The sequence below is a fragment of the Heloderma suspectum genome, chromosome Z, assembly GCF_057233095.1.
Source record: "Heloderma suspectum isolate Gila_16-S chromosome Z, 16-S_ref, whole genome shotgun sequence".
NCBI classification, from domain to species: domain Eukaryota; kingdom Metazoa; phylum Chordata; class Lepidosauria; order Squamata; family Helodermatidae; genus Heloderma; species Heloderma suspectum.
The window spans coordinates 16374580-16658886 of NC_139476.1; the positions used below are offsets into that span (position 1 = coordinate 16374580).

Here is a 284307-nt window from a genome sequence, read left to right on the forward strand (position 1 = left end):
TTGAAGAGAAAAACATCTGGGGTCCCTCCAAAATTGTGAATCGTGGCAAGGTGGGGGAGAAAGTAATGACACAGTCTGGTTAATTGATGTGAAACTCTTCCTTCCCCTCTCCTTCAGTTGTGCAAATTGCTTTTCATTTGTTTTGGTGGTGGTCAGCATCTGGCAATAAAGCCGGGGTGCGGAACCTCTGGACTGAGGCCTGAATGCGGCCCACTGAAATTCTGTATCTGGCCTGGAGAGCCTCCTTGGATTCCTTTGGGAGTGGGGCTTTGCCTCTAAGCCCGACCCCTGGAAGAATCTCTGCTGTTATCTCCAAACTCAGGTTTGTGATAAAACAGGCTGTAGGCCACGGGGGAATCAGATAAAGGGTTTTACCAATGGATAATGCAGACTCCATGTTCACAAGTCTACTTCTGAATATCAGCACTGTGTAGAAATTGTGGTAGGGAGTTGTTGCTTTTATACCCTGCTTTGCAACTGCTGTTCCAGGGCTGTCTGGGTGTCAGAAAGAGAACTTGACCACCTCGGTTTGATCCAGTGAGCCAATTCTTAGACCCTTGGACCAAGAGTCTGTTGACTTATTCTTGCCCTGGGTTCACCAAAATGCAGCCTCACCAAAGTGAGGCTGCATTTGCACGAGCAGCTGTAACAGTGTCGGCACAGTGGGGCAGCTGCCCAGGGCCCACACCCCAGCAGGGGCCCACCGTCAAGAGACCCCTGGAGTTGCTCCTCCTCTTCCCCTGGTTGTTCACTTGCCTCTCTCTCCGGCCCAGACAACAGAGGTGGTGAGAAGGAGGAGCAGCAGATGCCCTGGCTTGCTGGCTCACTGGCTCTCTGCCTGCCAAGCAATGATGAGGAAGAGCAGCTGGTGACAGCAGTGGTGAGAAGGTAAACTCACTGAGGGAGGGGACGCACTGTGGGTGTTTTGCCCAAGGGTCATCCAAAACCAGGACCTAGCATTGAATGGGCACCCTCTTTAGTTACTGATTTTTTTAAACCCTTGACCATGTTCTGGAAGCAGATGGAATTGCCACCTTTGAAACGATGCCCAAATCGTCATTGCTGTTCAAGCTGCTCCTGCTAGTACCATGAGTGGAGGAGTGAATTCTTCAGAGGAAACTGCGTTGGCATCCTTAGAAAGGGATGGATTGAGCCTTTTTCTCATTCCATCTTCCTCTCCAGTTTCTAATTTTCATTTGAAATTCTGTTTGCAGTATTTTCCTTCTTTTTTCCAAATGCACATGGGAATTCCAAGTGCACCCACTGGCCTCTGCCCTTCTCCGTTTCTTCAGGGCAATAAACATATCAAGCAAAACAGGCTGCAGACAATGATCAGAGAATCCCTTGGGGGTCAACGGTAGTTTGGTCGGGGAACCATTTTTTCACACAAAAGTATCTCCTCTCTAGACTTTCTGGAAGAAAAAAATGTCCCAAATTATCCTCTTGAAGGAGAACAAGAGAAATTGTGCAGTGATTGCGGCTAGCAGTTAATCCTGGTTCAGGTTTGACATGTCTAGACCAGAGGCAGGTAAGACAATAAATTAGAATCTACTTGCAGCTCTCCCTGGATGATTTGCAGTAAATAAGGCAAAGCTTTCTGACTGCTGATGGTTTCTGCCCCCTCCCCTCGCCCCCCAAAGTAGGTTGTTAAAACTCTTGATCTGTAGTAACTCAGGTGTAAATTTGTACTTGTATAATTGGCAACAAAATGTCTCATGTTGGAGTGCCCCTGTTCAGGATTTCAGCCAGCAAAAAGGGGAACGCCATAAGGAAAGTCAAAAGCAAAGGGGGTAGACAAAAAAGGCTGTTTTATTCAATGACAAAAAAAAGTTCCAACACGTTTTGGACCACACACAGGTCCTTCTTCAAGGAGACTGAAAAAACCATATACAACATTTATAGACTTTAAATATTCTCTGTGTTCAACAGTACGTATCACATCAATTGCTGAAGTTCTCTGTTTCATTTCCCTTCTGCTTCTAGCTTTATAAAGCTCCCACCCCTCTCAATAGTCCCTCTCAAAACAGTTTTTTTGTTACTACTGCAAATAATGGGGTTTCCCCTGACCACACTGATATGCGGGTGGTGCTATTTTGGCTATGTAAGGAACACCACTTGGTAAATTGAGGCTTCTAGTATATGAAGGTCATTCTAGTGTGATGGCTCAGGGGGTACAGGAGATCATTTGCTCTGCCCCCAAACTGCCATTTTGCACCATGCTCCGCCCACTCCCCCGAGCTGCCATTTTGCACAGGTTCCACCCACTCCCCCGAGCTGCCATTTTGCACCAGGCTCCACACACTCCCCGAGCTGCCATTTTGCACCAGGCTCCAGTTGGTGGAACCTCTGGTTTCGAATTAAAAAAACAAATCCTGTCAGTGAATCTACCCACACCTTCTCTCCCTGCTACCCCCATTACAAAGATTGTCCCTACCACGTGGATGCATCTGTTCTTTTTTTAACAAAAGGATTTATTTCTTCATTTGATGAACTGATTACCTTTTTATCCCACCATCCCTCTGAAGCGCTGCAAGCGACGTACCTGGTTCTCTCCAATGTTGCCCTTACAACAGCCCTGCGAGGGAGCTTAGGCTGAGAAACGGTGACCAGCCTCGGGTCGCCCGGTGAAGTTTCAAGTGGTAGTCAACACCTCTGGAGGGGACTGGTTTGGAAAAGCCTGCTGTAACCACTACACCCCACTGTGACTCTCTCTTAGGACATGTGTCAAGGGAAATGGGCCATGTATTGGGTCGGGACATTCCATCTTGAACTAAGAGTGATGGAGCCATTCAACCCGCAACCCTTGCTTCGCCTCTGCTTGAGTAGAGAGACAAATGGGGGGGTCCTCTGGAATTAGCACCCAAGGGTGTCTGTGTGCCACAGCTAAATTCATGCCAGAGGAGGCTCCCTTGCATGGCCTTCTCGTTCTTGTGTAATAATCGGCCTTATTCTCATGAGCTTCTTGCCCATGCCTGCGTGAGATGTCTCGGGCGTGTGTGTGTCCGTGTGTCTTGTGCGGGACCGCGACTCGCCCTTTTGGGGCCTGTGTCTTTGGTGCATGAACGTGTGTGTGTATCTTGCATGCGCAGATGTTGCATGGCTTTGGGAGGAGCAGTGGCCAGTCTGTTTCGGGGTGTAATGGCTGGTCTAACCCTGACCTTTCTATCCAGAGAGACATATTCAAATCCTTTCCTGATCACCATCTTTTGGGATTCATTTAATATTTTGCTTCACCTGGAATTCTGCAGGTGAGGCATAACCTTGCATAATTTGCATATTGGGGTGGAACAACATTCTTCCCCGCCCCCTGGATTTTGGCGCCTTCTGGGTTTAGCCAGGCTCATATAAATTCACCCCATCTCAGTCAAGCCACACGGGTTTCCAAGAGTTCCCATTGATTATCTTTTTCACACTTGAGGTCTACAACCTTGATTCCTAGCAGAAACGTTTAAGATTCTTGCTGTGCTGAATTACGTGAATTATGGAGTTTGGGGGTTGCAGTTGTGGGAGCATGGACTGCTACCCAACTTTGGCTGGATTAGTGCTTACTGCAGTGAGGTATTGATGGTATCAGGATGCATCCCAAATAAATTTCTAATTTTGCAAGGGGAGGTTGTTGCATCGCCAACTGAACTGCTTCGATCTCCAATTCAGTGGCTGAAATAAATATGCAATTCAGACAACTCTTTTTAAACATGTTCCCTGAATTCTTAGGAATTTCCTGATTCTACAGGTGTGTGTGGGCTGGTTGTGTGGTTTGTGCAAGTTTTGGAAACGTTGCTTGCTTGTTGGAGGGGCAGGCGTGGGGTGACAAACACAGAACGGCTAGAAAGTGTTGAATGAGGTTGTGCTAGGGGCAGATGTCCCGCCCTGCTCTCCTCTCTTCTGTTTCTCCTTTTTTTGGTTTCTAAGCCTTTACAACAAACAAACAAAAATTTACCTTTTCTTTTCCAGGCGCCATGAGGTCTAGAAACCTGACCGTTTGAAACAAAATGGAATACATGAGTGTTTCTTCACATGCAAGGGGAATTCTGAATGTGTTTGATTTCTGTGTCTGTGTGCATGTTCGTTCAGGCCTGAAAGTTCCTCCCCACCCTATTTTATTTTTAGCGTGGGGTTTTGTTTTGCATTTGCTTTTGCTTTTTCTGGGTTTTAGCAACCTCTGTTTTCCTGGCTGTTTTCAAGAAACAATGAGGGCTAGGAACTTGATATCCCAATTTGCAAACACGAGTGTCGGCATAAAGAGATGTACTTTATTAACGTGACTGTGGAGGTCAAGCAATACAACACCGCAGTGCCGTGTATGCGTGTACACGTGTGCGCCTTCTTGGGTATATGAAATGTTAAAGTGCAAGCAACAGGAGACAGAAAGAATTGGATGTCTTAGGAGCATTTGCTGTAATTGGTTGTTATAACAAGTGTTTGGCATGGGAGCAGGCTTGGATGGAAATCTTCATATTCAAATTTCCGTAGCTACCATTTCCACCCCATCCCCCTCGTTTTTGTTTTGTTGAAATTTTACAATAAAAAATGAAGTGGTTTGACCCCATTTAGGGAGGGAGGGGCACTTTTGCAAACCTCCCTGAGAGCTTTGGCTATGGGGCGGTATAGATATGTAATAAATAAATAAATAAATAAGAAATGCCCCTGCCTTGTATTTCAAGACCTGATCGGGGGATGTTGGCATTACCTTCTAAAGTTTTATAGATGAAAATAAGGACCTTTGTGTCATCCAGTCTTCCCATGGCTGCCTGGGAGATGATGCAAGGTGTAGAAAAACAGTGGGGCGTGCTTACCACTTTTTGAAGTAAGTAAAGTAATAGACATTACCATCTAAAAACACCCTCGCCTTCCTGCCAACGCTGTCTAAATCCATTAAATCCAGACTCCGAAATGATCTAACATCACTGCTTGAAAGCATGCGCTAAAACACCATGGGTATGCATGTGGGATGTGCCAGCGTGAAAAGCAATTTGGGAGGGAGTTTTCAGGGGAAAGTAAGTGGCGGTGGGGAGGGTTAAGTAAGGGCTGGTGTGAGGGTTAAGTGCCCCCTCCCTCCTGCAGTGTCTCTGCTTTGAGCCTTGAAATCAGGGCCGCCCTACGCTTGTTTGGTGAATAGCATGCACACCCCGCCTTTGATAGTTAACTTCTGTAGATGGTTGCTGGGGGAGGTGGGGTGGTGGTGAAAGAGAATCGAAAGAGCACCCCTAAAGTGGCAAAACGGGCAGTGTTTTGGCCCAGAATAACACCAGACATTTACCAGGGTTGGAGCAATCACTGTTTTTGGTTTATTTGGCTTTGGCTGACAGCTTCCATGACCGTTGGCCGTGTGGCTGGGGCAGATGGGAGTTGTAGTCCAAAGCATCGGGAGGGCCCCACATTACCTGCCCCTGAATTATCCCATGCCATCACAGCACCTCACTGACTGGCCTAGATGACGTGGACAGGTCTCTGCCCCCAAGGAGTTTGCAAATGCTCTTTCACATTCGTAAGGCTTGGTTACCTTGCAAATGAGGGATTTCCAAAAATAAAAAAAAGGGAATACCACCAATGTTCTAAAATACAGTGTGCGCACACATGTGTCTTTGCAGTTTGGGCTCCAATCCTAACCACGCTTACTACCAGGGAGGAAGCCCCATTGGAATCGGGGGGTTTTGAGTAAATTTGCTTAGGGTTGACATTCATATCTCGAATTTACCTAACAACCATCTTTTAACCTCTCCATGCATCTTGCCTTCTGCTCCCCCCTCAAAAAAATCTTTGCTCCCTCCCCAAACCTGAAGCCAATGTCCCACCCTGGTCATCTCCCCCCCCCCCATACACACACCCCTTCTGTCTTGTCTGGTTGGTCTCTGTCTTTCCTTCCGGTTTGCAAGGACAACATCACCCTAGAAAGACTTGTCTGGAACTACTTCCCCAAATCCGAAGAAGGTCTTGGGTGTTGTTTGTTTATTTATTTATTTACTAGCCAAAATTTGATGTAAATGACTACCGGCCGCTGATTTCTAACAACCTAATTCCGCTAATGAGTGAGCTGAAACCTTTTATGGAAATGGGCAGGGGGGGAAGCGGTGTATTTTGGAGCAGCCTCTCGCAATAGTGTTCCTTGCCAACCATGCAATTTTTCTGTTGAATGTACAACCGATAACTGATTATGGCTAAACTGACCAAATGTCTGAGTGGTGGAGGTGGTGGGATTTCTGCTGCCTACAACTGGCCGCTTTCTGTTCCTTGGGCAAGCATCCACCTGCTCATCTGGACCCATCCTGTGTAATAAACATGGCAGAACCGAACCATGTCTTTTTGTGTATTTTTCTCCCCACCTCCCCTTCCCCATGGTCAGACAGGAAGCGTGCTTGACGAAGAGGGTGAGTCTTCCTCCAGGGCCGTGTGTCAAATTCTGGACCAAGGTAAACCACACTGGGTTGCGGGAGAAAAAAATCTCTAATCTGTATACCTGATTTGAAAGTGTATAATGTCTCTTATTTTTCAGAATGGATTCAAACACTCCTCCCCCCCATTTTTTTTTGTTTGCATAATTGATTCTACTGTCAGCCCTGAAGAGGAGTACAGGAACTGGGCGTAAAAGCCCCTCCTTAAAACCACTGACAATTGTATCCAGCGGACATTCTCTATATATGTTTTCAAACATTGTGTTCTGCCACAAGGACTAGAAACTTGCCTTGCTTTTAAAAAGTGGCAGGATTTTGGGGAGGGCCAATTCTGCACCCAGTTACTCCTTTCTCTGGGTTTTCTTGGGATAGGTTTATACTTGGGATAGGTTTATTATTGCCCTCTATCAATTTGATGTATTTGTATTCAGTGTTGTGGCAACCACACACACCCCAGCCTTTCTTGCTTAAATGGAATTTAGATGAATTTCCTCTTTATCCTTTGGAGGGAGGGAGTGTAAAAGACAGGCTATTAACTTATGGGAACAACTGACTTCTCTCAATGGCAGATAATTAACACAGTGGTGGATAATTAACACAGGATCTTCCTCTTAATGGATTTTCTGGCTAATTAATCCCAGCATATTTGTTTTTTTTACTGCCCCCTTTGTCTTCTTTCCTTCCTCCTCCTCCTCTCCATCTTGAAGGCGGCTCGGCCTAGATAATGCGCTCTCCGGTTTGGAGAACATAATGCCTCATCTCACGTGGCTAATGGATCCTGTTGTGGCTCCCGCTGGCCATACATGCGTCACATTTGAAACCCTTCACTCCGGCTGTTCACTCCAGAGTCACCCTGCAGCTGTGTTGTGCTTGCCAGTGCAGCACTCTGCTTTCCTGGGTGGGGTTTTTCTAAGTGGGCAACTTTAGAACGTCAGAAGAGCCCTGCTGGATCAGACCCAAGGTCCATCCAGTCCAGCATTCTGTCCACACAGTGGCCAACCAGCTGTTGACCGGGAACCCACAAGCAGAACGTGAGCACAACAGTGCCCTCCTGCCCATGTTCCCCAGCAACTGGTGTACACAGGCTCACTGCCTCTGGTATTGGAGGTAGCATAGAGCCATCGAGACCAGTAGCCATTGATAGCCTCCTCCTCCACTAATATGTCCAACCCCCTTTTAAAACCGTCCAAATGGGTGGCCATCATAGTGGCTATCCCGTGGTAGTGAGTTCCATAGTTTAACTCCGTGCTGTGTGAAGAAGTCCTTCCTTTGATCTGACCTGAGTCTCCCACCCATCAGCTTCATAGGATGACCCCACTGGGTTCTAGTATTTTGAAAGGGAGACAAATGTCTCCCTCTCCACATTCTCCACACCAGGAATAATTTTGTAGACCTCTCATGCCTCCCCCAACCCTCTTTTTCTCCAAGCTAAACCATCCTGGCTATTGTAACCTTCCCTCATAGGGGAGATGCTCCAGCCCCTTGATCACTTGAGTTGCCCTTTCCCCCTTTCCAGCTATATAATATCTTTTTTTAGGTGTGGTGACCAGAACTGGACCAGGTGTGGTCAAACCCTAGATTTGTATAGGGGTAGTATGATTTTGGCCATTTTGTTCTCAATCCCTTTTCTAATTATGCCTAACATGGAGTTTGCCTTTTTCACAGTGGCCGCACACTGGGTGGACATCTTCATTGAGCTGTCCGCCACAACCCCAAGATCTCTTTCCTGGTTGGTCACCGCTAGCTCAGATCCCATCAGCTTAAACTTGGATTTTTTACCCCAACATGCATCACTTTACACTTGCTTATTGTTGTTCAGTCGTTAAGTCGTGTCCGACTCTTCATGACCCTATGGACCATAGCATGCCAGGCCTTCCTGTCCTCCACTCTCTCATCTTCCGGCGTCGTCTCTTTTAGCCTTGTGATACGTTCCATGGGGTTTTCGTGGCAAGAATACTGGAGTGGGTTGCCATTTCCTTCTCCAGCGGACCACATTTTGTCAGAACTCTCCGCCATGACCTGTCCGTCTTGGGTGGCCCTGCACGGCATAGCTTATGGCTTCACTGAGTTACGCAATCCCCTTCGCCACAACAAGGCAGTGATCCATGAAGGGGACACTTGCTTATGTTGACCCATATTTGCCATTTAGATGCCCGTCCTCCCAGTTTGGGGAGATCCTTTTGGAGCTCTTCACAATCCCTTTTTGTTTTAACCACCCTAAATAGTTTGGTGCCATCGGCAAACTTGGCCACTTCACTGCTCACTCCTAATTCCAGATCGTTTATGAACAGGTTGAAAAGTGTTGGTCCTGTTCGCGTCCCTCCATTGGGAGAATTTACCATGTATTCCTACTCCCTGCTTTCTGTTCTTTCACCAGTTACTGATCCGTAAGAGGACCTGTTTTGTGGTCCTCCAGATGTTTTGGCCTGCAATTCCCATCAGTGTAGCCAATAGTGTGGGATCATGGGAGCCCCTCTCTCTCTTACACAGGCCCAAGTTCCACTTTGGAGAAGTTCTCGGGCCGCATTCCAGTAGTGGGCATGGCCAAAGGCAAAAGGGGGTGGGGCCAGAAAAGAAAGACCAGCATCATTGGGCTTGAAGCGCTTCCTGCCTCAGGAGAGGCATTTCAGCCTTTTTGAAGGGGGAAGAAAACTGCACATGCCAGGAAACCCCAACCATCAAGGGAAAGAGGTGGAACCCAAGAGGGCTGGGCTGGAGCAACAGGTGGGCTGTGTTTGGCCCCGTCAAGGCTGCGGTTCTGATGAGTCCTATGCATGAACTGCATAGTTGAAGAGTGCTGTAGTGACACAACAGCAGCTTGCTAGATCAGCCTTCCCCAAACTGGCACCCCTAGATCTGTAGGACTATGGAGAGTTGTAGCCCAACACACCTGGGAGAGCTCCTTTAGAGTTCTGACTGCGTCTGACTGAAATCTGGAGCGGATTCACTGCCCCACTGACATCAGAGCGACCAGCCGCCACCGCTCCTCACCTTGGATTGCTCCTTTAGAGTTCTGACTGAAACCCGAACTGGGTTCACTGCTCCCCTGACATCGGAGCCAGCAGCCTCTGCCACCTGCAGGGAGCTCCACTTTCATCTCTGGGGCCTATCCTGCTCCCGCTACTGTGATGTTTTCTGCCAGCCTTGCTAGGTAGGCAGTTTTCCTTTTCTGTTTTGCTCTGCCCTGACGAGGCTCTGGCGGGAGCAGTGGCAATGAGCCAAAGTGTAGGGAAAGCGGCCTGGGGGTGGAAGAGGGAAGATGGCGTATATACAGGCCGGGGCTTCTTCAGGGAGCCGACAAGCTGTGCGTCAGCAGAAGCTCACTAACTGCAGATAACAAGCCACATCCCCCGGCCCTTCCTTGAGTGACTAGGATTCACCATGCAGCAAGCCAGCCGTTAGAAAAAACAAGCACGCCCGGCGGGGGGGGGGGGTGCAGAAAGGGGGAAATGTAGGGCTGCCAAGGGGGGCTTTATTCCTTTTTCTTTTTTTTTTAACGCGCAGGTGCTCTTTGAATTATTGGTGAGAGCTTGGCAGATGCCGTGGAGGTTAGAGAGAGGAGCGCTTTTTGGGGGCCGAGGTGTTTGCGATAATGGGGTGTTGGTCACTCTTGCTGCCGCATTGGAAGTGGCTGTCCACAAGCTCAGACTCGTTGCCCATCTAGTCCAGGACTGTCTCTGGCTGGCAGCGGTTCTGTGGAGTGTCACCTGCTCTCGGATCCTTTCTCAGCAGAGGTGCTGCAGACTGCACCGGTGAGCCTGGGACCCTCTGTGCGGAGAGAGTGCCAGGTTTTGAGGGCTGTGGGGTCTTGCTGGTGGGTCCCCAGCAAGTGTGGGCCCTCTGCAGGTGCGTGTCCAGGCCAACTCTTGCTGCTGGCCCTGCACAAGAGTTGCCAGGGGATTGAACCTGGGAACTACTGCATGCAAAGCAAGGGCTCTGCCACAGAGCTATCATCCTTGCCCCTAAATATCATATTCTGGTCCTGATGGCTCTGAATAAAGGGCTGATTTAAATGGGAAGCTAGTCATGGTTCTAAATGAAGGTTGATTTAAATGGGAAGCTAGTCCTCATGGTTCTATGTGAAGAGCTGATTTAAATGGGAAGCTAGACCTCATGGTTCTAAATGAAGAGCTGATTTAAATGGGAAGCTAGTCCTCATGGTTGTACATGAAGGTTGATTTAATTGGGAAGCTAGACCTCATGGTTCTAAATGAAGAGGTGATTTAAGTAGGAAACTGCCGTATACCAGTTCAGCCCATTTGTCCATCTAGTCCAAAATGTCCGTCTCTGGCCAGCAGTGGCTCTCCAGGCTCCCAGGCAGAGAGAAGGGGACTTTCCATCCCCGTCCCTGGTCCTTTTAAGTGGTGGTTGAGCCCGGGACCTTCTGCAGGCAAAGCAGGGCCCGGGCTCCCCTATTCATGCTGAGGTTTGACAATTCCACATAGCAGCGCACAGCTTAAGAAAGTATTCTGAGCAGGTGGGAGGCCAGCTTTTCAGAGATGTGCAGGAGCGATCGCGGACGCACGCCATCGAGCCGCCGTCTCGTGCACTGACACTTCTCTAGGCTCACCAGAAGTTCGCTTCCGGCTGCCTTCCCAAACCAGGTGCCCTCCAACTGTTCCTGGACTATGACTCCCATCACCCCAGACCATTGGCCATGCTGGCTGGGGCGCATTGAAGTCCGAAACATCAGGAGGGTACGACGTTGGGGAAGGCTGCTTTACGCACTCAGTGTTTCCATTAACAAAACTGAGACCTTACCCACTTCAGCATCCATGATCTTTCGCACCAACAGACAGTGAAGGCCTCCCCCCCCCCATGTTTAACTAGGTTTACTTATTCTTTTATTTAAAATTAAAATATTGCTATCCCATTCCTGAGCCAAAAAGGCTTCCAGGGTGGCTTACGTTCAGTCCATAAAACAAGACAGTCCCTGCCCCTGCAGGCTTACAAATCTAAAAACAAAAGAACACATGACATGCAAGGAAAAAGGGATGGGCAGGGATGAGGAAAAAAATGAAGTAGTTTATCAGCATTGCTGTTGCAATGTCCTTGCTTCCCCTCACTGCTCCCTCCGTTTAAGGCTCGTTTTTCTCTTTTTCTTTTTTCCTGGGCCCTTCATCTCACTGGCAGCATATTTAGATAGGAAAAAATCTCTTGTATCTGTTCTTATATAATATATATGTATGTATGTATGTATGTTTCTTATGCGTGTTATTTGTCTCTTATGCATTATATATATGTGCGCACGTGCGTGTTTCTCTCTCTCCATATGTGTGTGTGTGTGTGTGTGTGTGTATGTATATATATGTCTTCTCTCTCTCTCTGATACATATATCTATCTTATGCGTCTTTAGATGGGGGAAGTCCTACAACTCCCAGCATGCCCCAGGCAGCTGGCTGGGGCATGCTGGGAGTTGTAGGACCTCCCCCCCCATCTATACATGCATAGGATTATGCCCTTAGTTTATAAAGTTTATATAAAAGGTAAAGGTAAAGGTGTCCCCAACCAGTCGTGTCCTACTCTAGGGTGCGGTGCTCATCCCCGTTTCTAAGCCGAAGAGCCAGCGCTGTCCGAAGACGCTTCCGTGGTCATGTGTCCGGCATGACTGAACACCGAGGTGCACGGAACGCTGTTACCTTTCCCGCCGAGGCGGTACCTATTTATCTACTTGCAATTTCTTGCTTTCGAACTGCTAGGTTCGCAGGAGCTGAGACTGAAGATGGGAGCTCACTCCGTCACGCAGCACTCGGGTCTCGAACTGCTGTCCTGCCGACCTTCCAGTCTGCAGTTCAGCATCTTAACCACTAAGGGTTTATTCTGGCTGGTTCCTTTAGAATCAAGTTGCAACATATCAGGTCATCAATAAAATTATCATTATTATGTAGTTGCATATATGGCGAAACAAGTACCATTTTGATTATGTTTAATCGGTTTATACATATCGAAGATAAGTTCTTCCAGGCTGTATCGCACCCTTGATAAATCTGCACGATATATTCTATTATTTCAAGGGGAACTTTCTAAGCAGGGTGCAATTTGCCTGTTTTGTTCCTTGCTTTTGTCAATGAACGTGTTGAGAGGGTGTGGACATTTTGCCATCCAGGTTTTTGGTCATACCTACAGTGCCCCTGAAGGATTTATTCTGAAAGGGGTTGGGCCTGAAAATAAACCTTTTTCTCAACGTCCCCTCAATAAACTCAACGTCCCCTCCGGCACTCCCAAAGTAATTTTCTGTAAAAGCAGCTACACCCCTCCTCTCAATTTGGTTCACCTCCTGCGCTACTCCCCAGTTCAGATCATGCCCCCCCCCCCCGAAAAAAACTACTATCCGCTACAGAGGGGGAAACTTGTGGGTGTAAAAAAAAAAAACAACTTTCAATTTTCTAGCTGGTTAAATTCCTGTTTTGCAATCTAGGCCTTCCCAAAATTGCTGTAGCTGAGGTCTGAAAAGTAGCAGCCCCAAATGTGCTTAGATTGCACGAATTTTCATGCTTTCTACCGTTGCTGATTGGCAAAGCTGCCAATGCCACCAAGCTGTCCGTTATCCAGCTGTTATCCAGATCCCTGGCCCATGATCATTTTCAGCAGGCCCCGAAATGACGGCGAAGTGGTTTGGCGAACATTTGGGGAGGCTTTCTGGTTTCCTGGTAGATTCCGTCTCATGCCCCTCATGACCCCTTCTCTGTGTCTAAATATGCAGCTGTTAGTCAAGAGGGCTCTATATTACCTCCCGCATCGGAGGCAATATACCTCTGTAGCCCAGCTGAGAGGGAGGGGTATGTTACCCTCCTGTCCTGCTTGAGCGCTTCCTGTTGGGGCATCTGTGTGTGTGTGTGTGTGTCTGGGGTGGGGGGTAGAGTTTGGACTACACAGGTCAAAATGTCTAACCTTGGATCTTCAGGTCTTGGATTATAGCTCCTGTCATCCACAGCCAGAGTGGCTGTGGTTGATGGGAGCTGTAGTCAGACACTACCTGGGGAGCCCAGCTTGGGGAAAGGCTGAGAAAGGCCTTTAGCCTCATCCGGTAAGGCTCATCTCCGGTTCGCTGCTCCCGAGTTGACTGACATTGACAGGCGTTCCAAATCACCATCATATTCTGCTACCCTGGGCTTCTAATCAGCCTTTCCCGACCTGGTGTCTCCCAGATGTCATGGACGACAACTCCTATCAGCCCCAATGGTCAGAGATGGCGGGAGTTGTAGTCCAAAACATTTGGAGGGTCCTTGGTTGGGAAGACTGCCTGAGATTGAATTTTTGTGAACTGCCTCGAGAGCTTCAGATATGGGGCAGTGTAGAAATATATTAAATGAAAGGAATAGAGGGTGGGGAATGCAATTCCCATCAGCCCTAGCCACTGTGATTGTGGGTGGTGGGAGTTTGAGTCCCTCATCTACAGGGCCAGACATTTGCAAGGCCCTGTCCTAAAGTCTTCCAGGGTTGCCTCCTGCTCCTTGGGGCTGCGTTTGGCGAATGTAGTTGGCAGGCCTAAAACTGGTCCGGATCTGGGATTTGGTCCGGCATTGGACTCAACGAGTGCTCATCAATGGGATCTTCTCAAACTGGGGAGAGGTAATGAGTGGGGTATGGCAGGGCTCAGTCCTGGGCCCAGCGCTCCTCAACATTTATTAATGACTTGGAGGAAGAGGTGCAGGGAATGCTGATCAGATTTGCAGATGACACAAAATTGGGCGGGATAGCTAATACCCTGGAAGACTGAAACAAAATTCAAAGTGACCTTGATAGGCTGGAGCGCTGGGCTGAAAACAACAGAAGGAAATTTAACAGGGACAAATGCCAAGTTCTGTACCTAGGAGAAAGAAACCAAATGCACAGTTACCAAATGGGGAATACGTGGCTCAACACTACATGAGAGAAGGCTCTTCGAATTGTTATAGATCACAAGCTGAATATGAGCCCACAATGTAATATGGCTGCAAAAAAGGCAAATGCTATTTTGGGTTGCATTAACAGAAGTATAGCTTCCAAATCATGTGAAGTGCTAGTTCCCCTCTACTCAGCCTCCTCTTGAGTACTGTGCCCAGTTCTGGGCACCACACTTTCAGAAGGATGCAAACTGGAGAGGGTTCAGAGGAGGGCAATGAAGATGATCAAGGGAATGGAAACAAAGCACCATGAGGGGAGACTGGAAGAACAGGGCATGCTGAGCCTTGAGAAGACTGAGGGGAGACAGGATAGCACTCTTCAAGGAAATGAAAGGTGGTCCCAGAGAGGAAGGCCAGGATCTCTTCTCGATCATCCCAGAGTGCAGGACGAAGAATAATGGGCTCAAGCTACAGGAAGCCAGATTCCGGCTGAACATCAGGAGAAACTTCCTGACTGTTAGAGCAATACGACAGTGGAGCCCATGACCCAGGGCGGTGGCAGGCGCTCCCACCCTGGAGGCATTCAAGACGAGGCTGGACAGCCACCTGTCAGGGATGCTGTGCCTCGGAGTCCTGCATTGAGCAGGGGAGGGGTGTGTGTGGACTGGATGGTCTTATAGGCCCCTTCCAACCCTACTATTCTATGATTTCCTAGTTGGCCTCTGAAACTGTGTGGTCTGTGGCGTTTGCTCCCATAACCCTCTCGGTGGGCATGAGAAAGTCCCTTCATTTTTGACCTCCCGGCATGGTGAAAGCTGCCGACGCTTCGCCAGGAATCGAAACCCCCAGTGCTGATGAGAGATGGTCTTCAGCAGCCAATGCAGACCTTCCTGCTTTTGTCTCATTGTGCGTGTAGCAGGGGTGTGTGTGTGCATAACACGATGGTTGTGTGTGTGTGTGGACCCGGTGAGTCAGCAGCTGCTCTTGGAGGCATCCCACAATGCCGCAACTGTCTGAGTCATGGGTGAGAGTGCATCGAGGTGGCGGGGGGGGGGGGGAGTAGGTTCTTCTGGCAGGGTCTGCCGGCTTGCCAAACTCTTCTCCTGCAATGCAAAGTCACCCCCAGCTGCCTATCAATTGAGCAGAGCATGTGGAAAAGGCGAAATCCTTGGGGAGTTCAGTGTTTCGGATTACTTGCCCCTCCCCATCCTGACTAGAAGACTAAGTTACGCTTTTAAAAAAGTATGCGTATTCACTTAATTTGAGTAACTTGCTCAGGCCCCAGTACTTGGCTCCTCTCGATGTAGAAAAGGCATGGCTTGGGGGGCAAAGCACATGCAACCTGGAGGAAACCCACCTAAAAAACAAGCTAGTACACGCCCCTCTTTCTCAACTGCATCATCCCAGGCGAGCATTACCAGAATAAGGACTGCTCCCCCCCTTGCTAGGAGAAACCCTGTCCCTCCACCAGGGGGCGGGTTTTTCCTCCTTAAAAAGCAGAACTGAGCAGGATTCTGTAGAACAGAGAACGTCGCCCTGTACATAAAGCATGCATATACTCCCCCAATCAGGCTCCATTCATTTCAAACAGAAAATCAATGCCTCTCTCAAACATCCCTGCACCCACAGCCTGCTCGCGATTTCACCCATCAACAGGAGGTGGCTGTAAAAGTTTTGTTCTTCTGCCGAACACCAGTTTGTGCCAGCCGTGTGTTGAGCTGCGACTCCCATAATCCCCCAGGGCTGGGGGATTCTGGGAATTGTAGCCCCACACATCCAGAGGGCACCAGGCTGGGGGAAATGGCTTTCTATCCACGGAGAATGTGCCGACATTACGCAGGACTGAGGCGGAGGCTGTCCTGTTTGGGGAACAAAGCAGCTCACAGCGGAGCACAGCGGCTGCGCCCTTTGCACCATACTGGCACAGGAGAGCACCACCAACACTTCGAAGGCTGCCTGGCCAGGGCTTTGATCGGCTCTCACCCAACTGCAGCCATTGTGTCTTTCAACGCCAAAGCCAGCTTGGGTTCTGGCAATAACAACAACCGGCACTGGAAATTCCCTGCTTGATACGTCCATGCAGCCGCCTGTAGATTAGGACGCTTTCTTTAGGGAAGAAAAAGGGAATATACTGAGAGCTGGAATCCTCAGGACTGCCCGCTCGTAGGCTCATCTGCCCCAGATGCGCCCACAGAATTCTCCTGTTCAACGCTGATGCGTCGCTTCTTGCACTGTACATTTTCTGTCCAGCATCAGATAGTGAAATCTTGTTCCTCCAGCTTACTGCCCCTTCCTCCCTGACTTTATCGCCCTGCTTAGGACCCTCTGCTAATCTTCATTGATGTTTTTCCTGCTACTGTAATTTTTCCCCCTGTACTGGCTGTCCCATGTCAATGGAACATCAAGGTTCTAGTCCTTTGGATTGCAGGAAACAGGGTGTAGGTTTAAAACTGTCTCCCTCTAATTCAAGCGAACTTCCAGTATTTTTCTCCTCTTCTCCTCAAGCCTCCCTCTGCCCCACACCACCTCTCTTACGGAGAATCCGATTCTGGAGCAAGGAGAAGTTTCTGAACCAGAGAAAACAAGAATTCAACAAGGAGGGCCAGGGAGAGAGACACAAAAAAGTGAGTCTGCTTTATTTGGAGAAAGCCAGTGTTTAAATCAGGTGAACTATTTAAACAGTAATCAAAACAAGGGTGACCAACAGGCAGTATGGATCTTTCCCTTTTCAGATTCCTGACAGGTGTTGAATGAGGATAAACCAGCATGGGGGTGTTCTGTGCTCAGCGTCTCTGGAGCCCTGTAGCTGTTGCAATAGCCTCTTACCCAGAGTCCAAGCTGACAGCAACAGATTAAGAGGCCATCCTCGCCTGAAGAGTCAGAAATTAAACTCGACCGGCATCAGCTTCAGCACTGGCGTTAAGCTTGGCAGCAACAGGGGCAAAGGTGGCGGCTGTGGCATAGAGGAAGAGGTTGCCATGCCTGTGATGCAGCACGTTTTGAGCAATTATGGCACAATTTTGGGATGGGAGAGGGGATGTCTCTCCATAGTCACAGGGGAGAAGGCCACAAAGGGCCAAAGGGAGAAGAATGCTGCCCATGAACCAACTTACTGGAAAGGCAAGAATCTGGAACCAGACTGAAACTGGTGGCTCTGTGGGGCAACCTTGGCTTGCTTAATACACCCTAGTGGCTCTAAGAGCCAGAGAGAGGGGCTTCAGTGGAGAGAGGAAACTTGAACAGACCCACATCTATGCTTCCTGGAATTCTGCCCCCCCCCCCGGAAAAGGCAGAGCGCTGGATGTGGGGCTTTGGAGCAAATAAGGACGAGGAGAGACAACTTTGCCTCTTCCCCCCATGTCTTATATACTGGCTAGTTGCTGACTGCTGAAACGGTGTCTCTCCCGAAATTGAGGGACATTTGAAGGGCTGAACACGCCCCACTCTACTATATAGCTCAGTGTGGACTAGTTGATTAGCTTCCCCAAGGGTTGGCTGCCAGAGAAGGGAGCCGTTGAGGCAAGGAGGGACAACAGGTGGATTTCAGCCCACCCTTCTACATTCTCCTGCAGTGCAGATCTGTTCCTAATCCCCCCCCCCCACCCAAGGCTCAACAGTGAGGCCTATGACAAAGAAAGGGTGCATGTTAGAACTGATAGGTTAAAAAATGGCCTCCCTCTGTTATTTTCCTTTAACAAGAAAAGAAAAGAAAGAAATTTTACTCTACAAATGTTTACGTTTCTCTTAAAAAGTGAAATTAAGCCATCCTTGCGAGGAAGCACTAGAATATTCTTGGTGCTGCGATACAAGACAGACAGAAGAGGCATCTAAGCTGTCCACTTAGCTGGCACATCACCTGGGAGAGAGCGAAAGAAAGACAAGACACAAGTAGACATGGTTAATGTTCTCCGGAGCGATGTGCGGTTATCTTCACACAGGGTTGTTTTCCGTAAGCGGGGTTAAGTATTGCGCCTGAACATCCAAGCCATGGCTAAGAGAGCCCTCAAACTGGGATGGAAAATCACATTCAGACGTGGATTTGCAAACCACGATGGCATTAGCCACGGTGGCAGATCAAACCACGGTTAAGGTAGTTTCACCCATCCCCCCACATTCTCCACTTTCAAGGGGACAAGGAGGTTCTAATGGTGTCTCCCACCCCCAATACATAACCTCCTCAACAGCCAGGGCTTGGCACATCTGGGGTGTTAACCAGGGTTAAGGCAAGGAACCATGATTAGCACTAACTGTGGTTATGTCTGCACTGGGCTACAGCGAATGGTGTGCTTGGCAGAGTTAAGGGCCGCATGCAACCCCACCATCACCACCACAATTCTACTTTAGCCTCCCCTAGTCTCAAAGGATATCCCACAATCCTGGGCTAGCTCTGTCATATACTGCTAGGCCTATGCCCACACACAAACACAGGCCAACATGACAGCCTTGTCCAGCCTGGTTTCTCCCATTGGGAAAATAGGGAGACGGGATCTCATCTACAGACTTGGGCGGCCCCTGAGAAAAGTACCAACAGGATAGGAAGTGTTCAGCAGGTTCTCCTTCTCTCTGATCGATGGTTAATTTTGCTCCCTTCCTCTCCTATGCTCAGGGTGCCATATGTGGGGGATACTCTGTGTCTATCCTCACAACATCCTTGTATGGTAGGTTGGGTGGGGAGACAGTGACTGGGCCAGGGTTAGCTGGTGAGTGGGGTGTGATGCCTAAGTGGAGACGCAGCGCCCGGTCTCCCTGTTCCAAATCAGACACTGTCAACTACAGCAAAGGAGAAAATCCCTACTCAATGGTCTGCAGAAACCATTTTTTAAGCCAGAACTAGAGAGTGCTCGGAGGGCTCTGGAAGGAGCTGTGAAACACAGGCACATTTTGGAGAAGCCTGTGCTGGCTGTAACCCCTCTCCTCCGTGGAAACCCAGACAGCGTGCCCACCTCGGTGTCTGCTCAATTTGCGTTCCTCTGTCGCACGTTCTTGTCCTTATGATTTGCAGCATTGCTTTTCCTGGAGAGGCGAGGGAAAAGAACAAGGGCCATCAGTGCATGAACACCCACACGCATGCGAGAGACCTTACAGAACCTGCAATGCAAAGCCAGGCCTTAGTAGCCGCCAGGGCTAGACCCAAAGGCATCCTGGCATCTGGGCAGGGAAACCCCAACGGGCCCCTTCTCGGGCTCAATGCGGGGCACACAGTCCACGAGGAAGCTCTTCCACGTGGGCCTCCAGAAGAGCTGCGCAGCAGCGCTGCCAGGACCACAGTCCCTGATGGGCCTGATCCACGTGCAAGGCTGCTGTCCATTCTGGCATCAGGGGGATGCTTCTCACTCCCCGAACCTGCTGTAGATTGGCATCCCTGCTCCCGGCTTACACCCTAAGCACACACTGACACGACCAGCCTCGCTCTATGCCCTCTGGAGAGGTTCTTCCGATCTCTGTTCGCTGCTGTTCCCACTCTTTCCTCCTCCTCTGAAGAACGTCACAAGAGCCCTGCTGGAGCAGACCCAGGGTCTGTCTCGTCCAGCATTCTGGTCACACAGCGGCCCACCAGCTGCCCACGGGAAACCCACAGGCAGGACCCAAGGGCAACAGCTCTCAGCTTGGGTCCAGGTTATCTGGAAGACTATATTCTCCCCTATGAGCCTGCTCATGCCCTGAGATCTTCAGGGGAGGCCACTCGTCTGGCGGGAACATGAGAGAGGGCCTTCTCAGTGGCTGCCCCGAGGCTCTGGAACTCCCTCCCCAGGGAGGCGAGAGGGGCACCCTCCTTGGTATGCTTTCGCAGGATTGTAAAAACTTTTTTGTTCCGGCAGGCCTTTGGGGATAGCTAGTCTGGACCTATGAGAATAGGGTGGATGGATAATATATTTCTTGTTGTCTTTTAATGTTTTGATATTTTATACAATTTAAATATTATTGATGATTTATTTATATTTTTAACTTTTCTATACTTCTATTTATAGGTTTTAATTGTACAAGTTTTAATGTTATAAAGCTGCCTTGAGTCCCAGTATTGGGAAAAAGGCGGGATATTAATAATAATAATAATAATAATAGCAGCAGCAGCAGCAGCAACCTCCCGCCCATATTCCCCAGCAACTGCTGCACACAGGCTCACTGCCTGTGGTTCTGGAGGTAGCCCATAGCTATCGGGACTAGTAGCCACTGATAGCCTTTTCCTCCAGGAATTTGTCTAACCCCCTTTTAAAGCCCTCCAAATGGGTGGCCATCACTACATCCTGTGGTAGCAAATCCCATAGTTTGTGCTGTGTGAAGAAATCCTTCCTTTGATCTGTCCTGAATCTCCCACCCACCAGCTTCATGGGATGACCCCACTGGGTTCAAGTACTATGAGGGAGGAAGAAAAACGCTGGCAGCACCCAGCCCAGGCTCACTGGGGGAGGGTTCAAGCGCTTCCTGCTCCACCCCTTCCCACGCACTAGAGTTCCTGAAAGCAGTCAGGCTCTGCGGTACTCACAGCGGTGCTGATCCTCCATCATCATCTTCAGGTAGGCGAAGGCATGCGAGAGAAGAAAGAGCGGCATCAGAAAGCGACCAGCACACAGCGCTTCCCCGGCCTCCCCTCCCTTGGCCCCCCAAAAGCCATCTTGCACGATCTACATGGTGTTTAGATTAGGAACCGTCATTCACACTGACCATGCAAGAACCGCGTTCTGGTATTTCATGGCGTTTTTAGTATTATTTTAGCTTGCTTTGAAAGCGGTAGGCGGTGCGGCTTGCAGCAGAAATACGCTCCAACTTCTGCTGTTTTACGTATTCCGAAGTCTGAAAGCCTCAGGGAATGATGGTGTGCGGAAACCAAGGGCCAAGGACGTTGTGCTTCATCGCTCTGCAGCACTGGGAGGGAGTCATTCTGGGTCTGTATGTCCTTCCTATGTTTTAGCAACAGAGTTCTTGAAAAAAACGAACACCTGGGATGTCGTCCAAAAACGTGGGGCCAGGAACAACATTTGCAAAGTGACCCTTTTCTCTCCATGTCCGTTAATCTGAAGAAGGGCTGGATGTGCCCGATCTCAGAAGCTAAGCAGGGTCAGCCCTGGTTAGTCCTTGGATGGGAGACTGCCTGGGAATCAGGCTTCCTGCATGTAGCAGGGGGATGGACTTGATGGTCTTAGAGGCCCCTTCTAGCCCTATGATTCTATTCTATTCAAGGCTGCCCCACCTGTGTGCACTGGACCCCCCACCCCGGCAAAGGGCCCGTCAGGATCCTCCACAAACCCATGAGCACAACCCCATGTCGTGGAGCTGGCTGAAGAGGCAGGAACTGGTCATTTCTGGGGACAGGGGGGAGAGGGGCTCAGCTGAACGTGCTGAAGTTGATTCTTCGACTACCTTGTCACACTCAAAATCACAATGGTGGAGTCAACTAGAAGTTGTGCATTCTGATCAACTTTTTGAACTGGGGCTCTAAACCTATGCAAGCAGAAAAACCAGGAGGAGTTTCCATTCCATGCTAGATCTTGCGTCCACACTGTTAGAGCTGGGATGTGAGGAGGGTGGTTAATGGAGGTAAGCCCCCGTTTGGCAAAGGTTGACCAGAACACTGAGCCTCAATCTTTTAGCATTTGGCATTATTTCAAGGGGAAGTCTGAGTGTCCTGGGAACCAGCTGTACGATGGGAAAGGGAGGCAGTAGCGGAAATCTCTGCTGAAATAACCTCCAGATTGAAGGCAACGCTGGATTTAAACTTCGAGCACACCCCATCCACGCGTCCCAGGGCAGGCCAGCAGCTGTGTGGGTGCCACGGAGGGCTATAAAATGTAACTGTGCTGAGTGGTTTCTAGGGTGGGTTACATGGGCCATCTTTTTTTTATTATTAAAACCAAGAGGAAATCTTAAGATTAAAAAAAATGGATTTCCCTCTCCACTTAAGTGAAAAGCAGGCTGCTTGCTTCCATTCAGCCAGCCTACTAAATTTGCACCTGTGCTCCACCTTTTTTGGGTGGTAAAACTAAAATATTTTCTGCATACCTTAGCATTCCGCCCCCTGCGGGCCCCCCTCCCCCCAGTATACAAGAATCTCTCTCTTTTTTGTGGGAGGTACTGCATGGTGCTACCCGCTCAGGGCTATGTAAGATTTAGAGCAGACTTAGGGACATCAGAATAGCCCTGCTGGATCAGACCAAGGGTCCACCTAGTCCAGCATTCTGTTCACACAGTGGCCAGCCGTCGACTGGGAACCCACAAGCAGGGGATGAGCGCAACAGCGGTAGTGGCCATCACTATTTCCTGTAGTAGCGAGTTGCATAGTTTGTGTTGTGCGAAAAAGTCCTTCCTTTGACCTGTCCTGAATCTCCCACCCATCAGCTTCATGGGATGACCCCGGGTTCTAGTATTTTGAGAGATGGAAAAAAATGTCTCCCTCCCCACCGCATGCATAATTCTGTAGACCTCTCTCATGTCTCCCCTTACCCTCCTTTTTTTCCAAGCTAAACAATTCCAGCTGTTGCAACCTTCTCTCATAGGTGAGATGCTCCAGCCCCTTGATCATTTTAGCTGCCCCTTTCTGCCCCCTTCCCTGCCCCCCCAGCTCTACAATATCTTTTTTTAGGTGTGGTGACCAGAGCTGGGCACAGTAATCCAGAACAATGCCCTCCAGATGTGTTGGACTGTAAATCCCAGCATCCCGACCCAGGAATTGCAGCCCTACACGTCCAGAAGGTGCCGCATTAGGGAAGGCCGGTTTGGAGACTTAAAGGGAACGTAGCCCTGCGACTCTGCTTCTAGGTTATCCAGCTGCATGGGCTCAACTCTGCAGGCACAGGCGAGCAAGTGAGTGAGCAAAGAGGGTCTCTATGTCTCGGATCCAGCCCCATGGCACACTGATGGCGAGCCCAGCGTACAGAAACAGCATCGCTGCCACTCACGGAAGGTGGCTGTTGCTTGTGATGCAAGAGCATATGCAGACCTGTTCAGGAGCAGAGAAGCTGCCAACCCTCCAGCAGAGTCAAGGCCTCTCTGTATTCTCCCTCCCCCACACGCAGACACACACATGCTACATCCTGGCACTAGAAACTGGCACAAGCCTGTCCTCGACAGATGGGACACAGCTGGCAAGACCGACACAGGGGGACTGCGGGAGCTGGCTCTTCCACTCGCCACAAGGAGTTAACAGGCAGTGGCAGGAGGGAGGGAGGGAGGGAGCGCAAAAATAATGCCAGCAAGGATACCACACTTTACATGCTGGGTGGTTGTGGTTATTTTTAAAACAAAGGAATCTTGCTGCACACTGGGGTTCCCACCATTTCCCTCCTTCCCCGCTCCACGATCAGACACTTCAGCCTCCCACCCATTCTTCGAAGGAAAACACTACAAAAAAGAGCGACCGAAAATGAAGCTATAGTATAGTCAAGCCAAGAGGAGGGAGGGAAGTTGCAGAATGTAGAGCCAGGGGTGAGGAACGGGGGTGAGGAACGGGTGGCCCGCCGGATGTTAAGACTACAACTCCCATCATCCCTCACCATCGGTTATGCTGGATAGGGCTGCTGGGAACTGCAGTTCAACAACTTCTGAAGAGCCCTCGTTCCCCACCCCAGGTGCAGAAATTGATTTGGAAAAGAAAAATGCCCAAACATGTTCTTAGACCTCAGCTTGAAAGGAAGTTTGCTTTTCTTCTTTAAAAGGTAGTATCTGATTTTCGATTTAGGTAGGAAGATCGATGGCCTTGAGCAATAAATTAGAAATATTTTTAACCGCGAGAGGAGGTGGAAGAGGAGGTTACGCTGCTGCAAATGCATGGAAGAGAAAAATAGTTCACAAGACTGCACCACAGCAGTGTACATATACACCAAGCGTTAGATAATGGTGGCTGTACAGTTGTCACCTTTTCCCAGTGACTTCTAGAAAAGCTCAAACATCTCCCCAGCCCACTGACCTGTGTGGTAGGAAGCCTCTTTTGTGAGGCTTCAGCAATGAGCAGAACAGATGAAACCCCACGTGGCAGCATTCCTGCAGCCTGTAAACACACCCCATTCTGGGTTCTGCTACCCAAGGAGGACGCTACCTCTGAAACAAGGGCACTTGGGGTTCACATAAAAAGCGCTAACACTGTTGGGTACTCCAGGAAGACAGCCTTCCCTCAACCTGGTGCCCTCCAGAAGTTTTGGACGACAACTTTCATCGCCCCTAACCTCTGGCTGTGCTGGTTGGGGATTATGGGAGTTGCAGTTCAAAACATCTGGAGAGCTCTGGGTTAGGCGAAAGCTGCCCTAGGGAATATATTCAAGCCCAAGGGAGGTTATATCAGGTGACGCCTCATATGGATTGTTTTGGAGAACGGGCCCTCTCTGGAAAGGGGCGACAGACCCCCTCATTCAGTCAAGTACACACAGTATCATAGAATAGTAGGGTTGGAAGGGGCCTATAAGGCCATCGAGCCCAACCCCCAGCATAGTGCAGGAATCCAAGTCAGAGCAGCCCTGACAGATGGCTGTCCAGCCTCGTCTTGAAGGCCTCCAGTGTGGGAGAGCCCACCGCCTCCCTAGGCAACTGGTTCCATTGTCATATTGCTCTAACAGTCAGGAAGTTTTTCCCGATGTTCAGCCGGAATTTGGCTTCCTGTCACTTGAGCCCATTATTCTGTGTCCTGCACTCTGGGATGATCAAGAAGAGATCCTGGCCTTCCTCTCTGGGGCAGACTTTCAAGTACTTGAAGAGCGCTATCCTATCTCCCCTCAGTCTTCTCAAGGCTAAACATACCCAGTTCTTTCAGCCTCTCCTCATAGGGCTTCATTTCCAGTCCCCTGGTCATCTTCATTGCCCTCCTCTAAACCCTCTCCAGTTTGTCTGTATCCTTTTTAAAGTGCAGTGCCCAGACTGGACACAGCACTCCAGATGAGGCCTAACCCGTGTTGAGTAGGGGGGAACTAGGACTTCCCGGGATTTGGAAGCTATACTTCTATTAATGCAGTCCAAAAGAGCATTGGCCTTTTTTTGCAGCCACATCACATTGTGGGCTCATATTCAGCTTGTGATCGACAACAATGCCAAGATCCTTCTCGCTTGTAGTGTTGTTGAGCCACGTATCCCCCATCTTGTAACTGTGCGTTTGGTTTCTTTTTCCTAGGTGCAGAACTTAGCACTGATCCCTGTTAAATGTCACTCTGTTGTTTTCTCCCCAGCGCTCCAGTCTATCCAGATCACTTTGAATTTTGTTCCCATCTTCCAAGGTATTAGCTATCCCGCCCACAACTGTTAAGGAGTAGGACCAGGCTATGCCCTTCCAGCAGATCTACACCCTTAAGCCTTTAATTCCTCTGACTGAGAAGCACATAGGAGCCAAAGGATTCTTAACACCGAAAGGAGCGCTTGTGTTCACAGGGTCTCCTGGGGAGGAAGCCAGCGTTTTCCCCTCTCGAAAGCATCCCTGTCTCCCTCTCCCCATCCCAGCCACCTTACCGTCAGGGACCTCATTGGGCTTTCTCCTCTTCTCGTAGATGAAGATAATCGTCACGAGGACCAGCACTTCGGCCACAATCCCCAGGAAGGGCCAGAGAGCCGCCAGGCGGCTGCGCACCCGTAAGCCCACCAGGGCACTGCTTTCCCCCTCCTCATTGGTGGCGTTGCACATGTAGTCGCCCGGATCCTTCTGTAGGTCCAGGGAGGTGATGCGAAGGTCTGTCCTGTTGCCTTCCGATTTGATGAAGAAACGGTCCTCGGAGCCGTTGACAATGGGCTGGAGAGAGGGAAGGAAAGGGGCAGCCTCAGGAGCAGCTACAGGGACAAGACCCTGGTCCCTGGTGGGCCACATGTGGGATCAAAGGGCCAGAAATGCTGGCTCCTTCCAAACCCCAAATCTAGTGTGCACTATAAACCATGAAATCTGACACAGAACTAGGAACAGAGGTACCCTTGTCTTGTCAGACCTCTGTATCAGCAGCAGCTCTCCAGGGTTTCAGACGTGTCCTTCCCAGACCTACCAATGAGCTACAGCTTCTTCTCATATACCAGCACTGTATCAACTTTTAACAAATGCAATGATGTTTCTAGCCCTCAGGTTTACGGGGAAGAGGTCTAAGGGGAAAACGGATGCTGCATGTCTGCTCAGGAGAGGACAGTGAGGGTCTGGAAAAAGATTTGGCTGTGTACAGATTTAAGCAGGAGAAAAGGATTCGTGTATACTTGAGGGAGCTTAGGTTGTCAAGGGCCACCTGATAAGAAAAAGCAGCAACTCTGTGCTAGAGCTACTTCCAGGCTATCAAATGAGAAGGGCATAGCAAGACCTCTCTCTCTCTTTAAATGTTTATGTTCCAGATCATTCTGAGCTGCGCATTCAAACCCCAGAATTTCCCCCATATCCATTTTGGAGGGGGGAAAGAGAAGGAGAAAGCAGAGTGCCTAGAAGACTAAGACAGCAGGACAGAAGTTTCTGTGAACCGCCCAGAGAGCTTCGGCTATTGGGCGGTATAGCAATGAACTGAAATAAATAAATACGTTGGTGTGTTTGTTCAAGACCCAGGAGAACCTAACAAGAACTGTCCTGGATCAGACCAAAGACCCTTCTAGTCCAGCATTCTGTTCCCACAATGGCCAACTAGATGCCTATGGGAAGTAGGGCAGAAGCGCAACAGCATCCATCCGTCCATGTTCCTCAGCAACTGGTGTGGAAAGGCATGCCACCTCTGGTCCTGGAGGTAATACACTGACGCCCTGAATAGTTGCTACTGATAAAACTTTGCCTCCATGAATGGGTCTCATCTATTTTAAAATTGTCCATGTTTACAGAGAAGAAGTCTTAAAAAATGGGCACCGTATTTCTGCTCAACAGGAGACCCAATTCCACGTCTGAACACAAGTTCACATCTTTGCATGGGTTTGGGGTGCGTGTGAAAGCTCCCTGTAGCAAAGCATTTTCTACGACTGGCAGCAGCAGCCCTCCAGGGTTTCAGGAAGGACTGTTACCTAGCTGTACTTGGAGAAACCCAAGATTGATTCTGGAACCTTCTGGAAACAGGGTGCTGCACATAGATGGATCACACAGTTCTGCCTGCACCAAGCCCACAGGATTGCACCTGTTTTGCACAGGGACCGAGGGGCGAAATATTTGCTTCAGCCAAGACACTCACCTGGGGCACATCGTTGACCATCTTGAACCATGACCACTGGGTGACAGGAGGGTAGGAATTGGTCTTGCAAGTCAGCAGCCCGGTATCACCCTCGTTCGCGTGTTCTGACTTCTTGTAGGCAAACACGTGTGGTTTGACTGCAAAAGAGACAAGAGAAGCCGGCAGGTGAAGGGCAGTGATGGGACCAGAGAAGGCTGCGGAGCAAGAAAGCACTCACTCACCTGTGGCGAACAGGGTTTGCCAGCAGGCGACCAGCAAGGAAATTTTCAGCAAACTGCCCCTGCCCCTTTTCAGGCTGCTGGGGTCAGAAATGACTTCTGTGGCTAAGTGCAGGCAGACGGGCTAGTAAAAATTTTGTAGACTAACTTTTGTGGGCTCATTTGAGCAGGCGGTTGGACTCGATGGCCTTGTAGGCCCCTTCCAACCCTACTATTCTATGATTCTATGATTTGCATTGAGCAGGGGGTTGGGCTCGATGGCCTTGTAGGCCCCTTCCAACCCTACTATTCTAGGATTTGCAAGGCTGGAGGAACATGGGAAGTTGCCTTATATCGAGTCAGAGCACTGGTCCATGTAGCTCAGTATTTGGACACCTCCAAACAAAGGAGCAAAACAAAACATTCGGTGCAAAACAAAGGAGGAAGAAGTGCTATTTTTCTTCCAAGATGAACACAAAGCCGAGAACAGCAGCAGTTCACTCCCTGCTGAAGTGGCAAGGTGCAAACGAAACCAGCCCTTTGCTCCCAAGTTCAACCTCATAGAATCATAGAATAGTAGGGTTGGAAAACCATTGAGTCCAACCCCTGCTCAATGCAGGAATCCAAGTGAAAGCATCCCTGACAGATGGCTGCCCAGCTTTCTCTTGAATGTCACCAGTGTGGGAGAGCCCACCACCTCCCCAGGTAGTTGGTTCCACTGTCGTATTGCTCTAACAGTCAGGACGTTTTTCCTGACGTTCAGCCGGAATCTGGCTTCCTGTCACTTGAGCCCATTATTCCGTGTCCTGCACTCTGGGATGATGGAGAAGAGATCATGATACCCTTCCAAGTACTTGAAGAGTGCTATTCTATCTCCCCTCGGTCTTCTCAAGGCTAAACATGCCCAGTTCTTTCCATCTCTCCTCATGGGCTTCGTTTCCAGTCCCCTGATCATTTTCATTGCCCTCCTCTGAACCTTCTCTAGTTTGTCTGCATCCTTCTTTAAGCCCAGGACTGGAAGCAGTACTCAAGATGAGACCTAACCAGTAATGAGTAGAGGAGAACTGGTACTTCATGGGATTTGGAAGCTATACTTCTATTAATGCAGCCCAAAATAGCATTTGCCTTTTTTGCAGCTACATCACATTGTTGGCTCATATTCAGCTTGTAATCTACCAAAATGCTGACATCTTTCTAGCTTGTGGTATTGTTGTGCCAAGTCTCCCCCATCTTGTAAGTGTGCATTTGGTTTCTTTTTCCTTGGTGCAGAACTTGGCATTTATCCCTATTAAATTTCATTCTGTTGTTTTCAGCCCAATGCTCCAACCTATCCAGATCACTTTGAATTTTGTTCCCATCTTCAGGGTATTAGCTATCCCACCCAAGCAGTGAAACTGCTGCTGTTGGAGAAGGGGAGCAAGGAGAGTGCTCATGTCTCTACAATAGTTACCTTTCACGTGCACAGTCCCTTTTGAGAGCGGAGTGGTGTCAAAGACGCAGTGGTACACCCCTGAGGTTTCGTGATCCACTTTTGGGATCCTGGAATGAAAACAAGCGTGTCAGGGAGGGCACACAGCCTGCCACAACTCAACAGCCGGGACTGATGGCCTCTTGTGCGTCTGTACTTTTCCAGCTGCACTGGCTGCCAGTCCATTTCCGGGCCCGATTCAAAGTGCTGGTGTTAACATTCAAAGCCCTTAATGGCTTGGGGCCAGGTTCTCTGAAGGATCGCCTCCTCCCATATGTGCCTGCCCAGACCTCAAGATCATCCTCAGCGGCTCTCCTCCATGAGCCCCTGCCAAAGGAAGTGAGGCGGGTGGCTACTAGGAGGAGGGCCTTTTCTGCTGTGGCACCCCAGCTGTGGAATGAGGTCCCTAGTGAGGTTTGCCTGGCACCTACGTTGTATTCCTTCTGGCACCAGGCGAAGACCTTTTTATTCTCCCAGGCATTTTAGCATTCTAGTATTTTAGCTTTGGTGTTTTAAATCTGTATTTTAAATCTCTGCATTGCTGCAAGGTTTTATTCTGGTTGTATTGCTCTATTGTGGGTTTAATGCTTTTGTATTTTACACTGTTTTATCCTGCGCTTTTTGGTTTTAATTCTTGTGTATCGCCCAGAGAGCTGTGGCTATTGGGTGGTATAGAAATGGAATGAATGAATGAATGAATGAACACTGTGCCCTTTAGTAGCATGGAATCCCCCCACATTCCAGCTTGGGGCCAATTTGGCTCTCAGGCGAAAAGTGGTTGCTTTCCCCACCCATGGTTTAAAGGACCAAGTCCCCAAGTAAAATACCTCCCCCCCCCCACACACACACAGGGGCTGGGCATATTTACTCCCAAGTGAGCTTACAGAAAAATCATTTGCTTGCAGGCAGGGGAGAGGAGGAAAAGAGAGAAAACACATGGAACTAGGGAATAGGCAGGAGCACTGCAGATAATCCATTCCCATTCAGAATTCAATCCCCTCTTACTGAATGAGGCCAATACCTTCAGAGCTTTAGAAACACAGGGAAGGGAGGGGTGGGTGGGGAACATAATCCATCTTGTGCTTAGAGGTAACTCTGACACTGGTGTCTCAGTTAGGAAGCTTGTTCTGATGGGATTTTATGGATCAGCCAGACCACATACACATGAGATGTCAATTCTTTCCGAGGAGGGGAGGCTGCTGTGTGCTGCAGGAAGGGGTGCAGCTCTTTTACTACACAGGGAAGGGCAAACCCCCATTTCCTTCGATCTCCCAGGCTTGGACCTGCTTTCCACACATACACATGGAGCCCAGCCAGAGAACCGAGGATATGTGAGGGAGGCTGGGGTATTTAATAGGTTAATCCTCGGCCAGCTCCCTGTCGCTATGGGGAGAGAGGCACATCGGCTCAGTCACCTGGAAAGGATGTGATGCCTCTCCAGCCGGCTGGGCTGCCGCCAACAGGGAAAGGACGACCATCACAGTTAGGGCATTGTTTCGGTTTCTGGGAAGGCAACGGCTGGGGCAGTGAGCCATTGGGCTGTGCAGAGGACAACGCTCTGGGCACAGGAGGAAAGGGAAATGGGTTTGCAGGAAACAGAACTCTCAAGCTACCGAGAAGAGGATTTGTGAAACCAAGAGAGGAGGTAGTTAAGGAACATGACCCACAACAGGTCTTACAGACACGGGCTGAACTCCTTCACAAAAGGCGGCCACTTGATCCTGGGCTCTGCATCTCGTTTGCAGCACAAAGCATTGTTCTGCAGGTTGGCCTGGCTTGCAAAAGTCCACATATTGTGCCAGAAGAACCCCGCCCCCTGCAGGGATTTCTCTTTGTTTCAGCAAGGCTGATGGATGACACCTTCATTGTGTCAAGCCCTCGCCAAGCACCTCATTCCTGCGAGGCAACCCAGAACACACAGCTAGACCTCGGGCTGTGCACCCCGGCAGGCATCGGGAGAGAACGGAAGACAGGGACCATGTGGGCTTCCCTCCTCTCGAACTCCGATAACAGGGGCTCCATCTTCCTGCCTTACAGACCCCTGCAATATTGGGGCCTTTTGCAGTATTTTGCAAAACATGGGTCAGCAGAAGCCTTTAGAGACCTCCTCAATGCATGCAGCAATCCAGATTTCTGCTTCGGGCCCTCAGCATGGTGGGTGCTTCATTGCTCAAGCAAAGGACCCCAAACGCCCCCCCCCCCGCCTTCTTCTCTATCTTGGAAGGGGGCAGAGATTGTCCCCACAACAGCACTGAGCTTCAGGGGAGTCAGGACAATGACAAACAAGACCCAAACTAGAGAGAGAAAGGCTGGGGCTGGCAGTTTTGGCGGCCGAGGCACTCCAAGCTCACCAAACCAAGCCCTTGGCCCCCCTCTTCTAGATCTAAAAGTTTGGATTAGAGAGAGGAGCACAGAGGAATCTCTGGCCTCCTGTACAGACGCCGTCAAAGGCTCATTACAATTGTGTGCACGCTCTCTTGGGAATAAATCCCACGGAATGCAAGCACAGGTTCCTTGCCTGTCACTGTAGTTCAGACTTCCCCAACCTGGGACTTCCTGCCAAGTCAATGCACCTGGTTTTGTGCTGAAGGGGAAATGGGGGGGAGGCCCTAGCTGCTACAAATCTGGGCTTGGCTTGACATGCATTCCGCAGTACTAAGCAGGGCAGGGACTCGTTTTGGGGGCACTAGCACTCGCAAAGCTTCTGCAAGCCGACGAAATGTGTTTCCCAATTTGGGATTTGGAGGGAACCTGCCCACCCAGAGACAGAGAGCCCAAAACAAACCCAGGCAGGCTCCAATCCAGAGACACCTACGTGTACCAGGTGAACTCTGAAGAAGTCCCGTTCGACTCCAGCTTCGTCTCCCCCTTCATCCAGTAGTGACCTCTGATGACTGATGGTGGCTCGCTTATGTTACAGAAAAGGGCCACGTTGGAGCCCCCAGTGATGTCTGGAGAGGAGGAGATTATGGGACCTGGTTTGGGAGAAGAGAAGGAAGAGAGGTGAGGACAATGCAGCCCCGGTGGCCTGCTCCAGCAGCTTGCAGTGAGAACGTGGCATGGTCACCTGGAAGCGTTGGGAAAGCGATATATGGTGGCTTGGACTTGCTTCTAGGCCTTGCCTAGCTCCTAACATTCAAAGCAAACGCCCGAGGTGTCAAAGAGCACGATTGCTGGCCACACAGTGAAATGAAGTGGGGTTAACACTCCCGGATGGGCTCCAGGGAAAGCGTCCAGAGATCAGAAGGTGGAGGTGACCACAACCACACCTTCCACGCTCACTGCCTATCCCAGCCCTGGCCAACGGCAAATATTGCTCTCCTGGACTCTTCAGAAGAGACATTATTTTATTTAATTGCATTTATACCCTGCCTTTTTCCCTCTTGCAAGGAACCCAAGGCAGCTTACATTCTCCTCCTCCTCCTCCTCTCCATTTTATCCTCATAGCAATAACCCCGTGAGGTAGGCTGGCTGAGAGTCTGTGACGGGCCCAAAGTAACCCGGTGAACTATTATTAAATATTGCTCTCGGAATAAAGGAAGCAGAGTAGGTTATGCAAATCTGGCTCGCAGAACTTATTCTGGGCATAATCTTTGTGGGTTTGGGGAAAAAGGAGGCAATAGGCTTGATCAGCTCTCCGCCCCCCCCCCCCCGCCCCTTCAGGCCACATCTGAACATCCTGAACTCTTCAGAAGAGATGCTCATCACCATTCCATCCCAGCCATGTGCGCTCAGGGCATTTTAAAAGTGCCAAATCATTTGACATTTAGATTTGTGCTGGCAGCAGCAATCTGATGGAGATTCTTAAGATGGCTCTAACAGAGACATGACGGGCAGCCTTTGCAAAGTCAGTGCCTTCCAGATGCGTTGGCTTACAACTCCCAGCATTCCCAGCCAGCCACGGGGGATGCTGGGAGTTGTAGGCCAGCACATCTAGAGAGTGCTGGTGTGGGGGAGGCCGGACCAGGACAGCAACAGGCAAGTGAAAGCCTCTAGGCCAAATGCAGACCTCAAGCAACTTGTCTCATGTCCCGCCATTTTAAAATCCTTTAGGTTCAAACCTCTCGCAGTGGGGAGAGGAGAAAGCTGGAAAGGTTTCTTACTGTCTACCTCTCCTAGGCATTCTCTCCTTTTTATTTTCCCATCATTTTAGCTTTCTAGACTTTTAGCTTTGCTGTTTTAAATCTGTATTTTAAACCTTTGCATTGCTGCTAAGTTTTATTCTGGCTGTATTGTTCTATTGTGTTTTTTATGTTTTATATTGTTTTACTGTGTGCTTTTTGGTGTAATTTTTGTGAACCGCCCAGAGAGCTTTGGCTATTGGGTGGTATAAAAATTAAATAGATAGATAGGCGTTATGTGGGGCTGTCAGGTTCAGTGGCCACAGAAGGCAACGCCCTCTCACCATTACAGGCTGGAAAGCCAGGTTCCTTTCCTACTACTGACTCAAGGCCCTGTGTGTCAACAGAAGTGCCCATCTCATAGAATCACAGAATAGTAGGGTTGGACGGGGCCTGTAAGACCGTCGAGGCCAACCCCCGTACCCGGGGGCCCTCCACATCTTTGGAGGCGTGACTACAGACACAAGACAGTCACTGACAGGATCCGCATCGTGCTGCCTGGCTCATGAGGACTGGCAGATCTGGACGACACCAGATCATTTGCACAGAGTACGTGTGGGCACCACGTGGTTGTCTGTTTCTTCTGGTGTTAACCAGACTGAGTTAATATACGATCATCCCCTATACAGGGCTGCAAGCAGCCATATATCATGAAACCCTCCAAGAGAGAGATCTCTACACCCTGAACTGGAGCACCAAACATTGATCTTGGCCAACTGTCATATCCAAGAAGAGCTTCCAATTTCAAGGCAACGCTGGTGGTGGACATTTCTTTCCCCTAACCCGACCCACACTTCCCCCTCCGAGACAAGGTACTCAACAGGGCTGAAAGACATGCTTGAGACTTGGCTCCTAAAGGAGGAGCTCCCTATCTAGAATGATTGAAACGTTTTTTGGTTTTTTTTAAATTCATGACGAAGAGCAGTGGTTTTCAAACTCCCTTCATTTGGGGAACTGCTCCTCACAGGAGGCCCTCTTGAACGTTTCCTAGCAAAGCCCAGCTGCTTGCAGGAACACCTTCTACTACAACTTTCCCAAACCTGACATCCTCCAGATGTGTTCAGCTACAACTCTCAGCATCCCCCAGGTAGCCACGGCTGCCTGGAGGATACTGGGAGTTGTAGTTCAACACATCTGGAGGGCACAAAGTCAGGGACAGCTGCTTTAGAACATGTGTCTAGTTCATAAGGGGTTCTGGCCAGACCTCACATGAACAGAGTGTTTACCTCCCCACATACTGTTCCCCTGAGGCTGTACACTGGGGGTGGGGGGGGGGGGTTGTTTCCCTGATCTGCCATTCCTGATCCTCTCATTCAGGAAGGCTTCATAACCTTCCAAGGAACTGTGGGGCGTGGGGGAGGGGGAAAGGGCAGCTCTGAACAGAATTTGAAAACCACCGACAACAGGATGCGGCAAGAGCGAGAAGTGTTCTCGCATCAAAATCCAAATGGAGACGTGTCAAATCCGATTTGTGTGTTCAACGCTTCTGCCATTAAGCAAGACGTTTCCCTTGCTGCTGGTAAAGCTGGACTTTCAGCTCTGCATGGGCGGGGGGGGAACAAACTAACCAGTCACTACACAGCCCAGACAACGAGTCACGTTACCAAGCGGTGCACAGAGACAGCAAGGCCATTTCACAAATGGTTGCAATTGCACCAAGCAAAAAGGCAGTTTTAATCCCCTCCACTCGCACCCCTAAGCAAATCAGGAAAAGCATACAAGGACCGAGACTGTTGATGTTCAGGAAGGAAAACTAGGGGAGAGTTGAAGGGAAAGGGCTGTGGGAAGCAGAGCCAAGGCCCTCAATTCTGCATGTCCGAAGAGGCACACCAAGGAGCAAGAGGCAGGCAAATCAGGTCCCCAAAGGTCCACGATCATCCAGTAGTGTGTTTTGGATGGAGCGGCAGCGAGAGGGGTTCATGGAAGGAAGCGAAGTTGCTCTGATTTCTACACGCTTAGGGTGGGAAGGTGCTGGGGGGTTCTTGGGAAGTCACAGGACACTGTCAAAAGAGGGGTGAGGGCACCGGCGATGCCGGCGCCTGGGGGCCGCCACTCACGCTCAGTGACAATCACGTTTGCCTGGGAACGGACCCACTTGACTTTGGGGCTCTTCGACAAGTGGTTGCGATCAGGGTCGTTGCTGGCCCGGCACTCATACGTGCCAGAGTCGTTGAGCGTGAGGTTGGCGACGGAGATGGCGCTGGTAGAGTGGTGCTTGTAGGTGGCGTTGATCTGGACTCGGTCCTGCCAGGCCCCATCCCACAGCTGGATGGCAGTCTCGTTGGGCTCGGCCCCTTCAAACCACCACTGGATCTCGGGCACGGGCTTGCCGACGGCCTCACAGTGCAGCTCCACTTTGTCCTGGGTCAGTTTCTTTTGAGACAGCGGCGACTTGACAAAGCCAGCTAGGAGTTGGAGAGGCGTCAGTGCAAAGCATTAAAGCAAAAGGGGCGCATTCGGGGACAGAAAGAAATTAGCGGCTTTTAAAAAGATGCAAGGGGGACTCAAGAGGTACACTTGCTCCTGGAACTACTGATTCTGTTACAAGATGTGGAAAGGACTGAAGTAAACAGAGCATGGAGACCCCCCCCCCCCCATACATACCTTTCCTTCCCTCAAAAGACAGTGACTGCCTACGGAGAAACAGGATACAGCCAACGTTCCCAGGAAAATCTTGCACTCTCTAGTGCAGGCTCCCTCACCCTGGTGGACTTCAAGTCCCAGCGTCCCCCAGTCAGAGCACTCCGGTCCCTGTTGGATCACCGTGCCCTTCCCCAAATCAGGATCTCTCAGCAGACCGACAAGCGTCAGAGGCAGTGAGAGCCTTCACATGAACCTCAGGTCTTGCTTAAAGACAACCCAGCCCAACATCACAGCTCCAAATGCCTCCCTTATCAGCAGTGCCATAAAGCAGTGGACAGTGGCCAAGATTTGCACCATTTTTGCACACGGCCATCGCAGGCATGGCTGAGAATCTACAAAAGAGCGTTGCTTTTCTCATCGGAGATGGCCTTCAGAAATGGGTTCACGGGGAAGGCCCGACTCCCACTTGAAGTCTGGCACGCACAAGCAAGCGCTTCCCGGGTGCCTTCAGTTTGGGAGGCAGCTGCCCGTGAGCAATGGGGGTGTGCAGGCAGAACTGGGTTTTGTGTGTGACATTCTGACAAAGATCTAAGCCCTTGCTGGGCTGAGAGTTCCCACCTGTGACTTGGTCCAGTCTATTTGCGCCTCCATTTCTTTCTGAGAAAAAAAGGGGGGGCAATAACTCAGTAACGCAGGTCATACAGAGACACATTAACGATGAAGACAGTGACGCATTGTCTGTGCCAACTGTCAGACCCTGCATCGTTTAGCCACTGCCAAGAGAGTTTGCCGTCATGGCGAATCCAGCCAGTTCCTCTATTAAGGCATGCCAAGGTACAGAGACAAGGCTTTTTGGACAATTACAGAGAATGGACCTGTCACAACCAGCGCACGTCCTCACGCACAGCACACAGGGGAAACAAGCGTTCCTTTGCCTACTCTCACACAGCCCATATGGTCAGCTGACCCAAACTAGAGAACTGGCACACGGCTTGGCCATAGTGACTCGAGAGCATTGTGTGGGGTTCCTTGTTGCCTGTGTATTTCACCAGCTCTCTGTGGACTTGCTCTCTTCGTGAGCCCCCGACGCCCTCATTCTCTCAGCAATGCAACAGGGCATGCACACCCTTGCAGACTCTTACCCAAGTCAGCAGTACAGAGTCAGGCAAAAAAACACCAGAAAATGTTTTACCAGGGCTGAGCACAAAGTCCACTTTACTAAGCCTTACCTGAAGCAATTAGGGTTAAGACCCCAGATGCTGGAAGGCTTGGTCAGTAGCAGAAGGAGATCAAAGGAAGGGCCCAGATTTAGATGGCATTCCTATTGTGCTCAAAGGAACAAAGCGGAAAGTGTTCACTTATTATACCTGTTGGCTTCATAAACAAACAGCTTTGCAGAAGGAATGTCCCAACAAGGACTAGGCTGAAGATTTGGGGTGGGGTGTGTGAATATCCTTCACAAAGATGAAAAGAGGTATGGATTGGGGGGGGGCGTGTGTGTGTGTGTGGGGGGGAAGAGAGATAGCATACTGTGCTAACACTTACAGGTTACAAGGTGCTCAAGGGTTGCTTTTCTCTCTTCTGTTAAAGCCAAGGCACACCCTGTTCTTACTGGCTCTAGGTTAGCTGTCAGCCAATGTATCTACCTTGTTTAGCAACCAATTAAGACGGATGCAAGTTCAGAAAAACATGCATTTCAAAATGGGGCATTTGATTTATGTTGACAACTTAAAAATTGCTCCTATCCATCCATGTTGCTTTGCAGGGACAGGGGCCTGCTTCAAAATGTCCCAGGTGCCTTCAGAGAGAGATCTGCAGATTGAACGTTCACCTGATGTGCTTATGTGATCTCATGCACAGAAGTGGAATTATTCTTTCGGTGTGATGTCTGGCAAGTTGTCAACCTGATGCTGCCCTGATTCCCCTCTTGATAAGGGTCTTCCCAATGCAACTTGCACATTTCTAGTTGAACTGAGTCATGGCTCCCCCCCCCACGCCCCACCCAGAGAACTTTAAATTGCTTCAATTATGTGCACAGTGTGTGTTGCAATGTGTCCTGCACATTCCAGGCAGGCTGAGCAACATTCAGCTATTAGAACGGCTGCCTTGCTTGCTCTCTGAAAAGCTCTGCAAGCTTCCCAGAGACGGCCAAAGGGCATGTCTGTCTACAGAGAGCTCGTAGAACGCAGTGGCAAAACATACCAGGTTGATACAAACAAGAAGTCATGCACTTTAAAGCAGTCTGAAATGTAGCTGCGAAATCTGAACAAGTAAGTGAGGCCTAACAGCAACTCTGCAGACTGGCCTTTGTTCATTTGGCCAAGAGTCCTGTTCACCCGTCAAAATGCACTTTAAAAAGACTTGGAAAGGGAGTTTATGCCAACAGCAAAGTAATCGCTGCACTCTGGGGCAAAGGAGATATCTAGGTTTCTCTGCCTCTTGCATAATGCTAGAAATCAGGGTCACCCCATGACATTGTTTGGCAATTCAGGACGGGCAAAACAACGTACTACTTCACAGAACGCAGGTGAAGCAGGGCGGTGGAATAGACGGATTCCAGCAGGGCTGTTCTTATGTTCGACTGAAGGAGAAATGCCAAGGGGAGCAAGAGAGTTGGTGCTCCTGTTCACCTGCTCAACATGGCAAGGGCTGAACTGATGGGGGTGGCATGGACGGCCCCTTGCCCTCCTTGTGCGCCTAGTCTATCCTGTTTGGGTCGAACATCTGAACAGAGCTACAGAATTCCCATCTCACACCACTCGACTGTACCAATAATCAGCAGCCCGTCATGGACAATGACGCTTTCCTCTCACAGGCCTTGGGTGGTAGGCCTGTACTTGCATACAGCCAGTCTCCCAACCTACAAGAGCTACTCACCAGCAACAGCAGACCACGTAACAGAGATACAGACCCAGGAACCAGCCCGTGCCAACTTTTGTCCTCATATCTACTCCACCAACACTGTTACAGCACCTAATAATGCATCCGCAACACCAGGGATTCACACACCTGCTCATAAGATGAGCAAAGGGCTGGATGCGCCCGATCTTGTCTGATCTCGGAAGCTAAGCAGGGTCAGCCCTGGTTAGTACTTGGATGGGAGACCGCCTGGGAAGCAGGCTTTCTGCATGGAGCAGGGGGTTGGACTCGATGGTCTTGTAGGCCCCTTCCAACCCTATGATTCTATTTCAACATGATGTATGCTGCCATTTGCCAGCAACACCCTGCTCCGTTCTACAGAGGCCAAACAGGCCCGTCTCTACGCAAAATAATAAACAGACACACATCTGAGATAAGGAATGGCAATATTTAGAAATCAGGGCGGGGAACATTCAGCCTCCAAGGATGCTGTGTCACTGACCTTAAGGTGGGTCATTCTGGAGCAAGGGAATTTCTAAGGGAGAGTGCAACATGAAACAGCTGGGCTACGATTCATCACGAGGTTCAATTCCTGTGGCTTAAATAGGACGTTTTTTAATCAAATGATGTCTGATTAGTTCACCAAGGCAAGGATGCCTGTGTAATCACCCAACAATTTCACTGTGAATGGCCAATATTATATCACTGCCTATACTTTCTGCACTTCATTTCCCTCTATCCTCACTGTTTACAACCCCATCTACCCCATGTGTATATTTACAACCCCACCTACCCCATGTGTATATACAGCAACGCTCCATGCATCTGACAACGTGGATTCCAGTCAACAAAGGCTTCTGTCATAACCAGTTTGTTAAGTCCTTACAATTCCACAAGACTCGGCTATTTTTGCTGCTAACCAACATATCCCTCTGGTAATGCATGAAGAACATTTCCCTCAAGTCCTTCCATTCCAAAAGCAATTGCAACGTGGAGAAAATCTCTCTCCTCTGTCCCATAAGAAGCAAAGATCTGATGGGTGGGTACGGGGCCTTTCTGGAGAGCAGTGCCGTTGGGGAATTCTTGCCCTGAGGAAATCTGGGCTCTGAAGACAATTTTATTCCATCAGACTTTTTATAACTGATTTCACCATTTCTGTACTGACACCTTACATATTCATGCTGATGCATTTTAATACTTGCTCACTTTAAATTGCTTTGTTTTTGTTTGGCTCTTTGGATTGTAAGCTGCCTTGGAAACATTCTCCCCCTGCCCCTCACTGCAAAAGTAGCATGTCACTGAGGTCATCCAAGGGCATGTTCCTGGTGGTTCCACATGGACCTATGGCCCGACTGGAGCCCACCAGGAGAAGAGCCTTCAATGTGGTGGCCCCCTTTCTTTGGAATTCCCTGCTCCTGGAGGTAGGTAGACACAAACACTATGCTGTTTCCGGCGCCTCCTGAACCAAAATCTGTTCTAGATATGGAGCAGTATACAAATATTGTAAATAAAATAAATTAAGGCACAATCCTGTGGAGAACGTGGATAGGGAGACATTTATCTCCCTCTCCCATACTACTAGAACTCAATGGGGGCATCCCATGAAGCTGATTATGGGAGATTCAGGACAAAGTCAAACTATGGAATTTACTACAAGACACAGTGATAGCCACAACTCTGAATAGCTTTAAAAGGGGAATGGATTAATTCTGGACCTATACGGCTCGGGTCCAGGTTATCTGAAAGACCGTATTCTCCCCTATGAGCCTGCTTGTGCCCTGAGATCTTCAGGGCAGGCCCTTCTTGCAGTCCCATCACCCTTGCAGGCTCGACTGGTGGGAACGCAGGAGAGGGCCTTCTCGGTGGCTGCCCCAAGGCTCTGGAACTCCCTTCGGGAGGCAAGAGTGACATCCTCCTTAGTATGTTTTCGCAGGCAGGCAAAAACTTTGGTTCTAACAGGCTTTGGGGCTAGATAGTCTGGACCCGATGGACTGATATTATTGTTTATATTGTTGTTGGCTTTTTTACATTCTACAATTTTATACGATTTTAATATTATTGATTTAATTATAGTTTTAACTTTTGTATATTTCTATGTTTTAACTGTACACGTTTTTAATGTTGTAAAGCCCCCTTGCGTCCCAGTATTGGGGAAAAGGCGGGATATAATAATAATAATAATAAAATTCCCACCATTCCCCAGCCAGCATAGGTGGTTGGGGAATGCTGGGAGTTCTAGGACTTTTTTCTGTCTAAACATTGGGCAGGATTGTGCCCTAAATAAATATAAATTAGTAAAATAAATGTTGTAGCAAGGACTTGGAACACTGTACGGGGTGCCATTTTACTTCCTTACAATGGAAGGTGTATTCAAGGAAGATTATGGAAAGGGGAAACCTCCTGAGGTACAGTATAAACAGATATTCTGTAATCCTCTAATTCTGAAGAGTTTCCTATGCAACTGCAACTACATTTTAACTTCAGTCTTAGCTACTATTTAGCTTTCAAAACAAAGATGCTTGGCTCACAATATAGTCAAAGCGTAAGCTACTCCAGAGTTACTAAGTTTATGCTGTTTATCATATTGATCTTATTGCTGCGAACCACTGGGCAGCAGTTTTGTCTGAAGGGCAGTAGAGAAATGCATCAAATATGCAAGCTCTAAAGGTTAGAAAGGCCAGCCCCCATCACAGGTCACGCTGGCTAGACACCTCGGCTGCTGTTTCCTACTCCCAATAAACCTGAGAATGCACAGGGGAGATGATCCAAAATAGCACTACTCTTTGAAGTACAAGAGATCAAAGCAAGGGCCAAGCTACAGAGCGGGTTTCCAAGGAGGCGCCGAAAGGATTGCTAGCTGGGAGAGATGGAGCAGAGACTGATGAAGCAGAGAACACGGATTGTGAGCTGCTGACGGTGACAGCTCCATGCTCAGCCCTAACACACTTCCTATGCATGTGGACAGAAAACACTCCTGCAACTCCTAGCATGTCCCAGCCAGCTGGCTGGGGAATGCTGGGAGTTGTAGGACTTTTCTTCTGCCTAAACATGCATAGGACTGCACCCGTAGCCTTACACTTGGACATGGAATGGTTGTGTTTCCAATGAAAAGCAGGGAAAGAGGGAAAAAGTAGCCTTCAGATGTCTGAATACTGCACCGTGAGCGTGCCTTTAAAAACAAGGATTTCAAGAAATGTTGAAGTATTACCAGGGGAAGAGTGGGTAGATGGAGAACAATAAAATTCAAAAATCAGTATGTTATAACAGAAAAGAAGGGTTCTAACTTACCCTTCTTCCTGCCATGCTAGTTTTCTAGAAGCAAGGATGGTGTTTTTGTTTGTTTGTCTTAACATGAGGCATTCAAACATGCAGTCACCCTACCTGAGGAGGTCTGAAATCACATACTATTTCCAAAACTGAAGTTCCGCTCCTACTCTCTATAAAGGATTGACTTTTGCTGGGGCGAAGTCTCGATCAACTTTCAGCCCGCTGCAACTGGAAAATGAAAGTTTGCTTGGTTTTCAGTTCAGCCCTGAGTCAGTACGGAGAAAATTAGCCAGAATCAAGAAGGACAGAGTATTGTGTCAAAAGATAGAGGTGGACTCCAGTGTTCTCAGCTGTTTACACCCAGCTCCTATGTAACCTGCCCTGAGGAAAAACACATGATCTGCTCATTGGCTCAAAGTAAAGTCACCTTCAGCTAAAAACAGACACTCCCCACTCTGAGCTGAGGGGAGGGGCTGATGTGCTGTGGACTATATCAGGCTGAGAGCGCCAGGGACTCATCTTCTTGTGCGGGTTTTGGCCAAATACCATGTCTTTTCACAGACACAAATCACTAGCTCTGATTTTTTTAAAAAATTAGACGTTCCAGCTACCAGGCCAACTTCTTTGGACAATAGTCTCCACATCCCAGTTCCAGAAATCAGAAGTACTAACACAGTCGACTGGATGAAAAAGTACATCCTGAAGTTTAGTGCAGCTCTCTGCATGCAAAGGACTGATGCTCAGTTCAAATTTTACACAGATACCCTAGTTAAACCTGGCCAAACATATCCGCTCCTTGGCACTGCAGAACAGAGGCAACATTCAAAATAAGATGCAGCTGAAGAAATCTAGCAGGTGATTTTTTAACCTCATTTCTACACACCTAGTACAAAGAGAAGGTTCATTTTTTCACTGGGTGGAGGCTTCATGTTGCAACAGGGGCGGTCAGAACTGGCCCAAGTCAGCAAATCTAAAGAATAGCTTGCCAATAAAAATAGCAATAATAAAAAAGGCAGACAACTTGCAGCCGTTACTGACACCCAAAATTTGCCACCTGAACCAGCTGCCTCACCCTGTGCTGCAATGAAGTCAGCCAAGGATAGTTTATAAACTAGGAGAACACACAGATTCAGGAGAAAAGGGATGAGGAAAACCTGAAATTGTCCTCATACCAAATGGATGGCTCCGCTGTGAAATGAGTGAAAATCTGCCAGCCTGTGCTGCAAGAAGTTATGTGAGAAAACGAAATCTGAAAGGGATTTGTAAGATGGTAACTAAACAGACAGATCAGGCAAGCACACACATGCTCTCTCTCAAGAGATTCATGCTGCCGCCCCCAACTAAGCTTCAACACCCCCATAGTGCCTCCTTTCATACTATCAATATGAATTCGATTAGTATTTCTATCAAGTGAATCTAGACATGACAATTCCTTTTAAAAAGAAAAGAACAGAGGGCACGCCTGGTACTCCAGGCTGCTGCCACTTGCAAGAGAAAACCCCTTGAGCATCAGTGTTCGTGATGTGGGTTTCCCAGAAAAGGTTGCATTAATGTGTAAAAAGAAAATTTAGCTATATAGAGGCAGCTGATGCAAATTAGCTTAGTTTGCCTAAGTTGCATTGGAAAATCTTCAGTTTGCATCAGAAAATTTTCTGCTGCCATAGAGTTTCTAATTTGACATGTGTTTTTTCTTACTTGAAGTTATTAAACAAAGCTTTAAAAAGTACCTGTTCTTTTTTGGTCCCAATACACAAGTATTTGACCTGAAATACCAGAGGGAAAAAATTAGAACATACTAAGGGTGCAATCCTATGTATGATTAGACAGAGAAAAGACCCACAATTCCCAGCATGTCCCAGCCAGCAATGCTGACTGGGGAATGCTGGGAGTTGTAGGCCTTTTCTCCGTCTACACATGCATAGAATTGCACCCTAAGGGTACAATCCTGTGCATATTTAGACAAAAAAGTCCTACAATTCCAAGTATGCTCCAGTCAATTGTAGGAAGTTTTTTTCTGTCTAAACATGCACAGGATTGCACCCTTATTATTTAAATGTTATATTATGTCAATTTTTATTGGAATACTTGTAAAAATGTAAGACATTAGCATGTACGTCCCTTACATTGTTTAAATTTAAGGGGGGGATGGGAAACAAAAGGTACTAAAAACTGTTGAGACTAATACATTTTAGCAACCCAAAGAATTGTGCATGACACGCTCACAACATCGGGAGTGCCAAGGTTGCCTACTATCGTATTTGCAATTGGCATCCATTGCCTCTAATGAACTTGTGGAATGGGAAGTTTTCTGTGGGAAAATGAAGCACTGGAAAGTTTTCTGCACAGTGTGATATTTCTAAGAAGCTGAGAGCCCAAGGAGATGGAGGCCAGAGAAGAACCTGATTGGGGGAAACAGCAGAATTGCACGGGGCCTGATGGAAATGTAAAGGGAACCTTCTCTCCAGCACAGCACACACTTTGTTTGCTGAAGGCCCCGGGTTCAACGTCTAAGGCAGCAGAGCTGGGAACGACCTGCTGGCAGCAGTACTCGACTGGACGAAGCAATATAGTTTGGCAGATATAGCAGCTTCTTAAGTTCATAGATAATTCCGTGCCTGATTAAAAGAGATACAAGCTCAGCTTATTCACAGACCTGGATGATAAGGGTTGGTGTGGTTTCTTTGAAGCGTCAGAGCCAGCTAGAATTACACGGCTTAAGGGAAGCGCTGAAGTAGTTGGGCATTTCAGAACACCACCGCTCCCGAGCTTCCATTTTGCAGCTCTGGCCTGTCAAGCATTTTGTCCCAGTAAAATCTGGATGGTAACTCTAAAGCTGTGTCACATGCACATTCTCGGAGCAGCTAAGCTAATGATCTGCTCAAAGACTGGTCTGATCAAACATTAATCGGCTGGTTTGTACACAGAGGTCAGCCTCTGCAACAGCATTACCCAACTAAACTATTAAGTCTCGCTATTCTGCAACATGGAGGCATTATGGTCCAGGGAACAAGCCTTGGATATGGGTAAACAAATGTTGGGTGGCAAAGGCAAACCACCCCTCAACTTCGGCTCCCCATGCCTAAAAATGCGGGAAACAATGATCTTCCTTACAGGGTTGTTTTTACAGAGCCAAGTGCAATGTAAGCTAGCAATACCGCTTCAATGATTTCTACCACTAATACCTACTTCTACTGCTACCTAGCATTATGGTAGCGGTATCGATGACTGGATTCCTACAGTGTTCCCCAACCTGGTGCCCCTCCAGATGTATTGGACTACAACTCTCATAATCCCAAGCTGGCATGACCATTGTGACTGGGAATGATGGGAGCTGTAGTCCAACACATTGGGAGGGCACCAAGCTGGGGACAAAGGTCCGTCTAATCAAAGCTATGGTTTTCCCAGTAGTAATGTATGGCTGTGAGAGCTGGACTATAAAGAAGGCTGAGCGCCGAAGAATTGATGCTTTCGAACTGTGGTGCTGGAGAAGACTCTTACGAGTCCCCTGGACTGCAAGGAGGTCAAATCAGTCCATCCTAAAGGAAATCAACCCTGAGTGCTCATTGGAAGGACAGATACTGAAGCTCAAATATTTTGGCCACCTAATGCGAAGAGAAAACTCTCTGGAAAAGACCCTGATGCTGGGAAAGACTGAAGGCAAAAGGAGAAGGGGACGACAGAGGATGAGATGGCTAGATAGCATCACCGATGCAATGCACATGAACTTGAGCACACTCCGGGAGGGAGCGCAGGACAGGAAGGCCTGGCGTGCTATGGTCCATGGGGTCTTGAAGAGTCAGACATGACTGAACAACAACAACAAGCTGGGGAAGGCTGGATTCCTAGGTTTACAAGACCTCCTGCTCTCTCACTCGGGCACAGCATGAAGGTTAATGCATGACTGTGTGGAGCACGTTCCTCCGAGTTTGGTGTCCCGTCCCCCATGGTCTGTCCAGCCAGAGTGCCTCTGGGAAGCCCACTTCCAGGATACAAGGGCAGCCTTGTATTCAGCAACTCACCTGGCGGCCTGAGGCACCAGCAACTCAATGCAGGCAAGTGAGGGCTAGCACAGAGGAGGGATGGCTCTCTCCTCCTCCACTCCACTTGGTAGAAAGCAATTTTTAAGTAACCTGCCAGGAGCAGAGAAGCCTGCATTTGCACTCAGCCTGAGGAGGAGGGGACATCCCCTCTTCTGTGGCCAGCACAGAAATGCAGGCGACCAGGGCGTTCTTTTGCAGGCTAGTATCTTTTGCAGGATTGTTTACAAGGCTGCACAACGGCAATGTTTTTCCCCTGTTATATGTCTCCAGCATCTAGCATTCATGGGTAAACAGCCTCTGAATCTGGAGGCTGGATAAAACAGCTCTATCCTACATGAATTTGCTGAATCTTTTTTAAGAGCCATCTAAGCGAGTGGCTATCACTAAAATCTTATGACACTGAGGTCCATGAGTTGATTATGCACTGCATGAGAAACAGTTTTGTGTGTCCTGAACTGCCTGCCTGTTGATTTCATCAGGTGAACTGGAGTTTTACACCTTTTCTTAAACTAATGTTTTGAACAGCGAGTAACAAACCTTTTGCTCTGCAGATTTAATGTTGCCTGCACACAAGTACGGCGCAGAAACATTTTGCGATATCACATACACTATTTCACTGGGAACAGAGGCTTTTTCTCGTTTCCTGGGTCATTTTCACCTTCCACAAAGGAGCTCTCTTTTAGCTATTGTTGTCTAGCAGCCTTCCCCAATCTGGCACCCTCCAGATGTGCTGGACTACAACTCCCCAAATCTCCCAGCCTGCTATATGGCATTCTAAGCGACCTTGAGCCTATGGAACAGGGTGGAATATAAATTTAAATAAATAAAACACTGACCGGTATCGCATGGTGTCATTCCGCAAACTCAAATAGCATTAGCAAAGCTCCGTTGAATCTTTCCGTTATGCAGATGGTTGCTCATTACGCTTGCACAAGCATAATGTATACCCGCTTGTGCAACTGTGCTTGCACAAACATAACTTCAGTTGGATCCTCCTCTTGTGCATAGCTCAGAACTTAGTTTCTGCTAGTGCAACATCATTTGTGCTAACGGAAGGACACAATTGGATACTGCCCTGTAAAACCAGGCAACGCTGCTGAAAGATACAAGTGATCTTCAGATCCCAGAGTATCTCAGACAACTAGAAATGCCAGCAAAAGAGGCTGAGACATTCTGGAAAACCCATGGAAGGACAGAGGTATTCTAGGGCCCACCAGAAGAAGATGTATGTAACAAGCCAGACTTTCCAGCATGGGACAGGTTCATAGCTTCTCAAGGGAAAGACGTTTAAGTGAGAACTGATTAAGGGTTTGCAAACATTTAGTTTTTTTAGAAAAACAGAATTAGACAATACAAGCAACAGTATCTATGGAGGGGACAATTGCCTGGATGCCAACAGCTGAAGTTGACACCTTGGGACAATACTTGTCAATTTCCTGAAGATTAAAGGTTTGAAATACCTGACGATTTCCTGAAGATTAAAGGTTTGGTAGAAAAAAAACAAGTCTCTACTTCCACAAGTGACAAAACTATAGCAATTGTGAGTAGATAACAGAGTAGAATAGAATAGAATCATAGGGCTGGAAGGGGCCTACAAGACCATCGAGTCCAACCCCCTGCTCCATGCAGGAAGCCCATCCAAGGACTAACCAGGGCTGACCCTGCTTAGCTTCCGAGATAAGACAAGATCAGGCGCATCCAGCCCTTCTTGAGGGTGATATGTCTTCAGATTAATGAACATGGAGAGAAAAGGGTTACTTTGCAAATGTTGTTCCTGGCCCCACATTTTTGGACGACATCCCAAATGTTCGTTTTTTTTCAATAACTCTGTTGCCAAAACATAGGAAGGATGTACAGACCCAGAATGACTCCCTCCCAATGCTGCAGAGCGATGAAGCACAATGTCTTTGGCCCTCGGTTTCCACACGCCATCATTCCCTGCCGCTTTCAGACTTTGGAATACATAAAACGGCAGATGTTGGAGCTTATTTCTTCTGCAAGCCTCACCGCCTACCGCTTTCAAAGTAAGTTAAAATAATATTAAAAACGCCATGAAATACTAGAATGTGGTTCTTGCAGAGTCAATATGAATGACAATTTCTAATCTAAAAACCATGCTGTTGAGATCTGTTACAGCAGCACTAGAGAGGTGCTTAGATGAAATTATGGCTGCATTGACATTATCTAGGAAACACATGGATGGCAGAATTCTTCCATTAGGAGATTAGCAGACTGTGCAGGCACCAAAAGGCCGCTAGAGAGAGATTGAAGATCCATTTTCCTTTTACAACTGGTTAAGCTTTATGCAAGCTGATGAAATCTTCCTGCCTAGTCCTTGAACTGTTAGCAAGGAACTGACATACATTATTTATTTTACCATTTGGAAGAAGGGAGGAGGAATAAATCCTGAACAAGCAGGAGGAAGGACGGGATCAAACCAGCTTTGCATTAAAAATAGAAAACATTAATTACACCATTCGACCTTTAAAAAGGAGAGTTCCATCAATCTCACAGCCCCAGGAGATGTGGGCAGGAAAAGTTATTTTGGAGAGAGTCAAGAGCCTTGCCATTCAAATGTAGCATTTTGCTCCCTTCAAACACCCTTTATTTTATTTATGTATTAGATTTATTAGCTGCCCATCTGGCCAGCTACCTGGCCATTCTAGGTGGCATACGATACAAATAACAACATGAAATACAACAAATTTATATAATCAACTGAACAAAACAACATAACAAAACAACACTGCTCTAAAAAAACCCCATCCCACTCCAAATGCCCGCCTGAACAGCCAGGTTTTTAAAGCCCAGCAGAAGCTTATCAAAGAGGGGGCACCCTTTCTCCATTTCCAGATTTGGGGGGTGAGGAAGGGGTACAATTATTTCCAGTGACTGAAAGGCATAGCTTAGACTGGTGAGGCCCACTCCCCAGAAGGATAAGACACCCACACAGAGGCATGCATATGCTTGGGCATAACCAGACCTGTGCCGAGACTTGTGTGGGATTTTAATTGAAAGTACCAGCTCGTTTTCTTTTCTCCCGTGTTCCAGCTCTCCATCCCCCTCAGTCAAAACATGGCTTCTGTTCTTACTCTATATCCTAGCACCTCTACCGGCAATAAAATCCCACTTTGCTTTTGAAGGTAAGAAGGAAGATGCATCAAGGACTCCCAGCTCTCACATCACGAATGCACCCTCCTTCATAAGGGAATGAACTCACCCCGTCCCTCTTTTGGAAGAGGAACCCATCTTCCCACAAGCCATCATGCATCTCCAGGGCATCTCCGTACTACTGTGGTCAGACTCCACATAAGCAAAGAGAAAACGCCCCCTGCAAATCTAGAGCCTGGCTCTCACCAGCACCAAAGTACTATGGGCAGGCAGAAAGTCTCACCGTCCAGCACTTGCAAACACCCAGACCCTTAATGTAGGTCTTTCACTGCACTGAAGAAGCAGCAAGGTGGAGGACGAGAGGCAATTCCAACCATGACTTTCCCACTCCTCTCCCAGCAGAGCCTTCAGGTTCTCTCCAACCAGGGCATAGGGATGCTGGACAAATTCGAGACGAACTACAATGAGCTCGGATTTCTAAAAAACTGCCTTGCGGAATCCTCTGCGGAGTGACCCCCTCAGGCTGCATGGAGTCTGTGGCCTTTCGGATGATTTTTTTTTACTTTCCTGAAATTTACGCATATAAATTTGTCGTTACGTTTTTGCTGAGGAAATGTTGAATGGAACTGGGGAAAATACACTAAGTGTTACATACTAAGGTAAGTTATGTAAATACGTAAATACTTCCGTATTTGCGTATTTTCCTGCATGCCGAAAAGAAAAAATTTGCATCCGTCTGTGGGCGGACGCTGGAACAGAAAGCACTTGACAAACCGCAAAACACAGATGGAGCAGATTTTACACAGTCCGTACATCCCTACCAGGGCCACAGAATACCTCACGTCTATTGTGCTTGCTTCCATTTCTCCACCAAGACTGAGAAGCAGCCCAAATGATGAACAAATGCATTGTGTACTGTTCCAACCAGCTATTCTGAGCCTCTGCCTCTGCCTCTCCTCCCTGTTGGAAAATGAGGAACTGCAACTCCAGCGCCCTCTCTCCTGTCTACCTGCCCCTCAAGTTCTGCCCTAACTTCACCATGGGGAAGGAGAACAGAGGGTCCCTCGCTGTGTTCACTATGCTGCACATTTCCCTCGGACTTTGCTCTGGAAGGCTATCAGGGAGGAGAAATGGCCCCTCATCCCTGCTCTCACCGTCTTTCCTTGACTTGCACCTGACTGGTCCGTCTACAAATGGGATGTATGTACACTCTACACCAACGCGTTGTTTTTCTGTCCCTCTTCGACCATCCCATTAACCCCTACAGCCAGACTCCTTCGAATAGAGGGGAAGTGTTGAAAAAGCGGTAACCTTTTTTGTGACTAAGCCATGTCTGCTATGGATTATTCACAGAAGTCAGGGCTTGATTTGTGCCTTCCCCAAAACTGTATGGGGAGTGGGGTAGAAGAGGGTTGAAAGAAGATGGGCCCTGAGCCTTCATGGAAAAGTGCTTAAAAAAAACACACTTAAATGAAGCATCATGTATTTCAAGCAATAACATTATGCATGCATATATTCATAGGAGGACTAATTCTTAACGCTGCGTAAGAACATAAGAAGAGCTCTGCTGAATCAGACCAAGGGTTCATCTTGTCCAGCATTCCGTTCACACAGCGGCCAACCAGCTGTTGACCAGGAACCCACAAGCAGGGGATGAGTGCAACAGCACCCTCTGGCCCATGTTCCCCAGCAACTGGTGTACACAGGCTCACTGCCTTTGGCACTGGAGGTAGCATCATGGGCGAAAACCTTCATCAGTCCCAGCCAGCACAGAAAATGGTCAGGGAGGATGGAAGTTGTAGTCTAACGCCATCTGGAACCCCTGAATCATAAGGCCTCTGTTCTCAATGAAGCACCAGCCTTGAATCTAGGGATGGCGAAGAATTTCTCCCCGAAACTTCGGGGGGCCGAGCGCCAACGTGTTCGGCCCCCCGAACAAGTTTCGGGGAGAAATCCTCCACACACCCCCGCCCCTCGCACCCCCCCCCCCCCGGGACGGGCCTTACCTTCCCTGAATGTCCCTCCCGGCGGCGGGTCCGGCTGGCGGTTCGTCGGGTGTTCGAGTGGGGCGGGAGCGGCAGCCGGTCTTTTGACCGGCTGCCGCCGCCGCCATTGCAATAAAAGAAAAAAAAAAAGTCCCCTGATAGGCTACGTGACGATTCACGTAGCCTATCACGGCTAGATTTGCAAAGTCAGCCGTGATAGGCTACGTGAATCGTCACGTAGCCTATCACGGGTGACTTAAAAAAAAAAAAAAAAGTGTGTATGGATAATGGCGGCCCCCATAGGGAGCTGCCATTCCCGTTCCTTATTTGGTCGCTGTAGTCTACATAAATGTTTACGTAGACTACGGCGAAAATAAGGGCAACGCTATTTGCGTTGCCCTTATTTTCGCTGTAGTCTATGTAAACATTTACGTAGACTACAGCAACTAAATAAGGAACGCGAATGGCGGCTCCCTATCGGGGCCGCCATTCGCGTACGCACTTTTTTTTTTTTTTTAAAGTCACCAGTGATAGGCTACGTGACGATTCACGTAGCCTATCACGGCTGACTTTGCAGATCTAGCCGTGATAGGCTACGTGAATCGTCATGTAGCCTATCAGGGGGCGTTTTTTTTTTTTTACTTTCGCGTTCGCGGCCGGGCGAGGCGGGAAGCCTCCCCCCCCCGGCCTGAACTTCGCGGGGGGAACAGCGAAGCGCTCCCCCCCACCGCGAACAAGCTGCGAGAAAAGGTAAGTGACTTTCGTCCACCCCTACTTGAATCTCGTGGTATGACTCCAAACAGCCTCGCATGACTGAACACATCTTGATACAGAAACAAAAATCCATACACACAAAAAACAACTATGTCAGAGAGAAGGCCAGGCTAGAACTCTTTCCATGCACATGTTTGATGTGTGTTCCCCCCCCTTCATATGAAAAAACATTCCATCACGTGATCCCCCCACCTGTCACCTTAAGTGGTATAGTCTAGACAGAGGGTTGTAACCCAAGTGAGAGCTATGCCCAAGGAACACAATCCAGGACGGGGCTATGCCGACAGTAGCAGGTTTGATTTCTCAACAGCTGGGAGATTCTCACCGGAGAGAGATTTGGCCCCTGCCCCAGCGGTGTACAAGTGCTCCCAAATGACCTTTCAGATATGCATGTGGGAGCCACTCACTATTATGAAAAGCAGAGTGTGGCACAGGAAAAGAGAGTTGCAGGGAGAGCAAAACCAGCCTGGGCCCCTCTCCCCCTCAGGATGGCCTGGACTTCCCCACCAGCGGCATGTGTGTACAGCCATGTACTGCCTCGCCCTTCCCCTGGCTCTTTGCAATATCAACACCCTCTCTCCACCTCATTAATCTTAAGCGACAGTCTGCTAGTAACATATTACATTTTATTAATGCTACATTTTGCAAGCATAACAATGCTATACACACCAGCATTGATATTAGCGTAATTATGGTCTCCCACACGGTTGAGATTTAGATTGTAGACACCTGGGGGCAAGGACCTGAACTTTAGAAGTAAACAGTATTTTCAGTGCCCCTGCTATCAGGCAGGCGGCACATGGGGATAAGACCTTCAGCGTGGTGGCACCCTGCTTGCAAAACTCCTTTCCCAAATACATTCACCAGGCACCTACTTTGTTAAGCTTTAAGACTATTCCCTTTGCCAGTACTTCTAACCAGACAGTAAGGCGGTTTTATAGAATTTTGCTGCTATGTTGTATTATTTTTTGTGACTACTGATTTCTGCACTCTTGTTAGTGTGCTTTACAGATAAGTTCAGCAAGCATTCTATAATGTTCTGCCTTTCGGTTTTGACAAGGGGAGCTGCCATGATGATATCTTCTTGCAATATTGAAAGGCAGAATTAAAAAAAGGTCCCTAAGTCAACGAAAAAATGAAGAGCATAATATTTTTTAAAAGAAGTAACAAAAGCCCACCAGGATTCTATCGTTTCTCTCTTTAGTTTTAAAATAAAAATACTTTCATAATGTATAAACACAATTAATACTGCTGCCAAAATAATAAGATGTACACATGTATAAGAAAGACACATAGCAAATTAACCCCCTCCTTTCAGCCTCCCCCCACTATAATGTATATGGGCCATCCTTTCCAGTTATATGACTGCCCCCCTCCTCCCATAATACGGGTAGGAGCATTCTCTTTCCCATAATATACATTGTAAAGTCCTCGCACCTTCCCTTGCACCATAGGAACAGGCTGCCCTCTCCACCTCTCATTTCAGCCCATATAAAGTGGGGCCATCTCCTTCCCCTCCCCACCGCAGCCCTCGCTACAACATCGGGGCCTCCTCACACCTATCCCACCCTCCCAATATAGGAGAGGCTCCGTCTTCATGCCTTGCTTCCTTCTCTCTTCACTCTCCTGCTTCCCATAACCCGAGAGGGGCCATTCTCTCTGCCTCCCCACCCCTCCTTCCGGCCTCTCCCCCTCCTCATACCCTTCCCCCTCCCATCATACGAGTCGCCCCCTCCCCATAATACAAGTGAGCCCATCTCGTCCTTCTCCCCCCTCAGCCTCTCCCCATCCATTGAAAGACTGAGACCCTCCTCCCCCATCCCATTATGTAAGTGACTCCTCCCCACCACATAATTCAAGCAGGGAGCCTCCCCACCACTTCTGTTCCATCAGTGGCTCCCCCCTCTGATCATGTATAAGGGGCCATCTTCTCCTCCCTCCTCCATTCAGCCTACCCATTACAAGACTACATCCCTGCTCACAGATCTCCCCACCCCCCACTACATCAGGGGGCCGATCCCCCTCTCCCTCCCCAAACTACATCAGGTGGAAGACCCCCGCCCCATATTAAATCAAGGGGATGACCCCCCTCTCCCCTCCGCCCACTACACCAGGGGGACGACCCCCTCCCCACGTTAGATCAAGGAAACGACGCCCCTCTCCCCCCCTCCAACTACACCAGGGGGACGACCCCCTCCCCCGCCCCATATTAAATCAAGGGGATGACCCCCCTCTCCCCTCCGCCCACTACACCAGGGGGACGACCCCCTCCCCACGTTAGATCAAGGAAACGACGCCCCTCTCCCCCCCTCCAACTACATCAGGGGGACGACCCCCTCCCCTCCCCCCCCTCAGGGGGGGCCCGCCCTCCCGTGACTGGGACCAGCCCCCCGCCCCCACCGAGCGCGGCCGGGCCCCGTGCCGCCCCCGCCTTCCCCTCAGAAGGGCCCGGACGCCCCGCCCGGCCCGCCTCCTACCTGCCGCCGAGGCCCCCCCGAGGGCGCCCAGCAAGGCGCCCAGCGCCAGCAGGACCGGCCCGGCGCGCATCCTGCTCCGCTCGCTTCTCTCCGCCCGGACGCTCTGCAGCCGGAGGCGCTCGTCGGCTCCCCTGAGGGGCGGGCGGAGGGGGCGGGCCGGCAGGGCGGCAGCCAATTGCCGGCGGCGGCGAGCCTGGCTGGGCACGCGGTAGGGCCGAGGGAGAGCGAGCGGCGGGAGGGGGAGCCAATCGGATGCGAGAGCGCGCGAGACGGGCGGTTGGAAGGCTCGGCGTGGGTCAGGTCCGGTCGGGAGACGCAAAGGGAGAACGGCGGGCGTCCTCACCAACCCGCGAGGGAGTAATAGGTCCGCGGGGTGAGGGATTGGCCAGCTACAGGCGGAAGGCGGGGCTCGCAGGTGAGGAGGCGATGTGATTGACACATGGAGACGCCAATCGGAAGAGGGAAGAGACGACACTAGTCACCAGCTCGCACGACTGGGCTACAGCGACGACACAGCCCCCAAGGCGGTCACGTACGCAAGAGAGGCGGGCATAACACCTCTAACCAATGGGTGTCCCCAGCTCTCACCAGCAATGCCCAATAGGAGCGCCGTCTCCCCAAAGCGGCAGCGGCGCCAACCAATCATGCGCCAAGTTCACTCCAGCAGCAAACGTCATCAGAAGAGCACGACGCGAGGGAAGGAAGGGGTGGCTCGCCCCCACGTCAGCCCTCCTTCGACGGGTGCTACGGAGGGACAAAAAGCATTGCGACGACCTCTTTTGCAGGTCGAGGGCGTCTGGAAGGACTTTGCCCAATTCGCGTATCTATATTAAATTACATATAAATTATAAATATATATAAATATATATAAATTTATATCTGTTATAGATAGATAAATTAGATATACAAATAATACATATAAATATAGAAAATATAATTATATTTATAGGAAATTATATATATATATACATAAATACTCATACTCTGACAACCATAGTACGCATTTACTAATATATGTATTGTTAATAATGGTAATTATTTATTGTTAATTATTTTTATTAATAATTATTAATAAATAACTTATTAACAACAGTACGTTATTAATAATGTTAACATTTAATGTTATTATTAATACAATAATTATAATTATTAATACCACTATTATTAATCATTGTGCACTACCCAGAGAACTTCGGCTATGGGGCTGTACAGAAATATAATCACTGAAATTTATCATTATTATTATTGTTATTTGTCATTACTACTTCAAAGGGAAACTGCTGTGTCCCTGACGGTAACCCACTGCTCCAAGGGGAACGGAGGCTGGTCCCTTTGGAAAGGGTCACAGGCCTGCCCCTTCTTGCTTTGAGCCAAAGGCCAGGAAGCTGCAACGGTTCCTGTCCTTTGCGTCCTGCAAAATAAGGAGACAACCGGAGCTGGCAGTGCAGTGCTAGACACCAGCCTGTTCTGAGATAACTCAGCAAACTGTCCAGCAGGGGGCCAGGCCGTCTCGGTAGTGGGCCACCTTTGCTGGAGGTATTTAAGCCAAGGATGGAGGCCCACCTGCCAGGGATGCAATAGCTGCACCCTACATCGCGTTGAGCAGAGGTTAGACTAGATGACCTCTGACATACCCAAAGTTAAAACTCGATGACTATGGCCCAAAGGTGAGGATTCGAAACCAGGCCTCCCCAGTCCAAGCCCCATGCTCTAATCCAGCTTTCCTCAACCGGGTGCCCTGCAGATGTTTTGGACTACAGCCCCACTGTTCCTGACCGTTGGCCACGTTAGCTGTGGCTGATGGGAGTTAAGCTCCAAATACCTGGAGGTACCAAGTTGGGGAAGGGTATTCTAAGGCACTAGACAACCCACTGTCATTTTTCATAACTGCCGCGACTATGGCTGTCCTGATTTGACTGGGCCTCCTGCAACGTTATCTGCTTAGCTCAGTGGTGGGTGACCTGCAGTTGTGGACTACAACTCCCATCAGCCCTAGCCAGCAGAGGCAATGGTGAGGGAGCTGTAGGCCAAAACAGCTGGAGGGCCACACGTTGCCCACCCCTGGAATGGGCCCCGCTGGCTGGAAATGAGCAGAGTTGCAGTCCCTGACTTTCAGCCTAGCCTACTTTACAGGGTTGTTGTGAGGGTAAAATGGAGAGGAGGAGCATGTGAGAGCTGCCTTGGGTTCCTTGCAGGAGGGGAAAAGGTGGGATACAAATGTAATCATAAAAATAAAAAAGGCAGTCTTGAGTCAAAGCTTGGATTCTGTCCTCTGGAGACGATGCTGTTAAAGCGGTGCAGCTCAGTCATTTCAGACTTCTGGACTTGGGACGCAATCCTATGCATGGTTAGCCAGAAAAAGTCCTACAACTCCCAGCATGCCCCGGCCAGCAAGAAAGAAGCCCTACAATCCCAGCACTCTCTGGCTGGCAGGGAAGAAGCCCTACAATCCCAGCACTCCCTGGCCAGCAGGAAAGCAGCTCTACAACTCCCAGCACGCCCCGGCCAGCAGAAAAGAAGCCCTGCGACTCCCAGCATGCCCCAGCTAGCAGTGGTCTTTTTTTGGCTAAACATGCATAGGATTGCACCCTTAGTTTATATATGAAAGGTTTATTCTGGCTGCTTCCTTTAGAATCAAATTGCAACATTGCTTTTATACCAGATCATTTATTTATTATTATTTAGCTGCATGGATGGAAAAACGAGAACAATGTTGCTCTTACTTGATACATATTGAAGGATTAGCACCTGTAGCTAACCTGAATGATACGAACAAAATTAAATATTTGTTGTCAAGTACATCCAAGTTTGTTACACTTAACACAGCTAGATTTGCTGTAAAAGCCACCCAGCTCGGAACAGGCCAAGAGGATCAATGTTTTCTTAAGAAAAGTGCTCTCTGCAATCACATATTCTTGTAAGGCACTGAGCATTTATATATGGAATTTTAACCTGGTGATAGAATTCTTATTAATACCCTGTATTGTATTGATAAGGGTCTGATGGTCTCTTTGGCTATAACCTGTACTTGGTTGCCTAATAAATGAGGAATGTTACATATTGAAGAGAAGTTCTTCCAGGCTGTATCTCTCACCTTCAAAAATGAGCGCGTGTTCCCATTTCATCATCTGGGTTTGGTTTGACCTTTTTGCAATCTGCATGGATTTGGTCAATGTTTCCTTTCGGTTTTTTGTTCAATATATTCTAGTATTTCAGGGGGAACGTTCTGAATGCCACAGGATTTGCCTGCTTTGTTCAAAGGGGGCTTGCTGGGAGTTGTAGGACTTTTCTGTCAAAACATGCATAGGATTATGGCCTTAATAATCTCAAGGGGGACGGGGGAACTTTAGAAGGCCATGTGCTGTGAAACACACAACTATACATAAGAACTGTGCAGGATCGGACCAAGTGTCCATTTAGTCCAGCATTCTATTCACACAGCGGCCAACCAGCTGCCCGCAGGAAACCCACAAGCAGGACTGGAGTGCAACAGCACCCCCCCCGCCCATGTTCCCCAGCAACTGGGGTACACAGGCACACTGCTTCTGATAATGGAGGGAGCATAGCCATCAGGCCTTCTCCTCCACGAATCTGTCCAGTCCCCTTTTAAAGCTATCCAGGTTGGCGGCCATCACTGCATCCCATGGTATGGAGTTCCATAGTTCAACGCTGTGCAAATTCCTTCCTTTGATCTTCCCTGAATCTCCCACGCATCAGCTTCAAGGGATGACCCCACTTGGCTCTAGTATTATGGGAGAGGGAGGAAAATGTCTCCCTCTCCACTTTCTCTGCACCAGGCCTCATTTTGCACCCTTCTGTCAATTCTCCCTGTACTCGCCTTTTCTCCAAGCTAAACAATCCCAGCTGTTGTAACCTACAATTAACATTCCTGATATGTTAGAACAGCAATGGTTTGCCAACCCTAACAAGGGTAACTCTGAGCATGTGCAGTTTTGCGTTTTAATCTCACTTCAGTCATAGCACTGTACCTGCAGGAATAAAATGGGGTGTGCTTCAGATGCTGCTCTTCGGGGGGGGGGTCACTTGGGCCCCTCCTGGGCTGCAGGACTGTGGACTTTGGACCCAAAGTCTAGTTGTAGCTCTACCACAATCAACTGCTTCTGCTCAAGGCTGCCTTCCCACCCTTGCAAGAGCCAAAGTGCATGTGTGGATATCTGGTTCCGTGGGGGCTTAAATTTCAGAAAAGTCCCAGGGCTGTTTCAAACTAGTACTATGCTGAAAATATCTCCCATATATTTTCGATCGCTCTCATTCAATTTTCAGAGAAATTACTTTAAAAAAGGAATTCAATACTGAAGAATTTTCAGAGAAATTCTCATGGGTTGGGTTTGGGTTTCTTGGGCATATCTTACTTAGGAGGTGGCTGAGGAGTGAGTCCAAGCGTCCTGTTTTTCACTGTACAATCACCTCTCTGGCCACCTGCAGCCTCCTCAGCTTCTCACACTTCAATTAAAGCCCAGTTTAAGGCACCGTGCGCTAATTCCTCCCTTAGGGCTTTTTCAGGTCAGGACGTGCAGGCAGCCTGGGCAGCTGGTTGTGGTTAGGTATGCTCAAAAACACCACCAAAAGAAATTCAACATAAATTATAGACTGTCCTGAGAATGAGGCAGAACAACGGAAGCCCCTTTCATGGGGGATGAAAACTTTCTGGAAATTGGAGGGCAGATTCTTGCAAGGGACTAACTCTACCTCATCCCTGGACACCGCTCCCACCTGCACTGCATTGGAGGCAAACTGGGGGGCAACCTGCCAAGATAGTTGATGCTTTTGCATCATGAACGCCCCCCCAAAACTCCTTACCAAAAAAGAAGAAGCTGTGCTACAAGCCCTACCAATGGGGACCCCTGTGTGGGAGAAACCGTGGAGAATTTCTCCTTCCCCCAGACACGTTCTTCTCATATAACACTAGAACCCCATGGGGTTGATCCCATGAAGCTGAATGGTGGGAGGTTCAGCCCAGATGAAAGGACTCCTTCACACAACGCAGAAACTGTGGCATTCACTGCTACGAGACGTGGTGCCAGGCGCAAAGCTGGATGGCTTTAAAAGGGGATTAGGTGCATTCATGGAGGCTGTCAATGGCTACTGGGCATGAGGGCTCTGGTATCAGAGGCCTCTTGATACCCATTGCTGAAGAACACATAGGGGAGGCTGCCCTTGTCCTACTTGTGGGCTTCCCATTGGGGCAGCTGGTTGGCCACCATGGGAACAGAATGCTGGCCTAGATGGACCAGGTGTGGACCAGAGCCCCTGGGGCACTGCAGTGGTGGGGAGAGATACAAACACCGGAATATTTTAAAGTTCTTCCTGCCAGTAACTAAGCCTTAGGAGAGGCATTTCAGCCTTTCAGAATGGGGCCAAAAGCGGCACGAGAGCCAGGAAACCCACACAACGATTGAGCTGGGCAGGGCTCGGCCCCCGAGAGAGGTCTTGGGTTTGATCCCGCAGTCATCTTCTCATCGTGGGAACCCCTTGTGCCTGCTTCTCAGTTCATTGTTCTAAATCTCCACTTTTAAATGGAGATTTAGAACGATCTTTTCAACCTGAATTGGCAACGCCTCGAGCTGTCAGATCTTCTGCCCTGATTTATTTCACAGAATCGTAGGGCTGGAAGGGGCCTATAAGACCATCGAGTCCAACCCCCATATCTAGGGGTTTCGTTGGTAACAGCCAGTTTATAGCAGTTTTGTACCATAGTCTTTCTGATGTGGGCTTCCCCAACCTAGCACCCTCTACACGTGTTAGACTGCAACTCCCATCATTCCTGGCTGGGAAATGATGGGAGTTGTGGTCGCTAGCTTGGGCAAGGCTGCTCTCGCTCAACTGGTTTTTCTTATGCCAGACACCGCCATCCGTACAGTGTGTCCTTTCAAAGACCTTTTATTAAATAGTTTCAAAAACCAGGAAAACAAACAAAAAAAGGAACAGAACAAAACCACAAAGCAAAAAAAGAAAAGGAAAAAAAATCTCACCCACTGCTGACTTAAAAGCACCATCCCCTTTCCTACCAATTCCACAAAACCATCATTTTCTGCCCATGGACCCCCGCGTCTTTCTAACAGCCCCCCCTCCGTCTCCTCCCAAGGACTGAACACACTGCCAAGGTACAAAGAAATCCCACCCCAAAGGGCGAGGGGGGGGGCAGGCAGGAAAGGAAAGGTCAGAGAACAGCAAGTGCTTGGAACGGATCTGCAAATTTGGCTCCGATGCCAAACCAAGGGGGACCCCCACCCCAAACTCCCAGGGTCATGCGGTTTTGTGGAGAGAGCGGTCTAGTTGAAAGCACCACTGGCAGGTCTGCGAATCTATCATCCTCATCCCTCGCTTTAGCAGCTCTCACAGAGAGTTCTCCCAAAGGAAGGGGGCCCACCTCTCTTAAAAACAGCCACCACGACTGCCCAGTGCTGTGTCTGGTTCCTCCAAACCCGTCAGTGTCTGCCCTAGTCTTTTTAACGCAAGCAGGACGACGGGGGTGCTGCTAGGAACTGAAGAGTCTGGGCTCCCATGACACAAACCTGCATAAAATCTGCATATGCTATTTATGCAAATCTAGAAAGAATTAGCAGGAATGATTTAAATTTCACAGGAGGCAAAGCCAGCCAAGTAACGTCTCACCCGAATCACCCCAAATTCAGTTCTACAATTAATTTGTCCCCTGATCCAGATCATCCCAAACTGGGGAATTTTTGTCCCTCAGCTGTTTTGCCACGCAGGGGAAGACGGAGGGGGGTTGCAGCATGTCAGAAGGGGGGAGTTAATCCTTCCCTCCCCCTTGAAACCTGCCCCCTGCATGGCAATTAAGCAGAAGAAGAAAACTTGTACTGGCACCAAAAGGCGCTCAGGGCTCTGTGAAATAGATCTGGAGCCCTGGAAAAGAGATTCAGGGTTCACAGGCCTAGCAACAGTCCTGAGGGCGGCCCACCAGATTGCAAGCATCGAGACAAGATGGATTTGGAGGAACTACCCCCCCTGATTAAAATGAAAAAAAGTGAAAACACGCAGCATTCGAAGCCAAATTGTACAAGTGCTACCCACCCCCAGCCCTCAAAAAACACCCTACCGCCCACCCACCACGACAAGCAGAAGCCGAGTCTCCTTCTTGAGGTAGAGTTTTTTTCGTTTCATTTTTGTCTCGGGGCCAAAAAAGGGTTCCAAAGTCTCAGCCGGTTGCATCCTGGGTTCAAGTAAAAGAGTCAGATAGTTTATTGCTACTATCAGGAGCAGCGGGCAGCAGCAGAGGAGGGAGAAGAGCGAAGGGGGGAGAGAAAAAGAGGGGGGAGAGGGGTTCCTCGTCAAGACTCCTCATTGCCAGAGTCGTCCGCGTCCCCGTAGCAGCTCTCGTCCTCGTCGTCCATCTCATCATCTTCGTAATACTCGTCGTAGAAGAGGTCGGAGCCCTCGTCCGGCGCAGGGGTCTTCGTCTTGACGCAGTACTCCGCCAGTGTCATGGGGACTTTGATGCCGTCCCGCTCAGCGTCCACCTTGGTGCCCAGGACTTGCTTCCTGGGAGGGAGGGAGGGGAGGATGCATTTGTGAACAGACAAGGGGAATTTGACATGTGGGCAGGAGAGGGGAAAACCGTGGCTCCAGCAGCCATTACAGCCCTCCGCAAAGCGTCTTTCCTGCCGCATTTTAAATCTCTGCATTACCAATAGGTTTTATTCTGTTGGATATTTATACCGTTGTTTCAAGTTTTTATATTTTAGATTGTTTTTAGGCTGTATGTCGTGGTTTTAACTTTTGCGAACTGCCCAGAGAGCTTTGGCTATGTGCGATACAGAAATGAAATACATTTTTTTAAAATGGCACTTGCTGAAATAAAGGTTGGGGAGCCCCGATGATCTCTGTTGCATCTCATCCCCCCGGACTAGCGGGCTTTTTGTCCACATGCACTTCCCCTCCTGCGGGGGTTTTTCTGAAATCTCATGCGCTCCTCTCCCCTGTCCATGCAACCCTTTTTACAAATAGGGCTGCCCTTACAAGACAGGTCCTTTAAGACACACAGAGACATACCTTTGAGAGGCTGTGGCAACTGGTTCATAAGTACCCCCCCCCCCCGATCTTCTCAGGTCCATAAGGAGGACCCATAGCCCAGTGGCTCTTTATTCAGAACCATGAGGACTGGAAGCTTGCTTTCTATGGGGAGGGTCCATAGCTCAGTAGTAAAGTAGTAGCCCCTGCTTTACATGCAGAAGGTCCCAGGTTCGATCCCCGCAGCATCTCCAGGGAGGGCTGGAAAAATTCCTGCCTGAATCCTGGGAGAGCCACTGCTGCCAGCCAGCATCGACAATGCTGGGCTAGATGGACCAAGAGTCCAATTCGGTATAAGATAGGTTCCTATGCTGCTATTTGAAGCAGCCCTGTATTCAGAACCATATGGTCTAGAATCTTGCTTTCTTAGGGGAAGGGCTGTAGGTCAGTGGCTGTCATTTATATTCCTATTTAAATCATCCCCTTATTCAAAACCATGAGGACTAGAACCTCACTTTGCCTTTAGGGAAAAGACCATAACTCAGTAGCGGAGCCCCTACTTTGCATGCAGAAGGTCCAAGATTTGATCCCTGGCAGCATCTTCAGGTAGGGCTGGAAAGAATCCTGCCTGAAACCCTGGAGAGGCACTGCTACCAGTCAGTGTTGACAATACTGGGCTAGATGGACCAAGGGTCTGACTCTGTATAAGGCAGCTTCCGATGTTCCTATTCAAATCAGCCCTTGATTCAAAACCATGAGGACTAGAATGTTACTTGGCCTTTAGGGAAAAGACTGTAGCTCAGTGGTATGCTTTATGCACAGAAGGTCCCAGGTTCAGTCCTTTTCTTCAGAACCATAAGGACTGGAAGCTTACTTTATTTTTAGGGACGGGACTGTAGTGCAGTAGCCCCTGCTTTGCATGTAGAAGGTCCCCAGTTCGATCCCCGATAGCATCTCCAGGTAGGGCTAGAAAAAACTCCTGCCTGAAGTCCTGAAGAGCTGCGGCTACCAGTCAGTGTTGACAATAGTGGGCTGGACGGATCACGGGGCTGACTCAATATACGGAAGCTTCTGACGTTCCTACGGTGTGACCAAGAAGCAGAACGCTCCTCTCACCATCACTGTATATACCAGTGGCCATGCTGGCGGAGAAAGATGGGTATTGTAGTCCAACACATCGGCAGGGGGGGCAGATTGGAGAAGGCCAGCTTAACGAATGGTTACAAAGAACCTGGCTGCTGAAAGTCAGTAAATCATACCTGACTTGAGGTGGCGCTGGAGTTCCACCCGCCACAGCTCCAGATCAAAGTCGTCCCAGTTCCACCAGAGGCAAGGCAGTTACTGGCAGAAGAAAACTGCCTGCCCAAAAAGTAGGGATGGGTGGATTCCCTACCTTCCAGTCTGTGGGGGAATCCACCCAGGAGGGAGGCGATCTGTCCCCCCGCCCGGAATCCTCCGGATCGGCTCGTCGGGAGGATTCTGTGGAGCCGCACACCGGCTCTGTATCGCTGGCGATATGGTAATGGCAGCTGCTATTACCGTATTGCTGGGAGGAATACAGCCGCAAATGGCGTAGTGGACGCTACTTGCAGCGTAAAGCACTGTTTTTACCTAAATGGAGCCGTAAACAGCTGCAATTAGGTTAAACTGAGGGCTTTACTGTATTGGCGTCCAATACACCATTTGTGGCTGTATTCCTCCCAGCGATACGGTAAGTGAGCCGTTCTGCCACAGATTCTGGAGGCTGGATTCCAAAGAATCCAGCCTCATTTGGGTCTGCGGCGGAATTCTCTGCCATCCCTACCAAAAGATCAGCGATTGAGGCCAGGACTCTGGGCTGTTTCGCTACCTGTCCCAACCGTCAGTGCCTCCAGATGCTGCTGGATTACACCGAAGGCTGGGAAAGCGCACCTGCGATAATGGGATGGGGGCGCTCCTTCTAAAACTGGCCCCAGGCGGTGCCGTCTCAGCTGCTTCAGGATCGGCACTCCCGAGGATGAGTTCGCTGTCGGTATATACCAGCTTTCCCCAACCTGAGGCCTTCAGAGGTGTCAGACTATGTGAAGGGAGGCCTGATGAGGCCTCTTGAGTAGCTTGGTTCAAGCAACCGGCCAAGGTGCCTGATGGGATTGAATGTGCCTGTGTTTGACCATGAGAAGGTGAATTGTAACTTGCTCATTATAAGCAGGATTTTCCTACCACCAAAGTAGCTCATCCCTGCAGATAGGCATGTGGCTGTGCTGATAAGACCGTCGCTGAGCTAAATTAGCTCTTGACATGCGTGGCGTGCCACCTTTGTTCTCCGATAGTCTGCATAAATGCATCTTTTTTTGACGTTACTGGGAGAGGCTCCATTTTGGCTGCCTCTCCCACAGCCATGCCTGTGCTTTAAGGAATTCCTGACTGTTCAACCTAACCTGCCTTGGCTCTTTCCTCAGCAACTACAACTCCCGGCATTCCCCACAGCCCAGGATTGGGGAGAACCTTCGCCCTGACCGCTGCACCCACCTGATGAGATCCGTGTATTCCTGATCGTGCCCTTTGCTTTCCTTCCACTTCCTGTACATCACGGAAGCATCCACGTTCGCCGGGGAGAAGGTGTTTGGTTCATTGAGCAGTGAGATCACGCTCAGGAGGATCGTCCTGATTTGGTAAGAAAAAGAGCAGAAGGGGCATGAGGACAGGGGCACGAAACCTTCCCTCGGCCGCATGCGTTGGGTGGCTTCCATGCAGTTTTTCCCCTCGTTCCAAAACGTTGAAATGCCTCTCTTAGGATTTACCGGCAGCAAGGGCTTTAAGTGATAACAGGATTAATAAGCCCCAAACCTGTGAACAGACCCAGCTTTGCATGGGTTGGAATAGCCCTTTGTTTGATACAGTGAAGCCTTCAAGCAAAGTTATGCACCTGTCAGAGTTAGAAACACTGTGCCCGTGCCATCTGAGTGACACCAGGCTGGCTGGCACCCCTGGACACGGACCCTGCCATGGGGCACCCCTACAGCTCCAAGGGAGGGGTCTGCCCACTCCATTCCCCTGAGGGGGGGCTGTCCCGCAGCAGGGGTGAGGGATGAGGCAGGTGTCTGACTCTTTTCCTCAGCCACATAATGTTCCCTGGCATCAAACTGCATGGACTGCAAAGCGATGTGCTGGCTCGAGAAGCCTGCCACCTCATGGCTGAAGATGTTACTGCAGGCTTTGACCACACAAAGACATTTAAATAGATTAAAATGAATTCATTTGGTTTAAAAAGAAAATAACCCCTGAGGTGCACAGCAATAGGGCCCGCATATAGCATGCATGCCATGTTTTAGGCATCTAGGGTTCGTGGTCTTGGCGCGGACGGACGGACAGACAAGCATCCTCTATTATTACAGATCGTTCTGAAGTGATGTGTTAGATGCTTTGGGAAGGGCTGCTGTAGCCCAAAGATGGGGTGGAAATCTTTACATTCGGACACATACAACAGTGTTGTGTTCATCTGGCGAGCCACAACATGGCTGCATTTGACCATCATATACTGACCTTAATTTAATTACATCTTGGAGTCAGTGACTGAGACGGATCCACGGCTGGCAGAGCCTCTGCAGCCATTCGCACAACAAAAGGGGTAAGTGTCAAGCTAGTTGTGCATAAGTCATATCCAGGGGAAAGAGCTTTGCTTCATTTTCTCTCTCCTCCTGCTGTTATGGCTTCTATGCTCGATGCATTCCCAGCCCCACAAATATTCTGCTTTTTGTTGGATAATAGGAACAACTCCACAGGCTTCCAGACACTAGGGGGCGATAGAGAACGTCCTGTAGCTCTATCAGTTCCTATTTCCTGCTCCCTCCCCTTTCTCTGCCTTCTCCCTCCTTCTTCTTACCTCTGGAACAAGTGCCATGCAGCCTATCCCTGAAGGAAGGAAGCAACCGTATCTCATGCCTTCGCTCACTTACACTTGTGCACCCAGCTTTAGGGGGTGCTCGTAGTTAAACAGTGTTAGATCACCTTCTCTGACGATGTGTATAAAAGCACTAATAAAGGAAGCTGATTTGATTAAAAGAGTGCTTATCAATGGGATTTTCTCAAACTGGGGAGAGGTAACAAGCAGGTACCACAGGGCTCAGTCCTGGGCCCAGTGCTCTTCAACATTTTTATTAATGACTTGGAGGAGGAAGTGCAGGGAATGCTGATCAAATTTGCAGAGGACACAAAACTGGGCAGGATAGCTAATACATTGGAAGACAGAAACAAAATTCAAAGTGATCTGGATAGACTGGAGCACTGGGCAGAGAACAACAGAATGACATTTAATAGGGATCAATGCCAAGTTCTGCACCTAGGAAAAAGAAACCAAAGGCACAGTTACAAGATGGGGGATACGTGGCTCAACAACACTACAAGCGAGAAGGATCTTGAAATTGTTGTAGATCACAAGCTGAATACGAGCCAACAATGTGATGTGGCTGCAAAAAAGGCAAATGCTCTTTTGGGCTGCATTAATAGAAGCATAGCTTCCAAATCCCGGGAAGTACTAGTTCCCCTCTACTCAGCACTGGTTCAGCCTCATCTGGAGTACTGTGTCCAGTTCTGGGCACCACATTTTAAGATGGATGCAGACAAGCTGGAGAGGGTTCAGAGGAGGGCAAGGAAGATGATCAGGGGAGTGGAAACAAAGCCCTATGAAGAGAGACTGAAAGAACTGGGTATGTTTAGCCTTAAGAAGAGAAGACTGAGGGGAGATATGATAGCACTCTTCAAGTTGAAAGGTTGTCACAGAGAGGAAGGCCAGGATCTCTCCTCGATCATCCCAGAATGCAGGACATGGAATAATGGGCTCAAGCTACAGGAAGTCAGATTCTGGCTGAACTTCAGGAAAAACTTCCTGACTGTTACAGCAATATGACAGTGGAACCAATTCCCTAGGTGGTGGGCTCTCCCACACTGGAGGCCTTCAAGACGAGGCTGGACAGCCACCTGTCAGGGATGCTCTGACATGGATTCCTGCATTGAGCAGGGGGTTGGACTCGATGGCCTTGTAGGCCCCTTCCAACCCTACTATTCTATGATTCTGTGATCTTCTTCTAAACTGGCTCTAGCTTGCGTTTATCACCGCCAATACCAAATGCTGTGTTGCCACGTTTTCTCTGTATAAAGCAACTCTGCTGTGAGTCACACCAGACATTCCAACACTTTTCTCGGTTATGGTGGCATTTCTTATTGGAACAGAAGTATGTTTATTTTGTTTTTTAAAAAACATTTAACAACTTGAAAAGGGTGTTCTTGTTGTTTTTTAGAACACATATGCAACAACCTCCTTTTTGCAGCCTGGTGGGCTGGGCGGAAGAGGAAAGGGGAAAGAACTTGAAAATAAGGGTGTTGGGTTTTTTTTAAACACACACACACACGTCATCCTTTTTGCAACCTGGTGGGCTGGGTGGAGGAGGGAAGGGGAAAGAGGTCTCACCTCACGTTCTGGGTAGGATTCCACCTCTCTGAAGGCAGCTCTCCGCTTTGTGGGTCGTCTATTGGAGGATGTAAAATGGAGATGCAAACATCGCCAGTCTGAAAAATGAGTTACTTATTTTTTAAAAAAGGATCTATCCACAAAACATGAGAGCACCCATGCTGGATCAGACCAAGGGCCTCTCTAGCCCAGCATTCGATTTACCTTCTGCTACCCCTGCCGTGTACGAAGGTCAGGGGCCCTTTTTCAGTGCCTGCTATTACGATCCGTTAGTTTGGTGTGCACAAGAGAGACGGGGCCTTCTTGGTGGTGACCCTATGGAACTCCCTTCCTCTTGACGTGCACCTAGACCAGACTTCCCCAAACTATGACCTCCAGATGAACAGAGAAAGCTGCCTTATACCAAGTCAGAATCTTGGTCGATCTAGCCCAGTATTGTCAACACTGAATAGCAGCAGCAGCTCTACAGGGTTTCAGATGGGGTTTTTCCCAGCCCTACCCAGACATACTGCCAGGGATTGAACTTGGGACTTTCTGCATGCAAAGCAGGGGCTCAACCACCGAGCTACGGTCATTTTCCTAAAGGCAATGTAAGACTCTAGTCCTCATGGTTCTGAATAAACGATTGATTTAAATGTAGGAAGCTGCTTTCTATTGAGTCAGACCCTTGATCCATCCAGCCCAGTATTGTCGACACTGAATAGGGGCAGCGGCTCTCCAGAGTTTTCCCAGCCCTACCTGGAGATACTGCTGGGGATTGAACTTGGGACTTTCTGCATATGAAGCAGGCATTCTCCCACTGAGCTACAGCCCCTGCCCTGGCTGGGGGTCATGGGAGTTGTAGTCCAAACACTTCTGGAAGGCACCGGGTTGGAGAAGGCTGAGGCATGTGTTCCGGGACGGTGCTTCAGACATAAAAGGGGGAGGGCGGGTCGAGTCTTCGCCCTCCCTTCCAGGATGGGCTGGCAGAGGGACGCCTGCCCTGTCAAGCCCTGGCGTGATGACGTACCTCGTATATGTTCGGATGCCACATTTTGGTCAGGAATCGGAAGGCAGGCGGCGAATACGGATAGTCAATGGGGAACCTGAGACGAGCCTACGGAGAAAGAGGGAGAGGAGGAAAAGCGTCAAGAACGGAGGAGGAGACCAGGCAAGCAACCCTCTTCTGTTCTGGTCACCACACTTCAAAAAAGATATTGCAGAGTCGGAAAAGGCACAGAAAAGGGAAACCCAAATGATCCGGCCACTCCCCGATGAGGAAAGGTCACAACGTCTGGGACTGTTTGATTCAGAGAAAAAGCAGGTCACGAGAGGCAAGATAGAGGTGGACAAAATCATGCCTGGAGTGGAGGACATGGGCTAGAAGGCATTTTTCTGCTGCTGATAATAACAAGAACACAATAGGGTTATCCTGTGAAGTGGGATGATGGACAGTCTGTCACCTCAGTCCTCTGAGGACTCTCTGCTGCCTAACGATTGGCACCCATGCTCAGGAGGACCTTTTCCTTCGCCGCCCCTCCACTGTGGAATGACCTGCTGGTTGAAATGCACCTGCTGACCTTTTTGAAGGTTTTTAAGCAGGAATTAAAGACTCTCTTATGCTGGCAGGGCTTCCCTTTTGAGAACTCTCATTCCTCTTTGTTGACTCTTGTATACTGTTTTAAGCGGTGTTGTTTTATTACTGTTATCTACCGGTTTTATTTATTTATTTATTATTTACTGTTTTTATGCTGGGGTTTTTTTTTGGATTTTGGGTTCAACTGTTTTTAACTTTGTACATTGCCGACAGTATTCGTATATAGGTGGGCTATAAACTGCATAAAGAAATAACAATTAAAAGAATAAGATTCAGGACAGACAAAAGGAAGGACTTCTTCACACAGCACAGAGTTACTCGCTACCATGAGATGTAGTGATGGCCACCAGTTTGGGTGGCTTTCGAAGGGAATGAGCTCAATTCATGGAGGATAAGGCGATTGACGGCCTGATCGTTTTATATCAGCTCATGTAATGGAGGCAGTGTGCCTGTGTACACCAGGGAATATGAGCAGGAGGGGGCCAATGGCCATGTTGGGGGGGAATTTTGGAAGTGAATTTATTCCTTATTTACAGCATATATCTGACTTACAAAAATTACTAGATCAGATGAATAAAGTAAGTAATGAGTATGGCCTTAAAATAAATATCAAGAAAACAAAATATATGGTGATCAGCAAAAAACCGTTTACTGCATTTAATATTATGATAAATAGTATGCCAATTAAGCGAGTCACAAAATGCAAATACCTAGGAACTTGGAGGAAAAGGCTATCAGTGGCTACTAGTCCTCATGGATCTGTACTACCTCCAGTACCAGAGGCAGTGAGCCTGTGTGCACCAGTTGCTGGGGAACATGGGGGGGAGGGTGCTGTTGCACTCATCCCTGCTTGTGGGTTCTTGGTCGACAGCTGGTTGGCCACTGTGTGAACAGAACGCTGGACTAGATGGACCCTCAGTCTGATCCAGCACGGCTCTTCTTATGAACTTGGCTCAATGAAAGAAATCAACAAATACAAGAGATGAACGCAAGGGAGGGGATGGCAAGAACAGCGTTTGTTAAAATGAAACACTTACTATGTAATCAGGACCTAAACCTTGCAGTAAGGATTCGGATGGTAAGATGCTCCACGTTCTCAATATTATTTTACAGAGTGAGGGTTTGGACACTTAATAAGAACAATCTGAGGAAAATAGAATCCTTAGAAATGTGGATATACTGGCGCATGCTGAAAATACCGTGGACTGATCGAGTAACACAAGAGAATGTACTATACAGAGTAAACAAACAAACAGAATTGGTAAAGACCATCAGAAGAAGGAATTGGCTCCACAACACTACAAGCGAGAAGGATCTTGGAATTGTGGTAGATCACAAGCTGAATATGAGGCAACAATGTGATGTGGCTGCAAAAAAGGCAAATGCTCTTTCGGGCTGCATTAATAGAAGCATAGCTTCCAAATCTCATGAAGTACCAGTTCCCCTCTACTCAGCACTGGTTAGGCCTCATCTGGAGTACTGTGTCCAGTTCTGGGCACAGAACTGGACTGAGGAGAGATCTGACAGCATTCTTCAAGGACTTCAATGGCTGTCACAGACAGGAAGGCCAGGATCTCTTCTCAATCATCATCCCAGAGTGCAGGACACGGAATCATGGGCTGAAGTTACAGGAAGCCGATGTCGGCTGAACATGAGGAAAAACGTCCTCACTTTTAGAGCAATACGACAATGGAACTGATCACCTAGGGAGGTGGTGGGCTCTCCCCCACTCGAGGCATTCAAGATGAGGCTGGGCAGCCACCTGTCAGGGGTGCTCTGACTTGGATTCCTGCATTAAGCAGGGGGCTGGGCTGGATGGTCTTACAGGCCCCTTCCACCCCTACTATTCTGTGATTCTATAGGGACACTTTGCCTTGGATTCCTGCACTGAGCAGGGAGTTGGACTAGATGGTCTCATAGGCCTCTTCCAACCCTACTCTTCTATGATTGGTCATTTATCCGAGGCGAAAAATACGCCCTGCTCCAACTCATTATACAAAGGAAAAAGGAAGGAAAAAGATAAATAGGAAGAAGACGAACATCATGGTTAAGGAATCTGAGGAAATGGGTCAGCTGCACTTCTATGCAACTGTTCCGAGCAGTGGCATCAAAAACAAAAATAGCTGCAATGATTGCTAACCTCCGATAAGAGATGGCACCTTAAGAAGAACATTTTTACCCCCAAAGACCCCCCAAACGGCTTACAAAGATGAGTAAGATACACTTCCCCGCCCTCAAGCTTACAATCTCAGAGAGACAACACAAAAGGAAAAAGGAACTGGGAAGGAGGAGGGGAGAAAAGAGGAAAACTCAGGCACCCATCCTTCGTTCCAAAGCTCTTACAGGTGCTCTTTCTGGCAGGAAAGGCGGAGCAAGTGTCCTGCGGCTGTGCCTTCTCTGGTCGAGGCATGGGGCTGGGGTGGTGATGCTATTCCTGGGAGGGAATGGGGCAGCCCCATGGTGATCAAGGATGAATTCCAGTCAAACACATCTGGAGGGCATCTGGTCATTGACCACTGGCCTAGTTTTCCCTAAAGCTATTGAGGACAGTAGCTATCACAGCATACCGTGGTGGTGGATTCCTTGGGTTAATTATATATAGGCACTGCGTGACAACAGACTTTTTATCCTGGAGCTGCTGTCCAGGAGACGATGACCCAGTTGTTCTCAATTTAAAGGGTGGATCACCTTCCCCCCAGTTAATCACCCCACACCTCTTATGATCTCTGTGCACCTGGCAGCTGAGTAATTCTCCTGCCATCTGAGCTGGCCACAAAGGCAGAGGTCACCTGGGGTCCTCCAAATATCTTGGACTACAACTGCCATCATCCCTGACCATCGGCCATGTTGGCAGGGATGGATTGCAGCTGTAGTCCACAGGAACTGGAGGGTCGCCTGCCCCTCAGCTAGAGTTCTTTAGCACTGCTCAAACGTCCAGCTACATCTTCCCAGTTGCCTAAGGATATCCAAATGGAAACGATGAAGAGTCTTGTGACTCCTTAAAGGCTGACACTTATTCTGGCCAGAGCTTTCATGGATGCGGTCCGTATCATCTGATACGATCACTGGCTATAGCCACTGATGCAGCCTCTGATTGACGCTCATTTCTAGCCTCCCGTAGCCCCAAGATCTAATGCTTTCTTAAAAAACATAGTTCAGTTGGTTTGATAGTGAACACGCAGTGAGTCACACAAAGCAAACGTCAACACCAACACACCCTGCCTGACTTCCTCCCAAACCATCCCAGTATTTTAAGTTTCGATCACCACCCAGGTTTAACTCAGCTCCTATGGAGCACAACCTTGCCCAGGCTTGTCAACAGCAACTCACCTAGTCGCCTAAGGTGAACAAGATTCAGCTCCAGGCGACCAAGCTTTGGTTAATGAGAAGACAACGTTGGTTCTCTCATCTCCCCTTTTAGGCAGTTAAAGAGCTGTAAATGAGTAACATAGTTATGTATGGGCCAACTGATATAAAAAAATAAGATCTTGCAGATAATTGCTAGACAGACATTATTAAGGGTTGCAAGCTCTACATGGGAGACCTAACTATTAAAACTTCAATTTGGTTTCAGAACCTAGGAGCAGCCCTGCTGGATCACAGTAAAGGTCTAACTGGGTTATTCCTCCCCTTTTTCCATCTTGAATCCCCTTCCCAATCTATTTTGCTTAGGAAAAGGGAAAGAACTCCTCTCTACCTACTTTCTCTGCAACAGGTATAGTATTATAAACCTCTATGACATTCCACCCATTCCATTAGCCACATTGATATCTGAACTAAAAAGCCGCCAAACAATGTAGAGACAATGTCCAGCCCCCTGGTTCTTTTGGTCACCCTTTTCCGCACCTTCCCCAAATCTAGGATAGCCTTTTTGAGATGGGTAAATGGAATGGTACAGAGCATTTCGAACTGGCAAAATCATTTTTACGTGGACTTTATTTGAAGGCTGAACCAGAACCTATTATTTATCTATTTCCAGCATTTTTACAGATAATAATAATTTTCCAAAGTGGCTCACATCAATGACAGACAGAAACAGAGAGAGAGGCTGGCTTCACACAACACGACATCCCATACTCAAGGTTTCATGTGGGATGTCGTTGAGCCATGGTTTGTCACTGAAGCATGGGTTGTTATGTTGTGCAAACCCAGCTGTGCTAACGAACCATGGGTTGTTAACCACAACCAATCCACAAAGAAAACCCATGGTTTGTTGTTGGGTTGTGAACTCTGGGTTGTTCGTAGTAAAACAGCCCATGGTTTGTTAGTGTGGCTAGGTTCACGCAATACAACCACACATGGTTTGACAACAGCCCTCACTCAGTCTTGTGTATGGGGTGTTGTGCGAACCCAGCCAGAATGAAAGGCTTGCAAAACTAAAATGACAACTTGCACAAGGGAAGCGGTGTGGAGGGGAAAGGAAGACGCATTTTTCAAGGCCTGAACAAGGTGGTGAGTTAGGAGTGGACATTTAAATGCACTTCGGGCCAGGCTGATCTTCTCTTGCTGGAGTTACTGAGGATCATAGAAATCATAGAACCATAGGGTTGGAAGGGGCCTACAAGATTATCAAGTCCAACCCCTGCTCAATGCAGAAAGCATGATTCCCAGGTGGTCTCCCATCCAAGTTCTAACCAGGGCTGATGTGAGCTGTAGTCCAACACATCTCAAGAGGGCACCAGGTGGGGGAAGGCTGATTTAGAATCATAAAGACTAAAAACTTACTTTATTTTTCAGGGAAAGACCAGTGGTAACTCACAAGCTTCCCACGCAGAAGGTAACAAGCTAAATTCTCAGCACCTCCAGGAAGGGCTGGGAAAGAGCCCTGTTTGAAGCCCTCTTAGTATGGACCAGGGCTAGGCAACCTGGTGCCCCCCAGGTGTGATTGGCTACAAGTGGCACAGACGATCCCAGTGGAGGCTGGGGGCTCCGATGTCGGTGGGGCTGTGCATCCATTCTGAGTTTCACTCAGAACCAGCCAGAGCTCTAAAGGAGCCATTCAAAGCATCCCCCTATTTTGGGGATGGGGCTCAGCACCTCAGTTAGCCTCTGCAGAGTTCTGGCTGGTTCTGACTGAAACCTAGAATGGATTCACAGCACCACTGAAATCGGAGCCCCTGCTGGACTATTCTGAGCTAGGTGACCAAACGCATAAAAGCAGCTTCTTCCATTTCTTCCCACATTCAGTCACATCTGCACCGTGCTGGTTTCAGGGGGTCCAGGCCTGCGCTCGTATAAAAGCAAGCTTTTATAAAAGCAGGGAGGGGGTGGTGGAGGAAGGAAACCGGCTAAGCAAGCTCATAAGGCTCGAAGAGAGGGAGAGAAACCCAACGTTTCCAGAACGCTTCGCAACCGTCGAGAGAAACCCCCTGCAGAACAATGAAAAAAGCCACATGCACAGAAGCCAAACAAAAGGGGAGGGTGAGCAGAATACGACCCTTTGTTGTTGGAGAGGCGCCAAGAAATACGCACACACACAATTTTTGGATGGAGGCTGTATTATTTGCATCCTTCTCCATCCAAGAGGGAACATCCCCCCTTTTTAATTGCTCAACATACCGGAGGAAATGAAAACAGCACCACAAACACCAGAGGAGCCCTGCTGGATCAGACCAAAGGTCCATCTAGCCCAACCAACATTCTGCTTTGCATGGTGGCCAACCGGCTAACTTTGAGAAGCCCAAAAGCAAGGCAGGAGGGCAACGTCCCTCTCCTGTGGTTGCTGGCCATCAGCTGGTATCCCAGTACATCCTGCCTGCACAACTGGGGTAGCGCATACAGCCATTATTAGGAGCCACGTGTAAATGTGTCCTTTATGACTCCGTCTAATCCTCCCTTTTACAGATATCTACGCTGGTGGCCATGACAAGAATGACAGCTGTTCTCCAAGGATTACAGAAAAGGGTTTTTCGCAACCCTACCTGGAGATGCTGCTGGAGATTGAACCCGGGACCTTCTGGGTGCAAAGCAGGTGCTCTATTATTTATTTATTTACAACATTTATTTATTTACAACATTTGTATACTGCTCCACCTCTAAAACAGATACTGGAGCAGTGAACATAAAAGGTAAAAGAAGTTAAAAAATCACAAGAATTCAAACACCATGTTAAAATTGCTCTTTTAAAAGCAGAATACCAATAAAAACCGTGGCTGGTCAGTTTAGGAAGGCTTCCTGGAAAACAGCTGTTTTCAGGAAATGCTGGAAGCAGCACAGTGTTGGTGCCTGCCTGACCCCCGGGGGCAGGGCGTTCCAAAGAAAGGGGGACACCACACGGAAGTCTTTTCTCCAGGTGGTCTCCAAACGGGCCATAGGTCCATGAGGAACCACCAGGGGCATGCCCTCTGATGACCTCAGTCACCGGGTAGGTTGATAAGGGAGAAGGGGCTCTCTCAGGTATCCTGGTCCCAAGTTGCTCTACCACCGAGCATCAGGTGCCCGCTGGAGGAATCCTTCTCTGAGCAGAAGGTGAAGCTCCCAAGGTGCCACCCATGTCAGGAGATCTAGATGACTGCCAGGGCCTCCCTGCAGGAAGAGGGGAGTTCCGCCTCTGGGCCATCACCTAGCCCCCAACAGCATAATCACCAGAAGGGCTCCTCTGGCAAGGCATGCTCGATTACAAAGGAGGACTCCTTCGGAGCAAGGCCCTCCTCTTGAGCAGGACTTTTGCCAAAGGGTCCTGTAATGCACTGCAGCTGAGCCCTGGGTGAGGCTTAGGAGGCCCTGGCTATATACGCCTTCAGGGTTAGCCTAGCCAGTAGTGGAACAACATAGTTCTACTAGCTCCAGTGCCTTGTATCTTGTTCCCTGACCTTGCCTTGTGACTGAACCTCTGTGCTACTGATGCTTGGATTCCTGCTTGACTCGGCTTCTGGACTGTGTATTGTATCTGACTGCTTAACTGTGCGTTAACCTTTGCCTGTATCTCAACCACTCCTGCCTTAGCCTGATCCCATACCGGACTGAAACCTTTGTGCCTGACCATTTGCTCGCTTTCTTGCCTTGCCGTTTGGATTGCCCCACAATTTGCCCTAAGCCCAGGTCTGACTCAACCATAGCAGGACACCAAACTACAGCCATTCCCATAGACTAGATGTAGGGAATGTGTAGGTATCTCCTATCAGCCCTAGCCAAGCAAATCCAAAGGTGAGGAGGGGATGATGGGAGCAGTAGTCCCAACATCATCAGGAGGGGGCACATGATCCCCATCCCCTGAGGATCGAAGATGTCAACTCTGGGTGACCCCAGCTAACAAGCCAATCCACATGCCATGGGTGGGCAACATGTGGCCTGTCCTCCAGATGTTTTGGCCTACAACTCACCATTGGCTATGCTGGCCAGATCTGATACGAGAGGTAGGCCAAAACATCTGGAGGGCCACATGTTGGTCGCCTCTGCTACATGTGCAGGGGTGGGCAAACAGGAGATCTCCAGATGATTGGGACTTCAACTCCCAGAAGCCCCTGCCAAATTAGCCAATGGTCAGGAATGCTGGGAATGAAGTCCAAAACATCTGGAGATTTCCCTTGTGCTCACCCCTGTGCTAAAGGGTCAAGGAAATCCTCCCAAACAAAACAAAGAATGCAACCTTCTCCAACCAGGTGCCCTCCAGCTGTGCTGGACTCAAACACCCATCATTCTCAGCCAGTATGCTGGCTGGGAATGATGAGAATTGGAGTCCAACACATTAAAAAAAGACTAAGGGGGTGAGCTGGAGAAGTCCTTAATTCCTTTCAGCAGCAAGCTCACAGCACTCTCACAGCCTCATACTGGGATAATATTACTGCTTTACCTTACAGGGCTGTTTTAAAACACACACTGAGAACATGTATATAACACACTCAGAACACAAAATATGTATGTCCACGCTAAAGATGGTTACTTGCACAAACCCACTAAGAGAAGCCATTATGGCATGTTCTTGCTCATTGCTGGTAGCATCTGGTGGGTGACGTTTTACGAGGTGACCTGCCCGATGGAAAAAAAAGCCACCGGATGAGCCATGAGCAACTCCAAGCTGACTCAGGACCGTTTCTGGCTCCACCTAGTCCTGTCAGGAAGAGAGAGAAAGGGATTGGGCAGGAAGCCAGGAGTTGCAAAACAGGCTCATCAACATGACTGCCTCTGCCAAAATCTGCCCAGAGGAAACAGCCCGTTTGTTTACTTCCCTCAGAGCCATATGACCTACTAACCATTTACCCAGAAAAACAAGCCTCCACCTCACGTCCAGCTCCAGCTCCTTCCCACCAGCTCAGGAGTGAAACGAAGGCCTGGTTCACACATAACAGTAAGATCTAGCATGTGCTCCCCTGTCCAGCATGGCCACAAAGAGGAAAACAGAAGGTTCCCTTTTCATTTTAGACTAACCACTGCTTAGCATTACATCCAAGCCCTGAACTGTGGTTAAATCTTAACTATGGGAAGTTGAAACAAGCTGGCTTCTTAAACTTAAGCCTTCTCCATGGTGGCTGGGGGATTGTGGGAGTGGCAGTCCAACACATCTGGAAGACACTCAGTTGGGGAAGGCTGAACTATGGTTTGAAATTGGCTTGTTTCCTCTAACCGTAGTTAAGACTGGCCCAAGTTTGTCCAGGTTTGCACGTCACAACGCACTGAGGCTTGTCTCAAAACAGAGGCTTCCAAATTTTGCCTTGCGGCAGTGCTGGAAGAGTGAGTGTGTAAGCACGAGTTTTGCTAAGGCTCGTCCAAATAACACCAAACCACGGTTTAGTGGTGTGTGCAAACGTAGCCAAGGATTGTGGAGGGGGCTTGATGCACCATGCCCTAAGACAGAAATATTTGCTTTTTCTGAGCACCCAGACTATAGAAGAGTACAGCATGATTGGACAGCTTGTATCTACTCCATCTCAAGCGTAGTTTGGGTTTATTCCCTCATTTCCAGTCTATGTCTTCTACTACTGCTGCTGGTGGTGGGGGTGTATCTTTGCTTCTTCTATAACAGCCTAGGTTGGAGTACAGACGGGTTGGAGTACAACTCCAAGCATTCCAAGGCAGCCTGGCCCATGGTCAGGCATGATTGGAGATGTAGTCCAACATAATCCGGGGACTCAAGGTTGGCTAAAGGCTCCTCTAAAACCAAAACAGGTTTCTCCACCGTTACCCCCTTACATACAGCCTTGCTCTCTTCACTCAGCTGACCCCAGCCCTGAAAGCATGCTGGGAAATGTTATTCGCTGATACAGGCTTGGTCAGTTGTACCACATCGGTAGACTAGAACACCCTTCCCCAACCTGATCTGTTGCACTGCAACTGCCCTATGTTGCACTGGACATTGGCTCTACTGGCTGGGGGTGAAGGAACTTGTACACCAAGCCAATGGGGGGGGGGGCGCCAAGTTGGGAGAGGCTGGGCTAAAAGAACTAACCCTCTTCCAGTTATTAGGAATTACCCTAACCTCGAAACAATTCTTAACTACTCACTTGGGGCAAAGGGCGATTTTTAAACCCGCTTTAATTCTGCCCCTCGTTCAAGGTAAGGGGAAGCTCTCATTCTGTTTCCTACTGTTCTTGTCTGCCAGTAATTACTTTCCACCACTCTAAAGGAAGAGGGGCATTATTTGTGTGGGACAACATAAAGGAATTCCCTATGTGGAACACCACCAAATAATTACTCCCGTCAAACATTACTTTGTGGTGATGGAAAGGGGAGACTTAGGCTATACACACTTACCTGGGAGTGAGCCCTAATGCGCTCTGAGAAAAATTACTTCTGAGAAAACACATACAGGACTGCGCTGTCATTCCAATTTCCACGGTTAGTGAGAAGAACAGTTCCAACAAACCTGGTGCTCTTCCAGTGTTTTGGACTGCAATTCCCAAGGCACCACCACCTATGGCCAAGGATTGTGGGAGTTGTAGTCCAAAACATCTGGAGGGCACCAAGTTGCCAACCCCTTGAAGAAACAGGGGAGAGCGAATTAAGCGCTTCTTTTTACTTGGAGGAGAAATGGGGAGATTACACAAAGCCTTAATGTTTACCGGAAATAGTTTCTACTAGTAAAATTTTTAATGGTGGAAAAGAAAAAAGTTTTGGTGGAAAAGAAAATGTTTACCCAAATTCTTATTTGCAGGAATTGTTCCTATTCTCAAGGCAAATGATTCTTTCAGGGTAACTTGAAATGGTTGGAAAATGGGAAAGAATCTCACGATTGCTTTCACAGGAAGTGGAATAGGATGGGGGTGTTAAAAACACACACATCCTGCTGAATTCCCTGTATGACTGGGAACTGCTGTCACTGAGAAGACCAATTTCAATTATTTAGTCTACTTGAAAGGACTGTGGGAAAAGATAAATAGCTATGTCTTATCTGGTAATCAGAGGTGCGGGTTTGAGCGAATAAAAGCGCTTGCTGATATTCTTAATATTACCATGAAACACAATTCCAACCGTTTAAGATTTTTCTGAAGGAAGCAGGAAAAAAGAATGATGTAAACGCTTGTAACGCTGAACGAGACAAACAAGAACATCACATGGTGTACATGGTGTAATTGGGAAGTGCCATTATTGTGATGAATTATTCCCCTTGTTTAGGTCACGCCGGCAGGAGGGAAAACAAGGGATTCCTTAGCATGTTTACTCAGAAGCTACTTGGTACTTGCATAAGATTTATTATTAGAATCTAGATTACTCAGAACAGGGACTAAGCCATTGAGTTCAAAAGACAGCAGCCTTAAGCACTGGTGTTTTTTTTTTACTTATACTTACTTATACACTGATACACTTCTTATACACTGATACACTTATACACATGCAATCGATACATGTCTACTCAGAAGTAAGTCCCACTGTTTTGAAGGGAGCTTATTCCCAGCCCTAAAGATTGCAGCCTTAAATAGTCCTATGTTTAACATTTGGACACCGATTTCCCATTTCACTCCTAGTTACATTGTTCTGGCTATTTTGCACTTTTAATCTTGATATCGGTCTAAACTGATTTTTATCATTACTTTTTGTACTCCACATTGAGAAAATTTGCAATTTAAAAGGCAGCCCATACCTCTATAATGTAAATGAATAAGTTTACTGTTTACACTTCTATTTATATATTTCAGTAGGGCAGCAACATTGGTTCGCAACTCACTCCCTACTCCAATTATGGGGCTGGAAGAAGAGGATTTCTTTTTTCTTGTCCCTATTACTGGGGGCACAGTTTAAGGTATTCTCTTACGGCTGGATGTATGTATGGGAGAAGGATAGTTCCGTTTTTCTTTTCCTTATTACTGGGGGGAAGATTAAGGCTGCAATCCTATACATTTTTAGACAGAAAAAAAGTCCTACACCTCCCAGCATCCGCCGGCCAACATTTTTTTTCTCTCGTCTCCCTCTTTTGTGTTTCTCTTATTATTGGGGAAGAGGGGATAATAATGTCTTTTTTCCTTGTCTTTATTACAAGGGAGAAGAATTAGTTATTCTCTTATGATTATGAAGGGAGGAGGAAAAACAATACTTCCTCTTTTCTCTTGTCTTTATCACTGGTGGTGTGTGTGTGGGGGAGATATTAAGTTATTCTCTTATAATTGGGGGGAGAGAATAACTTTTTTCTTGTCTTCATTACTAGTGGCATGTGTGTGGGGGCAGATGAAGTTATGCTCTTATGATGGGGAGGGGAGAATAAGAATTCCCTTTTTTCCTTATCTTTATTATGGGGGGGGGGAGAATGAGTTATTCTCTTAGGATTATGATGGGGAGGAGAAGAATGTTTCCTTTTTTCTCTTGTCTTTCTAGCTAGTGGTGTGTGTAAGGGGGGGAGACTGTTACTATCTTATAATGGGGGGATTCCTTTTGTCCTTGTCTTTATTGCTAGTGGCGTGGGGGGGCAGATTAAGTTATGCTCTTATGATGGGGGGAGAATAAGAATTCCCCTTTTTCCTTATCTTTATTACGGGGGGGGGGAGAATGAGTTATTCTCTTAGGATTATGATGGGGAGGAGCAGAATGTTTCCTTTTTTCTCTTGTCTTTCTAGCTAGTGGTGTGTGTAAGGGGGGGAGACTGTTACTATCTTATAATGGGGGGATTCCTTTTGTCCTTGTCTTTATTGCTAGTGGCGTGGGGGGGCAGATTAAGTTATGCTCTTATGATGGGGGGAGAATAATAATTCCCCTTTTTCCTTATCTTTATTACGGGGGGGGGGGAGAATGAGTTATTCTCTTAGGATTATGATGGGGAGGAGCAGAATGTTTCCTTTTTTCTCTTGTCTTTCTAGCTAGTGGTGTGTGTAAGGGGGGGAGACTGTCACTATCTTATAATGGGGGGATTCCTTTTGTCCTTGTCTTTATTGCTAGTGGCGTGGGGGGGCAGATTAAGTTATGCTCTTATGACTGAGGGGGGATAATTCCTGCCCCCTGTCCTCTTCCTAGGCAGCCCTTGCCCCCCCGGAAAGGCCTCCCTCTCCCGGCGCCCCAGCCTCACCTTGAAGTAGCCGCCCTCGTAGTGGGTGTTGGGGGGCCCGAAGATGGCCACCTCCCAGTTGTAGAGGTCCCCCTCGTCCACCAGGCTGACGCGGAAGCCCTCCACCGGCTCCTCCTGCAGCCCCTTCAGCTCCAGCAGCAGAGCCTTCTGCGAGCTGGGCACGGCCGGCCGGGCCATGTCGCCCGAGGCGTCGGGGGGAGAAGGGGTAGGCCGGAGTGAAGCCGGGGGCTCGCGTGGACGCAGCGGCCGGGGAAGGAGGCGCGGAGGCGGCCGAGAGGACGGAGCCGAGGACGCGAAGGAGAGCCGCCGAAGGGAGACAGCGGTGACAACGGAGCGCGCGCGGAGCGACCTGGGAGGCGTAGTTCCTCGGAGGGGAGGGCGGCGGCGGCGCCTCTAGCCTCGCCCCCCTCCCGGGCGCCGCCGCCAATGGCAGGCTGGGGGAGGGGCGGGGCCGAGCGGCGGCGGCCGCGACTACAGCTCCCGGCGACCCTTGCGGCTTCGGCAGGAAGAAAGCGGAAATAAACACACAGATTAGACGGACGATGCCTCGCAGGCGTCGCCAACGTGGCGCCCTCCAGAGGGGCGGGAACTACAACTCCCAGCGGGGGGGGGGGTGATAGGAGTCGTAGTCCAACCCATCTGGAAAGGCTGTAATGCCTTTCACATGCATATGCGTGCATACGTAGATGTGTGCATGCGTTATGTGTGTATATTTGTATATATATCATAAATACATATATTTTTGTGAACGGCCCAGAGAGCTTTGGGTATTGGGCGGTCTAGAAATGAAATGAAATATTTATTTTTTAAAAAAATTATGAGTTCTAGGTGATTACAGCTGTTTTCTCGATCCCTGTGCTGTTTCTTCTGTTGCATTCTACTGTATTTCTTTTAAATGTTTGTATTGTATTTTATATCTTCAACTGTGTTTAAATGTGCCCATGGAACATTAGTTATTGGGCAGATTAGAAATGCAATGAATTAAAATATAAATGTTATTACATTTATACCCCGCCTTTTCTCCTCTTGCAAGGAACCCTAGGTGGCTTAACACGGTCCTCCTCCTTCCAATTTTAACCTCACAACAACCCTGAGAGGTTGGTGCGGCTCAAAGTCTCTCAGTGAGCTTCATGACCGAGTGGGGACTTGAACCCAGGTCTCCCCAGTTCCAGTTCAATACTACACCACACTGGCTCTCCATACTGGAGCAGCTGAAGGCAAAAGCAGAAACATTTTGCTCTAAGTTTAATATTCTGTTTTGCTAGTCACACTAATATGCTACCTCCAGTCTCAGGGGCAGGGTGCCTGTCTGCACCAGGTGCTGGGGAACATGGGCAGGAGGGTGCTGTTGTGTTCGTGTCCTGCCTGTGGGTTTTCTGTGGGCAGCGGGTTGGCCACTGTGTGAACAGAACGCTGGACTAGATGGACCCTTGGCCTGATCCAGCAGGGCTCTTCTTGCATTCCTGTGTTGCACGGGCATCCTTCCGAGGCAACAAAAACTTGAAAACTGTTTGTTTCTTCACTTCTCCTCCAAAACAGGTGTGTCTGTGTGCGTGCGCATGTGTCTGAAGCAGGCTCCCAGTCTGTTAATACACATCAATACTGCATGATAGCCCAGTTTGGACACCACGACCCAATTTTTGTTTTAACCCTGGGCTGTTGTGAACGAAACAGGAGCGGTTGAGCGGGCTCCTGCTGCAAGCAGGAAATACACAAACCAGGCAACCGTAGGTTCCAGCTCTGGGTTGCTCACACCAGCTCCATTCACAACCCAGGGTTTAAAAACGGAAACAAACCTGGGTTGTTGGGATGTCTGAACCAAGCCAGAAATTTGATTATATGGGTATCCCAAGAGACTGTGATTCCTGCCAAAGTCCAAACAGGGGGACATGATCGTTTTCTCTATTTCTGATGTTTAGAGGTGAGGGCTGGTGCTTATGTAACTAAAATGGCACAGCTCACACAAAGGAGGGAGGGATCGGTAGGTTTGGGGGGAACCCCCCCCCCCAAATAGCCCAAGGAGTCTGGTAGCCAAGGAATGCTGACAGTTGTAGGGGAGACTTTGGCTGACTGACTGAAGTACAAAAGAGGCACATTCCATACTGCAACACTTTGTTGCAGATTACACTGGTTACCTGTAGATGTCAGGATGCAGAAGATGGCTGGCTTCATAACAGAGAGCCAGAATCCAGGCAAGAGGGGAAACGCCAGTGTGTCAAGTTCCATGATCCACTTTGGCTTGGGGCAGGCAGGGATGTGCACGGCAGGCATGGACGTGATCTGAAAGGGGCAAAGACGTAGAGGAACTATTTCCACTTTCACAACCATTTTACTCTTCTTGGATCAGGAGAAAGGGTGCTTTCCAGCTGGAGGCAAAGAACTTGGGAAGGGGGATATTTAATAAACAACACACGCACACACCAGAGAATTCGCAGTAAAAACAAATTTAAATACCTCCTTAATCGTTTGAACCGACCCAATCTTTGCCATACAAATCTACAGAACAAGATACAGTCTCACCAACTTCAGCTGTTTGGCATTGCTTACACGGGAGCAGAGCTACAGAAAGAAACAGGGAAAGTCGGCCCACAATTGCCCCACTTGGATCCCTCCCCAACGTATACACCCACACTCAGAAAACACAAAGTCAGCATCCTCCGTCCGGGTCCTACATGTGGTCGATTGGGGGGCCCAAGAAAGCAAAATGTTTGTCCCACACTCGGGGTCACTCGACGGATTTCATTTTCGCGATGAAGATGGAGGACGCTCTCTGCAGGAACTGGTCCTTCTCCAGGGCCTCGCTGGCCTTCCTCTCACTCAGCGCCTTGTCCATGGCCAAAGCCAAGCAGTCCGGCCCGAGCTTGTTCCCGGCCTCCAAGTAACGGATGGGAGTGGAGACATCGGTGGCGAAGAGGGCATCTTCCAGGGTGCCCAGAACCGCCGAGCAGACCCTTCTATCCGCTGCCCCAGTGCCGCTGTCCAGCGCGTCGTACAGGGTGTCTGCCTTGGCCAAGAACTCGAGCAGGACCAGGCAGGTGAGGGCCCCGTAGCGGAAGATATCAAATGGCACCGCTTCGTGCTCCCGGCACGTGACCTTTTGCAGCAGGGGGAGCACGATCTCATCAGGGCCACCCCGCTCTTGGCACACCAGCCTCAGCAAGTCGCTGTAGAGCTTCCCGGTGACCCCTGGCTTCTTGCGCCTCCCGCCAGCGGCCAGGGTGTCATATGCCATGCTGACATTGTTGTTAAAGGCCGTCCTAACGGAAGAGGGAAAACGCTGTTATAATCTAAGGCTGTGGTGTCAAGGCACCGGACGCAGCAGTGCTGAGACTCTGCAGGTTTTGGTCTGCTCAGTGTGGGGATGGAAGACGCCCCTTTTAATTTTTATTTTAAAAATACAATGCAATCAGCCATTTGAGGCAGCTTCAGTAATTAAACCAAAGACACATAACCAAAGTATCACATATTCTTCCCCTTTGAATCCCTGGCTTGTCTCCCCCTCTTCACGTTTATCTCCCATGCCGAATTACGGACTGTAAGTCCTTTGAGGCAGAGACCTTTCCTTTTGTATTTTGTGAAGCAGGTTTCCCCAACCTGGTGTGTTGGACTCGGGGATGCTGGGAGGTGTAGTCTCAACACTGCTGTGAAGTTTCACACGCACCAGGGCCTCATGACAGCAGCAGCAGGGAAAAAATGCCACACAATGGCCTCAAAATTATGTCAGCGGCATTTAGATCCCACCTACTGTCCAAGAAGATGGTGTAGGGCTTAGCCCCAAATAATGCTGCATTTGCAGTCTTTGACTGTGGTCATTTGTATATTATTTATTCTTCTCATCTTGCCCTTCCCCCAAAGAGCTGGCGTCATCCATTTTTCCACGCCTTTCACCATATCACCTGTACAACAATCCTGCAAGGTAGGATAAGGCTGAGAGGAAGTGTGTGTGACTGGCTGAAGCTACTCTAACACGCCACACTTGCGCTTCTGAAGCAAAGGACAGAAACAGCCCTGTCTCCATGATCTGACAACACAGCCAAAGCCCATGAGAGGTAGCGTGGCATAATAGTTAAGAGTGACCAGGGAGATCCAGGATTCAATCCACCACTCAGCTATGAAGCTCATCCTCCTTCCATCAGCCTAACCTACCTGACAGGGTTGTTGTGAGGCTAAAATGAAGTAGGAGACAGAATAACCTAGTATGCCACTGCTCTGAGTCTCTTGGGAGGTTAAAAAGCGTGGGATTAAAAAGTAATACAGACAAGTGATAAATGGCAAATCCTGCATTACTTAGGAGCAAGAAGCCCCAGCGTACTCAACGTCACTTGCTTCCAAGTCATGAATACACACGCAAATGCGGTGCATGAAAGGAAAAGCAGCAGCATTCTGCAGGCATTCCACATTGCAAAAGCATTCCGCATTGCATCTTATTCTTTTAACTTCTTTCTTTCACTGCAATCGGAGGCACATTTGATGGGGATGCGAAACAGGGCTGTCTTGGTGGCTGCTCCCAGGCTCTGGAACACCCTGTGGAGGGAGGCTAGGTTTCCCTCCTCTCCGCTATCTTTCCGCCAGCACGAAAGCTGTTTTTATTCAGAGAGGACTCTGGTGTATGAGCTGGTCTGTTGCCGAAAGAGGTTTTTCAATTGGCTGGAGCTGCTTCTTTCTTCAACTGTTGTTTTCAATTCATTTATTTTATGCTATACTTTAAGATTTTTTTTTAAAAAAGCTGGATTTTATTGTTAGCTGCCTTGGGCATCATTTTTGGGGAGCAGAAAGGCGGGACATAAATTCAATAAACTATTTGCATGCACAGAAGCATTGTCATTGTTTCAGCACCAGGTTAAGCCTGTCCTCTACTCCCAGGCATTTGCACCACATACAATGGGGCATTTGTAAGTTTTTATCAGGTCCTGTATCTTACTGTAACTGTTTTTAGCTGTTTTAAGTTGTTCTTAAATTTTCCATGTTAAAGATTTTATATTAGGTTTACATTATCTTGCATTTGTGGCTTGCTATTGCTGTGAACCAGCCGGAGAGCTTCAGCTCTTTGGCAGTATAGCTTGAATTTTATTCTTTTAAGTACTCGTATTTTATATTTTTGTAACTGTTCTTTAGCATTTTAGTTTTGTTAATTGTTTGTCATCCAACACGAGAACATTAGTTATTGGGCCAATTAGAAATGTAATAAAGTTAAAAAAAACCCATAATAAATATGAGCCAAAAATTAAAATACAGTTTTAATCATAATCATAATAAATAATAATTAATAATATCAACAATTAATTATCAATGTTATTAATGATTATAATACCTAACGATTATTATTAACAATTTAATAAGGTAAAAATAAAATAAATACGAGCCAAGACATTTAAAATAATAATTTAGTTTTATGTTATTTGTGTATTCCTTTATTCTACTGCACTGGCCTCCTCCAACCTGGCGCCCTCCGGAGGTGTCGGGCTACAACTCCCAGTATCCCTCAGCGAGGGGCTGCTGGGAGTTGTAGTCTAACACATCCGGAGAGCGCTAGCTTGGCAAAAGCTGCCGCACTCCAACGCCTAGGAATCGCATTTCCCAGAAAGCCCCGCGCTCCCGAGGAACCACGTTTCCCAGAGAGCCCCGCGCCGACCCCCCCCCGGCCCGTGGCGTTCCGGGAGCTGTAGTCCCGCGCCTCAGAAGCCGCTCTCCGTCTCCGCCGCACCTGTGGGAGTGGTGGGCCAGGCCCAAGTACCACGCGGCCCGGCCGAGGCGCAGCCGGAGCTGCCGCTGCGGGTCCCCGGCGTCCGTCGCGGCCTCGTCCGCCTCGGGGCTGCTCTGCGCCAGCTTCTCGAAGTGTCCGGCCAAGAAAGCCACCGGCTCCTCCGGCCTCGCCTCCAGCACCTTCAGCAGGGCCTCGCGGACCATGTCGGTCACGCCGGCCTGCCGCAGGAACTCCGCCTCGGCCTCGGGGCCGCCCGCAGCGGGGGCGGCGGCGGCTGTCGGGGCCGGCCGCGCCTGGTCGCTTCCCGCCGCTGCAGGCGACAAGCGCCGCTTCTCGTTGGCCGCCATTTTGCTTGAGGGCGCCGTGCCCTGCCTTCGCCATCTTGACTCAGGGCCGCCCGGCCGCCATCTTGGATGAGGCTAGCGTCTCTCTATTGCCCACCCCGGCGGCGCCATCTTGGTCCCTGGCGAGCCAGTCAGCGATCGCCAAGGAATTCACCTGTTCCCACAGCGGCCATAGCGGGGTGATACCTAGAGAAACAAAAAGTTGGGGGAAAAGACCGGGAAAGGTCACAGTTCTGATTAGCATTTCTGGCCTAAAACTGAAGCGGGAACTTCCCATTCAAAAGTTTGAGAGGGCTTCCACCACAGAGAGAGAAAGGCCTAGAACGACGCCCCGGGTCGCCCATAGAGTATCGTGGCCAATGGCGGTTTTAGGTCGTTACCGGAAGTTTAGCCCAGCTATACCGGAAGTATAGGCCGCATCTCTGTGACGTTCATTTCTAAAACTGAACTGGATTTTCCTCTGGGAGTTTAGTCGTAGCAAGACCCCCCAAGAGGCCCTGTGTCCGCCACTGGTTCTTTTAGCTTCCAATGCGAATTTATAGAGCGTGCTTTATCACAGACACGCCAAGGGATAGATTGGTGCCTATCTATATGAATAGGAGAGAATCCTGGCTCTCCCTTATAAACAGAATACAACTATAGAGACCCGTTTTGCCGGAAATAGATTTTTGTCGCTCTAGATTTTCGTCTCTATGGTCATATCGATTCAGGCGACCTCGTGTTCCCGCCTCGTCCAGGCCTGTGGAGGAAATCTCGCGGGACTGAGCCGCAGCCAATGGGAGCGCTGGTGTAGCCAGCAAAGGGCGAATTCCAGGGCAGCCATCTTACTTGAGGGCAACGTGGCCAGGCCTCCCTTCCCCATAGACTTACACCAGCTTTTCCTTGGATTGTTTCCACCCCGAATATATTTCAATATATTGGGGTTTGCAGGTGTTGGGGCGTCTGCTTCCGGGACCATTTGGGCTCTCCCTCTGGATAGGTAAGTGAGATTTGCAGAAGGGAGGGGGCTTGGTTGGGCGTATTTGGGGAGGGGGCTGCTCATGGGGCATTTGTTAGGGGGGCTTTGGGGAAGGGCTGGCTGGCTGGCAGCTGAACCCAGGAAAACTGGGGACTGGAGGTGACCACCCAGTCACGATTTTGCCCACGCTGCTAATTTTATTTGTTAATTTTTAATATTTTTATGCATTTGATTTGGATCCCCTTCCTTAGTCAAAAAAGGTTCCTGCAGCAGCATACGTGAAAATCAGTAAAACAAGTGAGTCCCCTGCCTGCAAGGCTTACAATGTAAAAAAGACATGACACACAAGGAAAAAGGGATGCGGAGGGAAGAGGAAGAAAGAAAGAAAGAAAGAAAGAAAGAAAGAAAGAATCTTCCAGAAAGGCTGAAGTAAAGTTTGATCCAGCATGGCTCTTCTTATGTTCATATAGGAGGTTGGACAACTTCCTGGATGAGAAGGCTATTAATGGCTACTAGCCCTGATGGCCATGTGCAACTGTCAGTCTCAGAGACAGTGAGCCTCTGTACACCAGTTGCTGGGGAACATGGGTGGGAGGGAGCTGTTGTGCTCATGCCCTGCTTGTGGGTTCCCAGTCGACAGGTGGTTGGCCGCTGTGTGAACAGAATGCTGGAGTAGGTGGACCCTGGGTCTGATCCAGCAGGGCTCTTCTGATGTTCTTATGTTCAGTTGCCCATTTAGAAAGACCCTACCAGGGACAGCTGGGATTGTTTAGCTTGGAAAAAAGGAGGGTCAGGGGAGACACGAGAGAGGTCTACAGAATTACGCATGGTGTGGAGAATGTGGAGAGGGAGACATTTGTCTCCCTTTCAAAATACTAGAACCCAGTGGGGTCATCCCACGAAGCTGATTGGAGGGAGATTCTGGACAGACAAAAGGAAGGACTTCTTCACACAGCACAGAGTTAAACTATGGAACTCACTGCCACAGGCTGTTGTGATGGCCACCCATTTGGATGGCTTTAAAAGGGGGTTGGACAAATTCCTGGAGGAGAAGGCTATCAACGGCCACTAGTTTTGATGGCTCTGTGCTACCTCCAGTACCAGAGCCAGTGAGCCTGTGTACACCAGTTGCTGGGGACATGGGCGGGAGGGTGCTGTTGCACTCATGCCCTGCTTGTGGGTTCCCGGTTGACAGCTGCTTGGCCACTGTGTGAACGGGACGCTGGACTGGATGGACGCTTGGCCTGATCCAGCAGGGATCTTCTGATGTCCTTAATGGCCCTGCTTCCCTCTGGACAGCTGGAATGGCTACTGGGAGGAGGAACCTTCTGGTCCGGTTGCCAGAATTACAATATCCAAAGCCAGGAAAAAGAAGCCAGGCACCTGTGTGGATCCACTGCTGATCAGGTGTTACATGGGCATTTGTGGCAGCATTTGCAACATAGTCCTTTACTTTCTAGATGTCTTCTCAGCCGGGACCCCCACAGTGATTGCAGTAAAGCTGCACTGCAAATTGAAATCAAATCGAGTCAACAGATCCGCCAGTATAATGCAAAGTGAAACCCAGGGTTGGCGCCAAGGCTGCCCAAGCCTGCTGCTGTCGCTGCCGGTTCACCTGCCTTCTCAGAGAATACTAGCCTTAGTAAGAGTGAAGAGAAGTAGCAGCAGACACCTGTGTTTGCTTTGTCCTCTCTTCCTAGGCAGAGGTGTGGATTGGGCCCAGCTGGGACGACTGTAGCAGGGATATTGGCCCGTTCTTGTGCAAGAGTCAGAGGTCTCTCTGGAACTCAAAACACAAGGCTTGGTCGCTGTGTTTTGTTTTGCTCTTTTCCCCTTCCTAGCAAGCTTTAGCTCAAAAGTGAAAAGTGCTAGGGATAGGGCTTTCTCAGTGGTGGCCCCACACCTTCAGAACTCCGTCCCCAGGAAGGTAGGCACAGCCACATCACCGCTGGCATTTAAACACACACACACACATAGCTTGAAGACCTATGGATTCCAGGCTGCATTTGGGGCGTAAAATTCATTTGCTACTGCTGGAGTGTGTATTTAATGGCAATTTGTCTGTCCCTGTTTTTGCAGTTTTGCAGGCTGCTTTGTGAGGCCCATGTGCCCTATAATGTGGGTTTTAAATTTTTTATAAACCAACAAATAAAAAAAGAATAGGGGGAAAGCCCATTTTTATAATGTTTCCTGGCCTTGTCACTTGGATGCAATCCATGCTTGCCTTTGGCGAGCAGTGGGCTAATTTCCTATGCTGAGCAGTGGGTTGGACTAGCTGACCTCCAAGGTCCCTTGCAATTCTAACCTTCTATGACATAGCAAGCTGCCTTAGATCTGGTCAGTTGTCCTTCAAGCATAGTTTTGACTTCTCTGGAAGCGGCTTTCCAGGATCTGGGACATTGAGAAAGGTTTTTCCTATCCTGTGATACTTCTAACCGGAAATGCCGGGAGTTGAACCTGGGACCTTTTCCACGCCGAATATCTGCTCTACCAGTGAGCTGTGTTCCTTCCCCAAAAGCAAAAAGGAAAATTCCAGTCCTCATGGTTCTAAATAAAGGGCTGGTTAAAATTGGAAGCTCCCTTATATCAAGTCTGTCCAGTCCAATTTCATGTATTCTGACTGGCAGCACCTCTCTGGGAGCACAGGCAGAGAATTATTATTTTATTATTATTAATTACATTTCTTATTGCCCCATAGCCGAAGCTCTCTGGGCAGCTTCCAAAGATGAAAAACCATTAAAAAGATAGTATACAAAGTTTAAAACCAATTTACATAAAAACACACAAACAGACAGTATGCACAGAGACAACATATATCTAAAAACAACTTTGAGCAATCAACCATAACCATAAGGGCTGATTAAAACTCATCACAGGCTGCCAAATGCCTGAGAAAAGAGAAAGGCCTGAAAAGATAACAACGTTGGTACCAGGCAGGCCTCACTGGGGAGTTCATTCCTTAATTGGGGAGCCAGCACTGAGAAGGCCCTCTCCCTTGTTGGCACTGTCTGCACCTGAAAAAACCCGGGAAAAACTTTTTTTCCCTGAGGACCATTCTTGTTTTTTTCCAAAAATTGGAAAAACTGAACAGCTTTGGATTATGAAGTATTCTCTTTTAGAATTTAAGACAAAGTATTTATATATTGTTCCCCAGCTTTTACTACCCCCAACATTGTTTCTAAGAACTATGTAATAAGAACACTTTTATAGAAAGACTAGAGATGTAAAATGTCTGGAAATAATGAAGCCATGGGAGAAAAATGTTTTGAATCCTCCCTGTAAGATTCCCAGCATAGTTCTTTCATTCCTTATTAAAATTATAGATCTTAAGTGCATTTTACTGATAGACATTTATGCTCAGTTTCCCAACATGTGAGTCGATTCACCATTGTGCATTCTTGAAGGTAAATGAGCATTTTTGCCAGCTTGGGTTTTCTTCTATAGAGTCTTGTGTTTCTGATGCTGTAGCAGTCATTTACTGTTGTTCTGATCTATTCAGACAATAATTGCAAATGGACTGAGTTTTTTTTAAGTTTTAAAATATAATGATAATTTTATAACTTTAGGAACAGAAAGGCTGGCATCCTCCTGATATGTTGGACTACAGGGCATTCCTGACCCTGGGCCATGCTGCCTGAGGCCGATGGGAGCTGAAGTCTAAAATATCTGGAGGTCACTAGGGTGGGGAAGGCTATCTCAAAGCAACAAAGTGACTTTCGATCTGCACAGAGTGCTAAAAAAATAAGTATTGCTTATTTTTCAATTTTTCCAAAATTTCCCATTTTTCCACCCCCCCCCCCCCGGAAAACCCCAATTTTTTCTCCCATGGCCTCAAAATTTCCGGGAATTTTACACCTCCAGCCCCTGCCTTTAAATGCAGCCTGGAAATAAGTAAAATAAATACAAAATAATAATCCCCGGCTAGATGAACTGTTTAATGGAAGACGCCGGGGACTGAATCTGCAACCCTATGCAACCAGAGTGAGGGCTCTGTTGCTGAGTGGGAGCCCTTTCCTGCCCAAAGGGTCACCCTTTGTGCGTGTGATGACGTGGTCCCCCGTCCATGCACGTTTTTCCGCTGTGATTGGTGGGTTCGTTTTTTAAGGTCTCGTTTCCTCCAGGTGATTCATGGACACCGGACTGAGCCTTCCCAAGCCCCGGGCCCGAAAAAAGAGGAAGAAGGCAGCCTGGGGGTCGAAACGGAAGTGCCCCCAAGCCCCCGACCCGGACCTCTACCACTGCGACATCTGCGGGAAAGACATCAAGTACCAGTCGAGCTTCCGGGAGCATCAGCGCATCCACACGGGCGAACGGCCGTACGAGTGCAAGCGATGTGCCAAGACCTTCACCCGTTGCGCCGACCTCATCAAGCACCGCCTGGTGCACTCGGCCAAGCGCCCCTTCCGTTGCAAGGTTTGCGGGAAGCGCTTCAAGCTCCAGGCCGACCTGGACAAGCACGGCAAGGTGCACTCAGACGAGGCGCCATTCGCCTGCCACCTGTGCGCCAAGCGCTTCAAACGCACCTCTTGCCTGGTGAAGCACCTCCGTATCCATACGCAGGAGAAGCCCTTCGCCTGCGCCCACTGCGCCCGGCGCTTCAAGTGGGAGGCCTCGGTCAAGGAGCACGAGCGGGTGCACACGGGCGAGCGGCCCCACCGCTGCAGCCAGTGCCCCAAAAGCTTCACCCACCGCTCCACGTTCCTGCAGCATCAGCGCACCCACCAGAAGCACCCCGCCTTTGCCTGCCAGCACTGCTCCAAGGCCTTCAACCACAAGTCCAACCTCCTCAAGCACGTGCGGGCTTTGCATGCCTAGGGCACTCGGAGGAAGAGGAGGACACCCCCCCCCCCCGTGGCTCGAGCAGGGGTACTGCTGTTGTCGCAGTGCTTCTGGGGCTTACTTTCTTCTTTTATTATGGCCTTCCTGAACCTGGGGTCCTGTGGAGGTCTTGGACTACAACTCCCAGCATCCCCCAGCTAACCAGTTTGGCTGGGAGTTGCAGTCCCAGACCTCCGCAAAACCCCAGCTTGGGGAGGGCTGCTTGTTCACTAGCAAGAGGGAAAGCACCACATACATCAAAAAGCCAAAGAGACAAGTGTTCTCCAGTGCCAGAAAAAGCTTGAATCATCCCAGTGCGTTTCCAGAAGATCTTTCCTTCTCTATGGGCCGTTCGTCTTTCTCCACCGTATCTCTGGAATGTCCTTTCTAATGCTTCCTTTGTTACTAACTATTTGGACTTTGAGATCCAGCCATTGCCGCCTGGTGTGAAAGACACGCTTTGAAGGCAAGAATTCGGATCTTTGGGATTCGTTTCGAGGACCAGATGAACGGAACAGTGCTTGAGCACAAAACCCGACTCCTGGTCTTTGTCCATCCCACCCCCCACCTCCAGGTTTTTCCGTTTCAGCCTTGTAATTTCAGGTATTTTGTTGCTGTTCTTGTTAAGCTCTTGGGAGTCAGAAATCTTTCCTGATATACTGCAAATCACCCAGAAATCTGCCAGTAGATACAGCTTTTCTTCTGTCCTGCCCTACAGTTCTTTAAAGGCCCTGGCAGGAACTCTGTGGGGAACGTGACTCGCTTGTGTATATCAGAAAGAATGGATTCGAGTCCATGGGAGCTTTCGCCCTCTGTTTTGGAAATATTTGAGGCTAGGACGATCTGGTGCTGCCCGGATGTTTTGGGTCTCAACTCCTGACCATTAGCTGATGGGAGTTGAAGTCTCAGACAACTGGAGGGAGCCAGGTTAGGGAATGCTGGGTGAGAAGCAAGGGAAATTGCTAAACTGTGTATGTTCTATATTTTGTTTGTGTCTAGGATGGGCAGAAAAAAAATTGCCATCTATTGGGTGATCCCTGGATGCTTTTTTTCCTATTTTCCAGTAAATTAGCAAGGGTTTCTATTTCCCAGTTGTTTGGCACTGGCAACAACCTAAAAGATTCCCCCCTAAAAGATTGTAAAAATGTCTGAAGAAGATTTTGATTATTTTCTTTTAAAGAAAAGATTCTAAAAATGAGGCAGAATCACAGATCTGTAGCAACCTATACAGATTCGTGCTTGCATACAGGTCTAAAGGCGCCGTGACGACATTCACACCAGTCACAATCGCTTAGTGTTATGTGTGTGTTTAAAAAAGCAAATAGGTGTGAGCCCCTGATCAGGATCGGGATGCTGGCATGGAGGGCTGGAACGGGTGAGGGGCTTTAATTCTTTGACCCCGGCAGAAGTCGTGACCTGACTTAAGCGCTGAACGCCAGGTCTTTGCCATGGAATAAAAGCTGCCATTTCCATTTGCCGTATTCCTGCACACCTTGTATTTACACAATTGGTAATCTCACTATGTGCCTCGTTTCCCCCCAAAGAAGTCGCCTTTTTGCTCCATTTGGAACTCTGGGATCACTCCTTGCCTGGTCCAGCAAAGACCGATCAAGTTGGTCCGAAAAAGCACCAGGCCTTTGTCTTCCAGTGGGCCATTACTTGCTGACGGGGTTGAATTTTGCACCAAGGGGAACAGAAGGCAGCTTTTCTCTCCTGAAACAGACCTGATGACGTCAAAAAGAGGGCAACAGTTCTGCCACCAAAGTTACGGGTTGTCTCCAAATTTAGTCTTGACTCAAATCCTATTCATTTCCATGGGTCTGCTCCGATGGAGTTAGCAGATGAGGTATATACGTGTTAATCATAAATAATGAAATAAAGAAGTAGGACTAACCTTGGATGCAACCCTGTATTACCTGTATTATTTAGAAATCTGGTGGAACGGGCTTTTTGTACTGGGTACTGAGGAAATGTTAGAATACCTGGACTTTTGTTAGGACCACACGCTCCCCCTCTTTGTATGACCCATTCCCCAACTTGCTGCCCTCCAGAGGTGTTTGATTACAATTCCTAGCATCCTCACCCCCCTGCAACACTGAATGTCAGAAAAACAGTAAAGGGCACGCACTCAGTTCATGCGAGGACCTGACGGGCCTGTGCGAGCCGAGTGTTCACTTTACAATGCTCCCCTGGAATCCTTCACCACGTACAAGGGGTTCCACCCAATGGTGTGTCGAAGTAGGAAAGCCAGCGATCTTGAGAAGGTGACCCAAATCGAGCAGTGGGGAAGAGGGCTATGTGGTATATTCCGGAAGGGAATGTGCCATGGGAGGAGAAGCAGTCTGAACCCCACTCACCAAAAATTAGTTTGAAGGCCTTAACGCAGGTGGCCCCTTGTGCCCAGAAAGGTTGAAAGTTGGGCTTTTGAAAGAGACAAGCGTTGCGTTTTGGCAGAGAAGGTGGGCAAAACATAACGGCGGAAATAACCGAAAATTATGGCTCTGGGGACTAAATAGTGTTGGAATCCCTTTTAAAAATCTAGGCATGAGCTGCAGACATAGTCAAGAGTGATTTATTTGTGATTTGTTTGTGGTGCCTGGGTTGATTCCACATGAGCCAAGAGTCTTCAGCCCCTTCCTCCCCAGGGTGAACTCAAAGCCCCATCACCTCATTTCCATTCTTTTAGCTCAGCCTTCCCCAGCCTGGCACCTTACAGGCATGCTGGGCTTAGTCTCCCATCTCAGGCTGTCCCACACAGCTGGGGGGTGCCAGGAAGGCTGTTCGAGCTCTTGGCATGATCTGGCGATGTCTGTCACTGGGAAATCTGGCCCTTTTTGGGCTCGCCAGAGTTCTGTGGTGCCCCTGAAATGCAAGTCAAGCATTTTTCACCAAATCCAGGAAGGGGGGGGCTAAATAGAAATTTGCACAAATTGCAGGTGCGATTTATGTAATTTACGCAAATTGCGGCAAGAATTTGCATAATGTGCAAAGTTCTAATTGTGAAAATATTAAAAAAATGGAAAATCCACAAACTGGCCCAACTCGATGCAGATCGAGCCCGGCCAACTCATGGGAAACAAGCCGAAGTCTGCGGGGTTGAGCTGATGAAAGCCCAGTGTCTTCCACGCCCTGGACGGATCCTTCCGCCATCCCTGGCTTGATCACAAAAAGATGAGCATCTGGTTATGTGGCTTGGAGAGGGTATGTTGAGCTCCCTGTATTTTGGGGATGATCCCGAGGAGCGTATTTTGCTTCGTAGACAATTGTTAGAACTTGAGAATGATCAAACAAGATATATTTGAAAAAAATATAAATAGAAACCTGTTAAAGATATGCTATTTTCTTACATGAAGGGAAACCTAGACCCGGTGGGAATTGTATAGGAATAATTCAATTAAAAAAAATAGTTGGAAACGTGCTGTCCATTACCTGCTTGCCATTGGTCGAACGGTTGTGATGTCACAGAATGTTCATGAACATTCTAAGATAATGTTTTGATGGGCTTTCCCTATTCTGCCTTGTTTAGGGGAGGGGCTGTTTCATTATAAGGTCCCAAGAATTATAAGAATTATAACCACATTATAAGTGGTGTGGTGTGGAGAGGGGGAATTTAGGAAGAGAACAAACTATTTGTCTATTTAGGAAGAGAACAAACTATTTGTCTATTTAGTCCAGGGGGTCTCGGTGCCAGACATCTTTCCCATTATCTGCTACTTGATCGTTTTAACTGGAGATGGCAGTGATTGAATTGAGGGTCTTCTGCAGAGAAAGCAGGAGCGATGGCCCCTCCCCTAAGGATCACAGGGACCTCCTCACTTATATGGCAGCTTCCCATCAGGCAGCCAGATTTCCCATGAAACAGTTGGGGTTTCTGGCAACTGTGCTAAAGACGCTCCCACCCCCAAAACGGTTTAGACTACAGCAGTTTTGTGAAGATCCCAGTCCTATAAAATGGAACAACCACGCTGAAAAAGGACGCAGTTTAATTAAGACAGTCACAACTTCTGTACAAAAACATGCACAAACAGGTCTCGTCTTATAAATACAATCGGTTGAGTTAGAGACATCGCCCTGGCAAGGGGACAGACACCTCTGGTCTTGTAACGAACCTATGGCTTGGCTAGCTGGATCAGAGCAAGGGTTCATCCAGCCCAGGTCTCCTGCCTGAACATTCATTTGGAAGACACCCTTCTGAATCTCCTTTCCCTTTTTTTTACCATGTATCTGTATTTGGGCCCCTCTTCCCGCCCCGCCCTAAACAGGTTTGCCCCAATGTAAAAAGTTCCTCTGACTTCAGTGTGAATAATTCCAAAGTAAGCTGGGTTTAGGATGGTGGCCGCAGTCCTCTTTATCCTGGATGCAGATGTCGGGGCGGTGGGGGGGCGGTGGATGGTATTGCTGACGTCGATCTGGAAATGGGTTGAGCAGGGATGAGGAGCTCCCAATGCTACGGTCCTGCGAAGTGCGGAAAAGAGATCCCGCTCCCTCCTTTTGTGGTAGCTGGTGCGCCCATGGTGTCCATCCTGGAAAGCCTGATCCCAGAATGTTGTTTGCCCCCAGCGAAAAGCCGTCGGTGCCCAGAGGCAGCGTGGGAGGAGACGGATCGTGACCTGTGTCGCTTAGCCCCCATGCCGCCGCCTCAGGCGGTGAGACACGTAGCCGGTTACAAGCAGCCCCAATAGAGAGCCAGCGGTCCCGAGGGTGATGAGGGAGTCCGTGCTGAATGTAGCTGCGGAGAGACGCACAGAAAAAGGCAAGATGAGCCCTTGAATTGGGAGAGTTGGGGATCCACTTTGGGGTTTTACTAGAATCCTGAAGTTCATTGATAAGACCAAAGTGGAGGATTCAGGTGTTGAGCTAGATGCAAAGTGACCGCCTGCATGCCATCAGCCAGTCACTGGAGCGACCTGAATATCTATAATAATAAAGGAGGATGTGTCTGTCTGTCCATCTCTCAGCACCATCACTCCAAGACAGTGAAACCTAGGTACCACCTCAGGGTTATTTTGCTCTTAAAATGCATTATTAACATTGCTCTTCAAGTGCATTAATTAATTCTAATTACGTGTTTCCATGTGGTTGAAGCACACAGTAACATTTTCAGCCACTAGGTGGCAGAAGTCCCCAACTAGTACATATTCGAAGCCAGAGAGGAGTGGGCTGCTCCTCCCTTCTGGGGAATGGCGTGGACAGACCGCTTCCTCAGAGGGGCTACAAGGGTGCACCAGGGCATCAATCATGCTTAGGGGTGCCAGGGGACGTGACTTCACACGGTTTGGGCACAATGCGTCCAATTCTGGCAGCTGGTAAGTTTGGTTGAAAGCTTCACTAGTAAAAAATATGAATCTATATATCGGAGTGACTGATGTCCTTCAAACCCCAGAATTTCCCACTGTGCTGATGGCCTTGAGCTTGTTCTAAGTCTTGGAACTGGTTTTGCACTGGTGTGCTAATGCCAGGAGGGAAACAGGATGAAAATGGCAAAGTGGCAGTGAATGCTCCTTTTGAGGGAACCTCCCCCAAAACTTTCGTTTTTAAGTTATTTTCCACATAAGAGGGCAAAGGGAGGCTTCCCCCTTCCTTTAGGGTCCTCACTCCAAAGGCCTGGGCTGGAAGTCTTGCAATATGAAAAGACGGTGTGCCAAATTTTCAGGCTTTCCTCCATGAGGACCGTAAACCTGCCCGTTTCTACACCAACACAAGATAGCCTTGAATTTCTTAGGGCACAATCCTATGCATGTTTAGACAGAGAAAACTACAGTTCCCAAACTGGCTGGGGAATGCTGGGAGTTATAGGACTTTTTAAGCTGCAATGCCAGTTTGAAGGTTTCACTCTGTTTTAGTTTCCAGAGAGGTAGCCGTGCTCAGTCGATAGCAGCAAAAACTACCAAGAGTCTTATGGCACCATAAAGACTAATAAATTTATTCTGGTTGAGCTTTCGGGGTGTTATCAAGAGTTTCAAGTTTATATACGGTACATGGGCTGGGGGGTGGGACTGTAAAAAGTTAGGTCAAAGGGAAATTAAATGCAAAAAGTACTGGCAGTGACAATCACAGTATTAACAGTGGTGATTCACAATACAGTTGCTGAATACACAAATATTCCAGCACTAGGTAAGCCAATTAACACATTTAGTATGATAAATTAAAAAAACAAAACACCTTTATCCTGATTCAAGCCTTTGGTGATAGAATCGAACTTGTTGTTGAAGTCTGACTTGGCTGTCTCTTTCCCTAATCTCCCTTTGAAGTTTCTTTGCTCCACCAAGGCTGCTATAAGGACAGTAACAGAATGTCCTGTAAGGGGGTGAAGGGAGCCCCCTTGGTTTTTGAATATTGCCCGTTTTGATGTCAGATTTGTGCCCATTCCTTTCCGGAGGGACTAGCCTGTGTGCCCTATGTTTATCACATCAAAGCATTGCTTTTTCGCATACACACAGCCCTGCAAGGGAAGGGAAGGATACTGCTCAGGCTCAAAGTCATACAGAATATTGTGCCCCTGACTGCAAACATTTTCCCTCTCGGCTCAGTAACGGGACATTCCATCCTGGCCCCTCCCCATTGCTCTCTTTCCCAACTTTTCCTCTTCCCCTCCCTCCCTCCCTCCCTCCCTCCCTCCCTCCCTCCCTCCCTCCCTCTTTCTTTCTTTCTTTCTTTCTTTCTTTCTTTCCTTCCTTCTTTCACTTCCTCTTTCTTTCCTTCATACCCTCTTCTTTCCTTCCCTTTCTTCCCTCTTTTCCTTCCCCCCCTCCCTCCATCTGTCTTTTTTTCTCTTCCTCTTTCTTTCCTTCATACTCTCTTCTTTCCCTCCCTCTTTCTTTGAATCATAGAATCATAGAACAGTAGGGTTGGAAGGGGCCTATAAGACCATCTAGTCCAAAGGGGCCTATAAGACCATTGAGACCATTGTTTCCTTCCTTCCTTCCTTCCTTCCTTCCTTCCTTCCTTCCTTCCTTCCTTCCTTCCCTCTTTCTTTTCTTTCTTTCTTTCTTTCTTTCTTTCTTTCTTCCCCTCCCTCCCTCTTTCTGTTTGTCCCTTCCTCTCCTTCATACCCTCTTCTCTCTCTTTCCCCCTCCCTCCTCCTCTTCCTTCCTTCCCTCTTTCTTTCTTTCTTTCTTTCTTTCTTTCCCTCCCTCCCTCCCTCCCTCCCTCCCTCCCTCCCTCCCTCCCTCCCTCTTTCTTTCCTTCATACCCTCTTCTTTCCTTTTCTCTTTTTCTTTCCCTCCTTTCTTTGTTTGCTTCCTTCCCTTTTTCCTTTTCCTTCCCTCTTTCTTTTCCTTCCTGCTTTCTTCCCCTCCCTTGCCCTCTTTCCTTCCTTCCTTCCTTTCCTTCATACCCTCTTCTCTTTCTTTCTTCCCCTCCCTCCCTCCCACAATGGCAGTGTGGCATGCAGTTGTGTAAGTGAAAGAAGAACAATGTTTACTATACTATTTATGGCTTTGATGTCAGATTTGTGCCCATTCATTATTTTCCAGAGGGACCAGCCTGTCTACCCTACGCTCATCACATCAGGGCCTTGCTTTTTTGTGCGCACACAGACCCGCAGGGGAAGGGAAGGTCTGGTCCTGTTGCCTCCAGATTCCAGCCTGGCTCGCCCAGCCACCTCTCCCCCTGCCCCCCCCCCCCGTGCCCTGATGCTTTCACATGCACAACCCCGGCTGACTCACCAGCGGACACCACGACGCGCAGGCTCGCCATCCGGGAGGGGACGGCCACCGTGCTGCATCGGTAGACCCCCTGGTGCTCCAAGCTGATGCTCTCCACCGTCAGGGTGGACCGGCCCTGGGCTTCCTCCTGGCTGTACTGTGACCGATCCCCGGGCATTTGGACCCACTGGATCTTGACATCGGTGCTGCACCCTGCCGTGTGGCAGGTGATACGGAAGGCTTCCCCTACGGTTCCTTGGCTGGGGACAGGGGTGAGCACGGGCTGGCAGAAGTCGTCTTCCGGGGTGGAGCCCCCTGGCTTTTCTGTACGAGCCTTTGTGGAACGATAGTTCTCAGAGGAAACGGGTTCGGTGGTAAATCGTCGGTCTGTCAAAGGAGGGGCTTGTGAAGTCGCCCCGAGCCTAGTGGAGGTCTCTGCCGCTGCTGGTGGCCAAGTCGAGGTGGGGCTCCCTTTGTGGCTGGCCTCTACCTGAGGCTTTGGAGCTCTCGTCCACGTCTCTGCCACTGGGTTCCCTGCTGGAGAAGGAGATCCGGAGGGAGCGTCCGTCACTGCTGCAGGCCCGTCGGATTTTGCCAGAGATTCCAGTGTGGTGGTGGCATGCTCAGTGGACAGAAGAGATGGAAGACTACTGGGGGTCACCACAAGGGAGGAATGCTGGCCATTAGTGGTCGGAAGCCCCGGCATCGCTGCATGGCTCGTTCTGACCATCTTGAGGGTAACGGTGGTCTCGTCAGCATCGGCAGGGACCTGCTCTGTCACTGCAAACCAAATGTTTTTGCAACTTTAAAAAACGTCCAGTGTAGCCAGAACAGACATTAAGCTAACCGGCCTGTGATTTCCCAGATCTCCCCGGATCCCTCTTTGAAAATTGGCGTTACATTGGCCATCTTCCAGTCCTCTGGTATAGGGGCTGATCTTAGGGACATGTTGCATATTTTGGTTGTTCTAAGGCTTCAAGCTTGCATTGCTAGATTAATCAACATGAGTTTAGTTGATTAATCCGAGCCAACCTTTTTCGAACCAATAAAGACACAAATTAAGGGCAAGTTATTTTTGGAGGCCATTGTGATTTTGGCTGACTGAATCAGGTGCTCAAAGAGAAATGCTCAAATTCCTTCTAATGAAGAGCGAGAGTATTTGTCCTTGAAATTGTGAGTGATCTTCCAGGCTATATGTATATTGCACCCTGGAAGGAGTGAGGGAAAAGGACAGGAAATGGTAATCTCAGGCCACTTATGTTTACCAACTTGCCTGATGAAGAGTTCTGGAGAACTCGAAAGCTTGCACAGTCTTTTGTGATCTGTTGAGTTGGTCTACAAAAGGTAATTTGGGGCTGTGGAATCTGTACGTTTTCTGCTGTTGGGTCAGGACAGATCTTTTCCTCATCCCTGCTCTCCTCAGCACTGTAAAGTCTCCCACTGCCACACCCCCCAACTCCCTACCCCCAAAGCCCTCTGTGGTAGCCCAGATAATAGCAAGAGGCTGTAGCAAACAAGTACATTAGAGCTGTGTGCAAAGTGCCTCTCGAAATTCTCTACTTTACTTGTGGGCAGAGAAATTTGGGAGACAATTTCACCAGATTTCTCCAGGGGGAGGCGAAATTCTCAACTGTTTCTCCCAGGTAGGGCTCCCCGGTGGCACAGCTCACGGCACAGCTTTCTTTTTTGGGAAGGGGTTTGGGGTTTTTCGTGATGCAAGAGCATCAACTGTCTTGGCAGGCTGCCCCCAATTTGCCTCTGTTGCAATGCAGTGTGGTGCCAAGCTCCAGGGCTGAGGCGGAGTTAGTGTTCTGCCAAAATCTGTCCCCCAATTCCCAAAAGCTTTCTCCTCCCCATGCAAGAGGCTTCCATTGTTCTGCCTCATTCAGGATCATTTTTTTTGGTGGCGTTTCTGAGCTTACCTAATCACGGCGAGCCTCACGGGCTGCCTGCACGTCCTGACCTGAGAAAGCCCTATGGGAGGAATTACTCCTTGGTGCCTTAAACTGGGCTTTAATCGAGGTGTGGGGAGTGGAGGAGGCTGCAGGCGGCCAGAGAGATGATTGTGCAATGAAAGACAGGACACTTGGGCTCATTCCTTGCTCCCCTAAGTAAAGTAAGCCCCCAAACCCAACCCTTGAGAATTTCTCTGAAATGTCTTCACCATTGAATTTCTTTTCAGAAGCAGTTTCTCTGCTATCAAATTGAACGAGAGAGCTTGGAAAAAGTGGGAGGAATTTTCGGCACAGTGCTACACTAAATGAGAGAAAACAAGAGAAAGGGAGGGAGGCAGACAGATGCACTCCAGGTGACTGGGAGCTGCAGTAACCCTGGGGCCTCACAGTAGAAAGCACTGCTTTTGTTGAACTAAACGCTCACCGTGCCATTTGAGCACTAAGCCACATGCCCAGGCTGGGCCCACGTTTCAGTGCTCGGGGGAAATGGGCCGTTTGCATGTGTGGCTTACCTTGGCTACCAACCAAGACCACCCTCTCTTTCTCGAATGTCCACCCTCCGACCTCCAGAGTTGCCTTGCACTTGTAGTCCGCAGCTGCCGCCGCGGCCGAAACCTCCAGGACCGAGCGATAGGCGAACAGCTGCTCCTGGACATCCTCCATTTCCTCCTCCTCCATCTCCTCGGAAGCATCCAGCCTCTCACCTCCCCGGAACCAGCTCATCATGAAGGCGCCCGAAGGGTAGATATGGCTCATGGAACAGACCAGGCGGGCTGCCTGCCCAGCTGTCACCACCTTTGGCTCAGAGTCCAGTTGCAGAGTGTCTGGGAAGGCTGAGAAATTAGGCACAGCTTAGGAACGTGGGAAGAGCCCCGCTGGGATGCACCAGATGGCCAAACAAAGGCCCCCTCTGTCATTTTAGGCCCAGGCCTTCCAGATTTTAGGGGGGGTCCCTTAGACGGCCATGTGCTGTAGAATCATAGAGTCAGGATTGGAAGGGGCCTACAAGACCACCGAGTCCAACCCCCTGCTCCATGCAGGAAGCCTGATTCCCAGGCAGTCTCCCATCCAAGTACTAACCAGGGCTGACCCTGCTTAGCTTCCGAGATCGGGCGCATCCAGCCCTTTGCTCATGAAGTGAATGAACATTTCTCCCTCCCCACTCAAACCAGCACTCCGTGCTTTACCAGTGCTTCCACAATGACAAAATCATTTGCCACTGTTCCTAAGGAAAAGGATATTGTAGAGTTGGAAAAAAGTGCAGAAGAAGGGCAACTCAAATGATCAGGGGGCTGGAGCATCTCCCCTATGAGAGAAGGTGACAACACCTGGGATTGTTTGGCTTGGAAAAATGGAGGGTAGGGGGAGACATGCGGGAGGTCTACAGAATTATGCATGGTGTGGAGAATGTAGAGAGGGAGACATCCCCCCCCCCCGCCAAATACTAGAACCCAGGGTCATCCTGTGAAGCTGAATGGTTGGAGATTCAGGACAGATCAAAGGAAGGATGTCTTCACACAGTGCAGAGTTAAACTGTGGAACTTGCTACCACAGGACGTAGTGATGGCCACCAGTTTGGATGGCTTTAAAAAGGGGTTGGACAAATTCCTGGAGGAGAAGACTACCAATGGCTATTGGTCTTGATGGCTGTGTGCTACCTCCAATACCAGAGGCAGTGAGCCTGTGTGCAGCAGTTGCTGGGGAACATGGGTGGGAGGGTGCCGTTGTGCTCATGCCCTGCTTGTGGGTTCCTGGTCGACAGCTGGTTGGCCACTGTGTGGACAGAATGCTGGACTGGATGGACCCTGGGTCTGATACAGCAGGGCTCTCCTGATATTCCTATGATTGCAGCGTGACTGTACAATCCTGTGCACCTTTACTCAGATGTAAGCCCCACTGGTTTCATTGGGGCTTACCTCCAGATAAACCTATGTAGGATTACAGCCTTGCAGTGCAATCCTATGCATACTCAGAGGTAAGCCCTGCTGAGTTCAATGGGACTTACTGCCGAGTAAGTGTCTACAGGATTGCAGCCTCGGCTGTTTTTCAACCAAACTGGTCCTCAGGAGGGCTTACCCAAAAACTTACATAAAAAAAACAATCTAACATATACTATATGTATCTATATATAAATAGTATGGTAAAAATGGTTCTTTCTTTACTTGCAAAACGGCATACCATTGTGAAAGTGAAGAAAAAGGAAGGAAGGAAGGAAGAAGAAAGAAAGAAAGAAAGACAGAACAAAAGGGGGGAAAGAGTAGGAAAGAAGAGGGTATGAAGGAAGGAAAGGGGGAGGGAGGGGAAGAAAGAGAAGGAAAAGAAAGAGGGAGGGGAAGGGAGGGTGGAAAGAGGGAAGAAAGAGAGAAAGAAAAGAAAGAGGGAAGGAATGAAAGAAAACCAAAGAAGGAGAAGGAAAGAAGAAGAGGGTATGAAGGAAAGAAAGTAAGGAAGAGGGAGGAAGGAAGGAAGGAAGGAAGGAAGGAAGGAAAGAGAGAGAGAGAGAGAAAGGGGAAAAGGAAAGAAGAAGAGGGTATGAAGCAAAGAAAGGAAGAGGGAGGGAGGGGAAGAGAGAAGGAAAAGAAAAAGGGAAGAAAGGAAGGAAGGAAAAGAAAAAGAAAGGGAGGGGAAAAAGAGAAGGGAAGAAGAAGAGGGTATGAAGCAAAGAAAGGAAGAGGAAGGAAGGAAGGATCTCTGCATTTCTTCCCTGAACTTACAATATACGTTTAAATCCACTCTGGCCTGGCTGGCCTGGCGCTGGCATTGCCCGGTGCACAGCTTCCTGCCTTCCGCGCTGATGGTGGCGTTGCTCACCGTCAGGATGCTGCACGTGTGGTTGGAGGCCACGTCACCCAGGTCGGTGTCCAGGCCCACCCACTGCAATTTCCCACCGGGGCAGTCCATGGAGCAGGTCAGCTGGATGGAGCCCCCACGTTCCACCAGAGGGTTCCGAGGCCGGATGGTCAGCAGGAAGGCTGGTGAGGGCAGAAGGAGATGGCCAGCGTTAGCAAGGGCCAAGAGTCGCAGGCGTGGCTCTCTCCAACGCAGAGGTGTTGAACAGTGCTCAGCCTGAAGGCTGAATCCCATTTTGGGGGCCGCATTCCAGTTGTGGGCGAGGCCAAAATGACAAAAAATATTACAAACCCCCCCAACCTATTTCAGCTGAAAACTCTTCCTGCCAGTCATGAAGCCGTAGGAGAGGCATTTCAATGTTTTAGAATGTGGGGGGGATGCACCATGTGGACACAAAGCAAACCTTATCAGGGACAATAATCAAGAAGCAGGGAGCCACTACTGAAAAGGCTGTCACCCCTGCCGCACCGGGACCAGAGCCTCAGGTGAACTTGTGCGTGGCCCCATTGTGGGACACAGCAAGACTTACATCTGAGTAAACGCGCCTCGGGTTGCACTGTACGTTTCAAACAACAAATAGAAAGGAAGCGGCAAAGCAGGACGGGATGCGCCCAATGAGTTCTGGAGCAAAGAGCTCCTGGAGTTGGTGGCTCTCTATCTTTTTTTGGCAGCTGGCTTTGCCTGTTCCTAGAATTTGGGTTTGTAAGTCGCCTCCCCATGCGCCTCGTGTTCTGCAGAACCATCGCAATCTGGGCCGCTGTGAATTTGACAGTGGGAGAAATTGCCCATAGGCGGTGGGGTGGGGTGGGGTGGGGTGGCTGGGCAGTCAGAATATAGAAGATTCGACAAATTCAAAGGGGGAGAGGTCTGCAATGGCTACTAAGCAGCAATAAATCAATTGGGAAAAGTAAAACATTGAAAATGAACAATATCCAAGAAGCCGGATAATGTAAGTTTATCTCTACAGGAGAAAAACACACAGTCCTTGTACCATGCAAGAAAGCGTAATCAAAGTGGACGTTCATGTCATTTGGTAGCAAAAGGAACCAAATGTGTTTCCACCGTGGGCCTCCTTCTGTGGTCTAGTATATAAAAAGGGGCATAAAATACACGCGCACACACACAGTGGGGGCTGGTGGCTCCGATGTCAGTGGGGCGGCCAATCCGCTCCGAGCTTCCATCAGAGCTCTAACAAAATCTAAGGCTCAAAACAAAACAAAGCCACCTTGGGTTCCTTGCAAGAGGAAAAAAGGCAGGATATGAACACAATAAATACATAAGTAAATAAATAATTGAACTATCTATCAATCCAACTTTCTCCCACGAATGTATCCAACCCATTTAACATTTATAATCTATCCACACTATAACGCCCCCTCCCCAACTTCCTGAGGCAATGAGTTCTGTTGTCTCCTGCTGCCAGCTGCCGCTGCTGTGGCCATCTGAGGGAGACGACACAATAGTGCTTCCACTGTGCCAACAACCTGCTGAACTTTGCAACTACAGATTGAGTGCCTGAGTTTTTTTCCTCCTCCCTCCCAAGTCCTTTTCCTTTTGTGTTGTGTCTTTTGGATTGTAAACCTGCAGGCCAGGGCTATCTTATTTCTTACCTTGGTAAGCTGCCTTGATAAGCTGCCTTTTCGGCTAAAGGACAGGATAAAAATGCAATAGTTGGATGGATGGATGGATGGATGAGCTGTAATGCTGTGGTTATCTGTCCTCTAACAGCCACCAAGTGGTAAGCGCTGGGTGACATCAGGCTGTTTTAAAAGAAGCAAAAGCTCTTTGGAATGTATTTTTTTCAGTTTTCAAATTGTTTTTAAAGTTGGTTTTGGGGGGGGGGGGTTGTTTGATCGTTGTTGACATTTTTCAGCGGTGGCAAGTTTTAACGGTAAGCCGTTATGGGTCCCAAGACAACTCACACATTTCTAAATCAAATCAATCCATCCATTTGGGGTAGCAGAGGGTGATCAGAAAATCCAAATTTCACCGTGAAACATTCTGCTGTTTAAAGAAATAGATATCGATTGACTTTTGGAGAGCCCAACTTACCGCTGCTGTGCCAAACCAGGTTTAGAAGCAGGGCTGCCAGGTAGAGCTCAGCCATTCTTTGTGCTCTGGTATGTCTCTCCACGCTTGCACAGATCCGTTCTCTTGGCAAGGGCCTACCACCCTTGAATATAATTCCTCCCTCCCTCCCAGTTCCTCCAGCGATGGCCAGTCAGTATCTACTAATGCCAATTTTCCTTCTGGCCACACATCCCAGATGCTGACACTTCTTAAATCTGAAACACACGGCACTGCCCATCCCACCCTTGGGGAAAACAAAGCTCCCCCCACCAACATCAACTTGCATCCTCCCCTAATCCCGATATAAGGCTGGCCGGTGCATTCTTCCAGAAAGAGACTTTTTTAAAAACCCGGAGGAATCTTTTTTTTTTAAAGGAGCAATTAACTCTTGACAGCCAGAGTTGTTCCTCAACAGGCCAGTCCAATGATGTTATTGGGGATTTGGGGTTGCATCCAGACTTAGTCCTACTCAGAATAGACCCATTCAATCACTGGGACCTAAGATAGTCATGACTAAAAGAAGTTGGATCCAGACTTACTCCTACTTAGACCAGACCCACTGAAATCCATAGGATCGAAGTTAGTCAAGACTCAAGTAAGTCCCATAGATTTCAAGCAATCTAAGTAGAACCAAGTCTGGATCCAACCCTTTACTTTCAGATTGGACCTTCACCCGAGAAGATGTTTGAATAAATGACAGGAATTCCTGTCAAGCTTCCCCCCACCCCCCGCCTTTTAAGCTGAGGTAGATATATTCTGTGCTTATATTCCTAAATGGGAATTCCCAAATGGTATGCTGCAAGAAATGAATGCGTGGAATAATTAAAATCTCACAGAATCCTAAGAGTTGGTGGGGGCTCTTCTGAAGACCCCCCAACAAGGAAAACCCATCTCAGTAACTGGTTCCACTATTGAACTGCTCTGATCGTCAATAAATGTTCTCCTAATGTTCATCCGAAATCTACCCTTCTGTAACTTATTTAGTTATGTATTTTTAAATGTTCATTTTAAAAAAACATAACATCAGAACATCAGAAGAGCCCTGCTGGATCAGACCCAGGGTCCACCTAGTCCAGCATTCTGTTCACACAGTAGCCAATCACTTGTGGAACCCACAAGCAGGGCATGAGCGCAACAGCACCCTCCTGCCCATGTTCCCCCGCAACTGGTGTGTATATAGGCTCACTGCCTCTGGTCCTGGAAACCCCCCCCCCCCACACACACACACCTTTCATAGGAAATCAGGCTGGGGTTATACAGAGCAAGAACAGCTATGTTCGCTGGTTTTTTAAAAAAATGTTTTTCTGTTCCTCTTTTAGTTCAAAGAACAATTTATTTATTTAGAACAACATACATTATTACTGGGGGGCGGGGGGATTATAAAGACTGGCAAGATTAAAAGGTAGTCTTGCTAAAGGGAGTTCTCTAGCGGCTTTCTGACCTGTGCCAAAGTTTGTTCGTGCCACCTCGTCCCAGGCAAATGCACAAGAATGCAACTCCGAAAGGTTTCTCAAATAAACGTAGCAAAACTCTTCCTGAAAACAGACAGATGGATTGGCAATAAGGATGAAATCACACTAGCTGTTTTCAGCCATCCTTAACAAATCACACTTTTACACAAACACACACACACTGGACACTCTCCTGTCTGGACTTGCAAGCAGATTCAGATGCAAACGGGTTTGAGAATGCCTAACTTGAGCACGCTCCGGGAGAGAGCGCAGGACAGGAAGGCCTGGCGTGCTATGGTCCATGGGGTCACGAAGAGTCAGACACGACTGAACAACAACAACAATATGGTAAAGAGGTATATCAATATCAGAAATAAAAATTGGCGATTTCTTGCCCCTTCCCATTCTAGCCCACTGCTGTTTTCCTCCACCCGCCCCCTACACACACACACACTCTGGAAGCTGGTGAAATGTCAATTTCACCCATGGTCCCCTGTGATCCCTAGTGACATTAAGGAGACTGGGGAAGGGAAAGCCACATGGGTTTTCCCAGTGCAGAACCCCTTCAGTCTTTAGTCTATGGACTTTGAAACTGCCATGGCCATGTCAATTTCTAGTGAAACTGACAAGGTCAGAGGAAGCCTTGCCAGGTTTCGCTATGTGTGGTTTTTTTGTATATCTCTCTGTGTCTGTGAGTGGTTTTGTGTGTGTTGTGTGTCTCTCAGTGTGTGTTTTGCTTCTCTGTGTGTGTCTGTGAGTGGGTTTTTGTGTGTGTATCTGTGTATTCTCTCTGTGTGTGTGTGGGGGGGGGTGAGTGGATGTTTGTGTATGTCTCTCTCTGTTTTGTGTGTGTTTCTCTCTCTGTTTTGTTTCTCTGTGTGTGTGTCTGTGCTTGTGAGATTTTTTTTTTTGTATCTCTCTGTGTGTTTTGTTTCTGTGTTTGTGTCATTTTGTGTGTGTGTTTCTGGTTTTCACACCTGCACTCCAACAGCAGGTCTGAGAGGAAGGGACGATTGCTCAGTGGGTAGAGTCCCTGCATTCCATGCAGGTCTCAGATTTAACCCCCAGTGGCTTCAGTTAAAAAGGATCCGGGAGTCAGTGACAGGAGACCTCCTTCCGCTTGAGACCCCAGACAGCCAGCAAGAGGGGACCACACTAGGTTAGGTGGACAATAACCTGACCTGGTAGAGCTCATGATTCAGACCCCTTCCTGTCATCTCTTGCTGCGTTTAAGTGGTTTGACTAGAACCAGGGGAGACCCAGGTTCACATTCCCGTTGAGCCACAGAGCTTACCAGGTGGTTTTGGGCCACCCACCAGTTATTTTTGTTATTCTACGTTTATATCCTGCCTTTTTTTCCTCTTGCAAGGAACCCAAGCATTACTTGATCGTCCTCCATTGCTGGGTTGTCTTGAGCATAAAACAGGGGCAGGGAGACGAATCATATAAGAACGTAAGGAGAGCTGTGCTCATCTAGGGCTCCTTCACAAGGAGCTTTTATCCTGCTATTGAGATTACTCACTCATGGACATTTGCGGGTCCTTTTCATGACATCGTCCACCTCCAGGGCACATCCAGAGGTATTTCCTGGTTTTTCCAGGAAACAAATCTGGAACGAAGGAACCATTTTTTAAACTCGGAATGTAACACAATTAAACAGCCACTAGCCGACACTGTTTCACTGAGTTCTATGGAACCCTGAATGAAAAGCTTCCCCTCTCAGCAAGCATGTGGTCACTGCCTGGGAGCCTGCTGTAAACATGGAAAGGCTCCAGAACGGGAGGCCTGCAGGGGGTTTCTTTAGTGTAAAGGCATCCCTAGTTCACACAGTGGCCAACCAGCTGCCTGTGAGAAACCCACAAGCAGGACCGGAGGACAACAGCACCTTCCGGCCCCTGTTCCCCAGCAACTGGTGCACACTGCCCCTGATACTGGAGGTAGCATGGAGACATCAGGACTAGTGGCCATTGATAGCCTTCTCCTCCACCACGAATTTGTTTAACCTCCTTTGAAAGCCATCCAAATTTTATTTATTTATTTATTTATTTATTAAATTTATTAATCGCCCATCTGGCTGGTCACCCAGCCACTCTGGGCGTTGTACAACTCACCATAAAACAATTTAAAACAATAAAATTTTACCATAATTTTTTTTTTAAAAAAAAAAAACCCTAACCCACCCCAAATGCCTGCCTGAACAACCACGTTTTTAATGCACGACGGAAGCTCATTAAAGAGGGGGCATGACGGAGTTCCCTAGGGAGGGAGTTCCACAGAGTGGGGGCCACCACAGAGAAGGCCCTCTCCCTCGTCCCCACCAGTCTAGCTGTCCTGGCTGATGGGACAGAGAGAAGGCCATCCGAGGCTGATCTTGTTAAGCGGCCTGTCTGGTGTTGCTGGAGGCGCTCCTTAAGATAGGCTGGGCCGGAACCATATAGGGTTTGAAAGGTCAAAACCAACACCTTGAATTTGGCCCGGAAAACAACTGGTAACCAGTGCAACTCCTTCAGCACTGGAGTGATGTGATCTCGCCGGCGGCTGCCTTTAATCAGGCGAGCCGCCACGTTCTGTACCAGCTGCAGCTTCCGAACCGTCTTCAAGGGTAACCCCACGTAGAGCGCATTACAGTAGTCTAAACGAGAGGAGACCAAGGCATGCACTACCGATGGGAGCAGATGGTCAGGAAGGAAGGGGCGCAGCCGCAGTATCAGATGGAGTTGATACAGCGCTGTCCGGCTCACAGCTGACACCTGAGCCTCCATGGACAGCTGGGAGTCCAAAATGACCCCCAGGCTGCGGACCTGGTCTTTCAAGGGTAGCCATACCCCATTCAACACCAGGTCAACATCCCCCAGCCTCCTCTTGTCTCCCACCAAAAGTACCTCGGTCTTGTCAGGGTTGAGCTTCAGCTTATTCCTCCCCATCCAGCCACTCACCGTCTCCAGACATTTGGACAGGGATTCTACGGCCAACCTTGGTGAAGATTTGAATGAGAGGTAGAGCTGTGTGTCATCCGCATATTGATGACACTGCACCCCAAACCTCCTGATGATAGCCCCCAGTGGCTTCACATAGATGTTAAATAGCATCGGGGAGAGGATGGAACCCTGTGGCACCCCACAAGTAAGTGGCCACGGGTCCGAAACCTCCTCTCCCAGTGCTACTCTCTGGTACCTGCCGGAGAGGAAGGACCGGAACCAACGCAATACAGTGTCTCCAATGCCCAACCCCTCCAGGCGGTCCAGGAGGATACCGTGGTCAACGGTATCGAAAGCCACTGAGAGGTCGAGGAGAACAAGGAAGGAGCATTCACCCCTATCCAGAGCCCTCCTCATATCATCCACCAAGGCGACCAAGGCCATTTCTGTCCCATGCCCAGGCCTGAAGCCCGACTGAAATGGGTCTAGATAATCAGTTTCTTCCAAGTGTGCCTTCAACTGCACCGCCACCACCCGCTCAATCACCTTGCCCAAAAATGGCAGATTTGAGACTGGGCGAAAGTTGTTCAGAACTTGAGGATCCAAGGAGGGCTTCTTTAAGAGCGGTCTTATCACTGCCTCCTTGAGGGCTGATGGCATCACTCCCTCCTCAAGGGAGGCGTTCACCACCGCTTTGATCCCCTCACCCAGTCTCTCTCTGCAGCTCATAATGAGCCAAGATGGGCAAGGATCAAGTAAGCAGGTGGTCGGCCTTACAGATGAAAGCACCTTGTCCACTTCATCAGGAGGAAGAAGCTGGAACCGATCCCACAAAACCGGTTTGCCACAGGCCGCCTCTTGCTCACTAACTGTATCCACAGTGTGCAGAGTAACACACCTAATCTGATCAATTTTATCTGCAAAGTGCCTTGCCAAAGCCTCACAGGAGGCCTTAGAATTCTCCAGTGGTTCCGGAGCCACAGGACCAACCAGGCTCCGGACCACTTGGAACAGCCTCCTGGGGCAGCACTCTGGAATGGGTTGCCATCGCTACATCTTGTGGTAGCGAGTTCCATAGTTTAGCTCTGCGCTGTGTGAAGCATCCGTCCTGAATCTCCCACCGTTCAGCTTCATGGGAAGACCCTTATCTGCCACCTTCTGCCCTTTGGAGGATAGAAATGAGCCAGATAGAAGTGAGCCAGTTTGGTAGAGCGGCTAGAGTGTTGGACTGCAAGCTGGGAGATCCAGGTTCTAGTCCCCACTTGGCCATGAAGCTCACTGGGTGACTTTGGGCCCATTACAGGCTCTCAGCCCAACCTACCTTGCAAGGTTGTTGTGAGGATAAAATAGGGAGGAGGCGGAGGAGGCGGAGGAGGAGAATGTAAGCTGCTTGGGTTCCTTGCAAGAGGAAAAAGGGCACGATATAAAAGCAATAAATAAATAATGCAATCCATAAACCCATTTCTGGATTGCCGGGGGCCTCTCTATCCCATGGTGAGACAGACCTGGAGATTGGAAGTCCAGTGTACAACACAAAGCACCTCTTGCAACCTCCAATTTTCTTAACAACCACTTGCCTGCAATCCTGGACACACGTCTCTGAGGGTAAGCCCCACTGAATTCAATGGAACCTGCTCCTGTGAGTCATCCTTCCACAACGAGACTCCCTTCAGAGATGTTGCACTATATCCCCCATCATCCCCAGCTGTGCTGGCTGGGGGTGGTGGGAGCTGCAGTTCCACACATCTCAGTAAACAACATGTACGAGGACTGCACTCTCGGTCCCCCGGTATTAAGTGACCCAAGTGTGCAATGCCAGATAAAAACAGCCTGGCATCCACAGCTGTCCAGAGCTGGGTGCCACCGAATTCACATCTTTAGAAAGCCTGGTATTCCCCGCATCTACATTCCTGGAAGCCTCGCGCCTGACCCCTGGATTCTTGCACACTTCCTTTTTGTTCCTGACATCCAGCAAAGAGACTTAAAACCTCAAGAGAAAAATGCACTGCCCATCACCGGAAAACCCTTCAGCGAATGCTCCAGAAAATCCCCCGCTATTGTCTACATCTCTATCGGACGTATTTTCAGATAGAGAGAAAAAATTCCCCCTGCTTGGAGAGTGGCGCTATCTCTTCAGATTGCCGCCTCTGCCTGCAGAAGGATTCACACCCCAAACCTTTGACCTCCGCTTGCCTGTAGGAAGCTGGAATTGCATTGTAGCTGATTTCCAGAAAGCTGCTTGGCTATTTTGTTTGGGTTGCCGGTTTGCGGAGATCGTACTGGTCGATCTGTCAAGCGAATCCCTTTAAATCCATTTGGGCAGTGGTTTTTTACATTGATTACTGTAAACGGGGAATGGAGAGAAACAGCAACAAAGGATTTTGTGGTGCCTTGCAGACAGACAGATCTCTATGATGCTGCGAGCTTTTGCGGAATGATGATGAAAATGGTAACAACAACCCTGTTAGTCTCTTCTTTAAATAGTGGCAAGTTCTAGGTGGACAGTAGTCATTCTGGTTTGGTTTCCTTTTGAAAAACATCTCAGGAGGTCTATAGTGTTTTGTAATATTTGGATTTAATTACAAATATACTGGCTGAGCAGAGGCTGGAGACACACAGTTCAAAACACAGCCAAAGTCCTTTGCTCCCATATTGGATTCCCAGGGAGACAGCCAGCATCCCAAAATGCTAATGTAATTTATTATTACTTTTATATCCCACTTTCCCCCCACCCTCACAGGGAACCCAAGGCAGCTCACACGGTCCTCTTCCTCAACATCTTATTCTCACAACAATCCTGTGAGGTAGGCTAGGCTGAGAGTTGGGGACTGGCCCCAAGTCACCCAGTGAGCTTCATGGCCCAAGTGGAGACTTGAATTCAGGTCATCTGAGTCCAACACTCTAAGCACAACACCACACTGTCTTAGCCAGGCACTCTCTGTTTGTGGCTTGATAAAATTTGCTAAGCCATTCACTTTCTGGATTCGTTCTGCTTTCTACAGCCCCTTTCTGCTAATGCACAGATGGCCCTGTCTAAATAATCTATCTCAACCTAGCCTACCTTACGGGGCCATTGTGAAAAGGCTAGGGAGGAGAGGATCTTGTATGCCATCCTGGCAGAAAGAGTGGGGGATTAATAAATATAATAAATACATTTAGGTCTAGCAAGAGGGCATAGAAATCCTGAGGCTAGCACTGACTGACCAGGAAAGAGATCTTGGGGTTGTGGTGGGCAGCTCAATGAAGATGTCCACCCAGTGTGCAGCTGCTGTCAAAAAGGCAAACTCCATGTTGGGCATAATTAGGAATTGAGAATAAAACTGCCAATATCCTACTGTCCCTATACAAATCTATGGTGTGACCATACTTGGAATACTATGTACAGTCCTGGTCACCACACCTAAAAAAAAGATATTATAGAGCTGGAAAAGGTGCAGAAAAGGGCAACTTAAATTATCAAGGGACTGGAGCATCTCCCCTACAAGAGAAGGTTACAACAGCTGGGATTGTTTAGCTTGGAAAAAAGGAGGGTTGGGGAGACATGAGAGAGGTCTGCAAAGTTATGCATGGGGTGGAGAATGTGGAGAGGGAGACATTTTTCTCCCTTTCAAAATACTAGAACCCATTGGGGTCATCCCATGAAGCTGATGGGTGGGAGATTCGGGACAGAGAAAAGAAAGTCCTTCTTCACACAGTGCATAGTCAAACTATGGAACTCGCTACCACAGGATGTAGTGCGGGCCACCAGTTTGGATGGCTTTAAAAGTGGGTTGGACAAATTCCCAGAGGGAAAGGCTATCAATGGCTACTAGTCTTGATGGCTATGTGCTATCTCCAGTACCAGTGGCAGTGAGCCTATGTACACCAGTTGCTGGGGAACATGGGTGGGAGCGTGCTTTTGTGCTCATGCCCTGCTTGTGGGTCCCTGGTCAACAGCTGGCTGGCCACTGTGTGGACAGAATGCTGAACTAGAAGGACCCTTGGTCTGCTCCAGCATGACTCTTCTTATGTTCTTAACCTTCCTAAGGTTTGAAGGCTAGAAGAAGCATCCTAAGGTTTGAAGGCTAGAAGGAGCATCCTAAGGTTTGAAGGCTGGAAGAAGCATCCTAAGGGTGGAAGGCTGGAAGAAGTGTCCTAAGGTTGGAAGGCTGGAAGAAGCGTCCTAAGGTTTCAAACCTTAGAAAGGAAAGGGATCCAGCTGGGAGACATGGGGGATAAAAGACAATGAATATCTAAGGGCAACATACCACACCACAATGGCTCAAAGGGGGAAATTTATAGGCTAAGCACTTTTTCAGCCCCAAAGTGCTGAAGAGTCAGAGATGAGCCCCCAAAGCAGGAAGGCGAGACATCCCGTCTCCAAGAAAAGGATCCCAGGTCCTTGTGAGAAACAATGGGTTTCATGCAAGGGCTGGCAGGGGTGACAAAGGCCAGGGGGTTTCAAGGCCAGGAATGAAAAGGAGTTTGCAAAGATGCCAAGAGTGTCAGCGAAGCAAGGACAGTGGAGGAACCATGCCCAGGACTCACCATCCAAAACACAGGAAATCCACGACCCCAGACTCTTGAGAGTCAGAAAAGTGGTGCATTAAACAGCGTGTTTGAAAAGCACAGCAACAACTCACTCCAGTTCACGTCCTACTGTGTAAACATCCATTAAGCATTGAAGGCCAGGCTGAGGTCGTCCCACTGTTGATGGGGCTGGGAAGATGACCCATTGCCACCTAAATGGGGAGATGATTGATGCGCTGTGCAGAATGGAGTGGAGTTCTCGACAGCACCACTTCAGAATGCGTGCAGGTGTTGTGTATTCCCCCTGCCCCCCAGTCATGGCATTTTATTTTGAAGTAAACTTCAAAAAAATAACAGCAGCAAAGGGAAGAGCATGCAGACATCATAACAGAACAAGATCACTAAAGAAACAAAGAAATCTGCTAATTATCCATTTTAGTCAACCACCGAGATGCTTGTGGGACGTAAAACAGCCTAAAAGAGCAATCTGGAGAGAGTGCTCCAACCTGGAGCAGGGAATCCGTAATCTGACCCCACTCCCCCGTGCAGCCAAGGTGGAAAGAACCATGCCAGCCACCTCTCCAAAGCCGGGAACTCAACCGGGGGGGGGGGATTTCGATGGGCAAGGAGGGGAGGAGACTGAGAGGCCAGGATACAAGCGATCCTGAGACCTTTCCAGCCTCCTTCCCTCCGCCTCGGAAACACCCTTGCTAAACAGGCAAAAAAGCCCATCGAGTTGGAGGACAGGGTGGCAAAGATTGCCTGTGCTGGTTCTCCTGCCCTGCATGGGATGATCGTAAACTTCCTAGTTCGGGGGCTTATGGTCATCACGGTGCAACCCATAGGACTGCGCCCTAAGTATCTAATGAAAAAAATAAATGTATTTAATGAAGGAATAAAAAAATACAAGTTATACAACATATAAAATGACTGTGAACCAGGGTGTTATGGCATCTGTGTTAGCCAGAAAAAACTGTACTTGGTGGAATATGATCAAATGTCCGAAGAGCTTCAAAACAGGAAATCAGTGGTGCCATAATATCTTTCTTAAAATGAGGATCCCTTGCTTGCTTCATGGTCTCCCAAATTTTATCACTGCTGTTTACCACTGCTGTTTAGCTGGCTGGTCTGGAGACTTCCAGTTGCGTGCCATACATGACTTTGCAGCTGTATGCAATTGCTTAAGAAGGTCTCTATGCGGGAATCTAGGGTCACTAGGTTCAAAAAGATGAACATTTAGGTATTACCAGTGGTCTAACGTGGAGAAATTCCTGATGGTCATCAGCAAGCATGTTCCAGAACCCCTGCACTGTTGAACACTCCCACCAAAGATGAAAATACGAACCAACCTGACCATCTTTTTCAATGGCTCTTCCATTGTAACAACCTTTGTCTTCATAACACTTTGAAAGCCCTGTCCCAGCATTTGAATCCCCCCACTCTGGTTCTGTCACAGCTGTACAAAGCTGCATTTTGTTTAACCTCATAGGATGTTTCTATGAAGGACTCAGTTAAGTTGCTGGCTTCAATGAGCACAGGTGGCTCATGGGTAACAGCTACTGTACACGCCGCACCTGCCGGAGAGAAACCACTTGGCAATTCATCCAGTTTAGACCTCATCCAAAGACAGAGGGAGTTTAGACCTCACCCCAATGTGTTGCATGCAGTGATGCCTTCAAAGGCTTTCTCAGACACTTCTATCAGTCCAAAACACAGTGGCTAGATTAAGGACCAGAACTGGCACATTGGAATGTATCTCGCTGGTTCTTAAATGTCAAACAGGTTGCCAGTCTGTTTCCGAGCACAAGGCAAAATTATATGAGCCTAGATCATAGAATAGTAGGGATGGAAGGGGCCTATGAGACCATCGAGTGCAACCCCCTGCTCAATGCAGGCATCCCAGTCAGATCATCCCCGACAAGTGGCTGTCCAGCCTCGTCTTGAATACCTCCAGTGTGGGAGAGCCCACCACCTCCCTAGGTCATTGGGTCCATTGTCATATTGCTCTAACAGTCAGGACGTTTTTCCTGATGTTCAGCCAGAATTATTATAATATTATTATTATTATTGCATTTATATCCCACCTTTATTCCTCTTGCAAGGAACCCAAGGCGGCTTACATTATCCTCCTCCTCTCCATTTTATCCTCACAACAACAACCCTGTGAGGTAGGTTGGGCTGAGAGTGTGTGACTGGCCCAAAGTCACCCAGTGAGCTTCCATGGCTGAGTGGGGACTAGAACCCGGATCTCCCAGCTCCCAGTCCAACGCTCTTGCCACTACACCACACTGGCTCACTGAATTTGGCTTCCTGCAGCTTGAGCCCATTCTTCCATGTCCTGCACTCTGGGATGACCGAGAAGAGATCCTGGCCTTCCTCTCTGTGACAACCTTTCAAGTCCTTGAAGAGCATTATCAAATCTCCCCTCAATCTTCTCTTCGGAGAAATTAAAATTCAACAGATTCAAATGAGTTCAGATTTCCATGAATCTGAATGGCACATTCCACACCAAACTGGCTTTTTCCAAGTCACGTGGACATGCGGACCAGTTTTTTACTTTCCAGAATTGTACACAAGTTTTGTTGTACAAAAATACAGAAGTTGCTTTATACTAAGATATACACCATTTTAAAAAAACCACTGACCAACATCCCCCCTGCCCTTGGCTAAAGCGTGAAAATGTGGATTTGGGGAGGATTCGCACATCTGCATACTTGAGCAAGTGTGTAAACGCACACTTTGGGAAGTGCAAATTTGCACAAGTGCACACTTCCTGACACACTTATGCAAATGAGCACTTTCCAACGCAGGTGGAATTTGTATGCATCCCTAAAAAAAATCTGATTCTGTCACTGAGCGGATGACAGAAAGACGCCTAACTATCCATGAGACAGATGGAATGGATTTAACAAAATCCGTATATTGTGATTTGCGCAGAATTGCAGCTGTTAATAGTGCAATTTGCACAAATGTGAATTAACCACCTCTGGTTTGGCCATCAAAGGGTACACCACTGCCTTTGAGAAATGTTTTTTTGATTATTTGTACCCTGCCTTTCTGCCTACCCCCAAAAGGGCCCCTTTTGTTCAATCCCAACGGAATAGCCTTCTTCCCATGAAACTGTGATCAGCCTCGCCACCATCATTTGAGCTCCGTTGTAATGCTGCCCATGTGCTTGGACTGATCAGCTGTCTGAAGCACACTTTCGTAACGTTTTATTTATTGCTTTGTCTATTTATTTCACGATTGCTTTCAATATGAATGGTAAGCCATACCAGGAGTTGTGAAACTGAAGGACAGGGTGTCTGAAATTTTCCACCAAAGAAAGAACCGCTGCCCATGGAGGAGAGAGAAGTTGAGGTTGAACAGCCCTTGAGTTGTCTGTGACACAAGATTTGGGGGGAGATGCTCGTAAAGACTTAACGCCTTTGTTGGGATCCTGGCTTGCTTGACCTGTCAACTGGACTGAGAGCAGAACACCATCCCGCACTGCAAGTGTCCAGGTAAAAGATGTCCTAGAAATCTTAATCAACAGAAATAAAGGCTATCTCCCAGTGAGCACTGGGCTGACTTATAAATATGTCAACGAATTAGATCACATCATGAACTTTGTGTTTTCAGTTTGGCAGATTGCACACTCTGGCAATGAAAAACTGTCATCCCACTGTCTGCTCATACGCCAGAAAGAAGTTTCCACGTCCAAGAGATTGCTGGAAAAGAGAGACCAAGTATCGTTCCCCCTCCCCCAAGAAATTTGGCCTTGCAAAATCCCCCCTGGAGTAAGGAAATGGTCATGAGAGTTCTGTATTTTCTTTTCTTTGGATGCCAAGATGATGAATGGATCGTTTAACAGCAAAATGCTTTCCTAATGGGAACGGAAGCCCTATGTAAACAGGTCGGACTCTGGTCACGCACATGGAGGTTATAAATGTGACAAAACATTAGAATGACCGATGGTTCTAGGGAATTTTTGTCCTATTCCATCCTAGAATAAGAATTTCACTTTCCTGTTTCTTGGCCAAAAGCAAATTCTCCATTATTCAACCTCCTGCCCCTAATGATGGGGTCAATAGGTCTCATTAATGGTTTGATTTCCCTACAGAACCTTTCTTCTCAAACAGGAAAATTTCTCTTTTTATAATCAAGTACCTTTCTTGGGAAATTAGAGGATTTCCAGCATTGTTTTTGCTGCCCTGCCATCCACCCTGGAAGGACTTTGAAGGACCCCAGTTCAGCCACGGAGAAGGCATGGAATATAGTTCCCGAACCATGAAAATGGAAGTGGAGATGAACTGCAGGAAAAACTAGTTTGAGGGAGCAAAGAGGTGGCAAAGACCATTATTTTGGGGAACTAGAAGGGGCAGTCCAATACATTTGGCTGCCTGGGGCAAGGGACAAGATCGTGCCACCTCCCATTCCGTGTACAAAGAACTGGACTGGCTGTTGAATCTTTCTTCGACAGTGGGACAACGTCCTCAACCACACCTGAAGGCAGCAGGCTAGCTTAGGGGGTGAACAGCAGGCCATAGGGGAACACAGCTCTCTCCTCCAACACTTTGTCGCTGCCTCCCAGCATCTACCACCTGAAGCAACGGCTTCACTCTGCCTCATGGTAGGGCTGGCCCTGGGGACAAATATGTAATCTGCCCAACATAGCAGGGGTGTTGACCCTCTTCCAGTGCAAGTGTCAGATTCCATTCCAGAGAAGCTCTCGGGGGCCGCATTCCAGTGTTGGGCAGGGTGAACGCAAAAGGGGGTGTGGCCAAAATAGCAGCCTATTGCAGTTTGAAGATCTTACTGTTGGTTGTACACTCCAGCAATACAGGACCTTCATAGACTGCGACTGGAAGCTGGGGAGCAAAGAGGGCAGTGGGGAATATTCTGGGAGAAGAGCCCACTACCCCTTGGAGCCATCCTCGGGTGTGAGATGAGGAGCACAGCGTGGAACAGCTGGGGGAAAAGTGGCGAAGCTCGATTTTTGGCAATAACGTCTCAGACATTTGTGAATCTGACTGCCACCCATCCGCCTTCCCCATCTGCCTGAAGAGCCTTTCTCATGGGGGATAAACCACCACAGGCCCACCCCCATGAGGACCGGCAAGGAATTACTGCTACCAGTCGCACGGCCTGGTCAGGCAAATCCTGGGGTGCCCGCTGCTGCAGCTGCCATCTTCATTTCTCCAGAATTGCGCTGCAGTCTTAGGTAGCAATTGTTGGAGATGGGGCCCAGAGGCATTCTGGGAAAATGCAGATGGTGAGAACAGGCACCTGGCCCATTGCTTCTCTTTTGTTGCCAGGCTTGTTGGGCAGACGGCACTGTGCTGCTGCTTCTTTCAGCACCGACACCCATCCCTGCTGCTGCCCCTCCACCCCACCCCCAGAAGTTCACTTGTGTGGGGGCAACAGAGTGGTGCTGGTGCCCCTGGAGAGGGAACCTCTCAAATCTGGCACCAGCCCCATCCTGGAGCCAGTAGGGTCTTTGTAGTATCATTGGCCACGACAGCAATCCTTGCCATCATCTCACATCTATTTGCATATCTAGCAAGCAACACAGCCGTTAATGAAAAGGAGCAAAGCCAGCCATGTGTTGGCCTGAAAGCGAAAAGGGCAAAAATGAATGTGGGCTTATACAGCCAGCTCTTGCTCTTACTTGATTTGTGCACTGCCTTCCAACCCAGAAAAATAGCACTCAAGGAGGCTTACAATCATAAATAAAACTGGATTAAAACAATAAAAGAAATGCATTGAAAGGGCCTTTTCGGGGGTGGCCTCCAAATTATGGGATGATCTCCCCAACGAGGCTCGCCTGGCGCCAACATCGTTATCTTTTTGGTGTCTGATTAAGACCTTTCTCTTCTTCCAGCCATTCAGCAGCATATGATAAGTTTTAATCAGTCCTGGAATGTCTTATGGTTACGGTTGTTTGCTTTTGAAATTGTTTGTTTGGAGTTGGTTTAGATATGTTACTTTTGTGTATATTGTCTGTTCATGGTTTATTTTTAAAAATGTAAATGGCTTTTAATCTCTGTATATTATATTTTTAATGTTTTTAATCTTTGTAAACCGCCCAGAGAGCTTCAGCTTTTGGGCGGTATAGAAATGTAATAAATAATAATAATAACAACAACAACAACACAATTAAAAACAAAATGGTAACAGAATAAAAACAGGAACAGATTAGGATCCCTGCTTGCAAAAAACAGGTTTCTTGGGCAAAAATGCATACCAAAACACATGTATTAAGAGAAATGCTTATGTGTTTTCACACGAACTTTTAAAATGTGAACTTTTAAAATGCTTCTGTGTTTTCACGTGAACTTTTACAAACAGAATTCTCATAGTTTGGGACAAACCAAACTGAACTGTGGAGAAATTCTCACACTGAACTGAAGATTGGAAATGAAGATTGGAAAACTGAGAAAAAAATGAAATGGATAAGATTCATCCATCCTTACCGAGTTGTTCTTGGTGGTGGGTCAGAAAATAGGGCATCTGTCACGGATCTTAACTTGGCTGAATACCCAAGGATTCAATGCCAGAGTTTTAAGAGGGCCGTCAGTTTTGATTTCTCTGATGTTCGAACATTTTTAATTTCAAGTTCTTTCCCCAATCTGGAGAACTGTGAATTTTGGCATGTTCTCATCAAAAACGAACTGAACTTCTCAACCATGTCTGTCTACAGCCCTGCCACAGGGACGGGTGTTTTCGGGATGACAGCGATGGGCACTCGATGTTCCAACCTGTCCACCGGTGTCTGCAGATCATCAGACCAGCTATTATTTCATTTCAAATTTCCACACTGTGGCATGCTGATCCGGAGTGATATCGGAGAAAGATCAGCCGCCCATATTCCACAACAGCAACACACACACACACTTCTCTCATGGTCTGAAATGGAAGCCAAATTCCTTGCAGCCGCAAGAGTCTGCGGCGGGAGGCGCAACATCAGGCCCGTGGCACAAAAACACCGGAGGGATGCCACACACCTGTCAAAGACTCAAGACTTCCAATTAGCTAAATTGGTGGCAGAAGCCAAGATCAGGGGAAGGAAAGAGAAAAACACTTCACTCGAGCAAGGTATTTTAAAACTTTTAATGAAGGGCGGCGGGGGGGGGGGGAGTTGATGACGGCTTCATGTGATGTTTCCTCCTGTTGGGAGATTTTTGTTAACACCGAGAAAGCTACTAATTGGAAGCGAGTCGAGCAGTGGTAGAGCTGGGGGGGGGGGGCGGGGGCGGAAGCGGTGTCACACCATCACTCAAATTTTTCTTCCGGATGGCTTCTTGTGCCTCAAACACTTCAGAGAGAGGGACCCTAAAAACCAGCAGCAGGGCAGACGCTTGCTGGGACTGGCCATTTGGAATATATCACTCCAGTGCTGCACCAACCACACTGGTTGCCAGTCAGTTTCTGGGCTCGATTCAAAGCCTTGATTCAAAGCCTCGAGGCTGACCTTTAAAGCCCTAAGAGCGGACAGAGAAAGTCCTACAACTCCCAGCATGCCCCAGTCAGCACTGACATGCTAGGAGTTGTAGGACATTTTCTGTCTAAACATGCGTAGGACTGCGTCCAAAATGGCTAAAACCAATCTACCCGAAAGAGCGCCTTTTCCCATATGTTGGTACCCAAAAGTCAGTGCTGCGGAGTGGAAATGTTCCACTGGTTCATTTTCCCGCAGAGACATTTTTCCATTTTTGTACGTTCATTAGTAAAAATACATTACTATTATTATTATATTTATTTATATCCCACCTTTTCCTCAATACTGGGACTCAAGGCAGCTTTACAACATTAAAAACTTGCACAGTTTAAACATATAAATAGAAATATACAAAAGTTAAAAATATAAGTAAATCATCAATATTAAAATTGTATAAAACATCAAAATTTTAAAAAACAAACAATATAAACCATAGTATCAATCCATGATATTCTCACAGGTCCAGACTATCTATCCCCAAAGGCCTGCCAGGACAAAAAAGATTTTACCTGCCTGCGAAACATACCAACGAGGGTGCCACTCTTGCCTCCCTGAGAAGGGAGTACCAGAGCCTTGGGGCAGCCACCGAGAAGGCCCTCTCCCGTGTTCCCTGCAGGCAAGCCTGTGATGGTGGCGGGATGGCGAGAAGGGCCTCCCCTGAAGATCTCAGGGCACGAGCAGGCTCATAGGGGAGAATACGGTCTTTCAGATAACCTGGACCCAAGCTGTATAGGGCTTTATAGGTCATGACCAGCACTTTGAATTGTGCCCGGAAACAGACTGGGAGCCAGTGAAGCTGTTTTAGCAGAGGAGTTGTATGCCAATTGCAAATACAGTATTAGGAAAGCTTGAGAGTTTCAAAGTTATAACTAATGTTTTTCAGGTGATTATTCCTAGCCAGTATATGAGAGAAGAGAGAGAGTCTGTCACTGAAATACATATATGCACAATTCTTTGGGTTGTTAGAATTAATTAGGGTGCCAACAGTTTTCAGTACCTTTGGGTTTTTTCCCCTTAAACAATATAAAGGAAGTACATGCTCTAGTCTTTAATTTTTTGCAAGTATTTCAATAAAAATGTCTATGTAATATAACATTTCAGTGCCATTAAGTGTGCTTTAATTTCTGCCCTTAAACATTTTAGTTTCAATATTTGTGGTGTATTAGGACAAAGAGTTGTGGGCTTTTTTGTATTGGGCACTTTTTATTTTCTTGTTTACTAAATGCAAGAAAAATAAACATGCTAAATTTGATCTCTCTAGGACAGAGCTTTCCAAACTGTGTGCCACGACACATTAGTGTGTCGGCGGCAGTGTGTAGGTGTGTCGTGCGAAATAAGGGCACCGTGGAGCTCCCTTACTCGCGTTTGCTTCCCTTGGCCACTCCCCCGGAACTTCCTAAAGCAGCTAATGTTAAAGCAGCTAAGGCTTAGCTGCTTTAACATTAGCTGCTTTAGGATCATGTGGCATCTTGACGTAGGGCGCACGTGATTGGCGGTGTTGGAGCAGTATGGCGAGGTAGAGGCATGGGGCGAAGAGAGGGGAGGGGAGAGCAGAACTTGGCCAACACCGGCGCGGAGAAGTGGCAGCGGTCACCAGCCCTGCGAGATTTCGAGTGCACCCTTCGCGGACTTCTGTACCGCGCTCTTGTGCGGCCAGGCCAGAGTAGCGCGCGGGTGGAAATGCTGCCTGGGACTGGGACTGCACCAAGCAGGCCGTCCGCCGTCTTGGCCAGTCGGAACGGAGCTCAGTGGAGGCCAGAAGCCTCAGAATCAGTGTGCTCCCAATCACCCGGGCGAGCGCAGCTGCAGGCTGTCACCCAGTCAACCCACCTGCTGCTGGCTGAAGGGAGGCCACCCTCCCAAACCCAATGTGGCAAACAGCAAGACACCCACCACGTGGCACTTATAATTTGATTTCTGCCATTTATTTTTATTTTTATTCTGCTGTAATTTGGATTAACCACCCACCGGCAGTGTACCACCAGAGAGTGCTGAAACAGGACTCTGGACATAGGCATTGCAAATATTTACAGCAATATAGCCTTGTAGTGAGACATATATTTACACCATTTTTGTTGGACTTTTGCTTCTCTACTTCATGTGTTTTTGCAGCTGAGCTCCTACCTGGGCCTGTGTGTCCTAATATGTATTGTAAATACTTTAGTTAATTTTGTTTATTTTTCACATTTTCTTGCACATATTTACATATTGTTACTCATAAATGACAACAATGTATGTTATTATCTTACAAATCATATTTTTAAAAATATAAATGAAAGGTTTTCATGAGATATGTTCTGTCCCCATACATTTCGTTATTACAATTTATGTATGTGTCTCATAACAGGTTAGTTTAACCTCCGGTTTGCTAGTAAAACTGAATTACCGTGTCACGAAATGATGCATGTCTAAAAAGTGTGTCACCAACATGAAAAGTTTGGAAAGCTCTGCTCTAGGGCATCAGAACATTTTCCAAGGCAAGCTGAAACGTTTCCTCTGCAAATGACCCTATGCAAATTAACCTAATTAGCACTGGACATTTTTCCAATTCAGTTTTTTCTGGGAAACCCACATCACTGCTGACTGTTAAGACCACCTCTGCAGGCTCTTCTTGCAATGGTTGAACGGGTGGCTACCCCAGTTGCTGGGGAAAATGGGTGGGAGGGTGCTGTTGCACTCTTGTCCTACTGGTGGGTATTTATTTATTAGATTTATTAGCCGCCCATCTGGCCAGCTACCCAGCTACTCTAGGCAGAATACAATACTAATAACACGAAATACAACAAATTTACATATTAACTGAACAAAACAACATAACAAAACAACACTGCTCTAAAAAACCCTAACCCACCCCAAATGCCCGCCTGAACAGCCAGGTTTTTAAAGCCTGGCAGAAGCTCATCAAAGAGGGGGCATGGCGGAGGTCACTAGGGAGGGAATTCCACAGAGTGGGGGCCACCACAGAAAAAGCCCTCTCCCTAGTCCTCACCAGCCATGGGTTTCCCGTGGGCAGCCAGCTGGCCACCATGTGAAGAGAATACTGGACTAGACGGACCCTTGGTCTGATCCAGCACGGCTCCTCTTTGGTTCTTATGTGGAATGCCCTTCCCAGGGAAATCCACCTGGCGCCTGCACTGTATATGTTTAGATGCCAGGCTAAGACTTTCCTCTTCCAGCCTTTAATCTTTAATCTGTTGCTCTGATTATTAACTTTGCTGCCAACGCTTTAATATTTTGGATGCTTTTAATATCATGAGATGAAAATTTCTTAGTATTTCCACCAGCTGTATTACGATGTTACGATGTTATTGTTTGGGGTTTTTATGGTTATAAACCAGCCCGAAGGCAGCTGGGCAATATAGAAATTTAATCTGCGAAGAAACAAGGGCTTTGGATGCGCAAAGGCCTATGCTTGATCCTGGGTCTCTCTCTGTAGAAAGGATTTTGGGTAGGAGGTGATTTATTTATTTATTTATATTTCTATGTGATGTGCTGCCGCTGTTCAGGCTCTTATGCCAGTTGACAATACCAGGCTGGATGGAGAAATAGGCTAACCTGGTAGAATCTTTATCAAGGGTATGATGGGAAAAGGCCTCTTTTTCCTGGAGAGGTGGTGATACCGGGCTGGATGGACAAACAGCTCTTCTTCGATGCATGGTGCTTGAACAATGGAATTTGCTTCCACAAGATGTAGCAATGGGTACCAACAGCTTGAAAAGGGGAATAGGCAATAGAGGGCAAGGTTACCAATGGCTACTAGTCATGAGGGCTACCAGCACACCTCTGCAGTGTTTGGGTACCTTTCTTGCGTGCTCGGCCAGCTTGATATAAACCTGTGATACCAGCTTTCCTGGCAGGGCGGTTTTTGACAACCCTCAGAGGCAGCTCAGGGGCAAGGTACTGCCTGTCAGCAAGGCTGTTTGGGGCTTATGCAAGACTCCCCCCGCCCCAACCTGTCATCCATTAAAGAGGCGCTTCTCAGGGCTGTGTTGATTTGGTGACAGTTGGGACCTTCTGCACCCAAGCTGACCAAAGCAAAAGGACAAAAGCTGAACCTGCCATAGTATGACGCATGCAATTTGGCCGTTTATTAGTCTTATGGGAGGAAACTGACCTTTCCCATCCCCAATGCATTTGAAAGCACTGCTATCCCACAGATTACATGGTGTGTGTTTTTTAGGAATTCCTCTTCAGATTCTTAGGATGCAATCCTATGCAGGGTTAGACAGAAAAAAAGTCCTACAGCTCCCAGCTGGGAGTTGTAGGACTTTTTTTCTGTCTAAACCTGCATAAGATTGCACCCTTAATTATTTAAAGGATTGTGTAGCAAAGGAGGGTTTGGGGTTGGTTATTAATCTCTTAAGAGCAGCAAAAATATCTCAATTCATTTTGGAAAAAAGGGAATTGCTCCCCTGTTGTCCGGTTGCTTTTGTCAGGGTTTGGGATGCTGCAATCATGAAGGAGTTAACTTTCCTTAAAGCCAGACAAGATCAAATGCTTTAAACGATACATCTGGGGAAGATGTCCGTTGCTACTCCTTGTTCATGCTAATTTGAATTATTGTTAAAAGGAAGTATGGATTTGAGATGGAAGAAAACAAAATCAACTGTGTGTGTGTGTGTGTGTGTGTGTGTGTGTGTATCTATCTAGATCCATGCTACAGCAGGCGTGGGAAACACATAGGCCTCCATATGCCTAGGACTCCAACTCCCATCAGCCCCAGACAGTCTGGCCAATGGTCAGGGATGGTGGGAGTCCAACACCATCCAGGGGGCCAAAAATGCTGACCTGTTCCAGAGAGACCCTTCTGCAACACCTCTGAAAAAGAGAGGCCGACAAGTTTCACCAATCAGAGGAAAAGACACTTTTAATAAATATCCAGGAAGTTTTAGCCCAACTCTGAATAGAAATCCAAAGTGTTAAAAATAATTTTAAAAATCACATTCTGCCAGCAGCTAAGAAAATACAAAGGAATCAACAACCAAGAATCAACATTGAGTCACCTGAGTGGAGAAGCTGCTGAAGCTAATGAAGAAGGTTGGGGGGTTGTCGGTGGAGGGCAACTGTATTTCCCCAGCTCCCCCTAGCCCAATTAAAAAAACAGCTGAGTTATAAAGAGGAATCTAAAACATTAAAAAAAAAAAAGACTGAAAGGCAAATGAAAAATAAGGGATAGTTTACTGGTTTGGAGAGCATTATAGAAATACCTTTCTAAATCCTTCTCCCAGCCTGGTGCCATCTAGACATGTTGAACTACAGCTCCTGTAACCCCAGCAAGGCTGTAGTCCAACACATCTGGAAGGTGCCAGGATGGGGAGAGGCTGCATAGAAGTATCTTGGGATACCTGGCTGATGGGGATGCAAAGAAACAGGGGGGGGGGGAATATCATTTGGCCTGGCCAGCAGGTGGCATAAAAGCAATCACGGAGTCTACAGCCCAGGGTATCCCCTTCAGGGTAGTGCACTGTGTGGGTGCATATGACTAAGCAAGATGCAATATATTGGAGGGGGATTGTCCTCAGTTTTCAGCCCCATCTGGGACCTCGCAGATAAGCAGGGCCTGGGGTCTACAGGTGACGGCCAAACCCTCAAGGCGAAGAGCTCCGAGGAGAGCAGGAAGGGGTAGCGGCCATCTCTCTGCACCCCCAAAGCAAGGAGCCTTGCCCCTATTGCCGCTGCGAGATTTGAAGCAGGGGAGCAGGGCTGTGCGAGAAGTCAGCCACCAGAGGGGACTGCATAGACTGGAATGCAACTCCCATCATTCACAGCTAGCATGGTCACTACAACTCCCATCATTCCCATGCTGGCGCCAGGTGGGGGAAGGCTGCTTGACATCCTTACTTCGGAATCAATGGGGCTTACTTCTGAGTAGGCCTCGACAGGATTGCGGAACTAAGTGCCCAGAGAGAGAGAGGGGGCTGCCTGGAAGAGAGGTGAGGCTGGAACACACTCGCTCACGCAGAGAGGCAGCGAGCACCCTCCTCCTTGACTATTTAGATGTTTTACTCCTTCACAGCATCCTAGCCGTTCTCCCAAGGCACACAGTTTAGAGGGATGGTCAGGAAGAGGCGGCCTTCTTCAAACAAAGCAGCCATTTGCAAACTCGCTACCCTCTGCCAAACACCCCCTTTCCACCCCCTGCCCTTACGGGAGGATTGGAAAGGTTAAATGACAACAGACTGACCTGATTGGAAGAAATGCCTCTAAGTGCTTCAGAGGAACCCAGGGGCACCCTGGAGCAGAGAATGACCCAGGGCATGACGCTCAAGCAGTGGGAGAGCGGGAGGGAATGAGCAGAATTCCTTTGTCTGTTGACAGGCTTCATACTTCAGAACCCATTTCATCCTCCTGGGGGCAAACCTCTGGTTGGTCTGGGTGAAGCCACAGCATTCCTTCGAGGCACAGTGCGGGCACAATCCGGTGCTCCCCAGAGAGCCCTCGGCATGGAAGAGGTTCCGCCCCGCTGTCCTTCCAGCTTGCAAAAGCCCCCCAATTCCTCCGGCTCTTCCCAGTTTCTGAAGTGCATACACCAGGTGGAAGCCGACCACCGAGCGGGAAGGCTCCTTTTCCAGCTGTGGATACGCAAACATGGGTGGCCCTGGGCTCACCTAGAGCTGAAGAGGTTTAGTCTTTGCGGGGGCGAGGGAGGCAGCCCACACATGACAGAAGTGGATGCGTGGCAGCGATCTGTGAGGGTTGCAATGGAAATTCTGCACCGGGAGTGGTGGCAAGACCCTTAAACTTTTCTACACAGAGGCCTCGAAGCCCAGGCTGAGCGCTAGCTGCAGAGAGCTCGCTTGCCTCAAGCCGTGTGTGGCCCTCTCTCTGACAGAAGCAGTTCTCCAGTGGCTGAAGCCAGGCACAATGTCCAGTGACAGACCATGGGGCTCAAGAGAGAGGTACTAGCAGTGACGTGCTTTTTCAAAGGCTCCCTGCTTCAGAGGAAGGGGCAGGGAGCGGACGCACTGGCGTAGCCTTCGTTTACGATGAAGAGCGGGAGTCAGATCGCCTCCCCGTCCTCCCAACTAAAAAGGAGGAGCTCTCACGGGCTTCCCACAACGCTTTGCAACATCCATCGCACAGAGAATATCAGGGATCTTTCAGGGCCCCGTGCTACAGGCTTCCTCCCCTTTGCGTACCGGCTGAATGTTTGGAATGCTTTCCCTGCTGCCCCCTGCAACAGCAGCACAGTCATGTGACCTTCTTGCCTCTCCACCGCCAGCCCCCCGGGGCGCAGCCTGTCTGTGGAGAGCGTCACAAGTCCAAGAGGCCCCTCCCTGCCGCCCTCAGACGCTGCCGCCACCCTCCAGCAGGGGCTCCGTGCTGCCCGCACCCCGCAACGGGGGGCCGTGGGGGTGGGCCTGTGCTCCATGGGCCTGCTTCCTGTGGCTGCCTGACCTCAGGGTGAGGCTGTGCTCTGGGATGAACAGGGCCACGAGGAATGCCAGCAGGACTGAGCACGCACCGAAGAGGAATGGGGGCCCTGGGATGATGCCCCTCTGGAAGACAAGAAACAAAGGCCAACCGTTACCGACGCCCCACAGAAAGAGAGGAGAGCTCAGCTCAGCCAAAGAGCGCCCTGCATGCCATTGGAAGCTGCCCCATCCAGAGTCAGGTCAATGGTCTGTCTAGCTCAGGATCGGCCCCCTGACTGGCTGTAGCTCTCCAGTCTTTCCCCTCCCCTCCTCCCTCAACCCTTTTAATGGGAGATGGTGGGGACTGAAGGTGGGACCTTCTGCATGCAAAGCAGGGGCTCTGCCCCCAAAGAAAAAAAGCAAGACTCCAGTCCTCATTGTTTTATGGACTGGTTTAAAGGATAGGTTGGACAATTTATCCATCAGCCCAGAGCTGTCTAGTGTGCCTGGCAGTGAGCCTCAGGCAGAAAAGACTCTCCCCGCAACCCCTGAATCTGGAGACGCCACATGCAAAGCAAGGAATACAACCTCCACCACCGGTAGCCGGCCCACAAGAATAGTTCTTCCTAGGACATGGGGACAAGCAGGCACTGTCACTCACAGGTTCCACTACAGGCACCTGCGGCTTGACCCAGATGTGCTACCCGCTGCCCTGCCCTTTCCAGAAAGAGGCGGCCCACAAAAACCCAAAGCAGCACCTCGTCAGTTGGGTTGGCCATGTTGGGCCTGGTGGCTCTGCTCCGGGTTTCCACCTCGGCCATCTCAGTCAGCTCCACGTGGAAGAGGTAGAAGACGAAACCGTAGAGGGCCGGGCCCAGCCCGTTGCACAGCCCCCGGATGCCTGTGACCATCCCTTGAACCACCCCTGGGGAGAGAAAGGGGAGAGGCTGGGATACGAACCAGCCCTCCTTTTCCATTGCTGCTTCTAGTCAAGAGGAACGCAGGGATGGGAGCAAGAGGCTGCAGGCAGCAACCCGCTGCGCCAGGGGTGAGCTAGCTTTGTTCCTGCACGTTCTGCTCGTTTGGGTTTTAAAAAATAAATAAAAGGTTGCTAGAAATGGAAGGCGGCCCACCGATGCATGCAAGATGAACAGAGCAAGAAGGCACATAAGGGATCTATGAACGGAACTGTCACGTGATCCTGAGCAGGAACCAAGGTTGCCACGGCCTGCCTTGCATAACAGCCTTTGCAAGGACCCCAGGGTCAGCATCCGGTATACTGGGGCAGCTGCCAAGGCTCACGTGCTCCTGCTGGGCCCAACTGATGCACACCTGGCTTTGAAACCTGTCTGCACCCGCTAGGGATGTTGGAGGAATCTGGTTGGTGGGGGGGAGCTCAGCCCCTCTGGACTTCAGTTCGTCTTCTGCCAGCCCGTCCCGACTCAGTCCGCAGCGAGTGGGACCAGCTGGCTGAGTTTCTGCAATTTTTTTATTTGCAGAAACAGACATTTGTGCAAATTGCAGGTGCAATTTGTGCAAATATCTATTTTCGCAAATAAAAAGACGACGTAAAAAAACCCTGGAATTCAGGGAAAATGCACGGTGGGCTCACAGATGCAAGCCGATTCGGGCATGCTGTAGAAGTCCAGAGAGCCCCCAAAAGACCAGACTTTCTGGTGATAGACATGCCTAGTGAGCATCTCCTCCAGCAGGGCCACCACCAACTGGGCGCCCCAGGAGCACCACCACCGCCGCCTCTGATCAGCCCCTCACCCACAGCCAGCAGAGCTGGGGCACATCCCCCGGAAGTCGAGCACCTTTAATGCCCCAGCATGCAAGGCCGTGTAGCATTTGCATGCTGGGCACTCTGTGGAATAGCATTATAGGCAAGATGGTGGCTGCCCTGTGCCATTTGGCTGTTCAGCTCCCACAGGAGGCACGATCCCTCCTGTGGGTAAGTTGGGAGGGGCAACAGTCACGCTATGCTGATGGCCCACTAACGCCCACACCTCAACCCCAGAAAGAGTAGCCCAGGTTACACGCTCCTTCTGCCCATTTGGAAAGTAGCCCCAAACCAAGCAAAACTAAGCCAATGCTTAAATGGCTCAGGCCAGACAAGGGAAAAACAAAATAGGTGAAAAGATGGTACAGAGATATGGCAAAGTGGGCTAAGAGGTGCAGTGTGGTGTGCTGGTTTGAGTGCTGGACTGGGGAGACCCAGGTTCTAGTCCCCACTCACCCATGAGGCTCACTGGATGACTTTGGACCAGTCCTTGACCTACCTCACAGGGTTGTTGTGAGGATAAAGTGGAGAGGAGGAGCATGTACGCTGCTTTTGGGCTCCTTGAAGCAAAGGCGGCACATAAATAATACTGATAATACTAATACTAATAAGTAAACGTACCTTGCTGATCAGGCTCTGCATTTCTGGACACCATAGCACTAATAGCGGGGAAAGTGATGCTTGACATGGCGGCCACCGCCCCAGCAGCCCATATCATCCTGGCAGGGGAGACAAGCAAAAAGGCACTAGACCAGGAATATGTACTGGAAGCGGGACTGAGGCAGCGGCTGAGTGGGCTGCTTTGTACAGCCACAGACCGTGGGTCCGTCCAGCCCAGCATTGTTGAATTGGAGAGGCAGCAGCTGTCCAGGGCCTCTGGCAGAAAAAGGGGTCATTCGCTCAGCTGCAACCTGATCCCGTGTGAAGTGGCGACACAAGGGACTCAATCCGGAGCTTCTGCATGCAAAACGGGCGCTATACCGCGCAGCTATGGTACGTCGAAAAATAAAGGATGCTTCCTGTCTTCATAGTTCTGAACAGAGCAGATTTAAGTGGGAACAGAGGAAGCTGCCGTATACCAGTCAGACCCTTGGTCTGTTAGCTCACTAAGAGCGTAATCCTGTGCTTGTTTAGACATGAACCTACTCGTACACTAAGGCCTACCTCCAGGTGCCTTCTGAACTGCCGTCCAAGGGCGGTTCAGAAGGCCGCAACAAAGAAGAGGGCCTTCTCAGTGGTAGCCCCCCAATCTTGGAATGATCGCCCTGACGAGGCCCACCTGGCACCAACATTGCTGTCTTTTCGGCACCAGGTTAAGACCTTTCTCTTCTCTCAGGCATCTGGCAGCATGTGAATCTTAATCAGGTCCTGGATCCACTTTTAGAGTTGTTTTGAGAGATATGTTGACTCTGCGAGCACTGTTTGTTGTGTTTTCATGTGAATGGTTATTTAAACTTTGTATACTGTATCTTTAATGGCTGTTGATATTTGTAAAATGCCCAGAGAACTTGGCTATGGGGTCATATAGAAATGTAATAAATAATTACATTTTCTCCCCACGAGGTCTTTCTGTCCTTCCTTTGCCCTTCCTTCCTTCCTTCCTTCCTTGCTGCTCTGACCAGGGCCTCAGCGAAAAAGGGATCTTCCCGGTGGCCTGCAACGCTGTCTTTTTCTTAACTGGAGATGCTAGGGATCAAACCCGGGACCTTCTGCAGGTGAAGCACATACTCTCTCGCCAAGCTAGGGCTCCTCCTTGGCTCTATTATTTTCTAGATTGCCTTGAGAGTTCCATACTGGGGCTTGGCTTCCAAGGCTCCAAAATAAAGGGAACGGGTGCTTACCAAGGCTGGGATCCGAAACCATACCATGCCAGCTGTAGGATCTGGAACCCGAGACCCAGAAGAATGGTGTTCTTGTTTCCTATCGATCTCATGAGGATCCCTAGTACCACCGTCTGTGGAAGGAAGGAAGGAAGGAAGGAAGGAAGGAAGGAAGGAAGGAAGGAAGGGGGAAAACGTAGGAACACAAAACAAGGTCAGATTATTTTCCCTTCGAGCGTAGCGTTATTTCCTCTGACTTGCATCTTCAGGGCCTGGGACACAGAAGGGTCTCTCTTGCTACTTTTTACATGCTTTAACTGGGGACTGAACTCAGGACCTTCTGGGTGGCAAGTGGCACTGAGCCACTGAGCTAAGGTTCCTCCCCTATGATCACTTCACATTGCTTTGACGCAGCGTCACCCAAGTTTTCAGAAGCTGAGGAATACCTCCCTCCCCAACCTCAGGAATTAAAATCGGAGGCATGTTTTACTCTTCTCTGTCCAAACAGGGTTTATTTTTAAGGAAGGGTTAGGAATTACCTGCCCTCAAAGAAGCCACACATAATGTTTCTACACAAGTCACTGCTTTTAAAGGTATGCCTCTGGACTGGAAAGAGAAAAGCCAAAGGCAGAAATCCCTGCAGAAAACCCAATGGGTACACCCCTCAGAGATGCGGCTGAATTGCCCAGTTACACCCAACGCAGGGATGGGACAGAATAACCTTTTCCTGCAGGGGCTGAATGGAAAAGGACAAGACCAGAATATGGCAGATGATGTAGAGATATGGCTGGCAGCTTCTCCTGTGGGCGGATGCGTTGTGCTCGCAGAGGCTCTCCATTCTGAAGATGAGCATTCCTCATGGCACACAGTTTGGGGGTTTCAGCTCCAGTGGGACCGCTCTTCTAGCCACTGTTCGGAGGAGGAAGTAAACAACCTGGGACTCACCTGTGCTAAGATGGAAAGAATCCCAACGATGCCGATAAAGGCTGCCACTGTCTCGGAGGAAAAGCTGATGACCTGGAAAAGAGACAGAAGCCAATGGACACTGAACTTGGGCTAGTTGGGAATTAAGGCCAACGCTATCTACAGTCGGGTCAGCAACCAGCCAACCCACAGAAACCTCCCCTCCCCTCCCTCCCTCCCTCCCTCCCTCCCTCCCATTCTTTTCCCCTTCCTCCCTCCTTCTTCCCTTCCTTCCTGCTCCCTTCCCCTTTCCTTCCTTCCTTTTCCCTCCCTCCCTCCCTCCCTCCTGCCCCTTCATGTCATTTCTCCACCTCTCTATGAATCATCCATCACTCAAGGGCAGGGATGCAGAACCTCACATTTTGGGGGGCCAAATCCAGCCCTCGGGGTGTGGGTGTCCCAGGTGGTCATGCCCCCTTCCCCATGGCCACTGTTCGGTGTTTTCCCAGCTCTTGCTGCCTTCTCCCCCTGCTCCGCCAGTTCTAAAAGGTTGAAATGCTTCTCTTAAGGTTCATGCACTGGTAGACTTTCAGCTAAAATATGCTCTTTTTGGCCCCGCCCCTTTTGCCTTTGGCCTACCCACCACTGGAACGCAGCCTGAGGGCTTCTCTGAAATGGAATGCGGCCCAAAAGAATAGAATGCAGCCCAAGGGTAAGCCGCTGTTCAGGTGATTTGTCGAATTGAGAGAGATCCTGACTGCTACGGAGAAGAATTGCATCACAGGGCTGCCAATTTCAGCAGCAGCCCCATATCGACCGTGAGAACACACGTCCAGCCTTGAGAGGGTTTGGAAGAGGGCTTTTGGTCCTGCAGCCAGCTTCCAAGCTCCTGCCCTCTTGAAGGGACACCAAACAGCCAACACAAAAAGCCACACAGCTTCCCTGCCATGCTCCAAATCCCCGCTCATTTGGCTCACCTGCCGCAGGTACAGGAAGAAGCTGGAGTACTGCCCGGCTTCTGGGAGGTAGGAGAGGAAGACAGCGATGCAGATGAGGAGCACGGTCGAGTCCTGGCCCACTTTGCGGAGAGACTGGGAGAAAGGAGAGGGCGGGCTGTGGTTAGCGCTCCCTGTGACTTGGTGAATGCTTCCCATCTTGGCTGGGAACTATGGGAGTTGTAGTCCAACACTACAGGCATCAGGGTGGGAAAGACCGAGATAGCCCTTTGGGTCTGATCCAGCAGGGCTCTTCTTATACTCACCCGGGGAACTTGGGAAACATTTGACTTGAGGCTCACCCTTGGCCGCCCCTGCAGGGGATGTGGGCTCCCAATCCCCACCCTCTGCCCATCAACGGAGCCGCCAAAGAACTTACAGCAAAGGGGTCTGCCTGCTCCCAGGAGATGGGCGCCCCCCAGGAGGCCGGGCGCATCTCCTCTGGCAGGGACTCTGGCACGGCCAAGAGGATGAAGCCGAGGTCCAGCAGCGCCACCCCCGAGGCCAGCACCACCACCAGGGTGTCGCTGTAATCACGGGAGAGGTAAGCCCCAATGGCCGGGCTGGTCACCAAGCTGGCGGCAAATGTGGCCGAGACCTGCAAGACAGGTGTTCAGCACCAGGGACAGAGGAAGCTGCCAGGTCGTGTCAGCAACCCCAGCTGAGAGCGGCTCTCCAGGATTTCAGAGGGGGCTCTTTCCCAGCCCTACCCTGGGGACGCCAGAGGCTGAACCTTCTAATTATTACAAGTATTTTTGTACTGCCTTTCTGTAAAAGCAGAAGCGAAACCCACAAAGGCGGTGCATAGCAAAACCCATCAAGAAAAACAGCAACAATGTGAACATGAAAACCAGTGAAGAAACTGTCATGAAAACTTCAATGAACCTGGGAGTAGGGATGCCTGTCTCTGGGAAATCCGGAGCTTTTTTGGCTCGACAGTTCTACAGCATGTACAACTTGCTTTGCAACTGAAAGCTGGGCTGCTGGCTGTTCCCCGACCGCCGGGAACTTTCTTGCACATTTTTTTGGGAAGGTTCTGCAATTTAAACAAATTCCGGAGCAACCCACAGAAATTATGCCCAAATTTGAGCAAGTCACACCCGAATTTGTGAAAGATGCAGGACTGCCCCCCCCCCAATGCGTACATTTCCCAGAAAGTTCATGAACTGGCCCAACTGGCTGCAGATTGAGTCAGGCACCACAGCAGGAACCAAAATGAAGTCCAGGGGTTGGCAAGCGTAAAACTCATCGAACTCCAGCCCCCAAATGGATTTCTCCAACATCCCTACCTGCGTGGCTGCATGCAAAGCTACAATCCTTCTTATCTATATGGCATGGGACCAGGTTACCTGAAAGACCGCCTTCTCCCTTACTAGACTGCCTGGGTCTTAAGATCTTTGGGAGAGGCCCTTCTTTCGACAGCACCGCCTTCAGAGCTGCGTTTGGTGATGATGCAAGAAAGGGGCCTTCTTGGTGGCTGCTCCCAGGCTGTGGAACTCCCTGCCAAGGAAGGCTAGGTTGGCTTCCTCCTGGCTCTCCTTCCGTTGCCAGGCAAAGAGGTCTCTATTCAAGCAGGGCTTTGGCATCTGCTGGGTTGGGTGCTGTTTTTTATTCTGTTATTGTTGTGTTTTTTTAATTGTGTTCTTAATGTATCTTTTTTATCATTGTTTTAATCACGTTTTTCTTTATGATGTAAGCTGCCTTGACTGCTAATTCCTTGGAGGAAAGCCGGGGTACAAATCAAATAAAGAAATACAACAGCTAGGCAACATGGCACCGTTTCCTGGGATAGCCTAGTAATTATTACAAGGAGACCCAGGGTTCACACTTCCCAATGGCCTGGTTCCAAGGTAATTATCTTGGTTTAAGAAGCCATGGTTTACTAGACTGAGAACAAATCTTGTGTTTGTGTAGTCTATCCTCATACACCCATCATGCACCTGACTTTAGTGCTTCTATTGTGATCTATTAAACCAAAGTGTTACATTTAGGGTGCAATGGGAAACTGTAACTTAATAGACCCAAGAAGTCTTTAATAAAGGCAGGAAAGGGCATACTTGTTCTTGGGTCTAATAAACCATTGTTTGTGAACTGGGATTGGGATGCATGAGAAATTCTTTGGGTTTGCAGTTTAATGTGAATTTACCAAATCTGCACAAACCAGAATGCAATAAGATATTCACACTCTCACAAATTTGGCAGCACAGTCTGCAAACCAAACCCCCCACAAAATGCACATAATTGGGAAAAGTGCATCCCCAAACTGCACTACATTACAGGAAATTACTCGCAAAAACTGTGCATACTTAAGAGTATATACAAAAACATTTATATTTGGAAAACTGCATACAAAACTGTGTACATTCAAATAAATGTGCAGAAAATATGGACACATTTTCAGGCACACTTAAAAAAAAAGAATTCGCATGTCAACGCAGAAGTGGGATGCAATGAACTTAATGGAGGAAAAGCTGGAGCTCCAGTATCTCTCAAAGAACACTGGACGTGCCATGGAAATTCACTCTTTTCAGGGGCTGGAGGGCATCAAGAGTGGGTTAGTCTTCTTACTGATTCTTAAGGCAGGGCTATTTGATTTTTCTTGCCTCTTGCAAGAGATTTCACAACTGAGATAGCCTTCTGTCACCCTCCTAATAATATTCTAGTGCTTACAAATTCACCTTGAGCTGCTGGAATGTTTGTAAACATTCCGTAACATCACAGCCAATATCTAGCCAGGGACAAGCAAGAGCTGGTTTTAGACGGGGATGGCATCTGGAGGGCACCCGGTTGGGGAAGGCAGGCCTGCTGTCTTAAGAAGAGAACCAGCAGCCAGTCATGTTTAGAGGGACAAAAAGAACTGCTAATAAAGAAAGACCTCCTTACCAATCCGTAAGCTGTACTACGTTCGTGCTCCTGGGTGATGTCAGCGACGTAGGCAAAGATCACTGAGAAAGTGACAGCAAAGACGCCGGACATCGAAATGATGGCAAAATACCACCTGGAACAGAGAAAGGATAGTGGGGAGAGTCAGGATCCAAAAATCAAGGGAACCCAATGGAGGACGAGAAAGCCTGTTCCTTGCCGTGAGCCAAAAAATGGGGTTGTTGGAATCCAGACTGGTGCTCCCTGTTTGGCAAGAACCACCCTCAGCGTGACCAAGTAACTAGCCGCCATATTTCGTGCTCTTGACAGCCTGCAATGCAGCCTGAACTCTGAATTGCACTGCAAAAGGTAGCAGGAAGGAGTGGCAATCGCGGCCATTGAGAGATAGTTTAATGACTTGTTTATGTGTCTGAGTTCCATGGTTTTTGAGGGGCCTTGGTGGTTAGTGGCCCAAGTTCTCTTCTCCACACAAGTGCCCTGCTGCCCTCTAACAAGCGGCCACAGCTTCCTCCCATAGCTGGAGCACCAGAGGTGAGGTGGGGCTCTTCCCAGCAGCTGCCCCCTCCCCAGCTCTGAAGTTGGGAGGAAAACTGGGGGTCCTTTGCTTTGTTGCCGAGGCAACCCAACCGACATAGTTGCCACCAGCCTTCCCTCTAAGGCAACCACAAGGGTTTCGCTTGGCTAGCAAAGTCAGCCAAAAACTGAGGATCCTGGTAACAGCAAAATATATATATATATATATATATATATATATATTATACACCATTTTGAGAGCCTTGACATGGGCAGACTTCTGGCTCGTGGGATCTATTTTGCTGTTGTTTTTGCTAGAACCTTGTGAACTACCAACCGGAGCCTGGTGCCAAAGACAGAACGAAAGAATCTAGATCCCAGGAGTTGATTTCGAGTGCCAGAACTGCATGAAGCACACAGTCCTTCCACTCCTGGTTAACCCCAAGTTCCTTTGTTTCAGCAGCATTTTTTTTAAGTGGTGGGAAAGAAGCTTCACTGCTGCTGCTGTTAAATGAATGCAAACCCCTTGGTGATCTATCAAATCATCCAGAGATCTCTGCAACTATTTCTCATTCAAGCCTAGGCTGGTTTAGAGCTGAGGAAAATCCAGGAGCCCTCAGAGAAACCGTTTAGCTGCGCCAGAGGCCAGGTCCGGAGCCAAGCCCAGATCCAAACCATAGATTTCAGCCACAGCACCTTCCTAGCTCATCAAAGGTCTTCACTATCCCACGCCTGCAACTCACCATGGACTGATCTTCATGAGAGGGATTGGTGCACAGGTGAAGAAGACCGTAAGGAGGAGGAATGATTTTCTGCCCCAGACATCGGACAGCGCCCCAATCAGTGGGGCACTTAGGAAAGACAGCAGACCCTAGAAAAAGAAATGGGGCGATGGCAATCGTTCCATCACCTCAGGAAGACATCCCATAGCCATGTCTGCTGTGCTATCTTCAGAACTGGTAAGAGGGCCCCCAAATCCATATAAGCCTGTTTGTCAAGAGTAAGATGTTTCCTCGCCTGCCAAAACATAAGCGGCCATACTACCTTGCTGCAACAAAGGGAGAGACAAGACTGCAAGGATTTTTCTCAGGGTGGTTCCTCCCCCCAGATGGCTTGGACCAACTGCCTTCTACAGCGACCATCCCACCTGGACATGATCTAACACTACAGAAGAACTGTGAACTTCCTTTTATTAAAATAATGGCCAGCAGTCTACAAAACATGACACAAAGCTATACGCTCCCTTGAACGTGCCAGCAAAAAAGCCGTATATAAATGCAGGAGATAAATTCAGGGTATGATCTCTGGGGCGGGCTGGCTGGGGATGTTGGGAGTTATAGGACCTGTTTCTATATAGACATAGGATTACACTCTAAAAATCCCATTTTGAAAGTGGACTAATGTATTGCTCTAATGCAGGGGCAGGCAAGCTGGCACCCTCCAGATGTTTTGGACTACAACTCCCATCACCCTTGACCAGTGGCCATGTTGGCTGGGGCTTATGGGAATTGAAATCCAAAATATATGGAGGGCACTAGCTTGCCTGCCCCAACGCCCCAAGATTTCACATGCACCCTGGGTTAATCCAGGCTGCAGTAAAGAGGCCATTCATTTGCGGGGCATGATTCTGGGTGTGGGCCTGAAGAGATACGTCAGCTCACTTTCTGCACAGCCGGGGGGGCAGACAGGATGGCCACTTTGCTCCCGAAATGGGTCGGCCCTCTGTCAAAAGGAGCTCGGCCAGAAAGGAACAGGCTACTCCGAACCTGAAACAAACTCAATTCTAGGCACTGATTTTGACCGTTAATGGCATAAACAAGCTTTCCCCAACCTCATGCCCTCCAGATGTACATGGTGGTTAGGGAACGATGGGAGTTGTAATGGGGAAGGACATCCGGGTGGGTAAGGCTGCCCTTAACTATCTGGGACCCAGGTACTTCATGGACCAGCTTTTCCCATCTGAACCTACCCAGTGGAGGCTGGTGGCTCCAATGCCAGTGGGGCAGTGCATCCGCTCCGGGTTTCAGTCAGAACTCTAAAGGAGCTGCAAGCACCTTGGAGAGCTCCTTTAGAGTTCTGGCTGATTCTGACTGAAACCCAGAGCGGATTCACCACCTCACTGCCATCGGAGCCACCAGCCTCCACTGAACCTACCTGTGCACTCAGGTAATCTATGCTCCTCCGCCTACCCCGCTCCATCAGAAGTGCAGAAGGTGGAGACACAGGACAGGGCCTTCTCTGCGGCAGGATCGAGGCCGAGGAACGCGCTCCCAGGGAGGCTCACCAAGCCCAAGCCTTTAGCTGTTGCCTGGAACCGGCTTTATTTCAGAGGGCATTTGGGTCCTAATGAACTTGTTTGAGCAGCTGTCCCTTCCTGCCCTAATCAGCCATTTCGCTGGCTGCTCTGGCTACCTTTTTATTCTCGGAAGCAGCTTTGTGGACCTGCTGTTGGGTTGAAAAACAGGATACAAAAGGCTGAAAATAATTCAAAACGTTGCTTTGCTGCAGCCTGCTGCGCACTCAGAAAGAACTGGGGTTGGCGAATATTTCCTTACCTTGACTCCATGTATCAGCCCGTTCATTAAGAAAGTGTGTTGAGGGAAGGTCTGGTGTAAGACCTGCAAGGGCAATCAAACGCCAACAAAGTCAATGCCAAACCGGGCCCTCAAATGACTTTCCAAACCTGTGACAGTTTCAAACAGCAGTTTGGGGTTCAGGGTGGCAGTCGAGCAGAGGGACCACCTTCCAAGACAGTTCAAGCACACATGGAACTTAGGCGTGCTCCTGCCTGGATCTGAGCCCATGTTTCTTGAATCCCCGGAAGCCATTTTAGAGAGGCGCCCCCACTATTCACACATTGCCTCCCCACCCACCCCCAAAGCATAACCTCCAGCTTTTCTTTGGCCTGGTTTCAATCTTGCTGCCTTCTCTCCCCTGCCATCCCCTGAATTTATTATGAAAATAGGAAGGGCACATAAATTCCTGTGTACAGTTATCGAGAATATCCAAAGAGCAAGACGAAAAAGGACTGTTGACAATAAAATACCAGCCAATACAGTGGAAAGCCAACCCATTTTGAAAACCAAAAGAACTTCCACCTGTAGAATCTATTACCGTATCCTTATTCTTCCTGCTGCCCTCGCCCTATCGCGCCGCCAAAGCATTTGGCAATCAACCTCTTGTGAACAAACGCCTCATTTCCCAGATAATCAGATCATCTTGAGAAATAATCAAAAGGCAAGCTGTACGCCAGAAGGTGATGTGGCAAGCTGCCCCAGGAAACGAGGCCAAGAACACCTTCCGAGATGTTCCAAAATGGGCAGTTTCCTGATGCACAGGTTTCCTCGTAAAAATGGCAGACGCTCAAATGGGAGCTCCTTCCTGCCGGGGACTTTGAGAGTGTGCTTTGGGTCATGGGTGAGGTGGGGAACCTCAAAAGCAGATCTTGTAGAAGCTGGGAGGAAAGCAATTTGGTGGAGCCGCAGGAAGAAGGAAAGAACCCACAAAACAAGGAAGTACCCTGTGGACACAAAACACACACTTAGGGGACTGTGTTAGGGTGCACCGGGTTTGCAGATCAGCCCAGAGAAGTTACTAGTCCACAAGACATTTTACTTGCTTGCTGTCAAGAAATCCATTTTTTTTTGCGATTTCGCTGCTGGCAACAAGCTCCATTTCTGAAGACGGGCTGGCACGCACCCGCTAAACCCCCCTGCGTGCATTATCATAAGGTGCTCTAGTCTCCAGGCCTTCAAGGTCCGACCTGAATTTCTGCTAAAATTAGACAGACTGCTTTCAGCTGGGTTGTAGTGAGAGCTTTTCACCTCCCCTCCTGGAAGCCGAGGTAGTTATCCCGCCCAACAGTGACTGGCTGTGGAGGCTCACCTTGCTCATCTCAAAGGCCTGGGGGGAGGTATAAAGCTAAGGGGGCTACTATCGCTTTTTGGTCTTCAATCTGGTCTTCATCTTTGTTTGGTCTTCGTCTGCTAACTGGCTTTTGGACCTGTGAGGTTTTGGATACTGAACTAGGCCCTGTCCTATGGGAAGACCCTTCCTTCGGTAAAGGCTAGGCTCTGCTTTATTATTTTGCCTGCAGCATTGCTTCAAAAGGTTTCTCTATTGTTTTAAAGGGTTTCTCAGACTGCTTTGGGTTGTCTCTGATTTCCTCTGATATTTGTGCACCTTTTCTACCCCTTTCCCCCTTCCTTATTGTTAATAAACTTCACATCTATTTCAAAGTGTGTGCGTGCTTTACTCCACTTAAACCTCAGCACAGAATTCAGAGCCTTCTGTTTTGGTCTTGCTACTATTTAGAATTTGGTGCGTGAAATAGAGGGTATTGGTTGGAACCCTCATTTCTGTGCCCCAATGGTGCCCTGAAGGTCTGAGGATCCCCTGGCTCAGGCTGATTTGGATGTTAAGGGGTGGTGGCAGTCTACTGGGTAATTTGTTTGCCTGCTGCCCTCACTGCAGGGAGTTGGGGGCAACCCCTCTTAACCCTCATGCTTGCCTACTTGCTCATTTTACGGATTTATATCCACCATTTAAGTCTCCCAGGGGGCTTACAGAAGTGTCCTGGACGAAATTGTTTTCAGACTCAGCAGGGGCGGGCTTCTGTATGTACATCTTCCACTCTAGAATAAGCCAATGGCCTCTGGACCCTATGTCAGAGGGTCTGCTCTGGAAGGCCATGCCACGAGGCCAATACCCTCTCGTGTTACCCTCCAATGATGCCTCAGCAGTGGCAGGAGAGGAAAGAGCAGCCTTCACCAATCTGGTGCCCTCCAGATGTGTTGAACGGCAACTCCCGCCATCCTCAGCCAGCATGGGAATTGCAGTCTAATACAACCAGAGGGCTGTGCTAAGCAGATGGAAGCTAATTCTCTTTTGTAAGCTGCCTTGGGAGGACTTTACAGTGAAATGTGGCATGGAAGCCCTTCAAATGAATAAAATCGGAACCTGAGCATTTTATTCTGCCCGTTAGTCGGCACCATTCTGAACTAAGGGCTCAGCACGGCTTGAAAGCTACCTTTGGGGCAGGAGTCAGTAGCTGGTCGCCTCTGGTGAACAGGAAAGCCCTCCAGACAACTGTATGCCCTGGCTGTGGGCTGCTAAGGTTTGGAAGTGCCGAGATAATGATAAGCCAGACCCAGGTTTGCTTACAAGCAGCCTTTATTGAGTACTTACAGCACACAGGCATATCCAATGGTTGGACCAGACAACTTCTCTGAACCCAGAGCCATGGGGTAAAATAGGTTTTATACCATACATGTCAGCAGTGAGGCAGCATGACAGCAGCAAGTGTTAATTCACATTCATCTGCAACTTTCCCAGCACAGGCTAACAGCACTTGTTCAGAGGGAAAACAATCAGAACTTTCCCAGCACAGACACCTGTAGCTCGGCATAAACATAGCCTCACTTCTCAGGCACATCCTAGACCCTGGTAAGATACTAGCCTTCGTTAGCATAGAATGTGCTGAGGCCGCACTATCGACCTTTGACTCATCTCACATGCTCAGAGGCCCACTAGCAAGGAAACTGCACCAATAATGAGCCTAAGCAAAGCATTATGGATCTCTAGGCCCCTCTAAAACTACAGGTGACTTGGTTACACTCCTGGGGCCATTACAGCATCCTGGCAGAGAAGTTTGTGTCCACAGGAAAAGGGGCTGGTTCTTTCCCCTTTTCAGGCTTTCAAATGTCCCACCAGCAAACAACAACACAGGCACATGCATATTCGCAGGCAGGCGAGTAGCAGTTCCAACCGAGTTATTTGCAAGGGAGCTCTGGAGATTAAAGATCCAGCAATGGGTTCTCGTCACGGGGGCAAAACACATTTGGGCCTAGTTCAGTAACAGGAGGCGGGGTGGTAGGGAGGTGGCTAGGGTGGAGGAAACTTCTACAAAGAGATGTAAAGACTTTCATTGTTTCATGCTGATGTTCTGTTAAGCAGCATCTCCTCCCTCCAGCTCCTTCTGTCACCTTTGCGGACCATGCAAAAAATGACTCACCGTTAGCATTGGGGTGGTGAGCAGCCCCCAGGCGAAGAACTCCAGGAAAATGACCACCACGGCATGGTACACACTGGGATCCCCAATTCCGTGTCTCTGGAAAACGTGGGGGATGGGATAGAATATCAGCACCTACCTTGGAGACGAGCTTTATTCCACATTCTATATTTATTTTAGTCTTCCTAAATCTGATGTCCTCCAGATGTTTTGCATGACAACTTCGAGCATTCTTGACCATTAGCCATGCTGGCTGGGGGTTGTGGGGAGTTATTGCCCAACTCCTCTGGTGGGCACCAGGTTGAGGAAGGCTGATATATATCATAAGGAAAGTATAATTTGTGTTGTTATTTTTATAAGGGCCCATTTTCACATTGACACCATTTTAATTTGTGTGCATGCTGACTGCGACACATTTCCTACACAGCTTCTCTCCTACCCTTCCCTGCAGAATGTTATCAGTGAAAACATTGAACAGTGATCATGTGTAAATACCAGGTAGCTACACAAACAAGGTGATGTTCTGCTCCTGGGGACCCAAAGAACATCCACAGTTAAGCAACGCAAAATTATAGGCAGTGATGCAGGTTTGCTGGAGAATTTTCCACTGCCCTAAATCAGGCTGAGATACAATTTAAAATATTGGGCTTATATTTAGTAAACAAAAGCCAGTAAGAAGTATGCCACATTAATTTTTTACTTACTGTATAAAATAAATCAACCTTTTCCCCAAAAGCCCAGAAGCTGACCTGAAATATTAGAGCGGGGTGGGGGAAAGAGATCTCTAAAATGTACAGAACGTTTTAAACAAACACAAAGCTTTACTTGGAAATGATTTTTATTGGAATACCTGTAAGTAGTTTTAAGATATGACAATGCAATAGGTGTCTCCCTTGCATTACTGAGATTTTAAAGGGGACAGCCAATGTGGTGTAATGCAGGGGTGGACAGAAGGTAGTTCTCCAGAGGTTTGGGACTTCAACTCCCCAAAGCCCGTGCCAACATGGCTAATAGTTAGGAGTCCTGGGAGTGACATCCAAAACATCTGGAGATCTACTTTCTGCCTGGCCCTGGAGTAATGGTGAGAGTGCTGGATTATTAAACAGCAAGTATCAATGTTTATGTAGGGCACATTTCAAGCATCCAGAATGCTTCATGAGACGTTCTCAGAAATCCTTAAAACAGAGCTAGAGATTAGAATTCCTTACCGGTCGAGTGACGGGGCAAGAGAACCATGATTTGCCCATGGTCAAAGTGTGAACCAGGGACTTCCCTGCTACAGCAGTATATATTTTATGTCAGCCCTTCCCAACCTGGTGTGCTCCTGATGTGCTGTAGTACAACTCCCAGCATCCCCCAGCCAGCGTGCTGGGAACTGGAGTCCAACACATCATGCCAGGTTGGGGAGGGCTGTTTTATGTCGAAGCCGAGAAAGATTCAGTAATCCATTTGAGCTGCCAAGATAAACTCCAAGGAGGACCGGGGTAAGTGGAAAATCTAGGCTGCCAACCACAAAGGACTTGTCTTTCAAGAAACAGGTAAGGGTCCGGTTTGAGGAGTTTTTCAGCCCCTCAAAAAGAGCCTTTATTCGACTGGTTGAAGCTGGTACCAGGAAGTCCTTGATAAGTGCAATCCATCTTTTTGAAAACAAACAAAATTAAAGCCCTAAAGGACAGGGTTGTATTTGAGAGAATCACAGATACACTGATTAATGTAGATGCTGATGTGAGCACTGGAAATGCACTGGACAGAGTCCAATTGTCTAGTAGTACAATGGCTGAAGACAGGGTCTTTCTATCTTCCCCCCAGCCCTGCACAAGCCTAAAAATCAGAGACTGGAATCTAGAAATGTGAGCTTTCAGCTTTGGGGTAAGTAGCTGGTTTAGGCAACACCCAGCCAGCAACTTTCCTAAGATTTAAAATTGGACTCCTATTTTGCACAGCTAGGGGTGAATCCCATGCCTCAGGCACACCTGTACATACTTGGAAAACAGCTTCAGCTTCTTAAGCGGGGGGAAATGCATCTGGACACGTACACTGGGTTTGCACATAATGCGAAGCCAGGGTTTACCAGTACATGGATGAGGCTTTACAAGGCTGAGCGAAGCCTGGGCTCGCACACTCCTGCCTCTCCTCCTCCTGGGTGGCTGAAACAGGAGCAAATCTCTCCTGAAGAAAACAATTAGGAAATATGAAGGCAGGGTGTAAACATCCGAGAAAACAAATGAAGTAAGGGCTAAGAGACCACACTATAGAGCTGGAAGCATCCCCTTCAAATCAGGCAAATTGTTCCCTCTCGGCTCCTGCCTGACCATTAGTAATATTAGGGAAATAACACTGGCCTACCTGGCTGGAGGGTTCTTACAGGTCACACAAGATAATGTAAAGGATGCATATTTTGATTTTTTACTGTATTGCATTGTTTTACGTTGGTTTAGATACCCTGCTCGGAAATCTGTTTGGGGACGAAGATGCCATCATAAAATGTTAAAACCAAATAAATATGAAATAAAATCTAGCAGGGTTGTTGTGGGGTTCCCAGTGAAGTAATCAGTACGCATAACTAGAATTATCAGCGTTCAGTTAAGAGAGCTGCTGTAAAGCAGTGTGTACGAATGCAGGCATCTTTTCTTTGGCTTCTGCCTCCACCTTAAACTCACCAGGCGGCTTTAAGGCAACTGTGCCCAACCTGGTGCCCTCCAGATGGGTTCGACTACAACACCCAGCATCCCAGCCAGAGTTATAGTCCAACATGCCTGGAGGGCACCAGGTTGAGGAAGGCCTACCTTAAGGTCACCTTCCTTCCCCGTCGGCAACAGGGAGGCAGTGGCCAGGGAAAACCATGCGTCTTTTACCATGTATGGACCACCTCTAGCCCACCTTCCAGGGTCGTTATGGGGACAGACCACAATGAAAACAACGCACGTCAAGTGCGCCGAGAGTATCTATAGCTATACAATCAGAGGGCTGCTTTGAAGGCTTCCTTGGCTGAAATCCTGCCCCTGCCAGGAACCCACCAGGCATCAAGGTTCTATGTACAGAGGAGAAAGGCAGGAGAGACTATGCCGCTGGTCTGCCAGAGTGTTGGACTAGGAGCCGGGAGATCCGGGTTCTAGTCCCCACTCGGCCATGGAAGCTCACTGGGTGACTTTGGGCCCGTCACAGACTCAGCCCGACCCGCCTCACAGGGTTGTTGTTGTGAGGATAACATGGAGAGGAGGTGGATCATGTAAGCCGCCTGGGGTTCCTTGCAGGGGAAAAAAGGCGGGGTATAAATGCAATAGATAGATAGATAAATAAATACAAGGCTGTTGTGAAAGGAGGGTGGGACTTAGAAAAATAACATACAGGGGTCACTCTGCGAGCATCCAAGCTGTGATCCGGTTGAACCAACTACGCTTCAGTCAGAGCAGCTTACGGAGCTGCTCCGCGTGGTATCGGCCTCACGAGCCGGGGAAGCCCGTCCCCGAAGCCCCCGCAAGGGGCGGCCAGGCGGCTGCGAGGACGGACGCGGCCTGCGCCCCGCCCGCCCCGCCCCTCCCACCGGCGGCACGGCGGCCGCGGCAGAGAAGGGCGGGCGGGGCTTCTTGTGGGGGCGGATCACGCCGACACGGCCGACACGAAGTCCGGGGGGGGCGGAGAGCCAGTGTCACTGCGGGCCTCCCTCGCGGGGCCGCTGTGGCGACGCCGGCTCACTCACTCACCCCGGGCCCGTCGCGGCCGGCGGCCCTCCCGGCCAGGCGGAGGCGCGGCGGCTTCGGCTTCTTCTTCTTCTTGTCGCCGCTCATGGCGAGGGGAGGCCCGGCGGAGGCGGCGCGTCCCCCATCCTCCGGCGCCTCCTCCGCTTCCCCGTCACCGAAGGGCCGCCATCTCCTAGGCGACCGCATCGCCTCAGGCGCCGGGCGGCCCCCCTGCGCATGCGCGCGGACGGGGGGCGGCCGATCCCCGCGCGCGCTTTCTCTTCTAAGCCCCGCCCACCTGCTGCCTCGGCCGGCCCTCTCAGGCGCGCTCCTCTCAGGCCCTTCCCCGCCTCCGCATAAGCCCCGCCCACTCGCTCCTTCGGCCCCTCCCGCTCACGCCTAAGCCGCACCCTCTCGTCAGTCAGCCAATCACCTCCAGCCCCCTCATCCACTGAAGCTCCGGCCGTCACCAGCTCTGAGCCTGTTGGCTCACGCCTTCACCGGCTCCCGCCCCGCGTCCCGCAGGCCTACGCCACGCGTCCTATTTAATCAGCCAGTCGCCTCTCTTTCTCATCCGAGCTCCGCCCGCCCCTTGTTCCGCGCTGGCTCTCTTGGCCAATCCTCTTTCGCCCTTCCCTCTCCACCCACTTGTTCTCTCAGCCAGTCCCGTTCACTCCCTCCCCTTCCCCGCTGCCCCGCGCAGGGGCTCCCCGCCCTCCAGCGCCGGGTCATTTGCTGTTGGTCAGCCGTGCCCGACTCTTCGTCACCCCGCGGACCGCAGCGCGCCAGGCCCTCCCGTCCTGCGCTCTCCCCCGGAGCGTGCTCAAGTCCATATGCATCGCATCGGTGATGCTATCCAGCCATCTCACCCTCTGCCGTCCCCTTCTCCTTTTGCCTTCAGCCTTTCCCAGCATCAGGGTCTTTTCCAGAGAGTTTTCTCTTCGCATTAGGTGGCCAAAATATTTGAGCTTCAGCTTCAGTCTCTGTCCTTCCAGTGAGCACTCAGGGCTGATTTCCTTGAGGATGGACTGATTGGACCTCCTTGCAAGAATCTTCTCCAGTACCACGGTTCGAAAGCAGCAATTCTTCGGCGCTCAGCCTTCCTTATAGCCCAGCTCCCACAGCCGTACGTTGCTACTGGGAAAACCACAGCTTTGATTTATTATTTAGTTTCCATTTTTATTTTATGGTTACATTTATATTCCGACTTTTTTCCTCTTACAAGGAGTCCAAGAGGGCTTCCTTGTATATGTATGTATTTCATTTCTAAACGGCCCAATAGCCAAAGCTCTTCACAAAAATTTAAAAAAAACCACACAGCGCAGCAGCAGCAAACAACATAAAACATGAAAGCTTAAAACCACAGTAAAACAATGCAACCAGAATAAAACCTAGCAGCAATGCAGACGTTGAAAATACAGATTTAAAACACCAGAGCTGAAAGACTAAGAGAGCCAGTGTAGTGTAGTGGTGAGAGTGACGGACTGGGAGCCGGGAGATCCGGGTTCTAGTCCCCACTCGGCCATGGAAACTCAGTGGGTGACTTTGGGCCAGTCACAGACTCTCAGACCAACCCACCTCACAGGGTTGTTGTTGTGAGGATAAAATGGAGAGGAGGATAATGTAAGCCGCCTTAGGTTCCTTGCAAGAGGAAAAAAAGCGGGATATAAATGCAATAAATAAATAAATAAAAGCTCAAATGCTAAAATACTGGGAGAATAAAAAGGTCTTTGCCTGGCGCCGGAAGGAGAACAACATAGGCTCCAGGCGAACCTCTCTAGGGAGCTCATTCCATAGCAGAAAAGGCCGTCTTCCTGGTTGCTTCCATGGTCCTCCTTTGTTTTATCCTTACAACGACCCTTTGAGGTAGGTTAAGCTGAGAGTCAGGGACTGGCTAAAATCACCCAGTGAGCTTCCTGGTGAAGTGGGGATTAGAACATTGGTCTGCCCTGTCCCAGTCCAACGCTCTAACCACTACACCACACTGGTTCTCTGTCCAACCTTTCCAAATTCCAGTTCCACCTTTTGCCAAAAATTTGAGCTCAAGTAGGCATAATAATAATAATACCAGCAGCAATAATGTAGCTTACTCTCCAGTGTGGTGCCTTCAGACACTTCTCTTGCTGCCCTGCTCCTCCTGATTTTTATTTTATTTCTTCAGATTTTAAAAAACACATATAACCGGGAAGCTGGCATGCTGCAAAGTAAAGTGCTGCCCTTCAGTGGCATATTTAGTTGGGTTCGAAAAAGTGGTTTTATGTTTTGGAGCCCAGACCGTGCCTCTGCCTCGTGCTTAGGTTCTTGGGCAAGTTCCTTTTCTTTGAGTCTCGCACTTTCCCTTCTGGGAAATGAGTGTCCCCTGACCTGTGGCAGCCATTTTGTGAGAGCACCCACATCATTCCAAATCCCACTTGTGAGAGCACCCCTGTCTTTGTGAGAGCACCCCTATTTTTTTTTTCCTTTGCCAGGGGAAGAAAAGGAAAAGTAGAGCCACTGCCAGGCCTGCTGAGAAACCAGAGTCTTCCGGCATTTCCTCTCCCCCAGCTGACATCCATTCTGACATGCTGTTGCAGAGGGAGGGAGTGGTCAAGGTGGAAGCTTCCTGCACTGAGCAGAGAGTTGGACTCGATGGTCTTATAGGCCCCTTCCAACCCTACTATTCTATGATTCTATAGGGACACTTTGCCTTGGATTCCTGCATTGAGCATGAGGTTGGTTTAGATGCCCCCTTCCAACCCTACCCTTCTATGATTCTATGAAGCTGGACAGCCATCTTTCGGGGTGTTGTGACTTGGATTCCTGCACTGAGCAGGACTCAATGTCCTGTCTCAATGTCTGCAATGTCCAGGACTCAATGTCGGTTGGACTCAATGGTCTTGTAGGCCCCTTCCAGCCCTACTCTTCTATGATTCTGTAGGGATGCTTTGACTTCTTGGATACCTGCAGTGAGCAGGGGTTTGGACTAGATGGTCTTATCGGCCCCTTCCAACCCTACTATTCTGTGATTCTTTGAAGCAGGGCCCACTCCATCAGCTAGACAGACAGACCAGCTCTTTTTGGCTGCTCTTCTCCTTGACCTGTTTCTATTCCAGCTGATCATGATAAGAAGTTCAACAACTTCAGCCAGCATTGATTGACAGCATGAATGCTGCAATCCAATACCCACTTACCTGGGAGTAAACCCATTGAATTCAATGTGGCTCACGTCTGAGTCAACCTGTATAAGATCGCACTGCAAATCTGCTTTAGGAACCTTATAACATTAAGAATTGTTTAAGAATTAGTACCGTTCTTTGTTTGTTTTTTGTTTGTTTTCTTTTCACTCCCTTCCCTTTTTCCTTTTGTGCTGTGCCTTTTGAGATTATAAACCTGTGGGCACGGACTGTCATATTGATCTGTAAACCAGCGGAAGAGTGAGGTAATAATGCTTTAAATAAATAAATAATCTGGATGTGATGGACCAGAATATTTATTTATTTTAAGCCTTTTTACGCCACTGTTCAGCTTACATAAAATCAGTTTAATCTCTCCATTAGTACGATGAATTGGACTCATGATACAGCCATTAGAACCAAAGAAGAACCTAAGAAGAGCCCTGCTGGATCAGACCCAGGGTCCATCTAGTCCAGCATTCTGTTCATGCAGTGGCCACCCAGCTGTCAACCAGGAACCCACAAGCAGGGCATGAGCGCAACAGCACCCTCCCACCCATGCTCCCCAGCAACTGGTGTACACAGGCTCACTGCCTCTGGTTCTGGAGGTAGCCCATAGCCATGAGGACTAGTAGCCATTGATTGCCTTCTCCTCCATGCATTTGTCCAATCCCCTTTTAAAGCCACCAAAATTGGTGGCCATCACTACGTCCTATGGTAGTGAATTCCCTAGTTTGACTATGTGCTGTGTGAAGTCCCAGGCGTTGTAACCTTTTCTCAAAGGGGAATTGCTCCAACCCTTTTATCATTTTAGGGGCAGTCCTATGCATGTTTAGACAGAGAAAAGGCCTACAAGTCCCAGCATTCCCCAGCCTGCCTTGCTGGCTGGGGAATGCTCGGAGTTGTAGGCTTTTCTCTGTCTAAACATGCGTAGGACTGCATCCTTAGTTGCCCTTTCCTGCAGTTTTTCCAGCTCTACTGTTTTTTCCAGCTCATCCGTTTTTGGGGGCAGTGACCAGAACTGTAGACTGTATTCCATGAGTGGTCGCACCATAGAGTAGCTCTAGCAAATTCAATGGGTCTTACTCCCTGCTAAGTGGGTATGGGACTGCAGCCTAAAAGAGATTTCTTTCCAGTCTCCCGATAACCACACTATAAACCTGGTTGTTGGCCATCTTGAAACTTTAGGAAAAGGCAAGCTAAAATCGAGAAATATTGATTGATTGGTTGGTTGCGTTGAAGCAGCTTTACCCCACTCTTCAGCTGAAAAAGCACAGGGTGGCTTACAGATCAATTGATGATGATGATGATAATAAGGCCTTCCCTACCCGTTGGCTTACAATCTAAAAGATAGAATCACAGAATAGTAGGGTTGGAAGGGGCCTATAAGACCATCTAGTCCAACTCCCTCCTCAATGCAAGAATCCAAGTCAATGCATCCCTGACAGGTGGCTGTCCAGCCTTGTCTTGAATGCTTCCAGTGTGGGAGAGCCCACCACCTCCCTAGGGAATTGGTCCCTTTGTCGTATTGCTCTAACAGTCAGGAAGTTTTTCCTGATGTTCAGCTGGAATTTGGCTTCCCGCAACTTGAGCCCATTCTTCCGTGTCCTGCATTCTGGGATGATCGAGAAGAGATCCTGGCCTTCCTCTCCGTGACAACCTTTCAAGTCCTTGAAGAGCACTCTCCTATCTCCCCTCAGTCTTCTCAAGGCCAAACATGCCCAGTTCTTTCAGTCTGTCCTCATAGGGCTTTGTTTCCAGTCCCCTGGTCATCTTCATTGCCCTCCTCTGAACCCTCTCCAGTTTGTCTGCATCCTTCTTCAAGTGTGAAGACACAGTACTCCAGATGAGGCCTAACCAGTGCTGAGTAGAGGGGAACTAGTACTTCATGGGATTTGGAAGCTATACTTCTAATAATGCAGCCCAAAATAGCATTTGCCTTTTTTGCAGCCACATCATATTGTTGGCTCATATTCAGCTTGTGATCTACATCTATTCCAAGATCCTACTCACTTGTGGTATTGTTGAGCCAAGTATCCCCCATCTTGTAACTATGCATTTGGTTTCTTTTTCCTTGGTGCAGAACTTGGCATTTATTCCTATTAAATTTCATCCTGTCGTTTTCTGCCCAGCACTCCAGCCTATCCAGATCACTTTGAATTTTATTTCTGTCTTCCAGGGTATTAGCTGTTGATTGATTTGACACACTTTTACCCCACTCTTCAGCTGAAAAAGGCTCCCAGGGCAGGGTGGCTTACAGATCAAATAATAATAATAATAATAACAACAACAACAACAACAACAATAATAATAGGCCGTTCCCTTCCCAGTGGCTTACAGTCTAAAAGACATTTATTTGTTTGTTTGTTTGTTTGGAGGGAAATTATGACTTGATAGGTATAACTGAGACTTGGTGGGATGATTCTCATGACTGGAATACAGCAATTGAAGGATATAACTTGTTCACAAAGAACAGGAGGAACAGGAAGGGAGGTGGGGTTGCACTGTATGTGAAAAATACATATCTCTGCACAGAAATACAGGAGGAGGAGCTTGGTAGCCCCATTGAGAGCATCTGGATCAAAATAAATGGAGCAAAGAATAAAAGGAACCTGGTGGTCGGAGTCTACTACCGGCCACCCAATCAAGGAGAAGACAAGGATGAAACTTTTGAAAAGCAAATAGCCAATGTTTTAAGGAAGCATGATGGAGTAGTAATGGGGGACTTCACTTTCCCCGATATTTGTTGGGAGACAAATTCTGCAAAACATGGCCCCTCCAAGAAATTCCTGACTTGTGTGGTGGATAACTTCCTCCTACAGAAAGTAGAGGAAGGAACTAGAGGATCGGCTATCCTTGACTTGATCCTAACCAACAGAGATGACCGTGGAGAAAGTAGCAGTTACAGGAACTCTGGGGGAAAGCGACCATGTTGCACTTGAGTTCTTGGTTCTAAGGGAAGCAAAAGCCGAGTGTACTCAAACGCGTACCCTGGATTTTAGGAAAGCTGATTTTACTGAACTCAGAACAATGATCAGTAAGGTCCCATGGCAAGCGACGCTAACGAGAAAAGGAGTCCAAGATGGGTGGGAGCTTTTAAAAAAGGAAATTCTCAAGGCACAACCACAAACAATTCCAACAAGAAGAAAAGGTGGAAGACAACAGAAGAAGCCAATGTGGCTTCACAAAAAGCTTAGGGATGACCCGAAAACAACAAAGGACACATATAGGAAGTGGAAAGAAGGCCAAGTAACAAAGGAAGAGTACAGGCAGGTAGCACAGAATTGCAGGGATGGCGTCAGGAAGGCTAAAGCTGAGAACGAGCTGAGGTTAGCAAGGGATGCTAAAAACAACAAAAAGGCTTTCTTCAGCTACGGGCATAGTAAAAGGCAGAGGAAAGAAATGGTGGTTCAGCTATTAAATAAGGATGGCAAAACGATAACAGATGACAAAGAAAAGGCAGAGGTGCTCGATTCCTACTTTGGCTGAGTCTTCTCCCAAAAGAGGGTCTATGAGCCCCCTGGCAAAGGTGAAGTACAGGCTGAAGGGGCAGGATTGCAGCTTGAGATCGATAGGCATATGGTCAAGGAACACCTAATGACTTTGAATGAGTTCAAATCTCCAGGGCCAGATGAACTGCATCCTAGAGTCATAAAGGAACTGGCAGAAGAACTCTCAGAACCGCTGTCTATTCTCTTTGAGCAACCATGGAAGACGGGGGAAGTGCCAGATGACTGGAGGAGGGCTAACGTTGTCCCTATCTTCAAAAAGAGTGAAAAGGAGGAACCATCAATCCTTGGGAAAATTCTGGAGCAGATGATAAAGCAATCCATCTGGAAGCACCTTGAAAACAATGCCGTGATTTCTCGAAGCCAACATGGATTTGTCAAAAACAAGTCCTGCCAGACAAATCTGATCTCATTTTTTGATCAAGTAACCTCCCTTGTAGACCGTGGGAATGCTGTAGACATCATATCCCTTGACTTCAGCAAAGCTTTCGACAAAGTGCCCCATGATATCCTGATGAGCAAACTAGCTCAAAGTGGGCTAGATGAAACAATGATCCGGTGGATCCACAGTTGGCTACAGACTCGGACTCAAAGAGTGCATATCAATGGGACCTTCTCAAACTGGGGAGAGGTAACGAGTGGGGTACCGCAGGACTCAGTCCTGGGCCCAGTGTTCTTCAACATTTTTATTAATGACTTGGAGGAGGAGGTGCAAGGAATGCTGATCACATTTGCAGATGACACAAAATTGGGTGGGATAGCTAATACTTTGGAAGACAGAAACAAAATTCAAAGTGATCTGGATAGACTGGAGCGCTGGGCAGAAAACAACAGAATGACATTTAATAGGGATAAATGACAAGTTCTGCACCTAGGAAAAAGAAACCAAAGGCACAGTTACAAGATGGGGGATACGTGGCTCAACCACACGACAAGCGAGAAGGATCTTAGAATTCTTGTCGATCACAAGCTGAATATGAGCCAACCATGTGATGTGGCTGCAAAAAAGGCAAATGCTCTTTTGGGCTGCATTAATAGAAGCATAGCTTCTAAATCCCGGGAAGTACTAGTTCCCCTCTACTCAGCACTGGTTTGGCCTCATCTGGAGTCCTGTGTCCAGTTCTGGGCACCACCCTTTAAGAAGGATGCAGACAAACTGGAGAGGGTTCAGAGGAGGGCAACAAAGCTGATCAGAGGACTGAAAACAAAGCCCTATGAAGAGAGGCTGAAAGAACTGGGCATGTTTAGCCTTGAGAAGAGAAGACTGAGGGGAGATATGATAGCACTCTTCAAGTCCTTGAAAGGCCGTCACAGAGAGGAAGGCCAGGATCTCTTCCCGCTCATCCCAGAGTGCAGGACACGGAATAATGGACACAAGTGACAGGGAGCCAGATTCCGGCTGAACATCGGGAGAAACTTCCTGACTGTTAGAGCAATACGACAATGGGACCCATGACCTGGGGAGGCGGTGGGCTCTCCCACACTGGAGGCGTTCAAGACGAGGCTGGACAGCCATCTGTCAGGGATGCTCTGACTTGGATGCCTGCATTGAGCAGGGGGTTGGACTCGATGGCCTTGTAGGCCCCTTCCAACCCTACTATTCTATGATTCTATTTATTGCATTTAAATCCTACCTTTTTTCCTCTTGCAAGGAACCCAAGGCGGCTTACTTTATCCTCCTCCTCTCAATGTTATCCTCACAACAACAACCCTGTGAGGTGGGTTGGGCTGAGAGTCTGTGACTGGCCCAAAATCACCCAGTGAGCTTCCATGGCTGAGTGGGGACTCGAACCCAGATCTCCTGCCTCCCAGTCCAACACTCTCACCACTACACCACGCTGGCTCTAAAAGGAAAATGAGATAGGGACGGAAGAAGAAAAAATGCAAACAGAGGTAGCAGTTCTTAAAGTGACTGTTATTTCAGTGACCAGCTGGGATGGAAACAGTTCAGGTTGCCTGGCACCAAAAAGATAATAATGTAGGCACCAGGCAAGCCTCTCTGGTGAGGGTAATTTCTCAACCAGGGTGCCATCACTGAAAAAGGCCCTGTTTCTTGTATCATCCAGCCTTGGCTCATTTGGTAGACCTCAGAAGATGACCTTTGTGTCTGGGTGGTTAAATACGAAGTAGATCCGGTAAGTCATAAGAACATCAGAAGAGCCCTGCTGGATCAGACCCAGGGTCCATCCAGTCCAGCATTCTGTTCACACAGTGGCCAAGCAGCTGCCCACAGGAAACCCACAAGCAGGACAGGAGTGCAACTGCACCCTCCCACCCATGTTCCCCAGCAACTGGTGTACATAGGCTCACCGCCTCTGGTACTAGAGGTAGCACACCGCCATGAGGACTAGTAGCCATTGATAGCCTTCTCCTCCAGGAATTTGTCCAGCCCTCTTTTCAAGCCATCCAAATTGGTGGCCCTCACTACTTCCTGTGGCAGTGAGTTCCATAGTTGAACTCACCCCAGGAATGATACATTCACAAATTTCTGTAGGCCTGGCCTAGAAGAACCGTAACACAGTATACGCACACATGTGTGTGTTTGTGTGTCGTCCAGTATGAAACTTCCGGGAACATGATACGCTGATCTGTGGGACTACAGCCCTCTCATCCCTTCAAGATGCTCCTAGAGCAGCTGTCTCTCTTGTAGGCCAATGACCTCATGTGCCACACATCACTCTTTGGCAGGAGGGGGAAAGAATAATTTACACCAACAAAACCTCTCTGGCCACCTGCTGTGTATCTGCTTTCAGCACATCCTTTTCTCTCCAGGATCACCGAGGCACCGAATTGTGTTTCGCCTCTCCAGGGTTCTCCAGCTCTCCTGGGGCGGCTCAAATTCGCCACCCATCTTTCTTCCTGTGGCCTTTTGGCCTGGTCCATGCAGAGAAGGGAGCTGGCTTGTTTCCCCTCCATTGCAAAATCGTTTGTGCCTGACCCAACGGAGGCCGTTGGCTACAGAGACGTGTGGGGGGTTCGTGTCTCCATTATGGAAGACGCCGGACCGAAGAAAACACCGGTGATTGCAGCTCGCGAGACAGGTACGGAGGACGGGAAGGTGCCTTTGTAGCCGTGGGGTGGTTCTCACTGAGGGCAGGGACCACTTGCTTGCATCTCTTGCTCCTCCATCTCACCACCAGAGTTTTCTGGGCCCATGCGAGAGGCAGGTGAGCAAGCAGGCTGCAAGGATGGAGAGGAGGAGCAAGTCCTGGGGGCTCTTGCCAGTGGGCCCCTGAAGGGGCATGGGCCCTTGACTCATGCCCCACCGTGCTGACCTGTGGCGCCAGCCCTGCGGGAACTGTAGTTCAATGCTGGAGCCCACACTTTGCACGCAGAAGGTCCCAGGTTCAATTTCCGGTGTCTCCAGTTAGATGGATCAGGTAGGAGATAATGGAAAAGACCCTTCACTCCCTGAGACTCTGGGGAGCCTCCTATTTCAATCATTCCTTCATTTAGAATCATGAGAACTAGAATCTTACTTTGTCAAGAGTTTGTTAATACAGCGATCAAGGGCAGCAGACGAGCCCCCCACAAAAGATAGCTCGCCTTCCCGTTCTTACCGGGATTCCCCAGCGACTGTGTTGGCTGGGCTTGAGGGTGGCAAGGTGGTTCACGCGGTTTGGGTGACATCCAACGTGCCCGCCCTGTGCGAATGTGGCGTGCGCCATCAGGCCTCGGCAAGGAGCTGCTTTTGGTTGTCGGGTGCCGAGACAAGGTCGCAGTCCAAAGAGACAGGGAATATTACTGGGTACAAGTTTTGGTCACTGCGCCTAAAATAGAATATTATAGAGCTGGGAAAAGGTGCTGAAAAGGGCAACCCAGATTATGAAGGGGCTAAAGCAACTCCCCTATGAGGGAAGGTTCCAACAGCTAGGATGGTTTAGCTTAGAGAAAAAGCGAGTGAGGGGAAACAGGATCGAGGTGTATAGAATTAGGCCTGGTGTGGAGGAAGTGGAGAGGGAGGCATTTTTCTCCCTCTCTCCTAACGGGGTCATGCCATGAAGCTGAATGGTTGGAGAGTCAGGACAGATCAAAGGAAGGACTTCTCTGCACAGCGCAGATTCAAACTATGGAACTCACTTCCACAAGATGTGGTGATAGCCACTGGTTTGGATGGCTTTTAAAGGGGACTGGACAAATTCATGGAGGAAAAGGCTATTAATGGCTACTAGTCCCTATGGCTATGGGCTACCTCCAGTACCAGAGGCAGGACGCCTCTCAGTACCAGTTCATTCATTCATTCTATTTCTATACATTAGACACTGCCAAACGCCTGAGAGAAGAGGGCAGTTTGAACCTGGCACCGAAAAGATGACAATGTTGGTGCCAGGCGGGCCTCGTCAGGGAGATTATTTCAGAAATGGGGAGCCACCACTGAGAAGGCCCTCTTGCTTGCTGCCGCCCCCGAGACCCCCTTGGCAGAGGCTCCTGGAGGAGGGCCTTAGATGCAGAGTGTAATGTATGGGTCGCTCAGTTGCTGGGGAACATGGGAGGGAGGGCGCTGTTACATTCCTGTCTGGCTTGTGGGCTCCTCGTTTGGGAACCTGGTTGGCCGCTGTGGAAATGGGATATCGGATTAGGTAGATCTCTGGCGTGATCCAGCATGGCTCTTCTCACATTCTTAAGAACCAGTGCTCAAGTTTGCATTTTCCCTCCTCCCTCCTGGACCCCTTTCCTTTTGTGTTAGCACAGCTCTTCTTCAGTTCTCAGCAAGAGAATGGTCTTTCTTGCACCTCTCGCCACAGGTCCTGGACCCGGATGCTACAGCTTGCCTCCAACAGTTGGATTTGCCAGCCACGACTACACCCGCTTCACCAGCCCAGCTTACTCCTTCCACCAGAGGCTCAGGAACAGCAGTGAGTAGCTGAAATGCTGATCAGGACCTGTAACGTATAAGAGCAGCAGGGTGGAAACCTGGGGCCTTCCAGCTGTTGTTGGATTCCAACTCCCATCATGCCTGACCTGATGGGAATGCACAAAGGGAGTGGAGAGGGGAAGAAGGGCCATTCCACCAGCCCTAATGAAAGTCTACTTAACTTTTTTCCTTTTCCCTCCGTATCTCCTTTTCATTGTGTTTGGGATCTTTTGGTAAGCCTATCGGGCTGACCCACGTGGAGGCAGCTTCCAATGAAATAGGTGTGTTGATATATCCTCGGATCCCACATTAACATCTCAGCCCCAAATCTGCCTGTTTCTGCTCAAAGTGCAGTAGAGGTAATTGGCGAGCGCTAAACTGCACTGAAGTGCACAGTGGATCTTTTGGCCTTCGGCGATCAGTAGCAGGCATATTGCTGTGTGCGACATGGCTGTAAATAGCATGCTGAATGCATGAAGCGTTGCTCAGTGGAAGACGGCCTTTCGGATAGCTCTGGATTTTTTCTTTTCTTTTCCAGTACATTTGAAAGACTCAAGTCCTGGACCCTGCTACTACGTAGGACCTGAGATCACTCGCTTCGGCAGGGCTAAAGGGCCATCCTATTCCATGCTAGCACGAGCAAAACCTCCAGGTTAGCTGGGAATGGGGGTGGAGGGAGGCAGGCCATAAAAATGCCCAGGATACAAACCCAGCAAGACTATATTGATAGGTACATTATTTTTCCCCGTGGTGAAAGTTAGCAGGAGTGGTCAGGGCTGGAATGGGAAGTTCTATACTGGCCGTATAAAGCCCATTCTAGAAGGTCAAAATGCCTCTCCTAAGGCTGAGTGCCTGGCAGGAAGAGCTTTAAGTGAAAATATGCTGGTATTTTTCTTATTCTGGTTTTAACTGGAGAAGCATCCTCGAACCTTCTGCGCGTGAAGAAGGGGCCCTACCTCTGGGCTACAGACCCTCACCAGGGAGTAGTCTGTGGGGTGGGGGCGAACCTCTGGCCCTCCAGATGGTGCTGGACTCAAGCTTTCATCAGCCAGCATGGCCAACGGATGATGGAAGTTTGAATCCGCCAAGATCCAGAGGGCCAAACAGGTTCTCCATCCCTGGAGTAGTCCCTGTGCCATAAACTATGCACCTTTCAGATATTTCAAGGGACTGTGTCTTTAGAAGTTTGTTAACAGAGGGCTTAATTTTCAAACAGAGCGGAGGGGGGGGTTTCAGGAGTGTGGGGGAACGTTGTTATTTGCCATGGAATGAAACCCCATTCCTTAATTTTAGAGGGGTGTGTGTGTGTGTGTGTGTGTGTGTGAGAGAGAGAGAGAGAGAGAGAGAGAGAGATTGGAGTTGCTTAATGGGGGGAAGGCACTCTGTGTACGTTTAGGAGTATCTTTATTCTATATTATTATTTCAGGCCTGTTTCTTTTTCTTATGAAGGCTGCAATCCTCTCTCCACTTACCTGGGAGCAAGTCCCACGGAATGAGGGATGTATGAGAAATTCGTTCCCATTTGTTTTTGAGCAGGGTTTTACCCATTTGGGACCGAACATGGGCTGGATGCAATCCGCAGTCAAACTCCATATATTTCCAAGCTTGCAATGTGATTCCCAGACCAAGAGAGAAACGCATTTGACTGTGTGTGCTGCTTTGAAAAATGTGCATGAAAAAATGCACGCTTTTGAAAAATGTGCACAAGTGAGCTGTAATCAATTAGAGGGAATGCATACATTTCAAAGGTGCACATGATTGAGGTGCACATTTGGGAAAATATGCACGGAAATACACAGGGATTTTTCAGCGAAAAGAAAAGAAATAGCTCACAGTCTGATAAGGATAACTCAGCACGAGCTTCGAGAGGGGATTTGGAGAGTGCATGTTTTGTTGATTTGCACATCCCTACAAGGAGCCCAGTGGGACTTCTCAGTAGACATGTTCAGGAAGATCATGCTGCAGGTCTTTTTAGAGGGAAGTATTTTTCATGTCTACTCAGAAGTAAGTCCTGTTGAGTTCAATTGGAATTACTCCCTGGGAAGTGGGTACAGCGTGGCAGTCTTAGGGTGCAACCCTGTGCATGTTTAGACAGAGAAAAGGCCTACAACTCCCAGTGTGCCCCAGCCAGCCATGCTGGGGCATGCTGGGAGTTGTAGGCCTTTTCTCTGTCTAAACATGCATAGGATTGTGCCCTTAATTGTTTTTTGGTGGATCACAATAACTAAAAAATGCAGACAAAGTAATTGTAGAACATGCCTTCCCCCCCCTGTCCTGTCCACTCCCCCCACCAAATGAAAGCGGGGGAAAAATCTAGGAGGGAGGCTGCAAAAAAGAAAAGAAAAAGAGAGTAAAGCTAAATGTCTGTCAAGCATGCATTGTGGGAGGGGAAGCTAAAAGAGAGAAAAGCACAGTTTTATTTATTGTCTTTATTGTTTTCGATGCTTTTAGCCTGCTTTTCCAGCTAAACAGTTGCTCAAAGCGGCTTGCAGAAATGTAGAAAGAACCCACAACAACCAAAAGCAATAAGTCACTTGGCAGTAAGAAGGGCAATAAATACATAAATAAATAAAAATAAAAACGATATGGTGTTTAATACTGAAGAGCACTGGATTGCTAAGAAAAGGGAGATGTTACGTTATGTTTCTCTGCCCTTCCTATGACAAGCTCAAGGGGGGATAGAGGGTTCTCCCCTCCTCCATTTTATCTTCAAGACAATTCTGAGAGGAAGGATGGGCTGGGGAGACAGAGGGGAGGGGAATGTGTGTGCGTGTTTGAGAGATAAGTCCAAGGTCACCCATTCAGAGGGGATTTCATCCAGCGTCTCTCTGGTCGTAGTCCTACACTCTAGCCCTGGGGTGTTGAACCTAATCCAGCATGGCTCTCGGGGGTTGCAATCCAGTGGTGGGCAGGGCCAAAGCTGAAATGGGGCGGGACCAAAATTACACAGCATATACCAGCATCTTTTTGCTTCAAGTTCTTCCTGCCAGTAGCTAAGCCTTAGGAGAGGCATTCTAACCATTTACAAAGGAAGGAAAACTCCGCAAAACTAGGAGAGCACCAAATTATCAGTGTGTGTGTGTGGGGGGGGCGGGGGGCGTGGCCTTCTGGGAAACCCCAGACTGGATCTGGCCTGCAGCAGGGTCAGATTTGGCCCCTGGGTCTGAAGTTCTCCACTTCTGCTCTAACCACTATGCGACACCCCCTTGGAGCAAGAGTGGGTTACCTCTTAGAGCCCCTGTGTGCATTTCCCCTCTAGGTCTGCCTCAGACCCCTGGGCCGGGCACATACAGTCCTGAGAGGGCCCCACCTCCATCCCAACAGAGACCCCCGTCCTTCTCCATGGCTGCCCGCACCAAGTCCCGCCGGGTGGATCCTGCCCCTGCTCCCAACAGCTACACCCTTCCTTCGCTGCTGGGCCTGAATGTCCCTGGTAAATCGTCCAGCCCCAGTTTCACCATCTCTGGCTGGAACGCCAGAGGCAGCTACATGGAAGACCTCCGCCACACACCGGGTCCAGGACGCTACAACACCACGGACCCTGGTGTCTACTTGTCCCGCCGGCCCGCCTTCTCCATGCTGGGAAGGCTCAAACAGTCCGGCGCCACCTTCCACACTCCGGGGCCGGGGGCGCACAGCCCGGAGAAGGTGACAGCCCATCAGTCGAGAGCCCCGTCTTACTCCCTCGGGGTTCGCCACTCAGAGTACCTCATGCCTCTTGTCGCAGACACCCCGGAATGGTAGAGCAGCTGGGAATGAAGGAGTCTTCTCGAACAAAGAGCTGTATAGCCAGTGACTTAATAAGCAGAAAAGTTGCCCATCCCAGCCGTCCATGGGGTGGCCGTGTGTCCTGCTTTACAGAAAACAGCCCTCTGCCCAGTCTGATATAAAAGATCAGGAAGGTGGTAGTGTAGCAGTACATTTTAGAAGTACGTTCACTCCACATGACAGACCTCGTAGCCACGCCCTTGAGGAAAGTCCAAAATAGGGATGCTGGAGAAATCTGCTGCAGACTCAAATGAGGCCGGATTCCAAAGAATCCGACCTCCGGAGTCCATGGCGGACTGGCCACACTTACCTCCGGCTTCAGAGGAGGTCCCGCGGGGCGGCTCTCCAGCTTCCTAAAAAACGTGATGTGCTAATTGCAACTGCCATTAGCGCACTGCAGGAATTCTACAGCCGTAAATGGCATATTTGACGCCATTTGCGGCTGTGAAGCACTTACTTTGACATAAATGCAGCCATAAACAGCTGCAATTTAGGCCAAAGTCAGTGCTTTCCGGCCACAAATGGCATCAAATACGCCATTTATGGCTGTAATTTTCCCACAGTGCACTAATGCAGAAATGGCATCGCGTTTTTTAGAAAGCCGGAGAGCCACTCCTCCAACTCTGGCCAATGTGGCAGGGCTCTGGAGGACTCCATGGGGCCTCAAGTTGCCCAAATTGCCCCACCGGGGCAAAACCGGTCCCCAAGCCCACAGAATCCACTTCATAGGGAAAAGCTGGTCTTCTGCAGAATCTATGGGTCAGATTCATGAAAATCTGATCTCATTTGGTTACGTTGCAGATTTCTCTGACATCCCTAGTCCTAATATAATGCATGTTTGAACATTTTCTGTAATATACTCAACTTTGTACACATTATTTTAATTGGAGATCTCCCCTGCAACATTTGGAAAAGTGCAAATTTTGACAGATAACTGAGTTTTGGCCTGCATAGTGGTTCAAAAATGCAGAATTAGGTAAATGCACATTAAAATGAGAACCAAATTAATTTCTCCCCCATATCAACCATTAGATGAAATCTGTCAATTTCAGTTTTTCTTAGTTTCTCATTTTTTTTGGTCTTAAGTTTAGTTCATCTTAAACATTGAGAATTTCTCCAGTTTTCAGTTCAGTTTCTCCTGAACACTGAGAAATTGGGTTTTTTAATCGCATGAAAATAATAAGCATTTTGTGCACATTTCTCCTAATGCACACGTCTTAGGATGCATTTTTATTTGTTTTATTTATTTACTGTGCTTTTAAAGCGCCCAATAACTGAAGTTGTCTGGGCGGTGTACAATACATTAAAAACACAAAATGTAAACATATATTTACGTGTATGTTTTTACATTTACATTTTTGCTTAATATGCACATTTTCAAGCTGTTTGCCTAATATAATGCATATTTGGACATTATTCTCTCTTATATACACAGTTTTGTATGCATTTTTTAATTGGAGGTCTCCATTGCAACATTTGGAAAAATTGCATAATTTTGAAAGATATCTGCGTTTCTGTTAGCATCATGGTTCGAAAGCGCAAACTTCAGTAAGTGTGCATCAAAATGTGAACTGAACTCCATCCCTACCCATAATGCTGGAAAGTGTACAAATTTTGGGTCCAGCTTAAGACCTTTGTTGACTTACAGGGTCATAGGCAGGCAGGAGAAACTGCCAGGAAATCCCAGGTCTTCAGTTTCAGATTTATCCCCTGTTCATGTCATCCCCTCAAGGGATATGTGAGAATTTCATTTCAGTGTGCAAATCACTTGAAAATGCCCCACCCACAACCTCGAATGCAAATGGGAACCGAAAACCTTTGCAAATTCCCGAACTTGTGTCCATGTGCGACAAACGTGCACATTTAAAAAGGCGCCCTTCAAAAAACATACACTTTACAAAATTCACCTTTTCCTGCTTTTTTTTGGAGGAAAGGTGCACACTTTTGATGTTCAAAATGTGCACTTTTCCCGTTCAAATGAACCCCCCAAACAGGCTGGAAATTGGAACAGGAGCGAGGCTAACTTTGGTGAGATGGAGCATTCTTGGTTCTTCCGTTTCTAGTACCCATTTGCTTCCAAACTCCTGCACAATCTCAAAGAGCAAACGTGTGCAAATTCACTGTGCGATGGCTCTCTGAAAATGCTCCATCTCAAAATGTTCCAGCATCCAAGGGGATAATCCGATAGGAGAGCCCTGTCAGGAGGGAGACGACAGGCCAGCTTGCAACAACTGCTGAAGCGTTTCCAGTGTCTTCCTTGGATTCCCTGTAATGAACTCTTTTGCCAAGCTGGAGAGATGGAAGGTGGCTTACTGAGTCTGAGATGGGCCAAGCTGCCTTTGGGCTAATTATGTCCTCTGCACTGGCAAAAAGGAAGGCACAAAGAAAACCAGACTCGGCTTCCAAACCTAGGGGCTTAGAACGGATTCATAGTTACCTCCTAGCAGGAGAAACAGGGAACCAGTTAAAAAGGTGTCACATACTCCAGCAAGATGGGTGCTGACCAACAAGAAAGGGGCTGTGTTAGGAAGTTGACTCATTCTGAAAGTTTCTGTAAGGATCAGGGAATATCTATCAATTTAGATCTATCCATTCATAGAATAGAATAAAAGGGTTGGAAGGGGCCTACAAGACCATCAAGTCCAACCCCCAATTTGTGGATGACACCAAATTATTTAGGGTGATTAAAACAAAGGGGTTGTGAAGCGCTCCAATAGGATCTCTCCAAACTGGGAGAGTGGGCATCGAAGTGGCAAAGGCAGTTCAGTTTAAGCAAGTGTAAAGTAATGCATGTTGGGGCCAAAAATCCCAACTTCACGTATATGCTGATGGGATCTGAGCTGGCAGGGACCGACCAGGAAAGAGCTCTTGGGGTTGAGGTGGAGAGCTCAATGACGATGTCCACCCAGTGTGCGGCGGCTGTAAAAAAAGGCAAACTCCATGTTAGGCGTAATTAGAAAAGGAATTGAGAATAAAACTGCAAATATCCTACTGCCCCCATACAAATCTAGGGTGTGGCCACACCTGGAATACTGTGTCCAGTTCTGCTCACCACACCTAAAAAAAAGATATTGTAGAGCTGGAAAAAGTTCAGAAAAAGGGAACTGAAATGATCAAGGGACTGGAGCATCTCCCCCCTACGAGGGAAGGTTACAAGGGCTGGGATTGTTTAGCTTGGAAAAAAGGAGGGTCAGGGAGACATGAGAGAGGTCTACAGAATTGTGCATGGTGTGGAGAATGTGGAGAGGGAGACATTTTTCTCCCTCTCTCAAAATACTAGAACCCAGTGGGGTCATCCTATGAAGCTGATGGGTGGGAGATTCAGGACAGATCAAAGGAAGGTCTCCTTCACACAGCGCAGAGTTAAAACTATGGAACCCACTACCACAGGATGTAGTGATGGCCACCAATTCAGATGGCTTTCAAAGGGGACTGGACAGATTCCTGGAAGAGAAGGCTATCAATGGCTACTAGTCTTGATGGGTCTGTGCTACCTCCAGGACCAGAGGCAGTGAGCCTGTGTACACCAGTTGCTGGGGAACATGGGTGGGAGGGTGCTGTTGCGCTCCTGCCCTGCTTGTGGGTTTCTTGTGGGCAGCTGGTTGGCCACTGTGTGAACAGGATGCTGGACTAGATGGACTCTTGGTCTGATCCAGCAAGGCTCTTCTGATGTTCTGATGTTCTTAATTTATTTATTTGATTTATTTCCCATCCCACCCATCCTCCCAAAGGGCACAGGGTGGCTAACAACCTACATAAAACGCAGTTCACCATATCAACAACATTAAAAAATGATACTCTAAACATCACAAATATAATAAAATACAATAAAACCGTCATCACAATCCATAAAAACAAAAACAAAGAATAGAGCATTTGTCCATATCCCTACAGCCTGCACAAATCAATTGGTCTTTAACTGTTGCCTAAATGACAATGGTATGGGGGACAGCTGAATCTCTACTGGGAGGAACTTCCAGAACTGGGATGCCATCACTAAAAAGGCCCTGCTATGTGTGGTAGTCCAACAGGCCACATTTCTCAAGGATACTACAAGTAAAGCCTCATTGGCTGATCTTAAATCCAGGCATGGTCAGTATCGGGGAAGCTGTGCATGGCATTCTGGGGAACCGCAGAGGGCCAAATTTGGACCCTGTGTGGGCCCGATTTGGCTCACGGACTTGAGATTCAACACCGCTGTGTTATCGGCTTGAATCCTGCTAACTACTGTCTTGAACCTGGCAATGCACTCCTGACAACTCGATTCTATACATGTCTACTCGGAAGTAAGTCCTGTTGCGTTCAACAGGGCTTACTCCCAGGCCAGTAGGCCCATAATTATACCTTAACTTTTTTTAAAAAAATCACCTGCTGGAGCATAGACTAATGGAATGTTCCTTTTTGCCTTTGATTTATTCCTCCATGATCGCTTTTAAAAGTGTCGGCTTGACAGGGATTGGCCCTGAGAGGCCCTGTTGGCATCCAGACAGGATGAAAACACTCACAAGTCAATGTCATCTGACACACACGTCTCCTTTGGATTGCTCAGCATACATTTTCCTTTCCTTTTCTTTTTTTGCTGCTTGGAACCTTTAAAGCTTGCTCAAGTTCCAAAGCAGTCCAGCAACATCAGACCATTTTTATGAGTCTTGACTGCTGTTTCTCGAAACAGTAAAGATGGATACAGCTCCCTTTAAGCCGCCAGCTTCCTGTGGTCAACCTTTAGGCTAAAATAGGCCTAGATGGTCTTACAGACCCCTTCCACCCTACTATTCTAGGATTCTGTAGTGACTGGCTGCAAGATCACCCCATGAGCTGCATACCCAAATAGGGATTTGAACCCAGGTCTCCAGAAATGTCAAAGCATGGACATTTGTCCAACCATGCTAAGGCCCCATTACTCCGCCAATGCTAGCTGCAATGGTCATTTGACACCTGGATGGAGTGTGGAGTCTCTGATTTTGCTGAGGGAGGAGGGGCGATTCGTTCTCAGCTCCCTTCAGCCTCCAATTTAATCCTTGCAGGCATAGCCATGTGAAATTACAAAACACGAACGGGACAACACGTTTCCCTCCTGTTGGATCATTCAATACAGGACCAATCATCAAATGAAGTATGTTTAAAATGATCAGTGTCTGATGGATTTACCTGTACATGGTTGGTTTATTACAGAAAAATAAAAAATGGCAATCAGAATTCAACTTTGATCTTTCCTCTGCCCCCGATCGGTCGGGTCCAGCGCTTGCGTCTCATCCTTCCTGCGACGAGACGGATATTTATCTCGGCACCGGGAAGCATTGCCTCGGCTTCTGCAGCACTTGGCTGGTGGAAGAGCTCTGGCATCATGACATCATCGTGTGAACTGATCTTCCCAGGAGAGGTGGGGGGGCGGGATGGTTGCTGGAGGTTGTGTTTGTGTACGGGAGGGGGTGGTGTGGCAGTGATGATAGGCGAGTGAGAGGAAAGGGATTGGGAGCAGCCCCTGCACTCTAAAACCACTTAGGCAGACAAGCCGTGGCTGGGCATGCTAACAGAACCCAAGTATGATCGCTTTTGGAATGACTCGCTGACGCCCTCGGAGAAGGCAGCCATGAGCAGCAAGGTCGCCGCGGCCACCCCTCTCCCGTCCCCGCCACCCCCTGCCACCCACCCCTGTTCGCCCCCACCAGGCGAGGAGCAGGAGGCCGTGACCACCTTCTGCATGCTGATCCCCAAGATGCCCCAGTGGAAATTCTCCAGCTCGTCGGGCTTCCTCAGCCGCAGCCCGTCGAGCGCCAGCAAAGATCTGTCGGCCTCGGGCAAAGCGGGCAGCCCTGGAGACGCCGGGAGCCCTGCGGTCCCGTCGGGCCTGGCAGCCGTCCTCAGTGCCTGCGAGCCAGTTTGCACCACGCCCTGCAGCCTGCAGGTGATCAGCAGGCTGAGAGGGGGCCCGGGGGCCGGGAAGAAGGCGTCGCGGGCCGAAGGGGCCAAACTGGCCAGTGAGGAGTGGAGCCGCAGAGGGAGCTTCATCAGCAAACCGGTGCAGGGCTGGCTGCATCCCGACGAGCGAGTCCTAGGCCCGGGTGTCTCATACATCGTTCGGGTAAGTGACCACTTCCTCGTCCTTCCTTTCCCCCGAAGGACAGGGTTCGCTTGACCTGCTTTGTTTCTGCTTTGGGGGTTATTTGAGGGACTGATGGAGTTTTGTTTGGCCAGTGGGTGGCCCCAAACCCTACCTGCCAACTCCCGGGAACCTGCGGAAGCTACTTTTGCAGTTCCTCCATTGCACTTTGCATATGCTTAGAGGAGATCCTGAATATAATTTTGCCTCCATCAGGGCTGACGGCAAGCTGCCCTTATGTGTCTTCATTCAAGGTAGCAGGCCTTGCAGTGAAGCTCCTTTCGTTAAGGAGTTACCCAATGTCTGTCCCTAGTTGGACTGTTTCCAATTGTTTGGGCCCGAAAGGTTCTTCCAGACTGGAATGATGTTCCAGCAGAGCAAAGGGCAAACAAACGATGAAGTCGTTGGTTTGAAAGGCTTGGGGCAGGAATGGTGTGTGTGTCTGTGAATGTGTGAAGGGAAGACGAGGCAAAGTTCTTGTGGTTCGTGGATATTTCTTATTCCCCAACACAGCTTCTTAAGATGGGCATTGAAAAGATTTCAAGCAGCCACAAACACTTTACTCAAAGTGTTAATTTGGAACAACAACCTCTGAGCACATGGCTATGCCTGCAAGTATTAAATTGGAGGCTGGAGGGTGCTGAGGACAAATAGCCCCTCCTCCCTCAGCAAAATCAGAGACTCCACACTCCATCCGGGTGTCAAATGACCATTACAGCTGGCATTGGCAGAGTAGTAGGGGCTTAGCAAGGTTGGACAAATGTCCATGCTCTGACATTCTTGGAGACTTGGGTTCAAATCCCTATTTGGGTGTGCAGCTCACTGGGTGATCTTGCAGCCAGTCACTATAGACTCCTAGAATAGTAGGGTTGGGAGGGGCCTATAAGACCATCAATTCCAACCCCCTGCTCATTGCAGGAATCCAAGTCAAAGCATCCCTACAGAATCCTAGAATAGTAGGGTTGGAAGGGGCTTGTAAGACCATCTAGTCCAACCCCCTGTTCAGTGCAGGAATCTCTCCACCTACCCTACCTTACAAGGTTGTTGTGAGGGTAACAAGGCATGGGGAGAGGAAAGAACCATTTACATCAGCCTTCAGTCTTCGCAGTATAAACACCTAAACAACAACAACAACAACAACCATCCAGGGAATGCAATTCAGAAAGCAGAACTTCAAAACTAAGCACGATGGCTTTGAACGAAGAAATCCTACGCCCGGTCTGGAGGGATCCCTTTTAAGTCAATTAGAAGATGGTGTTGCTTCGCTAGCCCCTTGTTCTTAATTAATTTAGGGGTGATTTACGTTGACAGATAAATTGAGCAAGTCAACCTCGGGAGCGTCTCACCACTTCCTCATCTGGCCTGGGTCAGGCACAGAGGATCATAAATCATCCCTCGTTCGGCCAGGTTTCAAGAGAACACTGAGAAAGGATCCATTGTTCCAGCCCTCTGCAGGCTGGAGGGCCAAGCCAGAAGCATATGGTGACAGTGAGAAAACAAACGCAACCCCTTTGTTTTTATGCCGTTTCACTTTCGCTGGCGTCATGACCTAATAGGCCTGCTTGACGATCCCCATAGATGTCTTTTTGCAGGGTTCAACCACACTGGGTTCATTGGGTTTGCTCCCATGTAAGCGAGCAGAGGTTTGCAGGTTCGGGTTAGGGGTCAGGGCAGGGTCTCCGTTTGGAACGAGCTTGCAAGACAACCTTTTGAGGGGTTCAACAGGGAAAGAAAAATGGGAAGAGTTCAAAAGTGCTGCACCAGACCAGATACCGGATTAGGCCAGAGAAGTGAGGTTACCCCTTGTGATGGCCAGGTTTTTATAGGGCCTGGTGCCTCTCCATTGGTTAGTAAAGTCAGCTGACCACCTTCATGCTCTGGGGTCAGCTGACAGGACTGGGGCCAGTCCTGCAGCCTAGATGCAGTCCCACAAATTTATGCATTTGAGTTCCCTGCATTTGGAGACATCGCAGGGGTCAGCACACCTGGAGTGCAATGAGGCCTAGCCAAACTGGCTGGACTTCAGAAGTCTCTGAATTCCAGGGTCAGCTGGCAGAAGTGGAATGTTGAGTGTGTTGTGGGTGCTCTCACAAAATCGCTGCCATGGGGGCTGCTTGGCTGTTCATAAAATGGCTGCCCGGGTGGACACAGCTGGTCCCAAAACACTCATTTCCCAGAAGGCAAACCGCCAAGACTAAAAGACAAAGAATTTGCCCGACTGTGAGGCAGAGGTGGGGTCTGAGCTGTGAAACATAAATAAAGATGGCGGCGGAGGGCAGGGGGCTTTGCTTTGCAGCCTGCCAGCTTCCCAGTTAAATTTTTAGTTTTGTTTAATTCAACAAAATCTGAGGAAATCAAGAAAAAAATCAGAAGGGGAGGGAACTTTGTGGGCATGAAGAGAGGTGCTTACATGCACGTGGGTGTGCATGGGTGCCATTTTGGAGACCCCAGGTCCAGAGCATTCATGACATAGGAGTAAAGGTGTCAAAGACTGGCCATTGGAGACCCTGGTTTGAGACACACACCCCCACATGGCACCTAGCATCTAGGGCAGGGGTGCAGAACAGATCTTTGGAGGGGGGGCAAATTCTCCCCACCAGGCCTTCTGTGGGCAGGATGATGTTCAGGGTCATGCCCAGTGATGTCATTAGCACCCCCAGACCCATGTTCATTACTTTGTGCTGAGGAGAAGCACAGAGAAAGGGTGCTAGGAGATAACAATAGGGATTCTTCCGGTGTCTGAACCCCTGCCCCTGGAGGAACCTGAGGAAATTCCATGAGCTGGATCAGGGCCCCCGGCAGGCTGGAGGAGACCTGAAGGCCTGGCCATTTGCCCCCCTGACCTCGGGACTTGGGATACGGCTCTCCAAGATGAGGAAGGTGTGAATGACCCCCGCGACTCTATTCTATGGAAACAGCCCCTTGCTGCCAAAGGGAAGCGGGCTTTAAACAGGTTTAACCACAAAGATCTCAGGAAATGTAGGGAGAATGCTGTCCTTGAGACAGAGGTTGGCCAATCCACTGGAGTTAATGTTTGTTCCCCCCACCCTGTATTTTCAGTACATGGGTTGCATTGAGATCCTGCGCTCAATGAGGTCCTTGGACTTCAACACTCGGACGCAAGTCACCAAGTAAGCCCTCACCTACCCCCCTCTTTCGCTCTCTTTCTCTCTCTCTCCTTTTCTCTCCCTTTCTTGCTTTCTTCTCTCTCTCTTTCTCTTTCTTTCTCTTCCCTTCTTGGTTATTTTCATTTTTGGGGTGGGTGTGGGGTGGGATTCAATTTAGGGAAGGCACAACCAAATGACTTAGCTACTTTGGGATGGTGGAGAATTCAGTTCAGTTCACATTTTGATTAGCAGTTACCAAAACTGGCACTGTCTGGATCAAGGAGTGAACTGGATGGAACACAGCTCTCTTTCGCTTTTTATGCTTCTCATCCTCAGGGGTCCTTCTCCAGGAGTCCCTGCCAAAAGAAGTAAGGCAGATGGCTACCAGGAAAAGGGCCTTTTCTGTTGTGGCATCCTGGTTGTGGAACAGACTCCCTGGAGAGGTTCACCTGGTGCCTACATTGTACTCTTTCCGGCACCAGGTGAAAACCTTTTTGTTTTCCCAGCCAGTTTTAGCATTTTAGTGTTCCAGGTTTTTTTTTTTTTTTTTTTTAGCTCTGCTGTCTTAAATCCGCGATTACATTTTAAATATCTATACCACTGCTAGGTTTTATTCTGGTTATATTTTTGTTCTGTAGCTTTAATCTATTATATTTTATATTGCATTTTCTGTTGTATTTTTATGGTTTTAATTTTGTGAACTGCCCAGAGAGCTTCAGCTATTGGGTGGTATAAAAATGAAATAAAGAAATAAAAATAAAAATGCACTGCTTCTGTTCAAGCAGGGTTGGGAGCTGTTGGGTTGGGTGCTGCTTCTGTTCTGTAATTTTGGTCTGTTTTTATTGTAGTTCTTTTAATTATAGTTTTTAACTGCTTTTTAGCTAGAAGTGGGGGAGAAATTCATCCAGTTTGCCATTTTAATGTAAGCTTACCTAAAGTTGTATTTTTTAAAACTACTATACCAGGGCCATTTTTGGCCCTCCTGGTTTTTTTGGCTTATAATTACTTGTTATATTATTAGCTGCCTTGAGTGTCATTTTCTTGGTGGAAAGGCAGGGTATACGTTGATTAAATAAATCAGTAAATAAATAAGAGAGAAAGCTGTGGGTCAGAATGCAGTGGAGACAAGTGGCTCTGATTTCAGCAGGGCTGTGAATTCATTCTGGGTTTTGGTTGGAACCAGCCAAAGTGCTCAAGGAGCTCTCCAAGTCGCTGAGCCTATTTTGGGGGTAGTGTCCAGCACCTTGGAGAGCTCCTCGGGAGTTTTGAATCTTGCCACAGCCTCTCCATCTGTAGATGAGGGATAATCATATTGCCTTATCTTAGCAGAGCTAAAATGACCAAGAATACCTGTATCTTTTAGCTTCAAGCTCTTCCCTCTAGTAGTGAAGTCTTAGGAGAGGCATTTTGACCTTTTAGGGTGGGAATCAATTGCACAAAAACTGGGAAACCGCCAAAGAATTGGTGACTGGGGCAGGGGCAAGGATGTGGTCATATGGGGAAGCCCAGAGGGCCGGGTCCCAATCCCAGGTGGGTCTGGGGTTCTGGCTCACTAGATTACAAGTAGATCATGTCCTTGAAGCACTTGAAAGTGACGATGGAAGTTAATGCCCAGGTCAAGACTTAGTGTCCCATGTTGCAGAGATGATTCCATTCGTCCCTGGGTTTGCGGGCTTCCTACTGGGGCATCTTGGTTGGCCGGAGTAGGAAACAGGATCCTGAACTAGAAAGGCCTTTTGTTTGACCCAATTAGCTCCTTAGAAAAGCAGTGGTAGGGAGTATAAGTACTGGTTTAATGGGCATCTGTTGATGGGAGAAGAATTCTTCACATTATCCTGCTCATGGCTTCTCTGCTACACATCATGCTCTCACCCGGGCACCTTGGAGATGTGTTCCGGGTTCCCAGGCAAGGATGTTTTAGCACCAACAATGAAGCAAGATGGCCATGTGTAATGGTGTCCATGCTAAGACAGGACCGCTAGCCAATGGGGGAGAAGTTCGTCCAGTTTGCCATTTTAATGTGAACTTACCTAAAGTTGCATTGTTTTGAATGGCTATGTCAGGGGTGGGCAGTGTTTGGCTCTCCTAGTTTTTTGGGCCTGCAACTCCCATCACCCCTAGTCAGCAGAGCCAGTGGTGAGGGATGATGGGAGGTGTAGACCAAACACCCCTGCACATTGCAAACCTAAACTCAGCTAACCTGCAAAATTCCCACCTCTCCGCATTTTGCAATTGAGTTCTCCAAACAAAGGAAATGTGTATATTAGGAGAAATAATGTTTACAAAGGTATTATTAGGAGAAATAATATTTACAAAGGTATTATTAGGAGAAATAACGTTTACAAATGCATTATTAGGAGAAATAACATTTACAAAGGTATTATTAGGTGAAATAATGTTTACAAAGGTATTATTAGGAGAAATAACATTTACAAATGCGTTATTAGGAGAAATAATGTTTACAAATTCATTATTTGGAGAAATAACATTTACAAAGGTATTATTTGGAGAAATAATGTTTACAAAGGTATTATTTGGGGAAATAACGTTTGTTGTTCAGTAGTTAAGTCATATCCGACTCTTCGTGACCCCATGGACCATAGCACGCCAGACCTTCCCGTCCTCCACTCTCTCCTGGAGTGTGCTCAAGTTCATATTCATTGCATCGGTGATGCTATCTAGCCATCTCATCCTCTGCCGTCCCCTTCTCCTTTTGCCTTCAATCTTTCCCAGCATCAGGGTCTTTTCCAGTGAGTTTTCTCTTCGCATTAGGTGGCCAAAATATTTGAGCTTCAGCTTCAGTATCTGTCCTTCCAATGAGCAGTCAGGGTTGATTTCCTTTAGGATGGACTGATTTGACCTCCTTGCAGTCCAGGGGACTCGAAAGAGTCTTCTCCAGCACCACAGTTCGAAAGCATCAATTCTTCGGCGCTCAGCCTTCCTTATAGTCCAGCTCTCACAGCCATACGTTGCTAATGGGAAAACCATAGCTTTGATGAGACGGACCTTTGTCAGCAAGGTGATGTCTCTGCTTCTTACTATGCTGTCTAGGTTTGCCATAGCTTTCCTCCCAAGGAGCAAGCGTCTTTTAATTTCATGGCTACAGTCACCGTCTGCGGTGATCTTGGAGCCCAAGAAAATAAGATCTGTCACTGCTTCCATTTCTTCCCCTTCTATATGCCAGGGAGTGATGGGGCCAGATGCCATGGTCTTCGTTTTTTTAATGTTGAGTTTCAAACCAGCTTTTGCACTCTCCTCTTTCACCCTCAGCAAGAGGCTCTTTAGATCCTCTTTGCTTTCTGCCATTAGGGTGGTATCGTCTGCATATCTGAGGTTGTTGATAATTCTCCTGGCAATCTTAATTCCGACCTGTGATTCATCCAGCCCGGCATTTCTCATGATGTACTCTGCATATAAGTTAAATAAGCAGGGTGACAATATGCAGCCTTGTCATACTCCTGTTCCAATTTGGAACCAATCGGTTGTTCCATGTACGGTTCTTACTGTTGCTTCTTGACCCTCGTACAGGTTTCTCAGGAGACAGGTAAGGTGGTCTGGTACTCCCATCTCTTTCAGAATTTGCCACAGTTTGTTGTGATCCACACAATCAAAGGCTTTAGCGTAGTCAATGAAGCAGAAATAGACGTTTTTCTGGATTCTCTTGCTTTCTCCATGATCCAGCGAATGTTGGCGATTTGATCTCTAGTTCCTCTGCCTCTTCGAAACCCAGCTTGTACTTCTGGTAGTTCTCGGTTCACATGCTGCTGAAGCCTAGCTTGTAGGATTTTGAGCATCACCTTCCTGGCATGTGAAATGAGTGCAATTGTACGGTAGTTTGAAGACTCTTTGGCATTGCCCTTCTTTGGAATTGGAATGTAAACTGACCTTTTCCAGTCTTGTGGCCACTGTTGAGTGTTCCAAATTTGTTGGCATATTGAATGCAGCACTTTAACAGCATCATCTTTTAGGATTTTAAATAGCTCAGCTGGAATACTGTCATCTCCACTAGCTTTGTTGTTAGTAATGTTTCCTAAGGCCCACTTGGCTTCACTCTCTAGGATGTCCGGCTCAAGTTCAGTGACCACACTATCATGGCTATTAGGGACATTAAGATCTTTCCTGTATAGTTCTTCTGTGTATTCTTGCCACCTCTTCTCAATCTCATCTGCTTCTGTTAGGTCCCTGCCTTCTTTGTCTTTTATCATGCCCATCTTTGCACAAAACGTTCCCTTGAGATCTCTGATTTTCTTGAAGAGATCTCTAGTCTTTCCCATTCTATTGTTTTCCTCGATTTCTTTGCATTGTTCATTTAAGAAGGCCTTCTTGTCTCTCCTTGCTATTCTCTGGAACTCTGCATTCAGTTGGATATATCTTCCCCTTTCTCCCTTGCTTTTCGCTTCCCTTCTTTCCTCAGCGACTTATAAAGCCTCCTCAGACAGCCACTTGGCTTTCTTGCATTTCTTTTTCTTTGGGATGGATTTCGTTGCTGCCTCCTGAACAATGTTATGGACCTCCGTCCATAGTTCCTCAGGCACTCTGTCTATCAGGTCTAATCCCTGAAATCTATTCCTCACCTCCACTGTATATTCATCAGGGATATGATTGAGGTCATACCTGAATGGTTTGGTGGTTTTCCCTACGTACTTCAATTTAAGCCGAAATTTTGCAAGAAGCAGCTCCTGATCTGAGCCACAGTCAGCTCCAGGTCTTGTTTTTACTGACTGTATAGAGCTTCTCCATCTTTGGCTGCAAAGGACATCATCAATCTGATTTCGATATTGACCATCTGGTGATGTCCATGTGTAGAGTCGCCTCTTGTGCTGTTGGAAAAGAGTGTTTGCTATGATCAGCGCGTTCTCTTGGCAAAACTCTATTAGCCTTTGTCCTGCTTCATTTTCTACACCAAGGCCATGCTTGCCTGTTATCCCGGTGATTTCTTGACTTCCTACTTTAGCATTCCAATCCCCTATGATGAAGAGGACATATTTTTTTGGTGTTAGTTCTAGAAGGTGTTGTAGGTCTTCATAGAACCGATCAACCTCAGCTTCTTCGGCATCAGTGGTTGGGGCATAGACTTGAATTACTGTGATGTTGAATGGTTTGCCTTGGATTCGTACTGAGATCATTCTATCGTTTTTGAGATTGTACCCCAGTACTGCTTTTCCCACCCTTTTGTTGACTATGAGTGCTACTCCATTTCTTCTAAGGGATTCTTGCCCACAGTAGTAGATATGATGGTCACCTGCATTAAATTCTCCCATGCTTGTCCATTTTAGTTCGCTGATTCCCAAGATGTCGATGTTCAATCTTGCCATCTCATGTTTGACCACCTCCAGCTTACCTTGATTCAATGACCTTATATTCCAGGTTCCTAAACAATATTGTTCTTTACAGCATCGGACTTTCTTTTCACCACCTGACACATCCACAGCTGAGTGTCCTTTCGGCTTTTGCCCAGCCACTTCACTCTTTCTGGCGCTACTTGGAAATTCCCTCTGCTCTTCCCCAGTAGTATATTGGACACCTTCCGACCTGAGGGGCTCATCTTCTAGCGTCATCTCTTTTAGCCTTGTGATACGTTCCATGGGGTTTTCTTGGCAAGAATACTGGAGTGGGTTGCCATTTCCTTCTCCAGTGGACCACATTTTGTCAGAACTCTCTGCCATGACCTGTCCGTCTTGGGTGGCCCTTCACGGCATAGCTTATGGCTTCACTGAGTTACGCAAGCCCCTTCGCCACAACAAGGCAGTGATCCATGAAGGGGAAATAATGTTTAGAAATGCATTATTTGGAGAAATAATGTTTACAAAGGTATTATTAGGATAAATAACGTTTGTTGTTGTTCAGTCGTTCAGTCGTGTCCGACTCTTCGTGAACCCATGGACCATAGCACGCCAGACCTTCCTGTCCTGCGCTCTCTCCCAGAGTGTGCTCAAGTTCATATTCATTGCATCGGTGATGCTATCTAGCCATCTCATCCTCTGCCGTGCTCTTCTCCTTTTGCCTTCAGTCTTTCCCAGCATCAGGGTCTTTTCCAGAGAGTTTTCTCTTCGCATTAGGTGGCCAAAATATTTGAGCTTCAGCTTCAGTATCTGTCCTTCCAATGAGCAGTCAGGGTTGATTTCCTTTAGGATGGACTGATTTGACCTCCTTGCAGTCCAGGGGACTCGTAAGAGTCTTCTCCAGCACCACAGTTCAAAAGCATCAATTCTTCGGTGCTCAACCTTCCTTATAGTCCAGCTCTCACAGCCATATATTACTACTGGGAAAACCATAGCTTTGATTAGACGGACCTTTGTCGGCAAGGTGATGTCTCTGCTTCTTACTATGCTGTCTAGGTTTGCCATAGCTTTCCTCCCAAAGAGCAAGTGTCTTTTAATTTCATGGCTACAGTCACCGTCTGCAGTGATCTTGGAGCCCAAGAAAGTAAATTCTGTCACTGCTTCCATTTCTTCCCCTTCTATATGCCAGGGAGTGATGGGGCCACATGCCATGATCTTCGTTTTTTTAATGTTGGGTTTCAAACCAGCTTTTGCACTCTCCTCTTTCACCCTCAACAAGAGGCTCTTTAGATCCTCTTCACTTTCTGCCATTAGGGTGGTATCATCTGGATATCGGAGGTTGTTGATAATTCTCCCAGCAATCTTAATTCCAACCTGTGATTCATCCAGCCCAGCGTTTCTCATGATGTACTCTGCATATAAGTTAAATAAGCAAGGTTACAACATGCAGCCTTGTCGTACTCCTTTCCCAGTTTTGAACCAATCGGTTGTTCCATGTCTGGTTCTTACTGTTGCTTCTTGACCCTCGTACAGGTTTCTCAGGAGACAGGTAAGGTGGTCTGGTACTCCCATCACTTTAAGAATTTGCCACAGTTTGTTGTGATCCACACAATCAAAGGCTTTAGCGTAGTCAATGAAGCAGAAATAGACATTTTTCTGGATTCTCTTGCTTTCTCCATGATCCAGCGAATGTTGGCGATTTGATCTCTAGTTCCTCTGCCTCTTGGAAACCCAGCTTGTACTTCCGGTAGTTCTCGGTTCGCATACTGCTGAAGCCTAGCTTGTAGGATTTTGAGCATCACCTTCCTGGCATGTGAAATGAGCGCAATTGTGCGGTAGTTTGAACACTCTTTGGCATTGCCCTTCTTTGGCATTGGAATGTAAACTGACCTTTTCCAGTCTTGCGGCCATTGTTGAGTGTTCCAAATTTGTTGGCATATTGAATGCAGCACTTTAACAGCATCATCTTTTAGGATTTTAAACAGCTCAGCTGGAATACTGTAATCTCCGCTAATTTGTTGTTAATAATGCTTCCTAAGGCCCACTTGACTTCACTCTCGAGGATGTCCAGCTCAAGTTCAGTGACCGCACTATCATGGCTATCAGGGACATTCAGATCTTTCCTGTATAGTTCTTCTGTGTATTCTTTCCACCTCTTCTCAGTCTCATCTGCTTCTGTTAGGTCCCTGCCTTCTTTGTTCTTTATCATGCCCGTCTTTGCACAAAACGTTCCCTTGAGATCTCCAGTTTTCTTGAAGAGATCTCTAGTCTTTCCCATTCTGTTGTTTTCCTCAATTTCTTTGCACTGTTCATTTAAGAAGGCCTTCTTGTCTCTCCTTGCTATTCTCTGGAATTCTGCATTCAGTTGGATATATCTTCCCCTTTCTCCCTTGCTTTTCGCTTCCCTTCTTTCCTCAGCGACTTATAAAGCCTCCTCAGACAGCCACTTGGCTTTCTTGCATTTATTTTTCTTTGGGATGGATTTCGTTGCTGCCTCCTGAACAATGTTACGGACCTCCGTCCATAGTTCCTCAGGCACTCTGTCTATCAGGTCTAATCCCTTAAATCTATTCTTCACCTCCACTAAATCATATAAGGGATATGATTTAGGTCATACCTGAATGGTTTGGTGGTTTTCCCTACGTTCTTCAATTTAAGCCAAAATTTTGCAACAAGAAGCTCATGATCTGAGCCACAGTCAGCTCCAGGTCTTGTTTTTACTTACTGTATAGAGCTTCTCCATCTTTGGCTGCAAAGGACATCATCAGTCTGATTTCGATATTGACCATCTGGTGATGTCCATGTGTAGAGTCGTCTCTTGTGCTGTTGGAAAAGGGTGTTTGCTATGATCAGCATGTTCTCTTGGCAAAACTCTATTAGCTTTTGTCCTGCTTCATTTTGTACACCAAGGCCATGCCTGCCTGTTATCCCGATGATTTCCTGACTTCCTACTTTAGCATTCCAATCCCCTATGATGAAGAGGACATATTTTTTTGGTGTTAGTTCTAGAAGGTGTTGTAGGTCTTCATAGAACCGATCAACCTCAGCTTCTTCGGCATCAGTGGTTGGGGCATAGACTTGAATTACTGTGATGTTGAATGGTTTGCCTTGGATTCGTACTGAGATCATTCTATCGTTTTTGAGATTGTACCCCAGTACTGCTTTTCCCACCCTTTTGTTGACTATGAGTGCTACTCCATTTCTTCTAAGGGATTCTTGCCCACAGTAGTAGATATGATGGTCACCTGCATTACATTCGCCCATGCCTGTCCATTTTAGTTCGCTGATTCCCAAGATGTCGATGTTCAATCTTGCCATCTCATGTTTGACCACCTCCAGCTTACCTTGATTCATTGATCTGACATTCCAGGTTCCTAAACAATATTGTTCTTTACAGCATCGGATTTTCTTTTCACCACCAGACACATCCACAGCTGAGTGTCTTTTCGGCTTTTGCCCAGCCGCTTCACTCTTTCTGGCGCTACTTGGAAATACCCTCTGCTCTTCCCCAGTAGCATATTGGACACCTTCCGACCTGAGGGGCTCATCTTCCGGCATCATATCTTTTAGCCTTGTGATACGTTCCATGGGGTTTTCTTGGCAAGAATACTGGAGTGGGTTGCCATTTCCTTCTCCAGTGGACCACATTTTGTCAGAACTCTCTGCCATGACCTGTCCGTCTTGGGTGGCCCTGCACGGCATAGCTTATGGCTTCACTGAGTTACGCAAGCCCCTTCGCCACAACAAGGCAGTGATCCATGAAGGGATCCTTTGATAATTAGGGATCCTAATAATACCTTTGTAAATAACGTTTACAAAGGTATTATTAGGAGAAATACCGTTTTCAAAGGTATTATTAGGAGAAATAACATTTTAAAAGGTATTATTAGGAGAAATAATGTTTACAAATGCATTATTAGGAGAAATAACGTTTACAAATGCATTATTAGGAGAAATAACGTTTACAAATGCATTATTTGGAGAAATAACATTTACAAAGGTATTATTAGGAGAAATAACATTTACAAATGCATTATTAGGAGAAATAACATTTACAAAGGTATTATTAGGAGAAATAATGTTCCAAAGTTGTTATTAGGAGAAATAATGTTAACAGATGTATTATGTTAGGGAAATGGCTTATAAAAAATGTGTGCATCATGCAAAAATGCACAGAAGACACATGTATTTGGAGAAGCGTGCAGAAAAATGCTTATGAAATTTCATGCAAGCTTTAAAAAGAAAAAGAAAAAGAGAAAACCTCTCGAAGTTCAGGGCAAACCGAACATAACAACTGGAAAAATGAGAAATGGAGGGAACCTGAAATCGGCAGGTTTCTCCTTCCCTAACTGACCGGCTTGACTTCTGAGCCTTACTGGGGGCGGGGGATGCAGACACACAACCAGGGGGTAGCCCTGTCTCTTGCCGATGTGCAGCATGGATCGATCGTGGGTAACTGGAGATGGGAGGCATCTCCTAAGCAGACCTGGAGGGCCATGCATTATTAAGAGGCCTCTCTCTCCCACTGCCTCTGCCGACCCCAATGACTTTGGAGTCAAATGCCCAGGCAGCAAAGCTATGTTGAGGGAGAAGGCAGGATGCTCTCTGTGCTACCTCCCATCCTGCTCCTGGGAACCACCCCTCGAAACTAAGGTCTAGCTAACGGCCCTGTGGGAAGGAAGGAGCGAGGAAGACAGGAGCAGGGAAAGGAAACATCAGGGCCTGCTCCAGCTGGGCAGTTTCTCCCCCCACCCCTGCAGCAGAACTGAATGCAGAGATGAGCAGTGAAGCAGAACTATCCCCACAGCCCTCCTTCAAGGTAGCTTTGTCTTTTCCTCTTCCCTCCTCATCCCTTCTTCCTTGTGGGCCATGCTCGTCGGTGTACGGGCAGGCACCGTCTGGTAGGGATAGCGCAGGCATCCAGCCGGGGTTCGAGGCCCGGCGAGAAATCACTGGCTCAGTCCCCCGGATGCCAGTCTGCGGATCCCCACTCTGCCCCAGCTCACGCTCCCTGATCCCTCCCCGAGCTGCAAAATGGCCATTTACACCCGTAATCTTGCCTAAACGGCCGCTATACAGCCACCATTTGCGTAAAACCAGCCTTTGTGCAAAAGGCCAAGCTGCCATTTTTATGCAACATGGCAGCTTGGCAAGGGATGGGGCAGCCGCGTGCTGCTCACTGGGTGCTCACAGACCACCTGGCGACTTGCCACGTGTGGCGAACAGCAGCGGCCGGCTGGTGGGGTCTAGTGAGTGGCACGTGACCTGGACTGTGGTGAGTTTGCCCATCCCAACGGTCCTGTTTACCGATGGATTGTAACTTGCTCCAGGAGCCTTTTGGGGCTGCGGTTCAGGATAAAATAAAAATGCTTTTAAATAATAAATAATAAAGATAATAAATAATAAATAAATATGACCTGATCATGTTTGTACAACCCCAAGTCTGACTCTCTCATCTTACAAAGGTTCAACTCACCATCACGCCTCTTTGGCTGTCATGGTTCCTAACCAGGGGATCCATCTGGGTGTTTGGTGAGATAGCCCAGATTTCCCTCTGCTTCAAGGTAGGGCCTCCAGCCCTTGAGATCTACTGATTCCCTTGCTTGTGATGTCTGCCCCAAGAATGCTGTAAAGGAGGGAAGGCTTATTGCTAAGAATAGAGCACCTGCTTTGCATGCAGAAGATCCCAGGTTCTATCCCTGGCAACTTCTCCACATAGGGCTAGGGAAGAATCCTGCCGGAAATGCTGGAGACCCACTGCTGCCAGTCGGTGTCAACAATACTGGGCTAGATGGATCAACAGATGGATCCATCTACTGAGCCAGAGGGATCAATGGATCTGACTTGGTGTAAGATACCTTCCTATGATCTTGGGGAGGGACCTTAGCTCAGTGCTAGAGCCCCCACTTTGCATGCAAAATGTCTCGGGTTCAATCCCCAGATAGGGCTGGGAAAGACCACTGCTCAGACCTTGGAGAAGCAGAAAGTACTGGGCTAGTTGGACATATAATCTGATCTGAGGTAGCTTCCTATGGGGCAGCAAGGTTAGAGCAGAAAGTACTGGGCTAGTTGGACACATTGGGGCTGTTCACACAACACGCTAACCCACACTCAGTAGTTGTGTGTGGGTTGTTGTTGAACCATGGGTTAGCATGTTGTCTGAATGCAGGACATTTTACCCAGGGTGGCTTGTTAACCATGCAGCATGGCTTGTTAACCCCCTTGAGCAACCCAATAACAAACCATGGGTTCTCATGGTGGCTTGTTCGAGAAAAATCATCCACACTGCATGGTTAACAAGCCACCCTGCGGAAAACGTCCTGGGTTCGGACAACGCACTAACCCACAGTTCAACAAACAATCCACACTTCAACAACAACCCACACTCAACCACTGAGTGTGGGTTCGCATGTAGTGTGAACCCAGTCATAGGCAGATCTGTAGTTGCTTCCTATGGGGCAGCAAGGGTGACTGTTGAACCTCTTTCATGTACAACATGTAGAATGGGCATGTTGAACCTCTTTCTTCCCGTGGGCTGAATTCCATTTTGAAATGCTCTCTTTGGCTGTGTTCCAGTGGCGGGCAGAGCCAAAGGCAAACAGGGCAGGCTGACCTCCCCCCCTCCCCAATAGCACTGTATTTCCACTTAAAGCTTTTCTTGCAAGTAACTAAGCTTTAAGAGGGGCATTTCCACCTTTAAGAATGGGGAAATGAACCACACAAAACCTGGGGAATGACCAAATGATTAGCAGCCAGGGGAAGGGGGCGTGGCTGAGGGAGGGGTGTGGCTGGGGAAAGGGGATGGGGCCATCTGGCCTGAGGTCACCCCCCCCCCCGCTTTTCAACATAGCTCCTTCCTTGCATTACCCGGAATTAATTTTTGCCTTGACATGATCCTTTCCTGCAGGGAAGCCATCAACCAACTCTACGAGGCGGTCCCAGGGGTCAAGGGGACGTGGAAAAAGAAGGTGGGTTTGGCTCTCTTCCCTCGCTGGCCCCCCAGAGAGGCTCTCAGAAAGCCAACGTTGGACTGGACAATTTCGGCAGAAGTATGTGGGGAGACTGAGGGTGGAGTTCTCTGCAAACTGGGAGAACGGGCATCCGAATGGCAGATGCGGTTCGACGTAAGCAAGTGTAATGTGATGCACGTTGGGGCCAAAAATCCCAACTTCAAGTCTAGCCTGATGGGATCTGAGCTGGCGGAGACCAACCAGGAAAGAAATCTTGGGGTCGTGGTGGGCAGCTCGACGAAGATGTCCACCCAGGGTGCGGCCGCTGTGAAAAAGGCAAAGTCCATGTTAGGCAGAATTAGGAAAGGGATTGAGAATAAAGCTGCCAATATCATACTAAGGTAAGGTAAGGGTGTCCCCAACCAGTCGTGTCCGACTCTAGGGTGCGGTGCTCATCCCCATTTCTAAGCCGAAGAGCCAGCGCTGTCCGAAGACGCTTCCGTGGTCATGTGGCCGGCGTGACTGAACACCGAGGTGCACGGAACGCTATTACCTTTCCCGCCGAGGTGGTGCCTATTTATCTACTTGCGATTTCTTGCTTTCGAACTGCTAGGTTGGCAGGAGCTGGGACTGAAGACGGGAGCTCGCTCCGTCACGCAGCACTCGGGTCTCGAACCGCTGTCCTGCCGACCTTCCAGTCTGCAGTTCAGCGTCTTAACCACTAAGCCACCACGGCCACATATCATACTGCCCCCATATAAATCTAGGGTGCAGCCACACTTGGAATACTGTGTCCAGCTCTGGTCATCACATCTAAAAAAAGATATCATAGAGCTGGTAAAAGGGCAGAAAAGAGCAACTCAAGTGATCAAGGGGCTGGAGCATCTCCACTATGAGAAAAGGTTGCAACAGCTGGGATTGTTTAGCATGGAAAAAAGGAGGGTCAGGGAGACATGAGAGAAGTCTGCAAAATTATGCCTGGTGTGGAGAATGTGGAGAGGGAGACATTTTTCTCCCTCTCTCAAAATGCTAGAACCTGGGATGATCCTATGAAGCTGATTGGTGGGAGATTCAGGACAGATGAATGGAAGGACTTCTTCACACAGCGCAGAGTTAAACTGTGGAACTCCCTACCACAGGATGCAGTGATGGCCACCCATTTGGATGGCTTTAAACGGGGGTTGGACAGATTCCTGGAGGATGTAAAGGCTATCAACGGCTAGTAGTCCTGATGACTCTGTGCTACCTCCAGGACCAGAGGCAGTGAACCTTTGTACACCAGTTGCTGGGGAACATGGGTGGGAGGGTGCTGTTGCGCTCATGCCCTGCTTGAGGGTTCCTGTGGGCAGCTGATTGTCCACTGTGTGAACAGAATGCTGGACTAGATGGACCCTGGGTCTTATCCAGCAGGGCTCCTCTGATGTTCTTATGTTTCTATGTTCTTAAGTTGATCTTGTCTCCTTTCCTGTCTCCTTTCCCTGATGAAAGACAGTGTTGCACATTTACAGCCCAATCCTAGACAAGTCGAGTCAGATATAAGCCCCACTGAGTTCAATGGGACTTACTGACATGTAAGTGCGTATAGGATCGCAGACTTAAAACAATGATAAACTGTCTTGCAGGACATGCAATTCAAGATAGATTGCCTTCTCTTGGAGAAAGTACCATCATTATGAATGGAGCTTTGCTCTTGGTTAACTATCCATCAGATGGGCTCCTTACAGCATGATGCTCTACACATCTAGGACCCACTGAATTCAATGGGGCTTCCTGCCAGATGAGTAGGCATGGTTAATGATTAGGGCAGCAAGGGAGGCTTACGTACAGTGTGATCCTACTCGGAAGTAAGCCCAATTGTACAAGAAAGGCCCAAGGCAGTCCTATATGTGCTTACTCTGAGGTTTGTGTATCCAGCAGCCCCCTCCAATTTGGGGAAAGGCTGTACTGTTTGGGGACAATTGGAGTTGTAATTCCACACATCTGGACAGCACCAGATTGGGAAAGGCTGAAATACGTATTTTTTATGAAGTGGAAAGTTAATGTCACCATTATTTATTTTTGGAGGCTATCTTCATTTGAGCTTCTTAGGAAAGACAAGGGAAAATATTAACAACTTTCCTTTCTAGAGATGGATGGTAGCCTTAGCTGATTAATTTTTTACATTAATACACTCTCCTTTCAGTCTCAGACTCAGACTCAGACTCTCTCTCTCTCTCTCTCTCTCTCTCTCTCTCAAGTAGCTCTTTGGAGGCTTTGGGGAATATGCAAACATATTTATGTTTGATCCATTCACTCAGGGGTACATTGCCTGATGCTCTCCAGATGTTTTGGATGACAACTCCCATTATCCCCGGTCCTTGATCATGCTGATTGGGGCTTATGAGCATTGTAGTCTGCAACATCTGGCGCATGTTAGGTTGGCAAAGTGTCCTCAACTTACGCACCCCTTTAATCTGAACATGATCAGAACAATAAAAGAAAACAAACAGAGGCAAATAGAAGCCAGAGCCAGCTATTCCATAAAACAGAGAGATCTAGTTAAATGCAAAAGCTTTTGTAATACAGCTGACTTGCTTGCATTAAGAGGAAGGGCTGTAGCTCAGAAGCTTTACATGCAGAAGGTTCTCGGTTCGAATTGCTGCACCTCCACTTCAAAGGAGGAGGGAACAGGTGATTTGGAAAAACTCCTCTCTCTGCCTGAAACCCCAGAGAGCTGTTGCAGCTCCAAGGAGATAATTCCAAGCCAAGTGGAAAACTAGCTGGAATTGATAGAAGCTGGCTTCCCATGTTGCTTCCCCTGATATATTTTCCTGCAGGCAAAGAGGTTTTTAAAAAACACATTATGGGGGAGCGCTTGAATTTGCAGTCTCTCAGCTGTCACCGAAATGGGTCAGTCCATTAAACCCTCTTTGTTTCTGCTTGATTTAGAAGTTTGAGGATTTTCCCAAATTGATTTGGCATGATGCTCACCCTCCGCCCCCCTGCGCTACTGTCTTTCCAGGCTCCTAACAAAACCCTCTTCTCAATTCTCGGCAAGAGTAATCTCCGTTTTGCTGGCATTAGTATCGCTGTCAACATCTCCATCGACGGACTCAATCTCATGATCCCTACCACACGTCAGGTAAGGCTGAATATTCCCGTTTGGCACATCACTCTTGCCTTAGAGGAGGGAACAGCCAAGTGATCCCCCCCAAAAATATATTATTTGAAACTGAGAACACAAGAGCGCACAATCATTGCAATCATAATGGGCAAACATAGTCAATGTAAACAGTATAAAACAATACATAATTTAAACAGCTAAAAACATATTAACCCATTAAACAAGCTAATACCAGTTAAAATCTAAAACAATAAAACACTTTAAACAGTGTGCTAGTTTAGAGAATGCATTTTGCCCTCCAAGGCTTGGGTAAAAAGCCATGTTTTTACTTGGCGCTGAAATGAAACCAATGTACATGCCAATCGGGCCTCCAAGGGGAGGGCATTCTACACCTGGAGTGCCACAGCAGAGAAGGCCCTCTCCCACATCCCACCGTAGTGTGTGTCTCGCACTGGCGGGACGCAGAGGAGGGCTCCTTCAACAGATCTCCATCCTCGGGCAGGCATATATAGGGAGAGGTGCTCCCTCAAATATCGAGGTCCCAAGATGCTTAAGGCTTTAAATGTCATCACCAGCACCTTGAATTCCTACCGGAAGCGTATTGGCAGCCAGAGCAATTCCTTTAAGACCGGTGTTGTGCGATCTTTATGAGATGTCCCAGTCAGCAGTCCAGCTGCTGCATTTTGCACTGGCTGTAATTTCCGAATCGTCTTCAAGGGCAGCCCCATGCAAAGGGCATTGCAGCCGTCTAATCGGAAAGTGACCAGTGCACATACTACCGTGGCTAGGTTATCCCTGTCCCAGAAAGGCTGCAGCTGGCCCCGAGTACTCCAGGCCACGGAATCCACCTGGGGCTCCAGTGACAGGGATGGCTCTAGGAGTCCTCCCACGCTACGCACCTGCTCCTTCGGGGGGAGTGCAACCCCATCCAGGACAGGTCGCTCATCCAATTCCCAGACTCGGGAACCACCAATCCACAGAGCTTCTGTCTTGTCAGGATTCAGCTTCAGTTTATTGGCCCTCATCCAGCCCATTACAGCCTCCAGGCACTGGTCCAACTCCTTCACCACCCCAGCTGACTCCGACGACAAGGAAAAGTAGAGCTGAGCATTGTCAGCATACTGGTGACACCCACACCAAAACTCCTAATGACCTCACCCAGCTGCTTCATACAGATGTTGAACAGCATGTGGAACAAATTTGCTTCCCCACACCCTCCAGGCCAAAAGTGAGTGCCACATGACCCATGGGCCACCTGTGGCCCCCCATCCTTTTTTGTGACCCCCCACGGCCTCATTTGCTGCCGACATCCAGTGGCACGCTGGTGGCAGCGAGGAAAAATAGCCTCGTTCGTAAAGCCCAAAGCCAATGTTGGCAACCGAACTTTGGCTGCAGGGGCCATAATGGCGTTTGGCTTTAAAAGGAGGCCATTTTTCCTCACTGCCGCAATCATGCTGCCAGGGGCAAGGGTGTGGCCACTGGCAAGGTACAGGAGGGGCACTGTGCCCCAACCCTGTAGGCCCACAGCTGGGGTTGATGGGAGATATAGTCCAGAAAGATTTGGCCCATGCGACAACAGCTGTCGGCTGGTCTCAGAACTGCCCAGTTTAATGGGGAAAATGGCCATTGTTTTCTAGGGTGGCCAGGTGTCCTACCTTACAGAGGGGGGTCCTCTGTTGAAGGCATCCTCTCTTTGATGGCCTGCCCTGTCCAGGTCTGGGTCTGGCTTAAAGTCAAAGCACCGTGATGGAGAAGAGCACCCTAGGGTGGTCCAGCCACAGTCCGCAGCACCGGACGGCGGACCGAGCAGGCTCCCAGGCTGCGTAGCCTGCCTTCCCCTCTCAGGCGAGGCATCTTGCATTTCCGTTTCCATTGTAGCTGTTCTTTCTCACGGCACCTCTGCGCATAGTTTTGCCTGGGCAACTGCGATGCTAACTGTGCTCCTCTTTTTAAAAAATATTTGTTGTATGACTTCGTACACTGCCATCCCGCCTGTGTTCCTCTTGCAAGGAACCCAGGGTGGCCTACATGGTCCTGCTCCTGCTCTCCCTCTTATCCTCACAACAACCCTGTGAGGTAGGTTAGGCCGACAGTCGGCCACTGGCCCAAAGTTGCCCAGGGAGCCCCATGGCCGAGTGGGGACTAGAACCCAGATCTCTCGTGCCCCAGTCCAACACTCCCACCACTACACCACACTGTCTATCTTTGGTCCTCTTCTTGGGGGACCAGTTTCCTCTGTTGGGGCGATGCATCAGTGGCTGACCGACCACAGCCGCAGTTGGCAGAATGCAAAAAAGGGGCCGAGGCTCAGTTTGATGCGCAGAGAGGAAAGGATGGGTCTCTAGGGTGCATTTCCCAGGTCTATGCAGACCCTGTTTCTCACCTCCTCTCTGCCCTAAAGCCGCTCAGGCCACGGACGTTTACAGGGAAGGCCTCCCCGCCCCCCAAAAGCTGGCAGGTGCACAGATCGATCCATGAATTCCCCCTCCTCCATAGCTTCTTTGATCCAGGTGCCAAGTGATGGCTAAATCTTCCTCATGACCTCTCCCCCCTCCTCCCATGAGCCGTCTCAACCCCTCCGTCCTATCTCTGCTTGTCTGTTTCCCTCACAGATCATTGCGAACCACCACATGCAGTCCATCTCCTTCGCGTCAGGGGGCGACACGGTAAGGGGTCCTTCACTTTGGGGGGGTCCTCCCTCGCAGTCCCTGTGGAAACCTCTGACCTCAGTAGGCTTTGGATCTGGCAGTGTTGTGGATAAGCTGCTTTCTCCACTTCGGGATCCAGGAAGAAAAGCGACACTTTCCGAAATAACGCCCCCTTCTTTCAACGCCCACTACTTCTTCTCCTTCTAATAGTGCAAGGGCCCCATCCTCCTTCACAAAGGGTGACCCTGTTGATAAGGTCCCTTTTGCAGATATCTCCCATGATGCATTGCTGCCTTGTCTTGTGGCCAAACCTCGAAGGGAATCGTAGATCGCCACCGACTTTAAAGAAATTAATCACTCTGCACTCGGGGAAAATAGTAAACATTCCTACAAGAAAATGTCTTCCTCATGCTCTGTTTTTCTCTTTTTGTTTTGTCTCTCATTCTCATTCTGTTTTTCTCTCTTTTTCATTCTCATTCTGTTGTTCTCCCCCTCTCCCTCTCTTCCCAACTGTAGTCCCTGCTAACTAAAACGGGCATCTTTAACCCTCAGTCCTCTCCTTTTTCATTGCATTTCCCCCCCAGGACACAACGGACTATGTGGCATATGTTGCAAAAGATCCCATCAACCAGCGAGGTGAGAACGTTCCCAGCCCACCATTGTAGAGACCCGGTGATGTGGGGCATAAAGGAAGGATGACGGCTTTTTAAAAGGATTTGGCAAAGGCACGGGGGAAAGAGGCCTAGGAATGGTTACCAGCTACCATTTTTTAAAAATCAGTGAATTGTATTGCATTTTATTTGCACTTATAAATACGGATGTGCGAATCCACCCCCGTCTGGGTTCTCTGGGCACCCGTCCAGCCCCTGCCCCCACTTGCAGGTCCCTAGACCGCACTGGAGCCCCTCCTGCACTCATCAAGCCCGCACTCACCCCGACAGCCTCATCGAGCCCCGCAATCACCATTTTTGAAAAACAAAATGTGACTGCAAAAATGCCCATATTTGTGTATGTGTGGAAATGTGCATTTTGTAAGCTCACATATTTGCCCATCCACGAAAATGCGCATTTTTGCCAAAGTGCACATTTCTGCGCATACACAAATATGCACATTTTTGTGATCGCCATTTTGTTTTTTTTTTAATGGCGACTGCAGAGCTCGACCAGGCTGCCGGGGTGAGTGTGGGCTGCCAATCGAGCATGGGCAGGGGACAAGCAGGGGCAGGGGCTCAGTGAGCAGGGCTCGGGGGTGTGTGCAGGGGGGAGGTTCCGCCTGATTCCTGGATGGAATTGGGCACCTGCACCAGCCCTACTTATAAAGATTGTGCACAATTTCCAGAGGGGTTGCTGTGTTAGCCTGTCCCTGTTGCAGTGAAAACAACAAAGAGCCTTCTGGTACCTTAAAGGCCAATAGATTTAGGGTGCAATCCTATGCATGTTTAGGCAGGGCCCATATACCCCCAATCGCAGTTTATTTTAGCTTCAAGCTCTTCCTGCCACTAGCTAAGCCTTCAGAGAGGCATTTCAACCTTTTAGAATGGGGAAAAAAAGACACAAAAACTGGGAACGTCCAACTGATCTGACTGTCAAGATGTCCACCCAAAATCTACCCTTCTGTAACTTAAGCCCGCTAGATGTGGTCTGGCCCTCTTGGACCGCAGCAGAGAACACGTTTGCTCCACCTTCCACCCTTCAGGTATTGGGACACTGCCATCACGTCTCCGCTTAATCTTCTCTTCTCCAGGCTAAACGCATCCAGCCCTTGCAACCGTTCGCCAGAGGAGTTGATTTGCAGAGCCCTCACCATCCTGGCTGCTATACTCTGGACAAGGTCCAGAGAAGCATGTCCAGTCAGTCAGACAAAACCGCCCCTGCCTGCGGGCTTACGATCTAAAAAGAAACGACACTCAAGGAAAAAGGGATGCGGAGGGAAGAAGAAAGAAATCGAGTCGTTCTTCTGACCCTGCTTCCCTGCTCATCTCCCTCTGTACAGCTCGCTGGGATGGCTGCTGGTGGCAACCCCCAACGCTTCTATCTAGGATTGCATTTGCCTTTTTTGCAATCGCGTCACACTGCTGGCTCGTGCTCAGCTTGCAATTAACCTGTTTGCTTGTGTGTGTGTTGGGTACCTCCTTCCTTTCAGCCTGTCTCAGTCTCTCTCTCTGGCTTGCAGCATGCCACATCTTGGAATGCTGCGACGGACTCGCGCAGAGTGTCATCAGCACCGTGGGGCAAGCCTTCGAGCTCCGTTTCAAACAGTACCTCCACAGCCCGCCCAAAACCACAGCACCACAGGATAGGTAGGTAGGTGGGTGGATCTGGGCCAGTCATGACACGCTAAGTCCCTTTCATTTTATTCATTCATTCATTCATTCATTCATTCACAATAGTTATATACCGCTCCACATCAATGATTTCAGAGTGGTGAACAACAAGAGAAAAGAACAAAACCCCAGAATTAAAACCATTTAAACGTTTTAAAAGAACAGATTCTGAACTTAATAAACTGCAGCTGGCCACTCAGCGCTGAAAGCGACACAACGTTGGCACCTGTCTGACCTCCAAAGGCAGGGAGTTCCACAGGAAGAGGGCCACCGCACTGAAGGCTCTTTTCCTGGTGGACTCCAGCCAGGCCATGGGTCCATGTGGAACCACCAGGAACATGCCCTCCGATGGCCTCAGTGTCCAGGCAGGTTGGTAAAGAAGAAGGTGCACTCTCAGGTATCCTGGTCCCAAGGTGTTTAGGGATTTGTATGCTAAACAATGTACAGTGTTTCATGCTATGTGGTTCTCAGGGCTGCTTCCTTTTTGTGTTCTGCCTGTCTGGACCGTCAAAATTCTGCCTCAGTCCAACTCCAAATCCTGTCTTGTAGGTACAGTCGGCAAGTGGAGCTCAATTTTCCTTCTTTAGATTTCTTGGGATGTCAGAGGTGTACAACAGGGGTGAAGAAATCTGGGGGTCAAATCTGGCCCTCTGGGGCTGCCCAGGTAACGGGTTTTCAGGACGCAAGGTAGAATTTATTATAAGAAGCCCAACACGTTTCGGCCTTTTTTCTTATTTTCGGCCTTCTTCAGGGGGCTGTAAGATAAATGATAATAAAATTTCCAAACAGGACAACACATAGTTAAAACAGTACTGCAATACAAATTGTCAAAGGGGTGAATACATGCATAACATTATTTTTAAAATCATATAAATCCTACTCTTATTCCTCAAAAGAACATACAAATACATACTTACTAAGAAAAAAATTGTGGAATTTGTCAGCAAGAGATCATCTCCTGTGTCAATCTACTGGCAACTGGGAAACATGATTTCTCAAATCTTATCTTATATTCTTTTAGTCCATTTTTTCCTTACTTGGCCAGGCGGTTCCACTTTGATGTAATCTGGCCAAGGTTTCAAAGTGTTGTGCTGTTCTGTGATAGCTAGGGAGTGTGCGTAAATCACCCGCAGGTCATAAGAGTAGTAAGAATTCATGGTCTTCATTTAGGGGGTTGGACTGGATGGTCTTATTGGCGCCTTCCAACCCTACTATTCTATTATTCTAGACCACATGGAGAAAAAGTGTTCAGTCTCAAATTCCACTCAGCTTGTCTCCTCAACAGATATTTCTCCTCGATGTCTAGGGATGTCGCGGATGCCCGACTGGGTCCGGGAGTCCATTGAGCCCCCCCCCCCCCGCAATCCCTGAACCGTGCCTGCTGGGCCCCTGCCCTCACTTGTGCCCTCCCGGACTCACCGTGATCCGTCTGGTGAGTGCCCGCCATTTTGCTGCCTTTTTTTTTTTTTACGGAAAAAAGGGAGTTTAAAAACATGCACATATTTAAATATGGGTGGTTTGGGGCCAGGAAAGCTTCATATGTGCAGTATTAGAGGCGTAATATTGTGCATATGAAGCCTTCCCTGCCGCAAACTGCGCATATTTAAATATGTGAATTTTTAAGCTCCCTTTTATCCATTAAAAAAGAAGCTGCAAAATGGCGGGCGCTTGCTGGATGGGCCCAGGGTGAGTGCGGGTGACTCACCAAGCTCATGGGGGCTCGAGCGCAGGTACAGGGGGGTCGAGTGGGGGCTGTGCTTCAGCGGGCACCTGGAGAACCCGAGCTGGGGTGTGTTTGCACATCCCTATTGATGTCAGGCTTATCCAGTGGCCCAAATTTTAGATCTGTGGGGAAATGCTGTTCTGTGGGGCAGAACACTTGTGGCTTGCAAGTGGGGCAACAGGTCTGTTTTTCTTTATGTTACTCAGGTGTTCATCTGTCTGTCTGTCTGTCTGTCTTTTTACTGTTTTATTTTCCCCACATAAAGCTTAGGGCATTTACACTGGAAGCATAAACTCCAATCTCCAAACTATCTTTGGTCTTTTAGCCACGCCCCTTTTGCCTTCCCCCGCCCATGACTGGAACGCGGCCCTCGAGAATTTCTCCAAAATGGAATTTGGCCCTCAGGCCAAAAGAGGTTCGTCACCCCTGGTGTAGAGCGCCTCAGCCAACCTGGTGCCCTTCAGATGGGTTGGACAACAACTCCCCTAATTCCCTTCCAGCATGGCCAATGGATCCACTGGCTGGGGGATGCTGGGAGTTGTAGTCCAACCCATCTGGACAGTGCCAAGTCGGGGGAGACTGTGCTACATTGAATGCTGACCCTCACCATTGTGTTTACCTGAGTGTAAGGGTGTAGGGACCCAATCTCTCCCTGATGGTGTCAATGGCTTGTTTTAATCCCATATGGTGGCGGAGAGGTGAATTTTTGGGGAGAAAGGAGGCTTCGTGGGGAGATTTAAACCTCACCTACCTGTGTCTGGTAATCCTGATCCATATTGGGCCCCTGTGTGCTTATACTAAGGTAAATAGAGTGGTGAGGATACCTATTTATATGTGAACCGCTTAGGGATTTTATTATATGAAGCAGCATAGAAGTCTCACAAATAACAAAATAAATATTTATCGCAGTGCACAGTCTAGCCCTAAGGAACCAAACGTGTGTTCTGGGGGGAATTGAACCTCCGACACAAGGGCTGTTCGGTCAGTGCCTGAACAAAGAGGAGACGAATCAGAGACACCAGCTTTATAGGCCGAGGAGGAACTGTATTGGTTGCTTGTGTCACCCCCCCCCCCACCAATGGGCGTTCAGCTGCGTTCTCCCTGTGTGTCTTTCTGGCCAGGGCGATGGGAATGGATGGTTCTGCCTGGGGAGAAATGGATGAGGAGCCCCTTGAACACGGCTACTACAACAGCATCCCCGGAAAAGAGCCGCCGCCCGGCGGGCTGGTCGATTCCCGCCTCCAGCGTAGCACATCCCTGAACCACTCGCCGTTCTCCTACGTGAGTCACTTCAGCCAGGTGATGACACTTTTGCCCCGTGGGGCGGCAAGGTTGGCTCGATTCTGTAGGCTGCGTTCAAAGCTCCGGCCTCCGATGAACCAGGCATTGCTTGAAAAAAACATGTAAATCTCATAATTATTGTGTAAGAAGATTTGATAACAGAGTAGAATGAACTGCCCTTCTAATTTGGAAAATTGCTTAGATTCCACCCTCTTTTGATCCATCAAAAGGGGCCACCCTCTGATTAACCAGGCCTCCGTTTTCTTTATGAGAAATTATTGTAGTTGTGCAGAAAGAATTCATAATAGAGAAGAATTAAATATTCCTGTATAATTGGGAACATTGCTTCTATCTGCAATCTTGTGCTAATGGTTTCTCCTTTGCGCATTACAATCAAGCTTGCATTAGGAAGCTTCATAATCTGTGTAGGTTAGTATCATTGGACTCAATGGTCTTGTAGGCCCCTTCCAACCCTACTATTCTATGATTCTATGATTCGAATGGATGGGCAACAGCTCTGTAGGGTTTCAGAGAAGAGGTCTTTCCAGGCCACGCTGGAGATGCCCAACACTGGTACCTTCTGCATGCAAAGCAAGGGCTCTACCTCTGAGCTATGACCATTTTCTTAAAAAAAAAATCAGGAAGATTCTAGTCCTCATGGTTTTGAATAAAGGGCTAGTTTGAACAGCCATGTCAGAAGCTGCCTTATAGGGAGAGACTATAGCTCAGTGTGATAGAGCACATGCTTTGCATGAAGAAGGTCTCAAGTTTGATCCCTGGCTTCTCCAGGTAGGGCAAGGAAAGAATCCTGTTCTTCAAGCACTTGAAAGGCTGTCACAGAGAGGAAGGCCAGGATCTCTTCTCGATCATCCCAGAGCGCAGGACACGGAAGAATGGGCTCAAGTGACAGGAAGCCAGATTCCGGCTGAACATCAGGAAAAATGTCCTGACTGTTAGAGCAGTACGACAACAGGACCAATTCCCCAGGGAGGTGGTGGGCTCTCCCACACTGGAGGCCTTCAAGATGAGGCTGGACAGCCACCTGTCAGGGCTGCTCTGGCTTGGATTCCTGCATTGAGCAGGGGGTTGGACTCAAGGGTCTTGTAGGCCCCTTCCAACCCTACTCTTCTATGATTCTATGAAACCCTGGAAAGCTGCTGCCAGTCAGTGTCTACACTACTGGGCTAGATGGACCAAGGCTCTGACTTGATAAGGCAGCTTCCTATGTTCCTATGTTACAATGTTCCAGCATGGTTAATGTCGCCTGCACTGACCAGCAGCAACAATCCACAGTTTCAGACGGCAATTTTTCCCAGCCCTACTTGACAGCGATGTAGCGGTAATTCCTGAAGTCCATCTGCTTATCCTGTGAGTCCCCATGGCTGTGCCTCCAAGTAGAGTCCAAAAATCAGGGCGGCTACCTGGATCCATATTACAAACCTCAGTTCTAGTTGTTTTCGCCTCCACAAGGAGCAGGCCTTTGGTCAAGTGAATGGGTCTTAATTCCCCCCGCAAGACCAAATCATCCCCAAACACTTTGCAGCACAATGCAGATCAGTGTATTGTTGTTGGGGAAATTCATCGCCAACCCAGCAACGACTGTGAAAATTGCAGCTAAACTCAGAGGAAATAGAGACTTCTGCAACTGAGCTGATGCCTCCCGTTTCTAATTCATATCTGATCACAGTCCTCATAACACAGTCTTTATGAGATCAAATACTTCTGCTGGAAACAAAAACAGAACCCCTGTGTTCCTGCCAAAACACTTTTCTTCATCAAAACAGTAATCTCTCCAAAGATATATTCTGATAAAAGTATCCATTTCGAGAGGATATAAACTGCTTCCAGTTAGGAAACCAATGTCAAACTTTATGAATCCCTCCCCAACTTTCCCTAAGCCTAATCAAGTAATCTTAAGAACAAAAGAGGAGCCCTGCAGGATCAGATTAAATGCCTCTCGAGTTCATATCCTGTTTCCACAGTGGCCAACCCAGATCCATCTGGGAAGCCCACAAGCATGTCATCATGAATCAACAGCCTCTCCAAGTTCCTAGTCCCTGGTATTTAGTAATCCAGCATTAGGGAAGGGGGATACATTCTTTCAGTTCACATTTTGATGGAAATCCACCTGATTTCACACTTTTGAACCACTGCACCAAATGTTGGCCATCCACCGAAATTCACATTTTTCCAAATTTTGCAATTTAAAAAAAGGGGTATGTTAGGGAAAATTTACCTAATTTCACACTTTTGAACCACAGCTCCAACCAAGCGCTGGTGATCCATCGAAATCCACACTTTTCCAAATGTTACGATTAAAAAAAAAAAGGATATGTTAGGGAAAATAATGCCAAAAAATGCATTCTATTTGGAAAATTGTTTGCAAAAAATGTGCGTATTAGGCAAAAATGCACATATTCAGAGAAGTGGCCAGGTTGCTGGCCATCACTACACCTCGTAGTAGTGGGTTCCATAAATGCATAATGTTCTCGCCGTCTTCCAACCAGTCTTTCATTGGCAGTCTTTCTCTCTCCCCACTGGTTGTCTAGCACTCTCCATTCTCTTGCTGCAGTAAATACAGCCTGTTGGGAGTTCCTAATGAGTCTTGGGCATGAAGGCATTTCCCAAAATGGTGATCATGACAGTGCTGAATGGGAAGGCAGATTTCTAATCATTGAGGTGACCTTCTTCCAAAAATGGGGTTTCTCATTCAGGGAGATGGGTCATTATCTCCAAATAACACCCCAGGAGAACATCAGAAGAACCATGCTGGATCAGACCAAAGGCCCATCTAATCCAGCATTCTCTCCCCACAGTGGTCAACCAGATGCTTCTGGGAAGTTGGGATGGGTATGGGTGAGGGTTCTAGTTCACTGGTTCAAGCCTAACTGTATTGCTAGAGGAATCCTACTGTGAGGTGACCCATCTGTGTTTGTTGCTTATACCAGTAGGTTGCAGGACCTACCTATGGGTGCTTTGGATATTGAGATGCTTGGTGAAGATAAAACAATGTGGTGGTATGGTGTTGCAGAGTAAAAGAAGTGATTAGTGGAAGGCTTCTCAATATCACTTCACCCCAGAAAAGATCTATAGGTTCAGGTTTGTGAGCCAATTGTCTAACTTCATATTCTATGTAAGTCTCTGTGAGTACCTTTTAGTAGGGAGAAGGCACTGCTGTACAAACAGACTTCAATTTAATAAATGTAACAACTGATTTCTGCTCAAAATCATGATGCTCCCCACCCCCACACTACCAAGTTCCACTTTTGGGGGAGTTCCCCCCAAATTGCACCCACACCTTGTGTAATTTGTGCAAATTCCAGCTGTAATTTGTGTAATTTGTGTAAATTCCAGCTGTAATTTGTGTAATTTGCACAAATTCCAGCCATAAGTTGTGTAATTTGTGCAAATTCCAGCCATAATTTGTGTAATTTATGCAAATTCCAGCTGTAATTTGTTCAATTTGTGCAAATTCCAGCTGTAATTTGTGCAATTTGTGCAAATTCCAGCCGTAATTTGTGTAATTTGTGCAATTTGTGCAAATTCTGGCCAGTGTGTGATTAAACAAATGAATGGATGCATGTTTTCCTGGGATCATTTCTCCTGTTGTCCCTTCAGACGTCTTGTGGTGCTGCTTTTGCAAGTCATACTTTATGTGTTATTGTTTTTAAAATGTCACCATATAAACTGCTCTGTGGTGGTTTGGCCTTCAAATGTGGCATAAGAAATATTTTAAATGGTAAGAAATATGCATGCTAGCAGGATAAGAGAGCAGTGCTGCCCCCCCCGCTCATGTTTCCAGCCATTGGTGTACATAGACACACTACCTCGGATCCTGGAGGTAATATATATGTAGCCATGAGGACTAGTAGCATTGATAGGCTTCACCTCCATGGATGTGTTTATGAAATAACCACTTGCATCCTGTGTAATCTCTGTCTAGGGTGCAGCCAGAGTTGGAATACTGTGTCCAGTTCTGGTCACCACACCTCAAAAAAGATATTGTTGTGTCGAGCTGGAAAAATGCAGAAAAGGGGAACTGAAATGATCAAGGGACTGGAGCATCTCCCCTATGAGGGAAGGTTACAACAGCTGGAATTGTTTGGCTTGGGAAAAAAGGAGGGAAAGGGGAGACATGATAGAAATCTACAAAATTATGCCTGGTGTGGAGAATGTGGAGAGGGAGACATTTTTCTCCCTCTCTCAAAATACTAGAACCCAGTGGGGTCATCCTATGAAGCTGATGGGTGGGAGCTTCAGGACAGATCAAAGGAAGGACGTCTTCACACAGCGCAGAGTTAAACTATGGAACTCACTGCCACAGGAAATTGTGATGGTCACCTATTTGGATGGCTTTAAAAGGGGGTTGGACAAATTCCTGGAGGAAAAGGCTATCAATGGCTACTAGTCCCTATGGCTATGTGCTACTCCAGTACCAGAGGCAGTGAGCCTATGAACGCCAGTTGCTGGGGAACATGGGCGGGAGGGTGCTGCTGCATTCATGTCCTGCTTGTGGGTTTCCCGTGGGCAGCTGGTTGGCCACTGTGTGAACAGAATGCTGGACTAGATAGACCCTTGGTCTGATCCAGCACGGCTCTTCTGATGTTCCCATGTTGTCTGCTAGGAATGGGGATAAAGTTAATCCTTTTAAAGATGAACCTACCAATTTTTGCACTTTCAATGAACGTACAAATTGAAAGTCATCTAAGTCTTTCAAGTCACAGTTCTCTGAATCATGCAATGGAGTTTTCCAATCCTAAAAGTGCATGCAAAAGTGGATATATTCAGGAAAATAACCTGTGAGAATGCATTATATTTGGAAAATCGTGTTCCCCCTGCCCCCCCAAAAAGAGAGAGAGAAGTGTTTGTTAGGCAAACATGTGCACAAAAATGCATGCAGTTGAAGCAGTGTGCACAGTCATGTTTACGGATTTTCATGCAAACTTAGAGACAAAAAAAATTCTTCAAGTTCCGGAGGAACCAAGCTTAAGACTGGAGGAATTCTCGAAGTTTGAGGGGATCTGAAGTCAAAATTGAAAAAATGAGGATCTGTAATGGAAACGTTCATCCATCCCTGCTGTCTACCAAGTTCAGCCATCTTCAATTCAGTGTCCTCCAGATGTTTTGGACTTCAAGTCCCAGCACATCTGGAAGGCACCAGGTTGGGTGATCTGTCCCATTGGCTTCACATCCAACGATGACTGCTCTCTTCCCAATCGTCTCTCCCCCAGGTCGGATCTCCTGCCAGGAGAGACCCCAGCTGCCACTCCAACTTGAATTGGGACACCGACACTCATGGTAATCATCATACATGGTCTGGTGGTGAGGGGACAGGGACTCTTAGGCTGGCAAGCCATGAGGACGGCAGCTGGTGGGGTGGTCAATATCTGAAGTCAATAAATAGTCATTTTCCCGATTGACGTTGTTCGCCCGGACATGGCACCTGTAACAAAATGTGGCATGGTGGAGTGCTTCCATCCACTCTTCCAGTCCTCCAGCCAGCCATACCCAGCCATTTTATGAGACTCCATTACGTTTCCTCTCTCACCTGGTGTTCCAACCCCCCACCCCAATAAAATAGGCAGTCAGCGTTCCAACTCCACTGAGCATATTTCCCCCCCCTTTAGATCCCCCCGCAAAATATTCTGTTTGGTAGGGGTGTCCCCTAACCCTTCTGTTGTTTGCCTTTTGGGTGTGGGTGGTGCCACTTTGGCGAGATAAGGAACGGCACTCACTGCCCCAATGTTGGAATTATAGGGACCGATGGTGTGGTTATGTCTTCCAGGCCACAGCTGTGATGGCTATGTCCAGGCCGATGGAAAACCTTTGGGCTCCCAAGACTACAAAGAGCACATGTATGTGAATACTCAACATATGGACAACTGGGACGTGGATGCTGGGGGGTACCGCGCACCTGAAGAGAGCCCCCCCAAAGACCTTTTTGATATGAGTAAGAGGTTGGGCTGGCTGACTGGGGCGGCAACGGGGGGGGGGAGTTCTGTGTGGAGCTGTTTCTAATTTCAACATTGCAAGTGGTGCGAGCTCACAACCCAACAGAAGAATGTTACTCCCACCCTGCAATGTTGAATAATAATCTTATTAATATCGCCTTCCCACTCCGAAATGATGCTCAGGGGCATTACGTAACAGCGGCGCCAGAAAAATAAAACATCATAGAATCCACAACATACCGGGGTGCGGGGGGCAGGGGAGAGTTTCTGAGGGAAGAAGGAAGTTTTGTTTTGCCAAGTAAAGTTTCTGGCAGAAAATTTGGGGGGCAACTGTAAACATTTTCTCACTACAGCTTTCTGCTGCATCCTGAGTTTGTGCTTGGATTTCTTTCCTTTGTTTTTTTTTTTAAATATTGTGGGTATATCTTTTTGTTTATTTATTGAATTCTTCAACTCCATTTATCCATCACCTCGATGGCAAACCACGGATTAAAATGCATTAAAACCACAGTTGATGATGGTGGTGTTAGGAGCCTTGCCCCTCACTTTTTCTGCTTTGCTTTGTGATGCGCCCTTGTGTCTTTCAAGTCATGCCCCCTTCCTCCTCTTCCTCTTCCTTGGAAACTTGCATGGAGGGAGGGGGCAGGGACTCAGCCTGGGCCATCTGCTGGTCATGGTCTTGGGAGGACTCTCTCCAAGTGTCTTGGCTCACTAGGGAGGGTCCCTCCCCCGGCCTCTGATTTAGCTGCTGCTCCAACTCTGATTCAGAATCGGAGCTGTCGGACATCTCAAGGCACTTAGACTCATCCCTGACACTAGTAAAGTGATAGTGTGGTGCTGGTAAAGTGATAGTTTAGTGCTAGTAAAATGATAGTATGGTGGTAGTAAAGTGATACTACAGTGATGGTAGTAATAATCTAGTTGCTAGCAAAGCGATAGTATGGCGCTAGTAAAGTGCTAGTATGGTGGTAGTAAGGTGATAGTAGAGTGATAGTAAAGTGGTAATAAAGTGATAGTAGTAAGTATCTAGTTGCTAGCAAAGTAATAGTATGCTGCTAGTGAAGCAATAATGTGGTGCTAGTGAAGCGATAGTATGGTGCTAGTAAAGTGATAGTAGAGTGATAGTAAAGTGATATTATAGTGCTAGTAAAGCAATAGTCCGGTGGTAGTAAAGTGATAGTAGAGTGTTAGTAAAGTGATAGTAGTAATAATCTAGTTTCTCCTAGGACCTTTTGAAGATGCTTTAAAGCTACATGAGTCTATGTCAGCCTGTAGCGTGGATAGCAGCCTGCGAGTAGAGGACCAGTGGCCCAGCCCGCCTACCCGGAAGGCTCCCATCGCCCCCACGGAGGAGCAGCTGAAGCAAGAGCCATGGTACCATGGCAAGATGAGCCGGAGAGATGCTGAGAAGCTGCTGCAGATGGACGGAGACTTCTTGGTGAGGGACAGCATCACCAACCCTGGGCAGTACGTCCTGACAGGGATGCACCGTGGTCAGCCAAAACATTTGCTCCTGGTGGATCCCGAAGGCGTGGTAAGCCCCTGTGGTCAGGGTCAGGTTTATTCAAAGAAACAGGAACGGAAAGCATGCAGTGCAAAGGGTCTGTTTTGTGTGCACGGGCAGTGTGGGGGTGATAAGGCGCATTTTCTTGAAAAGGAGAAGGTGAGAGACAAAGAACAAGTGAAGAAACCAGTGAGATCTGCAACAAAAGTTGCAGCTCAGAGCGCTCTTGTCCAACCCATTCCGGTTTCCTCCCAGTTTTCCATTCTCTGTCCTTGCCCCCCATCAATCTGAATTCTTGGGCAACTGAGCCCGCTCCATTCTCACTGGGCTGTTTTGGGATCTTCCCCACCACCCACCGGTTTTCCCCAAGCCAGTGGAGAGCAGAGAGTGACATTTTGGCTACATAAGCAAAAATCGGCACCCCCTCTGAACATGGAGAGCAGACAGAGTGATGTCAAACAAAGCCAGATAGTGTTTTTCCTTTCAATTGCCATGACCTACTGATAGTACATTAGAGCTTTCTCTTATCTCCCTCCAACCCCTATTCTTTGCAAGGCATCCTACAGTAGAGGTGAACAACGTCTGGCCCTCCAGAGCTTTTGCCTACAATTCCCATCAGCCCTAGCCAGCATAGCCAATGTGGGATTATGGGAGTTGTAGGGTGAAAAATCTGGAGGGCCACAATTTGCCCACCCTTGTCCTACTCTTCCTTCCTTCCTTCCTTCCTTCCTTCCTCCCTCCCTCCCTCCCTCCCTCCCTCTCTCAATCCTCCCTCTCTCAATCCTCCTCTCTCTCTTTCATTTTTTTTGGCCCGTAATTTAAAATCCAGTAGGATAGGTTGCCATGTGTCAGAGGTGAGGGAAAGGCGCTCTGTACATGCTCTGAGATGCTTTTTCTTTTATATCTGTTTCTTTAAAGAAGGGTGTGGCCACGGGTGGGAGGGGTCTGTGCTGGATGGGCATGGCTAAAGGAGGGGGAGGAGGAGCCATGGGTGGGAGGGGACTGTGCTAGATGGGTGTGGCTAGAGGAGGAGGAGGAGGTAGAACTCCAAGGGCCATTCTGCAGTATCTGCAAGATAAATATAGTCCGTTCGTTTGATTTACCCTACTGGCTCTATTTGGGCCCTGATCCCAATACCGTAGCCAGCTGCAGGAGTGACTCAGCCCCCCCCTTTTCCCTGCCGCTGCTCCAGGTGAGGACCAAGGACGCCTTGTTCGAGAGCATCAGCCACCTCGTCAATCACCACCTGCAGAACGGAGAGCCCATAGTGGCCGCTGAGAGCGAGCTGCGCCTGCGGCAGGTGGTGAGATGGACGCAGTAACGGCCTGGTGCGTATGCAGCAGCTGCTCTTGCCCCAAGCCGTGGTGGTGGTGGTGGGTGGTGGGGGGGGGGACGAGACCTTCCTCAAAACGTGCCTAATGTATTTGTGGACTCACTGCCATAAGACCTGGGGGCGGCCAGGAGCAGAGGTGACTCAAGCAAAGAGAAGTGATGACACAGATCCACCTGAAAAAGACTTCTACGGGGTTCTATGGGGAAATCCTCCTGCTGTTTAAATCCAGCCTCCGGGGACGGCCCCACACACTTCCCCTTGCACCCGGCCCCCAACTGTCAGGTTGGTTCCTCAAAATTCGCACCGGACCCAATTTGGCCAAGGTGTTCTCTGATAATTTTTGACAAATCGCACACGCAAGTGGGTATATGAGAGAAACGCATCTTCATATCCGCCTTGTATTTGGGAAACTATATTTGGAAAAGAAAGAAAAGCTCAACTGGTGTCAGTGGATCAGAAACACGCAACACCGTGCACTGAATATAGTGTGTAGTTTAACTGTTAGAAGGCACTCTTCTTTTATTGCTTGACCTTGCGTTTTTAGTTTGTTTTTGCAGGGTTTTGTGAGTCGCCTGGAAAACTCGTGTTATGAGGCCACTATATGTGTATACCAAATAACGAAGTAAATAAATGAAAAGTTTTAGGAAGGGTGGATTGTGAGGCTGAACTGATGGATGACTCCTGCTCTAACCATTACACCATGCTGAGCATATCTGCCAATCGAAAGTAGATCACACCTCAAAAGATGCTCCCCGTCTTTTGAGGTCTGAGTGAATAAACAGCAGCTGAAGTTTCCGCCCGCTTCATGATATTGTTTTATTCTTTGGACTCGTGCCTGTTCTTGTCTCCCTTTTTTCATAACTTACCAACATCACTTCAGGCCATCTTTTGCTCTTCTCATCCTCCCACAGCTTTTTGATGCCTTTCAGTCTTCTCTGCTGTTACCTGTCATTCCAGAGAGAGTTTCAGATAAGAGAAGCAAAATTGTGAAATTGCGAAAGGAGAAGCGCAAAAATTGTGCATGCAAAGGAAGCCCAAAAGGTTGTGCAGGTTTTTGAAGGGTGCCCAAAATCTGCCCAACCTGTTTAAGAAACACACACAGAATGCAGATGTAAAGTTGTAAATACAAGTTAGTCCTGGTGTATGGCGAATCTAGGGATGGCGGAGAATTTCTCCCCGAAACTTCAGGGGGCTGAGTGCCAACGTGTTCGGCCCCCCGAACAAGTTTCGGGGAGAAATTCTCCGCACCCCCCTGCACCCCGCACCCCCCCCGGGACGGGACTTACCTTTGCCGAATGTCCCTCCCGGCGGCGGGTCCGGCTGGCGGTTTGGCGGGTGTTCGTGCGGGGCGGGAGCGGCAGCCAGTCTTTCGACCGGCTGCCGCTGCCGCCATTCCAAGAAAAGAAAAAAAAAAAAACGCCCCCGTGATAGGCTACATGACGATTAACGTAGCCTATCACGGCTAGATTTGCAAAGTCAGCCGTGATAGGCTACGTAAATCGTCACGTAGCCTATCACGGGTGACTTTAAAAAAAAAAAAGCGCGTACGCTAATGGCGGCCCCCATAGGGAGCCGCCATTCCCGTTCCTTATTTGGTCGCTGTAGTCTACGTAAAGATTACGTAGACTACGGCGAAAATAAGGGCAACGCTATTTGCGTTGCCCTTATTTTCGCCGTAGTCTACATAAAGATTTACGTAGACTACAGCGACCAAATAAGGAACGCGAATGGCGGCTCCCTATGGGGGCCGCCATTAGCGTACGCGCTTTTTTTTTTTTAAAGTCACCCGTGATAGGCTACGTGACGATTAACGTAGCCTATCACGGCTGACTTTGCAGATCTAGCCGTGATAGGCTACGTTAATCGTCATGTAGCCTATCACGGGGGCGTGTTGTTGTTTTTTTTAACTTTGGAGTTCGCGGCCGGGCGAGGCGAGGCGCCTCCTCCCCGGCCTGAATTTTGGCCGGGCGAGGCAGGAAGCCTCCCCCCCGGCCTGAAGTTCGCGGGGAGAGCAGCGAAGCGCCTCCCCCCCACCGTGAACAAGCTTCAAGGACAGGTAAGTGACTTTCGTCCACCCCTAGGCGAATCAGAACAAAGAACATCAGGACAGAAGAATAGCCATCCTGTATCAGACCCAGGGTCCATCTAGTCCAGCATTCTGTTCACACGGTGGCCAACCAGCTGTTGACTGGGAACCCACAAGCAGGGCATGAGCGCAACAGCACCCTCCCACCCATGTTCCCCAGCAACTGGTGTACACAGGCTCACTGCCTCTGGTCCTGGAGGTAGCACAGACCCATCAAGACCAGTAGCCACTGATAGCCTTCTCCTCCAGGAATCTGTCCAACCCCCGTTTAAAGCCATCCAAATGGGTGGCCATAACTACATCCTGTGGTAGTGAGTTCCACAGTTTAACTCTGCGCTGTGTGAAGAAGTCCTTCCTTTCATCTGTCCTGAATCTCTCACCAGTCAGATTCATGGGAGGACCCCACTGGGTTCTAGTATTTTGAGAGAGGGAGAAAAACGTCTCCCTCTCCACATTCTCCACATCATACATAATTTCGTACACCTCTCTCATGTCTCCCCTGACTCTCCTTTTCTCCAAACTAAACCATCCCGGTTGTTGTAACCTTCCCTCATAGTGGAGATGCTCCAGCCCCTGGATCCTTCAAGTTGCCCTTTGCTGCACTTTTTCCAGCTCTACAAGATCCTTTTTTAGGTGTGGTGACCAGAACTGGACACAGTATGCCAGGTGAGGTTGCACCCTAGATTTATATAAGGGAAGTATTGGCAGTTTTATTCTCAATCCCTTTTCTAATTATTCCTAATGTGGACTTTGCCTTTTTCACAGTGGCCACACACTGGGTGGACATCTTCGTCGAGCTGTCCACCACAACCCCAAGATCTCTTTCCTGGTCAATCTCCACTAGCTCAGATCCCATCAGGCTAGACTCGAAGATGGATTTTTTGGCCCCAACGTGCATCACTTTACACTTGCTTACATTGAACCACATTTGCCATTTAGATGCCCATTCTCCCAGTTTGCAGAGATACTTTTGGAGCTCTTCACAATCTGCACCGATAGTAAGGATGTTGGAGAATTCTGTCACGGACTCCCCCCCCCCCGCCACCCTCCGAAATCCCTCCCAGAACGGACCTACCTGGTGGCAGCGGCAGCTCCAGCGGCAGCTCTGTCTCCACTGGCTGCGGCAGCTCCAGGTCGTCTTCTGGCCGCTGCCAGGCTGTGGCTGCAAATGGCAGTCGCTATGCCATTTGCGTCCCTGCCTTTTGCCATGATAGGCTACATAGATACTTACGTAGCCTATCATGGCTTGGCAGGGACGCAAATGGCAGCTGGCGTAGCGGCCGCCATTTGGAGCTGCAGCCCGGCAGCAGTGGGAAGTCCGGCTGCGGCTGGCCGGGGAGGATTCTGGGGGGGAGGGATGGATCGCCTCCCCCCACACCATGGACTGCCAGCCGGAATGGGTTAAGTGTTTCGCACACCCCTAACTAATAGAAAGTTCCTAACTGTCTTTGCAGCTGGTGTCTCCCCTGTTTTGCATCTGGCAGGAAGCGACCATTTTATTCCACTTTATTTCATTTGTGGGGCTTCCAAGTTCTACTTAAAAACAGAACACCTCAAAGTAGGTCCCATAAACCTGACATTGGCTTGCCCCCTCCGAGAATATAGTGCAGGGGTGTTGACCCCTTTCAGACCATGGGCCTAATGCAATATCCGGGAAGCTCTCGGGGGCTGCATTCCCGTGCTAGCCGGGGCTTCAGGCAAAAAGGGCGGGGCTGAAATATGAACAACGCCAGCTTAAAGCTTGTATTGGCATTTCAACCTTTTAGAATACAGGGAAAATTGCACTAAAGCCAGGAAAAACTGTGGCCATCTGGGGGTCCCCAGAAAGTTGTCCTTGGACCCCAAATGGGTCTGAGGTTTTGTGACCCTGAAACCCTGCCTGTTTTGACCTCTACAGCAATGTCTTCCCTGTTAGGAATCCAGCCGTCTGTGCAGAAACCTACACCGGACTTCTCGTCAGTATATTGAATTCCATGCCTGGCAACCCTAGGAATAGATTTGTGGGGACAACGACCTGGTGGTGAGCAGGAGAGTGAGGCAGATGAACAGAGGGACTTGTCCATTCCAGAAAACCAAATGAAGTCAGGAAGCCTGGGTTTCACCTGTGTTTCCACCACCATCCCATCATCCTAATCTGGTTTCCCCCGTTCATTCTTCTTTTCATTCTTCTGGTCTCCTCCTCCCTCCACCCTGGCTTATCAAACTGGGTCGAAAAGTGAGGGTAACCTTACAACAGCGTTATCTCGCGTGGGAACAATTAGTGGAGGTGTGTGGCCGGCATCTTTGGAAACGAGTTTGAAGTGACGAGGCCGTCTTTAGGAACAGACAAGGATGACAGCGGTGAAAAAGGGTAGGTGGGAAGGAGAGGGACCTGGAGAAGAAAATCAGCTCTCCTCTTCTAGCCGAAAGAGATTCTTGCAAGAGGGTACATAGCCAAGACCCATTACGGGAACTGATTCCATTCAGCGCTGGAAGCTTGACAGGACTTTCTTTGGTAATTCAGTTTTCCTCAAGTGAACCTGGGCACTGGGAGCTTATTGCAATGCTTATTAAATCAGGCCCTTTGTATTTATTTTTTGGCGCATGCGCAAAGGCACATCGGAAAGACATCGAAGGAGGAATGACTCGCTGGTTCTGCACAGAAGCTTTCATCTCTGTTAAGTGTTTCCCTAGCTGCTTGGAGGGTTTCCATCTCCAAATCAGGGGATTGTGCTTAGGGGTTTGGGGTGTGAGGAGAGGAGAGGAGAAAAGGAACAATCCGGAACTGTTGCCTTACCCATCTGGGTTTACAAGGGTCACTGAAGTTCATTAGAGTTGATAGCAGACTGGATACCTCTAGCACCATCCCTTGCCTCTAAATGAGGAATAGTAATTGAGAAATCCAGAAACTCAACTGGGGTGTCTGGGAGGAATTCCCACATCTGCCACCAGGGGGCACTGTGTCGCTAGGACAGCCCCTCTGGGCAATTTTTCTTTTACCGTCTAGTATCACCAACTACCTTCTTTAGGAAATGAGCTCTGACTTTTCTCTGATCTATCCCCTCGCTTCATGAAAGAATTCCTCGCCCTGCCCTGATTTTTCAGCCATTCTCCTCCATCCCAGATAAATATCTGCAGAATTTTTAACACACACACACACATATATATGACCTATCCTATAATAATGGCATTATCTAGGGGAAGTATTCGGCGACCAGGAAGGATGGCTGTTTTGAATATGTTTCTAATTAAATGTGGAAATTTTAATGTTGTCCGAAGTTGTCTTTGTTTATTTAATGCTTAGCTTTAATGTTCATCCCAGCAAAACAGCTCAGTTTAAAAAATGGTGACATAGAACTGGGGTTGAGCTTGCGGCTTTCCAGATATTTTGGCCTCACCATTGGCTGTGCTGGATTGGACTGATGGGAGTTGTAGTAGGGGCACGAGTCGCCCACCCCTGGCAGAATAAAAGCATGAAGGCTGTCAGGAGCGCCCTTGCTGCCTTCTGAAATCCTCAAGTAGCCAGAATCAACACGCAGACGACAGGGCTCTTTTCAAAGGCTTTATTTCCATTCAACCTAATGACGCTTACAGATGCTAATTGCCTGAGCCTAATGAGGGAAACTTAAGGGAGCTGCCTACCAGGGGTTTCTAGCCTTAGTGAATCACTTGATCTCCGTTGGGAGGGTAAAGGTGGGAAGCCTCTGAACTTAAGGGCTAGGAGGCAAGAGTCCACCCCTTTCCCATGGGGCATCAGGGCACAGCTGTTGACGTCGCGCCAAGCGGGCTGAGCGCCTCCTCTCGGCACCCTCCATCTCCTGCTTGTCCCTACGGCAGCGCCTAGCGCCCTGAAGCTCCAGTTCTCCCTCCCCCTGCCTGCCAGGGTTGCTACCACTCTCAGGAATGTGAGCAGGGAGGGGCTCTCCCTCCGGCGGCGCCTCTGAACAGCGCGCGGGTTCCTCTCCCATGGTTTCTATCTCTTCCTCAGAATCAGAACTGCTTTGGGGCTCTGTGGGCTCTGATCCAACCCTGACATCAGCCACAATCCTATGTGTGCTTACCTGGGAGCACGTCCAATGGACTGAACTTAACGGGGATCCCTTTTGATGAGATGTGGATTGAGGCTGGCTCTAAATGCTGATGATAATTTCAGAGCTGCCTCCTCGCAGCAATATGTTGTTTTGTCAGCTTAGTAGTGAAATAAAGAAGGTCTTGCACAAAATTTCTTTGAGAAATCATGGAGGACGGGGGAAGTGCCAGATGACTGGAGGAGGGCTAACGTTGTCCCTATCTTCGAAAAGGGTAAAAAGGAGGAACCTGGGAACTACAGACCAGTCAGTCTGACGTCAATCCCTGGGAAAATTCTGGAGCAGATGATAAAGCAATCCATCTGGAAGCACCTTGACAACAATGCCGTGATTACTCAAAGCCAACGTGGATTTGTCAAGAACAAGTCCTCCCAGACAAATCTGATCTCATTTTTGGATCAAGTCACCTCCCTTGTGGACCGTGGGAATGCTGTAGACATCATATACCTCGACTTCAGCAAAGCTTTCGACAAAGTGCCCCATGATCTCCTGATGAGCAAACTAGCTCAAAGTGGGCTAGATGAAACAACGATCCGGTGGATCCACAGTTGGCTACAGACTCGGACTCAAAGAGTACTTATCAATGGGACCTTCTCAAACTGGGGAGAGGGAACAAGTGGGGCACCACAGGGCTCAGTCCTGGGCCCAGTGCTCTTCCACATTTGTATTAATGATACAACGCTATTAGCGTTGCCCTTATTTTCGCCGTAGTCTACGTAAAGATTTACGTAGACTACAGCGACCAAATAAGGAACGCGAATGGCGGCTCCCTGTGGGGGCTGCCATTAGCATACGCGCTTTTTTTTTTTTTTTAAGTCACCCATGATAGGCTACGTGACGATTAACGTAGCTTATCACGGCTGACTTTGCAGATCTAGCCGTGATAGGCTACGTAAATCGTTATGTAGCCTATCACAGGGCTTTTTTTTTTTACTTTTCTTTTGAAGTTCGCGGCTGGGGAGACGGGGCGCTTCTCCCCGGCCTGAATTTCGGCCGGGCGAGGCGGGGAGCCTCCCCCCCGGCCTGAATTTCGGCCGGGTGAGGCGGGAAGCCTCCCCCCCCGGCCTGAACTTCGGGGGGAGAAGCGAAGCGCTTCCCCCCCACCGCAAAGCAAGCTGCGAGACCAGGTAAGTGACTTTCGTACATCCCTACCCATGATATCCTGATGAGCAAACTAGCTCAAAGTGGGCTAGATGAGACAACGATCCGGTGGATCCACAGTTGGCTACAGAATCGGACTCAAAGAGTGCTTCTCAATGGGACCTTCTCAAGCTGGGGAGAGGGAATGAGCGGGGTACCGCAGGGCTCAGTCCTGGGCCCAGTGCTCTTCCACAGTTTTATTAATGACTTGGAGGAGGAGGTGCAGGGAATGCTGATCACATTTGCAGATGACACCAAATTGGGCGGGATAGCCAATACTTTGGAGGACAGAAACAGAATTCAAAGTGATCTGGATAGACTGGAGCGCTGGGCAGAAAACAACAGAATGACATTTAATAGGGATAGATGCCACATTCTGCACCTAGGAAAAAGAAACCAAATGCACTGTTACAAGATGGCGGATACGTGGCTCAACAACACTACAAGTGAGAAGGATATTGGAATTGTTGTCGATTACAGGCTGAATATGAGCCAGCAATGTGATGTGGCTGCAAAAAAGGCCAATGCTCTTTTGGGCTGCATTCATAGAAGCATAGCTTCCAAAACCGAGGAAGTACTTGTTCCCCTCTACTCAGCACTGGTTCGGCCTCATCTGGAGTCCTGTGTCCAGTTCTGGGCACCACACTTTAAGAAGGATGCAGACAAACTGGAGAGGGTTCAGAGGAGGGCAACAAAGATGATCAGGGGACTGGAAACAAAGCCCTATGAAGAGAGACTGAAAGAACTGGGCATGTTTAGCCTTAAGAAGAGAAGACTGAGGGGAGATAGGATAGGACTCTTCAAGGACTTGAAAGGTTGTCCCAGAGAGGAAGGCCAGGATCTCTTCTCCATCATCCCAGAGTGCAGGACACGGAATCATGGGCTCAAGTGACAGGAAGCCAGATTCTGGCTGAACCTCAGGAAAAACTTCCTGACTGTAAGAGCAATACGACAATGGGACCCATGACCTGGGGAGGCGGTGGGCTCTCCCACACTGGAGGCCTTCAAGACGAGGCTGGACAGCCACCTGTCAGGGCTGCTCTGACTTGGATTCCTGCACTGAGCAGGGGGTTGGACTCGATGGCCCTGTAGGCCCCTTCCAACCCTACTATTCTATGATTCTATGAAAAGCGAATGAGGCCCTTATTCGGAAGCAAATCCAACATTTAAAACAGGGATGCAGAAACTCAGCCCTGGGGCCCAAATCCATCTCTCTGGGATTCCCCAGAGGGCCCCAATCCCCTTCCCTGACTTTTCTCCATTTCCTCCAACCACCAATCGTTGGATGGTTTCTCAGCTGTTGTACTGTTTCCCCCCCCATTCTAAAATGGTCAAATGCTTCTCCTAAAGGCTTAGTTACTGGAAGAGTTTTAAGTTAGAACACGCTACCTGACTGTTGGGGGAGTGGGGGGACAGGGAAGGAAATGGAGTTTCCTGTAAAAGAGTGTGGGTGGCTTTCTCTGCCACTGGGCTAGATGGACAGAGTCTGATAGGTATTTTATCTCTTTATTTATTTACAGCATTTTCGCCTGGCTCTTCAGCCAAAAACAGGGTCCTGGAGTAGCTGACACAGATTAATAATGAGACGGTCCCCTGCCCGCAGTCTTACAACCAAAAAGACGTGGCACAAAAGGAAAAGGGACTGGGAGGGAGGAGGAAAAAGGAAGACAAAGCAAAACCCGGGCACCCATTCATGGTTTCGAAGTCCTTATAGGGGTTCTTTTGGACAGGGAAGGGCAAAACCAGCACTCTGCAGTAGCCTCCTCTGCGGCCGATGTGTGGGGTCAGAGTGGTCACCTCTTCCTTTCGTGGAGGTGCTGGAGCGGGGGGGAGGTGCTACCTTCCAGGGACTGATTTGGTTCGAAGCTCATGCTCAACTTGAATCCTCCGTGTATCATTCATCCGTGCTGGCTGTTTCCTGCTGATTGCCATGAAGGGGGGACATGTGTTTTCAAGGTGCTCTTTTCCTGTTTTCTTTTTTTGAATGCTCTGCTGTGCTGCACCATGTCTGCCAAGATAATTGCCCTGCACTCCAGAGCGGAGGCTTCTGCAGGCAGCCTGAGATGCCGTCGTCCTCTGCCGGAGCTCAGAAGACCCTCCACCAATTACCGCTCTGCCTTTCCAGCGCAGGTCTCTCTGGGGCTGCTGGAATTGCTGCAACAGTTCTCATCTTGGAGGGATGGGCACCCAGGCCCCCCACCCCAAGCCCCTCACAACACACCGCACCAGGTGGGGGGAATTGCCTTGGGATATTTGTGTGCCTTTGCGAAGGGGAGCACCGCTGAAAGAAAACAAAGCACAAAGTCATTCGGGGAGAGAGGGAATGAAAGGGACAAGCAGGTGGGCAGGCGGGGGCGAGTTTATGCGAGCTATTTGTGAGATCGTGTTTCCCCCTCCCTCCCTCCCTTGCAACTCGCTTGAACATGTGTCAGCATCAGCTTCAGAGCTATAGAGAGATTTTTGCTGGAGGTACTCATTCCGTATTGCAGTTCCTCAGTTATCCTTTCATTTGATTGGACTTGCCTCAATATATAATCTATATCTTCTCCCACTGGCCTTTTCCAGACAGTGATGGAATTTCTCTCTCTCCCAATATCCATCACTTCCTTGTTATTATTACACTCTCACTGTAACAGAGGCAACTAAAATAAAATCTTGCCCCAAGGCACTACCCCTTTCCTCATCCCCTTCCAGTCGATCCATCTACATCTTCTCCTTAGTTAATCCCAGCAGAGGCCAGTGGCTCCAAGGTCAGTGGGGCGGTGAATCCGCTCCAGGTTTCAGTCAGAACAAGTCAGAACTTGGAGAGCTCCTTTAGAGTTCTGACTGGCTCTATCTGAAACCTGGAGTGGCTCCACCACCCCACGGACATCGGAGTCACCAGCCTCCACTGGCTCATCATCTTTGATTGATTGATTGATTTACTTACCTATTTATTTATTTCATTTCTATACCACCCAGTAGCCAAAGCTCTCTGGGTGGCTCACAAAAATTAAAACCAAAAAGCGTAGGATAAAACCATATAAAATATGAAAGCATTAAAACCACAATAGCACAGTACAACCAGAATAACACCTAGCAGCAATGCAGAGATTGAAAATGCAGATTTAAAATGCCAAAGCTAAAAGATTAGGAAGCTAAAATGCTAAAATACTGGGAGAATAAAATGGTCTTCGTCTTGCACCAGAAGGAGCACAAAGAAGGCATCCAGGCACACCTCTCTAGGGAGCCCATTCCACAGCCAGGTGGCCACAGCAGAAAAGACCCTCTTCCTGTTAGCCACCTGCCTCACTTCCCTTAGCAGGGGCTCCCAGAGAAAGACCGCTGAGGATATTTTGGTGGCTTTGCATAATAATGATGATGATGCCATCCCTACCTGTTGGCTTACAATCTAAAAGACATAATCATAGAATCATAGTATCGCAGAATAGTAGGATTGGAAGGGACCCATAAGACCATCCAGTCCAACCCCCTGCTCAATGCAGGAATCCCAGTCAGAGCATCCCTGACAGATGGCTGTCCAGCCTCGCCTTGAACGCCTCCGGTGTGGGAGAGCCCGCCACCTCCCTAGGGAATGGGTTCCATATTCCATTGCCGTATTGCTGTAACAGTCAGGATGTTTTTCCTGATGTTCAGCCGGAATCTGGCTTCCTGTAACTTGAGCCCATTATTCCGTGTCCTGCACTCTGGGAGGATCGAGAAGAGATCCCGGCCTTCCTCTCTGGGACAGCCTTTCAAGGACATGAAGAGCGCTATCCTGTCTCCCCTCAGTCTTCTCAAGGCTAAACGTGCCTAGCTCTTGCAGTCTCTCTTCATAGGGCTTTGTTTCCAGGCCCCTGATCATCTTCATCGCCCTCCTCTGAACCCTCTCCAGCTTGTCTGCACTAGGAGTCCACGAAAGCCACTTACCTGGTCTCGCAGCTTTTCGCAGTGGGGGGGAGGCGCTTCGCTGCTCTCCCCCCGAAGTTCAGGCCGGGGAGGAGGCGCCTCGCTTCGCCCGGCCACGAAATAAAAAGTTAAAAACAAAACAACGCCCCCGTGATAGGCTACGTGACGATTAACGTAGCCTATCACGGCTAGATTTGCAGAGTCAGCTGTGATAGGCTATGTAAATCGTCACGTAGCCTATCACGGGTGACTTAAAAAAAAAAAAGCGCGTACGCAAATGGCGGCCCCCATAGGGAGCCACCGTTCGCGTTCCTTATTTGGTCGCTGTAGTCTACGTAAATCTTTACGTAGACTACGGCGAAAATAAGGGCAACGCAAATAGCGTTGCCCTTATTTTCGCCGTAGTCTACGTAATCTTTACGTAGACTACAGCGACCAAATAAGGAACGTGAATGGCGGCTCCCTATGGGGGCCGCCATTAGCCGTACGCACTTTTTTTTTTAAAGTCACCCGTGATAGGCTACGTGACGATTTACATAGCCTATCACAGCTGACTTTGCAAATCTAGCCGTGATAGGCTACGTTAATCGTCACGTAGCCTATCACGGGGGCGTTTGTTTTGTTTTTTACTTTTATTGGAATGGCGGCGGCGGCAGCCGGTCGAAAGACTGGCTGCTGCCCCTGCCCCTGACGAAGACCCAACGAACCGCCGCCGGGACCCGCTGCTGGGAGGGACATTCGGGAAAGGTAAGTCCCGTCCCGGGGGGGGGGTGCAGGGGGCATGGGGGTGCGGAGAATTTCTCCCCGAAACTTCTTCGGGAGGCCGAACACGTTGGCGCTCGGCCCCCCGAAGTTTCGGGGAGAATTTCTCCGCCATCCCTAGTCTGCACCCTTCTTAAATTGCGATGCCCAGAACTGGACACAGGACTCCAGATGAGGCCTAACCGGTGCTGAGTAGAGGGGAACTACAACTTCCCGGGATTTGGAAGCTATGCTTCTATTAATGCAGCCCAAAATAGCACTGGCCTTTTTTTCAGCCACCTCACATTGTGGGCTCACATACAGCTTGTGACCTACAACATTTCCAGGATCCTTCTTGCTTGTATGTATGACTGTACCAAGATTCTTTGTTGTGCTGTGTTTTATCAGCACCCCTGAGCACACGAGAAGAATCTGGGTGCAAGCGTACCTATGACCATGTTGACATTTCTTTCTTAATGTCATTTCTGGGGGGTAGTGTTTTATCAATCATCATGGAGGAGAGGATCATAGAATCATAGAATAGTAGGGTTGGAAGGGTCCTATAAGACCATCGAGTCCAACCCCCTGCTCAATGAGAATGGGTATATTTGTGAAGAAGCCAAATAAACAGAAGGAACAGAAAGCTATGGGAAAGTACTAATGTAACAGGTCCTCCATACGAATCTCAGAAATGAAACCTAACAAAACAACGGAGGATCCTAATACATCAGTTGCTACTTTGAAAGCAAGTCTAGGAAATGTAGGATGTCATCCTATGGTCCCTGGGAGGGTATCTTGGAGGGCCCATAGAATAGCTTGAATCTCCCCAACACATACTCTGCCCCACTGAAGGAGGAGAGAGCGGTCAGCTTTCAGAAGGAGAGATCTTGGATAACCCCTCAAAACCTCTGTGGGAGTCTCCAAAGCCTGTGCTTCTCCAACATCATAGCTTTGGAATGGCTTAGACTGTTGCACCAGCCCTGTTGAAACACTGCTGCAGGCCGAACGGGGGCAGTTTGGGTGGCATGGCATGGGCAGATTTGGGGACAACTTGAGATGGGGAAGATATTTACCAGCTCTAGAGCTGGTGTACACAGACGTACAAAAAGAAACTGTCAAAGAAAAGCCCCAAACCCAAAAGTGGAGAGACCCCCCACCTTTCTCCTTCCTTTTGGCCCAGCCAACATGAACTCAGGGGGGCTCTGGATAAGGTGTTTCCTTCATCTGTGGTTCCCCCTCTGGTCAGATTGTTTTGCATGGCTGTGATCCTCTCTGCACTTTGCCCGGGAGCCAGTCCCCTTGAACTCAAGTGAGCTTACTTCAGAGTAGGCATGTGTTGAATTGCACTGGCCAGATTCTAAAACCCGGGGTGAAATCGGGACAAGGCAACATTTCCATCACCTTCTTATGTGTATAATGAGAGAGGGAGAAAAATCCCACCCTTTCCACATTGCTTGAATTTTGTACACCGATACCGTGTGTGTGTGTGTGTGTACCCCAAATTAGTTGTGTTTCCCCCTTTCCCTGAACTGTAAAGCATTAGCCTCCAGTTGCAGGGAAGGTGCTGGAACTCTTTGACTGTGTTAGTTTTAATTTGTAGTTTAAATTTGTAGTTTTGATTTTCAACAACTTTCTCCCCAGGTAAAGGTGAACAAAGTCTTTGATTATTATTATCGTTATTATTTAGGCTTCCTGTTTCTATTTATCTGGCACCTTCTCTCTCTCCCCCCCCCCTCACACACTTTTCACTTTGCCATTGTTCAAGGAACAAAGGCGAGATAAAAAGGACACCGACGTCTCGTTGCCGGGCTGGAAATAGCTTCCTGGCAATGAATAAAGGTTCCGGCGTTGTGACGACAACAGGAAGAAAAGGGCTGGTGATCCCGACCCCCGTGGGGTTGGTTTTGTTGACAGTTTTCAAATCCGACGGGAGTGGTCTCCTTCAAAGTGGCGTCTTCTGCAGGCCAGGCTTGGATCAGGATGCCTTAAACGGCACCCCCTCTTTCCTGCTGATGAACACGGGGAAGTGTCCAAGGGGAACATGCCTTTTGCAATAATAATCTATTGTTTTTTCAAAGGAAAATAATATAAAGTAGAGAGGGAGGGAGGCAGGAGCAGGGAAAGGGAACATCAGGGCCTGGTCCAGTTGGACTGCCTCCCCGACTGCCCCCCCCCAGAAGATAAGCAGTGCCACCAGCCCTGCTGAGGAGTTATTATTCTTTTCCTCTTCCCTCCCCATACCTGCTTCCTTGTGTAGTGTGTCTTTGTTACACTGTAAGCCATTCCGCCAGCCCTGCTGAAACACCTGTTGCTAACTGTCCTCTTCCCTCTCTGTCTCTTCACCCTTTTGTGTTGTTATTTTTTAGATTGTAAGCCGGTGGGAAGGGACGACCTCATTTTGCTGATTGATTGTAAGCGCCCTGGGGGTATTGTTTGGCTGAGGAGTGGGATAAAAATACATCAAATAAATAAATCCCCCTAAACATTCCTATTAAGCAGTAAGAGTGCTTGAAACAAATCAAATGCATTTCTGTCAGGCCATGATCCGATGCAAGTTTTGGGTGCAAGTTGCACTGAAGTGGGTAGTAGGAGATTTGAGTAAACCCACCTAAAGATGGGGCTGACTAAAACCACCTAAAGATCCAGTGCAGTGCCCGTTTCCTCAGGAGTGTGTTCTACAGGCATTCCGACAGCACCGCTGTGATCTTACGATTCTACGGGTGCTCCGACTTCATTGGAAGATTTTGTTGGATTTCCCGTTGGGAAATACACACCTTTTGGCAGGGCTGAAAAGACCAGCATATTTCAGCTTCAAGCTCTCCCTGCCAGTAACTTAAGCCTGGGGGGGGGGGATTTCATTCTTTTAGAATTGGGGGGCGGGGAACACCTCCGCACGCGCACACACACACACACAATGGGAAAACAACAAATGATTGGCAGTTGGAGGAAAGGGGCATGGCCACCTGATCTCCGAGGTTCTGCACTCCTGTTCTAACAGGATGAAAATTGCTTTGCTGACTTGGATCACAGCTGCATCTAACCCGCCATCCTGTTTCCACTGATGGACAGCCAAATGGCCTCCGAGGGGCCTGCAAATTGGCCATAAAGACAATACCCCTCCCCGGTTTGTCTCCGGCATCAGGTACCCACAGGTATATTGCCCTGAACATAGAGGTTCTATTTAGCCATCACAGCCAATTTGATGTTGACAGATCATAGAATCATAGAATCGTAGGTTTGGAAGGGGTCTATAAGACCATTCAGTCCACCCCCTGCTCAATGCCGATATCCAAGTCAGAGCATCCCTGACAGCTGTCCAGCCTCATCTTGATTCCTCCAGTGTGGGAGAGCCCACCACCTCCCTAGGGAATCGGTTCCATTGTCGTATTGCTCTAACAGTCAGGATGTTTTTCCTGATGTTCAGCCGGAATCTGGCTTCCTGTAGCCTGAGCCCATTCTTCCGTGTCCTGCACTCTGGGATGATCGAGAAGAGATCCTGCCTTCCTCTCTGGGGCAGCCTTTCAAGGACTTGAAGAGCACTATCCTATCTCCCCTCAGTCCTCTCTTCTCAAGGCTCAACATGCCCAGTTCTTTCCGTCTCTCTTCACAGGGCTTTGTTTCCAGTCCCCTGGTCATCTTCGTTGCCCTCCTCTGAACCCTCCCCACTTGGCTGCATCCTTGTTAAAGTGCAGTGCCCAGAACTGGACACAGTACTCCAGGGGAGGCCTAAGTGGTGCTGAGTAGAGGGGAACTAGTACTTCCCATGATTTGGAAGCCATGCTTCTATTAATGCAGCCCAAAATAGCATTGGCCTTTTTTGCAGCTGCCTCACATTGGTGGCTCATATTCAGCTTGTTATCTACCACAATGCCAAGATCCTTCCCACTTGTAGTCTGGTTGAGCCAAGGATCCCCCATCTTGGAACTGCACATTTGGGTTCTTTTTCCTAGCTGCAGAACATGGCATTTATCCCAATTAAATTTCATTCTGTTATTTTCAGCCCAGCGCTCCAGCCTATCAAGACCACTTTGAATGATCTTCAAAGCACCATTGAGCTCAATGGATCTGACTCCCAGGTAACGATGCAAAGGATTACAGGCCCATTCATTGTGCGTTGTTATTAGTTATTAGTGGTTGGTTGGTTTTGGATGTCTGTGTGTTATGATGGCATTTTTAAATAGAGTGTTGGTATAAATAACAGAAAATCTCTCTCCCCCTTTCTCTCTCTTCTATAGAAGGGGTCTGATGAATAGTGGAGAAATCTGCAATGGATTTAAATGAGTTCAGATTTCAGAGTTCAGATTTCTGAACTCATTTAAATGAGTTCAGATGGACTCAATTTTTCTGAGCTGCTTGGGTTTCATGGACTTGTGGACCAGTTTTTCACATGGGTGTGTGTGTGCAAATTTGCAGTTGCGGTAATGCACATTCGAGCAAGTGTGCAGTCGCACTAATGCACACGAGTGCAAGTGAACACTTGTGCTAATGTGCATTAGCGCTCATGCACACCCAAACAAATGCACTTTAGCATTCATGTGCACTTGCACAAGTAGAACAAAATTCTCGTATGTCCCTAAACAAATCTGATTCTGTCAATGAGCGGATGACGGAATCAAAGATACCTGACAATCTGTGAAACACAGACAGAATGGATTGACCAAATCCATACATCCCTACCGATCCACCCCTGATGGAAGTTGATTCCAGAAGTGCGGGGCCAACACCAAAAAGGACTTCTCCCTTGTACTCAGCAGCCTAGCCACCTTGGTGGTGGGCAGATGAGAAGGGCACTGGCTGATGATCTTGGAGTGTGGGGCAGGCTGGTATGGAAGAAGGCAGCCCTTCAAGTGATATGGGCCCAACCCATTTGAGTCTTTAGAGGATAAAACCACTAAATCAGGCTTTAAAGTGTAGCTGGTGGGGTATTGCTGTCACATGAGATGTCCACCTGGCCTCCACCAATATCCAGGCCTTTTTGAAGTTCCGTGCCTGCAAAGGGGGCGGGGTCTTTCTGTTCAGGGGGAGGGCCTTAGCAGGCCTCCTGCTGAGTGTTTCTGAGAACCTGGCAACTGTGCCAGTGTTTTGGTCCTTTCTGCCTCTGTAGCTGTCACCATCCCTGCAAGGTACCGGCCACTTGCCAAGGGTTTCAGCAAGGCAGGGCTGGAATGCCTCCAGGAACACGCGTGTTTATCCAAAGGGAACCTGTTCGGTTCTCCCATTTGTTTTCTTCCTCCTGTGGAGTGAATGCAAACACTCACCTTTTGTTCTCAGGCCAGGCTTCCAGCCCCGTCCGGCCAACCCTTACCGTACTGTCTGCAAGAAAAGGTTTGCGTGACTCTGCAAAAAAACCAGGCCACTATGGGGCTGCCAAGGAAACAGGTGGGATAGCGCAATAGTTCTCAAGCTAAAGGGGAGAGGGCTGTTCTTCTTGGGGGCAGTGATCCATGCACTGGTAACTAGGGATGGCATGGGTGCCTGATTCTGTCCAGGAATCCGGTGGAACCACCCCTGCCCGCACCCATGCTCTCGGCTCACTGAGCCCCTGCCCCTGCTCAGGCCCTGCCCATGGCCAGCAAACAGCCTGCACTCACCCTGGTGTCTTTATCAGGCTTTACATCCCTACTGGCAACTTCAGGATTAGACTATTCTCTGTGGGGCTGACCTTGCACCTGGTTTGGAAGCTGCAGCTACTGCAGAGCACAGTGGTGGCTAGGATGCTCCGTGGAGCGCATAGGCGCCTATGACACCTGCGTGAAAAGAATGACACTGTCTGCCTATTAGCCACCAAGCCTCATTCAAGGTTTTGTTAGTGACATTCAATAAACAACTTGGGAACAGGAAACCCAGCGAAGTGTCTTCCCCGACATACACCCAATCGATCCTGAGATTTTCTGAGGAAGCCTTCTTGGTTGGCTGCCGGCCAAAGTGTGTCGTCAAATAACGGCCACGGAAGCGGGCCTTCTCGGTAGTGGCTTTCTGCAGTGCTCTCCCATGGGGGGTCCGAGAGGCAGAAACTGTGGCGCACTCAAGAAGATGCGCCTGTTCCCTCAGACTTCCCTAGCATGCGACTGCACTGGTCTGTTTTATGCTTTCTGTTATGTTTTCAAAGTATTTAGTAGTTTATATTGTTTTTATATGAGATTTTATTTATTTCATTTCATTTCTATACCGCCTAATTGCCAAAGCTCTCTGGGCGGTTCACAAAAATTAAAACCAGATAGCGCAGGATAAAACAATATAAAACAGAAAAGCATTAAAACCACAATAGCACAGTACAACCAGAATAAAACCCTGCACAAAGCAGAGATTTCAAATACAGTTTTAAAACACCAAAGCTAAAAGACTAGGAAGCTCAAATGCTAAAATGCCTGGGCGAACAAAAAGGTCTTCGCCTGGCACTGGAAGGAATACAACGTAGCCACCAGGCGAACCTCTCTAGGGAGCTCATTCCACAGTGGGATGCCACAGCAGAAAAGGCCCTCCTCGTGGTAGTCACCCGCCTCACTTCCTTTGGCAGGGGCTCCTGGAGAAGGATTGCTGAGGATGATCTTAGGGTCTGGGCAGGCACATGTGGGAAGAGACGATCCTTCGGAGAACCTGGCCCCAAGCTGTTAAGGGCTTTAAAGCGTAATACTGGCACTTTGAATCGGGCCTGGAAAGAGACTAGCAGCCAGCACAGCTGGAAACGTACAGACGTAATGTGCTCTCATTGGCCAGTCCCTGGCCAATATATATTTTATGTATTTCTTCTTTAAGCTGCTTCGAGATCTTATGGTATCCAGCGGTACAGAAGTCTTATAAATAAATGAATAATAAAACAAAGCGATAAAATCAAATTCAAATAAATCTAATAAACTCTAAAGAGTGCTAGTGCGATCTAGCCATTAGCGGGTTGGATCTGAACTGGGGATACCTGTGTTAAAACCCTCCGCTTGGCCACAAAATGTATTGGACGACCGATACACAGGTTGTGATACACGTCTCCCTTTGGATTTCACTTCTACGGGATCCTTTGGGATGGAACCACCGTTCCAAACCTATTTTGGGAGTCAGATTAGCCAGGACTGACTCCCTCCTGCACCGCATCTCCCAGGTAATTTATGAGGTGTCCTAGCCTGCTGTGCCAGCGAAATGCAGCTCTAACAAGACCAATGCCAGTGGAATAAATCTTCTTAATTTCCTCCGGTGTGACGTAAAATGCAGCCTTTTCCAGCCCTCTCCCTCCTCTCTCTCTCTCTCTCTGGCTTGTTCCCCTGACAGCCACGAGAGAGAGATGGAAAGAGGGTGGAGATGCCAGCCGTGGGAGCAGTTCAAAACATGTGCTCTGTCATTGAACCGCTATGGCAGTGGACTTCAAAGTTGCTGGGGCTGGTGGGCCCATTTTGAAATTGGAGTGCACTGTCACAAAATGGCTGCTGTGGAGGGACTTGCCCATTCAAGCAACGGCTGCCATGGTGGGCACGGCCAGAAAATGTTCCTTTCCCCAGGAGGCAGGTGGGAAGACTCAAAGAAAAGTAACCAGCCTGAGAACATAAGTGCAAAGTAGAGGTGGGTGTCTGAGCTCCAAAACACAGCACTGCTCTTTGGAACCCAAACAGCGCTAGAACCGGAGGGCAGCGCATTGCTTTGCAGAACCCCTGCCCCTCCCCCAGTTGAAAGAAGTTAAGTAAAAATGTGAAATGACACTAAAATCAGGTGGGGTAGGGATCCTGGTGGGTGCCAAGAGAGAGATATGTCTGTGGCACATTGGTAACGCATGTGTCACCATGTGGGAGTCCCCAGCAGTATGGGCTGCATTGGTGGTGTAAAGCGAGAGCCAGGGAGGACGTGGAGGCACCCTGGGGGTGGAGCCAGGGAGGAAGTGGATGGACCCTGGGGGCGGAGCCAGGGAGGATGAGGATGGACCCTGGGGGCGGAGCCAGGGAGGATGTGGATGGACTCTGGGGGCGGAGTCTGGGAGGACATGGGTAGACCCTGGGGGCAGAGGCAGGGAGGAAGTGGATGGACCCTGGGGGCAGAGCCAGGGAGGATGTGGAGGCGCCCTGGGGGTGGAGTCCAGGAGGAATTTGGGTTATATGTATCCAGGCATAGTTTTCTTTGCACAACATTACTATAAATGCTAATACTAGAACTTCTTAGGGATTGAATTATATTAACCTGATATTATATATAAGTATTACTAATAAATTAATCCATTAATAAATAGGGACTGGGGGAGAGAAATTCATTCGGTTGGCCTTTTAAGACAAACTGACTCAGTTTTGCATTTTTGAACCAATGTGCGAACCGAAACTCGGCACTCCTTCAAAATTCGCTCAGCTCTGAGTTTTGCAGTGGGGTTCTCAGATGTTAAAAAAGTTTTTAAAAAACCCCAAAGACACAATATTGTAGATACCTGTGAAAATAATATGCAGTGTGGCAGTACTGGGACCACAAACATGCCTGTATCCGGAGGAATGTGCATGAAAACAGGTACAAATTTTCCTGCAAAGTTAAAAACAAAACATCTTAACGTTAAGAATGAACCACCTTTATGATGGGGACAACATCTCACCATTGAGAAGGAAGTGAATTTAAGATGGGGAAAAATGAGAAACGGAGAGAAACTGACATCAACAGATGGTTGATTCCTGGGGTTGTGTGGAGCTGTCTCTCTCTGCCGCATTCCAGTGTCACTACTGCCACTGGCCAGAAGGTGGCGCTGCAGCTGACTATTCAGCAGCAGTCAGGTGACACTCTGAGCCAATAGGACTTCAGGCAGCCCTGTAAAGCCATTCCTGGCTGATTGCTGAGCTTGTCCTTTGTGTCCCTTCAAAATGCCAGCCCTAGGGATGGCAGAGAATTCCGCCATGGATCTCGGTGAGGCCGAATGCCAGTGCATTTGGCCCCCCGAAATCTGTGGCGGAACGAAGCCCTCCGCCCCACCACCCCGCAAAAGGCATGCGAAACAGGACACTTACCTGGTGCTGTTCGCGCTGCTTTGCGAATGGCGGCTGCGTCTGTGGCCGCCATTCGCTTCCCTATTTTTGCCGTGATAGGCTATGTAAATACTTACGTAGCCTATCACGGCTAATGCAGGGATGCCATTTGTGTCCCTGCAGAGGCCATGATAGGCTATGTAAATATTTACGTAGCCTATCACGGCAAAAAAAAAGGGAACGCAAATGGCAGCCACCATAGCCACCGCCATTTGTGTTCTCTTTTTTTGCTGTGATAGGCTATGTAAATATTTATGTAGCCTATCACAGTGAAAGACAGGGGTGCAAATGGCGGCTGCTACGCCGTTTGCACCCCTGTTTTTTTGCCGTGACAGGCTACGTAAATATTTACATAGCCTATCACGGCCAAAAAACAGGAACGCAAATGGCAGCCGCCGTAGCCAGCTCCATTTGCGTTCGCAGGCTCCAGACGGTGCCTGCAAATGCACCTGGCCGGCGGCTCCGTGGAGTTACTGCGGAGCTGAGCCAGCCGGGTTAGGATTTCGGGGAGAGGTGCGGAGCGCCTCCCCCCCACCGTGAATCACCCCATCAAAAAGGTAAGTGACTTTTGTACATCGCTACCTGGCAGGACATGTCTATTATTATTATTATTATTATTATTATTATTATTATTATTTCATTTATATCCTGTCTTTTTCCTCTTGCAAAGGACCCAAGACAGCTTCCATGGTCCTCCTCTGTGTTTTATCATCACAACAATCCTGTGAGGTAAGTTAGTCTGAGAGCCAGCGGCTGGCCGAAAGCCACCTAGCGAGCTTCACAGCCAGGTGGGGACTCAAACCCATGTCTCTCTCGTCCAACAACTACACCACACTGTCTCCCATTGGGCATTATCCAGCGGTAATCTCAGCAGCAAACTGAGAGTGTGACATATAAAACTGCTAGAACCCATCTTGGGCCCCGTTCTTCTTTTGCTTTTGTTGATGCGCGCCAGCCACTCATGGCGTTTTCTGTTTGTTGAGTGATTATTACTGATTGAAGGCCTTTCTGTCCTGCTTCTCAGCCTCCAAACCCTCATGGAGGAGCTTACAATCTGTCAGGACAATAAGACGGTCCCTGTCTGCAGGATTACAATCTAAAAAAAAATTGGTTACGACACATATGGAAAAAGGAATAGGGAGGGTAGAGGAAAAACAAAGCTCCCTGTCAGCAGGGGTGGTGGAGGGGCTTTGCTTCCCCTCTCATCTCCTAGGGTGGGCTGGGATCTAACCAGAGCAGGCCTTGATGTTCCCTTTGCCTGCTTCTCTCTCTGCCACTTCTTCTTTCCATGCTGCCTCTGGCTGTGATGATTTCTCCAGATAGCATGTCATTCTAGGGATGATGTGGGTGCCCGATTCAGTCCAGGAATCCAGCGGAACTGCCCCTGCCCACACCCCTGAGCCCCACTCACCAAGCCCCTACCCCTGCTCGCCCCTGCCTGCGCTTGGTGAATGGTCTGCACTCACCCTGGTGGCCTCGTTGAGCTTCATGGCCACCAGTTTTTGAGAAATGAAATGGTGGTCACAAAAATGTGCTTACTTGTGCACACACAAAAATGTGCATTTTGTGACTGCACACATTTGCGTATGTGCAAAAATGCGCATTTTTAAAAAAAGGTGCATTGATGCGCACACACAAATGTGCCCCTTCACAAAAATTGTGCATTTTCACATATGCAAATATGTGCCTTCACAAAATGCCCATTTTCACACATACAAAAGTATGTGCATTTTTGCAATTGCCATTTTATTTTTCAAAAAACTGGTGGCCACAGAGGTCTACGAGGCTGCTGGGCTGAGTGCGGGCTGCTCGCCAAGCATGGGAGGGACTCGAGTGCCGTCTGGGGACCGGCGAGCAGGGCAGGGGCTGGATGGGCGTCCGGAGAACCCAGATGGGGGTGAGTTCACACATCCCTGTGTCATTCTGTCTCTGCACGCATACACACACACACACACACACACAGCATCGCCCTGCTCTCCATCTTCCTGCCACTCTTCCCCTCTGCAATATTAAAGCACTTAATACACTCAGCAAAGCCCTTCAGCGCGCTGCCTTGTCCTTGGAGTGCCCTCGGCTTTGTTAGGTGCATCGATAGATAGAGATACTCCGGTCAGCATACATTACACTTGCCTCCTCTCAAGCACCCTTCTGCACAATGCCATGTAAGCCGTGAGTGCATCTCTGCTTTGGTCACACTCTCACACGTGCATGCACGAACACATACACACACCATGGGTAACCTGGGGTCTATTTAAGGTAACCCCAAAACAGAAGGAGGTGAGCATCCAAAGTAGATCACAAAGAAGAGAAACGGGTTCTCAGGATGCAAGATTGAATGTATTATAAGAAGCACAACATATTTAGGCCTTTCTTCTTATTTTAGGCGGGTAAAGAAAAAAGTCTGCAGAATTGTTTTAGCAAAAGATTGTCTTGATTGACACAGAAGTTGTGTCAAACAGGATTGACCCTTGATTTGCCCCCTAAAGGCCTAAAATAAGAAAAAAGGCCGAAACGCATTGGGCTTCTTATAATAAATTCAATCTTGCATCCTCAGAGCCTGTTTATCTTCTTTGGGATCTATTAAGGGTAACCCCAAATCTATTCATCTTCCACTGGCCCGGCCTGAGATGGGATACTGCAGCCTTCCCAAACCTGGAGCGTTTCAGATGTGTTAAGACTACAACTCCTAGCATCCCCCACCCAGAGTACAGCAATGGCTTTCTTTGTCTACAGCCTTGTTTTGCTTTCAATAGAAACAGGAAAACACAGCGGTGAAAACCAGATGCAAAAAGAGAAGAAGTACTAATTGTATCAGTGTGTCAGCCACCTTGCAGGGATGGGTGTGGGGTGTGTGTGTGTCTGTGTGTCAGGGCTATAAAATAACATAAAGTGAAAAAAATTATGAAGGAGAGCTCTTGAACCTTCACAGTCTGGCAGAAGAGGAAATTAAGAACAGGGGAATATCAGAAGAACCGCGCTGGATCGGAACAAGGGTCCATCTAGTCCAGTATTCTGTTCACACAGTGGCCAACCAGGAACCCACAAGCGGGACACAATAACAACAGCAGCCTCCCACCCATGTTCCCCAGCAACTGGTATCCATAGGCTTACTGCCTCTGGTCCTGCAGGTAGCACAGAGCCGTGAGGACTACTAGCCATCGAGAGCTTTTTCCTCCAGGAATTTGTCCAACCCCTTTTAAAGCCATCCAAATGGGTGGCCATCACTACATCCAATAGTAGTGAGTTCCACAGTTTAACTCTGTGCTCTGTGAAGATGTCCTTCCTTTGATCTGTCCTGAATCTCCCACCCATCAGCTTCATAGGATGACCCCTTTGGGTTCTAGTATTTTGAGAGAGGGAGAAAAACATCTTCCTCTCCACGTTCTCCACACCAAGCATAACTTTTCAGACCTCTCTCATGTCTCCCCTGACCCTCCTTTTTTCCTTCTAAACAAACCCAGCTGCTGTAACCTTCTCTCATAGGGGAGATACTCCAGCCCCTGGATCATTTCAGTCGCCCTTTTCTGCACTTTTTCCAGCTTTCCAATATCCCTTTTTAGGCGTTGTGACCAGAACTGGACACAGTATTCCAGGTGTGGTCGCACCCTAGATTTGTATAGGAGCAGTAGGATATTGGCAGTTTTATTCTCAGTTCTCTTTCTAATTATGCCTAACATGGAGTTTGCCTTTTTTACAGTGGCCGCACACTGGGTCTTCACTGAGCTGTCCACCACAACCCCAAGATCTCTTTCTTGCTCGGTCACCACTAGCTCAGATCCCATCGGGCTAGACTTGAAGTTGGGATTTTTGTCCCCTGGTAGAGAAAACAGCAGGAGTCTGTGCCCTGCTTAGCGGCATGCATGACTGTGTGCGTGTGCATGTGATATTCTGTTGGCCTAAGATCCACAGTAACCTAGATCCATGTCTGTGCAGCATCAGGCCTGTGCATTACCAGCCTCCCTTCCTCCCCATAAGGACATGAAATCCAGAGTTTAAAATGACTGAACTGAACCACTATCTGAAATTCTGCTCCTCCAAATGGCTTCACAGATTTTTGAGTTTTGAAAGACCGAGTTTTGTTTCCAAAAGCAGAACAACTTCACTAAGAATCCTCCCTGGTTTGTTTATTGATTTCTGGATTTGGTACAGCGGACTGTACATGCCCTGTTTCCAGGAGCTTTCAGACTCTGTTTCTTTTCCTCTCTGCTCCATTTGTGATGCCAACACATGCCTTGATAAAACTCACCTCCCCTCGCAAACCCTCAATCTTCATGTGGGGACACACACACACACACACACAATTGCATCCAGATTAGTTTTCTTGCTGCAATATTTTACCAATGTTCAGGAGCCCATGTGTGCATTGGGAAAAGACAGCACAAAAAGAATATTGAAGCAACCAGGTGCATAACTGCTTCTCGATGGCTTTTGGGGGGCATTTTAAGAGTGTGTCAGAGAGCTGGCCTGTGGACAGCAGTCTGAAGTGAGCCAGGATTTGGGAAGCAGAAGCCATGGGACAAGCAGAAGTCAGGGCTGAAGGACAAACTGGGAGGCAGGGTTGAGTAGCAAGCCAGAAGTTAGGACTGAAGGTCCAACTGGGAGGCAGGTTTGAGGAGGACAAAGTGGGAGGCAGGGCTGAGGTGCAAGCCAGAAGTTAGGACCAAAGGTCAAACAGATAGCGATGTGAGCTGTCCCTGGGGGTAGAAAGGGAGAGAAAGGAGAAAGAAGCTGTTCTTCACCGCCTACCACTGGTGAGCCCTACTTGTACAATCATCTCTCAGGCAGCCTGCAGCCTCCTTGGCTTCCCACACTTCATTTCATTTTCAATAGTGGCCACCTTCCCTCTCTCCCCCACAATGCCCCAGAATGATGCTAGGTATGGGACATTGTGGGGGATGTAAAAAGGGGGCCAGGCTGCCCACACAGTGGCAGAGCACCCCCCCCCCCAGGTCTTAGGAAAGGAGAAAGAAGCTGTGCAACACCCCCTGCCAATGGGGAGCCCTCCCTGTGAGAATGTTAGAGATGGCTTGTTCTGCCACTGTGTGGGCAGCCTGGCCCCCATTTTACATCTCCCATGCCTAGCATCCTTCTGGGGCATTGCAGGGGAAGAGAGGGAAAGTGGCCACCATAGAAAATGAATTGAAGTGTGGGAAGCCAAGGGGGCTGCTGGCGGCCTGAGAGACAATTGTACAGGTAGAGCTTACCATTGGCAGGAGAAGCACAGAGGGCTGGATTAGTCCTGTTGGCTGGATGTTCTGCACCCCTTATATAAATGAAGAGAATGAGCTGTAGCCAACCCGGAATGCTCAGTGCTCTCCAAAGCCCAGAATTTGGTTTAAAAAGCCAAACGATGGAAGATTCTGAATGTATCGATTACCTTTGGGAAAGGAGACCACCAGGTCATTCAAAACCCTGAAAGCAGAGGAGAGATTGAGATTGGGAAGAAGCTGCAAGGAGTTGAAATTTTATCCTCCATAGCTGTAAAAGTCTGCAGGTCTTCTTAACTCACCTATGTGCTGATTCCTGGTGTGGGCAGGGAACATATAGAGATGTGAGCTGTCCCTGGGGGTAGAAATGACCAGTTACAGCATGGATCCAACAATCATACCTTAGTAAAACTGTTTGGAGACATGTGGTTGGGGAGGTTTCGATGCCATCTGTTCTACAAAATATGTATGTACAGTATTTATTTATTGTTCCCCTGAGAACAGGATCCTTGTATCTCTCCAGAAATGGCTCGATAAAAGATATGTTCCACCAGTGTTGTATAGATATGCAGCAGGGGTGGACAACTGGCAGCCCTCAGGCTAATTTTGAAACGCTTCAGCAAGTGGCCATGGAACTTTGACAAGTGTGATTTTTTTCGCCCACTGGGTGAAGAGGAAGAGGGAGGGGGTGAGAGAAGCAGGTCTCAAACAAGCAAGGGGGGTGGCATAAAGGAAGAGAGAGAAAGGGGTTGGGAGAGAGAAGGGGTGGCAGAGAGAGAGAGAGAGAGAGAGAGAGAGAGAAAGGGGTGGAAGGAAGGGAGAGAAAGAAGGGGTGGCAGAAAGAACAAAGAAAGAGAGAAGGGGCAGGAGAAAGATAGAGAGAAAGGGGATGCCAGAGAGGGGGGGTTGCAGAAAGAAAAAAAGGCAGACAGAAAGAACAAGTGGCAAAAAGAAAGGGCGGATGGCAGACATGCAGAGAGAAGGGGTGGCAGAAAGAGAGCAGGGCTGGTAGAAAGAGAGAGAGAAAAAATGGGGTGGCAGAAAGGGAATGAGAGAGAGAGAGAGAGAAGGGGTGGCAGAAAGAGAGTGGCCCTGCCCCCTTTTGGCTCTACCCCTGTTCATTGCTGGCATGCATCCCCCAACAGATTGAGCAAAAAAAGAATGCACTTTGCACACGAGCAGAGGCTTCACTTTATGACATCACCAAGAGCCAACCTCTTGAAATCCAAAAGCAGGTATCTGGGGCTGAGTACCCCACATGAGACTCTGTTCCAAATGCCACAAGGCTTGGCTGGATGAGTGCCAAGTGTATGTGTGTGGATGCACTAGCGATGGGCAAATTTACCCCAAGTGAAATTGTTATTTCCTCAGAAAGGAACCAGTTCATCCATCTAATCTTGGATGAAGGTTCTCCTTTCATTTGAGATCTCATTCTGTGTAAGTGCATTTTTACACCTGCACATTATCCAATTGCATCTTCGGAGCTGCAGTTTAGAATCACATCATGCGGCATGACATCATGCGCCTCCACGCCATGTACCCCTTCCTGATTGGTCATTTCCATGTGGCCTTTCTATGTAATCCTTACTCACCATCACTTCATATAGCATCCTTACTCACTTCATATAGCATTTGCTATATGAAGGAGAGAGATACAGATCAGTATATGGAGCTGTGTATACAACCTACGTGGCTGTTTCTTTGAACACAATTGGTTTGTGGAAAGAGTTCAAATGCTAAAGAGCTAAAATGACATCATAATATTTCCTCCAGAAAGAAAAGGCTTCCATCTGTCAGGGATACTCTGACTTGGATTCCTGCACTGAACAGGGGGTTGGACTCGATGGTCTTGTAGGCCCCTTCCAACCCTGCTATTCTAGTATTCTAGGATTCTATAATCAACCAACTCGGCGCATGCACAGAAATGCCACAGTTTGGACTGCACATGTGCCAAAGCTCATGCTCCATTCAGAAATCAGCAACAAATTCATAAGATCCAAGATGGCTCCAAAGGTGAGCACCACGAATGCACGAGTTTCGGCCAAAATTACAAAATCTGGCAGCATCGCTACCATGCACCTGTTACCTGGGGGAACATTTCATTATGGGAACAAGAGACAAAGGCTGGTCCTATATATATATATATATATATATATATATATATATATATATTTACTACATTTCTATATTTCCAATTGCCAGAGCTCTCTGGGTGGTTCACAAAAATTGCAGCCAACCCTCCCAAATATGAGACAGATCAAACGTCATGTAAAACCCTCAAAAGAATTAAAACAGACGGAGGATAAAACCAAAGTTAAAAGAAACAGTGCAAGAATATCCAGGACATCCGACACATTCTTCTCTCTCTCTCTCTCTCTCTCTCTTTTAATTTGAGGGTCTCTCTGGAAAGATTTTTTTTTTAAAGAGACATCCGGGGGGTGGGGGGGGGTGGACAAGGACCCAACAGAAGCAGAGGGAGTTAAGCAGTTCTGTCTTCTGTCAATTGCTAGGTTTATTGTGTGGAGGGTGAATGAGGGGAAAAAAGAGCAACAGAAGAATTAACTGCTGCTGCTGCTGGTGGGGAGAATGAGAGAAAGGTGGAAATAAAACAAAAGAGTTCATCCAGATTAAGTAGGGTCTGTTACACATCAACGGCTTTTCTCTTCTCATTGTGGCACAACAGAGCTGAATGGTGGCACATATGTGTGTGGAGCTGTGCATGTGTGTGTGTGTGTGTGGGGGTGAATTGATGACAAAAGGTGGCTGGGTCCTCTCTTAGGAGAAATACGGCATCATTGCAGAGGGCTTGTAATGGGAAGGTTTCTCCTGGTGCTTGCGATGAATGAATAGTGCTAACTGAACTGGTATAAAAAGCGAACGCAGGTTTCTTGGGCACCGCATTTCCAGCCAAAGAGAAGCTTGGCAGGATCCCACCCTGGTCCAAGACATTCTCCTGGGCAGAGTTTTGAGCTTACAGGTGGGTAGAGTGTTATTTTTTCTTTACTTTATCCCCCCCTCCTCCCACCCGTACCTGGAAAAGGAGGGGGAACAGGATATAACTCCCCTCTTTTTGGCCCTTCCCCAAAATGTTTCCCAGGGTTAGGAATCTTTGCAATACAGGCTTGGAAAAATAGCATTGGGAAATTGGATGTCAAGAAACCCGTTGGAAAGGCTGACCCATTTAGGCATGCCAGATGGTAAGAAGAGGTAGCTGGCAAAGTTAACTGAGGCTTCATTTTGAGCTGGGGATGGGGTAGGGGCACAGTTTTGAAACTTAGAATATACCAAGTCCCAAGGGAGAGGAGAGTACCCTGAAGCATGTCAAGAGTGTAGTGAGCAATTTCAGTTACCCCTCCAATGCAGAGCTTGGATTCTGTATGGGGGGTGGGTTGCTCCAGCAACTTGTATCCAAGAGGAAAAGTGCCCCCCCCCAGAGGAAAGTGGGTCGGGAGGAAAGCGAATGAACAAACACTGCAAACTTTTGTGCCAATTCCCAAAAAAGAGAAGCTGCATCCACATGAGAATTGGGAGTCACGAGGTATGTGTGTGTGTTTGAGAGAAAACCTGTCCAAATATTTGACAACGGGGAAAATCTGAGCCAGACACAACCCAAGAAGCTGTTGACGAAGCTAGGGGTTACCCTCTGGACTTTCTAGCGAGTCTGTTCAGAGTTTTGCCATGCATAGACAGAGGGGAAAAAAGCCCACTGAGATTAGGGGGCAGGAGGGGGTCTGTCTTGTAGGCTCAACTGAGCCCCCTCGCACTTTGTGCTGTTGTTGCTGTTGCTAAATTAACCACTGGGTTGAACCCCCTGGTGCATATATCCGCCGTACAGTGTTGGAAAGCATTTGGGCGATTGCAGAAAGGAAACGTAATGCACCTAAAACGTTTGCTGATGAAATGTCGGATTGTTTGTTTTAAAAACCCCAAGATAAACAGGTGGTACAGCTGTGCGATGTTCAATTTGGGGACCTGGGAAACTCGCCACTGTTGGACCACCTTTTTTCTGGCTGTCCTATGGGGCTGACCTTTATGGGGTCTGTCTGTCCCACCCAGGATGCAGGGATCATCTTTCGAGGTCTGCCTTTTGACAGCGAGATAGGTGAGTTCCACCTGGATGGAAGGGTCTTTCCCTTCTGACCTTTGGGGTTTTCTTCCCTTCTTCCCTATTTCAAATCCCATATGTCTACTCCCCAGGGGGTCGCTGTGTCTATGACAGAAACAAACTCTTGCTTAAAACGAATGCATGGCATGGTGTCCTCGATCCACTCATTGATATACCCAAGAGCGAGCCTTAGGAGTGGATTGGGTCTTGACATTCATGCCTCCCACATCATCTGAAATGCTCCCGCACCTGAGATGAAGTCAGTGATACACCAGCTGAGCTTCTGTAGGAATCAGAGGTGTATCCTTGGTGATTTGGGCAGGGGGTAAAGTTTCAAAGCTATGCCAGCTCCCTTACACTGGATCAGACATATAGTCTAGTGGGCAGTGACTGTCCAAGTTCTTGCGGGCAGAGAGGGGTCTTTTCCAGGCTTGCTATCCTGAGATTATTTTCAAAGAAACCTCTCTCAACCCTTCTCCAAGCTCCAGATGTTGTACTACAATGCTTATCAACCTTGACCCCAACTGGCCATATTGGCTGGAGCTTGGAAGAAACATAGCCCAATGATATCCATTTCAATGGAGCCTTCTTCAAGCTGGCACTCTACAGATGTGTTGGACTACAATTCCCATCATGTCTGACTATTGCCCATGAGGGCCGGTGGGAGTTGGAGTCTGACAACATCTGTTTGAATCAAAGATTGGACGTGGGACCTTCCACATACCAAAGAGTTGCACAGCTGCAATGCTACGCTCCCTCCCCACATGAATATATTCTGCCCCATACATTGGTGGCTCACTGCCCTGCTAAGCTCCGTATTGTCTGTACCATGGCAAGGCAACCTGGTGCCTTCCAGAGGTTTTGGATTACAACTCCCATCAGACCCCACCAGCCTGGCCAATGGTCAGGGATAAGGCATGCTGTAGTCCAGCTCATATGGATGCTGCTTTATGCTGACCCATTGACTGCTCTCTGAGGTCTGCAGGACCAGAAGCCATTCCCAGACTTGCTCCCAGACATTTAGCTGGAGATCCTGGGGATCGAACCATAAATCTCCATAACACAGTACAGAGATCCGTAATAGAGAGCGTGTGCACTTCATCGAGGTAGATTGCAATCTCCTAAAAGCGGGCACCTGTCTATTAGTGCTGTTCTTATATTTCTAATTCCCCCTTATCTTCTGTAAAAAGTAACTTATGCACTGAATATGTCTGAGCCCATATGTTATATCAAAATAACACCCCAACCTGGTGCCTTCCAGATCTTTCAGACCATAATTCCCAGCATCCCTGACTATTGGCCATGCTGGCTGTGGCTGATGGGAGCTGCAGTCCAACCCATCTGGACGGCACGGGGCTTGGGGAAGGCCGACACCACTTTCTTTTTCTTTTCTGTTGCCCTTGTTAAGCCTTTGCCTCAGCCAAATCCCTGAGTCATATTCTGCGGTCAGACTTCTCTTTCAGTTCATGATTAAACTGTTCTTTGTTCCTGGCTGTTCTGACGAGACAGACCGTCAGGCCTGCTTTGCGGGGCTTTTCCTGGGTCCCTCATTGTTTCTCTCGCTGCTGGCTTCCCCTTACCTGTGGCCCACAGGCAGGACCATGTCTGTCTTGAGGCTGAACTAAAAGCACAGCTACGCTTGTTGCAAACCTCACCTTCAGCCGGGGATGAGAGAACATCTCCTGTTCTGCTGCTTTCCCTCGTTTGCTCAGGAACATAGGAAGCTGCCTTTTAGCTCAGGCCATCGAGTTCAGTATTGTCTACACTGACTAGCAACATTTCAGTCAGGGGTCTATTTCCCAGCCCTATCTGGAGATGCTGCCAGGGACCTTCTACATGCCGAGCAGGGGCTCTTTCACTTAGCTGCAGTCCATCCCCTAAAGCTAAAGCAAGACTCTAGTCCTCATGGTTCTGAATAAAGGGCTGATTTAAATAATGACAAAGGAAGCTGCCTTATAGTGAGTCAGACTATTTGGCCATCTAGATCAGTATTACCTGCACTGACTGGCAACAGCTCTTCACAGTCTCCTGGCCATACCTGGTGATGCCAGGGCTTGATTTGTAGATCTTCTGTATAAAGCAGGTGCTCAAGCACTGAGCAATGTTCTTTCTCCTCCACTGCTCCGGGGTTTCCAGTTTAATTTGGAGAATATTTACTCGAATTTGAGCATGCCCCCCTTATTTTGCCACAGCGTTTGGTCCCTTCACATTGCTCCCCCCCCCCATTATCAATGCTCAAGTGCACATTGAGAAAACACTGCAAAAAGACAATCTCAATGGGATGGCATGTGTCATTGCGGCACTATTCTTTTGGTGTGTTGTTTTACTGCTGCTGCAGGCTGGTAAAACACCACACCAATCTCGATGTGTGATTTCAGTAATAGTCTCTTGGTGCAGCATTTTACTGCTGTTCTCCCCCTGCACACCTATAAAACAGTGCACAAAAAGAAGCTTGATGCAATACTAGGTAACGATCACATCAAGGTGTGTGTGTGTGTGTGTGTGTGTGTGTGCAGCATTCATTTTGGCAGCATTTGTAAGTTGACCTGTGCTGGCCGGGGATGATGTGAGTTGTAGTCCAAGACATTTGGAGCATGCTGGGTTAGGTGGAATCTGCCTTGAAGAGTCAATTCCTGTTGGAAATCCGAACTCCGTGGAGACTTTTGGAAGCATTCCTCATCTAAGTCTGGCCAAGCCATTGGAAAATGAGGGGAAGAAGAACTGGTCCATTCCTGTGGTCCTAACTTCCCCTTGTATCAGATACAGATGCCTGGAGTTCATCTTGTGTTTTCCCTCCTGGGTCTGAAAGGACATTCCACACATTTTGCATTGTCCCTAGCCTCAAACTTCCAGTGCCAGCTCAGAGCATCGAAAGGTGAAAAGGGATCTTGAGAGCAGGTCACAACACTGGAAGCCGTGGCTGGTGTTTACACCAAAATGTCACGGACATGTTCCCTGAGAGGGAACATCTGCAGAATTTCAAGGGAGGAACCAGAGTTTTGATGGGATCAGCAAAATCTATCTGGGCTTTCTCTCTCTCTCTCTCTCTCTCTTTCCTGGGGCAAAAATTTGAGGAGCGCGATTTGGGCTGAATCGAGCTGGTTCCCCCTGTGGCGAAACATGCGCAGAATTTTGGAGGCACCCCAAGGTGTCTTGCTCACAGCCTGAGATTGCTGCAGTGATCGCTGCATTTGGAATGCAAGCTTGTTCTCTCGTGGGTCCAACCCCGCCCCCTCCACACACACACACTCACACCACAAGTTGAAATATCCATCCTTTCCCCCTCATACTCTCTTGTTTTGCGGGCTTAGCACAGCTTGTTTGGAGGGGCGTCTGCATATTTGACAAACAGCTGCAGTGTGGGGCATTGATTTTGCCCCCACCCAAAGGCTGCAAGGGATCAGGAACACGGGGAGAAAAACGATGCTTCGAAGGAAGCCACTGGCTTCCGGAGAGGGCCAACGGCATCGCTGTGGGACGCAGTTGTCACAGTAAAAAAAAGAAGTTAAGCCAGGTGAGTGTTTACCGCTTTTGTAAAGGCGATGTTGGGTTTCCCCTGATTCTAACAAGCCACTGGGTAGTGAGACTTTAGCTCATAGCCTGGGGTTCATTGCCTGCAATGTGAGGTGGAGTGGCTTGCATCTAAAGGGAAATTAGCCCTTTTGCTGGCCCTGGAAGTTCTTTCTTCTGCAGAGCCGGAGGGGGCCAGAGGGAAGCTCACTAGCTGATACAAAGCAGAGCGGCATGTCTGTGCTGGAAGAGGCTCTTGGCTTCTCGCTCAAGACCAGCCTTCTCCAACCTGGCGCCCTCCAGATATGTCAGACTACAGCTCCCATCACCCCTGGGCAGCATGGGGATGATGGGAATTGTAGTCCGGCACATCTGGAGGGCGCCAGGCTGGGGAAGGATGGGTTACTAGGTTTACAAGACAGAGAGCAATGAATATGTATCGCTGTGTGTGCTTTTATGCTAGGGGATGGAGTAAATGTGTCTGTGTATGCGCGCATGTGTGCGCACAATCTGCAAACTTTTAAGGACAAGTTATTCAGCATCAGTGGTGGAGGATGCATTCATCTCCTCCTCCTCCTCCTCCTCCTCTTCTTCTCCCTCCCCTTCTCCTTCCCCCTCCCTCTTCTCTTTCTTCTTCTCTCCTCCTCCTCCTCCTCCTCCTTCTCTTCTCCTTGTCTTCTCTCTCCTCATCTCCTCCTCCTCCTTTTCTATTTTTTCTTCTCCTCTCCTCCTCCTCCTCTAATTTTTCTTCTTTCTCTTCTCTTCTCCTCCTCCTCCTCTCCTCCTCCTCTTCTTCTTTTCTCCTCCTCCTCTCCTCCTCCTCCTCCTCCTCCTCTTCTCTTTCTTCTCCTCTCCTCCTCCTCCTCTTCTAATTCTTCTTCTTTCTCTTCTCCTCCTCCTCCTCTCCTCCTCCTCTTCTTCTTTTCTCCTCCTCTCCTCCTCCTCCTCTTCTCTTTCTTCTTCTCTCCTCCTCCTCCTCTTCTCCTCCTTCTTCCCTCCTCCTCCTCCTCCTCTTCTTCTTCTTCTCCTTCTATTCTCCTTCTCTTCTCTCCCTCCCTCTCCTTCTCTCCTCCTCCTCTCCTTCTCCTCCTCCTCTCCTCCTCCTCCTCTCCTCCTCCTCCTTTCATTCTTCTTCTCTCCTCCTCCTCCTCCTCTTCTCCCTCCCCTTCTCCTTCCCCTTCCCCTTCCCTCTTCTCTTTCTTCTTCTCTCCTCCTCCTCCTTCTCTTCTCCTTGTCTTCTCCTCTCTCCTCATCTCCTCCTCCTCCTCTTCTCTTTTTTCTTCTCCTCTCCTCCTCTTCTAATTCTTCTTCTCTTCTCTTCTCCTCCTCCTCCTCCTCTCCTCCTCTTCTTCTTTTCTCCTCCTCTCCTCCTCCTCCTCCTCCTCTCCTCCTTCTTCCCTCCTCCTCCTCCTCCTCTTCTTCTCCTTCTTCTCTCCTTCTCTTCTCTCTCTCCCTCTCCTTCTCTCCTCCTCCTCTCCTTCCCCTTCTCCTCCTCCTCTCCTCCTCCTCCTCCTTTCATTCTTCTTCTCTCCTCCTCCTACTCTTCTTCTTTTCTCCTCCTCTCCTCCTCCTCCTCTCCTCCTCTTCTTCTTCTTTTCTCCTCCTCCTCCTCTTCTCTTTCTTCTTCTCTCCTCCTCCTCTTCTCCTCCTTCTTCCCTCCTCCTCCTCCTCTTCTTCTTCTTCTCCTTCTTTTCTCCTTCTCTTCTCTCTCTCCCTCTCCTTCTCTCCTCCTCCTCTCCTCCTCCTCCTCTCCTCCTCCTCCTTTCATTCTTCTTCTCTCCTCCTCCTCCTCTTCTTCTTTTCTCCTCCTCTCCTTCTCCTCCTCCTCTTCTCTTTCTTCTCCTCTCCTCCTCCTCCTCTTCTAATTCTTCTTCTCTTCTCTCCTCCTCCTCCTCCTCTCCTCCTCCTCCTCCTCTTCTTCTTTTCTCCTCCTCTCCTTCTCCTCTTCCTCTTCTCTTTCTTCTTCTCTCCTCCTCCTCTTCTCCTCCTTCTTCCCTCCTCCTCCTCCTCCTCCTCCTCCTCTTCTTCTTCTCCTTCTTTTCTCCTTCTCTTTTCTCTCTCCCTCTCCTTCTCTCCTCCTCCTCTCCTTCTCCTCCTCCTCTCCTCCTCCTCCTTTCATTCTTCTTCTCTCCTCCTCCTCCTCCTCCTCCTCCTCTTCTTCTCCCTCCCCTTCTCCTTCCCCTTCCCCTTCCCCTTCCCTCTTCTCTTTCTTCTTCTCTTCTCCTTGTCTTCTCCTCTCTCCCCATCTCCTCCTCCTCCTCCTCCTTTTCTCTTTTTTCTTCTCCTCTCCTCCTCCTCCTCTAATTCTTCTTCTCTTCTCTCCTCCTCCTCCTCCTCCTCCTCTCCTCCTCCTCTTCTTCTTTTCTCCTCCTCTCCTTCTCCTCCTCCTCTTCTCTTTCTTCTTCTCTCCTCCTCCTCTTCTCTCCTTCTTCCCTCCTCCTCCTCCTCTTCTTCTTCTCCTTCTTTTCTCCTTCTCTTCTCTCTCTCCCTCTCCTTCTCTCCTCCTCCTCCCCTTCTCCTCCTCCTCCTTTAATTCTCCTTCTCTCCTCCTGCTCCTCCTCCTCTTCTTCTTTTCTCCTCCTCTCCTTCTCCTTCTCCTCCTCCTCCTCCTCTTCTCTTTCTTCTCTTCTCCTCTCCTCCTCCTCCTCTTCTAATTCTTCTTCTCTTCTCTTCTCTTCTCCTCCTCCTCCTCTCCACCTCCTCCTCCTCTTCTTCTTTCTCCTCCTCTCCTTCTCCTCCTCCTCTTCTCTTTCTTCTTCTCTCCTCCTCCTCCTCTTCTCCTCCTTCTTCCCTCCTCCTCCTCTTCTTCTTCTTCTCCTTCTTTTCTCCTTCTCTTCTCTCTCTCCCTCTCCTTCTCTCCTCCTCCTTTCATTCTTCTTCTCTCCTCCTCCTCCTCCTCTTATTCTTTTTTCCTCCTCCTCCTCCTCCTTCTCTACTCCTTGTCTTCTCCTCTCTCCTCATCTCCTCCTCCTTTTCTCTTTTTTCTTCTCCTCTCCTCCTCCTCCTCCTCTTCCTCATCTAATTCTTCTTCTCTTCTCTTCTCCTCCTCCTCTCCTCCTCTTCTTTTCTCCTCCTCTCCTCCTCCTCTTCTCTTTCTTCTTCTCTCCTCCTCCTCCTCTTTTTTCCTCCTCCTCCTTCTCTTCTCCTTGTCTCCTCCTCTCTCCTCATCTCCTCCTCCTCCTCATTTTCTCTTTTTTCTTCTCCTCTCCTCCTCCTCTTCTTTTCTCCTCCTCTCCTTCTCCTCCTCCTCTTCTCTTTCTTCTTCTCTCCTCCTCCTCCTCTTCTCCTCCTTCTTCCCTCCTCCTCCTCCTCCTCCTCTTCTTCTTCTTCTCCTTCTTTTCTCCTTCTCTCATCCTCCTCTCCTTCTCTCATCCTCCTCTCCTTCTCCTCCTCCTCTCCTCCTCCTCCTTTCATTCTTCTTCTCTCCTCCTCCTCCTCCTCCTCCTCCTCTTCTTTTTTCCTCCTCCTCCTCCTCCTCCTCCTCCACTACAGTTTCTTTCACAGGGAGAGGGAGAATTTTGGAGAATTTTCTCCTTTGGGAGGGGGACAGGGCTTCCACATGCCTTTCTAAGTTTAGTAGGTGGCTGAAGGATTTTTCTGTTGTTGTTGTTGCTGCTGCTGTTGTTTTACTTGGAACATCCCCCCACACTCAAAAGCACAAGAGGTTTCTCCAGCTCAGTAGCACTTCCTGAACTCCCATGAGACCATGTATCTTCACCCTCTCCAGTGGGCATTCAGGAAGAATGCCTGGGTTGCAGAAACGTCTTTGCAAAAAACAAAGAACAATTCTGGAGCTTTAGAAAAATGCTGATCTTGCTTGCTCTCTGTTGCTGCAAGGAAGAGCAGAATTATTCTAAAGCTCTAAAATCCCTGATTTCTCGTGCTTTGCAAGGAAGCTTCTACAGCCCCAGAGACCTTCCTGAATGCCTATTGGAGACGGCGAGGTCACATGGTCTCCTGGGAGTTCAGAAAGAGCTGCCAGGCTGGAAAAGAGTCCTAGGCTCCTGCAAGTCCGGGGGGGGGGGGAACAAAGTAAAAAAACTAAAAAAATAAAAAGAAGACCCCCTCAGCCAACTGCCACACTTAAAAAGTAAGCTGAAATCCTGTCCTCCTCACAAGGAGAGAGTTATTCAAAATTCTCATCTCCCCTAGCCTCTTTCATCAGAGTTTTCATTTCACCCCCCACAAAATGCCCAAAATGGAAGAATTGAAATTTTCAGCACAGCACTATTATTATTGTTACCATCATAATTTTGTTTTATTATAATTTATATTATTTTCTATTATTATTTTTATTATTAGTTGGTGTACATGGTTTTCTCCCCTGCTTTTATTTTAACAACAACCCTGCAAGGTAGGTTAGGCTGAGAGAGGCTGACTGGCCCAGACTCACCCAGTGAGCTTCATGGCTGGCTAGAGGTTTGAACCTGGGTCTCCCCAGCCCTAGTCCAACATCACACCACAGGGACTTTCAGTATCCAGCAGGATACATGTAGAAAGGAAGACCCTTATCTGGGTCAAATCCCTGGGCTTCAATGTGCATTCCGCACATGGCGACACACTGCACATTCTGCTTAGGGATGTCAGAGAATTCCGCCACGGATCTCGGTGAGGCCGAATACCAGTGCATTCAGCCTCCCGAAATCCATGGCGAAATGAAGCCCCCCACCCCCCCACCCCGCAAAAGGCACGTGAAACGGGACACCTACCTGCTGCCGTTCACATTGACTTGTGAATGGTGGCCGCATCCGCGGCCACCATTCGCTTCATCACTATAGCCATGATAGGCTATATAAATACTTACGTAGCCTATCATGGCTAACGCAGGGATGCCATTTGCATCCCTGCGGAAGCTGTGATAGGCTGCGTAAGTATTTACATAGCCTGTCATGGCAAAAAAAAAGGAACGCAAATGGCGGCCACCGTAGCTACCGCCATTTGCGTTTGCTGTTTGTTTGGTTGGTTTTTTTGCCATGATAGGCTACGTAAATTTTTATGTAGCCTATCACGGCAAAATACAGGGACACAAATGGTGGTGGCTACAGCAGCCTCCATTTGCGTCACTGCAGGCTGCCCAGCGACCAGATGTTCGGCTGTGGGCAGCCCCGGCCAGCGGCTCTGCAGAATCTCTGCGGAGCGGAGCCATCCGGAGAGAATTTCGGGGAGAGGGACGGAGTACCTCCCCACCACCGCGAATGTCACCCTTCAAAAAGGTAAGTGACTTTTGTACATCCCTAGTTCTGCTTACCATCCTCCTCTGGTTCTGAGGATTTCATCCCAGAAACCAGAGCCAAGCTCTAATTCCCCCCAGTGCCACTGGAAATTGGGCAAGGCCCCTTTAAACATAGGCGGGATGTCCCAACGGAAACAGCCTTACCTACCTAGGGATGTACGAAAGGTACTTACCTTTCATGGATTATGTTTATGGTTGGGGGGGAGGCGTTCCGTCCCTCCCCCCGGAATCCTCGCCAGGGGGGGAGGTGCTCCGTTCCTCCCCCCCCCTGGAATCCTGGCCGGCCGGCTGTGCTCCGCAGGGATTCTGCGGAGCCGCCAGCCGGCTCCGCCAGCAGCCAGACATCCGGCTGCTGGCTAGCAGGGACGCAAATGGCGGCGGCTGTAGCTGCCGCCGTTTGCGTCCCTGCAGTCAGCCATGATAGGCTACATAAATGTTTACATAGCCTATCATGGCTGACTAAAAAAAAAACGCGCATACACAAATGGCGGCGGCCACGGCCACCGCCACTTGCGTTCCTTATTTTGGCACGTCTTAGTCTACGTAAACTCTTACATAGACTAAGACGGCGAAAATAAGGGGAACGCAAATAGCGTAGACGCTACGCTATTTGCGTTCCCCTTATTTTCACCGTCTTAGTCTACATAAATGTTTACGTAGACTAAGACATGCCAAAATAAGGAACGCAAATGGCGGTGGCCGTGGCCGCCGCCATTTGCATACATGCGTTGTTGTTTTTTTTTAAGTCAGCCGTGATAGGCTACGTAAACATTTACGTAGCCTATCATGTTTTTTTTAAAAAAACCTAGCCGTGATAGGCTATGTAAATCTTTATGTACCCCTATCACGTTTTTTTTTTTTATTTAACTGGAAATGGCAGTGGCGGCAGCCGGTCGGAAGACCGGCCGCTGCCGCCGCAGCCACCACCAGAGCCGCCGCCACCAGGAAGATCCGCCCAAGGTAAGTCTCATCCCGGGGGGGCAGGGGGGGCAGGCCGTTCTGCCACTGATTTCGGGGGGCCAAATGCACTGGCATTCGGCCTCCCCGAGATCCGTGGCGGAATTTTCGTACATCCCTATACCTACCTAAATTGAGCTGCAGCCTATTTAAAGCCTTGGCAAATTCCAGCTCACCACTGAAACAACATCTGCCTGATGCCAGAGCTCTCTTTGGAGCTGTCCAACGTCCTGCACATATCAGAGCTCCTGGCTGAACCCTTGCTTGGTCTTTGCCTAGAAGAGGCTACATTACAGCAGCCTCCCTGAACCTGGCGCCCTCTGGATGTTTTGGACCACAACTCCCAGGAACACTGAGCATTGGATATGCTGGGAGTTGAAGTCCAACGGGGGCATGCTCGGCCCAGGAATTTGTTTTCAGTACCAGCTTGGAGCTTGCATGGAAAAACTTTTCCCCACATGAATCTACTCCTGTTTCTCCTCTGCAGGTTGTCTTGATCGAAGGATTATAACTTAGGAGGGTAGAAAGTTGCTGCTTCTGCTACTGCTATTATTAAACTGTCAGAAAGAAGCCCTTTCTGACCACCTGCAAATCACCCTGAGTAGAATCCAGTTTACATTTTGCCTGCCCTGGTAAAGACAATACAGGTCTAGGATCTCCTGTACAGTTAAAGTGGAGGGAGTCATTGAATGTATTTCTTTGTTACATTGATGGGAACCAGCGTGGTGTAGTGGCTAGAGTGCTGGACTGGGAGCTGGGAGATCTGGGTTTGAGTCCTCACTTGGCCATGGAAGCTCACTTGGTGACTTTGGGCCAGTCACAGGCTCTCAGCCCAGCCTACCTCACAGGGTTGTTGTCGTGAAGATAAAATGGAGAGGAGGAGGATCATGTAAGCTGCCCTGGGTTCCTTGCAGGCGGAAAAAATATGGGATATTAATGCAATAAAAAAATACATAAATAAATAAAATCCTGCCTTTCCTCCAGGGAGCCCACAGCAGCACACATGGCCCTCCTCGACTCCCTTTTATCTTCATGACAACCCTGTGAGGTAGGTTAGGCTAAGAGCCTTGGACTGGCCCTCGGTTAACCAGTGAGTTTCAGGGCTGAGTGGGGGACTAGAACTCAGGTCTCCTATTAAAATTAAGAAGATGTGTGGCTGAAATTGGGCAGGGAAGATTTGGGTAGATAGGTAGAAAGATTGATGGAATGGTAAAGGAGTTCCCAGGCCTGAGCCCTCAGCCTAATTAAGTTCCGGTCACACTGGAATCCGAGTGACAAGGAGACAAATGGGGGTAATTTTCCAAATACAGCCAGGAGTTCAGGAGCCCAGAGGTGGTTGGATAACAATAAATGACAACTGATCTCCCCACCGCGCACCTGAACCCGAAGCGGCTGGTTTAGGGTTGCTAGGGGAATTTGGTCCATCCATCCAAATTCCTACATGACATTTTGTGATCTGTACCTCTTGAACGAACGTGCTGATTGGAAGCAGAGAAGGTTGAGAATTTTGTCCATTTTTTTAAAAACATTGTAACGGCTGACTAAAATACATAAATTTCTTCATCAACAGAACAGAAAGAACTTGAGAATAATAACAACAACAACAATAATAATGTGAGAGGAAGTGAAACAGACTGATTTGCTTATTAATTACTTATTTTACTGATTTATTTATCGCAGTCATATACTGCTTTGCATCTAAACAGATTCTGGAGTGGTGAACCATAAAAGATAAAAAGAATAAAACATGATAATAAATGTGTGGGTTTTTTTAAAAAAAAACCAGAATACCAGTAAAAACCGTGGCTGGTCATTCTGAGTGCTTAGCTCCTAAAAGAGGGGTGGACGATTTGTGGTCCTCCAGATGTTTCGCCCCACAACTCCCATCAGCCACAGCTGATGATGAGGGATCATGGGGGTTGTAGGCCAAAACATCTGAGTCCACAAAGTGCCCTCTCCTCCTCCCCACCAAAACACTCCTTCTCTTTAAGAGCTACATGGCAGGTAAGTACATTATGAGCTTGTCCAAGTTGAGAATACCTGTACCTATTTATTATTACATTTATATTCCATCTTTTCCCCTCTTGCAAAGAACCCAGGTGGCTTACCTGGTCCCCCTCCTCTCCATTTTATCCTCACAACCCTGTGAGGTAGCTTAGGCTAAGTGTCAGGGACTGACCCAAATTCACCCAGTGAGCTTTATGGCCGAGGGGGGACTAAAACCCAGATCTCCTGAGCCCCAGTCCAATGCACTAACCACTACACCGTGCTGGCCCTTCACACTGTACCTATTGAATTCGGGTGGTGCAGACAGAGGAGAATTTGGGGGTTCTTTTTGTTTTGTTTTTTAATCAGACATTAGCAAAATGCACCAGTTTCTTCAGAAATGGCACAGAAAGGACTTGGGATTAAAAAACAAAAACAAATGAGAGAGGAAGCAAAACGGACCGATTTGTCTGTCCCGAATTGGAACTTAGCTAGCTGCTGACACATCCCACAGGTTTATGGGATGAGGTGGTGAAGGGTTTATTCTCAACCTTATCTAGATTTCAAGGTCTGTAGCCTGTATTTGCATCAGTCGTTCTGCGATTTCAGAGGAAAATTGGGCAAAAACAGCAACAATAAGAAACCAAAGCTTTTGCTCTTTCTTTTCTTGTTCTTATTTTGCAAAGTGACATGTTCTCTGATTTGACTTGATGCTCTTATATGCCTCTAAGCCACGGCAAGCTCTCAAACAGAATATTCAAAGCCAGCTTGGGTTTGACAAAAAGATATGGTTTCTTTGCATTGCTAGTAGATTTGAGAGTTAAAAGGACTCTCTGTACGATCGATGGAAGGCCCAGTAATCACAACCTCCTTCGCTAATGACTTGGTAGAAGTCCTTTGTTGGCTTTTTTATCCTTGCGTTTTATTTTCATTGTTGTTTGGATACATTTTGTGCACTGCCCTATGATTCAATGAAGGGTGGCATATAAATATTTGGAATAAGGAAATACTTGGCTTATGTATTTATCTGGGGCATTTATATCCCACCCGTTTTCCTCCAAGGACCCCATGGCAGCATACATGATCCCCTTCTCTCCATTTCATCCCCACAACAACCCTGTGAGGTGTGTTAGGGCCGAGTGCCAGCAACTGGCCCAAAGTCACCCACTGAGCTTCATGGCCAAGTGGAGACTAGAACTTGGGTCTCCAAGGTCCCATTCCAATAGTGGAATCACTCCACCCACACTGTCTCTAAGGATGTCTGCTGCTGGGAAATTTGGGTCTTCTTGGGCTCGACAGAGTTCTGTGGCATGTATGACTTGCTTTGCATCTGCCAGCAGAGGTGAAGGCTGTTCCCCGAACTCCAAGAACATTTTCCCACATTTGGGGGGGGGGGAGGTTTGGCAAGTTGCACAAATTTCTGTGCAATTTGCACAAATTATGGCTGAATTTGTGCAAATTATGCAAATTGGCCACAGTTTGCATCATTTGTGCAAATTTGGCCATGCCATGCACAAATTGCTCAGAAAGGTGTGCAAAGTGCAGAACTTTCCCCCCAGGCCCAAATTCTTAGAAAATCTGCAAAAGGGCCTGGCTTGATGTCGTTCAGGTCAGGCACTGAAGCACAAACCCAAACAAAGTCTGAGGGGGTGGGGACGAGCCTAAGAAAGCTCGCCAAGCCCCACCCCACAAACGGATTTCTCCAACATCCCTAACTGGCTCTCAAAGAATAAATTTCTCCCCCCTCATAGTGGCAAATTGGAGGAAATGCCTTATTATCTGTTCTATTATTCTATCTTTTCCCAATTTCATTTTTAGCATTTAGATACATTTTTTGAGAAAAAGTCCACCTAGTATGACTCAGACAGAATAATTTTTTTTCTTTACTTGTCCTAATAAGACATTTCTTGTGGCACTGCCCAATTTTGCCCATGCAGCCCAAAGCTATAGAGTAAATTTTTCGACTTTGCAAATGGATTAAAAACGTGTGACATGTTTTCTCTGATTTTTACTCATCTATGTTTTTTGCATGCTTGTTTTATTGTTGGAACAATAAAAGCTTGATTGATGGATTGAATAAATTTCTCTTGCATTTTGGGAGGTCTTTTTGTCTACCAGGTGCTTGGCCTCTCTCCGACTCCTCTCCCGGGCCCAAGGAGGAACCAGGGACTCAAAATGTGGCTGCTGGAGAAAATACGTGGCTCAGTGGAGAATGGCGGATCCCGAGGGAATGATTCTGGTGACAAGCAATCCAAGGGCCCATTGTACAGCAACGTCTTGACCCCGGATAAGATCCCAGACTTCTTCATCCCGCCCAAGCTTCCGACGGTGCTTCCCGAGGCAGAGGGTGCGGAAGCAAAGGCCAAGCCCAACCTTGGCACCTCAGCCTCGGAGCAGAACCTCTCAGCCCGCAAACCCCAGCGGAGCCCCCGTTTGCCAGTGAAGGCCATCTCCGAGAGCAAGAACCTCTTGAAGGCGGCCAGCCGGCACATCATCCAGATTGAGAGTGCCGATGAGTGGATGTCCGAGGAGGACGTCAGCACCAACGCCGACCCCCAATCGCAGACGGCCATGTCACTGCCGTATGTGCCCAAGGCCCAGACCTCCTATGGCTTCGCCACCCTCATGGAGAGTCCACACACACGCCGCAAGGAATCCCTTTTCCACAGTGAGCACACCAGCCTGTGCCACTCCCAGACCTCCTCGCCCAGCTCTCCACGGAAGTCCACCACAGGAGGGAACAAGACCAACGGGGAGAATGCCCACCTCAACCCCTCGGACATCAGCATGTCCCTCATGAACCCCTACCGCTACTTCAGTGGTGGGGAGAGTGACACCTGTTCCTCAGCCGAGTCGTCCCCATTTGGGTCCCCACTGCTATCCCGGTCAGTGTCCCTGCTCAAGATCTTCAGCCAGGAGAGCCAGTCCAAAGTTATCAAGCTGAAACACTCAGTGGCCCGCAACAGCTCCCTTTCCACTGATGATAGCTCGGCCGACACCAGCCCCAGCTCACAGCGGCGACTGCGCTGCACCACCCCTCCAGCTGGGGGTGCATCCGGGGGCATGGCCGGGGGTGTGCAACAGCAGCCCCTGGCACCCACAGACCCCCTGGAACATCTCCGCAAGGAACACGTCGTCAGCTTGAGCAAAGGGGGCAGCATGCGCCTGGCTGCCGAATACAATCCCTCCAATGCCCGTCTGCGGGTGCGCATCCTCACCGCCGAGGACCTGTATGACAAGCACTGTGATGCGCGGAGCATCAACTGCTGCGTGGCCCTCTACTTGACCCCGGGCAAGCTGCAAAAGCAGCGCAGCACCATCATCAAAAACAGCCGCAACCCCGTCTTCAACGAGGACTTCTTCTTCGACGGCTTGGGCGCTGGCAATGTGAAGAAGATGTCCCTCAAGGTCAAAGTGGTGAACAAAGGCAGCAGCCTCAAACGGGACACCCTGATGGGTGAGAAGGAGCTCCCCCTGTCATCTTTGCTCCCCTTTTTATAAGCTGCTCTTGAATGCTGTCCATGCACGCCTCTCGCATGCACCCCCTGTGCCCCGGATCGTTCCTTTCCCTGCCCTGTAAATAGGAAGGGATCGGAGGGGGCTGATCAGTCCCCCCTGCCCCAAAATGGCTGTGGCATGCATGGGGTGGGAAGGGGGAGGCATCCCAGAACCCTAGCATGAAATCCCAGGGGCTCGTGGTGCGAGCCCCTTTTCTTGGGGGTGCGAGGCAATGCTTGCCCATCGAGGTCGTGGCTGGTACCCCATGTCCCCATTGGATCCCGAGGCCTTAACTAAGAGGTGAGCACATTGCAGGCCAAGATAGAGGCAGCAGCACTGATTCAGGTTAGGGCCTTGTCAAACTGGGGGTGGGGAGAGTATGACTGGGAAGCATTCCTTCAACTGGATTTTCCTAGGAGCAGGAGGCAAATCGGTTTTCTCCATTAAAATGCCATGTTTGATGACACCCAGCAAGGTATTTGCAGGAGGGACGGGGGAGACATTTGACTGGTTCGCATTTGGATAAGACTGACCTCCTTCGCACTGTCCGATCCAATCCGTGAATGGAAACGTAGTTCTCCTTTGGTATTCCCATTTCTCTGATTTTTGTGATAATAGTTCTCCGTTGTTGTTGTTTTTAAAAAATGCTCATGTCAGTGGAAGGCGCTTGCAGAGATGCAGACGTTTATGAACAGGATGTGCTGAATCGCACTGTGTTAGGGGAAATGGCTAGAAAAACGGGCCACGATTCAGCAACGTCACATATGAAAGTGCACAGGCCAGGAGACATTTCAAGTGGGATTGAATCAAAAATGTGCAAATCGATGCAGAAATGGAACGAAACAAACTTCAGTTGAGGAAGAGGAGCAAATGAGAAAAACCTAAATGGACAGATGCGTCCATGCCTAGGTAACAGACAATGCAACAGAAGATGGTGAAAAAGGCCCAATTGTCTTCTGGGATAAGGGATGAGGGGAATGCCCACCCCCGCACACACATGAACATCCTTCCATGACAACCTTGTGCAGATCCAATTTGCATTTGGGCATGGGGATGGAGCAGGCTCAGAGGAGTAATTCAGAATGCCGCCCTAAAAAGCAGCTGTTGCAGAGGCCCAAATGAGATGTTTTACAGTGTTTGGGGCTCGTGCTTGTTCCCACCTCCCTTTGCCCTCACTTTTAGCAGCTTTGAGACAGGCAGAAATCCAACCATTCCAGCCACTCCCAGCAGGAAGACCCAGCAACAGGGAAAGATGGACGTGCAGGATTTGTGCCAGCCGGGCATACCGTCGGGTCACGGAAAGCTTGCGGAGAGGTGAAGGGAAAGACGCCAACAGGGAATCTTCTCTTCAGGGCTAGCAATGAAGAGGGCCCATAATGGTTCCAATGTGCTGGCCTCATGAGCCGTCCTTTCCCCCGCAGCACCCCCAAAACAGCGGAGCCCTCGCAAACCTGTTTTAAATTGCATCGCTCCATTTAGCTCCAGTGTTGCTTACTCTTCAGGGTCTCAAGTAAAGGTCTTGTCGGAGATCCCTTTAATTGGTTTGAACCTGGGAGCATCCGCCTCCAAGTAGGGGTGACCCTTGTCTTCAAAATATAGTAAGATTCTGGTCCTCATGGTTCTGGATGAAAAGTGGGTGACAAATGCAGCAAATGCTAATTTAAACTTTAGGAAGCTGCCTTATAGTGAGTCAGACCCTGGGTCCATCTACTCAGTTTGGAAGTCCAGGATTTCAGAGAGCGTCTTTTCTGGCCTACCCTGGAGGGGATCGAACCTGGGACCTTCTGCCTAGAAAGCAGGGGCTCTGTCACTGAGCTATGGTCTCTTTGCACTCTTTTCTGCAAAGGGATCTATCTGGTAGGCCCTCCCCTCTCTGGCTTTTTTTTTGGCCGATGCTAGAGAAGGACTCTTGCATCACGGAGTGCCATGTCCCCTCCCCAGCTCCATGTTCAACATTGTCCTTTTTGGCTTACTTACTTCTGCTGCTGATCCTTGGGTCAGCTTTGAGGTGAGTGAGTCCCCCCTCCCATTTCTCCCTTCGGCCAAAATGTTGTGATCCTGCTTTGTACAGAAGAAACACCCTTAGAGACTTCCCCAGATGTGGCTTGGCGAGCAAAATCGGCCGATTCTGGGTGGGAGCTTTCAATGTGCGAAATGTTTGAGGGAGTTCACCTCTGACCCAAGAAGTCCAGCTCTTAAATACCCATGCGCAGAAGCTATGTGTGATTGCATAGCCGAGTGGTGGTGGCAGATTTACTCTGTAGATGCACAAACGCTCCCTCTTTTCCCCCTTACAGTTTTGATTGTGCTCTGCCTCTGTGCTGCCAAATGGCCTTTGGGGTGAAAGTCCTAGCAGGCTTTTCACGATGGTCTCATGCGCAGCCATGTGGCCTCAATGCAGAGTGGTGCAGCTGGGTCATTTTAGACCTGGGAATTACTGGCCTTATGGAAGGAGAGGGCCACATGTATTACTCCAGTTGTGAAGCAAACAAGTAGCCATTCTCTTTCCCCCTCCAACCACCATCCCATGCTTTACAACTGCTTCTGCATTCCTTATATGTTAGAATCTTTGCCAACCCTGAATTATAAAAACAAAAATACTCTGAGCATGTGGAGTTTTGCATTTTAAGCTCATTTCAATCATCACACCGTGATGGCTCCAGGGATAAAATGAAGGTTTTGGTTCTGCTCCCTTCACCACTCTCTGGGAGATGGGTGTGTGCTCAGATGTGGGGGCCTTGGATTTCCTCCCCAGTGTCCAAAACAGTTGGGAATCCAAACCGAACAAGTGCGAGTGAAACATCACAGCTTTCTCCTGGCTTAAAACTGTGACAAGCTCAACAAATCCCACCCTGCCTCTGCTTTGTTTGGGGAAATTTTTTGGCCAAGCACATCCAGAGTCCTTGGGAAGGGAAGAACGCAGTGGTTACGCCACATAGGATGAGGTTCATTTGTGCCCGCTGCTTTACTGGCAAGCTTGCAAACCAGAGTCCTGGAACCAAAAAAGCGCATGATTACGCCCTCCAGGGATATCCTGTAAAACGGCAGATTTTTCTACTCTCGCTGAAACCGTTTTGATCCCTGTGGCTTTGACAATTGCCAATGAGACACCTGTATGTGTTTTAAAAGCAACCACAAACTCCTTTCTTTCCACCCACTTTTTCTTTCCACCTCAATTCCACACAGGCCTCTGTGTCTCCGGCAGCCGCCAATTAGAATAAGCAGATGAGCCTGCAGGTTGAATCCACTGCAGAAAGAAAAACGCTGCGCGCACACAGGCAAAATTGAATGCCCGTCTCTGCTCTCCATTTGGGGACTTTAATCCTGCATCTTTTCTCCTCTCTTGGGCTGATGTGCAGCAGACTCAAAATGCTGGACCTTCAAGGGAGGCCAAATGTGGGGTTAATCCTCTCTTCATATGCTCTCTTTTAAAAAAAATATCTTGTTAACAGGGAAGCTAACTGTCTCGATTTTATTTTTACAGCCAGGTTTCGAATGTTTGAAGAAACCCTGTGGTACAGTTGGAGTAATTTTAGACCCTGGACTTTATTGGTTTTACAGGGGCTTTCCTTTAGATGCCCAGGTTGTGAAACACACAATTAACTTTTCTCTCCACCACTGTTCCATGTTTGACAACAGCTTCTGCGTTGCATTAGAGCAGCATGCTGGGAGTTGTAGTCCAACACATTTGGGCTCACCAGCTTGGAGAAGGCTGTGTTAGAGCAAACACACACACCAAGCAATTAAAAACAAACAAACCCGAGCACATGCTGTTTTGCCTTTTAAACTCGCGTAAATCGTAGCGCTGTCATGACCGCAGGAATGAAATGGAGCTTGCTTCTGCCATGATGGTCAACATACTGTCTTGGAAGAAGATCCTTTCTCCTTTTCTTTTTCTGGTAAAAAAAGGATCATCTATTTTTAAAGTTAAGATGATAACACAAGCGTCTGCCAGCCCTGAAGTCTGACCCTAGCTGCACCTCTGAAAAGCCCTACGGTTATAAATTTGTGTGCCTGCCATACAAACAGAAAACCTTTGTGGGTGGGGAAGATGGGGAAGAAACAATATTGTTTTGTATTTGTTTGCTTTATTTATATTGCACTGGAATATCTATCTATCTATCTATCCATCCATCCATCATCTATCTATCTATCATCATCTATCATCATCTATCATCATCTATCTATCTGTCTAATTTTTGCATGTTTTTTTGCTGGAGGTGTTATGAGCAAACTCACCACCCTAATTTATTCTTTGATCCTTTCAAAAAATGAGAAAGTATTTCATTTCTTTTGAGGAGCATGAACCTTTCTTGGCTGTATTTTGATCTGTAAATCTTGGCTGTAAATTGGATGACAGCTACAGAGTTTTGGATGTAAGTTACTGCTATTTGAAGCCTTTTCATTCTCTCTCTCTCTCGTTTCTGTACATCTAGGGTTTCTGTACATCTGGGGATGTCCCCATTGGTTTTGCTTTGTTAAAAAAAGAGAGTGAGTTTCACAAAGCGCATGGAATTTAAAATCCTTTTCAGTATGTCTTCATACCATAGAAATGGAAAGTGTATTCTGTTCTTGACTGTGGATTGATTTATTGGTCTCATTTTGGATCTAACTCATCAGAACATCTGAAGGGCCCTGCTCGATTGGTCCATCTAGTCCAGCATTCTGTTCACACAGTGGCCAATCAGCTGTTAAACAGGAACCCACAAGCAAGGCATGAGTGCAACAGCACCTTCCCACCCATGTTCCCCAGCAACTGGCGTGCATAGGCTCACCGCTTCTGGTACTGGTAGCACACAGCCATCAGGACTAGTGGCCATTGATAGCCTTCTCCTCCAGGAATTTGTCTAACCCCCTTTTAAAGCCATCCAAATTGGTGGCCATCACTAAATCCAGTGGCAGTGAATTCCATATTTTAACCATGTGCTGTGTGGTGAAGTCCTTCCTTTGATCTGCCCTGAATCTCCCACCCGCCAGCTTCATGGGACAGCCCCTCTGGGTTCTAGTATTGTGAGAGAGGGAGAAAAGCATCTCCCTTTCCACGTTCTCCACATCAGGCATGATTTTATCCACCTCTACCATGTCTCCCCTCAGTTGCCTTTTTTCTAAGCTAAATGGTCCCAGTGCAATTCTCAGTTGAGGAGTCACTCCCCAATGCTCGATACCTCACACGCACACCCCGCCTCGGGTCCCACCTTGGTTAAAAATGGGTCAGATCAAGAAATGGCAGGTCGAAATATTTTTGGTTTCAAAAGTGTACGAAGCAGGTACGGGAGTTGTTCCCATGCCTGTTTCACAGCGCAATGCCATACCAGCTGATGGAATGTGCCAAGCTTTTGAAAGAGGGCTACCTCTATCAGGGCAAATTGTCCTGTGTGGCTATTGGCTGATCTGCTGTGACAGCACGGGGTGTTCATCAGCATCCCAACTGCTCTCAGGAGGAAGCATCAGCAACAGAATGCCAACAACGCCAGAGACTGTGCAGGCAGTGAAACGCTGGGCTTGCCTCATATGACACACGGTGGGGGTGGGAGAAGAGAAGGATACCAATTTGGGAACAGAGCAGCCCAGGAAAGGACATTTGGGGAACATAGGGTGGAATCCAACTGTGGCCCTACTTAGAGTAGACCCAATGAAATAAAGGGGACTTAATGGGTGTACTTTAAGTAGAGTTTAATTGGATCCTACCCTATGCTCAGCAATGAATCAACGCTTAGTTGAGCATTTCCTAACCCTGTGCCCTCCAGAGGTGTTGGACTACAAGTCCCATAACCCCCAGGCAGAATGGCCAATAGCCCTGCTGGCTGGAGATTATGGGGGTTGTAGTCCAAGACCTCTGTAGGGTGCCAGGTTGGAGAAGGCTGTCTTAGGTTATTGGGGGGGGGGGCAGGGCGGCAAAGCCATTTTCCTATCTCTGAGTGCACAATTTAAGCATTTTTTTTGTTTTTGAAGTCAAAAGCAGCCAGGGGGAGGGGACTGGATTGGAGAAGGGTGGTTTTACCACCCCCATGTCTTTATGGATCAAAAACATATGTACGTCAAGGGCCGGCATGGTAGGGCACATGGTGAGGGCCCAAAACCTCAGCAGGGGAAAAATTGGCAGCATGCAGGGAGAGGGCAGGATGTATCCACCCATGGTTTCCAGGGGGGTGGAATGACCCCTTAGGACCCCAGACTTCGCCTACACTTGTCAACCATGAAGGAATTTAGATTCCTGCACTGAGCAGGGGGTTGGACTCGATGGTCTTACAGGCCCCTTCCAACCCTGCTATTCTATGATTCTATGACCCTATGAATTTGGTGGTGTGATGAAACATAGCCACAGAAGTGGAGGGGGGGGGGCAAAGGTGATGACCACAATTTCTCCCGTCTCTATGACTGGGCCAGCTGGGGGTGGCCATAAACCACATCTCGCCTTCCTTTCATAGCACAGTGGCCGCCTCATCTACAGGATTAGGGAAGTGCCTCATGCCGTCTTAAAACCGGAGCATCCCAGTGTCCCCCTGACCTCAAGCTGAGGGGTAGGCACTTCCCTGAGGTCTCCTCCACACTTTCTTTATCCACTCTGGTTCTGCAGCAGCATTAATTTCTCACGATCGCCAGCTAATTAGTGCCCTTAACCAGCTCCGTCGCTGCGTTTATTGATGTACATTATCTGTGCTCTGAAATAATGTTTAATTGCGAGATTATAGCGTTTTCTACTTGGCTTCCCCATCTACTCATTCTTCTTTCTCTCTCCCCCCCACCCTTTTAAAAAATGGCATGATTAATGTGAGCTATTAACAACACTTCATTTCTGACTTGCAGCCATCTTGAGTTGTGAATTCACCTCTTTTTACCTCTGCCTGGGGAGTAAGGCCATCATGGATCAGTTCCCAGGAAGGGCAGAATCCAGCCGTTCAAACCTTAGAGCTGAATTCTGCTTTTGGGTCTGTCAGGATTTCCAAACTCCCTCGATACAAGTTCAATGAGAGAGGAGCAGAGAACGAAGCCGGAGAGGTGCAAGAGAATCTCTCCCGTTGCTGCCTTCCTTCTATCTGCGATGTTCAGGCACGCGTGCCAATCCTTATGAAGATGAAAAGGCACCAAGCACACACAATTAAGAGGCATTGTTAGCAGGCTTGGGGCAACCAAGGTTTGCAGAAATACAAAACATATACAGTATATCTATATCTATCTATATATCTCTATCTCTATCTATCATCTATCTATCTATCATCTCAAATCATATATGTGTGTGTGTGTGTGTGTGTGTGTATACACACACACACACACACCCCCCACACATGACCTGGTTCACATGCAATGACAAACTATGGTTTAATTAACCATGGTTTGTTGAATCATGGGTTGCAATTACATGCAAACCAGGAGTTATGGGTTAACTATGGCTAGATAGCATCACTGATGCAATGAATACGGGCTTGAGCACGCTCCGGGAGAGAGCGCAGGACAGGAAGGCCTGGCGTGCTATGGTCCATGGGGTCACCAAGAGTCGGACACGACTGAACGACTGAACAACAAATGGATTGTCAACCACAAACAACTCATGAAGGGAACTCATGGTTTGTTGCTGGGTTGGGAACTGTGGGCTGTTTAACCATGGGTTGTTGTTTCGGAACCTATAATTGTGAGTTGTTCATGGATTGTTTCACCAGGCAGCAAGCAAGCGTGGTAAAAAAACACACCAGCCCCTTTACATGCCAGTTCTGCAGTGCAGCAAAGGCAGTTGAGATACAGGGAGGGAGCTGGCAAAGGAGGAGGGAAACAACCCAGGGACTGAGAAAGCAAACCTTGATTTGGTCTGCCAGACAAACACTGGGTAGGGCAACAAACTATGGTTTAAGTAAACAATTGGTTAGTGTTACGTAAGAACCAGGCCTTCATATAGGATTTCACCACCCTAAGCATGAGCCCTGACATAACAAATAAGTCCCTGAGCCTCTGGTGCACCGTGCCACACAAAAAGACTTCTGACCCATGAGAGGCAGTGTGGTGCAGTGGTTACAGTGATGGATTAGGACTGAGAAGGCTTGGGTTTGAAGGCGTGCTCAGCCATGACTCTGGCCCACCTCTTAGCCTGATAAGATTGTGATGAGGCTAAAAATGGGTGGGGGAGCAAAGAGGGATGGGGAGGGGGCTGGAGCCATGACGGTGTCTCAAAATCCTTCGCTTTAATTCTCCACCCAATTTTGTGAGCCCACTGGCAGGGAATTTCTCCTCCAGGGGAAGAGGAAATGTCTTTATTTAAAGCATTTTTTAAAATCCTTCTCCTCAGTCAAGAAGCCTCCTGGAGGGAAATGCATGTAATCACTAGAACAGGACAGCCCCTGCTTGCAGGCTGAGAATCTAAAAAGACACAGCACACAAGGAAAAAGGCAAGCAGAGGGAAGAGGGGAAAAAATGAGTCTTTCGTCAGGGCTGGTGGAATGGTGGAATGGTCTCGCTCCCCCTTTTCCTCTCCCTCAGTACAGCCTGCTGCCCACCTCCCAAAACAGTGGAGAACACTCAGAGATCATCTCTCCCGAATTCTCTCCAGGAACGTATCTTCACCTCCCCACTGCCCCAATGCACAATATGGGTTGAAATTAGAGCTGTGTGCTCTTGAAATTCTCCACCTTCCTTGTGGGCAGAGACATTGGGGAGACAATGTCATGGAATTTCTCCGGAGGGAGGAGAAATTCTCCACCATTTCTCCCAGCTAGGGCTCCCCATTGGCAGGGCTTGTAGCCCAGCTTCTTTCTTTTTTGGTGAGGGTTTTGGGGGGTTTCGTGCTGCAACAGCATCAACTGTCTTGGCAGGCCGGCCCCAGTCTGCATCCACCACAATGCAGGTGGGGGCAGTGTGGTGTCCAGCTCCAGGGATGAGGCGGAGTTTGTGCTCTGCAAAACCTGTCCTCCAATTTCCTGAATTTTTCTCCCCCCATGAAAGAGGCTTCAATTGTTCTGCCTCATTCAGGATGTTTGATAGTTTATTTTTGTCGTGTTTTGGAGCTTACCTAATCACAGCAAGCTGCCCAGGCTGCTTGCACATCATGATCTGAAAAAGCCCTATGGGAGGAATTACTCATGGTGCCTTAAACTGAGCTTTAGTTGTAGTGTGGGAAGCTGAGGAGGCTGCAGGCAGCCAGAAAGGTGATTGTATGATGAAAGATAGGACCTTTGTGTTCATTCCTCAGCCACCTAAGTAAGGTAAGCCCCCAAACACAACCCAGGAGAATTTATCCAAAATGTCTTCCCCATTGAATTTCTTTTCAAGAGCAATTTCTCCTCTACCAAATAGAATGAGAACGGTCAGAAAAAATGGGGGAGAAATGTTCGGCACAGCACAAGTTGAAATTAATCCTGGCCTTGAGGACTAGAAGCTTGGTCTCTCCTGTGCAAAAAAAAAAAAAAAAAGCTGATTCCATACCCTGCTCCACACCCCTGAAAAAAACCCAGCTTTGGTTTCACATGACAGAGATTTTGGTCCTACAAAAGCACTTTATTAAGAGAAAAAATGAGCTTTCTTTCTTTGTCAAGATGTCGCTCCCATAACAGTGTGTTAGGGAAGCAGGGACGTTGTTTAAGGAAAGAAGAGGGGCAGTGTGTGTATTCCCTTATTGAGTGACGCCTTGAGCAATGCTTTTCCGATCCAACTCGTTTGAAGGAGGTTCCTGAAACCGAGAGATTTATGAAACCTGCTGACAGAGAAAGACAAAGCCTTCCACTCTCTTCGCCTCGGCTTAAGGCCACTGTGGAAAAGACATTAATAAAGAGTGGATGGCATATCGGTTTATTGCTAAAAGCCAGAGGGCAAAAGAAACAGGTGTGTGTGTCTGTGCGTTTATATATTTCTTTTACTCTGATGAGCAGTATCTGATTTCTAAAAAGCCTGTTCAAACACACACACACTTCGCTTGTGTGCAGGGGCGTTGCTAAGCACTTAAAATAGGACAGATATCGGCATAAAATTTACATATGCTAATTGATGTCAACAGATGCCCATTTAGACATAAGGACTGAGATTCATTTCGATTTCACAGGAGGCAAAACTAGCCAGGTAGGTTCGTATCCAAATCACACCAAATAAAAACAAACTCCTTATTTTACAGCCCACACCTCATATAATCTGAAATCAGTCATTCCTCTTCAGGGACAATCAATTTGCAATGGCTGCAAACGGGTCTCCAAAGGTAAAATGAATGACCAATCAGAGTGCAACCAGTTTATAAATTTAGGGTATAATCCTACGCATGTTTAGACAGAAAAAAGTCCTACAACTCCATGCTGGCTGGGGAATGCTGGGAGTTGTAAGACCTTTTTTTGTCTAAACATGCATAGGACTGTACTCTTAAAGATTTTTTAAAAAAATTATAAACAGATGTATAAAATGTGGAACATTTCAGCATAAAACACCAGCCTCGGTCACAAGAGCTATAACACTGCTTGTAAACTGAGTCAGCACCAACCAGGAACAGGCCAAACCTCAATGTGACTAGGTGTGAAAAAATGCCCCTCCCAAAGAGTCTGGTGGGATTTTCATGACCCCCCCCCACACACACACACACGTGCAATTGAGTTCAGAGGGGGGAAAAAACCCTTACTGGCCAAAGTGGGGCATGGATTTGGGGCATGTATGTTGCAGCGTGTGGGGAGGGTTAATCTACCAATGAACCATTCAGGGTTCTGGGGAAAAGATCAGGGCCCTAGGAAAGAGGTTTGGGGCCAGAGTTCCATATGTGCAGGCCTAATAAAGCCTCTGCCTGTGTGTGCCAGAAGGAACTGGCAATAGCAAGGTTAATGGCTGAGCTGCGAAATGTCTGGATGAGATAACCTCGCTTTGCACTGTAATGTCTGGAGCTGGGAGGATGAACTGCAAATCAAGGCAGAGCCAAAAGGATTTATTAAGCACCTGCCCACCCACCCACTGCTTAATTTTTTTGTTTTAGTGGTGTCATCTGCAGATGACACAAAACTGGGAGGGGTAGCTAATATTGGAGATGGCGGAATGGAAATTCAAAACCATCTTTACAGGCCAGAACCGAACAAGATGGAGTTCCACAGAGAGAATGTCAAGTCCGGCAGTTAGGTCCCAAAGAAAATTTAAATGAATGAATAGATCCTCGGGATCAATGGAAGATGGGAGAAACCTGCCATGGAAGCAGTACGTGAGAAAAGATCAATCGATCTTTTCTTTCTAATCGAGGTGTCTTAGTGGATCCCACAGGATCCAGCAGCAAGTCGAATTAAATTCTGGTAAAAAGAAATCTGATTCCATCAATGAGCAGACGATGGAGTGAAAGATGCCTGACGATCAGCAAAACACAGATGGAACAGATTTAACAAAATCCCTGCAGCCTGATCGAAGGAGGCGTGATGGAAAGAACTGGACCTGTTAGGCCTGCAGAAGAGAAGATTAAGGGAAGACATGGTAGCGGTGCCCAAATACTTGAAGTGCTGTCTTGCAGAAGGTGGAATAGACTTGTTCTCTATGGCTCCAGAGGCCAGAACGAGAACCTTTTCGTTCTCCAAAGTGGCATGCAGTTAAACAGAAACTGCAGCGATGAAAGTACATTCATTTTAACAGTAGATATACTCTAACAGTAAATATACACTAGTAGATATACTCTGTAACAGTAGATAAAAAGTGCAGAAAAGGGCAACTCAAATGATCAATGGGGCTGGAGCATCTCTTCCTTGAGGGAAGGTTACAACAGCTGGGATTGTTTAGCCTAGAAAAAAGGAAGGCCAGGTCTACGAAATTATGCATGGGGTGGAGAATGTGGAGAAGGAGACGTTTTTCTCCCTCCCTCATAATACTAGAACCCAAAGGAGTCATCCTATGAAGCTGATGGGTGGGAGGTTCAGGACTGATCAAAGGAAGGACTCCTTCACACAGCGCAGAGTTAAACTGTGGAACTCCCTACCATGGGATGTAGTGATGGCCACCAATTTGGATGGCCTTAAAAGGGGGTTGGACAACCTGGAGGAAAAGGCTATCGATGGCTACTAGTCTCAATGGCTCTGTGCTACCTCCAGGACCAGAGGCAGGGAGAGCCTGTGTACACCAGTTGCTGGGCAACATGGGTGGGAGGGTGCTGTTGCACTCCTGTCCTGCTCGTGGGTTCCTGGTCGACAGCTGGTTGGCCACTGTATGAACAGAATGCTGGACTAGATGAACCTTTGGTCCGATCCAGCAGGGCTCTTCTTATGTTCTTTTGTAAGCACTCTTTCTATTAAGAAAGCAGGAGATAATTTTAGATGCTGTTTCAGGTTAAAAAAAAAGTCAGTTGAAACAGAAATGAATAGTTTGACCTCACAGCTGGAGGGAATGAAGCCTTCACTCTGAGTGGGTTGAATATCTGTGAACATTCCATGGCATCCCAGTAGCTCAGCCAGTAGAGGTGGGCCAGACTTGGAAGGAAAAGGCTATCTTAAAAATCCTATTTTCTATCATATATATATATCATCGGTGGCCTCACGGGCCAACCCCAGATAGAGTGGTGTTTTTAGTTATGGAATGGAGAACTAGTTTGGCCTTGGGACTAAATGGGCATTTTATAAATGCTCAAGCTGATCCTTTTGTTTAAAATCCTGCAACGGGCTAAGCAATTTGGGGCTTGGGGAGAAAACAAATAAGCAGGCATTCTCAAAAGAGGCAGTGACAGCTTTCGTGATTTCTCCCCCCCACACACACAATATCCCGCTGGCTGTGGTGTCAAGTCTTCTGTTTAAGGCTGATACGTCTCAACGGGATGTTATTTTTAATTGCCCCTTTGTGCTTGGTGTTGTGACACTTTTATTGAGCACTGGGGTGTGGCTGTGGAGGAGAAGCAGAACTGTGTCTCTCTGAGTTGAGTCAGCAGCGAGTGGCTAATTTCCCAGACAGGAGGTGTCAAGACTCCGGCCGTGTCTGTACCGTGCCAAGAGAGACATGCCTCCAAATTTGCCCTCCAGCAAAGTTTCGGGGTGCAGTGAGAGGTTGCTGCCCAGCAAAAGCAAAATGGAACAAACAGAAAAACGACTCCAGGCCTGGTGCAGGGAAGCTGAAAGCAGCCTCAGTAAGGCAAGTGGCATCTTTGCACATGCGTTCCACAAATCTTCACTTGAGATGCAGAGGTCAAAGCTCCCTGGAGGTTAAACACCCCTGGGCTACCCTGATTTGGACTGATGGGAGTTGTAGGCCCAAATTTCTGGAGGGCCAGAAAATGCCTATCCCTGCTGTATGGTGAGATAAATGCACTCTGCATGTGTTTGGAGACTGTCTCTTCTGAATATTTATCTGTTTATTTGTTTGTTCGCACCTTTTCCTCCAAGGAGACCAAGGCAGCATACATTTTATTTTATTTATTGCATTTATATCCTGCCTTTTTTCCTGTTGCGATGAATCCAAGGCAGCTTACACGATCCTCCTCCTCTCCATTTTATCCTCACAACAACAACCCTGTGAGGTAGGTTAGGCTGAGAGTGTGTGACAGGCCCAAAGTCACCCAGAGAGCTTCCATGGCAAGTGGGGACTAGAACCTGGATCTCCCAGCTCCCAGTCCAACACTCTTGCCACTGCACTCCCTCCTCTTCATTTTTCCCCTCACAACAACCCTGTGAGGTAGCATCAGGTAGCATCAGGCTGAGCATCAGGGACTGGCTCAAAGGAGGCCAGTGAGCTTCATGGCCTAGCGTGGGCTTGAACCCGGGTCGCCCCAATCCCAGTCCAACACTCTAACCACTACATCACACTGGCTTCATTTATTGTACAATGCACTCTGGGTATTCTGAGTCAAACCCCCCCCCCCGCCCTTTTCAGGATCTGCAACCATTTTTTTCAAAGCCTCAGAGCTTCTGCCTAAATTTCCATACCACCCTGCCCTTGCCTGTGGTTAAGTTCTAAGTAACTGCACATAACCGGTCCCCCAGATTTCGAGGAACTCCAGCTCCCATCAGCCCCACTCCACATGGGCAATGGTCACTACGATGGGAGTTGTAGTCCAGCAAAATCTGGAGGTCAACAGATGTATATGTTGTTCTCTCTTATTTCCATCTTCGAGACATGCTCACACAGGCGCATCTGTGCACTAGTGCCACATATTTTATTTAGTTGGCTTGAAAACAATGCAAGGTGCTTTTTGGAGTGGGGAGCGTGAATGAAACAAAGCGAAATTGAGAATGTGTTTGTATACGAATGGAGATGTGTTTTTAGCCCAATAAAAAGGATTCTAAAACAGATGGAGAAGGACAAAATCAGTATTTCTGTTCTCATGGTATACCCCCCCCCTCCAATTTGCAAAGGTCTCTACTTTAGGAATCTGGAACACCATTTCTTTCCTTCTCTCTGTCTCTCTCTGTCTGCCTCTGTCTCTCTATTTGTCTCTCTCCTTCTCCCTCCCTCCCATGTGATCCAGGGGAGCCAGGAGATCTGTGTTCGAATCCCACCTTACCTTGGACTGATGCCAAGGTTCGAAATGGTCAGGCACCTGACAAGTGCCCACACTCCAGCAGGGGCCCGTTGCCAACAGCCCCCTGGACTTGTCCTGCCTCTTCCCCGTGGCAACCTCCTTGTTCCCCTGCCTCTCGCTCTGGCCCAGACAGCACTGCTGGTGAGAAGGAGGAGCAGGAGATGCCTGCTTGCTCCCTGGAGAGCAGCCCAGTTGTGAGGAGACCAAAGCATGGATCAGCTCGCTGTGTGGAAGCTCATCTAGCTCACTGGTTCAACCCTCACATACACAAGTGTGCCAGATTTGTGGACGTCTCTGAGGTTTACAGCCCTGAGAATGAATCCCACACTGGCGTCCCCTTGCCAAACCTGGCAACCCGGTTCTCTTCATTTCCTGCCCCCAACGCACCACTTCGTCCTTAGGCCTTCAGTGAGGTTTCTCAAGGAGCAGGAAAACGGGTCATGCCCTTCCTCCTGCAACTGGCCCGACAGCTCTCAGCAAACATCCCTGATCTGTGCCATGCAGTTGCAACCCAGGGTCTACCCAGGAGAAGGAGCCAGAACTCAGATTCAGACAGTGTGGTGTAGTGGTGAGAGTGTTGGACTAGGAGCTGGGAGATCTGGGTTCTAGTCCCCACTTGGCCATGAAAGCTCACTGGGTGACTTTGGGCCAGTCACAGACTCTCAGCCCAACCCACCTCACAGGGTTGTTGTTGTGAGGATAAAATGGAGAGGAGGAGGATAATGTAAGCCACCTTGGGTTCCTTGCAAAGAGGAAAAAAGGCGGGGTATAAATGCAATAAATAAATAAAATAAATAAATCCCATCAGGTTGATATATTGCAGGTTCCCTCTTGCAGAGCCGATGCCGTTAATCAACATCCTACCTCCAACCGAATGGCTGTGAACCTTCTGTGACATCACCAGCAGCTCAGCCAGTTATAAGAGGGGGTGGCACAAACCAGTTTTTTTTTAAAGTCCATTATCGTATAAGATGGCTGCCTGATCATACAGCCAATTCTTTTGGCTCCAAGCTGCCTTTGAATGAATCAGTCATTGAGGCAATTAAGAAGTTGGCTGTCTTTCCCCAAAAAGTGGGGAGGGAAAGGCGCAAGTCAAGTAATGATAGAAAGCTTGCTTGCTTGCTTGCTTGCTTGCTGCTTGCTTGCTTGCTTTCTTCCTGCCTTCCTGCCCTCCCTCCCTCCCTCCCTCCCTCCTTTCCTTCATCTTTCTTTCTTTCTTTCTTTCTTTCTTTCTGGAGAGAGATTTGGAGCTAATGATCTCAGTTAATTAGAAAAGGGACTTCCGCCAAGTCCTGTAGTTTTCCCTGTTGCTGAATCTCCTTATAAGGGATTCATCCCTTCATCCCATATGGACTGCAGTTGGTTGCCTGCCAAATTTCCAAAATGCAGACACACACACGCCCTGGAACAAGAATGGGCCAATCCCCTTGAAAAGTCGGCGGAGGAATAGTTAGCGGTCATGTACTTCCAACTCACATAGCATTTACGCATACAGCTGTTACTCTTTATGTGCAGTCCACCTACAGAAGGATTAGTGCTCCATTTGTCAGCTGCCTTTTATCAAACTCATCATAGGATCATAGACTAGTAGGGTTGGGAGGGGCCTACAAGGCCATCGAGTCCAACCCCTGCTCAACGCAGGAATCCAAGTCAGAGCATCCCCGACAGATGGCTGTCCAGCCTCGTCTTGAAGGCCTCCAGTGTGGGAGAGCCCACCACCTCCCCAGGTGACTGGTTCCATTGTCGTATTGCTCTAACTGTCAGGAGGTTTTTCCTGATGTTCAGCTGGAATCTGGCTTCCTATCAACAGAGCCCATTTCAATCCATTTCATATTTGCTGTATTTGAGTCCAGGCAGCACCTACCTGAGATTATGAATGCAGAGTCAAGACTGTAGGTCACCATTCCCCAACTTGGTGCCTTCAAGATGTTTTGGATTACAACGCCCAGCATTCCTGACCCTTGGCTGTGCTGGCTGGGGCTGATAGGAATCCAAAATGTATTGAGGGCACATAAGAACATCAGGAGAGCCCTGCTGGATCAGACCAAGGGTCCATCTAGTCCAGCATTCTGTTCACACAGTGGCCAACCAGCTGCCCATGGGAAAACCACAAGCAGGACAGGAATTTAATTGCACCCTCCTGCCCATGTTCCCCAGCAACTGGTGCACATAGGCTTACTGCCTATGGTACTAGAGGTAGCATATAGCCATCAGGACTAGTAACCATTGATAGCCTTCTCCTCCAGGAATTTGTCCAACCCCCTTTTAAAGCCATCCAAAGTGGTGGCCATCGCTACATCCTGTGGAAGTGAGTTCCATAGCTAAACTCCGTGCTGTGTGAAGGCAAACCTCCTTTTATCTGTCCTGAATCTCCCATTATTCAGCTTCATGGGATGACCCCATCGGCTTCTAGTATGAGAAAGGAGAAAATGGTCTCCCCCTCCACATTCTCCACACCAGGCATAATTTTGCAGACCTCCCTCATGTCTCCCGTGACCCTCCTTTTCTCCAAGCTAAACCATCCTGGCTGTTGTAACCTTCCCTCATAGGGGAGATGCTCCAGCTCCTTGATCATCTGAGTTGCCCTTTTCTGCCCTTTTTCTAGCCCCACAATATTGTTTTTTAGGCACCAGGTTGGGGAACTACAGTGTAGCTGTATTCAACAATGAAGTAATAATATTATTACCAATGTTTGTGCTAGTTATGTTGTGCTTTGCACTAGTGCAATATTTATTTATTTTTATTTGGTTTATTTAATTTATATCCTGCCTTTTTTCCTCTTGCAAGGAACCCAAGGCGGCTTACATTATCCTCCTCCTCCCCATTTTATCCTCACAACCACAACCCTGTGAGGTAGGCTGGGCTGAGAGTCTGTGACTGGCCCAGAGTCACCCAGCGAGCTTCCATGGCCTAGTCTCCCAGCTCCCAGTCCAACACTCTCACCATTACATCACAATGGCTCATTATTATAAACATCATTAGTGCTAGCACATGCATACCATGGCACGCTACCCTGTGTGTGTGTGCACACACATTTGCAGGGAGAGTTTCTGTTTTAATTTGTTTCTTTGGGATTTTAACTATTTGTTGGCTGCCCTGGGAAGCCCTCTTGAAGGGCAAGGTTAGATGTGTTTTTAATCAGCGGTAGGGAACCAAATCTCGATGGTCTCTAGCTCCCAGCACCCCCAGCCAGCATGATATGGGAGTCTGACAGCATCAGGAAGGCCTACTGGTTCCCCACCAACTGCCTCAAATGTGTTTATTTGACAGTGTTTCTACTTCACCTGTCATGTATATATCCAGGGGTCACACAACAATAAAAACACACACAATGCAAATTTTCTTATATATCTATTATAGATACAACAACAATACTACATAGACTATAGTTATACAAATAACTTTAAAAATGTAAAAGCATAACCAATGGCCATTAGCTAACAATCAGAATACCAGGCATCTCACATCATGAAATGCCACGGTGAATTAAAAAAAACTTTTCAGCATGCACTTGAACTTGAGTTGACACATGTTTTATTTCTTGAGGGAGGCCGGAAATATTTCACAGAGTAGGGGCCACCACAGAAAAGGCCTCTCTCCCTGGGTGTCACCAGATGGACATCTGCTGCAGGATGTTCCACAACCAGGAGAACTGCTGATGACCACAGCAGCCAGGCAGGTCTATATGGGAGCTGGGCCAGCATCACGTTTCAGCAGGCCATGAGTTCTGCCCATGCCCAGTATTTGGGTTGCAGGGATCTGCTATGGATGGAATCTCGAACATTTCAGGTGAGGTTAGTAAGGTAAGCAAGCTAGGAAGAGATCAGCACCATGGAAAGCTCCAAGTGGCACTGAGGCTGGAACCCAGAGAGGGCTGTTTGTATCATAGAATCATAGAACCATAGAACAGTAGGGTTGGAAGGGGCCTACAAGGCCATCGAGCCCAACCCCCTCCTCAATGCAGGAATCCACGTCAGAGCATCCCTGACAGATGGCCTCGTCTTGAAGGCCACCAGTGTGGGAGAGCCTGCCACCTCCCTAGGTAACGGGTTCCACCATTGTTGTATTGCTCTGTCAGGAAGTTTTTCCTGATGTTCAGCTGGAATCTGGCTTCCTGTAACTTGAGGCTACTATTCCGTGTCCTGCACTCTGGGATGATGGAGAAGAGATCCTGGCCTTCCTCTCTGGGACAACCTTTCAAGTACTCAAAGAGCGCTCTCCTATCTCCCCTCAGTCTTCTCTTCTCAGGTCTAAACATGGCCTGTTCTCTCAGTTGCTCCTCATGGGCTTTGTTTCCAGTCCCCTGATCATAGAATCATAGAATAGTAGGGTTGGATGGGGCCTACAAGGTCATCGTCTCCAACCCCCTGTTCAATGCAGGAATCCAAGTCAGAGCATCCCTGACAGATGGCTGTCCAGCCTCATTTTGAACGCCTCCAGTGTGGGAGAGCCCACCACCTCCCTAGGTAATTGTTTCCATTGTCGTATTGCTCTAACAGTCAGGAAGTTTCTCCTGATATTCAGCTGGAATCTGGCTTCCTGTAACTTGAGCCCACTATTCCATGTCCTGCACTCTGGGATGATGGAGAAGAGATCCTGGCCTTCCTCTCTGTGACAACCTTTCAAGTACTTGAAGAGCGCTATCATATCTCCCCTCAGTCTTCTCTTCTCAAGGTTAAACATGCCCAGTTCTTCCAGTCTCTCCTCATAGGGCTTTGTTTCCAGTCCCCTGATCATCTTTGTTGCCCCCCTCTGAACCCTCTCCAATTTGTCTGCATCCTTCTTAAAGTGTGGTGCCCAGAACTGGACACAGTACTCCAGATGAGGCCATGTTGCTCCAACAAGTGGCAGAGCAGGACTGAGGGTTAAATAGGAGACGGGCTACTTTTAGGCTGGTTGGCCTTGCTTCCATGCTGACTGAGGCTTGGTCTCCTAAAGGGGCCTGGACTGTTTTAGCCATCTCAGGCTGCAGTGATGTGGGAGTGGCTCATGGCTTGCGTCCTCAGAGTCTTTGGGGTCTTTCTGGAGAACTGGGGCCTGGGAAAATAGAAGCTCTGTGATGCCTTTCTGTGGCTGAGTCGACACCCTGAAGCATTAACTCTGGAGCCTCTTCTTCTGAGGACATGAGGGTGGGATCCTTTGAAGACAAGGGTTCAGGGTCCTGGTTCCTGACACCACCTCAGTCCATGAGGCAATGTGGCTAGCCCTTCCAGGACCTTGGCTAAAGGATACCGACACAGGACAGATGGACATCCTCTCTGGAGGCCCTCATATTACTGTTAGAGAGATAGACCTCTCTATCTCTTCTCCCTGAGCCAACAGCTGCTGCATTCATTTGCTTTGCCGACTCAAAGTCTTGGCAACTCTCTCTGCCCCCCTGGGAAAGCCCTGCCAAGACATCCTAGGAGGAGAGAGTCACAGAACATGTTGCTGGACAGGTGGGAGAGAAATTGGACCATATGGAAGCGCACAGATGATCAGGGATGCTCGCTATTCTAGTCCGGATCTGGAAGAGCGGCTGTTTGCCTTTGCAACTGAGGAAGGCCCAAAGCCAGGAATTTGGCATTGGGAGGGGAGGGGGAGATATGTTGTGGGGGTGCCTCCGAAGTCAACGTGAAACAGCAAGAGCCTCAATACCAGCCTGCTAATAGCCCAGGGTTATTTAAAGTGTGAAATAACTGGGGGGGAAAGAGATGATTAATTGCTCCCACACTGTCGACATCCGCCATGGGTTTTTTGTTGTTTTTGTTTTAATTACAAAACATCTCCATGATTAAGAATAGAACACGCAAATGAAATTCTGGCAAAGGTGGACACAGAGAGAGAGGGGAGGGGAGAGGGAGCTCTACAGAACCGATTCCATTAAGATCTGCTGAAACTAATTTGGGCCCTGATTCAAATCTGGAGGGCAGTCAAATGACTCTATATTGCTGCACCACATCCTAGAGTTTTAACATTGGAAGGGTCTTTGGAGGTCATCTAGCCCAACCCCCTGTTCAGTTCAGGGATCTTGCATCTGCAGTATTCCTGGCAGATGGTTTAAATTAGTGCTGTGCCGAAAATTTCTCCCCCATTTTTTTTGGCCATTCTCATTCAATGTGATAGAAGAGAAATTGATTTTGAGAAGAAATTCAATGGTGAAGACATTTCGGAGAAATTCTCAAGGGTTGGGTTTGGGCTTCTTGGGCTTACGTAGGAGGTGGCTGAGGAGTGAGCCCAAGTGTCCTGTTTTTCATTGTACAATCATCTCTCTGGCCACCTGCAGCCTCCTCAGCTTCTCACACTTCAATGAAAGCCCAGTTGAAGGCACGAAGGGGTAAATCCTCCCATAGCGCTTTTTCAGGTCAGGACGTGCAGGCAGCCTGGGAGGCTCGCTGTGATTAGTCAAGCTCCAAAACACCACAAAAAATAAATTATCAAACATCATGAATGAGGCAGAACAATGGAAGCCTCTTTCATGGGGGGAGGAAACTTTCAGGAAATTGGAGGACAGATTCTGGCAGAGCACTAACTCCACCTCATCCCTGGAGCTGGACACCACACTGCCCCCACCTGCATTGTGGTGGATGCAAACTGGGGGCCGGCCTGCCAAGACAGTTGATGCTGCTGCAGCATGACCCCCCCCCCCAAGCCTTATATCAAAAAGAAAGAAGCTGTGCTATAAGCCCTGTCAATGGCAAGCCCTACCTGGGAGAAACTGTGGAGAATCTCTCTTCCCCCTGGAGAAATTCGGTGAAATTCTCCCCCAAATTTCTCTGCCCACAAGTAAAGTGGAGAATTTCAAGAGGCCCTTTGCTCACAGCTCTGTTTTAAATACCTCTGGCAAAGGAGAGTCCACCAACTCCCGAGGTGGTCTGTCTAGCTGCCGAACAGCCAAATTCTCCTACAGTCTAGCCGAAATCTGCTTCCCTGCAATGTCCCTGCAGTTCCAGTCCTGCCCTCTGGAGTGACAGAAAACAAGCCTGCTCCCTGTTCTGTGGGACAGCCCTTTGGACTTTTGCCATAGTAGGAGATAAAACAGCCATTAGGGCTGGCCCCACCATGAGGCTGAGTGAGGTGGTCACCTCAGGTGGAAGATTCTAGGAGGAGGCAGCAAAGGGTGGGAGGAGAGACCTATGGGTTACGCAGCCTGCCCTGTGCCCCCTAAGTTAGTCTGTTGCCTTCAGCTGCAGTGGAGAATGCTCCCCCTTGCCAGGGTCAAAGAAAGATTCAACTGCCAGGCTGTTGTACATGGAACAGGAGCAGGGGTATCTTGCCCTTCACCTCAGGCAGCAACATATCTTGCAGTCATGGGTTCTCCTGCCCATTCCCTCCCAGCCTGGTGCTCTTGTCCTGTTCCTGCCATCCCTGCTAGAGAAGCCAGCCCCCAACATTACTAGGAACAGTCCTGTGGTTCAAGGATAAGGAACATCAGAACATCTGAAGAGCCCAGCTGGATCAGACCCAGGGTCCATCTAGTCCAGCATTCTGTTCACATAGCAGCCAACCAGCTGTCAGCCAGGAACCCACAAGCAGGGCATGAGTGCAACAGCACCCTCCCACCCATGTTCCCCAGCAACTGGTGTACACAGGCTCACTGCCTGTGGTGCTGGAGGTAGCACACAGCCATCAAGACCACTGATACCCTGTTCCTCCAGGAATTTGTCCAAGCGCCTTTGATCCTTGCCCATCTTGGCTCATTATGAGCTGCAGAGAGAGACTGGGTGAGGGGATCAAGGCAGTGGTGAACGCCTCCCTTGAGGAGGGAGTGATGCCATCAGCCCTCAAGGAGGCAGTGATAAGACCGCTCTTAAAGAAGCCCTCCTTGGATCCTCAAGTTCTGAACAACTTTCGCCCAGTCTCAAATCTGCCATTTTTGGGCAAGGTGATTGAGCGGGTGGTGGCGGTGCAGTTGAAGGCACACTTGGAAGAAACTGATTATCTAGACCCATTTCAGTCGGGCTTCAGGCCTGGGCATGGGACAGAAACGGCCTTGGTCGCCTTGGTGGATGATATGAGGAGGGCTCTGGATAGGGGTGAATGCTCCTTCCTTGTTCTCCTCGACCTCTCAGCGGCTTTTGATACCGTTGACCACGGTATCCTCCTGGACCGCCTGCAGGGGTTGGGCATTGGAAACACTGTATTGCGGTGGTTCCGGTCCTTCCTCTCTGGCAGATACCAGAGGGTAGCACTGGGAGAGGAGGTTTCGGACCCGTGGCCACTTACTTGTGGGGTGCCACAGGGTTCCATCCTCTCCCCGATGCTATTTAACATCTATGTGAAGCCACTGGGGGCTATCATCAGGAGGTTTGGGGTGCAGTGTCATCAATATGCGGATGACACTCAGCTCTACCTCTCATTCACATCTTCACCAAGGTTGGCCGTAGAATCCCTGTCCAAATGTCTGGAGACGGTGAGTGGCTGGATGGGGAGGAATAAGCTGAAGCTCAACCCTGACAAGACCGAGGTACTTTTGGTGGGAGACAAGAGGAGGCTGGGGGATGTTGACCTGGTGTTGAATGGGGTACAGCTACCCTTGAAAGACCAGGTCCGCAGCCTGGGGGTCATTTTGGACTCCCAGCTGTCCATGGAGGCTCAGGTGTCAGCTGTGAGCCGGACAGCGCTGTATCAACTCCATCTGATACGGCGGCTGCGCCCCTTCCTTCCCGACCATCTGCTCCCATCGGTAGTACATGCCCTGGTCTCCTCTCGTTTGGACTACTGTAATGCGCTCTACGTGGGGTTACCCTTGAAGACGGTTCGGAAACTGCAGCTGGTACAGAACGCGGCGGCTCGCCTGATTAAAGGCAGCCGCTGGCGAGATCACATCACTCCAGTGCTGAAGGAGTTGCACTGGTTACCAGTTGTTTTCCGGGCCAAATTCAAGGTGTTGGTTTTGACCTTTAAAACCCTATATGGTTCCGGCCCAGCCTATCTTAAGGAGCGCCTCCAGCAACACCAGACAGGCCGCTTAACAAGATCAGCCTCGGATGGCCTTCTCTCTGTCCCATCAGCCAGGACAGCTAGACTGGTGGGGACGAGGGAGAGGGCCTTCTCTGTGGTGGCCCCCACTCTGTGGAACTCCCTCCCTAGGGAACTCCGTCATGCCCCCTCTTTAATGAGCTTCCGTCGTGCATTAAAAACGTGGTTGTTCAGGCAGGCATTTGGGGTGGGTTAGGGTATTTTTTTTTAAAAAAAAATTATGGTAAAATTTTATTGTTTTAAATTGTTTATGGTGGGTTGTACATCGCCCAGAGTGGCTGGGTGACCAGTCAGATGGGCGATTAATAAATTTAATAAATAAATAAATAAATCCAAATGGGTGGCCATCACTACATCCTGTGGTAGTGAGTTCCATAGTTTAACTCATGCTGTGTGAAGAAATCCTTCTTTTTCTCTGTCCTGATCCTCCCACTCATCAGCTTCATGGGATGACCTCAGGTTCTAGCATTTTGAGAGAGGGAGAAAAATGTCTCCCTCTCCACATTCTCCATGCCATGCATAATTTCGTAGACCTCTCTCATGTCTCCCCGACCCTCCTTTTTTCCAGGCTAAACAATCCCAGCTGTTGTAACCTTCCCTCATAGAGGAGATGCTCCAGCCCCTTGATCACTTGAGTTGCCCTTTTCTGCCCCTTTTCCAGCTCTACAATATCTTTTTTTAGGTGTGGTGAACAGAACTGGACACGGTATTCCAAGTGTGGCTGCACCCTAGTTTTGTATAGGGGCAGTAGGATATGGGCAATTTTATTCTCAATCCCTTTTCTAATTACGCCTAGCATGGAGTTTGCCTTTTTCACAGCGGCCACACACTGGGTGAACATCTTCATTGCACTGTCCACCACAACCCCAGATCGCTTTCCTGGGCAGTCCTGGCTAGCAGGGGAGCTGTCCAGCAGAGAGCACAGCAAGAGAGATGTTGCTTTAGAAAGGACCAGCCCTCAACTGAGCCACCCTTCTGCATGAAAGGAGGTGGCCGCCTACCACCAAACTATGGTCTTTTCCCCTAAAGCAAAAGTAAGGTACTAGTCCTCATGGCTCTGGTTTGAACAGGAACATTGCAAGCTGCCTTACATTGAACTGGGGCCTTGAATCTAGCCCAGTCTTGTCGACACTGCAAGAGCTGCAGCAGCAGCTCTTCAGGGTTTCAGGCAAGATTCTTTCCCAGCCCAAGCTGGAGAAACTGGTGGAACCTGGCCCTAGGACCAGTGGAGGTCGGTTACTCCTATTTCAGTGGGGCAGTGACTCTGCTCTGGGTTTCAGTCAGATCCGGTCAGGGCTCTAAAGGAGCTATTCAAGGTGCTGGACCCATTTTGAGGATAAGGTGCAGCACTTTGGATAGCTCATTTAGAGTTCTGACTGGTTCTGACTGAAACAGAGAGTGGATTTAGTGCCCCACTGAAATAGAACCCTGGGATGTTGTGCGCACAAATCATACATTCTCCCACTGAGATACAGTCCTTCCCTTCATTGGCCATGAGCTCTGGGACACAAGGATTTCCATGTTGGGGAGGGGAGGGGCTTCTCATTGCTACCAACAGCCACCAGACCATCAGCCTGCTAGAATTGTATAGAGGAATGGGGAAGTTCTGGCCTGTGAACCCAACATGGCCCAAGGGAGGTCTCCATCTGGCCTGCCACCTTCCCTGCCTTATCTCCAATCAGAAGGTCCCAGGTGCCCAGAGAGGCCTGGGAAAAAATCCTTCCTCAAACCCCAGGGAGGCATGGCTGCTGGTTTCATGATGTATGGATCTTGTTTAATCCATTCCATCTGTGTTTTGTTCCATCGTCTGCCCATTGATGGAGTTGGATTTTTGGATGAGTTTTTTTTCCTGTTTGCAAATGTGCATTTGCCCGCACCCACCCCCCATGACAAAAACAGTCCTCAGATCTGTGGAACCAATGCAATTCAGAAAAAGCCAGTCCCCTGTGGATAGACCGATGGTCTCACTCAAAATAAGGCAGCTTCCTATGTTCCTATGTAGATGGACAAAGTGGATGGTTCTGCATAAGGCAACTCTGTAAATCTGCAGCAATGTTTTGGAAAATGACAACACTTTAACATTCAGAGCTTGAGGTCACTACATTTACACCCCTAATGGCACTCTGCTCCTTTCATTTTATTTTTGGGTAATCTGATTCTTTATTGCCAGTGTTGTCAGGTCCCCCCCCCCCTCCACCTTTACTTTGCCTTTCATTGAAATGGCATTTTTCTAATTTTCACCTAGTAATTTATTTCCTGGTGGAGATGCAAAGACCAAAGGCTCATCCCCTCCCTTTTCCTGCCTATTCTCCAGGGACAGACAAACCAGCAAATTTCTCAGTGTGTGTGTGCAAGCATTATGTGCGTGCATTAAAAGGCTCACGTTACTTTCAGGTTGGTTTTTTTTACAAAGGATGTTGCAGCTAGATGGAATGTTATTGTTAAACAATACTTTGAAATCAACAGGGGTGGAACCCAGATTGCAGGGAAAGACCGAGTGTAAATCCCAAGGCGAAACTGATCCCTTCATCAACACTTCTGCTGGTAACACGGGAAAGAACATGCAAGTTTAAAAGAGCATGTTACGGAGACGAGAGTTCCAGAAGAAGTTCAGGTTTGTTGGCCTGGGCATGTGATGCTCACTTTGGGTGATGCAAGAATAGGGATGTGCAAACTCACCCCTGTCCGGGTTCTCCGGAAGCTCATACAGCCCTGCCCCCACTCGCTGGTCCCCGGACCATGCTCGAGCCCCTGCCACACTCGCTGAGCAGCTCACACTCATCCCAGCGGCCTCGTCGACCCTCGTGGTCACCATTTTTTGGAAAAATGAAATGGCGAGTGCAAAAATGTGCGTGTTTTCCCATGCTCAAAAATGCGTATTTTCCTGCATACGCAGATGTGCACATTCACAAGTGTGCATTTTTGCACGTGCACAAATGTGCGCATTTTTGCGATCGCCATTTTATTTCTCAAAAAATGGCGGCCATGAGGCTCGATGAGGCAGCTGGGGTGAGTGCAGGCCATTCGCCAAGCTTGGGTAAGGGGCGGGCAGGGGCAGGAGCTCAGTGAGTGAGGCTCGGGGGTGCAGGCAGGGGCGGTTCCGCCAGATTCCCGGACTGAATTGGGTGCCCACGCTATCCCTATGGAAGAGGTCCTGGATGCAAATCCTGGACAAGCCCATGCAAATGGGAGAAGAGGGACTAGACGTTTGGAATTTTGCTTTCATTGTGAACATAATTCAGTGGCAAAGGAGATGGCTTCCATGAAGAAAGCTGCAGGTTGAAGTGTCCTACTTTACAGACCACTATCTGAAGGTATCCTTTACTTCAGGGCTGCGGAGCCTCTTTCAGCTTGATGCTCCCCTTTCTCCCGCCACTAAAATGCTCCCACCTTTGACATTTGGGACAATCTCTTTTCCTGACAGAAATGTGAGGTGATATCCACCAAGGAGCTTCAATTGAATGATCAAGCCCTGGATTAAACACAAACAGCATTAGTGACCCTTGGGCCTTGGCATGTTGGCAACCTTCCAAACCAATGCGTAGGGAAGAATGGATCATCAAAATTGACAGTCGCTTATTAGTGTCAGGGGATATTAGCCCCCCAGCCATCTATTTTAATTTTTCAATTTTTTTGCAGGAGGAGGAATTGGATGCTGAAAGTGGTGTGATGACTAGGGATGGGCGAACTCACCCCTGACCAGGTTCTCCGGGCGCCCACTAAAGCATCAGCCCCGCTCACCCCCCAGACCTGCGCTTGAACCCCCAAGAGCTCGGCAAGTCACCCACACTCACCCCAGGCCCGTCTGGTAGTTGGCCACCATATTGCTGCCTCCCCCCCCCACCAAAAAAAGGGAGCTTAAAAATGTGCATATTTAAATATGCACTGTTTCTTTTAATTCCTGTTTTTGTAAGAACCAAAAAACAACAAGTCAGCAAAATGGCTGGTGCTTGCTAGATGGGGCCCAGGTGAGTATGGGAAGCATCTGGGAGGGTGCGTGCCATGGGGTACCTCCTCCTCTTCCTCCTGCCTGGTCAGGAACAGCCCAGTCAAGTCTGGACTGTTCCTGGGCACCTGCCAGGCTCCAGTGCACTCTTCGGACGGGCAAACAGGGTCCAGGGAGCCGGGAGGCCAGGGGGGTGCGTGTGGGGGATTTTGCCAGCCCCCCGGACAAAGTTGGGCGCTTGCAACATCCCTAGTGATGCATTTGGCTCTCTTGATGAGCGTGACTAGGCCACGGTTTTACTTGACAAACTGTACAGGTGCTCAGGGACTTCACCAAAGGGTTTCAATTGTCCTTAATGTCCTAGAATCTCTCTTCAGCCTTTGGGATGTGACTCCATCAGAATTTCAGTTCTGAGCACACTTGGAGCAGGATTCAGTTGAATTCTGGGTATGTTTAGCCTTGAGAAGAGAAGACTGAGGGGAGACATGATAGCACTCTTCAAGGACTTGAAAGGCTGTCACAGAGAGGAAGGCCGGGATCTCTTCTTGATCCTCCCAGAGTGCAGGACATGGGACAATGGGCTCAAGTGACAGGAAGCCAGATTCCGGCTGAACCTCAGGAAAAACTTCCTGACTGTTAGAGCAAGACGACAATAAAACCAATGACCGAGGGAGGCGGTGGGCTCTCCCACACTGGAGGCCTTCAAGACGAGGCTGGACAGCCACCTGTCAGGGATGCTTTGACTTGGATTCCTGCACTGAGCAGAGGGTTGGACTCGATGGTCTTATAGACCCCTTCCAACCCTACTCTTCTATGATTCTATGAATTGGAACGAAGTGAGGGAAGGCAACAGAGATGATCAGGGGACTAGAAACTTAGTCCTACAAGGGAAGACAGAAGGAACTGGGTATGTTTAGTCTTGAGAAGACTGAAGGGGGATATGATAGCACTTTTCAAATCCCTAAAGGGTTGTTGTCACACAGAAGAGGGCTGCAACCTGTTCTGTATCATCCAAGACTGCAGGACACAAAAATAATGGTTACAGGTAGATAGATGTTTGTTGGACATTAGGAAAAACCTTTGAATGGTCAGAGCAGTCAGAAATTGCAACCAACTACCTCAGGAGGCAGGGGGCTTTCCGTCTCTGGAGGTACTCAAGCAGAGACCGGGCAGCCATCTCTCAGGGATGCTCTAAACTGGGTTCCTGCACTGAGCAGGGCACTGGAAGCTTAAATGGGCCCTTCCAACTCTAGGATTCTAGGATCTGAAGGAGGAACAGAGAAGCTGGTTTGGACTTGGACAAAGAAAGCAGGAGAAAGCTGAGTTGGAGGATGGTTGACCCACATCAGGTGATTTTTCGATACCTGATGCAGGATTACAGGTCTGTGCCATCTTCCTTAGGAACTGTACTCTCAAAATAACCCACTTGAGTGTAAGGATGAATGAATCGCTCAGTTACCATCTGCCTCCATTTCTCATTATTCCAATCTTAAATCTGGTTCATCCCCAAATGCGAGGGTGATTTTTTTTTTTTTAAATTCACATAACACTTCACAGACATATTGGTACAAGTTTCTGTCAATACCTCCTTTTTGGTACATGCATTTTTGATACATGCTTCTTTGTAGACAAGTTTGCCTAATGTGCTCATTGTGGCTTGGGAACAATGTTCCTCGTATCATGCCTTTTAAACATTGTTTTCACAAATATATGATTTTTTGCCTGTAATCCCCCCCCCCAATATACATGCTCTTGCATGCACCTTTTTAAAATTTGAGAACTCCATTGCAAACTTTGGAGAAGTGCAAATTTCAAAGGAGGACAACAATTTCAGTTCGCAGCTTAGTTCGAAATTGCGGAATGAGGGAAGTGCGTTAAAGTGTGAACTGAATGAATTTCTCCCCCGTTTGTCCTTGGAAGTTTGTAAAGGAACAGACATTCCAAAGGCACCATATGGGGGCAGAGTTCTCTTGTCCAAACTAAACCAAATAGCGTTCCCTCAGGATTTCTTCTTCCTCTTGAAATTGGGAAGTGCTTCGCAATATTCACAGATCTGTTGACACCTTGATACAGGCTTATCTTTCCCCTTTATCTGCCCCCCCTTTACAAAGCTGTTTCCACATTTATTTGGAACGCTGCTTTTATTTCCTTCTCCAAGAGACTATCACAGAGCCAGGAAAGGAATAAAAAAGAGTAATTAAAACATACATGAGGGGGAGAAACGACATCATTTCGGGAGTTTTGGGGTTCACAACAAAACAAAGCAAAAATGAAGGCTGCAATTCGATACTTGCTTACCCGGACGTAAGAACAGAGATGCATAGGACTACTCTGTAGGACCCAATAATATTTGTTTGTTTGTTTGTTTGTTTGTTTATTTATTTATTAATATATCCATACCACTTAATATAATAACACCTCTAAGCCATTTACCTTTAAAAGTGTTGCATTAAATGAGTTCTTGCATTAATGTGACTGGTAAAAAAAAAAAAAGAGGGGTGCAGAGCAAGTGGTCAAGGCCAGGAGAGCCACGTTCAGGAAGGGTGGGCTTGTTAAACTTCCTGGCTTTGCTATTTGCACAGATAAGGGAGTTCCCATTGGCGATAATACGTTTAAAGTGATGCCACAGGTTTAAAGGTGGATTTTTAGTGAGGAGTTGGGCAGAGTCTTGCCTGGAGCCTTTTCCTCCCCGAGTAAAAGGGACTAGAAACTTGCTTTTTGAAAAGAGAAGAGAAGGAAGGTGAACAGGCATGATGTTAGTCCTGGAATATATTCCAGGGGGTTCACAGTCACCACCCCCTCCTGAAGCTTCAGCTCTGCAGAGCAACCCTATTAAAAACTAATTTAGAAAAACAGGATTGAACCAAATTGAGGTTTTAAAGGGAAGGCGTTGGCTGCCAGAGGTTGAGGGGATATCTGAGTTTCGTTGATTTGGAATAGCCCATCCAGAGAAAAGCCATTAAACAAGGGCAAGAGACTTTCTCTCTCTCTCTCTCTCTCTCTCTTTCTCTTTGAACCTTGAGAAAGATGAGAACAACCTTCTCCCCATATCATGTTCTCCACATGTGCCCCCCCCATCTCCCTCTCCCTTCAAAAATATTCCCCACCAGCCAACACTCGGAGACAGCGAACCGAGGCCCCAGGTTGTGTTGCTAAGCAACGGGATGAAACTTTGCTGGGCTCCCCCCCCCCTTTTTCCCTGACAGAAATAATAATCAAAATATCACTTGATTTGATTTTTTTTTGAGCGACATTAGGTGTGGGGACAGGGGGGGGTGAGTTATCATGCCCTACCAAGAGGACGGGTAGATAAAGGATGCAAGCCTGCATTTCTCTTTTTTGCAGGCTGGAAGAAGGGAGGACGAAAGGACAGAAAGATGCACTGCACCTGTGCGAAGTATATTTATTTATTTATTTGATTTATATCCCCCCTTCATCACAAAGAGTCCAGGGTGGCCAACAACCTATATTATTGTTGTTGCTGTTGTTGTTGTTGTTGTTGTTATTGTTATTATTATTATTATTATTATTAGGCACAGCACCTGTGCTGAGAATATCTGTTTATTTGATTTAGATCCCCCCTTTGTCACAAAAATTCAAGGTTGGCCAACTACCTATCTTCTTCTTATTATTATTATTATCATTATCATTATCATTATCATCATTATACCACCCCAATGACAAAACCAAACAATGACAAAATCACCCCAAATAAAGAAATAACAATTCAGCAATGCAAGTATCAAAATAAGTCTGGTCACAGTCTTCCCCACCAGGCCGAGAAGCTAAGCAGGGTCAGCCCTGGTTAGTACTTTGATGGAGACCGCCTGGGAATCAGGCTTCCTGCATGGAGCAGGGGGTTGGACTCGATGGTCTTGTAGGCCCCTTCGACTGTATAGACCCTATGGTTCTATGATTCTATGATTAAGCATTAGAAAATATATATTAAAAACATTTGAGGGGCCAGCAGTAAAATCAATAAAGCAACAAATTAACAGCGAAATTCCTGTTTAAAGAGGGGGGTCTTAACCTGGCATCGAAATGCATACAGTGAAATGCAATGCACCATGTGAACAATGTGAAGATCACGAATGGAGAATAAAAAGTAATGAAACCATCAGCACAATCGATACATTAAAAGGAATGAATAGAACCTTTGCCTATGCCCCCAAAGTCTGCACAAATTAGTAGGTCTTTAAATGGTGCCTAAAGGACAACAGCGTGGGGACAGACAAACGTCTCCTTGAAGAAACTTCTACAGCCAGGGTGCCACCACTGAAAAAGCCCTGAAAGGAGAGAATCCTCAAGACAAAGATGCGGAGGGGTTGAGCAGCGGGAAGGGTGGTGGGTGGGTGAGGGACTCAGAGATGGAAACAAGGAAGCACAGCATTGCTGGATCAGGTCAAATCCAGAGTCTGGTTTCTGACGGCTGCCCACCCAGGTTGCCTCCAGAAAGCCCACAAGTGGGGCATGAAGCCAACAGACACCCCAGTTTTTTGAACCCTAGCATTTCATATTCGGATCTAGGCTGCCTCGAAATATGGATGTGCAATTCGTAGCCATCATGACTCATAACCAGTGGCTACGAGTCACCTTTCCTGATATTGTCTAATCAACGTACAGGTGTCCCCCCCTTTTCGATAGGAGACCCTGGCAGGCTTTAATCATCAGCAAAAGAGACTTGTGGCACCTTAAAGCC

The 284307-nt window shown here is 48.5% G+C and overlaps 9 protein-coding genes across 15 annotated transcripts; 4 read left to right on the forward strand and 5 right to left on the reverse strand.

The window, feature by feature from the left end:
* Nucleotides 1-16822: 16822 nt before the first annotated feature.
* Nucleotides 16823-54297, reverse strand: BSG (basigin (Ok blood group)). 2 transcript variants are annotated; one of them, XM_084825608.1, is made up of 9 exons: nucleotides 54193-54297; nucleotides 35154-35501; nucleotides 31791-31950; nucleotides 28958-29046; nucleotides 27311-27447; nucleotides 25644-25920; nucleotides 20704-20728; nucleotides 19163-19232; nucleotides 16823-18075 (listed from the first exon to the last, which is right to left on the reverse strand). In XM_084825608.1, exons 1-8 carry the CDS (start codon nucleotides 54260-54262, stop codon nucleotides 19175-19177), a joined length of 1164 nt encoding a protein of 387 aa, XP_084681734.1. In that variant the 5' UTR covers nucleotides 54263-54297; the 3' UTR covers nucleotides 16823-18075; nucleotides 19163-19174. The 2 variants fall into 2 exon arrangements, with proteins under 2 accessions (XP_084681734.1, XP_084681733.1); XM_084825607.1 differs by lacking the exon at nucleotides 35154-35501.
* A 1058-nt stretch (nucleotides 54298-55355) lies between these two features.
* On the reverse strand, nucleotides 55356-82285 carry CDC34 (cell division cycle 34, ubiquitin conjugating enzyme). The gene is made up of 5 exons (XM_084825612.1): nucleotides 81637-82285; nucleotides 68640-68726; nucleotides 67631-67728; nucleotides 64693-64827; nucleotides 55356-61716 (listed from the first exon to the last, which is right to left on the reverse strand). Exons 1-5 carry the CDS (start codon nucleotides 81811-81813, stop codon nucleotides 61506-61508), a joined length of 708 nt encoding a protein of 235 aa, XP_084681738.1. The 5' UTR covers nucleotides 81814-82285; the 3' UTR covers nucleotides 55356-61505.
* A 1663-nt stretch (nucleotides 82286-83948) lies between these two features.
* On the reverse strand, nucleotides 83949-87694 carry TPGS1 (tubulin polyglutamylase complex subunit 1). Its single transcript, XM_084825611.1, has 2 exons — nucleotides 87341-87694; nucleotides 83949-84893 (listed from the first exon to the last, which is right to left on the reverse strand). The coding sequence occupies exons 1-2, from the start codon at nucleotides 87685-87687 to the stop codon at nucleotides 84362-84364; spliced, it is 879 nt and encodes a 292-aa protein (XP_084681737.1). The 5' UTR covers nucleotides 87688-87694; the 3' UTR covers nucleotides 83949-84361.
* Nucleotides 87208-98715, forward strand: LOC146333771 (uncharacterized). The gene is made up of 2 exons (XM_084825613.1): nucleotides 87208-88663; nucleotides 92764-98715. Exon 2 carries the CDS (start codon nucleotides 92771-92773, stop codon nucleotides 93455-93457), a length of 687 nt encoding a protein of 228 aa, XP_084681739.1. The 5' UTR covers nucleotides 87208-88663; nucleotides 92764-92770; the 3' UTR covers nucleotides 93458-98715.
* Nucleotides 97432-108198, reverse strand: MADCAM1 (mucosal vascular addressin cell adhesion molecule 1). The gene is made up of 5 exons (XM_084825609.1): nucleotides 107964-108198; nucleotides 105776-106033; nucleotides 103574-103894; nucleotides 101128-101886; nucleotides 97432-98189 (listed from the first exon to the last, which is right to left on the reverse strand). The coding sequence occupies exons 1-5, from the start codon at nucleotides 108016-108018 to the stop codon at nucleotides 98080-98082; spliced, it is 1503 nt and encodes a 500-aa protein (XP_084681735.1). The 5' UTR covers nucleotides 108019-108198; the 3' UTR covers nucleotides 97432-98079.
* Nucleotides 108199-129189: 20991 nt separating this feature from the next.
* LOC146333773 (solute carrier family 71 member 1-like) lies at nucleotides 129190-150567 on the reverse strand. Of its 5 annotated transcripts, none has more exons than XM_084825614.1 (13): nucleotides 150306-150514; nucleotides 147306-147350; nucleotides 146605-146700; nucleotides 143147-143209; nucleotides 141335-141462; nucleotides 140079-140193; nucleotides 137575-137793; nucleotides 137178-137291; nucleotides 136243-136314; nucleotides 135319-135431; nucleotides 134099-134196; nucleotides 132453-132619; nucleotides 129190-131838 (listed from the first exon to the last, which is right to left on the reverse strand). In XM_084825614.1, exons 1-13 carry the CDS (start codon nucleotides 150486-150488, stop codon nucleotides 131626-131628), a joined length of 1626 nt encoding a protein of 541 aa, XP_084681740.1. In that variant the 5' UTR covers nucleotides 150489-150514; the 3' UTR covers nucleotides 129190-131625. The 5 variants fall into 5 exon arrangements, with proteins under 5 accessions (XP_084681740.1, XP_084681744.1, XP_084681741.1 ...); XM_084825618.1 differs by lacking the exon at nucleotides 147306-147350 and adding an exon at nucleotides 148673-148770 and having other exon boundaries at nucleotides 150306-150513; XM_084825615.1 differs by lacking the exon at nucleotides 147306-147350.
* Nucleotides 150568-159823: 9256 nt separating this feature from the next.
* Nucleotides 159824-165541, forward strand: CIMAP1D (CIMAP1 family member D). Its single transcript, XM_084825708.1, has 7 exons — nucleotides 159824-159983; nucleotides 160083-160109; nucleotides 160516-160644; nucleotides 161688-161798; nucleotides 162336-162449; nucleotides 163277-163279; nucleotides 165057-165541. The coding sequence occupies exons 1-7, from the start codon at nucleotides 159824-159826 to the stop codon at nucleotides 165539-165541; spliced, it is 1029 nt and encodes a 342-aa protein (XP_084681834.1).
* A 5548-nt stretch (nucleotides 165542-171089) lies between these two features.
* On the forward strand, nucleotides 171090-206859 carry SHC2 (SHC adaptor protein 2). Its single transcript, XM_084826196.1, has 12 exons — nucleotides 171090-171647; nucleotides 174726-174796; nucleotides 186962-187022; nucleotides 190006-190125; nucleotides 192720-192773; nucleotides 193340-193391; nucleotides 194929-195055; nucleotides 197924-198101; nucleotides 203315-203381; nucleotides 203869-204033; nucleotides 205261-205568; nucleotides 206731-206859. The coding sequence occupies exons 1-12, from the start codon at nucleotides 171090-171092 to the stop codon at nucleotides 206857-206859; spliced, it is 1890 nt and encodes a 629-aa protein (XP_084682322.1).
* A 28967-nt stretch (nucleotides 206860-235826) lies between these two features.
* Nucleotides 235827-256832, forward strand: C2CD4C (C2 calcium dependent domain containing 4C). 2 transcript variants are annotated; one of them, XM_084826243.1, is made up of 2 exons: nucleotides 235827-235955; nucleotides 250871-256832. In XM_084826243.1, the coding sequence occupies exon 2, from the start codon at nucleotides 250945-250947 to the stop codon at nucleotides 252268-252270; it is 1326 nt and encodes a 441-aa protein (XP_084682369.1). In that variant the 5' UTR covers nucleotides 235827-235955; nucleotides 250871-250944; the 3' UTR covers nucleotides 252271-256832. The 2 variants fall into 2 exon arrangements, with proteins under 2 accessions (XP_084682369.1, XP_084682370.1); XM_084826244.1 differs by lacking the exon at nucleotides 235827-235955 and adding an exon at nucleotides 237041-237080.
* The last annotated feature ends 27475 nt before the right edge of the window (nucleotides 256833-284307 follow it).

Coding starts and splice junctions, on each gene's coding strand:
- TPGS1 (XM_084825611.1), bottom strand. CDS start 87,687: ATGGCGGCCAACGAGAAGCGGCGCTTGTCGCCTGCAGCGGCGGGAAGC. Junction 84,894..87,340: donor CTGGCCCACCACTCCCACAG/GTGCGGCGGAGA, acceptor CTCTTCCGTTAG/GACGGCCTTTAACAACAATG.
- SHC2 (XM_084826196.1), top strand. CDS start 171,090: ATGCTAACAGAACCCAAGTATGATCGCTTTTGGAATGACTCGCTGACG. Junction 190,126..192,719: donor TGATCCCTACCACACGTCAG/GTAAGGCTGAAT, acceptor TTTCCCTCACAG/ATCATTGCGAACCACCACAT. Junction 195,056..197,923: donor ACCACAGCACCACAGGATAG/GTAGGTAGGTGG, acceptor CTTTCTGGCCAG/GGCGATGGGAATGGATGGTT.
- CDC34 (XM_084825612.1), bottom strand. CDS start 81,813: ATGGCCCGGCCGGCCGTGCCCAGCTCGCAGAAGGCTCTGCTGCTGGAG. Junction 64,828..67,630: donor AATCCTACCCAGAACGTGAG/GTGAGACCTCTT, acceptor TTACCAAATCAG/GACGATCCTCCTGAGCGTGA. Junction 61,717..64,692: donor GAATACACGGATCTCATCAG/GTGGGTGCAGCG, acceptor CCTCCCTCCCAG/GAAGCAAGTCCTGGGCACCA.
- LOC146333773 (XM_084825614.1), bottom strand. CDS start 150,488: ATGCGGTCGCCTAGGAGATGGCGGCCCTTCGGTGACGGGGAAGCGGAG. Junction 143,210..146,604: donor TCACCACCCCAATGCTAACG/GTGAGTCATTTT, acceptor TTGCCCTTGCAG/GTCTTACACCAGACCTTCCC. Junction 140,194..141,334: donor CTCATGAAGATCAGTCCATG/GTGAGTTGCAGG, acceptor TCTCTGTTCCAG/GTGGTATTTTGCCATCATTT.
- MADCAM1 (XM_084825609.1), bottom strand. CDS start 108,018: ATGGCTGAGCTCTACCTGGCAGCCCTGCTTCTAAACCTGGTTTGGCAC. Junction 106,034..107,963: donor CCTGGTTTGGCACAGCAGCG/GTAAGTTGGGCT, acceptor TGCCCTCACCAG/CCTTCCTGCTGACCATCCGG. Junction 101,887..103,573: donor GGTCTTGGTTGGTAGCCAAG/GTAAGCCACACA, acceptor TTTGGTTTGCAG/TGACAGAGCAGGTCCCTGCC.
- CIMAP1D (XM_084825708.1), top strand. CDS start 159,824: ATGCAGAGAAGGGAGCTGGCTTGTTTCCCCTCCATTGCAAAATCGTTT. Junction 159,984..160,082: donor GATTGCAGCTCGCGAGACAG/GTACGGAGGACG, acceptor TCTCACCACCAG/AGTTTTCTGGGCCCATGCGA. Junction 161,799..162,335: donor CCAGAGGCTCAGGAACAGCA/GTGAGTAGCTGA, acceptor TTTCTTTTCCAG/TACATTTGAAAGACTCAAGT.
- C2CD4C (XM_084826243.1), top strand. CDS start 250,945: ATGTGGCTGCTGGAGAAAATACGTGGCTCAGTGGAGAATGGCGGATCC.
- LOC146333771 (XM_084825613.1), top strand. CDS start 92,771: ATGGACACCGGACTGAGCCTTCCCAAGCCCCGGGCCCGAAAAAAGAGG.
- BSG (XM_084825608.1), bottom strand. CDS start 54,262: ATGCGCGCCGGGCCGGTCCTGCTGGCGCTGGGCGCCTTGCTGGGCGCC. Junction 29,047..31,790: donor TCAGAGTTCACCTGGTACAC/GTAGGTGTCTCT, acceptor TTTTCATTCCAG/GATCCCAAAAGTGGATCACG. Junction 25,921..27,310: donor TGGTCAACGATGTGCCCCAG/GTGAGTGTCTTG, acceptor CCCTCTCTCCAG/CCCATTGTCAACGGCTCCGA.